This window comes from Gallinula chloropus (assembly GCF_964237585.1).
Source record: "Gallinula chloropus genome assembly, chromosome: 5".
NCBI lineage: Eukaryota > Metazoa > Chordata > Aves > Gruiformes > Rallidae > Gallinula > Gallinula chloropus.
The window spans coordinates 6,000,743-6,289,100 of NC_140090.1; the positions used below are offsets into that span (position 1 = coordinate 6,000,743).

General features: G+C 41.3%; 2 protein-coding genes across 2 annotated transcripts; both read left to right on the forward strand.

Moving 5' to 3' along the window:
• Positions 1–22,529: 22,529 nt before the first annotated feature.
• Positions 22,530–211,246, forward strand: LOC311192972 (von Willebrand factor D and EGF domain-containing protein-like; the record flags this gene model as incomplete). Its single annotated transcript, XM_084265664.1, has 29 exons — positions 22,530–22,626; positions 61,339–61,523; positions 72,114–72,342; positions 74,929–75,161; positions 83,045–83,134; positions 84,354–84,489; positions 88,144–88,361; positions 91,135–91,208; positions 98,978–99,248; positions 102,152–102,330; positions 105,867–106,804; positions 121,049–121,185; positions 122,258–122,419; positions 126,876–126,980; positions 129,651–129,765; positions 133,315–133,565; positions 134,756–134,975; positions 141,030–141,167; positions 143,199–143,351; positions 144,790–144,954; positions 159,817–160,701; positions 168,343–168,438; positions 169,213–169,308; positions 172,343–172,438; positions 173,988–174,083; positions 189,231–189,326; positions 190,470–190,565; positions 197,888–197,985; positions 210,935–211,246. The coding sequence occupies 29 exons, from the start codon at positions 22,530–22,532 to the stop codon at positions 211,244–211,246; spliced, it is 5,967 nt and encodes a 1,988-aa protein (XP_084121790.1).
• A 66,418-nt stretch (positions 211,247–277,664) lies between these two features.
• LOC311192973 (basic helix-loop-helix transcription factor scleraxis-like) lies at positions 277,665–278,239 on the forward strand (the record flags this gene model as incomplete). Its single annotated transcript, XM_084265665.1, has 2 exons — positions 277,665–278,075; positions 278,189–278,239. 2 exons carry the CDS (start codon positions 277,665–277,667, stop codon positions 278,237–278,239), a joined length of 462 nt encoding a protein of 153 aa, XP_084121791.1.
• Between the last annotated feature and the right edge of the window lie 10,119 nt (positions 278,240–288,358).

Here is a 288,358-nt window from a genome sequence, read left to right on the forward strand (position 1 = left end):
GCATTTAATATTTCATTAAAGAAAGCTCTGTTGGAGATAATGCGTTTATTATAGCTTCATGTGAAAACATACCTACGAGTAATAGAATTGATTGCTGGTATTACAGGATAGCCACTTCTTACCAGTGACAGAATTATGGATAAGGGAGACACAAATATGATTTATGAAAAGGGACGTTAGCTCAAAGGTTACAAATGAAACTGCTTACATTTTATCAGTAACGGTCATAATAAGATCCTAATTTTACCATGACTTCAATAAAATCTTTGGTTTCATTGTACTCAATATAAAAAGCCCTGTGAAGGAGAGTTTGGTTAAGTTCTACATTTATTCACTTATTAATAAGAGAGGAGTGAAGTGCCTGGCAAACACCAGTACATAGCAAAGGCAAAATTTTAACAGTAATCTATTTTGTTAGTAAATTATTCCAAAAGTCTCACAGTCAGGAGCAACAGAGACTGGAGCAGACAAGACAGTGAGGAAACAAAAGGCAAACCAGTCTTGGATTAATAGACAAGTGAACAGGATGAATGTTTTCCATTCTCCTCAGTGTTTTTATGGTAGGCCAGTAACTTATTGTAATCAAGCTACAGATAAAATATCATGCTGAGCTTTTGCTGTTACATTTTACCTACCTGCTAGGGGTCTTTCAATTTTATTTTATTGAACTAAATGATGGCATAATTAGACTTTTAAAATTATTTACTTGGTTTATCACAGATAAATAAGGAACTTTAATATATTTGTTCTTCACCTAGTCAAAGGTTAATCATACTGTATTTGTTGACTCTGAAGACAAATAACCTTGTCAGGGGATGCTTAATTGCCAACAAATACCATATGTGCTTGCAGAGTTTGAAATATGCACTTGTATTTGTAAAGTTAACTCAAGCCTAGAGTCAACTCTGCACACAGCCAAATTTTGATTCTTTGGTAGAATTTGCCTGCCTAGTTCTTCTGCAGGCTTGAATTACTGCTTGGATGAAATGAACTGATTCAGTTCGACCAGATGAAAGAGAAATTCCAGCTGTGAAGGACTTCTGAAATGTAACCGTTCTCCAACACTGTAGACTCCAAGTGGTAGCTCATATTCATTCCCCATATGGGGCATAAGCTTTTATGAGCCACTGCTCATGTTCCAGCAGAGTCTAAGCAGAGAACAAGATTTTTTTGCTGCCATTATACAGAAGGTGTTGAGTAGAATGTGTTAAATGGTAGATGGTCCATAACCGGAGTAGCAAACTGCTGTGTCTAGCAAGGGCTAGTACTGCATCCAGGCTAGATATAACTTCTTCCTAAGTCTACTTCAGCTTGGGATACTACTTTCTGCTGCCCTGGATCATCACTGAATTTCAGCATGTCATCACTAGCTATCTAAGTTGAAGAGTAAAAGGTAACATTAAGAGTATTTTCAGTAAATGTTTTTAAAGCATTAATGATTATTTTTAATTAAACTTCCCTCCAAATTGGAGGGGTTCCAACACAAAGCTCACCCAGAGATCAGCAAATGATATTTCTTCATCTCATTATCTAATGTAGCTAATAGTTTCTGAAGATTTTAAATGGGCAACAGTCAAGTCATGATCTTGTTTGACTTCACAGACATAAGGAGCAGTCACACTGAAACTGCATGAAAAGAAGCATGTGTTTGCTCACACTTCCATTTGAATAAATTAATGTCACTGATCTTTAACAATATTAAGTTAAGGACCACAAACTTCTATGGGGGCTAGTTCTCAAAATGCCATCAGGAAATAAAGATGCTCATCTTTGTTTTCAAGTGCAGTATAACATAAAAGCACTGATTTCCCAGTACAGTAGTAGCATTTAAGCCATGCCTAGTAATTATTTCTTAGGTGTCACACACATAAGCATGCTATTACTGATATCCTCATACATTATGCTACTTATTGCCAGTTACACTGACATATTTCTTTGCTGTACTTGATTTTCTAAAATAAATATTTATATAGTTATGAATGGAGTAGCTACATAGACCTTAAATCAAATCATATCGATCTGATAAAGGTGTATCTCAGCATTAATATTATCCTACCGCTGCATTTTGACAACTGAAAGAATATTACCCAAAAGGAAGAACAAAACTGCTCTCAAGCTGCTGCTGTGGCATTGGCAGTAGCTCAGGAACAGTTATTCAAGACAGAAAAGAGTATTAAGAGTCAACTATTATCTTAGATTGAAAAAACATTTTATAGCATCCACAATTCTTTTTATAAATGCCTCCCATTTACATCAGTTGCAGATTGGGGATGAAAGGCAATAAGAAAGAAGCTATGAGCAACACCCAGATCCATACCTGCACAACAGGAAGAGTTTGCAGCAAATGCAAGTCAAAGTGAACTCTTGAGAATCCCTAAGTCCTTGAGACAGCCCCTTAAATAGGTTGATGAGGTGCCTAAAGCCCAGCTGCTGCCCGTGCTCAGAGATGATGACAACATGCCTCAGCTGATTTGGTACCACCAAGCAGACAGGACCAAGGAAGCCTAGAAATGCTAGCTGAAGGAACATCTAAATTTTATCTACTCTGGGCTGCTTGAAGCAGCTTGATCACCAAGTCCAGCTCAGGTCTGCCAGGGTCAAGTCCTGGAAAACCTTGGGAATAGCAGCCACAGTCCACTTCTGTTGCAGAGGCAGGTGAGATGGCTGGACAGCCTCAGTGCCATGCTCAGTCTGGCAGGCAAGTGAGAGTGGACAGAAACGTATTTCAGCACAATCTTGAGCCTCCTCAGAGGAGGTGTCAGAGCTGGTCACCAGAGGCCATCAGACACATTAACACAAGAACACACACAAAATGCCCAACGAGCTCCAGGTGTGCAAGGAAACATGAAAAAACTGAGTTTAATACCCACCTCAGGCTGAAAACATTTACAGCTTCCAGACAGATCTCTCAACAGACCCTCAATTACCTGATCAGTATATTATCTGTGGTCTAATGGGAAGGACTCTATCCCCTCCTGGTGAGACTGTGCAGACAACATCGGATTAATGAAAGCACATAGACAAGAAGGGAAAAAACCCCCAAACAACCAGGTTTCCAAGCATCCATTGTTGCTGTGTACAGGATTTCAGCAGGACTTGTGATGAGCTAACTGTGGCCTTTACATAAATCATGTATTTTGCCCACTAACCAGCCAAGTTAAAATTAATAAAAATATAAAGAGAAGGTCTTAGATTAATTAGCAGCTGGGTGTGGGCTACACTTAGGTTTTAGGCAGTTACAAGAAGTTCTCTGTAGTGCATAACATGCAGTGAAAGACTGAAGGCCTGCATTTATATGTCTCATAAATTTACATTGCACTCTGAGTATAGGTAGAACTGTTGTTTGCGTGTGTCGCACACATCACAGAGCTGAGGAACATTACAGAGCTCTGGTTTTGCAATTTACCTTTCTAGAAAATAAGCAACATCCAGTTTTCACCCTGGCTCTATGTTACCTCTAATTTTCCAGCTGGCTTGAGTGAAGCAAAGGAAGGTCAAGTGACTGGTCCAAAATTACACAGCTACTCCGAGGCTCAGCTGGCTACCAGGGCTTGCTTAATCCATTACACCACAAAATCTTCTTACACCACACAGCCTCCCACAGGGCAATGACAGAAGATGACAGTGAGATTGCCAGTTATTTTTCTCTCCTAAAGCCTTGTGATGTAGTAGTTGTTATATTCTGGTTTTAATTTAGAAACCTTCTAGACTGAGGCTGCTACGCAGACTTAAGAGAGCCACTACCACAGAAGTACTTGAAGTAACACTAAGTACCTAACCCTTTATCATGCCCTGCTTGTTAGAGCTATATTTGTTTTGTAATCTTCCTGGTCTAAATTTGTTAAATTGAGCTCTTGACTTGGATGAAGTACTGCACAGGGGACTTTGAAAGCATGCTGACAAAGAGAGAGGGAGGACTGGAGTCTGCTCCCACAAAACCAGCAATAAAATCCTCATTGACTTCAATAAGCGTGGGGGTGAGGTTGGGAATTACTTGATGCAGAGATGCACCAGCGGTTGCACTAACCCTTCAGTGGGTTTGAAAGCTCTTCTTTGAGGGAGGCAGACTCTATCCTGGCTTTGCCAGCAGAGTCAGAGCCACTGGTGGCTAGGAGATGTGCCACAGATAACATTACATTTTTGTAGGTGGTTCACATTTTCAAGTGCAAATGTTCATAGAACATATACTGAGTTGGATAGGATCCAGAAGGACCATCAAATCCAACTCCTGGCTCCACCTAGTGCCAGAATATCAGACCATGGGACTGAAGGCATTGTCCAGATGTTCCTTGACTTCAGCCAAGCTTGGTGATGTGACTGCTTCCCTGAGAAGCCTGTGCCAGTGCCCAACCACCCTCTCAGTAAAGAAACTCTTCCAGACATCCAACCTAAACTTCCCATTGCATATAAGCCATTTAAATAATTTAAGATCTGTAGCTTATTGGTGTCCCAGTATTTTTAATGTAATTAATAGCATATCAAATGGATTGCTCTTCTAAAACAGGTGAATTATCAGAGAAATGCTGTTATCTGCTTCAAACCCTTATTTTCTAACAGGTTGGGTTTTCTGAAGGTCAGCCATGCAGTAATGAGAGTGACTTTTGCAAATATTAGAGATTTCTCCCTGTACTGTTACTGTTATTATTATCAAAAATTGCATAAATACTCAAACTTTGGCTCTTAGTTTTGTCAAAAAGTATCGTGTCCCCCATAGAATGTTACAGCAACTGTTACATGTGGGAAACGGAAGACATTGGGGTTTTTTAATCCATTGAAACTATGTGAAATGACTGTTTGGGAGGTTAAATCCCAGTTTGAGCTGTAAATCAAGTAAAACAAGGACAAAATTTGCTTTGATGAGTCAGATTTAAGAATGTTGCTGTAATGAAGGATAATTATGATGACGGAAATTAAGGACAGAATTATGATAATTGAAAACACTGTTGTGGCAGGTATTAAAAGACCCTGGAGTTCTGGGGCTGTTAAACATCACCATTAAAATCCTGGTAATTAGATATACTTGACAAAGGATGGGTGAACATTCAGTAGAACAAAACCTTAACTGTTACTTTCTGATAATCCTGGTAACTTGCACAGTGTGTTGCAGGCTTAAATCTTCCGCGACTGAGATTGCTTGGTGGCATTGTTGGTTTCCAGAACCCAAACCTTCCTCTTTCTTGCTTTAGAAATAGATTTAACTAATATATATATATTAGAAAACATCTTACACTTCAGCCCACTGCTCTAATTCAGCACAGACCAGATATTTAAAGGTCTAATTCCACAGAAAGTTAGGTTGTGACCCTGTTCTTTGCATTGTATGAGTGAAATTTCCCCAGTCCTGTAGCTCTGCCTAAAGTTCATTTCAGGCTGATCTTGTGACTCTATATTCTGCAATAATTCTGCTCTCTTTGGTGAATTTTTTGTGTGCTCTTTCTCTCAGTAATGTATTGCCTTATTTTCTTTTCCCTCGGATTACATGAAAAGCTGCATTCTGATCATCCACACAGAAATCAAGTGCAGTAGAAGGTCATCCAAAAGACCAGGGGCACACACCATCCAAAGGCTTTTTTCACACTGGGGCACACCAAGGTAATTAAGTAGGACTTGTTTAGCTTATGAATTATTTGAGACTTTTTTGAAAAGGGAGTGATTTGGGTCCCGGAACAAAAAGAAGGAAGAAAGAACTAGAATATTCCTATTAGAGCTAATTTTATAGAATTTACCTCTTGACTAGCAAGTAGCTCCCATCATTTTCGGGGCAGCATGGGGTCGACCCTGTAAACACACAATGCTGGCAGTCCCACTGAAGAAGTCATTGTGTCCATAGCAACATGCTGCAGTGTGAAGTCTTTCTGCACCTCCTCAGCTCCCATCCTGGCACTGCTGGGGACACAGACCAGCTGTGCATGACTGTTCCTGTTTATGTCACCACTATTTTAACTCCACATTACAAACCTTGTTTCCCCCGCAAAGAGCATCTGCTCTCTGAGTGACACAGTTTTAATGTGCTGATTTATCATTGTCAGATAGAGGATTTTTATTTCTGAAATTTGAATATTGTATTTAAGGCACTTTTTTGTGTGTGATTACAGATGTTTTACATATAAATTGCCTTATATTACAAAAAATATATTCTGTACTTCTCAGGCAGTCTCCTTCTCATGTGTTCTACATTTTTATACCTTACTCTGCATGGCTAAGGGGATGGGAATGGGAATGGCTGCCTGCTTGGGATCCCTGCTTGGGATGCAGCCCAGGCTGCAGTGCTGCATCAGCAATTGCCCTCCGTCACACAGGGGCTGTGGCTGCTTGAGGAAATGTTGGAAACAAAATTTTGGGGTCCTGCCCACAGATTTCAGCTGTGTCTGCGCTGTGGGTGCCCCAAAACTTGGAGATTTCTGGTGGGGCTGAAATGCCAGAGGCTTCAACTGGGCTGGAGGCAGCTAGTGCAGCCTTGGGCAAAGTGCACTGCAATTGAGCTGCTGATTTGGAGCCATCCCTGTGCTCCATGGGAAGAGGCAGGGAATGGGAATAAAGAGTTGAGGGACCTCTGTGGGGCAGTGCAACTGGGGAGCCCTCCTCCCTGGAAGCAGTCAGACCCCAAAGGAGAATGAGAGAAGGCCAGTCGCTGCCTTTGGCATCAACCAAGGAAACAGCACAGTGGTGTTGAGGATGGCAGCTGCACAGCACTGGCCATGCTCTCTGGCAGAGATCAGCTGGTGTCTGCAGTGCTTGACACCGAGAAGCTGGTGGTCTGCTCTGCAAACAGCCTGGTGTGCAGCACATCTGTGGTGCCCAGGAGCAGCAGGGTGCAGCAGCACAGGAGCTGCTGGAGGGTGGCCAGCCTCCCACCCACATGTCTGCATGGGCTGGTGACTACTGTGGATGTGAAAAGTGCAGCAGCTCGAATCATGATCAAAGAGCGGATGAAATAGCATCATCAAAAGTATCTTGACATAGATATATGCCTATGTTGAACTCTGTTTTACTGTTGGTCACGAAGAGCACTCATGTCAAAAGCTGCTTGGATTCCTAGGTCTTGCTAAAGGTGTTGCCATATCCAAGAAACAGGCTTGGTCTTACATTTTGCAACATACTATATAATATTCATAATCAGTTATGCTTTCTTAGTATTATAATACGGAAACACAGAGAATAAACAACTAGTACAAATTTCCACTCTTGCTGGCATCAGAAAAATTGCCTGTATCATGTTTCAAGCTTTGAGTTCATATCACGTCTTCATGAAGATACATGGCAGCTGACTAAATATATGTGGCAACTCAGAAAGAATGCACTGAACATGTCATACCTCAGGCATAAACTAGTCTCCAGATAACTGCATCAGACCACAGTTGATTGAATATCATCAACTGAGCAACTGAATCTCTCAAACCACCTTTGGATGACCATTTCCAGCTGGTGCCTGACCATGTCATGCTGCAATGGCTGTAAGAGTTGTTAAATTAACAAAAAAACATTAAGTACAAGTTTAGTTGCTGCTTATGGAGAGACATTCCACCCTAAAAATGCTTTTCCCCCCCATCTAGCTGCCTTCCAAAGTGGGGAACACTATGAAATCTGTAATAGGGATCTTACTCCATGGAAGCCAAACAGCCTGGTGCTGAGCTACTGCATCTGTAGATGCAGGCAGCAGCCTCAGAAGGAAAAGGACACAACACAGACTGTGAAAAACATGAAAGTAAGTCAGAAAATCTAATGAAGCATCTGCTCAGGAGGGAAGAGGAACAAAGAATGGTACTGTTACAAGAACTGAGAAAGAAAGGAACAGAGTATTGCTGGTAAAGAGCGCAAGTAATTAGGTTATCCCACATAACCTGCAGAGAAGACTGCAAATCCCAGAAGGAGGTAATTACGCTGCCGGACCAGGGCTGGAGCAGAGTTTACAGCAGACCGAAATTTCTGGAAAAGAGTGGCTTCAAAGAAATATTTATTTCCACTCATAAGAAGGCACCTTTCCTCCTGTCACCAGCATTTTCATCGAGACAACTGCAAGACTGTTTGATTATATATATATATATATATACACACACACACACACATCAGTAACACTTATTTCTAGAAGGAGGAACATCGTGATGCTGCAGGTAAATACCTCAAAGTGCATTGCTAGGAGTTGCAAAATCCTAACTCAACTTTCCCCACAGCCGCTCTGTGCCACCGGCTGCTTCCCAGGGAGCGCAGAGCGAAGTACTGAAATAACACCACCATCTGCTGGGCAGCCGGTTAAGGCAGCGAACGGAGAGGTCGTACAGCAAGGAAAGCATGTCTGACTCCCTGCCACCGCTTCTTTGGTACACACCAGAACATGCCTGGCTAGCCCTCATCACCCAATTCTTCTCTATTTTTTATTATTGCTGTTGAGAGATGCTTTTCCAGGCTGTTTTCTAGTGAAGACACAGCTAAACAGACACGTAATAAAAAATGACTGCCTGGCATGGATGTACCTGGGTAGGGAAATGAAGAACATTTTTCGTAGCATTTCTGTGCAGAGAGCAGCACCAGTGCAGCAGCTGTGCCCTGTAAAAGGTGTATTAATTTGATTCCCATCAGGCTTGATATTATTTGCTCTTACAGATCTGTTGCGAGGTCTCGTGCAGCTGCACACATCACGCCTGCGAAGCAGTAACCTAGAAATAGCAACGTCCACTGACAAGTTGAGATGCATGCCATGGCCAGATGTGGGAAACAGCATGTGACAAAGACCCAGAAATTATTCTTGCAGGAAATACAAATGCTGCTGGATTTCTTGCTGCTGGGTGCATTAGACTTGCTGTAGCCACCTTCCATACTTATTTCCAATATGAATAAGTTCTGGTAACAATGTGGGGTGTGTGTGATGCCAGGGTGGCATTCTACAAAGCCATGAGCCCATCAGCTCCTCCAACATGGTGAAGGCACATCATTTTGTATAGTCTAAGGCATAAACAAGGATGATGTGGCTGGTATTGAGCAGAAAAATTTTGACACACAACCCCCACCCCTCCACACACAATGACCAGAGACTTGATAACAATTGGATCAGTAGAGAATAGCTTTCACAGAAATCAGAAACAAGGCTGAAACACATGTCCATTAACATGGGGACACAATCTGTTACTGTCCATTAAATTGAGTAACCTCCCTCACACAAAAGGCAGTGAGATTTCCTCCTTCTTCAGAGGAAGAATTGCTGGAGCTATGCAAGACCCCCACCCCCACCCCATCAGCCCTTTGAGTTTGTACACAGTTACAAAAGCTGTTAAAGCCTCAAGCTACTTCAGACCCCCAGGGAGTGATAAGGAAAATAGCCCAGAGATTATGTCATTAAATCTCCTCACGCTGCCGGTAGGTGCTACCAAAATTTAACATGTTTTCCCTTTTGAGAAGAAATGTCCAGAGGAGATGCAAGCTGCTACCTGAGCTGCAAAGATCTGCCCAGAGGCAGGACAGGGCCACACACAGGGAAACGCTGCTGGCAGGGGGTTGTATCATGAGGGTGGATGAAGAACTTGGTCATTTTGTTGCAGGGGAAATATTTGTTAATGCAAGGCTGAGGGTAGGAATGAGCTTAGGCCATGTTGTACATACCACAGAATGGGCATGGGTATGGCTGCAGCATCCCCACCAGGGACCTTAGCAGGGCTTTCTCACGTAAAGATAGGTGCAACCACAGCTGAAAAGACTCACTGGGGACATTTAAGGGTTTGTTCTGGGCGACTGTTAGATTAGATCATTTAATATTAATGTACATTTTTACAGCTGAATGGTGGTAAATCCCTAGCCTCAGAAACCTACTTTCCTTCTCAGGGAAAAAAAAAAATATCCTTCCCTCTAATATATTTATTCACTTATATTTACATATAAATGAAAATTAATAGCATCAGATAACCAAGGTGCATTTTCACCGTCAGGAGCAGAAGCAACAGTAGATCCCGTGCATTTATTATGATTAAATATTATCGGTGTCTGTCACACATGAATGAAGCCGTAGCAGGAATTGATTGGCTCTCTCATACAGAAAGAACTTTGAAGACAATTTTTTTACACCTTTTCTTTTAAACCTGTTACCTATCCCCAAGCTATCTGTGGGTTTATGCCAAGGTATCTCTGCTCTCACCAAGATGGATCAGCCTCAGCACAGTTTCTAATACTATGCAGACAATGTGCTGGGCAAGCTTGCATGAAATTCATAAGTTCAGCAGAACTACATAGGAGTTATTTTCAACTGGGCAACCTGAGAGCAATCACATCACTTAGTATCATCACGTCAAACAAGAGATTATTGTAATATTGCCAAAAATATGTACCGAATATATTTGCAGTTCAGTTGCAAAATGACCAAACACCTGGGATCCTGCAAGTATTTCTGACCTGAATTGCCTTCAAGCTGCGACGATTATGTGTAAGCAAAGGAAGGGTATTTCTTCTCCTAATAGTACTGCTTCAAAGTACAACACACGGAGGAAGGAGACATGTTTTAATGCAGTATTACAATCTGAAATCGTTCTGCCTGCTTGGCAATTGCTTTCTTGCAAATGCCAAGGGCCAGAAATATTTTTTTTTCATATTTTCCTTCAATAGTTTGGGTTTTTTTTTTTTAAATTTAAAGCATGCTGTTTATTCTGAAGTGTCAATTTAGCTCTGCCACCCTGTATATATCATCAAGAAAAGCTGCTTTAGTTAACCCAGGAAAATGTTCATTACTGGGAATACAAACACTAATAAAGTTATTGGTGCAATAAATTATTTTCTTCTGTATAGAGATCAAGTAATTCAGTGCTTTACTTCAGGAAAGACAATACAACCTATATTGTGAGTCCATTAGCAGCAACAACAAACCTTTTCTAGCTCTAGAGGTAGAATTAATTATTTACATGTTTCTCATTAACTTTTTACCTACTGTTAACAGTAGGTTTTTTGAAAGAATTCCTTTCTGTCTGTGATCAAAGTTTTCAGCAAGCCCATTTGCAAGCAGTATATTTAGCCATTTTTAATTATTTGCAGTCTATCACCAAATGACATTTGCGATTTGTAAGCATTGCTGAAACACCACAGGTATTCCAGAAATTCCTGACAAGGCTTTTTGAGCAGACAATACTTTTACTGACTGTCCTTTGTGTGCTGTTGGATCCTGAGCTGATGGACCAGATGCCATGTGTATCTTGTCTTCACCTTGCAAAATGGTGAATGTCATGAAAGACCTGAAGATGTCTGCACACTGATCCATGGAGTTGATAGTCATGTATGTCTCTGGAGTTGTCTCTCTGCTCTGGCACATTCTGATAGCACTCTTAGTGGGATTAAAGGCAATGGAACATGGCTCCATATTGCTATTTTAGGACAAAATCCTCAATTTTTTTCCAGATAAACCTTGACTTAATTTTGTCAAGACATCTCAGAGAAACCTGTGATAAAATGGTCCTAAAATCTTTTAGAATAGAATCCTCTATTAATCAGCTCACCTTCCAAAAAAAATTGAAATGGATTTTAAAAAAAATTAAAGAAGGGTACTATAATAGGAATTAGGTTCTTAGATTTATTGAGTCATGACACAAAATGGACCATGCCTTCCCAAAATGGCTGTTGAGTTTGTTTTGCATCATTGGTGCTTTATTTCTGATTTGCTCATCCCCGGCACCTACCACGTGGCTCTCTAAAGCCAGGATCCTTACTCAGTGGGGAAGGGATGTGGGTTTTTATCCAAAGGCTGAAAATATGGCTGATGCAACAGTTCCCACACCATGAAACAGCCAATTTCTGTTCCGTGACTCACTCCGAACTTGAGAGACTGATTTGCGATGCGACAAGCCAGACTGTTGTTCATCTTGCCGAGCATTGCCCAGCACCAGCTGCTTCTGAGGAAAGTTCAGCAAACTTGATAATGAGCACTCAGGGAATAACAGAAGTTTCTTCTTCAGCTGAACAGTGGTTGGATTATGTCTTAAATATTTTATGTCCATTATACACTCAAAAATGCTGTGAAAGGGCTTCGTAAGCTCTTGGTTTTCATACAGGTATTTAGCCCGCATTAAAACACACATAGCGAATTCAGCGTTATGTAATGCTATTAAATATCACAGATTTAAGATTTATTACTAAAGGAAATTGCACCGAAGCAATTTATTGGAAAGAAAACAAAACCTGTGACTTGATGATGGATGACTTTGTTCTCTAGTCTTAGACCAATTATTTTACAAAGCATTTGTTACATTTGACTTTAGGCCAAGAAACGATGTGAGTTGACATATTCTAGAATAATTAAAAAAATGGACAATTTGTAATACATTAGAGAGCCTACAAAAGAGCAAAGCACATTTAGATAGAGTTATAAAAACATCTACCTTAATAACTTTGCCAGTGGTATTTAGTCATAATTTAGCCATCGATACCTAGTCAGTTCTACTAAATGCATAACAAAATGCTGTAATGAAATGAATCATAAGCTCCATGTCCCTTAATGCTACTTACTGGGTTAACTCTTCAGTGAGATGCCATTACCTGCAGTGATTACAGGTTCACAGCATGGAAGTCAAAAGCAAATTTGGCAGGTGCAAACGCCTGCTTCTTTTATTTTTTAGCTTTTTCTATAGCTGAAGAGGAGAGGTGTCCTGTAACTTCATCTGCTTCAACTTGGTCCAAAGTTTTATGAAGGCTGCGCATGCTGGGGAAAAAGGTTTGCTTTCCACTTGTGCAGTTCTCTGAGAATGTATTTAGCTCCATCCAGTCTGCCCACCTGGGTAGGGAAAAGGTTTGACACAAATTTCATAATTCTGAATGCTGAAGAGAGATGTGCAGACCATTATGTTAGGCTAATAAATAATTTCAGACTAAAGATACGTGCTAACAGGAAACAGTTAAAGGAGTTTCTTCTTGTGGCTAATGCACACAAAGCAAGTCTGTCTCATCTTCATCACGAGCACACTTCTGAAGAAGCAGCTCTGGCACCGAACACGAGGAGCCTGGGAAACCCCATCAAACTGCTCAGCCACAGGATGAGAAAAAGAATCAGTCGGGATGAAACAACAAACATCACCTTTTCTGCACAGCTATTAGAGAAATAGCTGCTTTAATGGGCTTTCAACCATTAAAAGGTAGAATTAAAGGCTGAATTAGAGTATTCAATTAATAGGCAGTCAGCTGTGTAAAACCTATCATGTGACATTGATGTTCTAAAATCCAAATGGGTAAATGTGATTAAAGCCCCTAATAGAGCAAAAATGTTTTTCTTGGGTTTATATAAATAGATACTATAATGCTTGTGTGAGATTTGCTGCGATAGACTACTAATTTTAAGTACCTGCATTGCACCAGCTCGAGCCAAGATGAAAAATAAAACCAGAAAACGATGTATTTTCTCTGCTGCATTTGTATTGTTTTCAGGAACCTTCAGAAGCAGTGATTGTGGAATTCTTGGGTGGTTAACAGCAAATCTTGTGTTGCCAGTAAAACTGTAAGGATAAAAAAGCAACAGCAGAAGGGAACAACAGGAATAACTGACCGCAGGCAAGATCTGAATTTTATGAATATGAGAAGCCAAGGGCTGTTGTACTCAAGGTGAAACGTCCCTTAAAAAAGTGGCTAAGAACAGCTAATCCAAAATGAGGTCATAAAAATGTCCACGCTCGTTGAAACAGATGACAACAGAAAAGTTGGGGCAAAACAAAGGAAGCATTCAAAAAATAGCCTGAGAGGTCTATCTATAGTGTGAGACAACAACGCAATTATTTATAAGCAGCCCATTATCTACTGCCCAGAAAGCCAAACAGGTTTGTTAAGTAGAGTTATGATTCCAATTTATGTGATATTTGGAATGAATGCTTACCTTAGTGAAAAAAAACCCAACCCAAACCCCACAAAATAAAACCTATTCTAGAAGCTTCATTCCCTCTAAAATGTTACTGGTCTACAACAATAAATATTATTCTATTAATTTTATATTACTAGGTTTTCAAAGGTAGGTGAATTAGATGAGATCTCTTCGTAAGAGATGAATTTATGAGACAACTGTTATTTATAAGAGCTGAAATAATGAGTTTGGAGTGCTTCTGGTTTCATTTAACACCTGCTTTTCCCTCCACACAATTTTCTTCAGAAAAAATTCAGTAATTAATTGATTTTTACCTGTCTCAAAAGATGAAAACCTGGAATTTGCAAAATGTTTGGTTGAGAATACTGAACAGAGGAAGCCTCGTGGAAAATAAATTATTGGGCTGGCTATAAATTGGCCCTTAGCTCCTGTAAGGTCTTTCTGAGCTCTGTTGGAAAGTTGCTTTTCCCCTGGGGTGATATGTATAAATCAGATTAACTCCACTGAGAGCAATGGAGTAAATATATCCGAGAGAATCCAGCCCCGTATTTCCAACATTTCTCTACTTTCAGTTATTTTTAAGGTGAGCTAAAGCCGGTGGCCACGTAGAGGTTTATGACAATATTAGCAGTAAAAAAAAGCTGAGATTTGGAAAAAAACAGTTCCTGTAAGAGGTGAAGGAGTGTTTCCCATCCGTGGCTGGAAGTATGCTGCTTATGACCTGTATTTCAGCAGCTCCTGTTCCACCTTCCAAGGCACCTAACCACCACCATGTGATACTGCCCACACACCATTTCTAATATAAAAAGCTGATAATTATTGTTTAAATGAGAAAAGATAAGCTCGTGAGATGAACTAATACACTTTTGTTCTTGAAAATGATATATCCGCTAAAATCCCTAGAGGAAGAGGCTTCAGAATAAAAGCAAAAGAGAAAACCAGGGAGCAGTAGGTCCCTGTGGATGATAGTTGAGGTGCCACGGCTGATTTATAGGTTTAGAAAATATTTGCGATGTCCATATTATAGTGGTTCTGGGGATAAAGAGAGGATTTAATTCACTAGTACTATCAATCTGTTACCTTCCAAGGCAGTAAATTCACTAAATTCACTAAAAAAAGCAATTCAGCTTCATGGAGTTGTTGTTGTAATATATCATTTATCATTTACTGTATGTAAGTACCAATAGCACAAACATTTAAACTCATCAACAGAACTATAAAGAGATGAAAGAAAAATGTTTCAGAATAAATCTCTGTCTTTTCCAAAGCAACCCACTCTGTGATAAGGTTATAGAGTGAAACATATGTTACTGGGAGCTTGAAATAAAATTCTTATTTGCTCCATTGCAAATGTTTTAACAAAGTTGTTAAAACTCATTTCTTATTTGTGTGTGGTACTGATGGCAGGAAGAAGAGGGGGAATTTTAAAAGCAGGCTGATATGTCTTGGGTCCCTCTGCAGTAATGCAGTGAGGTTTCTCTGAGGCATTTCTGAGAGATATACTATGGGGAGCATCCTATGGATAACTGTCCTACTTAAATCTGCTGGGATGCTGTTGTGGTTTAACTCAGCTGGCAGTTAAATACCACACAGCTGCTTATTCACTCCACCATCCCCAGTGGGATGGGGGACAGAATCGGAAAAAACCCAAAACACATGGGTTGAGATAAAGACAGATTTATAGGACAGCAAAGGAACACACAACAATAATTACTGTAGTAATAATAATAATAATAATAATAATAATAATAATAATAATAATAATAATAATAATAATAATAATAATAATAATAATAATAATAATAATAATAATAAATGATATACAATGCAACTGCTCACTACCCACTGACTGATGCCCAGCCCATCCCTGAGCAGTGATCCCCCCACTCAGCCAAGTCCCCTCAGTTACATCCTGAGCATGATGCCATACAGTATCCACTATGACTTTGGACAGTTTGGGTCAGCTCTCCTGGCCGTGTCCCCTCCCAGGTTCTTGGCACCTCCTGCAGAAGGCTCATACCTCCTTGACGGCAGGGCACGAGAACCTGACAAGTCCCTGACTTAAGTGTAAGCTCTACTTAGCAACAACTGAAACATCAGTGTGTTATCAACATTATTCCCATACTAAACCCAAAACACAGCACTATACCAGCTACTATGAAGAAAATTAACTATCTCAATTGAAACCAGGACATTTGCTTCTCTTTAAAGGTAATCTTTAGAGCTAATCTGGTACTGATGAATATCCCCATTAATACTTAGATTAACCTATCACCTCTAAGAAGCAATTATATATGCAATAGAATGAATGTGGAAAGCCAACTGAGCCAAATTAGGGAAGTTTCCAATTTCTCTGCTACTTATTTTCATTCACCTACTAGTTACACATATTCATATTGATACCATTTATATTGTATGTTTGATACAACTATGATTATTTTTTAAATTTACTCCTAGCATCCCTTGCTCCTTCAGCAGTCTCATCACCTTTAAGAGATAATACTTGTGTTGAAGAAGTAGAACCAACCACCAGGTCCACTCTAGAGGAGCCCAGCCAAGGCTGATTACAGTCATTGGGCTTTCATTGAACACATGTGCTTACATGGACTCTCTCACGAGATCAATTTGTGATGACCAAGAAGGAAAAGGAGGATCCAAGAAGAGATGACAGATATATGAATAGTCAGTTTTATTGGCTGTTTTATGCTATTTTTAACCCAAGACAAATTCTCACCTTATGATATTAAACCTGGTGGTTCTTCTCTGGTTACTACTCCTGGCTGGAAGGTCTGGGGTGGAAGTTAGCACCACACTGGTTGTCCTTTATGATTTTGATTTCCTCAAAAAGAAAAGTACCAGAAAATGACTGAATGAAATGGCTCGAGGTAGGAGCGACACCTTTCCACTTCATGCCTTTCCACTGCTAATACTGATGAAAAACTCCTGTGAAATGTCTTTCTGCTGTCATTGCAGAGGAAACTGTTTCCTAAATGGAAAGTTCACTCAATGAGAAAATTCTGTCCGCAATTTTTCTGAGTAATAGTGATTTTTGTGTTGGTGTTATCTGTCTATAACCAAGGTTACGAGTAGCCGTTTTTCTTACTCTTTCTTTTTACTACCCAGTCAAGTCAAGACCTAGGGAGACCAGGCAAAGAAGTTTTTCAGAAAAACTCCAATTCCTTTTCCCTACTCCATCCTGTCTTATTGGATCAATCTACTAACATAAAAGTGTTTGAGGAATTTCCATTTCATGAGAGTATTCTATTACTTCCATACATACTTATTTTGCAGAACAATCAAAATGTAGTTTGTTGTGAGGGTTTTTTTTAATCATTTCACCTAAATTGCACAATAAATGATGTTCCCAGAAGGTGAAAGAAGTTCCTTGTGAAAGGCAAGACCATGACAGACACAGGCACCAGAGCAGCTCACAAAAAAAATTTGAAAGAAATACTGAGCTGCTCAAAGAAAAAAAGAAAAAAAAAATAGTATCACCTTCCTACTTATTTTGTGGAATTAATATACTTGTCTGAAAACTGACACTGATGAGAAATCCCCAACCTGTTCCAAAATACAGAGTTGAGACATGGGTGTCCTCATTTTGTCAGTATTTGCTCATTGCTGATCACTTCATATAGAAAAGTACTTCTTGGTTTTGAGCTGCTGAGCAACAGCAACGATTCTCTTAGCTATGTCTGACACACTGGAACAGAGGTGAATTGCAGATGTGATTTATACAGTCATCTCTGCAATAGTTTGGTGCTTTCCAGGAAAGTAATACCTCAGTCATGACCATGCCCTAGCACATGCCGGTTCATGTACAGCTCACTTGCCCTGGCAGAGGTGTCCATCTATGAAGGGCACTGCAAAATTAATAAGGGCAGACTGCTGAGGCAACTTGTGTGGCACAACAGTGAAGAAAACAAAAGAGAGGTTCATCCTCTTGTGCACCCAGAGCTACGTCAGGTGAGGGATCGCATCCAACTGTGATCTGCACTGAAGGGAAGTGGAGTTGCAAGGAACTGATTTAATTCCTCTAATAGGTTCACTTAGGCCGCCTCAGAGCCCAGGCACTCACACTCTGTATATCCTGGGGAAAAAAAAGTGGAGACAATGAATAGGTTTTCTCAATTTATCTCTGCTTTAGAGTTTGAGCTCCTGCAGTTTGGCCCACTGGCTAATTAGGAGCGATGCACTGAAAGACATCAGGGTTCTCTCACAAGGGAATGAGAAGCTGAAAGATAAACACACCAAATGATTGAAGGTACAAATCCCTCTCTAAACTCCTGGAGCTCTGTGAAGGGGTGTATGCCTTTGTATAATGAATTATTACACTAAAAATCACAACTATTTCTCTATTAAATGAAATGTTTGGTCCTGTAAATTGCAGGTACTACTTCTATTATTTTCTGAAGAACCAAAATTGCTGTGTTCTGCACACTAGAACACAATACAGAAACACACAAACTCTGATCACTGTGTGACCACTGTTTATTTCCCCAAACTGGCTTAAGTTCAGATGAAGTTCTTCCCTTTTAATGTCATTCACCTGTACCATCTTGAAAAAAGAGTTCTGAGATAATGAGTGGTTGTTTGGGCTAATGAGTTGTGTGAATACTGTACCTTGGGTATAATAAGGGTGCTTGGCATTTCTCTAAAATATATGGACAGGGATGACTAAAAGACAACAGCAGTGAGAGAGAATCCCAGGCCTGAATCCCTTCACAAGCCTTTTAGGAAAACCTTTTGGGGGGTTTCTTGCTGGAGACTGCTGGGACTTGGTTAAAATCCATTATGCCAACTTTTCCGCCTGCTCTGAAGCTGCAGAACGGATTGCAGGAGTCAATGGACACGGTCAGCCCATATCAACAGAGAAGGGATTGCCCTGGGAGCACAGCAAGTTTATTCCTTGTCACTGGACTTGGCAGGTATTTTCGATCAGATGAAACAAGCAAACAAAAATGCACAGAGGAGGGTTTTTTCATGCGTAAATGTGTACATTCAGACTCTCAAAAAAAATGTATACTGTTTAATGAAGATGTCTTTTCTTTCTGAAGGACTCTGTCCCACTAGAAAGGTGTGTGTACAGGCAGGGTCAAGCTCCTCTGTCACCTGTGAATAACAAATCTCTTCTATGCCTAGAAAGCCACCTGAGGGGATGGTCTCATAGTGAGGGCATTCCTCATAGGAAGCAGAAGGGAAAAAACCTAGGCTGTCATTTTTAGATCAGTTTCTAATGAGTCTGTCAGTGCTTAAAAGGATCTGTACCACTGCCTGCTGGCTCAAGTGCAAAAGCCCAGCTCAGTTTTTGAGAGGAGGAACATGGGATTACCCTCTCTTCTCCTTCATGGGGGATCCAGGTAGACAGACATTTCCACATGACCTTCAGAAGAAACCTCCATGATGGGATTTGTCTGTTCTGTTGCCCAGGACATCTGCATGCGGCTCTCAAACCTCGTTCACTAACTCGGGAGCCTGAGCATTTCATACTGGGAACGAAGTGTCATAAAGTCACGTCTTTGGAAGCCTTCAGGGTATTTGCATTCTTAGCATCATGTTATCATCCAGTCCCACCCCGAGGTTTGGGTCTGCATCTGAAGAAAAAAAGCAAAGATTGTTATTCTTAATACTCTAACCACAGCCTTCCTCCTGCCTCTGCTACACCCCCCTGGACTGCCCCCTCCTCTCCACTCCAAGCCAGCACAGCTCCTCCAGCCCATCCCCACCACTGCAGCACCAACACGCCAAGTGGGATGTTTCAGGCAAACACTGTCTCTTTCTTATAAAGTGATGGGCTCTGAATGCCTAACACGCGTATCCATCAAGTCATTTTTGGCCAAGTTTGAAATGCTGCTGCCAGCTTCCAGCTGTGACTTTTGGCTTGTTTTAAGTCCCTGTATCCACCCCTACCATAGAAAATTTATTTAACACAGACAGGCTGGTGTCAGGCCTTCAGCATTGTGTTGTCTTTTTGTGCAGAAGGTGAAGATAATTGTTTCAAGTGTTCACTAACCACACTTCACTACACCAACTTTCTGGGTAGTTTCAGTTTCTCCTCTTACTGCAGTCAATGGTGTGGAGACTGTGAGAGTATTTTGCAATATTTTTATGCAGGTTCTCCATGGTCTTAGTTTCCCATGTTTTATTTTTTTAGATTAATGTTTGGGAGGAGAGGGAAGATGGTGGTGGTCATGATTTTTCTGACTTCTCTAAGGTCTTGCCTTGGTCTAGGAGAGTGGGAAATCGGGAATATGTAGCTGGTTGTCCTCCCAAATTGAAGGGAGCCATGTCCAACCTAATGAAACTCCTTGGCTGAACCAATGAGAAGCTGAATTTCATCTTTACCAGGAATAATCTCCTTCAAAAGCTCCCCCTGATTGAAACCTGCTTAGGGAGAAAACAGGTCGGGGGACAGGCACGTCTGTAAAAGTATCCCTTTTCTCTTGTTGTGAAAGAATACAGAGAACTTACAGAATACAGAACTTATGCTATTTGCGTGGTTACTTCTGCCTTCTGCACTCAGAAGACCAACACAGACTGGACTTTTTGTGGAAAGCTCTTTTGCTTTGTTGTAAATTGGTCTTGACTGCCGATATTTTGGCAAGGATAAATCTCAACCTATGAGAGATTTCAGTCTTTTTCATTGCAAAAGTTAAACATTAGTGCCATGCCTTTTAGGCCCAAAGTTAGAGTCAAAGAAGTCAAAGAAGATGGTGCATCTATTGGTGTGTAGAAACTCTCACAAATAAATTCAAGCAATAACAGAAAACTGGGTAAATGTAAAACTTGTGTTGCATTCAAAAGAATTTTGTCATTTGTACTCAAGAAATGGATGAGCATCTCACAGGAAAAAAAAATCAGAATTACTGTGTTTGGAGTCTTAATGATCATGAAGGAATATAATTTAAGTGTCAGTAAAATCAATAGAAAGCCTCCCAAAGGCTCCCAAAGGGCTGCAAGTCAGGTCTATGAGATAGCTAATACAATGACACTATTAAAAGCAATGATTTTGCAGCATTGAAATCCAAAATCAAAATTAAGAAAAATGTTTACAAAGTTTCTTCTTAAATAACCTGCATTTCCCTCAAGGAATCCACTGGTAAAACTCCTCAAGGGATGTAGTTAAGCCAAATGAACAAACTCCTTGGCTGTACTGCAAAATATTGTTAATGGCTTTGTTTATGCTTTTAGATGAAATGCTCCTCCTGGTGATGTCTGTGGAATGTTTACAGACTTGTCTGTTACTCAGTTAGCAGATAATTCACAACATCCTCACTTAAACAAGCAGCCACAAATAATCGAATATGACAAGGAAAAGAAGTGCTGGCAGGTATGGCAAACACTGAGCAGTGAGTGGAGATACCATATTTCCTAAGCAAAATGCCATGAATATAGGTATAAGGTGATTTAACAGCGTGGTGCCCTTCATATCATGTGGCAAACGGGCAACGTGGATTATTACACAACAGACATGGTTCACACCAGCTAGAAGCAGCCTTCCAGTACCTGAAGGGAGCTTATAAGCAGGAGGGAATTCAACTTTTTAAAAGAGCAGATAATGGCAGGACAAGGGGGAATGGACTAAAGCTAAAGGAGGGAAGGTTTAGATTAGGTATTAGGGGGAAGTTTTTTACAGAAAGAGCGGTGAGGTGCTGGAACAGGCTGCCCAGAGAGGTGGTGGATGTCCCATTCCTGGAGGTGTTCAAGGCCAGGTTGGATGGGGCCTTGGTCAGCCTTGTGTAGATCCAGGCCTGGAGGTTGGTGTCCCTGCCTGTGGCAGGGGGGTTGGAGGTCTATGATCCTTGGGGTCCCTTCCAACCCAGACCATTCTATGATTCTATGATTCTATGATTCTATGATTCTATGAAGCAGCACACCGGACCCATGCAGCAGCAACATGGCACCTTCCAACAAGATAAACCCATGGAAGAAGGTGATTGAGCAACACGGGCGATTGGGTTCTTTCACTGCTGTTTGCTTCCAACATTTGGCAAACGTTGGATGTTTTCTCTGTCTGCTGTCATTGCAGGGGAGCCAACCTTCTGAAAACGTCCAGCTCGTTTTTCAGGACAGGTTGGCAGAGCAAATGCTGCCACACTTCTCTCTATGACACCAAATGATGACACAAACCTTCTGTAACACTTTTACATAAATATAGCCTCCAGCAATCTAAAGCCAAACCCCAACTTTTTGTAAGCTTATATTTCAGCGTTTTCAAAGCCCCCATGTAAACACAGTGTCAGATATGACCGTGATAACCTGAAGTTAGTGTTGTCTGCATTAAAGCCCTGACAAGCAGGCTCCTTTGGTTTACAGCCCTAATTTCTCCAGGATCACCTCCTACCATGGATGCTGAGGGTACATGCTGTTCTCACCCTCCACGTGTCTGCGGGTGTGTTACTGGGTGTGTAAATCGGAGCAGCTGCAGCCAGAGCAGCTGCAGGGGACACATGCACGCCGCTGGTCTCTTTGGGTGGGTGGGTGAACGTGGTTTGTGTATAGCTGGAGGGCTTCCCTCTTGGAAATTGTGGGATTAATGTCACATTAAACCCTCTCCAAGGGAGTGGATTGCAAAGGACGAAAGGAAAAAAAAAAAAAGCAAAGAAAAAAAAAGCAGCAGGCAGGCAGGCTGATGGCTTTTCCTGCAAAGTTTAGTACTTCAAAAGTTAACTTCTAAGCAACTGCAGATGCATGGATAAAGCCTAGCTTGGACAAAATGCAGCAGCCCTTTCCTTTCCATCAGCATCTCCAACTTGTTGCCTGCCTCTGTTGGATTCCCTTGTTGGCCATTAGCACTGAGTCAGCTCCATTAGGTAAGGATTTTGTACTTTTTAATTATTTGACAGTCATTTGGGGGAATGAGTTCATGTGTATTTTAAGCTGCGATGATCTTGTTTACATTTAATTGTGAATGTGGGTTAGAGTGGTAGAGGGCTATTAATAGAAAGACTCTTCAAAATAGAATGGAAGGAAGGTTAAAATAAACAACTTCTAAGGTAATGAAGAAGGTCACAGTGATAACTGAGCGTGCCTACAGTACATAATGTTTATTGTCTATTAGAGAACTTTCACTTTTTTTTAAATAAATTACAAACCTCTGAAGATTCTTACTTCCTACTAGAAAAAAAAATCAAGTGATTTAAAGAACATCCATATCATTTTCCCGTAAATGGAATATATGAAATGAACCATAAAGGAAGAAACAATCTTTAAAATAAGAACCTGTGCCTCTGAGGAGGGAAGTGTATATTCCATATATCAGACCAGCATTACAGATTAGTTAATTACAGATATAATAATACATGGGTATGCAGTCTCTGGCAGTAAAAAGTTCAGGAGCAATTTTTCTCCTACTGTACGCATTAAACACACGGCTCGCGTTACTCTTAGCACAGCGTTCGAGGAGGACGTAGATTTTACATATGTAGCTTGTTTACGCAGCTTTATTAATCTACGGCTGGGATACACTGGAAATCATGTTAGACATTATTCAACTCGTAAAACCACAGCGTAGGACCAGAGAGCTTAGTGCTGGGAGTGATTACAGATACAGCTCTGGCAAAGTCCGGGGAGACACCCCCCCCTCACCCTCATACCCCTTTATCCCCCCTGGATGGAAACGCGGTGCAATATTTTACTAAAACTTCATTCCAGTAGAGTTTCATCCAGCCTTAAAAGTGGTCGTCAGCCAGCACTCATTAGCTCCGCGAAGACAGAGCAATTTAAAACACTCTTCATTTGAATATCAAAGGGTCACCCGGAAAGGTCTGCGGGACTAAACACAAGACAAATGACCTTATCGCCTTTATCTTCAAACAATGCCTTTAATTTCTGAAACCTTTTGAAGGGTTGCCAGCATTATGGGGCGTAGAGGCTACTTATCTGATAGAACAAGCTTTTCATCAAGGGGAAATGACCTTTTAACTCCTAGTAACTAAGTAACTGTATTTTCCACTGTATTTTTGTTACTGAAGGTAATAAGTATAGACATATTTATTAAACTGGGAGCACAAAACAAGAATTAAGAAATAGCTTGCTGTCTCATAGGTGATACGAAAGGATACTTAAAGCTTGTTGGTTTGGGGTTGGGTTGGGGTTTTTTTTTTCATAGTGTGAACTTGAAGTAAATTAAACTGCTCAAAAAAGTTTACATTCTGACAGATTGTGTTGTGACATTATAAGGATATTAACAGAGCCATATGCTGTTTACTTTTGTACTCTGAGTATAACAAACCTACTAATCCCATAAGAATTTAACTGTGAATAGGGAACGTCTGACCAAACAGCTCCTTGCAGATGCCTCGTTAAGAGGTAGAAGATGAAAAAAGTCCTCTAGAGTCCAAGGAAGAACTCTATCATCTTCTGCAGTTGTGTTTTAGGGAACCAAGCTCCAGCGAAGGAAGATATTCTCATTATTTGGGGGTTTTACACCATTTCCTTCAACTGAGAAACATCAAAGGGTTACCAATAACATTCATAGCTGCTCTCTGGTAAAAGATTAAGTAAAGCTTCAGGGACAAAAGCAACTCAGTGAATCATAGATGTGGGAGGGCTGACACAACACAGAGCTTGTCAGACTTTTCTCAGATTAAATTCTGTAAATAAGTCAATCAAAAGAAAAAAAGACAGCAGATGTATTCTTTTTTTTTCAGAGGTATTCTAGACAAAAGTATTTATCTTAAAATAGATAGTTGCTTGTAACATCACCATCGAGATGGAATTGCTCCCCATCCCCTCTAGAACCTTTTTATAACATACAATTGCAAAGTTTTTAATTTGGACATGAACTTCTTGCAAAGGCATCAGCCTCCCCTGAAGCTCACAAAATCTGCTGGAGCTTCACTGTAAAGTGTTACATATACAGTAAAATCAGATAAAATTAATTGTTTGCAAGTTCACTCCTGTGGATTTTCCACAGCTCTGAAACACAAATGAAAAAATTTGAGCATATCCTGAGGAGAAGAAAGAGAAGAGACGGGATGGTGTCAGGGAACAGCTAGGTGCCTGCAGCCAGAGGAAAAAGACAGGGCATTCTCAAATGAACCAAATGCTCTGATTTGATTTGAGAACGTAAATGAGAATAGTCTAGCATGGCAAAAATCATCCTGTATGTCTTTCAATTTTATAAACCTTGATCTTGATTTCACTAGAAGAATGAAATGGATATTGGAGTATGTGATCTCTTTGTGAGCTACCCACAAGCAACCAATGATCTCACTTGTCAGCTTCTGCTGTAAAACCTGAGTGCCATGGACATCCCATGAGAGCTGAGAAAATATTTCCCCATGAGTATTTCAAAGAGAATAATTCAAACTATTCTGGAACTTTCCCACCTACTTCACACACCTATTGGAGATGCCAAACCCCCCTGCCTGTTGGTCACACCTCAAACTTTGCCACCCAGGTCCCCAGAAACCCCCAGAATCCCAAGGCTCCTGCCAACACCCCCAGGGAAGGTATTCCCAAGGTATCTTGGTCTGGAAAGAGCTCATGGGGATCAAGCTCTTGGGCTATGAGTGAGTTTGGTCAGGGACATTCCCGTGACGTTAGAAATGACACTGGGATTATTCTGGCTCCATCTCTTTGCTCTGTGGAAAGCACAACAGACATTTATAGCACTGCGCAAACAAAAATATACCCTGCTGAATGCTTCCCTGCAGAAGTAAAAGCAAGACTCCCTGGCTATGGCAAACAAACCGTAACAACTGCCAAAGGGAGAGGAACAACCTTTACTGCAAGTTTCTCTTCCAATAAAATTTTTAATATCATAAACTGTTTACTGGTTAATATATTATTTCCCTCTTACTTAAGTTTTTGTCAACATCCAGTAGCTCCAGTAGCCTCATTGTCTGGAATTAATCCAGTTTGTGTTGTTGCAACTATGAGAGAAATCTGATCTAACCCGATTATGTGCAGTCAAAGCAAAGCTAGTAGCTGGGGGTTTACAATGATTTCTCTTCGCTGATAATTTTTTCATTCATTTCCTTTCTATCTGAAAGACAATGGGGTTATTCTTGCTGCAGGAATAGTTCTTTCATAAGGAAGGCAAAACTCAGTGGCTGTTGAAGTCTGGGGCGAGGGAACCTCTTTCACCTCATAATGAACGTGTTAGTGACTCTCCTGAGCAACATCAGCATATTGCTGCTGAATTTTAGGACTTTGAAATATGGTAGGGAAATATTTTTTAACTGACATATTCGCCTTCCAGTCTTCTGATGGAAATTAATAGCTGTTTTCAAAGTTATGCAGGCTTACAAAATGTGTTTGGTGTGAGCACGAGCTGCCTTTCTACTGCAGCTCTCAGGGATCTGCCCATTTCCCACCGACCTGCCAAATACCTCCTCCGTTTAAACTCCTGAACACCTTAACATCTATTTATTACTCTGTGCTCTACTAATATGGAGGATCATTCTGTTAGACACCGTTCATAACAGTATAGGACATTCATGGCTAAAATGTTTGCTTTAATAGTTCAGTTCCTCAAAGTTATTTTGTCTCCAGATGCCAAACCCAAAGAAGTATTGTCTACATCTACCTTCCTCTGCAATCGATAGAAGCTGCAAGTAGTCAAGACAAATCAGTGTTTGTTCCTAAATTGACAAGACAAATTGCTGCAGAGAGGAAGCATCATCATTCTGTTTTACAGATGGGATGGAGATGTGAGGTGGCTCAAGGTCATGCAGAAAATCCTTCGGTGGAGCTGAGATCTGTGCTGAGGGCCTCACGAGTCACAACCCAGCCCTGTTAACTGCAGCACAGCTCATAACTGAAATGAAAGCCAATATAGTAAATAGGGGTGTAATAAAAATGCTGAACCTTTCTCCATCTTCCTTGTAAACTCTGGAGTCAAATGGCTGCGCACACAAACTCAAGGGGACACAAAGTACTGTTAAGGCTATGTTAAATATTTTAAGATCACTTAACATATTTTAGAGGAGCAAAACTTGAAATTTCACCCAAGTCGCCTTTGATTTCAATCAGGAAAAGATCCAGTAATTTTAAAAATGCTCTATCCACTATATCATACAGATATAGTTGAAGAAAAGAAGGAAAAGTCTTTCCTGCACTAACTTTGAGGCAGAATCTCTTTTCTGTTTTGGCTTTTTTGTTCTACTTCTTCCTAGACCTCTTTGTAGCCTAATAACACATTTCTGGCTTTGGAAATAGGCTCTTTCATTCGAATACATTTCCTCCAATTTTTTTGTGAACTAGACTTGCTGCTTCCAGAAAGGCTGAGAATCTTGTGAGAAGTACCATTTTGTTTATTTTAGCTGGCTTTGTACTGTACCCCTTTGAATAGTTTTTTTGGAAAAAGTTCTCAAAGCAGCCAGATTACTGGTTTGAATTATTTTGCCTACAAATCTCTTTCTTTGGACACTTGTAGGTTTGTTCTGACTTTTGGCTATATTCTTCCTGGATGAAGCACCTTTCTTGTCACCTCACATATGGAGGTTTAGTGTTGCACATTGCTCATGCTCAGTCCACTACAAATACGTATATTGTGTTTAATGCTTCTGTGGCAGCATATATTGCCTGTTTAATGATTTCTTACATTTTCTTCAAAGAAGTACTGTGTTTTGCCTTCAGTTATGACCTTTATTAATTTCATCATGGCAGCTACACAATGTGTTTTGCCCTAAGTAGAGATTACTTACGTTAAAATCTGAAAAAAAAGTGGATTACTTTGAAGAATATTATTCATCTGACTTTGAAACACCAGTAAAACCATGTGTTAGTGAATGCAATTGTTTGTACAGCTTTTCTGGAAAGAGTTTGGTGTGTTAAGCTCTTAGGAGATTTACTTAATGAATGTATGTACTCATTTGCTTCTTTCTGACACATATTATTTTGATTATTCTGACGTCTATTACTTTGATTGCTGTGTTCACACTGCATGGCATCCACAGGGAGCCGCAAGGGAATATTCTACATATTGAAAGGGAAAAAAAAAATTGATTGCCTAATATAGTTGAGGGATTGTAGTAGTCTGCTCTGCTTCTTTTGCTGGTTTTATATTAATTCATCGATTGCGAGTGAGTTTATCTTATTCCCTTCTTTTGTTCACAAAGCAGCTTCCATGAGCTGGATAGTAATTTATCTGCATACCACAGTAATGTAATGCATCTCCCATGGTAGCTGGAGCATTTTACAACTCAACTGTCCCTTGACAGCTTTGTGTGTTGACAGTTTCAGTAAATGGTCCCTCATGTAGTATCTTGCTAATGCCTCATCAGCTCAGTAGCTCTTGCACTTTCCATGAGCTACCTCAATTTTTCCTCCTCCTTATGCTAATACAAATCACAGATTCCCAGACTGGCTTGGGTTGGAAGGGACCTCAAAGCCCCCTAGCGCTGTGCACTGCCCCCCCTCTCCCCATCCCTGCCATGGACAGGGATATCCTCCACTAACCCAGGGTGCCCAAAGTCCCATCCACCCTGGCCTTGAACCCTGCCAGGGATGCAGGGGCACCCATAGCTTCTCTAAGCACCCTGGGCCAGGGCATCCCCACCCTCATAGAGAAGAATTCTTCTGAATGTCTAATCTAAATCTCCCCTCCTGCACTTCAGGGCCATTCCCCCTTGTCCTACAGGTATATGCCCTTGCACAACACTTCTCATCCCAAACTTGCAGTCCTACTTCCTCTTCATTTTTTTAAATGGCTAATCAAGTAATGTTTAATTCGTCTTAGAAGGTGAAAGTCTACAGAAAACATCTAGAAGATGATACAGAGACAGGTTCTTGGAAATTCCTGAATTAATACCTCTATAATGAGTTTAATGGTAAATGTGAGGAATGACTTGGGATCTGAACTAGACCTTTCCTTTACAGAAAGGAGTCTGTATTCTATCAACTCCTGGCTGCTTCTGTTCTCACTTTAAAATTGTATTTTGCTGATGTTTGACCATGATGAAAACTTTTCATGGAATTTTATCTCATTGAGGGAGGTAAAACTCAGTCACTAGTTCATATAACAGCTGTACTAACGCGCTAATGTTTTATTATTCATAACTTAGAATTAAAAATTTCTTCAGAATTAGCATTATTAGACCCCACTGCATTAGTCAGATATGTTATTTTGTTGGTCTGATACAGCTACCAGAATGGGCAGATTCGCAAACATCTTTCAGAGATTATTTTTAATAGTCCTCTTTGTCCTTTTCCCCCAATTATTTGCTTTATAATCAACTATGGGTAGGCTATAAAATTAGTTGACTGTGACTCAGCCTCCCTCAATAACATAGCACAGATACTTTGATTCACTCAGGCTACCTTATCGTCAGCTCTGTTCTTTTCTTAATGGGATAGAGAAATATATATATATATAAATTCACAAAGCCATTTGCTCTGTTCTTTTACTAGATATTAAGATTAGAGCAAGCAACAAAGACATAAACAGGGTGAAATCTAATTAATTTCATGTCTCTCTTTTTCAAGAAATCCAACAAAAATGAAAAGGAGGCTATTTCCTACCCCAATGTACTTGCAACTCATTCTTCAAGTGCTAAAATGTGTGGACATTTCATTTTCTGAATGTGTATAAAACAGATTAAAAAGAGAGGTACAAGAAAGCTATCCTTCTTCCTTAGCTAGCTCATAACCACCCCAGGGGTAGTTTTTTGCTGCAACAGTCTTGTAAGGTCCCGTGGGACTCAGCCACCCACACACCATTACATTCTTGAAGTATTTGGGCTTCTTTTCTCTATAATATCCTTTAAAAGTCTTGCTCATAATTGCTGAACAAAGGAATCCCCCAGTTTCAAATAATTTTCAGTCCTTTGCCTGCACTAGTTATTTCAGTTGCTCTTGTAAAAGAAGTCCCTAATAAACCACTGCAAACAGTTACACTGGGAAAGCTGATGTAGCTTGTAGCATCCCCAGTCTGGAGCAAAGATGCATTCTGGTCATCCTTTCGTCACTGAGTGGGGTACCGTTGTGTAGGGACACAACCTGCCAAGCCCAGCATGTCAGCATCAGTCAAAACAGCAGCAGGCAGGACTCACTTGTGCCTCCCAGCACAGCGCCAGTACAGTACTGCCCACTGCAACCCACCTCACAGGGAAAAAGGTTTGGTATTTCCTTAGGATATCGTAGTCAGAGACCATGTGTGGAAGCACTTGGACTAGGATGTGCAGGACTGAAGTTCGGCTAAATCCTTGTCCCTAGTGTGTGCTTGTGTGAGGGCATTAGGCTTAGAGATACTGATGTACTTTAAGATTGCTGGATTCGACTTGCAGACTATGATCCCAGCACAAGCTACACATCTCCCAGAGGAATTTTACAACTATTTTCTCCTCTTGACACGATTGCTGCCTTGCAATACAAATAGCCTTGACATAAATCATAAATCTACTACTCACCCCCATTCATTCACTTCTTCCTTTTTCATGTTTTCTCAATAACTGATATTTTAGTCATGAAAATCTCCCACAGTTATTCCTGCTGCTTGATAATGTCTGTTATCCGCTCGCATTTCGTGTTCTGTTTGCTATTACCTATACTCCTTGCATGGGTGTGTAGACACTTTCTCTCATTAATACACTGCTGACAATATTCTTCATCTGCTCTTTCATAACAGCTTCATCTTCTGTCGTAGGTCTGAGCTTGCAGATTGCCTCCTGAGAATACCAAGCATCCTCATTAAGTGCTGGCAGGATGCGAGGAGACCTGGTGAGCTGTGCCTGGTCAGCCCTGTGCATCTCCCAAGGACCCCGGCACAGAAGCCCTCTCAAGGTCAATAAAACTGCTGGAAGGAGTTTCTTTACCACTCAGAAAGGCTGGTGGCAGAGACACTAAATAGTACTTGTGTATGCAATGATGAGCTGGAAACAAGCTGTCTTCCAAAGTCTGGGGGGGGGGGGGGTGTCAGTACTGCATTGAGGCAGGCAACTTTATTCTGGCTTCTTTTAATCAGGTGTGTTGAGAAATTCTTCTGTGGTAGTGAATACAGGCTTTCTGACAGACCTTTTGGTGAGGTTCTCAGATTTAAAACCTTGCAGCTGGTCAGCACAGAGGGATAAGGTAAGGGATAATGCAGCTAAATTCAATATAAAACTAAACCACTGAAATCCTGTGAAAGGTAGCATGGACAGCCACGTGAGCATAGGAAACACCTTTCTGGCTGCCACCCTTACCGCCGCCTGGTGTAATTACTGCTAAAATTAGCGCTGCAGAAATGCTGCGAGACGAATTGTGCTGATCACAGAAAAAAAAACACCCCACACTGCACAAATCCACCCATTTCACCTCTGCACTCCATCAGGGGCTCACCCCTGTTACAGCCCGAGTCTGCTCTGTGATCATCGCCGTAACAGTTTACAGCCCATACAGCTTCCCAAAGATAACCTGCTTCAGGTCGAGTAAGCGCCGTTTGAGCCACGCAGGAAGGTTTGTTTGGTTTCTCTCTTCTCTCTGGTTGCTTTAACAATCGAAACAATTAAAAATTTACTTGCCCACTGAGACAAAACTGGGAAAACCCCAAAGTGCTAACTGATAGCCTGATAATTTTTTAATCGCTTCTGACAGGAAAGATGTTGCGTTTTAGGATGCAGGAACTAGATCAATCTCTTCTGTCACAGACAAGTGCCCTCAGAACTGGTTTATCGATTATGCCGGAGAGAATATCTTTAGATCTCTTATTTGAACTGCTTCACTTTCTATTAGTAATTAAATACCTCTTGGAATAAGGGCTTCGGTGTCAGTATCCTACCTCTTTGTCTACTGTACACATAGGCAGACATAACTGTGATGGACAGCGGGTTCATACATTCCATAATGTAATGTATATTTGTTATTTACAAAAACTAAAACCAAAAAGAAATAAAAATGAAGCAATTTCATTACAGGCACGGGTAAATAGACTGATTGTTCACTTGATTGATACAAGATTTTTGGTTAAACCCCTACCCCCAAGCATGTGAGCCTCCAGATTCCTCCCTTCCTAAGATGAAACCTGTACCGGAAAAATAGTACAGGTGTTCTCAAAACTTGCACACTCCTATGAAAAGTTTCATTAACAGCATATAAAATAACCAACACTTAAAATTCCTGACCAGCTCTAAGCCAAGCATACATTTTTCAGAAGAATGAACAAGCTAAATAAAAGGGGCAGTAAATTTCTAATATTAGTAATGATACTTGTTTGTGAGTCCCCAACAATGCAGAAAGAAGTGATTTATGTTCATTTGTGCTCAGGAAGCAATGTTCTAACACACTGATTTCCAACCATTTTTTTTTAATGCAAACATCCTTTTCTGCAAAAAGAAAGCCATGGAGTAGTACTACGTATCCCCTATTGTTTTATGCCAAAGAGAGAGCATAAAGTAATTGGATATTTTGCATAAATAAAATAAGATAAAGGGAACTTAATTTATGCTTTGCAAAAGTCATAATTTTATTGAAGGTAAGAGGGACCTTAATGTGGGAGCAGGTACCCGATGGTGCACAGTGAACGCCTAACTGGGGATATATTTGAATAAATATTGGGCTGGGGCTGCTGAGGTATTTGTTAGGTGAACTGAAATCTGACATCTTAAGAGTCCTCATAGCTTAAATGATATTTCAGTCTGTAAGGTATGCCTGGGAACCCTGGCGAGGTGTTCCCCACCCCCTGCATCCAGAGCAGGCAGCTGGGGGCGAGAATAGCTGCGCTGGGTCTTGCTCCGTACTCGTATCTAATAACTTCTTCAAGGCCACGAGATTATTTCTGCTCCTTAAAGCCACCTTCATTTCCTAAAGTGTTGTCTAGCACTAAAGTGCGCTGTTAAGCTGCTGCCATGTTTTTCCATTCTGGTAGAAATTATTGTTCTATATAGTTTGATTTTAAGAGTGCATTCTGGCATCCATTTGGGAAAAAGGCACTATATATAAAAGCAAAATCAATATGAGGGACAGTTATACTTCCTGAGCTTTTTCATTAGCTATAAAATATATACATTCAAGAACGGAGGGGAGAACAATGTCAGTTTTACCTAGACTGAAGGAGGACAAGACAAAGCACAGGAGAATATGTGTTTATGTGTGCTGCCAGGAGTGTGAACTGCTTTGCTGGGTGCAGGCAGATCTCTGCTCTCACTACATCCAAACAGCCCCTGTGACGGGCATCAAGCCACTGGGAAAACGCAGAAATATATGGATTTTAGGAAATGAGGTGTTTCTTGACTTACTCTGTTTTCCTTAAGACCAGATTGACTGTGGGCTGAATGTTCACAAGGAAACTTTGCCTTTGCTCAGCACTTAGAAGGAATGGGAGAGATATAAAATAGTGTTGAGCCAAATTCTACTTCAAATCCCCACTGAACCCCCACCCTTGCTACCTTTGTTCTTTCCCACCTAAATATTCTTCTTTCTACCTGAGCAGGCTGTCCTTTCAAGCATCCTTAGATAAACCTCTCTTCACCTTGTGCAATGTATTTTCTAAGATTTGCAAGCCTGGAGCTGGAACAAATTCTGAAAACCTGTAATCTATATTGCTACAGTTATAAACTTAAATATACCGCAGCGGATCTTTACTGAAAACAAATAATTACTGCTTTTTTTTAAGCCCAGATGAAAAATGACAACTCAGACTTCCATATTAACTAGGATTCTAACAGGTTACTAAACTACAAGAGCAAGCATCTCATTTTAGCATGGAGTAAAATTTCAAATCACAGTGTCTTTTCAGTATCAGCATGCAATTAAGTGAAAGAGAAATTGCACACAAGCTGGGGTTTTATTTCCCCTCCTCTTTTTAACATGGGCCTTCTATAATGCCATTTTCATTAGCAGGAAATACCTGTCGTCTGTAGAAAAAAAAGAATTTGCCTTGGTTTTTGAAAACTAAATTATCCCCTATAAAAGATTAGCTGAAAACCACAGTATAAATTTATAAGCATTCCTGATTAAATACAAAGTTTTGCTTCTTTCTGGTGACCCCTAGTGATCTGTTTTGTGAGTGAGTTCACGAGTGAGCCCAATGGGTTATTTATTTCTGAAACTCAGATAAGGCATCTGGAAGATTTTATCAGTGTGATTTTGCCACTAGCCCATAATTCAGGGAGCTGGGAAATAAAGGCCCAGAAAAGTTACGTGTGATTGATTGTTCATTTGAAACCCAAGTGAACCGGTGGAGGAACACGCAAGCTGACAAGAATGGACAGCAGTGAATAGGGAAGCATGTGCAGGGCAGCCCCTGCATAACGCTTGTCTCTTGGGTTGAACATCCTGCTCATGCTACGTGAGAATCTTTACATACATATAGCTTTATATGTTTTATTTTTGCCTTATACGCTGAGTTTTGTCATTCAAAGAAATCCCCGTCTGGTTTTGGCTTCTCTTAGTGCTCTCAGTGAGGCAAGATAGTGAAGGAAATGAGGTTTGGGCTGCAAATCTAGGGGAAAAATTAGCCATGAGGTGAGATTCCGTTTTTATTACCACAGATACCTAGAATAGGCATCAGAACTGATTTCAAACCCATTTCATGAAGGTGCATCAGAAAGATGTTTCTCCCTGTTTGCACGGCCGTTATATTATATCACTGCGAGGTGTAGCTTGTTGAACATGTAATTTTATCATGAGAGAGTGCTCCTTGCTGGGCACATGCTGCTGCTTTATAGGAGAGGTCTGGATTAAAAAGAACAAGCCTCCAGCTAGCACTGCACTGCTTCTGCAATGTCTCGTACAAATAAGAGACATTTGTCCACCAGATTCATTCCTCTTGAGATAATGATTGTAAGATGAGCTTTAGCAAGATGTTTTGGTGCCTTTGTGCCATTCATCACTGCCCCAGGACACCTCGTCCCAGCATCTCCCGTTTCCAGTCTCCAGCTCCTGCTCAGTATTTTCCTGGGCAGAGGTTGGAGCTTGGACATTTTGCCTGCCCCAGTGCCTTTCTTCCAGGGGTAGGAAAACACTTCTTGCTTCATCTCTAATTGCATTTTTAGCAGTCCTTTTGCACTTCTCAGGATCCTGTGACCACTGAGATTTGGCTTGACACCAAATAAAATAGGGGAGTGTGTCTAATTTCTTACACAAGGATTTCGTGTTAGGAGCCCTGGTACTTTGTCTTAAATTCAAGGCTGTTGGTCTTGTCCAGCTCCATTGATTTTCACCAGGAATACACCAGTCATACTGGGTCATTTCTGCATCGCTAACAGCTGCCCTCAAACATATTTTCATTAAAAAAACATCAAGACCAGCCTTACATGTCACAGACTCCTGTTGCATGCCTTTTAATTGCTTCTCCCAAGTCAAACTATCGAATAAAACAAACAACATTCACCATCTGAATATTTTGATTGCTAATGTGAGGAAAAGCAAGAAAATTTCCCTTCAGTATTTTTTTAGCAAAAAGACTTACCACAGCTTGCTAAATTCTGGACTGATTAAGTCATAATTAAGATGTAACTATAACAAGTGTTTTATTTCTGCCAGCTGAAGTTTTATACTTGTTTCAAGAACACGTTTTGATTTTGAATGCGATCATATTTCTTCACTGTAATACAAATAGTCCTCTCCTTTCACAACTGGTCACAGTGAAGTCAATAAAATATGCACTGAAGAAATGCAAGAGGCATTTGGCTCAATATAAAGATTGATAATGTAACCATCTAAAAAAAAAAAAGCTTTTTATCATCATAAGTCTCTCCTGGTTTTTTATAGTTTTCATTGAGCAAAACAATCCATCATACTTGAACTTCATGCACGATCCTGAAGCCAACAGTTAGTACAAGTCAATTTTTAATTATGATATTTTTATAAAACCTACAATTTATTTCCTGATTTGGTAAAACACTTTAAACAGCAAGTCATCAATATAAATTATGTAAATCTCAAGTGACCCCAAAGTCATTAATCTGACTGGATTTCACAGTGAAACATAATATAGCAATAACCCACTAGCTCTGCGTCTGACACCACGGAGCAGGGAAGATGGCTACAGCGGTGACGAGCAATGGGAAATCTCAGTTTTGTTCTGGACTGGTGTGACTTTTTTTTAACCTTTTAAATAAATTGCCCATTGTGCTTAGAACACCTGTCACAGTGTCACATTTAGGGCCAAATGAAAATGGATCTGTTAGCTCAGAAAAGGAGAATCAAAGAATCACAGAAGGTTAGGAGTTGGAAGGGACCTGAAAGATCATCTAGTCCAATCCCCCTGCCAGAGCAGGATCACGCAGAATAAATCACACAGAAACGGATCCAGGTGGGTTTGAATGGCTCCAGAGAAGGAAACTCCACAACCTCTCTACGCAGCCTGTCCCAGTGCTCTGTCACCCTCACAGGGAAAAAGTTCCTTCTTCACATGGAACTTCCTCTGCTCCAGCTTGCACCCACTGCCCCTTGTCCTATCACTGGCATCACTGAGAAGAGCCTGGCTCTGTCCTCCTGACTCTCGCCCTTTGCACACTTACAAACAATAAAAGGTTGTCATCTACAGCAGCGTGCCAAGAGCAATAAAAACCCACTCCAAACCCCCGAGCTGCCCAGCCCGCCTGCCTGTGGACTCGTCCCCACACTGTTCCTACAGAAAACCACAGCAAACCCTGCTGCCAGCAGTGGAGGGAAATGTGCCTGGGGGCGCTGAGACACACGGCTGTCCTCCTGGAGCTGCAGCAGCATCTCCTGCCAGTTTCCAGCAGTCCTTGCTGCTTTGAGGGAAAACCAAAGAGGCTATTGTCAATCTCCTTCCCCGTGGCTTTTTGCTGCTAAGGCCAAAGGCTGCAGAGCTGCTAGGAAGGTGTTTCCCCAAATCCCTACAAAGCACCAACTCCCCCTTCTCCTTTCCACCCCCGTTCCTGCCGTGGGCAAGGACCCCTGCAGCCTGACAGGCAATCTCGCCTCTCCAGACCTGACACCCGCTTCTCAGTTAAGCCTGTTTGTGTATGCCTGCTTTAAAACCTCTTTTTTTGGTGTTCCAGCTGTTCTCCCTTTTGGTGGCCACCTCAGTGCTTCCCAGCTGCTATCTCTTTAGGCACGGCTGCATTGAGTCCATCCCATCCGCCTTCCCTTCATTTGTGTGCACGGGCATCGCCTGCATCCTCGTGGACTTAATGCTATTAAAATGCCATTGAAGTCTGCAGAGGATGAGAAGGTGGCACGGGGACAAGGGAGGATTTACTTTTTGCTCACGCACAGGAGAGAGACTCAACAGGAATTAGCTTGTGCTCTTCACCAAGAAGAGTATTTCATGTGTCTCCATTATTTTTTCTGTTAAAAGTAGGGCATCGTTATTGTGTGGGTCTCAGTCTACATGAACTAATATCATCTGAGTACATATAGATCAAAAAAGAAGAGGAACTATTAAGAGATAAATATCCTGGCTGTTAGACCTTTCTGTCTTCCCTGTTTTCCCCCTCCCTTTCTTTCACTATGAAAGTTTGTACAGGAGAGAGCAAGTGAGATGACGCAACTGCAGCATTTTAGGATGCTTGCTTTCCAGAAGATAAACTGGGAAGAGGGAGTGGTATGGCTTAAGAAAATAGGATTATTTTTTTACCTTTCTAGGAGACATTCCCACATACTCTGTTCTTTCTTCAGCACTTGAAATGGTTTCTCTTTCCATTTACAGAGTAAAATATATAGTCTGTACTTCAGTTCATATTTTTTGAACTTCAGATGCTCTTCTCCGTATTAAAACATCTCACAGGCAAATGCATATGCCTATTTATACTTCTTATATTAACCCAGTTACACTCTGGCAATAAAATTCCATAAGAAGAAATAAGAGCTCTCATTGCACATTCACAAAGCCCTCCAAAGAACAGAGGAAGAACAGACCGTAAGTCTCATAAATCCAGTTTTAATTTATTCATGGTAAGAGTCTACAAATCAGACACTTTTATATTCCAGGATATTTATGATAAGATGGTGAATGTATAAAAAACCTCCAACCCAACAATAATTCAATAATTGATGATAAAATAACAAAATAGATAATAGTTTTCAAAAACTTTTTATCAAGAAAATGAAATATTATAAACAATATTGTGGCCTGTAGGCTTTAAATCAAATCTGTGAGGATGGAGGGCAAGAACAACATTTTAAACCTTTCAGAGCTTTCTGATCCCCTGGACCAGAACCCTACAGCTTCGCTGCTTCAGCAGCTGAAGTAATACTCAGCTATTTTCCCTTTGTCAAATATACTTCAGTAACCTGTGGGGGGGATTCTATGTATCATACTCCTTTTCAGTTTCCAGAAGGTTTTTCAGGTGTCACATCCACAAGAGAAGTGTCTGCTGGAACTGCCAGGCCATCCAGCATGGTTGGAGGTATCTTTGGCTTTTTGCAGGCCACACAGAGGAGGAGTTCTTTGGGTCACACCCAGGTTTTGAGAAGAACTGGGAAGAGGATTTGGCAAATGCCATAATGCAGAACTCTAGAGTTATAAAAACTGCTCCTGTGCAAGATGTGTCATTGCTCTTGTTCACTCCCTGTATGTTCCTATAGAGGCACCATCAGATCCATCCTAGACATAAATATTTTGCTCAAGCCATGTAGACCTTTACCTTTCAGCAGGTAGAAATTCCCTGTTTTCCACCCTAAATATCCCCATAGGTGTTGCTCCCATAGTGGATGCTCTCACAGCAGCATTCTCCCTTAGCCTAGACTTCCCTTCCCCACTGTGTATGAATCAGCACCACGAAATGCATCCTCAGTCTCCCTTTTGCTGGGCTAAGCAAATTAATTTTCGCCTCTGCTAATGGAGCAAGCTCTTCATTCCCCTGATTGTCCTAATAGCCATTCCCCCTGCTTACACCCACCTGAAGGTGTGCACAGGGATCCAAATGAGGTCTACACAGCAGCGTTAATTTAACTGTTGCTCTACTGTATTTCCAGCACTGAAAGCAGCTTTTCCCATTATGGTGGGAATAGTCACCTTGTGATCAGATAGTACGTCCTTCTTTTATTGACCCAATTCTCTTGTTAATTCTTGGGCTTGCTAATGTACTGCTCTGCCCTGGAAGTGTTCAAGTCTCATTTGTATGTGAACAGGACTTAAAAGGGTTTTTGGAGATAACTCTAGATAAGGGAATATAAGACATGTGCATACCCAATTCAATGGTGTTTGTTAGAGAAAGGAGGAAAAGGAATGTGCAGCAACAAAGGAAATTTTGTGACTCAGCTAGAAAGGTAAAAAGCAGGTAATCCAGTAAATATCAGTCTTTGGAGATAATAGCTTTCACTGTTTGGCTATTCTTCACCAGTTCCTTATCTAAAGCCTCAGTGGCACACGCTGATGAGAGAGAATTCGACCCACAGAGCCTAACAGGAGAAAGTGATGTACACTCTAGGCCCACTTTTCAGCCGCTTAACAATTATGAATGCTTTTTGTTGATCATATAGATTAGAAGTCAAGCAAACAGGCCTTTCCTACTCAGAAGGAAGATTCTGATTTACAGCATTGCTGCTGCTGGAACCTATTTCTCCTTTTTAAAATGGTTCAAGTGTGTGTCAAGGTCAATTTTCTCTGAGGATACAGCAGCCCACAATGCAAAATTTGTGCTTGCATGACTTTTGTGTCATTAGGAAATTCTCCTGCTGCTCTCAGGAATCCCCACACAACTGTTCACTTGCTCTTTCCCATTTAAGTCGTCGTGAAACACTCAAAAACGTAAGTGCAAATGAAGATCAGCCTGCTTCCTGCCTGACAGCAGCTTACAAAAATGAATGTCTTCATAAAGCTGCCTTTTTTTTTGGTGGGGAGGCATCCGGTGAGACTTGAGGAAGGATAATACATCCATCCTGGTTTGCCACAAGACAGCCTGGTGAGTAACATGCAGGATGGGCAAAGCCCATGTGTTTTTCCGTCCTTCTGCCCCCAAGAACAAACCATCTACAATGTTGAGGAGGGACCCAATCCTACCTCATTCTTCACAGTCACAAAGGGGTTTTATAAGAAACAAGCATCTGCATGGGACTCGAAGTAGCAGCACAGCAATATACTCTGCCCTGGTGAGACCACACCTGGAATAGTGGGCCCAGTTCTGGGCCCCTCAGTTCAAGAAGGACATAGAACTCCTTGAAAGAGCCCAGCGCAGGGACACCAAGGTGATGAAGGGAATGGAACAGCTTCCTTATGAGGACAGGCTGAGGGAGCTGAACCTCTTTAGCCTGGAGGAGAGGAGACTGAGGGGTGACCTTATTAATGTCTATAAATATGTAAAGGGAGAGAGTCAGGAGGATGTGATTCTGTGATCTTACAGCCTGGATGGCCTCAGCAGCCCCCACAGTCCTCTGCCCCATGCTGCCCATGAGATACAGGAAAATTGGGCAAGATCTACATGTGTTGGATTAAATGACCTTTTTCTGGAGTGAAAGGAAAAGTACTTGGATACCAATTTTACCCAAGACCTGCAGGAGAAGATTACATGTGTCTGTCTGATGTCTGCAGAGAGATGCAGTCTCACTCTCACTCAGCCTAATGACATGCTGACGTTCATGCTTTATTTCAGTCTTCAGCAAGTGTTCACAATTAACATAAGGAGGGTAATACTTATGTATTAGTTTCTGTATTTGACTTGAAGAGGCAGATGAATAAAACCAAATAAATGTCAACTGTTAGAGCATGGGACTTAATGTGTTTCTGGAAACAGGAGAGGGAAGTTTTAATTGCAGAAAAAAAAAATCAAGATCATTGAGATCATTTCCATCTGATGCTAATGACTGTGGCTTCCCAAATCAAGCCCCAGAATTTACAGTTGGGCTCAGCACCCATTTTGCCTCGATCGCTTCTTAGGAGTAGTAATGACCAGCAGGGAAACAGCCAAAAGCCCCGGTGGCTCTCCTGCAAATGTACATTTTACAGCTTTGAGACCTGATCCTGCAGCTGCCAGCTTCACCCTGTGAAAACCATTAGCAGCTGGCTTCACGTCTAGAAAAAGAAAATGAAATATGCTGCATTTTCACGGCCATCAATCAGCAGAGGCGGTGCCAGGAAAGCTTCATAATGATGCAGATATTGCCAATTGACTTTGCAAAAAAAGAGAAATGTTCTTTTCAGGAGAGAAACATGTCGGCAAAAACCAACAGATGATGTCAGTGTTCGCTTGTGTGCATGGGGTTAGTGATGCTTTTCTCATTCAGACCGGAGGGGACTGAGAACAGAGAGCCCCTGCCCTGCCAGAGGTACCAGTGTGCACCCTCAAACCCAAGGGCAGCCACGGGAGCAGGAGAGAGCGTTTCCCAGCACCCTTCTGCGCTGCCTCCCTGGAGCCGCTGCGCTGGGCTCATCTCCAACCTCACACATTCAGAGGAGCAACTCTGTCTTACTGAGCTTTCTGTTGTTCTTGCCAGGAAGAATGTTCTGAGAGCAGAAGACCTTAAAATGATAAAATAAAGGTGGAAAATTTAGTTACATAATGGATGCGAGCATGCATGGTGGGGAGTGATGCAGAAGTGCTAACAGACAAGATGTTGCTTTTTTGGGTTTGATTGTTGGGGGTGTTTTTTTGTCATACTGCTCTGCAAAAATGACTGCTCTTAAATGTACTATTTCCAAAGATTCATCTGCACGTACCCCTTTTTATTATCTTTACTGACTTCCTGACAGAGATACTGAAATGTCTGGCATGACTCACGCTGTGAGCAATCCTTTTGTGAGAACTGAATGAAAACAGGCTGATAACAAGGGCGATTCCATTAAAAAACCAGCCAGGTGACTGGTTACATAGGATGTTATTGAAATTATGCATGCAGAACTCTAACACTATCATATTGTTTTAGATCATGTTTTCCGTGGTGCAGGAGAAAGTATCTTTGTCAGCTCGGTGGAGAAAGGTTGGAGATGATTGAAGTAAAACAGCAGGAGGAGGCTGATATGATTAAGTCACATAGCCAACTGCCCATGTATAACACAGTAATGGAGGTGAAAGTAGAGGGCAAACTAAAATTAAGTCGAAAGGACACAGGGGACAAAAGGCTACACATATAGGACAAGGAGAGGATGTGCAACGAGCTGATTTGTACAGCAGGCAGAGAGCAAAACTCTCATGCCCCATATTTAGAGATTTCCTGTTAATGTGGATGCAAATGCTGTGCTGGAATGGCCAGTCTGTTTAGCAAGCATGCATGGAGAGAGGCATGTTTAATTAATTTTACAGTCGTGGGCAGAGAGGTCGGGTGACAGCCTGTGAGTAAAATCCCCAGTAGCCAGATTGGACAACAGGAAGAAAAAAAAAAAAGAGGATTTAGGAGAAAACCAGGGTCAGTTCTAGACCAACTCTGGTGATTGTTCACACCTCTTCAGCAGAAAATAAGGTTTTAATTTGGCTAAAAGTCACCAGGTAAGGACATCATTATTGTTGGAAATCTTGGTTGCTACAAAGCCAGCATAGTCTGTTTTAATTTGTTCCCTATGGATAGAGGGATGCTAGAATCAAGTCACAAAACAACCGGTCACATGAGCCACAGGGCAACAAGGGTATCAGCATGATAGTGCTCTCCAAGGAAGAAATGATCCATAAAATTTGTTAGAAACTTCTGCAGTTTGGTGCAGAGGCTGCTACAGGTCACATCATGTCAGGCTGGCATTTGGTCCTCAGTAGCCTCAAGAAAATGAGCCAAGGACACAGAGAGCCTGCAAGGATCATTTTGCACTCATCTTCATGGTGCTATTTCAGATTTCTGTGGTGCTGTTTTGGCTTGAGTTCACTCCAGGTTAACTTCCATTGACAATTTAGGTCATTACATCACTGCATCACTTGCAAAGAGTTGTGCAAGGCACTGATACCATCTCCAAGTGTTTCCTAAAGACAGCAAAAGTGCCAGATGCATCACACAGTCATCAGACAATACAGGAGGGGCTGCTAGAAATCCCTACATAATCACTAAGAGCATATTGTTCTCTCCATCTGTGGATAAGGAATGACAAAACCAAAGAACAGCAATAAGGTGCTAGGTACAATTCAGGCAGGAGCGAGAGATCTCCCCATCTGAGGCAAGGAAGCACCCAGTGCCTTGAAGAACCTGACAGGACACTACCCAGCACTTGGGCAGAGCAAACATTTCACCTTCCATTGACAAACCAGCGAGCCCCAGAGCTAAGAAAGAGCTGCCTTAATTTGCTCCTTGTGCTTGTGAATTACAATCCAGTCTCTGTGGCACAACCACGCTTGAGGACTGGTGCTTCCTTCAGTGCCCAGGATAGATGGCAAACCATTACAGAGCAGCAAACTGGTATTTCATGTCATTCCTGTTTGTGAACACGTGGCTTTAATGCCTGTACACCACAAAGCAGCAAAACCCATCCTGGAAGTGCCACTCATTTCCTGATAGGCTTTTTCCTTTTTTATTAATAGTAACTGGGTGCTTAATGCAGAGTCATTAATTTACTTTCGCAGCCTTTGTGAGGTGAAGGGCAAATATTGTTAATGTTATCGAGGTAAAGGAAAGTAGTGCAGGTCCATTAACAGGGAAGGAGATCAGGTAAAATGACATAGGGAATACAGATGTATTCGAAGTCTTTGTTGCTTCCATCTTCTCAGAGAAATTTAATTGCAATTAGATATTTAGCACAGTTAAATTCAAGATGGTAATAAGAATACAAGGCAGGGAAAGAAGAAAACAAGCTAAAAATGGTTATATCCAGGTTGTCGGTAACTGCTGAGTCTACCTTGAGTAATAGTCAAATCATTATTTGAATCATTAAAAATTATCTTCACAAGCTTATGGAGAACCTCTGAGATCCAAAGAAGGAAGCACAAATTCAGTATTTGACATCAAAAAGGGAAGAAAGGACAATTTGGGAACCTACAAGCCAGCCAGCCAACCTTCAGTGCAGGTTCCTAATGGCACACAACTTGAAGAATTATTAGGAAAAATTAACAGGAATAAAATTTGTTAGTGAGGGTAGTGTGCATAAAGCACAGCAACTCATTAGACCTGTGCGCTTGGACTTGAGAGGCCACAGCTGGAGTAGGATGTCTAATTTTGATCATCATCCTGAAATAAAGCTGGACAAATTAGAAGCAGTTCAGGTAGGGAGCAGTAAAGCTAATAAAGGGTCTGGAAATGTGACCTGCAAGGAAAGTTAAAAGAAAAAGGCTTATCTTAGAGAAGAGAGCACTGAGAGGGGTTGTGTTAGTCTTCTAACATGGGGATTAGAGAAGGCAGCCATTGGTTATTCCCCACAGCTGCGGGTGGCAGAGGAGGAGGGAGACCAGCCGGATGTTGGCATGGTCAAAGGTTGGACACTTTTGAACCATGAAAGAGTTTAGTGGTGGGACACCTTGTCTAGGTATCCACACAACCCCCTTCATCTAGAGATGAGAATGGCAGGACAAGGGGGATGGATTGAAGCTAAAGGAGGGAAGGTTTAGATTAGATATTAGAGTGAAGTTTTTTTACAGAGAGAGTAGTAAGGTGCTGGAACAGGCTGCCCAGAGAGGTGGTGGATGCCCCATCCCAGGGGGTGTTCAAGGCCAGGTTGGATCGGGCCATGGGCAACCTTGTCTAGATCACGTCTGGAGGTTGGTGGCCCTGCCTGTGGCAGGGGCTTGGAACTCTATGATCTTTGGGGTCCCTTCCAACCCCAACCATTCTATGATTCTGGTTCTATGAGAAGGAGGATAGGCAAGCCCCCGCTGGTGGGTGGTTTTGCAATATTAAATCCTGCCTCAGAGAAGGGGAAAATAAGGTGTGGGGAAAGAGCTGGCATGGATTACTAAGGACAAATTGTACCCTATGAGCTCATTTCCTTCTCTGACAGCGTCTAACGAGTAAAAGACAAGTGTGAAGTGTGACGTGTCCTGACTTCACCAGCATCTTCAACAAGTTAAGGGGTTTAGAGGCAGGGAAATGGGGCTGAAAGTGCCCCATCGGCTGAGCTGTCTGAGCCCAGAGCTGCCCAAATGAGAGCTGCCAGGCACAGAACTGCTCTCCCTTTCCGGGAAAAGCGCTGAGACTTTTTTTTTTTCCTCACTCTTTTACACTGGAAAGAATCAAAACCCCTTTGAAATGTTTAGTAAAAGCACTTAGAGAGAGAAAGGGAGAAAGATCGTCCTCTCCATCCTCCCACCCCCCCACCTCGATCCCGTAATAGCTGTCGGCCCAGGAGATAACGGCATTAATTTGGGAAGTTTTGCTCAGGCAGACTGAGAGCAGAAGCCTGAGCCTCTCATTTTTGCAGTCTCATGTGCTTTGATTATTCCGCAGCGCAAGAGATTCCTCCCTTTTCTTTTCCCCCTTTTTTTTTTCCTCCAGCTACTCCGTACTAAAAAAAAAAAATAATCACACGAGGGTGACTTCAATGGAAAAACACCCTTCTGGGGGAAAATCTCAGCTGCAGCAAGTCAACATCTTCCAACAGAAGAATTTTTCATCAGAAAGTTCACAGCCAGCTCTGACATCGAGATTTCAGTAGCAGCTGAGCTTTAAGTGCCTCATATTTCTGCATATGGGGATCGTCAGTCAGGCACCCAGAAAATAAGGAGCATAAAAGTAATGATCACCTCTGACACGGCTGGAGTGACTTATCCAGCATGACACAGCCCCCCCGTGGCAGCCATATCAATCACCTCCTCAGGGCAGCGTTCTTGGAGTTTGTTTTGGTTTTTTTTTACTCTGAAACATCAATACCAGCCAACATTTTTCTAAACACTGTCATCCATTTCAGTCAATCGTATCCTTCATAATTTCAGTCTCTTCCTATTGGGAAATTTGGAGTTTATTTCATAGTATGATGTGTCAAGAGAACAACTGCATCAAGGAACAACATCCTCTCCCTTGCCACTCATATTTGTTTGCCTGAGAAATATGTACAGTGGCAGAGTTATACAGATCCACCCAAGCAAGGGAGTAAGCAGCCGCTCTGATGCACCAGCACATACTAAGCATCTCTCAGACATACTAAAAAGTTTAACATTCAAAATCTCTGCATGACCAGAGATCAGATTTTTAGGTGGTTTGATCTCACTCTCTAACCTTTTACTTCTCTATTTTTTTCCCCTCCTTTATAACATTTGGAGAATTTAGATAAAATCTTAATGGGTAAAGCTACTGCTTTTCTAGCTTCTCCGTGCAATTGCCTTAACTCATTTATATGCAATAATCTCACAAAGAGCTTATACTTTTCACTTTTATCAGCCAAAAAGCATACTGGAATTAACATATGGTATCTCACTCTACTCACTTTATACTGATTCCAAATACTCAGGGGCAAGTTGTTAGCAGACAGAAAGTAAAACAAGCATGCAATATCCATGCCAAGCCCTAAATAGACACGGGTGTGAACAAGCCCTCCCTTGCTGTTGAGCAACAGGGGACTGCTCAGAGCCCTCTTCTCAGACAGGCCCTGGGGCAGCACCCGAGGCTCTGAGAAAAAGTATTCCAAAAGTTTATAGGGAATTTCAGGGAGCTGCTCCCAAAGATAAGTTCTGCATCAAACCATTACACTCTGCTAAAAGCACAGACCAAGCACTGGCAATGCCTCTGAAGTTCACGAGCAGCATCCCACATGTGAAAAAGGGGATTGTGCATAACCCACGGTGTTCGCTGCTGAGCGTGGGTGGATTTCATAACCTTCCCCTGTCCTTTCCTGCCTTAGTTGCTCTGACCTGCTGGTGCATTGCCCCAGTGTTCCATGGTTCCTTTCTCATGGTCAGGCTAGACCTCACCACAACAGGGGCAGGTGGTCTACTTGCCCCAATGTAGTTACCTCTTTCTCCTGTTCACTAAAGCATTAATTTTACTTGGCCAGAAGAATTTTGTTGCTGTTGTTTATTCTCTTTGCTGTTTAACAGCTCCAACTCCTACTTACTGTGAGAAAAAAAAATCAACTCTTATATTAGCTATTAAATATATATATACACACACACACCTATCTTATAGAAAGGCTGAAAAACAGACCGCCTCCTGTCTCCACATACACCATATGCACACACAAATATGATCACATATCAGTTCTTTACATCCTATTCTCATGGGAAAGGAGACTTAGTTTAATGACTATTTGCAGAGCCATTTGCAAAAAAAAGATGGACTGCCATTTCTCATGAAATCACAGCCAAAGTAACCTGCTGCTGTAAAAAATCTTTGAAAGGATTTTGGCTGTGCAAAATTGCTGCAAATTATTATTGCAAATAAGATTCAATCTGTATAAAAAAAATCTGTGTCATTCTTGGCATATACCCATGAAGTCCACAGGCGATCATAAGAAAAGGTTTGCCTTGAAAAAGAAAAGGTTATTTTTCCTACCTTAGAAGAGGATTTGAAATGATGGGACACATTCCAAAAATAAGTCTGAGAAGAAAATACGAACGCTGCAGTCCTATGATCAGAGTGATAATATTTTTGGTCCCTGATTAAAGAGAAATACTCAGCTTTGATGTACCCTTTGTAGTCAGGGAGCCATAATGAATAAGTAACAAATACCAAGAAATTAGTTTGAGAGAAATGCAGAAATTAACAGGTTCAGATGACCACTTCAAGTCAGACCTACATTGTATTACCCTTCTCAGTGACTGTGACTCTAATGGTAGATCAGACTTGCTGGCAACATGAACAAGTTTGCATCAGGCCTGAGAAGACTTGCAACCCAAAGAGGTGCTGTGATGTAAGAAGGGCAGTTGCTGCTCAGGACAGATGGGGAGGAAGACTGTATCTCACTGTTGAAGACAAACATAATGATCCTGCAGGTGAGATGGACCTGAAGAGTTTCAGATGCATAGCTAGAGGAGTCATTCATTAGTGTGGCTGGTCACTACAGTACAGGAGATAGCTCAGATATAGACATCCTTGCTTGAGGGAAATACACCTATTGCAGAAGGACCACCAAGAGACTGAAGCGATCTCCCTGCCTTATGTTCCCATGCAGCTGCTGGGGCGATGGTTTAGAGAGAGGAAGAATTACCGTGAAAAGCAGCAGGCTGACCCTCTTTTCAGCACTGCTCATGCCAAAATGCCTCTGTGCTCTTTACGCTGGGTAATCAGGCTTGGGATAAGTGCCATGCCAAGACACAATTCATTCTCCTATATCTCTCTGCTGGGTGCACGCATTGCAGAGCGATACGAGCTGCGTAACTTCCAGCTTGCAATGTGATGGGCATCTTGTAGGACACCTGTGTTTTTTGATCTGCCTGCCCAGCAGTCAGAATGAAAAGAACAAAAAATAAGGGCTCATCATATGGAATAGTTCATGTGAATGAAGGTAACTGAGACAGGAAAAAGGAAAGCACAGAGCCTGTGCTTCTCGGAGCAGACCTCAGGATTGCCTCTCTGGCAAACAGAACTTGGATTGAAATGGCACTGACGACACTTTTCTGTACATCAGCAAGACCTATCATAGCTTCATTTTGAACATGACAAACTATTTGGCCTAGAGAAAAAGAGGCATATTTTTCTAAAAGCTGAAATACTTCCTTTCACCATCTTTGCAAAAGAAACAATTCTGTGCCTCCTGTTTCCAGGATACTTAATTTCAGGTTGGAGAGGAGTTTAGTCTGACTTTCAATTACTATCAGTCTTTCTTTTTTATTTTAGAGTCTTTTTTTTTTCCTCTGGAAAAACTGAAAGGTTTCATTTTAGATTGAAATAAGTCGCTTTTCCTTACTGGACCGGTGAATTGCAATTCATCTACTTACTAAATTTTCCATGCGCCGGTAACATCTGTTCCACAGTTGCCTTTTTCAAAATTTACTACAGCACAGTATTATAGCTGTGTCTTTCTGTCCCTCCTACATGCAATCTTTTCCTTCTGCTTTGCTCTGGGTGCTGCCTGTGCTCACATTATTGCAGCAGAAAATATGTAGAATATTAGCATCTGTTAATCCTTTTATACCTCAAGTCTTCACATGTTTGGCCAACTCTGCTTTTCATTGTGCCTGTCTGTCCCTGGAATGGCCTCAAATTTCCAGATACAGCAAAACAACCCAAAGTGAAGCCTGGCCCCGTGGTACTGCTGGAAGGCTATTTTAGAATTAAGATAATTCAATGGTTTAAGTGTGTTTGCTGGATCCCTAGGAGCAAACTTTTATCCCAGTTTGCAGGGATTTAGCCATTCAGTTGTTATTAATATTGAGCCATGCTGCTGAATCTACATGTTCTGTAAGGAAATAACCTAGATTTTAGTGCTTTCCTTTACACTAGACACTTATTTCAGCAAATAATAGAAAGGATGAAATGAAACTTGTCCTTAGCCTACAATTTTACAGTGGCATGACAGAGAAGGAATGAGAGGATAAAAAATAGCTAGCAAAGATCTTCACAGCAAATTTGGACCTTGACTTTTCTTTCACACCGTATTTGAAATTAATATGTTGGGTAAAACAGAAAGCTGCTGTTCCTGCCAAGAGGTCAAGTTGGATGTAGGTGGGTAAATGGTGGGGGCTGAAGTGGAAAAGGGGAAAATAGCTGCATCCCAATCCTGTGATCCCAGTGTGATTCACTCTGGTAGGCCTTGGCATTGGGTCTTCTGGTGTTTGTCAAACAGAAACACAGACCTGTCCACAATGTGTCTCGAATAGGAGACAATAAGCCTTGTGCTACATGCTTTTGTTCATGAAAAGCTGATGTTTGGACTGCTGAGACTGAAACACGCCAAATACCATCAGCTGCAGAATCAGTCTGGCCAGTTCAAGAGCCTCCAAAAAAAACCCAAAAGCCCAAAAAACCCCAACACCAAATCCTAACCTGAAAAGCTAAAAAGCAATTCAACGTTATGGCTTTTTTCCAAAGAAACAGAATGATTTAAGAATCAGGCAGAGCAGGGAAATTCTCTGAGGGGCATGATGATACTACTTTTTGAGCACTCTCTGTCTCAACCAGGAGACAATTCTGAACTTTATTTACACCAAATGTGATTTTAAGTGTTAATGTTACTTAAATGATGTGAGGTGCAATTGAGGGTCCAGTAAAGACTCTCACTAAATGCAGAACAAAGTGGGAGTGGGATCTGCTGTGGGATACCCAAGTGCTTGGGGCATTGCCCCCGCACATGGCAGATCAGGTTTCACATCAGGGAAAACCAGCCAGCTCCAAATCTGCCAACAGAGTCATAACCCAGCAGAAGATGCTTGCAAGTGACTCCCCCTCCTGTCATCTGTTGGTTTGCCTTTGGTTGCTCTTCCCCAGGGTCTATTCTGCACACACTGAGCACACCCAGCGCCCCTCTGAGCATATCCACTGCTTGCAAACAATACTTATATAGCTCAATTTGACATCAAGGCTAAAAAAGGTTAATGAGATCCTCATTTCTGAGTGCAGAAAAACGGAACATTGTGGAGGATAAAAAATAGAAAGTCTTCTTAAGGTCATCTATGAATAAATGTGAGCAGGTGTAAGGTCTGCACAGCAGCATGTGGCACCACCACTGCTCACAGACTATCACAAGCAAAGCCCTTCTCATTAATGGGCTGACAGGCATGTTATTCACACCACGAGGTTAAAAACATCGTTACATTTCTATAATGTTCCACCCACACGGTGGATACTGGAGGAGATGCAGTTGTCATCCCTGCACGTGGGACCACAGCTGACTCGTGTGCTGGTTTGGTGATGTGGGCCTACAGTGTGTCTTTTGAAGTGGGATATGCCTGCTTTAGTGGGAACTGAACCTTTTCTGAACTGGGTTAACACTATAAGACCACATAAGTAGAGCTGTCAGGGCTCCCATGCTAAGTTTCACCAATGCATGCTTGTGCAGCATATTAGCAGATGCCAGACAGATCTCCCTTAAACAAACTCTATGTACTCTAAACAACTCCTAAAACACCACACAGAAATGACCAAAGCCTGACATTCACCAGGTTTCACGTAATCAAATTTTACAAGTTTCAAAAGCAACTCAGCAATGACTGCAAATTGCTAAAGAATAAAGTAGCAAATGATAAATTGATTGCCTGCTGTTTCTTTGTGTACTAATTTGTGTTATGGCTTTTCAATCTGAAATTGCTTGAGTAGATTTTTGCTGTTTGTTTTTTGGTTGTTTTTTTTTAGCTCAAATTGCAAATGAAATGGCTGTGGTAAACTGAATGCATCAAGTGTAATGAAGAATTGATCAATTGTTGTGCGTAGGGCTTTTCTGAACAGTGGTTTCTAGCCTATCTTCTTAAGATGAAAATTACTGTTATTAGCAATTACCAAGTAAGAATGCAAAATTGAGTCTGGTTTTGATAATAGCAAGATGGAAGAAAACCTGAAATAGTGCATGTCTTCCTATAATCACCTCATTTTACCTATGGATGCTGATACACAGATAATATTTTTGTTGAATTACTCCTCAGCAAAAGCATTGAGCTCTGGTTACTTCCTCCTTCAGTAACGTTGGCTTTTTCAAACCATCCTTTTCAATAAAAGGTACAGCTCTGTTTTATAAGCTAAAATCTGCACTCACTGTTATCAGGCAGGAAGGAGGTGGAGGAGTAGAATTGAAAGCTCAGCATGGAAATGGCTCCATGGAAATAAAAAATGACTAGGCCTTGTCTGGTGAGAAGGAACTGTACTGCGTTATCAGTGTCTATGAAAGTAAAGAGAGTGGTTCCTATTGAGAATACTCTATCCAGCAATCTGATTTTCTTTTATTTACTTTCTAAAGAGGTAGAAAGCACCGATCCTACACCTCCAGTAAAAAGCACCAGCACCACGCTGACTGTGGTGGAGGGAATCCCCATCCCATCCCAACCCATCCCTGCATGGGAAACCCCACGCACAGCCTGACCATCCACTTTCCCAGCTCAGAAGACCTTCTGAGGACAAAGATCTCCCAAGCACATTTGGAATCATTTTTAAGTGAGCATAAATTTTAAAGCACACAAACCTACCCTGTGATCAAAGTTAGTTCAGTGTAAACGAGGAAAAAAAAATTCACTCTCTGTACCTTCTGCACGGCTGGTCCTGATCAAAACACATCTGCCTATAATATGCACCATATGGGGCAACAATTGTCTTGTATTTATATTCCTATGCCTCCCTAATCCCCTGTGTCCTCTGCAAGCGTGCGTATCTGTACCTGCAGCTCTAGCTGGATGGCCAGAGAAAGGCATTTTGCTTTACGCACATATAATTATGGAGATGTTTTTTCTTATTATGGTAATTACATCCTAAAAGATTGCACAGGTAGCAGCTGTAAATGTAACGAAGACTCAGCTGATATCAGATGAACTGGTTTTTTTACATCAGAAAGCAGCTCATAGTTCAAGCCCTTCTAGATTCCTGAAACCCTACTATCTTTGTGAGCGCTTCTACCAGTCGCGGTAGCAGAGATCTGGGGAGCAACAGAAGCAGAGATGACCTTAAACAGAAAGTCACTACCTGTTAGAACAGTGAACAGGGACTGAATTTTTCTAAATAAATTTAGGGAATGCATTAATCATGAAGTTTTCACGTATAGGTAATGAAAGCCTTTCTCTTTCATGAGATGAATAGGCATCAGCAGATCCCATTCAACTCATAGATGAGCAATGGGAGGCAAGCAGATACAAGGTTCCTCTGAAATATCACCACAGTTGAGGAAAAATTCTGGCTGCAGCTGTGTCCACCCTCTCTCTATAGGAGGAAGGCTCTAATGTATTTTAATTTTGAAGATAATTATGACTATATGTACAGAAATCATATCTTTCGAATGCTGAAGAAACAAGTGGTGAGGATTGCTGATAAACCTAGTTTTCAGAAATCCCTTAAGACTTAATGTCACACTTCCACAGCTGGGAGTACACAGCTTTATCTTATCTCACTGTCCAGGCAGGCCGATGACTATTTCTAGCTCTTGACCTTTTATTTTAATATTTTTAAATCCATGCAAAGTGCTATAATGCATGAGAAGGGTTTTCGCACCAGCAGCAGGAGCTGCTATGTGCTCAAGTTCTTCTTTTTTTTTTTTTGCTGATTCTGCAAGTTTCAAGGAGCAGGCAGCCCACAAGGCGATGGAGAACAGGGTCAAAGACAACCTGAATTTTGGTAGGGAAGTGGTGAGATCTTTCCAAGGAAGTTGAGTATGTCCATGTACATTCCTACAGAGCAGTAGCAAATTAAAGCCTTACTCCAACGGGAAGAGCAACCAGACCATTCTTCCTAAATGTCAAAAACCTGACAGAAAAGCCCATTATAAACATGTGAGGAGAGTGTGGCTGCCGAAACCACCATTGTGCCAGTGAATGGAATGAATAATAGCCATGAATAATAGCAAAACAATAGCAGGAAATATTGCCTCGTCACCCCACATACATTAGGAACTAAATCACACCCAGGACACACGCACGGATCCAGCATTTGGCAGCGCTAAGCTGCCTTCAATTGGAGTCCCCTTATCTTTCTGCCAGTCTCTGCTGCATCCTGGATGCTCTGACAATAAGTTAGTGGTGACGCTTTCCCCAGCGCTGTATCATTCGCATACAGACTTACATTGAAGAAGTGTGGGGGGGAAATGTGGCCAAAATTCAGCTTTTGCCATGGGAGCAGTCTGGAAAAATGTGTGGCTCGCAAATTGTAATTAGCTTACGTCGCAGTTGAGGCATGGAAACAGCTCCAGCTCTCAAAGGGGTAAACCATGGAAATCAAATTTCCATCTGAATAGAGCCCAGTGGGTTCTAAAATCAAAACATGTGAGTTCGTTTTTGCTGCTGCTATTTAGAAAAGCTGCATTTGCAAGTGTATGTTCAACTGAGATTAGGAGGTAAGAAAAAACCTTTTCATTTTGTTTCACTTTTTCATTCTGAGGGATGAGAGCAAAATAGACCAATCAATAACAATAATTATAATTTTCTTTTTATTGATTGCTCAGAAGTCCTTAAAGGCATCATCATTAACTTAAAGATAACTTCAGGAAATTTATGAGGTTTTTAATTCTCTTCTGACACACCAATAGTAAGTGATTTCTATATTCAGATGTTCAGCCTTCCTGTATAAGAACCTAAGCCAAAATTAGCCAGGTTGAGAGTTGGTTAAATTTAATAGAGTAATTGACACAATCTGGCTTCATTGCTTTTCCTAAGTGGCACATTCAGTAGATGAGGCTGTATTTCGCAAAGCAGAGGAACCACAGAGTTCACCTGTCCCATCCAGCTCCCATCACTTTTTATCCGTGTGATCACGGTCCTCCCTTTCACATCAATGAGAGATGTCAGATAGCAAGTCCCTAAGACTGAAACATTTTAAAGGACAACACATCTGCTGGAAACTTCTTGGCTCATCCAGGTTAGCTGGCCACACACGCATTGTTGTCCTTGAAAAGAAATAGCTGATTCCTTCATCCTCTGTATTCATGGAACACTAAGGAAAGAGCTTTTCAGCTCACCTCCTGTGATAGTACTCTAAACTCCACATTGAACTGCTCAGAAGTTCCTCAGATTTTGGTCAGGTTTCTCACAGGTACCCCTTCTTGTCACCTACTTTGTCAGCCCTTATTGACACCTCTTCTGGCCCTGTGTAAAACACGTCTGCCTCCATCTGTGTCCTCCTGTGCAAGGTATATGAAGTGCATTACTCTGCAAAGAATTCCAGGGAAACACAAGCTAGGAGAGAAGTTTCATGTAATCAATTCCTCCTCTCTAACCCGCAAGTTAAAAATAGCAATGCAAGCCAAGATAAGAGATGCTAGCATGAATAAATAATTGTTTTCTCTGGAACTGAACGTTGGCCCTCGGTTCGTCAATAGGATATTGCTTTATTTCATAGAAGACCAGGATGATAAGTGACCTTGTTCCCAGGCAAATCAAATTTGGATGTATCAAAGAGACAACGTCTTGAGACTCTAGGTAGATTTTTTTGAACTCTACTTTTTCTCAGGACCCCGTGCTATCGTCTGTATAGAGAAAAAAAAAAAGGAAAAAAGAGAATTCCCTAAGAATTAAGCAATAAACTCACTGATCCTGTCTGGTGGGAGCAATCTTTAGTAAGACTTGAAATTACACTTGCTGTAACTACAAAATACCAAGGGTATCATAAAGAGCATCCATGGGACTGAAGGAAGAAGGAAAAGGATAACTTCCCACATCGCTGCCTCTGTCCTTGAAGTTTGGACCCTGCTCAGGGACCACAGGAGGATGTATTTCAGGCTACATTTTCCAACATAGCAGATCCCTAGAGTCGATCAGTCCAAAGTCTGCCCTGGAAGAAGAGTGCTTACTCTGTAAGACATACGTGTGAAAGAGTCTTTAGTTGTCTGTTGAGTCCCCTGGCTTACAAGAAGATGCTGTAGTTTCAAACCAGTGTAATATAAGGGGAAGTGTTAATCTGCAGAATACTAGAAAATCATGTTCCTGCTTGGCCTGATTTTCCTTTTTAATTCTCTCTGTTATTCAGTACAAATAATATGTATGAAGATTGTCTTATTCTTTTCAGCAGGTGCTCAGCCTCTTCCTAGGTCAAATTTTCTATAATTACATTCATTTTACACAATAGTTCATTTATCTCCATCAATTTTGTCTTATGAACGCGTTATGACTTGTTCAAGACCCGGCCATTATGCGTATGTGCTGTTTATACAATGTGCTTCCTTATCATTTCAGTTCAATAAGAGGTTATTCTGCTTCTGAATTATCTGGAAATAGCTTTATTTATTAGCTATCAAGGTTTTCATAAAATTATTATGTTTTACCTAAGAGAGGAGCATACGCGGTTCAAGCATTTCTGTGTGGCGATCACGTTCACAACAACTCTCTGCCTCTGAATGTTTTCAGGAATACAATTTTCATCAGCAGCATGCAGAAAAAAAATCATTGCATTAAAATCTTAGATATTTTGGTAAAATAAGGCAGCAACTTTCATCCACAGTAAACTGTCAGATGTTTTCTAGCTACAAATGTCTAATCCGTTAATAAATTACTGTTACCTGGAACTCATGTCAGAGTCTTCTACTGGTATTTCGAACACGTCCACTAGGAGCTTGGAAAGAATTTCCCTTTCCAAACATCTGCCTTAATTTTCTGCCCAAACTCTCTTTCGATGTGTGGTAAATCATACTATGGGAAAGTGGATAGTGTTGATACACTGAAAAATTCAGCTTTCACCTGAGCTTTGGTGTGTCAGTGACGTACAGCCACCAGGCATGGAAGTGTCTGGCCATGAGGTTTCCTTCTGCCTCTAAAACAGGAAGGGAAGAAAGCAAAGTCATCCTTTCTCTCTGTCAAATTTGGAGGTATGGATTAACAGCCCAAACATTTCAGACTTATTTTTTTCCAAATAAAAATCTTTCATACAATTTCATTCAAACACTCTGGAATATGTGTTGTTCCACCGTGGGTTGTAAGAAACAAAGGGGAAATCTGATAATCTGCCAGGGAAGAGCTTCAAAAATTTACTGTATGTTATGCAAATGTCAAACATATGAGTATACTTATAAACTATTTGAAATATATCTATATACACATTTATAGACAAGTACACTTACTGATGTATACCTACACAGGCGTATTTTCTAACATCATAATTCAAAAGCTCCCCAGCCACCCCTTGAATGAAGCCAAGTGAGAGTCGGTGGGCTGCTCACTCCAGCCAGGCTCCCACGATGTGGGGGGACAACATCAAGAAAGAAATCTGCATCTGGAAATATATCTGTCCCAGTCACAGAACAGTTGCAGCACACCATCAGGTGGTGTGGTTGGTTAGCATGACCCAGATCAGTCACCAGGTTTTCATTCAGTCTCCACACAAAAATTATTTTGCAATCTGCCAGCTATTTCCCAGAGCTTTAGAATGCCCTTTAAATATATTGTGTGGCTGGCATCACTTTGCCCAGAACAAACATAGACCTCAGGCTTGAGGACTATATGTCTTCCAGGGTTTTCTAGCTGCCATCACTTATTGATATTATTTGATTTGCAGCCGCTATTCAAAGTAAACAAACAAAATCTCACAGCTTCTTAAACCTTCCTCCACGTAAGCCACTGATATTTACTGGGAGCAAGAGCGACAGGCAGGGCTTTGTCACACCCACACTCACCTGCCTTTAGAAATAAAAGGAAATATTTAGCAAATTATTTCTTTCCAAGTTTTCAGCCTGTGGCTCCCACTTTCCTGGTATCCCTCTCTGCCACATCTGATCCTTCCTCCCATGGCCATGAGCATCAGCTGGGACAGATGGACCCTTAGCAAATGCCTTGTGGTCCACACAGCAGTGTATTTTCTACCAGCTTCACTGCCCATGAAGCGTAGGGGTGGCTTGGCTGCCTGCAGACCATCCAGCTACCAACCTGTTTGAAAAGAGCCCCAGCCAGCGGATGCTTCAGGTGTTAAATGTGCCAGGGACATCCCCAAGTAATGCTCTAAAAACTTTTTTTCAGACTTGTTTGGCTGGTCCCTGGTAGAGCCCTGTGGAGCCCCTGTCCTCCCCAGTACCACATTGAGCACTCTACCAAGGCTTCTGGCTGCCACCCCCCAGGATCCCCTGACATGCACGCCTTCCTCCAGCCATGGTCATACTGACGTTTCCTTTAGCTGAGAGCCAAACCCCAGGTCCACAGTGGTATTTCAGCATGAAACACCAATTCAGATATCCACTCTCTGCTCATTTTCCATCAGATATTTCTGGACACTTCTGCCTTTGGCAGGAGGCTCTCCTCTTCCCAACAAGCCCGCAGGCTGCCCCTCATTTCATTTGCACGTAACAACTTCCCACTCATTAGCATCAGGTGAACCTCAACCTTCAGGCATTAACAGCAGCTCTCCTCTTGCCTTCCACCAAGACAGATTTTTCTCACAGGACCAGTTATTCAAACACCATTTTCACTGTGCTGCTGCAACAGGTATTGTTATTTGTTTGCTTTTTATGTCAAAAAGCAGCCATCCAGTGTCTCTTTGTGGCAAGTTGCTGGCATAAAGTTCTTGAGTTTAATAAAAATATGCTTTAAAGTCTAGCAAAGCTAACAAATCTATATGTCTTAGCAACAGCCTTCATCAGTGGTGATGGTGGTTGAAGAAGCAGCTCTTTGCCAGAGACTAAAGCACCAGTTACTGGGCAACATTTAATTCCAGCAGCACTCTGGACCACGAGCAGCAAAATCTCACTGCACAGTTTAATTCCTTCCTGACAGGAATCTGAATGGTCATAACACAATGAGCACTCAGCGCCCCAAAAAGCTGGCATTTTTCTCATACGCCCTTTTAATGCAATTACAGGAATAGAGCTGGGTGATTAAATTACGTTTATAGGTTTCTCATATGTACAGAAATAAATATTTCCTTTTAGAGGCAATCTAGCCTGCGTCCCACAGTCTGACAGCAACTCCATGCAAGCCACAAGCATGGACTTTCACTGTTTCCCACAACAGGGGGGACAATTGTGGTATTGAGCACTTCATCACTGTACACAAACATGACACCCGCGTCTGACTTGGCCATGAATTAAAAATGAAGAGGAAGGTTTCATCTGATTAGGAGTGGAGCTGCAGTCACCACAAGGTACAGGCAGCTATCCCTCAGGTGAACAACCAACAGGGCTCAACTGTATCTTCTTGGGTTTTTTTTTTTTCTAAACAAGATTTTCATAATATAGTCTGATTACAGCACTGTCTTTATTTCTGCAGGAAGAGCAGTAATGTGCAGCATGGCCCACAGTTTACATGTTATAGCTTACAAAGGTTCTGCCATAAGACCACAATAAGCACTGTTTTCCAAGGGAAACTCAGTAACTGAAGGATTGTTTTGCTCATGGCTAGCTGCAAAACCTGGGTGAGCTTTGCTTGTGCTCCTGCTCCGGCGCACAGACATCAACTCCGGTGTGGTTCAGTCTGATCTGCACCAGGGTGAGAACAGAACCTGTCAGCCTGGCTCCAGGGGAGCTGACAGCAGATCAATTCTCCCTGCCACCTCCTCGGTGACAGCCTGTGAGCATAACTAAGCCCAGCCACAGGTATATAAACATATTCTGACATTTAATGCAGAATAAAATACACCTTTAGAGGCTGTGGCTGCTTGAGATGGGGGTTCACATATATACTCCTCAGGGAAGGGAGAACACACAGAGCTTTATGTCTCAAATACCCTTAAATTTAATGTTTGGGCACCCTTTTCCTGACTGACCTTGCATGCTTCTCCTTTGTGCCTCTCCCAGTCCCTCCCCACCCTGTGCAAGTCCCACCAGCAGCATTCACCTTCCGTAATGTTAATACAAGAAACAGCCTTTCCTACCCTGCTGCAAACAAAACTGTGCCAAGGATGAAAAATAATTAGCTGTGTCTCTGTGCCTAATATATTTGCATTGTTTAGACAGAGTAGTTAATCATTGGTTAGACCACAACATGTTGTGTGAATTTGGATTATAACTAATACATATTGAGCAGAAGGTTATTAATTACTTTTAAAGGGAGTATTTGATATTATTATTATTGAGAAAGCGAATGCTATTAATTATATTACAATGCTCTGGCAGGGTTCCTGTGGAAATGCTGTGCAAAGAGCTGTTTACTTCTAGACTTCCTTTGTCTTTTTTTCAGAAAGGAGGTACGTAGGGCAAAAAAAAAAAGGCACCACGAGCCAAAATCCTGTTCCCATTAACACTCCTGAAGCACTGAGTGCTATTGAAGGGCTCAGCAAGGCTCTGCAGTTTTTAAAAGCTTTTTTTAAACATAGAGTAAACTGTTCCATTTGCTGTCAATAGTTGGTCTGCTGAAATGTCACTTATTCCCTTGGGTTGGGAATTGGCAAAGGACCATGTCCATGTGGTCCCCAGCGCTAGGCCCACATCCCCAGAAAGGTCATCTGAGGGAGGGAATTGGATCCCAGATTTAATTAGAGGTGTGGTATTTCCAAATGTCCCCTCTCTAAAGTGGCCCTGACTTGTAGAAAAGAAAAGCTTAGGGCACACCTTTTTGTTTAAAAAGGCAATTGGATTAATTCAGCTGAATTTTCTTTGGAATCGCACCATTGCTGTGACAGTTTAGATCCCTGAAAATCCCAGTAAAGGCTCTGATATGCTTCATTTTGCCCCCATTTGTCTTGTACACCATTGCCTTGCCTTTGGCGCAATAAAAATAATCTTTAAAAACAGTCCCATAAACGGATTGACTTTGACCTTCTGAGTATCTTGTCAATAAAATAAAAATGATAAATCTGTTTCAGAGTGCCACTGGCATAATATTAAAGCAGAGTTATAATCCGAAAAGTGACATTTGAAAAATGATGTTATGGGGAGGGGTCTTATTCTCTGTCAACAGCGTCACATAAATAAAGCCCTATTTACAGAGCAGAGAGGTGGTTTTGATAACTGCCAGGCTTGCTCCTGAAACTGGGATGTATAATTCCTTCAGTGTGCTCCCTGCCTCTTACATCATCATTAGCAATTAAAGATTACTGCAGCAAGAAATTAGCTGAGCCTTCTGTTGCCGGTGCATAAAGCAGAGCAACTGCACCTCAGCCTCCTCCTGTGACCCATTCTGCAGTGCTAACACAGCGAAAATGGACTGCTCCTGGTAGAGAAATGACTAAGAAAACCAAGAAAGGGCCCTTTTTTACTACATCATCAGCTGTTTCAAAATACTGAAAGGCAATTAGGTAATAAGAAACTACTGAATATTGTTTAACAAAGTCAAGACGTACAAAAATAAACATAATGTTGAGGGGCAATAGATGCACAGAAGCTCTGATGTATTTGGCTTTATGGGTACATGCCTTAGGTGAGTCTGGCCTGTGGCTTGAATACCTGCAAGCCTAACAAGCTCATTTCTAAAAAACCAGTGTTGTTGCTTTTTCACCATTTCTTTTTCCTTTTTTTTATCATTTATCATTTTCATTTTTGTTATTCTAAATCAAGCTGGTTTTAAATGTATGTGAAGTGCACTTTATGTTACTTGAGCATCAATTTATATCATGACTAAAATCCTTATGCATATCAAACTAAATTTAAGAAAAAATAAAATTCAATGATCACAAGGCTTTGGAACCTCAAAAAAAAAACTTCATTTCTGAGGAGGAGCGATCCAGATACTAATTCCTAAAACTACACTGAGATGACGTGAAAGGGTTAAGGTTTATGTTTCGGATTCAGATATGATTAAAATCTAGATAAATAAAATGTTACCAAGCTTCCAATGTTATATATTTGATTCCTAATTTGAGCTTTTCCCAATGTTTTCCTTGAAAATTAGCCCGGTACTAAGCTGAATCTGAATATAATATATATAATATATAAGATTATATTTATTATATGCAATACATTGCCTGTGTATCATATACAATATACTTGAAAAGTGCCTCTAAGAAATTTGGGGAAGAATTGTTCACAAGGGCATGTAGTTGTAGGATGAGGGGTGATGGCTTTAACCTAGAAAAGGGGAGATTTAAGTTGGATATTAGGAAAAAGTTGGTTGGCTATTAGGAAAAAAATCTACAATATGAGGGTGGTAGATCACTGGAACAGGTATGCCAGAGAGGTAGTGGACACCCCATCCCTGCAGATACTCAAGGTGAGGCTTGATGGGGCTCTGAGTGACCTGATCTAGTGAAGATGTCCTTGCTCGCTGCAGGGGGGTTGGACTAGATGGCCTTCAAGCGTCCCTTTCAACCTAACACATTCTATGGTTCTATGATTCTATAAGAGCACGTATCCCCCTTTAAGAGGTTATTAACAACATCCAACTGAATGAACTCATTTAACCATTGTTCTTTTTCATGCTCTCCAGCTCCTGAGTGCTCACCAGAGGGACACCGCGTCCTTCGCAATCCCTACCGCAGCACCAGGTTTGACTCACTGGAGCTGCAGCGAACAGCAAGTCAGGACCTGGTTTGTGACCACTCCTTGCCACCAGCATGGTACCGTTTCATGATCAACAATAGGCCTGCAGAAATGCCAACGAGATGTGTTGAAGTCAGTAAGACTTAAGCACTAACCCTGGTGTACTTGCATAATTCCTTTGATGTAGCTTTCCTTTCCAGCCACCTCTATACTCACATAGTCAGTAGACTGCAGTGGGGTAGGTGAGTCAGAATAGGAAAACTACTATAATAGTAATAATAATAAATGTCATATCCATGGGCAGTAGTCCAAGACCAGGATTCTATTGGACATGGAATTACTCAAACATAAAGTGTTTTCCAACTATAAAGAGAGATATGTAGTAATTCACATATATCATCAGAAGTTATACCTTTTTTCAAGCAATTCTGTTGTTTTAAGAATGGATTCTGGAACCTGATTCTTTCCCATATAGCTTTTTGTGAATTAGGAGTATGACCTTATTATGAAATCAGAAGAGAAAAATCAGAAAAATTAATATGAAAGGAAGTTCTTTAGTGATACAGAAAGAAAAGCTAAATTTGAGTCTTTTTCCAGTATTTCTTCTTTTATTTGGTTTTATAGCTATGCTAATGGTTTTCCAGAGGAAAAAAGCCCTACCACATAAGACTACTCTCTAAAAAAGAAAAAAACAATAATTATCTGGTTTTATGTGTGTTTAATATGTATGACAATAACACTTAACTTGCAGTGATTTCTGCCGGAGCAACTTGAGACCCAATCTAAAGTCATTGCCATCTCAAATAGCCCAGCTGCAGGAGGTTAGAATAATTTCTAACTCACTGATTAACAAAATTATTCAGAAAATAATAAACTAATTACCATAAATTATTTGAAAGATGAAATATTCAGTCTAGAGTGCCTGGAAGTTTTGGTATGGAGTGATGCTACCCTAGATGGAGAACCTTCTTGAAATTATTGAACAATGTCTCATACCCATTCAAAATGAACCTGTGAACTTGTCACAATAGAAGTATATCTTAATAATCTAATGTCAAATTAAATGCTAAGAGATAATTGTTACATCTGTGGGATTTCTAACTCTCTGTATACACAAACTGTAAATCTAATTAACATGAACAAATTGGCATGATTATTATTGAAATATTCGTTTAATGGCAGGTCATCCTTCAATATCCCACTACATTATGAAATTTATTTTTACAAGTTGCTCTATAAGTGTGTGTGTGTAAATATATATCCTAGGAAATGATTTAATTTGTCATTGCATCTAAGCAAGTTGGAGTATGTAGTAATGCTTGACTGTTTGAGACTTCTTTCCAGAAATACATGCTTTGTTTCTTTTAATCTCTTCTCTAGAGCTTTTTATTCAGGTTTGTATAGCTATATTCATTAGTTTAGTTTCTTATCTTGTAACATAATTCTTGCCGGTGGTTTCTTCATTATCCTCTGAAAGATAGTAAATCTCTGCTTTGCCATGCTGATGAAGGATTACATCTGTTAGATGTCACAACTGGAAGAATGCGCTTCTTTTAGATCTTCACCTTCTGAATCTGCCTCCACGTTCTATCCCTTCCACTTAATTAAGTCATTGTTTAATTTGGTTTTCCATTTAATTTGAGCAAAACCTCTGGAACAAAATAATTTAAATTAATAACTGCACAGCTTCCACTCCCTAATAAGCAGTTATTATTGGACATCCCAGCCTGGCTGGAGCGAGCTGATTTTAATTAAACAAGTCAAAGACAAAATCCTGAACAGACAGAAAAGAAAAGAGACCAAATAAAGCCCAACAATGCTGCTGGAGAGTTAAAAAGTACATTACTCCAGCACCTTGTAAAGTATATGCCTGGTGATATCTCGTTACTGCACGGATACAATTAGCTGCTTATCGATGGATAAGATTAACTTCTTAATTCAAAGTAATAGTAGGTAAGGATTCTTGTCAGCCAATTGAGCTCAAAAGGGATTTAAACCATAATGGGGATTTAGCCATCCTGCCCAGCTGAAGACAGAATTGCAGCAGGACAAGTAGCATGTGCAAGGAGGTGAGTTCCTCAGATCCATCTGCAGTGAATGGCCAGGGGCAGCTGACTCCTTCAGACACCCTCTCAAAAAGTGTATTCTAAACCTTGCTCCATAAGAAAAATGTGTCACCACATCCATATAGGGTTTTTTACCCTAGAAGATACTGTATTCAACAGAGAGCAGATCCAAGTCATGTACAGAAGTTATTTGGGCCTCAGTTTACAGCCGTAGAATCCCAGAATCCCAGACTGATTTGGGCTGGAAGGAACCTCAAAGCCCACCCAGTCCCATCCCCTGCCACGGGCAGGGACACCCTCCACCTGCCCAGGGTACTCAAAGCCCCATCCAACCTGGCCTTAAATTCCTGCCACGGATCCAGGGGCAGCCCCAGCTTCTCTGGGCACCCTGTGTCAGTGTCTCACAGAGATTAATGTTTTGCCTAATATCTAACCTAAATCTCCCTCCTTCAGCTTAAGCCCATTGTCCCTTGTCCTGTCATCACATGTCCTTGTAAACAGTTTCTCTCCAGCTTTTTATGTCACAGCTAAAAGGCACAGTGACCTTTGTAAGGAAAAATGAATAATAGCTCTTAAGAAGCTGCTTCTCATCCACTAATTTAACACACAAGTGAAAAACAGAGAGTAAAATGACAGAAGAAAACCCCAAAAAGCTTTTGTGTCAAAGAGAGTGAAAATATTAATTGTATTCCTGAATTCTCCATCCCTTGAATCCAACTGCTGTCCATAAACTTATTCCTCCAGTGGCAAAATACTTTTGATTGAAATAGCTTTCCAATTTAGGCTTTGCCTGCTGAATTTCTCCAGGGGGTAATGAATGATCCTGACCTTCCTCCCTCTATTTCTTCCTCTCCCCCTGTGCTCCTGAGGAAGCACAGCAATTACTGGATCCTGGGCTTGCACTCTCGGCCATAGCCACTTCCTCATCCAAATCCAAATCCTAGTAGAAAAGCAACACAAATTTGCAATTTTTTTTTATCCCTGGGTATTTAGGCTGCTTCCTACAGGTTACAGACCATTTGTTCTTCAAGAACTGCTAAACTCACTGCAAAAGGCAAAAACCAGTAAAGTAAGAAAGCATAGGGAAATTTTCACTTAGATTAAGGAGCTATATTAAAGAGCAAGAAAGGATGCAGAGATGTGGCTAGATCTAGCAGTGAAATGACCTTCAGAGGAGGAACACAAGTGACAGGAAAATTAAAGTTCAACAGAAGAACTATTAAAAGCGCAGAGAAGTATTTAACAGTCAATATAAGAAAAGCACACATCAGTTCCAGAACTTCAGGCTTCTGAATTAAAATAATATAACGTATACACACATATCTATATGCATGTAGGTACACAAGCACCATGGAAGGAATGAATGCTAAAAAGGGATGTGAGAGAATGCAACCTGCCAATGTTATTGAAGATCTGCTCTCCAACCAGATGAAAGATCAATCCATGGATTACAGAGGAGCGGTGCACGCTGCTAACCATAGCACAAATCCGAATGCCACACCATGCTAATGACAGGCAGGGCTTGTAACTCTGGCTCACCCCTTACAAGGGAGCCAGAAACACGCCTGGAAATGCACTTCTTGCTCTCATTTACATGGGGGTTAAAAGAAAGCATGGATGCTAGTCTGCAACCTTAAGGTAAAATGTCAATTAGGAATTTGATTATGCAAATAATTGGCTCTGGAGCCTGCAGTAATACTGCTGATACCACATGCCTGAGCTGGCTCCATTACTTCTCAAAGCACTGCTAATATTTCCAGCTGTAAGTGGTCAATTGCAAACTCCACATGGTAAATTGAAAAGAAAGGGATTAAATCCAGAATCGCTCTTAGAACAAGTCACTATGAAACACTTGTCCTCTGAAACAGAGCTACCGTATTCGTTCAGTGGTAAGATTAATGAATTTAGTACAATTAGTACAGTTAATACAATTAGTACAGCTAGAGCGCTGAGCACTAAAATCACTGCTCACCCACTGCTGAGGTGAGACACTGGTCTCACTGGTCTCCAGACCTACTGAAAGCAATGTCAGAGTACCTCATCAGCCAGCAGTCCTCTCACAATACCAATACCATTCACTCAAATGTACAGTTCAGCGTTTATATATGTGTGCATATGAAATGCTCATGCTACCTGGACTGCCACATACTCCACACACAGAGATATGTATCTGCACAGCACCACGCCCTGCCAGGTCAAGTTGGACCTCTCAGAGCAGCCATTGCTTCATGCTTGCTTTCCTCCCAGCCTTAAGGCAGTGTCATGGTTTAACCCAGCTGGCAGCTAAAACAACCACGCACCCATCCACTCACTGCTCCCCTCCCAGTGGGGTGGGGAAAGGATTGGAAATGGAAAAAAACCCTCATGGGTTGAGGGAAAGACAGTCTAAGAGGACAGCAAAGGAAGACAATTATATTATACAAGGCAAGTAATGTGTAACACCATTTCTCAGCACCCAAAGTTGATGCTCTGCAAGACCCCATGCCACTCCATCTTCCAGCCCACCCCCAAGGTGAAATATCAAACATATCATATGGTAAGGAATACCTTGGGCCAGCTGAGGTCAGCTGTCTTGTCTGTGTTCCCTCCTAGCTTCTTGGGCATCCCCAAACTTCTTGATGCTGTGGTAGGATTAGAAGCTGAAAAGGCCTTGATTGCTTGTCAACAACTAAAAAATGTCTGTTATTGACATTATTCTCATCCTATATCCAAAACGCAGCACTATACCAGCTGCTAGGGAGAAAATTAACCCTAGCCCTGATGAATTCAGGACAGGCATCCCTTCACTGTGCCTCACTGTTTTATGCAGTCCTGTTAACATGCATGGAAGAAGCCTCCAATTGACCTCTTGCACCACATCAGGGGTCTACTGGCCCCAGGTGCTTGTCCTTGTCCACAGCTGAATGTATTTGAGGGAAGGGCAGGAGTAGGGGAATAGTTTCAGCTTTTTACATTACCAGTCTCCAGCAGCCCCTGGTTCAGGAACCTCTGGATTCAGACATTGGTTGTGTGAGACTTAAATGTGATTTCTCTCCCATGGGCCAGCCTAGTCACTGTCATTTTTTATAATCCACAATCCTTCAGCAAGGGTTCCTACGGATATGACACTCTGTTCTGGATATGTCCAGTAATACCTGTCTGCTATGGTATATCAAGATTACATCCAGTTTCCTTCTTTCAGAAATTGCATTCTCTACATGAGCAAAACCATCTCCAAATTTGTATACAACCCAAATGCATGTACAGCTGCAAATGTGGCACAACAAGGACGAGTCATGCAGTAAGAGCTGTTGTTTTCTCAACAGTCACATTTTTAACAGCATAAATTTACTTTTTTTATATATATACATGCATACACACACACACACAGCTCAATGCTAATCTTTGGCCTATAAAACAAGGTCACGTTAAAGCATGTCAAATCTAACCTTCCTATTATGCTTAATATTGTAGCCCCTGGAGAAGCAGATTTACTTTTTCCCTTGCTCAGTTTGATTTCCTCCTCTACTTGAACTGTTGTAGAATATTTTATACTCAAAACACAATAGCTCAAGTGCATACTATTAATTTTTTATTTTGTTTCAATTTTTATTTTGCTCTGAGTCTAAGTCTACTTTGATTTGCAATTGTTTTATGAACTTGAAAGCAAGTGACACTTTCAAGGTATTATTTCATGTTTTCATCTGTAATTCTCTTTCTCGCCTGCATACGTGAATACTCCAGGATCATAATGGTAGGTATGAAGAGGCTTTGTTTTTCTTGTTTGTTTTTCAGGCTCACAAAATGCCTTCTGTAGAAATTACAATTACAGCCTCTATTGTTCAGAAGCATGTACTTAAAAGACACACACGACAGGCACTGGTTTAATTGCTACTACAGATATTCCTGACGTAAACTGATTTCTGTGGAGTTCAGCCCCAGATTGAAATAAAAAAAAAAAAGACCCAAAAACTTATTTACTTTAACTTACTACAATGAAATCCAAAAATCTAAGACAAAGTAAAGTTTTGAGAGGATAACAGATGCAAAAATCACAATGCTTTAACTGCCAACCAACAGTATACCAAAAAGCCTTCCATCTCCATCTAACTAAAACAATGCATTTCTCACATATGGTGCTACTTATTTTTAACAGCATAATTTCAGTGCAATACCCAAGTGACAAGAACAATCAAGCTTGATTTCTTTGTGCAATTATAAAGAACCTTAGAGTGTTCAATCAATCAAACTAGTTGATTCTCCAAACCCCGACTAAATGGAAGGAGACATCATTGGATTAAACAATAATGATTTGTCCCATTGTTTTGGCAAAGGGGGAACAAATTTAATTTTTTTTCATTTAGGTTTTCTGAACTGAATTATTTAGATGATTAGCCACTGCCTAATTATGAATCTAAAATACTTAATGAATGCTTACCTGCCACATAGAGGTGCGGTGAAGATTAATTAGGTAAGGTTTATAAAATGCTTTGAAGATTAAAACCTTCACGTAATTATCATTGCATAAAGTACGAAAGGATACTGATCACTAAAGAAGCCTGACAACAGCCTAAAAACTCCTTTTTGGTGTAGGTAAATTCTCCTTTGTACAAACTGTCTCATTGGATACCAGTTGCAAGTCCCAGTAAACATGTTGACTGAAGTACTCGAGGGCATCTGATCTCTTACATGGAGTGCTGATCAGAAGTCTGCTGCAGCTCTCCATCCAGGATGCTGCATAATGACATGTAAGGGACCCAGACTCTGGATGGGGACCTACTATTGCTCAACATGCTCGGAAGCAAATGGATGGGCTCTGGGCACACACAACCTTCCCCATGTTGCTGATACTGTAGACTATTCTTCTTCCTGCTGCATAGCTTTCCTTCCAAGTGAGAAAGGCTGATACTTTGCACACCACAGCAAGAGTGCTGCGGTGCAGTCTACGTGATGGAGCTCACCTGGAGAGCCCCAGCAAAGCCATTGTCTGAGTCTCACCACTGGCTTCCCAGCAGACAAGCTCCCGTATGGCTCAGGAATACGCTCCTCCGTGGAGGCAGCTGAATGATTCCTCTCCTTCATTTTGGATCTGCTGCTGAACTGTGGTGTGAGATTCCCACAGCTTTATGCTATTCTTAGAGCAGCGATGACTGTAGTTATTGCAGGTAAATGCTGCATCTTAAGTGTCAATCATTTGCTACCTCTGAATTCAATTTTCTAGTTGCTCTCTTGAACGACTGCCACAAAATTTAGTGCCAGTTATGCCACAGCTGGGACTTGGAAGTTTTGGCTTTTTGAAGCCTCTTCTCCTAGAGATTTTTTCCTGACATATTTTTTTCTTGGTTTGGTTTTTTGTTTGTTTTCCCATTCCTATCTCTACTGCTCATTGAATACATGAATATACATTTGCCCTTGCCTTCCTAGATCTGTTTTCTAATTCACAGAGGACTCACGCAGCGAAATCCTTTTGGCTAGCGTGGGGCAACTCTCCTGACTGAGATGGACAGCATGGAGCTCAAAGCAGGAAATACATGTGTGTATGTCATAAAGCTGCCAGGAAAACAGAAATACCTGATGTGTACCAAAATTCTCACTTGGCCACCCTGTAATATCACCATTTGTTACAAGAACTTGCTTTCTCACACTCTGACTTACCCCGGGTACGAAGTCAGTCAAAGGGGTCGTTATTGCTTGTAATTTGTGCATGTTACATAATCAACTCTTTCACTCCAACGTTTCCAGTTGCAAGGCTCTCCAACAACAAACCCGGGTGCTGCAGATCACAGTGGGGGGTTATCAGGAAGCCTGCACACAAGGCGGGTGGCTGACGTCAGTGGTGCTAATCCCTACTTTTCTCCAGCACTGAAATGCCTCACAGGCTTGTGGAGAGGATAAAAATCAAAGAGGGAGAAAATCACTGTCCTCTTATTTCAGCCTTTTATTTTTTCTGCCTCGATGTTGTAACAGAGGATGCAGACCCACTTTTATGCACAGATATGTCTTTTCTCCCAGCCAGGATGCACTCGCATCTCTCTATTTATCTACATGGCCCATAGCATAGCAGATAGATGGGTGTCTCATTAATGAACTGATCTTTCCAGCACTGCTGCAAGGCAGGGAAGTGCTATTACCATCTCAGCTACCTCTACCTCTGCTTTAGAGATAAGGAAGTGAGGTGCTCAAAGACTAAGTGATTTTCCCAAGGTCAGGCAGCAGCCAGGGAAACTGAGGCACGGCACGTGCCTGGCAGAGGCAGCCCCACTGGGGCAGCGCTGATGTGTTGGTGACAGTTACATTGGTAAAAGCAGAAGCAAATAGATGCAACAGCTCATTCTGAGCAGCAAAAGGTCTTCCACAGAATATTGTTTGAGTGGCTTTTTCAGTGTGTTCAGCCGTGGGTGCAAATGTGCTCTGAGATACAGGCATTTGCAGGAGATCAAGTCACCTCAAAGCAATGAAGGTCACTTTTCAGCAGCTAAATGTCAGTAAATTGTGGCAACAGCCCTTTGCAGCAGGTGTTAGCAGCACTGGGAATGCTTCCCATGGCATGAGCTGTGCCGGCATCCCTCCTCCTCCTCCTCCTCCTCCGCCTCCTCCTCCTCAGGCAGTGAGCACTGGTGCCAGCTGCGGGGTCAGTGGGAGCAGGGACTGCCCCGTGAGGGATGAGTAGGCTGCCCTGTGTCTCCTTACCAAACCATTTTCCTTCAGGGCTTCTGCTCTGGATAAATTTTGCTCCACTCCTGTGTGTCGTTACAAGCGTATGCTTGCAAATGTGCTTTGGAAACACATTACTTCACATCGGATTCCACTCTCAAAGTCAGAATTTCATCAGGATACAAGCTCCCAACATCTGCATTTTGCCCAGCACAGAAATCACCAGTGTCCCCCAAAGCTCTAAGTAAATTAACAGAACAAACCCCTTAAAAAGTTCCACAGGATGTGGCTTTTCCATAAAGGAATGGATTCATCCAAAATTCCACATAAAAGCACTTTTATACTGATCCCCTCTTCTCCATTGCTAACGCACAGACATCAGGCTGCTCCTCCCTGGGGGCATCCATGGGGACATTGAGGACAAGGGGCACCGAAAGAGGAAGGTGGCATCAGCCCCTTCTGCTCTGCCACTGCCTCATTTCTGGGTGAAAACCAGACTTTGGACAATTTAAAAGTTTTTAGAAGCCTGACAATAAGTAGCTACAAATGGAAGTCAGATTTTTTTGTCACACCATATCCTTTACTTCCTTCCAGCTCTTTCTTGTTTTCTCTGGGTGTGCAGCCTTCCCCGTCCCTGCTTGCCAGCTTGTAGATCTCCCAAGTAAAATCCAACTGGAGGGCACTGATGGGTGGTGTAATAAATTTATCCTTTGACTTCACCACTTCCTCTGCTGTCACCAAAAAAAAAATAATAAATCCAATTTTAAAAAGTGAAGCAGCAAACTTGGACCAGTGGGAAAAAAAGGCAGAATTATTTTTTTTCCAATATGATATATACCTAAATGTTCACACAGGGAAGAATCCTGTCCCCTGTGTCAGGCTGCTAGAGATATTTCACTATCTCTGAAGAAATACAAAGCAATGGCAGCAGTCATGCTCTGTGGAATATGACTGATATCTGAGAGTAAATTATTGTCAGTGTTTGGTAATAATTTCCCCTCTAATACCTGTATGCTTTGCATATTGGCAAATGATAGGTAACAGTGCAGAATAACGAGTTACTGTTGTAATTGGCTCTGTATATTTTATTAGGCTCTGATTATGCCTAATCTCCTCACTGAGGTACTTAAATTAAAGAAAACTTTGGATTGTCATGTCCCCTGTAGTCAGTGAAAAGAGCCTGACAGGTACAGAGGGCATTTCAGATCTGAGATGCCTGAACATCAATATATGAGTTAGGAAAGGTAGATCTGGTGCAACCTCTCCCAGCCGTGACTCAAAATGTCATAGTTTAAACTATGTAGGACCAAACCTTTCTGCTTTGGATGTCCTGTGTTCAGGGTATTCAGGGAATCTGTTAGTAGATAGAAGCTTAAAGGACAAAAATGCCAGAAAAACTGATCAAATCATGTATATCCTGTACATGTGATTCACAGACTGGTTTAGGTGGGAACGGACCCATGGGCAGGGACACCCCCACCAGCCCAGGGTGCCCAAAGCTCCATCCAACCTGGCCTTGAACCCTGCCAGGGAACCAGGGGCAGCCACAGCTCCTCCAGGCAACCTGTGCCAGGGCCTCACCACTGGCATACATCCGTATTTTGCATATGTTTCCCTTCAAGAGTGAAACCTAAGATCTTCACTCCCCTTGTGCTCTGCCAGCCTTTGTTTCCCTCTGCCACAGATGGAGCACGGATGGAAATGACCAGTTGATGTGGCCCAAAGTGTACTTTCCAGAGAAGGGATCTACCCCACCTTCCTCTTTTCCATACAAACCAAACAAAACAGAGGAAAATACTTTGGAATCCATTTATTGTTTTCTTTAAGAATTTTATCTGTACAAAGACACCTCTCTAAACTGGGCGAGACATTTTCATGCCCACCTACACCGCTTTTTTTACTGACCCTCCAAGTTCAAAGTCTTGAAACAAAGTCCTCCCCACTCAAAGTCTTGGGTGTTAGCGATTCTCCACAGGGCCCTGCTGCTTTTGCTGTAAACAGTTTCTTTTGTGTGCATCCTCAGATGAACAAATGTGGGACACAAGCTCCGGTGTGGCTGTCGCTGAAGTCTGAATCCCTGCCGGTTCCCGGTGAGAGCAAGTGGCTCACGGCCTGTGCTACCTGGCAGGTCTTCTTTGGAGGCACCAAGGACTGCTGCTTGTTTCGGATCCCCATCGCCGTCAGGAACTGCGGCGAATTCCTTGTGTATCTCCTGCAGCCTACTCAAGGATGCATGGGCTACTGCGCAGAAGGTGGGGATCAGGGCAGTATTTGTCAATAAGATCACATATACCTCTCTGGCTGTGTGTTCAAAGGTCCTGGTATTGCAATGCACATCTCAGAGACCTTGTGAGCCAAGCATCACTCCCAGTTAGATGTAGACTGTGTAGGAAATAAATCAGCAGTGGTCCAAGGTGTTCCTGAGGAACAGCTATTATCACTGGCTCAAAATGTAATTTGGTTTGTACTACTGAAGTGTTCTTTGCTTGGTTACAGTTCACATGTAACCTTTCCTACTGTCTTTGCCTCTACTTTGGTTTGAAGTTGCACAGCCAGTGAGCAGAGGCATCTTGGTTTTACTGAGGGACTGTATCCAGGATACTGCCTCTAAGGTCTGTTCTTATCTTTGGTAATCCTGTATTCTGCCCCCCCTCCCAACCCCCCCCAAATAAAAGATAATTCTGAAACTGGAAAAAAAAAAAAAACCCACAAACTGATAACATCTTTTTCGTGACATTTATATAATTACTCTCATCAGAAATAATTTTCAGCCTACTACAAGAGATCTAACCTCTGTTCGGTAGCTAGGAAACAAAGGAGTAGCAGAAAGCAATTGCTCACTCCGTTAAACCTTCTGAACTTCGGAGCATGTTCAGGTGCATATGGATTTAGGCAGAAAAGACATCTCTTTCTCAAAAGGAAAAATTACCTTTATATTTCCCTTTCAGCATTTTTTGGACAGAGACATGACACGCTGAGAAACGGCTTATCACCTTTCAATCAGGCAAAATCCAAGCTTAAATAAATTTTGGAGAGAGAGAGATATCTGTTTTCTTATCTTTATCAATATTTTAACATTCCCACATGAAGGAAATGGGGAGGAAAGGCTCACAGAAAGTGAGATTAATACACTATTTGAAATAAAAAATACCCATTAAAATAAATGTAACCGCTCCTTAATTTCCATGATTTTGTCTCAGAAATTACTTTTTAACAGAATGCATTTTCCAGTTTAAGATCAGGCCTTTTTACACTGTAAGGTTTCTATGACCTTTGCTTGAAGATTTTTTTTACCAGTGCTTCTTGGGTGATTAGTTTTCTCCTTTCTTTTGATCCATACTATCTTTGTAATGAAAATCTGCATGCATTTTGCATAGAAGAAAGTTGGTCCCTTTCCATCTATCCCAAACCAATGACCTTCTGCCTTTTTCTTAATAGTGTTATTGAAGCTTTCACCTTTTCCCTAGCCATTTCCATGAGGTTCAGCTCTCCCAAATCTTTAAAGTCTTGTCTTTAGGGTGTTTTTGCATTAGCATATATTGGATGGGAAACACCCACAGCCGAGTTTATTTTACTGTGGTTGTTAACTCACTGTTTTAAATTCATCTGGAATCGTGGAACCACATCCTATGCAGTGGGGTCCAGCTGGTACCATCACAGCTTCTTGCCAGTGTTGTTACCCTGGCCCCATCCTCTGGAGGCTGGGGGGCAGGACACCAGTCAGCACTTCTGAGCTGCAAAACAGAATGAATTAAGAAGCTTCATGGCTGGCAGAAAGGACATGGCTGGGAAAAGCGGCGTACGCGCTTGCAATTCTGCTCACATCCTCCCATGGGACAATCACCTAACTTTGTCCTTCTGGAATAATTTCCTGCAGAAAGTCATGATGTGAGACACAGTTTGAGGCAGCTTCCCTTAGAAATGAAAGAGAAAAGGCTATCATCAGCTGGCCTTTATTCATATATTCAGTGACTTGTTTCTGTTTCCTACCTGTTGTTATTTGCTCTAGACAGACGTTAACCTATTGGTTCTTCATTCTGCTGTAACAGCCTCGTACCTTATTCTCTTGGGCTTCTGTAATATTTTCTACACTCCTCCAAACGTTTCTTAATTTATCCCTTCAAAGCTTCTGAACCAGCTCCATGTTCCTTTTGAGTCTGGGTCTCTAGAGATGAAAGAACATCAGCCTACAGTATTATACATCCCTTTGTTTTTTACTTTCTAGGAGAGTTTAACAGAAAGAAAAGTTTCAGACTTCATTGCTTCTTGATGCCTATAGAAAGCAAGCTGTATTTTTAGAGCAGTGGCATTATTCTGGGCTAAGGGAGAATATATTGAGCAGATTCAGCCTAGGTACGTCCCAGAACAGCCTGGAAAGGATCTTCACAGCACGGCACTGTGGGCTAGGTACTTTCTGAGAGCCAGTTTACCTCTGCAACATAATGATTTCTCATATCTCTTCTGTACTTACTGCAAAACCTGGATCAAAAAGCTGTGCTTCAGGGGAATGCAAAGCTGATGGCTTCTGCCAGAGTAATTAATTTCTATTAATCCAAGTGCTTCATTTCAATAACTTTTCTCTTGCTGCAAGTAAGGAAAAAAAAGGCAGAAAAATATTTATTATAATATCATAATAACAATAGGTAGCCAGTACCCAATTAGTAATTTTTTGCATTTAATATGGAATATATTTGCTTGCTTACATAGTTAATAAACAAATCATAGGAATATATGTAGCTTTTCTCTTGTGTTTAGTTGCCCTGAAATCTTCTCATTGAGTGAACAACTGCAATATTAAACAACATCTTGTGCTACATCCTTTTGTTCTCTTCCTCCAGACAAACTCAGCAGCCTGGCTTTGCAGCCGGTGATAAATCCCGAGCTCATTCATGGTCGTGTCCACCTGAAGTGCAGTTACAGCCACCCCTCCTCAAAGCCACCGCTGCAGTACATGGTGGTCTGGTCGCGCCTCTCCACCCCTGGCAAGAAGGAGCAGATTCAGCGTGACACCACCCTCCAGTCCTTTTCCTACGTAGAGATGAATGGCTTAAACCTCAGACTGGGAGATACGGTAAGGCCACCCCTCCTTCAGCAAAAAAGGGCGAAGGCTCAGTGGGATCAAACCCTTAAATCTTTGTTGTGCTTCCATTAGTGCTGCTCCTCATTCATTACACAACTACTGCAGGAAAAAAACCCACACTGAAACTGTTTTGCAATAGGATTATTTACCCGATTCAGGGTCTGTATGATTTCTTTGGAACACAGCAAGTTCACAGGAGCTATCCATTTCACTGTTTTCTAAAGGTAGCTTGAATATTTGTGCTTACATCACAGCTTAAATGCCATGAAGTTGGTATGAGTAGTAGGTACATGTGTATATGTGCCTGAGCCAATTTTTGCTTAGTATTTTTTGTTGGTACCTTGCAGTGAGAATTTGCAGTAGAGGCAGATGTACTATATGTACTCAGTAATTTTTATACTCACAGACCAGAGACACAATAACATCTTTTCATAGAAAAGAAAGACGGTACATTTTAAAATAGAGGGAGGTTTATTTTATGGTCTTTTTTCATGGTGTTCTGCCTCTCTGATTCCAAATTCTTGGTTCAATAGCATACTGAAAGATAGAGTTCATTACAAAACAATCTTTAAGAAGTATATTTGATGTCTTACATAGCAACACAGATCTACTTTCAACAACAAAACCTACACAGAAGCCAATACAAGATGTGGGGGGAAAAAAAAATTACTTCTGTATGAATTCATGACCTTTCATGGTACAGAAACAAGACTTTTAAAGTTAAATTAGGTTCATAACTTTTATAGGCAGAGAGCCATTAGTGATGCTACAACAAACTGAAAGAATAAACAGGGATAATGGCCTTATGTTAAAAGTAGGTTGGAAATAGTCCTGGCATTTTGCAGCTCTTCCTTGAGATATTTAAGATATTTAAGAAATGTGAACAAGCTTTTTCCAGTTCTTGAAAGGACGAGTCATTTAGAACAGTAGCACAATCTAGATGATGGGGTTTTTTTCTCATTTTTCCTTGTAATTATGCCTCCTGAGTTCAGAATCTGACTGATGCTGCCCTCGCTTATATGATAACATGAGGCAGACAACTGCCAGTTTAAGACAAGTTTGCGTTACAGAGATATTTTCATCAAAATAATTTCACTTGCAATCACTTCAAATCCAGTTTTAACAATCCTGAGGGATTCAGAGAAAATACAGTTCGGCTAACTAGTAGCATCACCAAATCTTTATAAGGCGATTTTTATTATATCAAGTTCTCAGTAAGCCCTTCTTTGTCCTCTGCTGAAACCCACATGTTTAATTTAGTGGGTTTAGTGAGACTAAAATGTTCTCTTTCTTGCTAGAATTTTTTTTTTAAATGTCTTCATGGCCTATTTGACTAATTATAATTATCCATAAATCATCATCACTGGTGAAAACCAAGCAATGAAGCCTCAGCCATAACTTGGGAATTCAGTTTTACATGATAAAGATTTAAAAAGCATTCTGCCATCCTGCTCTGGGTGTCCTTTTAGAGTCACAAAGCAGCAGACTCTCCTTTCTCCTCCATCGGTGTAAACCCAAAGCAATTTATTAAGCTTTGGTAGGGTGGCAAGCGAAGGGAAGGTGATGCCACTAAAGGGAGAGTCAGACCCCAAGGACCACTCAGAGCCACAGAGGCACTTCATAACTTTCCACCCACACAGGAAAGATACAGGTGGAAAGCTTTTTTCTTGGGCAGCTTTAAAGGGAGGCCAAATCCCCACTGATAAAAGCAATGTTAGAGAGGAGACAATGAATATTACCCCTTCTCTGTGCACATTCCACCAGTAGCATCTCCATGGCTGCACAATGCCAGGGCACGTGGGTGACACTGAAATCAGAATTGTCCCCCAGTATGCAGAATTCTGCAGCGTTTTGAAAACTGCTTTCTTTATTTTTAACCTGCTCTGTGTCTACCTGTCCACAGCCTGAATGTGATCTCAATGCTTTGATAATCTGAAACCAGCACCTTCTCTATTCATTTCTCAATAAAAAAAAAAATAGACACAAGCAAAGTTTGTCTTTTTTTTAATCACTTTTTAGGTGACTGATATCAGTGCTATTTTTTATCTGTCAGAATGTCTCCAGGTAATAGGTTAGTCACATAATAGAATATATATTGATATATTTTAAATTGCAGTCAAACCTTGGAGAAGAGTGGAGATTTACCCGCCAACATTTCTGAACTTGTATTGACTAAGCAGCCAGTTAGTTTTTAATAGCCATCACGTGTGCTTTTCTCCCCTGTCTTTGGGCTCCAATTTTGTTACTTCAGACAGTAATGCTGGCAACATAATGTTTGCCAAACTATTGCAGCCTTAAAGAAATCTATAACGTGCTGCTGCTTCTGTATAAACACTGAAAGAAGCCTACTGCATCTGATATGAAAATCCTGGCATTCCTAAGCCTTATTTATGTGCTGGTGACAGAGGTCACTTCATTCCTCGAGGCGCAGCCATCTATAAATTATAGTGGCACACTGTGAGTAATGAGTTATGCTAAGAAAGAAAGGTGTTTAGAAGAAAACCGTGCAGATTTTGCTCAGCACAGCAATCCAAGAGTTCATACGATGAGGGGGCAATTGTCACCGTACATAAATGGTGAGGCACAGTGTGAAATAAAAATGTTTTAAGTAAAACTGGCCTTTCCAAGCTCTGTCCCAGAAGTGGCCTTTTCACCATGCTACTCTGCAATGGGAAAGGGACTGTAAATTAGTGCCTCTGTATATAAAATAACTAATTTTCACTTGCAAGGGAAGAGGAGCAAAATTCCTCCCTTCTTAAATACCAACACCATCCCAACCACTGGACCTGACAAAAACAACCACAGAAATAGGAAGACCTGCCTATTCACAGGTCACGCCAGTGCCTGCAATTGCTCAACCTTCAGGTAGAAAATGAGGAGCATCCCTGCAGAAACAGAGCTCTGGGTAGGCTTGAACAGAGATTTTAAAGCAGAAAGGGTCAGAGAGATGATGAGCAGAACTCCGCAGCTGACAAGACACCTCGCTACGACCCCGGGAAAATTTCTTTCCGTAGTAGATGACTGAACTGCAGTCAGCCTCTGCACACTGTTTGGCCATTTGGCAACTGGAAGGAGCTGCCTTCTTTGTATGTTGTGAGTTGCAGAGCGGCTGGAGCTGGACTTCCCGCAGCGGCAGGTCACGCTGCTCCACCGGCTCCCTCCCTTCTGCAGCTAACAGCCCATCACAGGGAGTGATTTGTCTTCAGAACTTTAAGGTCTAGTTTATTAATTAACGTGAAGTCAGAGTGTCCCCAATTTCCCCTTCCTGCTTACCCTCTGGAAAGCCTTTCCAGAGACTTTGTTCCTACTCCTCTCTGCAGATACCTACAGCCACATCATTTCTTCGAGCTAATGAGAACTTCTATTTTTTTTTCATCCCTGGCTTCCCTAGAAATGCCATCCTTCAGGTCTGCTCATCCTTTGCTCTTTTCATCAAGGCTGTAAACCACAGCTCCGTCCCGCGCTCCCCAGCTCCCAGCAGAGCGACTCCTCGAGGCTTTTCTAACCCCAGCCCATTAGCGTTTAATAGAGCAGACAACAGCATCTTGGAAGCCTTTACAGCCATTGCAAGACACCTTTTCCCCTGGCATGATCGATTCCCTGCCCAACCTTTCACCTGCAAGCCATGAGTACGGCTGAGGGACTCTTACCCTTGCAGCCCCAGCCTGCCTTTTGACATGGGTGATACAGCTAAGAGGGTGGATCCAATCCTGGGTTAATCATCACCCACAGTTTGGGCATCTACACCTTACAAGCAGCACACAGACTTCCCTGCCCAGTGAATGGGAAGAGGTGGGTATCCCTAAGTGGTACTTTATGTTGAGAAGGGAGCTTCCAGTGAGGAGCCAACATAAATTACTGACCAGAGCAGCATCCCTGAATTCCCCCATCTCTCAAAGACTGGATGTCTGGGTCAGGAAGGTGCCTTCATCCACAACCCAGACCTTCAACTCCTACTCATATGTACCCATCTGTATGTAGTGTTTGAAAGATCACTGCCAGTAAAAGTAATTATTTCAACTTTAAATCATCACTGTTGTCACTGTCGGGCGTCTGGCTCTACAGTACAGCTCAGGAGCTTTCTGGAGAGATGGGAAATGGGTAGCTGGTCCTCACAGCTGTGAGCTACGTGTGTGTCCTGCCCTTCCTACCCCCAGGCAGTGGGATGCACTAGGAAAGGAAGCAGAGACAGCACACAGGAACCTGTGTGTGCACTTGCTTATTTTCTCTGGTGACTGCTTAGGCAAAACATGTGATCAGTCTTGATGGGCAAACCCAAACCCAGTACTCCCATTGGCCAGCCCTCCCTACTTTGAGGACAAGTGTCAATGCTCCTGGGATGCTATTGAGGTGTGTGGTGGCACAATTTCTGCCAGTGCCTTGAGGAACACCTGACTGAGGTTGGCCTTTCTGAGAGCTCCTGAAGTTGTCTACAAACCTAAGGGCCTTCACATGTGCCTGGTGGAGGATCAGGAGATGCTGTTGAAAGTGGAGGCATGTCCATTCTGGGTGTGCCAGGAAGCATCCCCCTCCACACACTGCTTTAGAAGATGGTCACAAACGTGATTGTGACTTTCTTTCAGCTGCTTCTGCCCTTGGCCCTGCATCTCTCACTACACACTCAAGCTGCCGCAGACAATCCCTGTGTTACATCCAGAAGTAATTAGGGGCAGGGAAAAGGGTGAAACTGGAGGCGGCTTTATGTTTGAAATGAGTATAAACAGCTGACTTGGGTGGCTTTGGATCCTGAGAGCTCAGAAACCCCCCCACATTTTGACGTGCAAGTTGTTAGAGGGAAATTTGCTGGAGATGATGACAGGTCCTAGGATTAAAATACTCTACCAAATTGTTTCTCAGAGCTACCTGACCCCCAACAAATTAATGACTGAATTCTGCTTTTAGCTAAATATGATGTTCACAGGGTTCACAGCAAAGTGGGAAGGAATCTGATTGAGTCCACTTAAGGGTGGAAATCTGCTCCAACACACAGGAAAGGAGAAAACTCTCAGCTACCAGGACCCTTTCTGAACAGAATTTTACACCTAAAAGTAGTTTTTTACCCAACACGAAGATTTGCTGGCACATGGGGGAAAATGAGCACCCCGTACCCAGAAGTGATGCAATCATCCTGTCTGAGGGCACCCTTGCACTTCTGTCCCTTTAGAAAGGATGATGAAAATACATAATTTGAGATAGATTTTTTTTTTTCACAGATCCAATGAGTTTGTGGAAAAATACTGCCTAACCTGTCACGGCTATCGGCATACTGCTGTCAGTGATGCTTTTATCTCTTTGCTTTAAAAAGGCTGCATCCTGAGATGGGGGGAGGGGAAGAAGAGAAAGAAAAGTTGATTACTTAACTGAAGAAAAAGAGCTAGTATTTAGCTGAAGGCAAAAAAAAAACCCCAACCCTCCTCTGAGTGACTATAATAATAATGATGTGACAAACTGTCAACCTGTAGCTCAGTAGCCAATGAACATATCTGCTGGTTGTGAAGTGTGTCCCTCATATCTGCTGGTTGTGAAGTGTGTACCTAACAAGGTAAAGGCACTACAAGAGGAGGAATGATATAAAAGACAGAAATAAAAATGTAGCTCGTGACGGCTGTCCGTCTGTCTCGGATTCGCAAAGTCTGCGCTAATCGCCTAAAGTGCTGCAGAAAGAACTGGAAGGGACTGGTGGTCTAAGAATATCTCTGTGTATCGTTACAGAGTCATTTTTATCTTTTTTTTAGTGTTCAGCACTTTATCAATAAAATATACCTCTAAAATATATATGTGAGAAAATACAATGCTCGCAGGGAATGAGGCTGGGTTCTGACACATCCCGGGATGTCGCTTTGGCGAAGATCACGGGGAGATGCCTCCCTTGGCACCAGGCAGCCTTGTGTGTGACCCTCCTGCCTCTCACTACAGCTCCCACCTTGGCAGGTGGCACGTTTAGAGGGGATATTTTGGGTAAAAAGGCATCAAAGCCAAAAGTGCAAACACCCCGTTTAAATATCGTATCTGCAATGCAGGTGCTCAGCGAGCTCTGCAAGGGGATTGTTTTAGGGTTGGCTTGTGGTGGGTTGTTTCTTTTAACCGAGGGGAATACACATGATCTGAACTCCTCTGCTGTCACTGCCTTGTCAGATCCCAATTTTGCAGAGTCTCCCCATGGCAGCTGCAGGAGAAGCAGCAGGAGGGAGATCAACACTTGCCTTCTGCCTTCACAGCGGAAGAACTTTTTTGAAAACTCTGTGAGCTGAACACAAGCCTTTAGGGAATGCTTGGAGACAATAAATCTCTAATGATAACAAGGACTTATTACCTGAGGAGGCAAGGGCTTGTTCTCCTTTGGAGGCAAGCTGGCTAACTACAAAGTGTCTGAGGCATTTTTGCTGACAAGTATCTCTTGGAGGCCCTGTTGTCCCCCAGTACACCCAGTAGGATCTCAAGGCTTCCATCTACTTAACATAACAACTAACACCATTTTCACTGGGCTAAACTGGCTGGAGCTGTCAGCAAAAGGGAGAAGCTTAGTGAAGGTAAAAAAAAGGCCCCAAAAAAAGGGACATAAACCTAGAACTGAGCTGGACTGGGAATGATCCACCTGGAGATCAGAGAAAGCACTTGATCTTTCCATACCTGTACCTATGACACCATAGAGCTGGTGGGGCCTTTTCACTGTGCACAAATGGCCTAAGAAAGAAGATGCTTCAGTTTGGAGGAATATCGTGGCTTGATGATAATGATTGTGGTAAAAGAAATATTCCAGAGTGCTATGCAACACATGCCATATGACCATATCTTGGGTTTGAGCCTGTTTTGTTGCTACTGGTCATGAGGGTCATGTCTGAGTTGGCAGGTGAGGGCTACCAAGAGCAGCACAACTGTTGAGTGATGCTAGAAAATCTATCCAAAGGAGTTTATCACAAAGGAAAATAAATTAGATCAGTCCAATTCCTCCTCATGGGTTACTCGAGGCTTAAAAAAAGGCAGTAGCTATAAATATGCCATCTGACTATTTGGAATTGATTTAGTATGTCACAATCTGTTACTCCATTTCCGAGAAGAGGCAAAGAAAAAAATTCAGGAGTACAGTTTCAGAGCCTATTGTCGTTTGCTTTAAGGAAAATTTCTGTAGTTTAATCTTATGATCCTAGAAATGATGTTAGCAGTTTGGGTTTTCTGAAACCAATGAAACATTAAGATGGCAGATGGTGTGCAGGCTCAGCAGAGATAAAGGTTGCGTGACTATGCTAGGAATAAAACATAAGTGGCCTGGCACACTGTGTTTGGTGGGTTTTTTTGGTTGGGGGGGATGTTAAATATATATTTTTTTTTTTTTACAATATAGACCCTGTAGGTATATCTGCATCATCTTTTATAATGCAATAAGGGAAAAAAAAAGAACTGCTTATATTGCTGACACAGTTTCTGAGGCCACATGACTATCAAGCTAATTCAAATGAAAAAAAGAAAAAATGCTTATAAATGTGGCATGGGGGGGGGGGGGAATATTTGATCCAGTCTAGGATCCCAAGGGCTAATGTCCTAATCCTGACAGAAACATCTTTGAGCAATGTAATTCTCCCTAATTAAAACGAGTTAATATCAGTAACCAAGGTGCTTGAAAAACTGCAGGAGAAAGCACACTGTAAGCATTCAGTGTTGCTCATTGTGGAGCCAGAAGCCATCTTTCTTTGCTGAAAAACTCTTCCAAACCTCAAGATTTATGCATAAACGTTTTCAGAGCTTAAACACCCAAAAATATGTTTCAACAGCAGGAAAAAAAAAAAAAGCTTAAAGACTCTGATCTACAGGAACTCATGTAATTACATTAATTTCCTTCAAGAAAAGCTATAGCAAACGCTGTTTATTTACTACAGGTCTTTTGCACCGTCACCGCTTTTACGAGGGACACTCCTGAGCAGCGGTCCTTGCCTGAAGAGAGCAAAGGTTTCTATGCTGGGATTAAGGTAATGCTGATGGCTCTGACTGACTGACCTGGCATATCCCTAAGGAATATTTATACAGTATCTGACATGCTCCAAAAAGCCCGGACAAGGAAACATAAGCCTTGATGATCGCAACCAGTGCTGCTTTTATGTTCACTTGGAGAAAATGCCTTGATAAATTATATGGCTTTCAGTCTGTTTGCAAAATGCCCTGAAGCACCCATCAGCACTGTGTGCAGGTGTTGACACTAATGTGCTGTAAGGAACGTGCAAAACTACGTCTTCTAGTAAATACACCCCAAAGTACTCCGGTGGTTGTGTGTAATGGGAAGATGCACCTAAAAGGATGCAGAATTCTGTTGTACCTAAACCAGAAGAAAGTGGAAAGGAAAACTAATTTTTACCCATCATCATCTGGTCAGGCACTTCTGAAATGAAATCGCTGAAGATAAATTCACACTGAGTGCACAACCCAAGTCAGATCGCACTCAAGGGTTAGGCTGAGTCTGGCAGTCTGGGAGAATTTGAGATCTTCTGAGTGTCCAAGTTTCATGCCTCTCTGAACAGCGTTTGAAAAAGCTGGCAACCCACTCTGTGTGATGGTTGAAGAACAATTTTGGGTCGTTTTTTAAATGTAATAATTTCCCAGGGAATGGAAATTCCCATTTCTGGCCAGCCCCAGGAAAACAGATGGACAGAACTGGTTCTCTCCCCAGAGCATGAGCTGTAATATATTATGTACAGGGAAATCCTTCTTCCTGACAGAGCAGGGAAGAGGAATTGGGCAAAACTTGCCTTCACTTCATACCTGGGGCTGAGTCCAAACAGCGTCCATCGCTGTGAGGTAATGCTGTACTTCAGACAGGGAATATTGCTGCTGTTTCTTCTGGTGCCTTGGAATAGGAGCTCCTTGTAACCAGGGATATTGGAAATGAAGAGATCCTATGGGAACATGCTGCTTGCAGGCTTAAGAAAAACCTGTTTTGAGATTAGAAGATGAGAAGCAATTAGACACTATATATAACAACCGCAAACATTTTCTTAATTGCCAAGGATGTTGAAGTATTTTAACAACAACTGCACTTTGTAAAGTTGAAGATCATTATTACAAAGATGATTATTATTTTACAAGCAATTATATCTTTTCGTAATTGATTAAAACCACTCAAATTTTCATAAATAGCAGTATTGCCTAATTAATCTGTCAAAATGATCTAAGAATGATTTTTCTTATTTCCAGTTTTTACCAGAATCACTACTAATTGCAGAGGATGGCAAAGAGCATGTTTTGACCGTTCTGAGCACCATACCCATTGCCTGTCCTGGGCATGATGATTCCTGTAAAGTTACCTTACAGCTAAGTACTGAGGATTTGGGTAAGAGTTTTATGTATCAGCATCAAATCAATGTGATTACCTTTTCCTGCATTTATGTTCTGATGAATTCCAATAGAAATTATAACACTTAAATAACAACAAAGGGTGGAAGGCATAAAATCAAGAAACTAAGCCATGTATTTGCTTGTGCAGATAATATCACTCAGGTTTTTAGGAAGAAAGAAGAAATCTGAGCTATAATAACCTGAATGGTAGTCCACTGAGATTCATGGGTGAAATAACTATGAGTAGAAGAATTTATTTCAAATTCCAGGAGTATAAAATTCCATTTAAAGTTTTTGAAGCAGCAATGGTCTTAGCTAGAATAATTTCATTAATTATCAATAAGAAGCTCACCTGCAGATTTATTATTCAGTAAATGTGTACTGAAGCCTTTTTTCTTTCTTTTGCCAGCTTACAATTTTTGTCTAAGTTAATAAAGGAGGAAAAAAATCAATCTTATGCTTATATATTATTCTCTTTCTAAAGGTTTTGGGATTTTATTTTTTTTTCCTTGAAAACATTGACAATGTGACTTAAAAATTTCTGTCCCTTTTAATCAGTAAATGCTTTCCTCAAATTAATCTGATGGGATATCATGCCTAACCAAGGGGAGGGTCATATGTATATTTACTTTCCATTTGCACAAATAAAAGCCCCAACCCTTTTCCTAACAAGGCATTTATTTCTCTTCTGTAGGTGTCTCAATGAGAAAAATGCTTAGAGACAGAACTGCAGGCACAGTTGCTCTACCTGCACAAAGCCAGCCCAAATAAAAACGCTGGCAAACCCCAGACAGTTCCTGCTATTTTTCCCTTTCTAAATCCCTCTCCTTTCTCTCCCCATCACCACCAAAGTGCTTAGACAGTAGGAAAAAAATACTAAAAATGGTATTGTAATACAATGATCTTAAACTGAACAGCACCTTATGGTTCCAGCAGCTGTGTTGGCTCCTGTATGTGGAGTACTTTGCATTTCTCAGTGGCCTGGTGCTGCTCTGTTCTACATACTGCTCTTGTCTTAGAGTCTCTGCCAGTCCATCAGGCAAACATCTCTCTGAATGCATCAGAACACATTTTCTTAGATAGAGAGGTAGCTAAGAACGCAGGCTGGTGTGTGGTGGGACGTGCCCACAGACTCCAAGCATTTTAGGCACTTACCCGGTTTATGAGGATCAAATGAGAATTAGTCACATAAACTGTCAAGGCCAATTTTTTTTTTTAACTCACATTTTATTAGGCATCAATAAAGCCTTTCAAAATCTCACTGATAATGAATGCATGGTCCAGACGCTCTCATGTGGGGGAGGCTGAGTTCGATAGATGGAACTGAGGTTGACCTTTCGTTGGGGGGGTTCCTCTCAACTCCCACAACACCCTTTTGACTGGAAGAAAGAGGTGAGGCCAGACTTGCAGAGGCAGCTGTAGTTTCAAGCTGTCAATGAGCTTGATGTGTCAGTGCCAGGAGGTCCCCAGAATGGAGACACAACTCAACCAATTAACTAATCTTTGAAGGAACTTGTCACCAAAGTGGAAATTTTTTGTTACTTTTAATCAACTCATTTCTGCAGCTTAAGCTCATAACCAGCCCTTGATTGCTCCATCCTGAGGCTATTTCCTTGGATGGCACTTGGGGAATTTAGGATCAATTGGGATATCTGTATATACTTGAAGTCAAGTACCTGCTGCTGGGTGTTTGCATAACCATTCCTGGTTTGAGCCTCTATTTCTGTAGAATCTGTTAGTTTGTCTGTAGGACTAGTGTGGCCTTCAGAAAAACATACTGGCAGCCACAGTGCTGTACAGCACTGAAAATACCAACAGCCTTAGCTGAGATTCCTTTATACCAAATAAATGCACTGACAAGCTCCTTGTCTGACTGAATCCATAAAACAACACTGTTGTGCTAATTATGTAGGGAACAAGTGATAAGAAAGCTAATTACAAGCACAGAAATATCTCTCCAAGTTCAGACAATATCATAATGAATGCCATGGCACAGCAGAGCCACCGGAGTTCGGCTCCTCTTAAGTTTATCATCACTATTTTGACAAGATGGTTTTCTTTGATTTTTAAACTTTTGTTCTGGGCTGTGAGCACAGCTCATGGGGGTTTAATGGCAATAACTATTCCTCATGGACATCTCCAATTTAATTGAATCGAGAACCTTGAAAAGGAGCCAGGACTTTTCTATAAGATGTGAGGCAGCCTTTAAGGGTTTGATATCAGGGATAATATGCTATTAATATTTGTGGGATTTTAGTTTGGTTCTTATAAAACTCTACAGGGTTAATGCAAATTATATTTTATGAGTCTTTTCCATAAGGAATATAACATTGATTATTCGATCATGTTAGAAATACCATCTTAAAATACTTGAATGCCATCCCCTATAAATTATTAAACAAGTCTATAAATGGGAAAATGATATGAAAATAAGTTATTTTCATACCAGATTAATTCCATTGCCTCCGTTTCTAGACTTTGTTCTTACCAGCTGATAATTAATGGTCTGGGACAGAAAACTAAATACTTGGCACAAGTGCTTGCAGTCCTGAAATCAGCAGAGAGATCCTGACTGGCTTCAGTAGGGCCACGATTTTATTTTTTACCCACCAAAGGTTTCACAATGGGTTGGACGACTTTTCCCAGAGCAGATGCACACTATGTAAATGCAGACCAGATGGCTCAGAACCAAATGCTGACATAATTCAGTGTTTTTACAAATAAAAAACCCCCAAACTATGGAAATTAAAATCCAGATTTGTCCTTTACCTGAGATCTCAGTATGAAGGGTCAGGGGCCCGAGAGAAGTGGACAGTGACAGACTTGCTGCTAGCAGAGCTTCCTTTAGGATACATGCAATGTGCAGAGGCAGAGTTGCATGAATAACTTGGGTTGCTGTTGCCATATTGACTTTGCCACCAGCCGACTTTTCCTTGCCCATCACAATTACTTACATAGCCACCATAGCTTATTGGTTTTCCACATTATTTTAAAAAATTTATCCTCAATATGTCTCTGTGAAATCTTGAAAGAAAACCACCACCATTTTATAGATTAGAAAGCAAAGTACTATAACCTAAGAGAAAAATACAAATTCAGATCTGCTTCATTTGCCTTCCTGTCGTGAATCCAAAGCTCCCTGAAAGCTCACTCAGGAACCCTCTTTTTCTAGATCAAAAAATCTCTTTACTAGATCAAAAAAATCCTTTTACTTTAAATTAACTCCTGGCAGATACCTCTTTATAATAAAGCTAGTGAAAGATAAATGTTTTCCAGAAACACAGACTCATCTCTTTCTTTGTCATGAGAGCTACTCGTCTTCATTCCCTGGGCATGGACCCATAAAGATAAGACTGTCATTCCAGAAATATTAACACCTGTGGAAAGAAAAGCACCACTGGCTTTTAGTAAACTGTCTACTGCAGGGGAGAAAAGGAAAAAAAAAAAAAAAACCCAACAAACAAAAAAGCACAGTCAAATGTGCAGAGGGATGCCAGATTGAGTCGGTCGCAACTGCCTTCACGCAAACCCCATCTGGCTTCAAGGCATGTGTGTTGTGGAATGTGAAACGTTTGTGTTGGACGCTGAACAGGGTACGGGCAACTGTTTGGATAACTCTTGTCAGACTCGGTCTTCGTGTTCGTTTTAGACAGCCAGTTACTGGGGCCCCCAAACATCGCCCTTTCGGCATGCCGGGTGGATCTGCTGCGGGCGCCCTGCTCGGAGAGCAGCTGTGCAGCAGCTGCGCTGACAGTGACAGCCGTGACAGACTTTGCTCAGGATGGGAACCGCATCAGCCGCATCAGAGCTGAGCCAGTCGGACAGAGGGATTTGCTTTGGAGGGCTTACAGACCCAAGGATGTGAAGGTCGGGTCCTAAAATAGTTTGGAAAATGTGTCAGATTTAAGCGGGAGATTTAGTATCGAAGATAAACCTTAAGCATATAAACATTTGGGGATTGTGGTCAGCAGACTAAACCAAAACACCAAGAAAATTAATGTGTAAAGCCTCGTGCTTGAACAGATTCGAGTTTGATTGTTTGTTAGCACGTCAGTAAGGCCAACAGCTGGATTATAGATGCAACCAGCTGTGCTTGTGAATGCTGGAAGAGGAGAGAGGGAGAAACTGGGTGGGGGAATTAGCATCTTTTTGTGAAGGAGGGAGAGGGAAAACTGGGAGTTTGAAGAACAGTTGCTGAAAAGGCAGAGGAGAAGTGGAGCCTCGGTCAGGAGAAAGGAGGACGGGGACTCAGTGGTCCTTTTGTGACCATGCCAGGACCCCTGGGACACCTTCGATGACACATGCTGCTGCTCGGTCCCTTCCAAAAGAAAAATAAGGAGAATCAATCAGGGAGGCAAAGTCATTCTTTCCCTGCCTAGAAAGGAGTGCAGCGAGTAGGGAACAGCCCGTTGCCTGTGAAGTTGTTTCAGGGCCTCGGCTGGGAGCCATAATCCCACCGCCTGAGAGAAGAAACCGTAACATGGATTTGGCTCAGCTGAAGTCCTCAGAGCAGTGGCACATTTTAAATAACCAAAAACAAACCCTCAATGAGATCTGTAATTTCACTGCACTGATATTTGTGGATTTGAACATGGGAGAATGAGATTACATTGGACCAGAAGAATTTTTGTCTTCAAAGGTAAAGTGCCTAGGATAGGGCTATATCCTTTCCCCTCCAGCACAGGCTTCTTTTAAACTTTTTGAGATTCATAAATCAGAAACTGCTGCTAATTCAGTGTAGTGAACACACACATACCTGTATTTTTTCTTGACATTAAAAATGTTTCTATTGAAATATGAAAATGTAGCACATCTGAAATGGAATTAATCAATTTTAATAATAAATTCCATCTCTCTCAGTTAAAATTTTATCTATGGAAACATAATAGATGTTACCTTCCCTCCCCCCCATTTTCCCATTGCTGCTTTGCAGTTAATTAGAGGTGTTAATGTAACAAATTTCCTGCAACATATCAAGGAAAAAAAATCCACATATTAAAATCCAGATATCCTTTAGTCCTTCAGACTTGTTAAAATAATTTTGATTTATCTGAAAATTTAATGGAAAAGGTAGGCAGAACATCCTGACACGTTCAGACACCTGATAAAGTGGATTTCTTCAGCAAAATAAGACTGCCTACCATTAGAATTTGCATCCTTCAATAGTATCAGGCAAGAAAGGAGATGAGCAGAAAGGGACACATGGATTTCTTTTTCCATAGGTTTTATATAGGAAGGTTGCAGCCATGGAGAAAAACAGGGAAAGTCTGAGACAATCCTTTATATTACAGTGAAGATGCAAATGACACAACTGACTTCAGATCAGAATGCTGTTCAAAGAGACGTTCAATTTTTCACTCTTCCATCCCATCACTCTAACAGTTTGGGATGCCAGACACCAGGGGGTGTCTAAGCAGGGTCTCTGGTCAACGGTTACGGGACGTTTTGAAATAGAGATGATGTATTGCCACAGGTGAGGGACTTGGCCAAGGAGCATGGTTCTATCTTCACCCTCTCATTCATTTATTTAATTTCACCAATGTTCCTAATAGCTAAATTCTGCCTTGTCACAGAAAGACTGCACAAGGATATAGCTGCCATTCTTCTTCCCCGCTCCGCGGATCGTGGCAGAACTAACTGAATTGCACCTCTGGTTTTCTCACGGGCAACGAGCGAGCAAAGAATTAACAGCCCTGGTCAAGAAATCAGCCTGGCAGGCTGGATGTGGGAAAACCATAACACTCCATCACTCCCACCAGTATGACCGGGAGCTCTTCGTATTGCAAACCACTGCACAAGCCAGTCTTGTGGGTCTGAGAACTGGAAAGCAGAGTATTCAACCATGAGAAAACCACCACCTTGAGCAGACGTTGCAATGCGGGTCTAGCGCTACCTGAGATTCAGGTGCTGCAACTTCGAAGGGAGATGCCCTGCTTCTGGTTTTTGCAGGCATATCTGCTCCTTGCAGGCCTCCAGGACTCTCAGATCTTGTCTGTGAAGGCAGCTTGTGTCCAAGTAACCATGAGCTGATGCAGCTGAAGATCTCTGTTGCTATAATAGATCCTTTCCACTTTTATTCACATGCCGAAAACAGGCAGCTCCAGCAGCCTGATTTGGGCCCTTGTCACTGGTACCCGATCAATAACCTGCACATCAAATATATAAATCAGCTATTCATATGCTGTATCAGGGAATTTAAGGTCAAATTGAGGGGCAGGCAGTGACTACAACTAAAATACGCTAATGCTACTTAATTATAGCATACCTTACACCATACTTCAGGCATTAAATTTAGCACAATTTAATGAGCACTCTACTCTCTTGATAATTTCAGTGAATGATCTACTTCTTAGAGAAAAAAAGTTTAATAAAAAAAAAAAGATTTGCTTTCTACCAGATAAAGAAAGACAGTGCATTACATCAGGTAGAACAGGAGCACTTTGAACTCCCTTATTGCAAGTGATTAAACTCCGTTGGTTGAAAGCAAAGCCTATTTTGTACCCACTCGCAATCATGTTTTAGAAGTCAGATTTTAGTTTGTACTTGACACATGAATCCTGCCCCTAATGTTTTGTGAGGAACAGTAATGAAGAAAAACTGCTGTGTAGACTGTATTCATTACACATTTCATTTTAACTAGGTCACAGTTCGAGACCTCCCAACAGGGAACTGCTACTCTTTCACTGATCCACACATTATCACTTTTGATGGATGGTGAGTATTCTATTTTGAAATAATTTGGCTCAATTACTGCAGTTTTCAGTTTCTGGATGCAGCATGCATTTGGTTTTACATTAGTACATCAAAAGAGCATTGTACTAGTTTTCTTGGGGTGATTAATGTAGTGCTTCAATAATATCCATGGTTCCTTTCCAGCTGTTTATGCTCCTTTTAACAGAATAGAAATGGATTCAATCTGAGGTGGCAATGGCTTTGAGTCTGGACAACTTTTAGAAGAGAAAGGTCGGATTCCAAAGTGTTCTTCGAAAAGAACAGTCAATACTGACTTTGAGAGTGTATCTACACCATGCGGTCTCGTGTTAGCCCAGTTCCACCCAAGTGAGAAATTACACTGCTGTAGCAGCACAGCATGTGGGGACAGCCTGGTCCTTCCCAGCACTTTATTAACCGCTGATGCAAAGTCACTCAGCTCAAGGATGTTCTTACATTCTTCTATCTACTTCCAGAGCTGGTTTATGCACAGCTGCATTTCTGCATGGAGTTGACAGTCATAATCACAATCAAACAAACCATAAAGATGGCTGCACTGTCTCAGATAAAATACTTCCAGAAGTGATAAGTGACAAATCTCAGGGAAAGAGTGCAAAAACACAATTGAACATCCTCCTGTATTGCCCATAAGTCCTATATTCCCCAGCAAGAAGTTGCTTAAAGACTTAGTGCACCAAAAGTAGTATCTTTGTGTTAGACAACCCATACTGTATAGATAGATCTCCTCTTCAGTTAGCTTCCCTAATCATTCATGAGTCTCTTTACCCCACCTCTTTAATATAATGGAATATTTCTGAAGTTTGCATCTAGCAAGTTTGATCCAAAGTAGCTAATATTTCAGATCACATTCCAGGTTTGTCATTCTGCTGTTAACCTCCTAATGGTACAGATAATGACTTTAGGTGCACAGAGTCCACTGGGGCTCGGCAGGCATGGTATTCTAATTTTCATATCCCCATGTCCCAATTTCAGTGCAGTGGTAGCATCTGAAATGACATTGAAGTTGGAGAAATCTGTTGATGAAATGAGAGAGAGGAAGGCAGTGCCTCCATTAAAGGTTATATGTCAGCCCCAAAGAAAGATGTCACCTAAACTGGGTAGTCTCAGCTAAGGGATTGGCTCTGCATATTAAGGGCTCTCTGGTTTCCCTCCTGCTTTGCTGAATACCATAAAGTGGTCAAGCACAGGTTTCATGCAAGTTTGGCTGCTCAACTTGTAGAAGCTGCAGAAGAGATGCAAGAGATGCAAGGGCATTCCTCTACCTCATGACATCTGTAGTTATTTCAGCTCTGGTATAATCATCTAGATCAGGATATTATTTCAAAACTCTCTCTATATTTACATTCTAAAATATCCCTTCCTGATTTAGGGCTACAAATGGACAGTGATCAGTCAGGTGGTTGTGTTTAGGAGGTCATAAATTACTGAAAAGTGCCTCTTGGAATGGGGGAATGCTCTCAGCCATGTAGTATGTTTTTGAGTAGCTTCCATGGGGAAAAAAGTTCTAAAATAAAATAAAGCCCTTAATCTGAATAGCTCATTTTGCAACCTTGCTATTGATAGCAGAGAGGAATGTTTTTAAGCACAGGGAGTATGGAAAAGCCTATCCTTCTGTGGCACTCCACCTCAGAGTTTCACAGCCTTGAAACAAAAAAATTCCAGGATTAGCTTGGGTCCTTGATAATAGCACATTTCCTCCTTATGGATGGACATTCATTATTGCTCTGTCCAGTGCAGCTTTAAATGAGCTAAGTTGATGGGGTTTCTGCCATCTCAATAACTAGGTTATTTCACTAAGATATATCACTCCTTGATATTCAGCCAAGTTTCTTACCCATCATTTCACAATCCCATTACTCCTACTTATATTCCCATTTATTATTGTAAATAATTTCTCTTTCAATTATTGTAATGATTATGCCACCCTATTACACATCAGTTAAGCAACTTCTCTGCCTGCCTATCCAAAAACATGTTAAGACATTAGCAAATGATTTTAAGGCTCCAGATCTAAGGAATGGGGAATGCAGTTCTTGCACCCGTCCTGACAGAAACCTATAACCTAAGGATACAGGCTGGCACAGAGGTATGGAGCTGAAGTATTCCTCTTTGGTGGTGAAAGGTATGAGGTGGGAAACTATAGAATAAAAATGTACCAGAAAGAGACTGATCTGCAGATCATAAAAGGCAAAGCAAGAGAAGACAGAAAGCTTCTGCTAGGGACTATGAAGCAATAGGATGAGAGGATGAGTGGAGGATCAGTTCTTGGTCCTTATGAACTGTGCTGACTATAAGTGATCTGAAGACACAGGTTCAGGTGAGAACTTAACATGAGAAAAAAAAGAAACATCCAAAATCAGTGAAAGAGAACTGGAGCAAATAGTAGCCTTTACCCACCTCTATATGGCCACAAAGACAGAAGCAAAAAAAGCTTAATAAACTATCAAAACATTTTCTGAGATCAACAGCAGAGTATCCATCAAACAATATAACCCAAGGAAATCCATCTGTTCCACCACAAAGCCCGTAGGCCATCTTACCAGGAGTCAGCAGACTCTGAGATCAAAATGTAGGCAGAACTGCTGTAGATGGGTAGTGATCACTTGTCTCTTTGCACCCTCTCCACCTACTTGAGTCCTGGGGATGCGTCACAGAAGGGCTACCACAGGAAAAGCAAGGGGAAGTCTGAAGATGGAGAACATTGTCAGCAGCAAAATGCATTCTCTAGGCAAATGGAATGTACATAAACATACCACTGCCTTACACAGAGCTGCTTACCTCTTCTTAGTTTCCTGTTAGCAGCAGCAGCAAAGGGGAGGAAGGATGCACAGCAGAGAAAAGCAAGGACCAAAGTAGACACAAAAATAGGATTTGTAACCTTTTTTCATTTCTAAAATGGAAAGCAAAGCTCAAAAATTTAACTTAATTTTTTAAAAATGGATTCTGGTGATTTCTTTAGCAGATTTGTTGGAAAATTGAAAAACATCATGAAAATCAAAAGACTGGAAGATCTTTCTTTTTTTGATAGTAAAATTTTCATACTGAAAGGGTCACTCCCAATGTATAGATAGCTTGGTAAGGTTTCACAATGATACTTCATTTTGTGACTTCTCTAGTGACATTTTTCAATGATTTTTAATCTGACATTCTGAGCTCACATTACAGCTGAGGCAGTTAGCTGTTCGTTAGATAACCGGAATACCTGACTTCTAATGATAACGCTCCCTCATGGCATGCCTCTTGCTAATACATTTCTGTAGAAATATTTATCTTGTAATCTTTTCATTCTTTCTGACCAAAGGAAGTGGCTGAAAATCAAAGCAGAATGTGCCATATTTTACAGTGTAAGCACAATCAATTTGTGTATATTGGAGCATAGATGTGAAATAGCGTTAATTATGCTAACTAAAATCCAGAGAGAGCACTTCCTTTTATAGCAAAGTACCTTCTAAATTAAACAAATGTGAAAGCCTGGTAAAACAAAAGTATAGCCCTCATTACTAGTTATGGCACATTATAAATATAAAAGCTTTTCATGCCATAAATTGTAGATTCTTAAACACGAAGAACCAGCTTAAAACTAAATGTGCAGAAAATCCTTTTAAGGCAAAATATAAAAAGGAAAATACTTGTTGATTGGGGAACTGTATATATATCGTTCATATCATTGTGCATTTAAACTTTAAAAAAGAAAAAAAAAATTTTTTACTTTTCTCAAACATTTATGCTAATTTATCCATCAGTATTATCTCAGGGGGACTGGTATAGTTTCCTGCACAATAACGAAATCCCTCAGCTTGCACAGCTTAACAGTTGTGGTGGGGTTTAATGGCATTGATCACAGTAGCACACAACTGAGTCCTGGACAGAAGTAGCCGTCCCAGAGGTGTTGTTCTTTTTGATGGTCTATAGAAGTTTATACCACCTCGAGCATCCAATGACTGCTGAACATAACCCTACAGCTTCTCTCTCTGAGAACATCACAATCAGTCCTCAACAATGACTGCTCTGAAGCCAGAGGACATTCTTCTGCATCACCCAGCACTTACCAGAGTCACAACTAGCCCAGAAGAGCTCTCAGTAGCATGGAAAGAGGGAGCCTGAAGGAACATGTCAGCAAATCATATTATTTGGTGGCAAAACTGTGGCGGATGAAACTTTAGGAACAGACACAGTAATAACTGAGTTAATAAAAGGATGAAGTGTAGCTTGGTGAATAGTAACTATACTGTGTTCTTTAATCTAATGCCACTAGTAGCAATTGTTTACATATATTTATATTCCCTGCTCTCCCTTTTTTATTGTAAAGCAACAGAAATGATTCCTTTAGCATCTCACTGTCATAACTGAAGACTTTGGGGCATTTTATGATCCCTTGAGCATCACACAACTTGAGACATGACTTCATGCTGGGACAAGAACTTGAAAAACAAATGAAACACATGGATGGGGAGGAACAACTTTCCACCCAATATATCCATTGCTACAGGCTATTAGGGCAGCAGAATGGGGAGATGCACTTTGGAGGGCAATCTAGACAAAAACAGTGGTGCCTGGTTCTCAAGGAACATGCAGAGCTCCCTCATGCAAGAGCTCCAGCAACCCTACTTCATGCTTTTCGTGCCACAAGCAATTTCTCAAATGTTTTCCAAAGAATCATTACCACAAATACAGTTGTATAAACATCACAAAAGTTTACCTGACTACATTCAATTATCCATTCAAGTAATTCAAAGGCAGCTGAAAGCTTCAATTTAGACACATTGCAGATTTGTTATGTGCTCTGCAATCTATGCCATGACTTAATTGAAGGACGCTAAGTGACTTCCAGAAGAGTTGGATTGGGTCCACTGTCAATGCTTATTAAGCAGTAAAAAGCTCTCGTAACTGCAGTGGTATTTATATGCATATGCTAATACAGGCTTATTTACCAGATACAGCTGATTAGTCTGGGTACAGCCATTCTGATGCATTATTTTCCACCAAGCTCTCTAAACACCTTTCCTTCTAAGCTTCCCTTGCTAAAGGAAAGTGTAGAAAATGATTCTCATAAGACATCCTGCCGCCTCTGTCTCTCCTGTGAAGAGAGACACAAAGGGTGGGAGGAAGATCAGGTAGTCTGTGAGGAATAGAGAGAAATTGTCTGAGCAGCCAGGGATCACGTTAGGGAAGCTAAAGGCCTCATAGAATTAAATCCATCCAGGAACTTCAAGGGCAACCAAAGAAGCTTTTATAGGTATGTCAGCAATAAAAGAAAGTCTAGGGAAAGTGTGGGCCTCCTTTGGAAGAAAACAGAAGACGTGGTTACCGGGTATATAGAGAAGGCTGAGGTACTCAACAATTTTTTTGCCTCAGTCTTCACTAACAAGTGCTCTAGTCACACTGCCCTAGTAGCAGAAGGAAAAAGGAGGGACTGGGAGAATGAGGAACTACCCACCTTAGAAGACCAAGTTCAAGACAATCTACAGAACCTGTGCACAAGTCTGTGGCACCTGGGGAGATATATTCACAGATCCAGAGGGAACTGGCAGTTGAAGTTGCTAAGCCCTTCTCCACCAGGGTTGGTATTGAGACTGCAAGTTTAACTTCTTAGTTGGTGACATGGACAAGGGGACTGAGTGCAACCTCAGCAAGTCTGCTGATGACACCAAGCTGTGTGGTGTAGTCATTATGTTGGGGGGAAGAGATGCCATCCAAAGGGACCTTCTCAGGCTTGAGAGCTGGGAAGGTCAACAAAACCAAGTGCAAGGTCTGGCACATAGGTTGTTGCAATCCCAAGCAGAAATACAGACTGGATTGAGAACAGCCCTGAGAAGGATTAGGGGATGTTGACTGATGAGAATGATAGAATCGTATTCTCAGCATGAGCCAGTAATGCATGCTTGCAGCCCAGACAGCCAATGTGTCCTGGGCTGCAGCAAAAGCTATAGGACATGACCATGTTTGAGGGAGGGGATTCTGCCCCCCAACTCTGCTCTGGTGAGACCCCATCTGCATTGCTGTGTGCAGCTCTGGGGTGCCAAGTACAATGAAGATGTGGACCTGTAAGAATGAATCCAGAGGAGGCCACAAAAATGAACTGAGGGCTGTGAAGACAGGCAGGGAGAGTTGGGCTTGTTCAGCTTGGAGAAGAGAAGACTCTGGGGAGACCTTACAGCAGCCTTCCAGTATCTGAAGAGTCTACAAGAAAGATGAAAAAGGACTAGTTAGCAAGGACCAGTAGTGATAGGACAGGAGGTAGTGGCCAGGGCAGCAGGGCTAGAAATAGACGATGTAGGTCCTCTCCAGCCCAGGCCATTCTGTGATTCTCTGACTCTATGACCAAATGGAGCTAGTACTTGATGTTCAAATAGATTATCCTTTTTTAAATGTTATCCTTAGTTCTATTCAATCTTAGCAACAGTGTCTGTGCAGTGTACTTAGGATTTATGTCCCTGATTAGAAAATGAGACAGAACCGTTCAAAATCTTAGCACTTTATGGTCAACTTCACTAAGTTTTTCAAGATGAAAGATAAAGTCAAATGTGTTTCCTAGCAGAGAAAAGCTGTTGGAGTTTAAATTCTTACAGTTTGGGTTGTGGGGGTTTTTTGAGCTATGCAGTTTTCTATGGCTTTTATTCAAAAAAGAAAGAAAATGCAGATATACATGGAAAAAAAAAAAATCTCAGTTCTTTAGCCATTTGTTCCTCTGTATAGAAAACATTAACAGACTGGAAAAATATTGATGTTTGCATGGCAGTCTTAAAAATAATCCTATTATTTAGTTTAATTATTTTATAAATTCTTTTTATATTTTCTTTTTTATTGCAGAAAAGCATAACACTTATAATAATAGGCTTATATAGATTAGCTTCCATTATACTTAATTGCCCAAAAGTCTTGTTTAAAACAAAATGCAGTGCCTTATAAGGAAGTAGAATAATACATCGTTTTTAAAGATGGCAGCTCTTGGGTTGTGAAGAGGAAACGCCAACAACATATGTAAAGTATACAGATGTTGTTTTCTTTACTTTTATAACCAAAATAGAGTGAGAATAGGTTGAACTTACTGCATGAGAAAACAAACAGAGGATCCTCGAGCAGGTCTTGCTTGTGGAAACCCAAGGGGCTGTGTGCATAGGGGAAACGCTTGCAGTGTTACTAAAGTTGTTCTGCTTACGTGGAGCAAGGGCTTCCTGTACAGCGAAGGATGAAAGCCCCAAGTTGTTCAACACACTGCGCGGTGTTGATCGCCAAACCATTTAGAACAAAAGTTGTGCTTACAGGGAAGTTGGGGACGAGGGAACTCAACTTCATTTTAACAGGTTTTCAGTAGAATCCCCGTTTTTTTACATGAAGCATTCACCTAGCCACAGCCAGCCTTGTAAAAATTAGTGATTAGACACAGAAGAGGTTATTTGAGCACTGATTTCGCTTTGAAGAGTATCACGCTGTAAAGCATCCAGTTAGAACCAAAACATATTTATTAAGGCCTGGAGGAAGGGACTTTTCCCCCCACTTGCTTTTTTATCAAATGTTTATCCTTTTTATCCACGCCTGTTGTCATAGCAGCAGCTGGGAGACGGCTGCCTGCTTTTCACATGGATTCTTACACACTTCCAGCTAACAACTGTGACGGCGTTCCCTTGCTTATGATGCCGGAGAGCTGCTTCCCCACGTGTCGATTTTTCCCTCCTTCAAGGCCAGCCACCAGTTGAGGAACCAAATGCTCTGGGTCTCTAAATCCTCTTTTGTTGTTTGTTACCCTTCAGGCGCTACGATAACTATAAGATTGGCACCTTCCTTTTGTGCCAGAGCTTGTCACGGGCATTCGAAGTCCACATCCGGCAGTGGGACTGCGGAGGTCTCCGCTCCGCCACCGCCTGCAACTGTGGTGTAGCTGCACGAGAAGGGGGTGACATCGTGGTGCTGGACACCTGCAACGCCCATTTTCGGGAGAGCAGACCCCAATTAACCATCAGAAGTACCGAGGCATCACCACATGTCAAAATCCTGAAGTCCTACGGAGGGAGAAAAATAACAGTACGTGGATATTTGAGTGCTTTTGTTCTTCTTGTTCTTTAAGTTTAATATTTCTGAATTATTAATGAGGATGCTAGAAAAATAGCTGTCTGAAGCCATGAGAGTGCCTGCGGCAAAGTGTACCCAGAAACACGACGCGGAGAAGAAGCTGGTTAAAGTGTTAGTTTAACCAACTGTAAAACAAAACAAAGCAAATATCTCTGGAAACTTCTCAGAGATGTAGCAGAGTGCCAATATTGTCACTTACTCGCTGCGGTATGGCAATCCGCTCTCAGATTGTTTATGCTGGGCACTACCCAACCGCATCACATAAAGCAAATTTCTTTGCAGAGCTTGCGACATAAATATTCAAGAAAAGATCACAGGTAGCAGAATAATGTAGTTTTAAAGTGGAACAGCAAGGCAGTGTTTGTCAGTTCCAGATAGCTCCCAAAAGCCATGAAAATGGGCTGCGAATGTGCAACATTTGGTGCAATTTAAAGCCTAAGAAATATATGGCCACAGCATTCCTTGCGTGAGGATCACTTTTCCACACTAATCCAGTGAAATCATTGGAAGAATGAGAACAGGCTGGACCAGGGGCTTTGGTGAGAAGACCCACAAATTATGGCCAAGAAGATAATTTTATCCCAAAGTTGTATCATCAAGTGTTATCACCAGGAAATGTTTCGGGTGAAGATAAGTCCACAACAGAGCCAGAATGATGCAGGCCCGTGCTTGGCTCACCTTGTGATTTCACTTGGAATAGATCTTGGTAAGGTAGTAATTGAAAGACTGTTAATTATATAATAGAGAAAAAGCAGGGAGCAAGCTGTCATTTCATTTTGCAACTGAATGCAATATAATTGCTGGTTTGTTACTAGAACAATCTTAGCAAGGAATCCCTATTGTCATTTATGCCTTCTGTTAGTCTCAGTGAAAGAAATCAGGGCATCCCCAGGACATAAGCCTGATTCCTGACCTGATCTGACTGGAAATCGGTAGGAACTGTGAAGCAATGGACACAGTCCACGGACACAGGGCTGTGCACAGTGCATCCCAATTTGCTCAACAGTCACCCAACCTTGCGCTGGCTTCCCTGGGGTTGCTCAAGGCTGATGCTTCAGATGGGGTTAAATCACTTTCTTTTCCATGCAAGGCAGCAGCTCTCAGCAGCCAGACACTGTCTACCTCTGCCAACAGGTCTCAGGAAGCCTTCTTCAAAGTTTCAGTCGGCCTCATTAAGTCCAGGTGGGTTACAGAAATCCTGGGCATCCTCAGTGGCAGATGGAAAGAAGATGAAAGTGTTACAGCCCTCTGAATTCCTGAAATAAATCCACATCTGGAAATACAGTTCCAGACAGCACAGCAGGCTAAAGCAACTCATGCAGGGGGGTTTTTTGCACAGCCTTGGAGGAAATGCTTCTCCCTGTAGTAAAGCATGCAATTAGAGGGCACGTGTTTGTCTGAAGGAGGAAACCAAATCCTATCCAGCACTGTGTCAACCACAGGTCTACTACTCTACTTATTAAACCACTAAGAAAAAACATAAACTCATCAGGTCACTTGAACTTTATGTTGGGGAATCGTTGTAGTTTTTTTAAACTTACCTTGGGAAGCAAGTCCTGCAGCCAAGGTGGAGGTATCACCAAGGCTCAGACAAGACCTTCTAATATATTCAAAGAACTGGTTTTATGTGATGACTTCCATTATTCACCAAGGCAAAAAATTTTTGAAAAAAAGATGCTTAAAATGCCCTGATCAAAACAGGGAGGGCCCAAGTTCAAAACACAGTGTCCCCATTGCAATCAGTGGCACCTCGCTGCTCTGTTCAGCTGGAGGAGATCATTCATGGAGAGCTCCTCAGGAAGTATTCTCATGCTTCAAATGATGACTGGGAAGATAAACTGGGCAAGATTATTATTTAGTGTAGCCAAAAGGTAAACTCTGGATTAGAGCACAGAAATACAAATATAAGCAAGTTGCTTCTTCACTGATAGTAATAGGCTTGTTGGGGAGGAACAAGGAAGGAAGGCAGTTGACATTAATTATATGGAAGAATGAATTACACTCATTCAGGGATCACTTAAAATAGGAAAAATAATTATTTTTAAATTGTTATAAGGAGACATCTCCAACTATTTAACATACTTTTTAAGATTAACTCAAAATATTTAATTTTGGATCAAAAAAATATTAAGATCACTTATCAGGATTGATGAGCATTGGCACAGATCAGTTTTGAAATAATTTTCTTTTCACCTATAAGAATAAAGCAAACAAGCAAAAATACATTTCAGTTGAACAGATTTTTTTATTGCTAATATTATTTGGTTGGGACACCAATCTGAAAAATCCATTATCCACACACCTCTTTGTCTTAACCTCAAGATTATTCTTTTTTTCTTTTAAAGGTCAGTGTAAGCCTACCACAAGTTCTTTAATGAGAAAATTGCTTTATCCACTTTAAAACACAATCATTTTCTGGATAATCCGGCCTTGGAAAATGAAACGATTTTTCAGAGGGCAGAAAGCTGTTTTTCAGACTTGGCAGTTTATCTAAAAGAAATGATTTCCCAGGCAAAGACACAAGGGTGGCCTTATTGTCATGGACGTCGCTTCAAAAATTAGCTGGTAACTTACCAGTGGGAAAGCTTCAATGGATATAATTATTAACTTAAAAAGAAAGTACTTGTGCAGTTGTATATTTATGTAATGCTAACAGATATTAGTACCACAGAATCTGGAAGCAAGCTGAATAGTAGTATGAATAAATATTTACAGTGTATCTAAGTGATCCTAGATTTCCTCTGCCATTGCCAACATCCTACTTTGATATTTTCATTTATAGAAAGGGACATTTTTTATTGCATAAAAGGCTTGGTAACAGCTTTGACTTACTCAGTTGTTTTCTGCCTCTTCAGATCCTTTTTCCTTCGGGCGCGTTTGTGCGAGCCGACGTGAGCGAGTGGGGCATGGGTGTGACAGTGAGGACACCGGGCAGCGACTTCAACAGCACCAGAGGTTTGTGTGGTGCCTTTGATGGCATTGGCCACAACGACCTCAGCGGTGTGTCCGAGGAAGACTTCATAGAGGAGTGGAGGTACAAAGCAATAGAGGATCCAGGAGGTGCTCCAGAGCACTGTTTCAAGGCGTGTTGATAAGTTTCTTTCATTGCATCCTCCCCTAATGACCTGGCAGAGAGATCTGCTTAAACTAGCAAGGAAAGCCTGAGCACCCATCGCCACCTAAACAGCACAGGAGCTTAATTTCAGCCAGCACAGTACACATAAGCAGTTACTGAGAGAAATTTTATATTCACGAGTGATGTCATATTAACAGCTGTGTTAAGATCCCACTCAGCTGTTGAAGAAATGCATTTCTCACCCACACCAGAAAATGTAGGTAACTGACAATAGGGATTAATTAAGGGTTTGGTATTTCCCTCGTCCTTTTATTCCCTAACACTAATTATAATGTGTGAGTATAGATTAAACATTGCATTTTGACAAAGTGTGGTAATATATGTACCATGCTAAAACTTCATATCTACTCTACTAATGATGACAGTGAGCTGTAAAAAAGTGCACTTCCTGAGGCAGATGATCTGGAACCAAAGCCAGGAGTCTGGTACTCTAACCCTATCCCTAACTCATATTTCAATTCCTGTTGCTGAACTCTTAAGTGTGCCTAATAGGTGTTCCCAAAATCCAAATGGGTTTGGTTGACTGGGTAGTTTTGTTTGTGAAATGTTTTGAAAATAAGGAAAAATAAGGCAAACCACCTTTACATACCACTTAATCTGTACACGAGCACGTAGTGTAATCCTGTAGGAACACTAAATTTCAGACTTCAGAAATTTAACAAACACCTCTACTATATTCTAGTTATGTTCAATGGGCCTAAGTAATGGCTATGTAACAGCAATTTTGACCTGGCATTCCAAATTATACTACTTAGATTGTACTATTTAGAACTCATCTGTCACCAGTAACACCATAATATTGTGCAGATCAGTCAGAGTTTGCTTCTAGTAAACCAAATGTAGAAATAGTTTTCTGTGAGGATGACCAACTGCTGGCCACCCCACACGATTCTTAGGGAGATCCAAAGCACAGCAAGCTCTTATAAAGCAGTGAGGAGTTTTTTTAGAGTTCAGCACATACGATGGAGATACTTTAGGAAAGGGAAGAGAAGCTCCTGCTAAGTGGGAAGGGCAAGTGGGGTTATGAGTTTCACCCTGCAGTACTTCCAGAGATGGATTCTCAAGGACCCTTGAGAACGTGGTTAAAAACCCACCTAAGCCAATGGAAAAGGCTAAAGCCACCTCCGGAGGATCAATCTCTGATCCATCCACAGAGAAATGGAACAGTGAAAACACAAAACCTGGAGGGTGATTTTTACTGCTGTTGTTTTTAATTTCACTTTAAATAACATTGAAAACGTGTTAGGTTTCCTCCAGCACCTGAAGCTAGTCTGAGTGCTCACCATCTGGCTGTTCTTCGGCTCTTTCTCTGGCTCCCTCCTCTCTCAAGCAGCTGCAGGGCTCTGAATGGCACAGATCTGTTCTGAACATCAGCTTTCCAATGGCGCTTTTAAACAATAAAACAACATCAGAGCATCACAGCCTTTAAATTGCATCCAGAGAAAGAAGAGCTGAATTTTAAAACATGTGTTTTAAGTAGGTAAAATAAATTTTTCAAATCGTGTTTCAAATCTTCTAAGAAATCAGCAGCAGTGCTATTAATGTTGCACTCTCTCCCTCTGTAATAGCATCCAACTCAGTTTGAAAAGCTTATCTTTAGTTCTTCCTTGATTATAATGGGCAGCTAAGAGGAACAATAGTCTAGTCATCTTCTGCAGGGGACAGAAGGCACGTCCTAGCTGAATGAGATGCTGTCAGTGGTTGTATGCCTGTGAGGACGAACAAGGTTTTCAGTGGCTCCATCCTTTCACACATCATACACCCCATCCTGTTGAACAGAACTGACCAAAGGAAGGTATTTGGTTTCATGTAGGAATCAAAGTAATTTGTTTCAATAAAATACCAAGGCAAAAAAATAAATTTTGCTGACTTTCTCATTTTTATGTTGTTTCAATCCTGATTCTGAATCCTTTTACGTGCTTTCAATTCATTTATTAAATATACAATATTTACCAAGAGTTTCTAGTTTTTATAGTGTTCCCTCACAGAAAGAGCTAGTTCTGCTACCTGAATTTAGGTGCATGACGTGTCCCAGCAGCTTCAGCTGCTTGAGAGACTGTGACATCCTGGAAACCCACTCAAACACCAAAGCTACCTTCTCCAAAAAAGGTCTAGAGGTCATTTCTGTACTCTCCCAACCACCCAATACATTTTATTGCCCTAGATGGTAGGAAAAAGCAGAAGAGCTTGTGCATTTCTGCAAGCACAAAGGCTGTCCTGTTGTATCACTTCGAGTTCTCCTGTGCCTGCACTTTGGGTACAACGGTTCTGTGAATGTCTGGGCTCCTGTTTCAGAAAGAGAAATTGGTTCATTTTGCCTGTGTTGCCATGAAGTTTGATTTGAAAGTAGCATTGTATCCATGATTGAAGTAATATCATCATATATCCCATTTTTAATATATTTTGGAAAAAAATGGGTAAAGGCAATTCCACTTACTACAGCGATACCTAGTGTCTGGCTCCAGAATGCTGGGAAATGCTTACATTGTCCTGAAATCTCCATATCCTTGATGCAAGAAAAAAATAATGCCAAAATAATTCACCCTTTTGGTGATATTTCAAATTTGTCTGGAAATAAAGCACTGACAACTACTGGGACAAGATGGGGTATCTTTTTTTCTATAAAGTTCCAGGATTCCTCTTGTGCTGCAGAATGAGACCAATAAAGGATCTTGTGCTCATGAAATTTCCAAAGAAAGTTGGATCACAGCTGTTTATTCAAACTGAATTCTCTAGAAGTTCATCCATCATTAAAGCTGGACTAAATTAAAAAGGATGGGGGGTGTGGGGTGGGGGAATTGCCTTACCTTATGTGATAGCCTAACCCTAGGATCAACAGAAAACTGCTTTGTGTCAAAAGAAAAACTCAACGAACTCTCCCTTAGAAGACAAGGATGAAATGAAGTATGCATAAAAAAAGATTAAAAGGAAAAAAAAAAAACATTTAAAAGAAAAGCCATAGTGATCCACGTCCTAGAGGAAACACCTGGTAAGGAGAGCACGTGCAAACAGACCAAGGTGGTTTTCACAATAAAGCATTTGAAACAAATACTTCTTTTCTTTCTCATTCTCCGAGCTGTATCTGAGTCACACCAGGGACAAATCCAAGGCCTTATTTCATGTGCAATATGCAAAGAGTAACCTGCACGCTAGAAAAAGTTCTACAGAGAAGTCAAGCAGTTAGGCAACGCTCCAGCAAAGCACTTAAGCATCTGTTACTAAAAAGTCCCAATGTAGTGCTAAAAAAATGTACAGGACAACTCAAGAAGGGCAGCACAAAAGCAACTAAAGCAAACAGAGATTAAATTTAAGCATTTTCTGGCTGATTGGGAATTTATACATTCCCCAGCCTCAGGGGAAAAAAGTTTACTTGGTATTGTAGACTAATTTGTCGCAAGTTTCCTCCCTCTAATCTCTTTCTATTTTTAAATCAGAATACCTCCAGGGAAGAGTTTATTTGACAAGACTCCAGCACCTTCTGAAGGGATGGAAAGGAAAAATTACTGCAGATGTCGAAAGGAGAGCATGAGGTCCCTGCCCATGGTAAACACATTGAATGCCTTCCAGACTCTTTTCCCTCAATCTTCTGGTTGCCATTATGATCATGTGGATTACACCTCTGCAATCCCATATCTAGATGTTACATCAGAGTTTGTCACTCGCTCAGAAACAGGGTCTACTTTGAGAAAAGATGAAAAAATGTTGGCAGAGACTTTGGATCAGCGCTTTCTGCCTAAACCAGTCCAAAAGCGAAGGAGCCTTGAGGACCGATTAAAACCGCTTGCACGCAACATTCCCATGAAAAAAACCAGTTCCATTAACTCTACCAAACCAAACCTAAGGAGAGCAAAAAGGCAAGGAGACTATTTTGAATACTCATCCTTTCACCCATTGCATGGCCCAAGCCAGAGAGACTCAGAGAGCTTTGCCTATTTTTTCCCAGAGGATTACTTTGAAGGGATTCGGACAAAACGCCCTCTGGCATGGCCCACTCCTAATGGCCTAACGGCCGCCAAAGCTCATGAGATCTGCCACCAAATTCTTGCAAATTCCACCATTGGCTTGGTGTGTAAAGACCTCCTTGGAAAACAGATGGATGAAGCCATTGATATATGCATTTTAGATCTGCAGCTCAAAGATGACGTGGCTTGGGTGAGGGCGCTGATAGCCCTTTTGGAAAACGAATGTGAAAGAAGAGTGCTAGGGAACAGAAACAGGGTGTTTCATCTAGGAAACCAGCCATCTGCTCCCCAGGAGAAAATCCTCACCGTCCTCTGGTGTCCTTCTTTCTGTAATGGCAATGGACAATGTACAGAGCTGGGCTGCCAGTGCTCTGAAGACCACAGCTCCTATGACTGTAGCATTGCCAAAAGTAAGTAAAAAATTCTGTTTGTTCCTACCCTACCCATCTTTCCATGGTATTAGAGTTATTAGGTAGAACATCTGCACAGAGTTGTTTGCTCTTCAAACAGCGCTACCAGTAAGATATTTGATGAATTAGTAATCAGTTTTTGACCTTGAAGAGCCGATCAAAATATCTGGTTGGCTGGTCCTTCACTTTTTCGCCTCAGTAACTTTTTAAAAATGGATTTTACAAGCCCCTTAGCAAATTGGTTTTGCAGAAGTGATTTTCTTTACATCTGATCTATCACCAGCATGCTGACAAGCAAGCTTCTGACAAAAAAAGAGGACCCTGCTCACCTTGTGGTCAATATTCATGTTAACACTCTATAGATACTTTTTTTTTTTCTGATCAACAGAGAATAAAGTTTGAAAATTAATTTCAAACACTCTACAGTAACACAAAAAATAATTAAAAGTGACAGAATGAACAGGTAACATTGTCAAAGACATAAAATAGCTACAGGACATATTCAAACCTGCAGACCTGATTCTGCAAATATTTATGAACTACATTTACATGGGAGACTATCCCATGGGGCTTGTTTCTTCTTTACAGTTCAGCACCTCAATGGATAAATTCAGGTCCAGTGTGAGTACTGACAGTGCTTGAAACTAAGCCCATGCATAAAAGTTAGCATTCATTTCAAAACATAAGCCCTGTCTCAGCAAACCACACAAGTTTATGCTTGAAGTTACAAAAAGGTACTTAAGACTCAGCTGTACCGTTGAGTTCCTGAAGCTTAAAAAAGTAACAGCATTTCAGCTAAGCTGAAAGGGCAAGGTTTGCTCTCTTAACCCATCCCACATGTGAGGAAAAACCTTTTCCTACAATGCTTAAGACATTATTCTGTATTTAGGACAGGTAAAGTTCATATCTAGGGTCAGTCACCATGGCTTAGCTGAGACATCTGAATCTTCATCCAGCCCTGGGAGCTCAGCAGTGCACCTGATACCCCAACCCATTTACTAGCTGAGATGGGTTTATCCACATGCTTCACAATAAATGTCTCTTCAGTGTGCTGATTTATAAACGGTAACATTTATCCTGGCATTTGTTATTCATTATTGGCATGCTAAAATTCACAATTCCTACAGTTGGAAGAATTCCTTCACTTTTGCAGAGTAAAAACTGACACCAGTGACTGAAAACTGAGTCAAGTGGTTCTGCAGTAATCGTCCAGTATATATTTCAACACTCGTTTCTTTATGAAATGCTTGGGTTAAAGAAGTTGCTTAGGCCAGACTTTTAAATTTTTATTTTACTTTGCTACAGTTGAAATCCCTTAGATTAGAGGAAAATAACTTCAATATGACCTTTCAAGTAAAAGCTAATGGCACCTTGTCTTCCTGCTGCAACATCAAATATAAACAAGGACAGAGTACTGGGTGCCACCTGAGATTGCACAGGGAGGTGGGAAGTGGAAAACAAACATACATCAGTGTGGCAAACACACCATAAGCCATTACTGCACCTCCACCAGGCTGCTTCATCTATCTCTTGCTACCTTTACTTCTCTTTGCTCTGTTTGAGGGAAATGCAATGCTTGGTTCTTACTTCAAATGGCTTCTCTTTGGGGAGCCTGGTTTACTAGAGTTCACAGCACACCAAATTATTCCCTCCAGTTTTCCAAAGAGTCACAAGTGCCCTGACTCCTCCTGGTAGATGCCTGATCCTACTATTGCCACTCACCTGCAAACCTGCTCATCTTTCCCCACAGCTCCCAGCTGGTCTCCACTGAGGGAAAGTCACTCCACAGAGGCTGATATTAGCACAAGCATCCTCATCCTCAACATGGTCCCTGGGGGAAGCGAGCGTGGCTTTGTACCCACAAAAGAGTGGCACTTTTGCAATTTGGAAAGTATTAATTTCCCACACTGTTTATACTGCTCCATTTGCTGGGAGGGAGTTCGTTAGTGTCTTGACAAAATTAACATTGACAGCTGTAGCACTTTTCCTAACATGAGGCAGAAGGCCCTTATCCAAGCTTCCCATAAAGTTTTTCCAACATTTTCAGGGCAATTTTTGATTTAAAAACATGGAAAGCTCTGACCTGTTTTACATAGGAAAATTAGGATCTTAAAGAGGAACTGCTGTTCCCCAAATACCCTTGCATACCATAAAACTACTTAGCAACTAATTTTGTGTTCTTCATGCTAAAGAATATATTTTTCAAACTATTTTACAATGTTTTTCACTTGAGAGTTTGTTTCTCAAAGAAGGGATCCTCTTTAATATAAAAATCTGGGGGGTTGTTTGGCTGGATTTTGTTTTGTTGGGGGGGGGTTCCCCCCCAGAGTGAAGATGCTAAAAATAAATAGGAACCGTTTTCTCACCAAGCTTACAGAAGACATCACAGTACTTACAAATGCGAGCAACAGTGATCAGGACAGCTGCAAATAACAGGTTGCACACATGCAAAACACTTCAGAAAACGCACATTTGAACCTGTAACTTGCTGTCACTTGACTTTTCCCGAAGCATGCTGCCAAAACAGTCCTCAGCTTCTCCATGTGATGGGGGAATGGAAGGCAGTGAGAATTTCCCCCCTGTATCAGTGGTTTGGAGATCTTCATCGTATCTGTCCCTTTAAAGAGAAGGGCTTACGTAACTTTGGGGAACATAACATTGAAAATTAACTTCTCAGCATGTTCAGTGGATAGTTGCCAAGATTTTAATGAAGGCCAGTGATTAAAGCTATCTTTCTTCTTATACTAACTTCTGAGTATTTGACCTTATGTAACAATCTTTGAATGCCACTTCTGCATACGTAGCGTGTACCGGTGACCTGGACTTGAGAAAAAACCTTCTTCACAAAAGTTCTGAGAGGGGAAACAAAAACAACAAAACAACAGAGTCCAAGTGAACCCTGTTTCTCATTTACTTCAAAAGCTTCATGGTTTTTTTTTTCCAACAGCCCAAAGCCAGAGTTTGGACCCTGGAAACTGAGCTGACTGCAATGTTTTTGGAAAGCAGTGGTCTGCACAGCAATAAAAAACTCAAGGGTCTGAATCCAAGCCCCTAGAGTAACCTTCCTAGCTTTAGGATCCCTTGGAGAAGGATTTGAAATTGTATTAGGTCTTCACAGAAGGGTCAGTAATTTAATCTGGCTAATTTGGTTTTAATTCTTGATATCAGAAATAAAGGCAGGTCATGCCTTCTAGTACTCATTCCTCTCCCAGATATCTTGGTGCCAGCTAAGAGCAGGCTGCTGAAATGCCAGTAATGTGCTGGGAGAGTGATGGCTCTGACAGCCACACCAGAGCCCACCGTGAGTGGGACAATCCAGGTTAGTCCATCCCTTATTCCCCTGGTACAGAGATAAGGGGAAGGAACATCAGTTCAAGTTGACTTGGAGGAAAACTCAGGTGAGGGAGGGAATCCAGAAAAGTTAAAACAGAAGCAAGGTAACAATCTGCACACAACTTGCCGAACTTTATCTTTATCTTTGGCGCAACTGTAGAGAAGCTGCATACAAAGGGTTTATTTCAGCATCGACCATGAAGAGAGAAAACTACCCCCCCCAGACCAGAATGAGTCAGGGTGATGAACTGCAATGAGCTCCATGTATTACAGACTGCTTATGAATTCATTTCTGAGTGACCTGGAATATTCTTTCTCTATACAGAAAAATAGAGAAGTCGCATTATCTATAAAAGTGCCTGATCTTGGACATGCAATGTAAAGCAGATCCATATATCCAGCCAGAAGTCAGGTCCCCTACAAGGAGAAATAAAATCCTAGGTCTGGCACGCCAATCACTCTGACATTATAATACTTAGAAAAGGTCATCTAATTAATTTGGTACAGACAAGTAAAGATAAGTATTAATGTGAACTTCAGCTTTAGCTGCTCTTGATTTTTGAGTTTCTTGCATGATGTTTTTTGAAGATATTTGCTTGTTTTTACATTCCATAGGCAGAAACATAACAGCTATTTGTAGGGAAAAGCACGACAGTATCGCACAATAATGATGCGCCCCTTAAACTGCAGCTCAAAAGACAGGAAGTCCGCAGAACTGAAGTCCTGTTGATGTCACTAAAGCCAGGATTTCACACCAGAAAAGGCTGTTAGAGATGAAGAATTAAGATCAATCTCAGAAATAAAGCTGCGTGTTCCAGCGGGAACAGCTTGAGCCCCCTAACTGGCAGCTCCGACATCCTGACCTGGCAATCAGCACTGTGCAAGCACAGGCAGGATAAGCCTTTGGGCTTTTGTACTAATAAGCGGAGGTTCTGTAGGAAGGGAAGAAAAGGAGGAGAAATTAAGAACTGAATTAGGTTTCTGCAGGACATACAGACATGGTGCCTCTTTCACCTTCTTTTTAAAAGCCAGGACCAAAGAAACAGAAGAATGCCTGCTAGCTTTTGGAAATGCTAACTCTTAAATGCCATTCTTAGGAGAAAGCTATTTTGCAGGAGAAGTTACATGAGTAATGAAGGAGAAGGCAACTCCTTTTCCCAACCATATATTTTCCCATTAGCTCCAAAACAAATCTCCGTCTAATTTTCTCAGGCTGGAATTATATACGTGAATTAAAACTCCCCCAAGATCAAGGAGGCTATCAACATAATTCAAATATCTTTTCCAAGGTCACCCCATCTCAGCTACACTGCCAATACATATTATTGTACTCTGCCACTGGTCCTGACCAGCAGTGAGCACACAAAGAAGATGGTTGCAAGGTATTTTTAGGAATCTGAATACAACCCATAACATATTTGGAATAAATTTAAATGAAAACACGAAGAAAGGGAGAAGATGCGAAGTGTGGCTTGCAGACAGGCTTACTCCTCTGCTCTGCCTGACTCCATCAGGAGCAGTCCAGGTGGCCAGAGCTATAATTATCCTCACATGAAAACTGCAATTTGGAGTTGAAAGGCACCTCTGAAATTTGGCAACGCTCCAGAAGCTTAGACTTTCTTAATGTTGCTTAACATTTCATAGCCACCCCCCCCAACACCTGTATAAGGTGCTTAAAATGTCATTACCACCTGTAATTAAATGCAGAATCCAATTACCGCAGATAGCAAATCAGGTTGGTGCTTACCGTTTATATATATTGACCGTGTTGCTTATTAAAAAAGAAGAACCAGGACCAGTAAAGCACACATAGAAGGATGTAATATGCAGATTGTATGAAGCTCTAAAGAGCAATTACAAGATAAAAGGTAATGAGGAATAATAAGGACAAATTAGTTCCAGTGAAGTAATGACACTTAAAGTTTAAATTTCTAGGTGGAAAATTCTGGAGGAAGAAAAAAAAAAATAGCCAAAGAAATCAGAGAGCAAAAGTAATGGTGAGAAGGTGAGAAGTTAACGCTTACCCAACACACCTACCGATACCCCATTTTCATACCAATAAATTTCAGTAGCCTTATTAAGCAGCTCTGTGAACCCAAACGCATTTTCAGGGCTGTGAACCACAACCACTTCAGTCCCTCAGACGCATTTGCAACGGCAGCTACATGAATTATGCCCTGCTATTTTTAGCATGATCATAACAGACCCTTCTGAATTTATCGTACCGCACTGGGCTGAGTCTCGTTTGTGTGCTCTAATTAAATAATATTAAATAAAGCACCAGCTATACATATAAAAAAATAATCATTATACTAAGTAACAGTATAGGGTCAGCTATAACATTCCTCAGGTGGGGCCTTCCCAACAAAGATGTCTCTTCCCAATGGAAGAATAAGCTCAGAACTTTAATCAAGCCAGTCATACGAGTTGAAAATGAAATACATATTATAGAAATCTCACCGTTTGTATAATTGTGCTTGATTTAAAAGTTGAATTCCTGTTTTCAAGGCTGAAACATGAGGGTGACATTTGAAAGGGTTGTTCCATGATCCTCAGGTGAAAGGGGACAGAGTATTTCAGTTCTCCACGTCAAACATCTGCTTTGGAGATTTCCTATGGGAACATACTGACTTTGAAACAAATATGTTTCTCCCACTTCTATCAGGTCAGAGACCTTTAAATTCCAGATCACGGTGCTATAATAATTATTTAAGGGCTGTTAAGTCTCTTGAGTAAACGGATACTTTTTGGTGCATGCAACATGCATTGTGCTGACACGCCACGTCACAGTAGCACAAATGGAGCCGTTAAGGTCAATGGAAGCTCTCCATAAATAAATTAGACTATTCAAGGAAAAAACCCAGGCTAGACTTTGCAAAGAAAAGCAAAGAACTCCTTAAATCACCAGGATATCTCCAAAGCTCTTCACTGTAGGTAAAGGTGGTAGAGACCACTGTGGTGCTGATCAGACCAGACCTTTAAGGGAGAACAACATCTGCTGTCACCATCAGGGCCTCAGCAATCTGAAACTGCTGAATTTCTGTCTCATCCTTCCCAGAGGGATCGACCAAATCTTAAAATTTATTTAGATTAGTAAACAAAGGAAAAAAACCCACAACTAATATATGATAGTGAGAGTGCAATACACTTTGACAATTAATGGTATCGATTTTTCAAAACTAGATTTCAGAAGAAGTCCCAAACACGCTTATATGAGAACAGCAAACACTGCACTTAGTACTATTAATCTTTCCTTGCCAAACAGGGTGCTATTACTATTAAAAAAAAAAAAGAGAGAAATTATTAAATGTCATTATTCTTTTAAAAGCTTTTTTTCCTTTTATTTTCAAATAATAAGCCATCAGGCTTAATTCTCCTCTTCATTATAATAATTCCACTGACTGGTGGACATAGAATTAACAGTCACCATTGCTATTACTCTGATGAAGTTTACATTACCAAGAAAAAATTAGGTCCCCCTATTACAAATGCTCTTCTCTTTTTCCTTTTTTCTCATATCAATTATTGCTTTTTTCCATTCCCCAATGGGTTTTTTCTTATCTAGACAACTGAGGGACGTTGGAAAGTTTGCTGTGTCCCAAACATTCCCACAAATATGTACTTGGATCAAATCAGTATACAAATCAGTACAAATATGTACTGACAATGGATGGACAGTGAGGCAGAGTTATTACATTGCCATTTAGAAGGTAACTCACCTGTTTCTATCAAATACATTTTTCTTCAGTAATACTTCATGCAGATCTCTATGCACTGTCGCAACATAAACCACACTTTAATATTCTGCTTCCATTCCCCTGGGACTGCGCTCTTTACATAGAGCTTAAAGATATTAAGAATGTATTCTTATTTCCTTCAAGCTGACATTAAAGAAGTTCCACTGCGTTATCAGTACTTTGTAAAAGAGGTTCTATGCAACTTGAAAATGAAACCCTTTATTTTGAGACCTGTTATCTCAATATCATTTTTTTCCTCAGCTTACTGGATAATATTGGAAAATCGATAAAAAATAAATATGAAAAAATATATTATACAATTCAAGATATTATTGGCTCCAGTTATTCAGTTTTTTCCTAGTTAAAGCAATTTATGTTTTCATGCTGAATGCAAACTGGGAACAAATGTTGTAAAATGTTTATTTACAAAACACACTGTTTCTTTCTCCCATCTTCAGAGGAACGTCCTCATCTGAGTGAGCTATGAATCCTAATAATAATGGCATTTTATATGAATAAAATTATTCTTCACTATCTACAGATCCGGGTCATGAAAATTTACACGTAGCGAGTAAATACTGAGGAGGCTTTGAGATTACTCATTCAGACATAAATTTTTGAACGTAGGATTTGTGTGCCTTTGAAAATACCACTCTCGTGCCTTTAGAACAAACGAGCTTCTCCAGCCACAAAATTTTTAGTGACATATACACAACTGAGAGCAGAAAAATAGTCAAGACTATAAAGAGAACTGCGAACATACTCTACCATTGCTGCATCCTGACTGATGCCTGTGTGCTCTGCTTTGTACTGACAAGGACAGATTTCTCTCAGATGCATAAAAAGTATTTGTGGGTAATTCTCAGGGATTGACAAGCTTCATGCTAGTTCTGAAGATTTTCTTCTTTTCATAGCAATTTTAGTTTACTTTTTGATGATGCAGGTGCAATAAACACGCGTCTGAAAAGGAAAATACCAATACCAGCCTCAATCTACTGGTTTAACTCCCAGTCCTTCCCATTCAAAGCACAGACTATTAGCCTGATACTTAGAAAGTCAATAGAAAATGAATTTTGAAAGGATATCAAATCCTCATGATAAGGGACATGGAAGGTTGCATGCTCAGTGATCCATACTATTCCCTCCAAATCAGATCAGGGAGATTAGTCTTTTCTGGTGATTAGTTAATTTGTTTAATGCAAAGCAGGGAAAGCAGTTCAGCAAAACATGTAGTTAAACAAAAGTATTTTCTGAAGTACATACAGTTAAATGCTAGAAAAGTTTGCAGAATTAGAGGTTGGGTTCAAACTGACCGAAGCCAGACGTACCAGATGTATGCCTATAACTTCTTTACATCACACTGTTGGCCTTAAATCTTGTTAAACTCAAACCAAAAAGCCCTGATAAAACAACCTTCTTCCCCGAAGACTCACATACCTGATAAATAACAAATTCATGACGGTTTATGAGCTATAGAATTAAAACCTGCAAAACATCAAAAAGTCTCATTTAAACTGACCAAAGCTAAAAATTCAGAACAAACTTAACAACACTTGACTATCATGTTTTACGTAGCATAAAGAAGCCACATTCTACCAGTACACAATGTTCAACGACTTGTGAATAAAAACCCAAGTGTAACAACCAGATCTTATTCCAGTTTGGTAACAGTAAAGATGGGAAAATTACTAAAACAAACCAACTGGATACTAGCGTGGGCACAAGGATGACGATGACACCCACGAGCACCCTCAGGACCAAATAAATCCCTTTGAATGGTGTCACTGCAGTCATGCATGGGGAGCCACAGGTTGCTGACAGGGGTCCTGCCCTGAAGTCCTTTTGTGGGACTGAGCCTCAGACATGCTTAGGTATGCCAGGAGTCCCCATGAACGCACAAGCACACCTTACATTTTACCACCCATCAAGGCCACCTAGAAGAGAGGCAATAACCTATTCTGTAGTTAACAGCACACTCCTCTCCCTTTCTATTGCTGAAGTAAACTGCTAGCAAGCCTTTTAAAAATAGAAGGTTCAAATAGACATAAAATGCCATAGTGAGATTTCTCGAGCAAAAATAATCTGCCATATTGTCACAGCACATGGTCTCTCTCAGTGTGAAATTGAGCCCGTCCATTTCTCGCATGCAATGGCTGCCTGCAAAACGCCTCTACCATATTCTCCCAGGGCTCGTTTCTGCAAGCCATCCTGGGTCCCAGAAACCCTTGAAGCAGAAAACCAGACTGCCTCCACATCAAAGATCATAGCTCTACAGTTCAGTCCTGTGACAAACCCTGCTTCTTTGAGAACTGGTTTTGGAAGCAGGGACAACCACAGCCTTCACCTACAAGTAAGCAATGTGCAAATATCCTGGCAAACAGCACATAGCTGATAATACTTTTTCTCAGGAAGGATTTTCAAATCAGCTTTGGGTTACAGATACCATGAGTTCCAGAACAATGCTCTCAATAACTGTGTATAAGGCTGCTGTAATAACCCTGCACACAAAGAAATATGCTAATTGTTTGAACGGGGGTAGGTTAGACTTGTTGTGCCCGAGCTGTAAGACTGCTAAGCACCAGTCTGCTCTGATCCAGAAGCCCCGTAGCTGTGATAGCTCCTTTTCCACCAGCACACCAGCAAGTGCTGAGAGCAGTGTGCACAGCCAGGTATGTCACTTCCAGGATCTGAATGTGCAAACTGGACAACATGGAAAATTTTATTTTCCACTTCAGGAAAGTTGTGACCGTACCCCACACTTACGATCTGGTTCTTGATTTGCTTTTCCTGCCTTAGATTGCTTAAACATCACACTGATCAAGAAAAGCAGGGCAGGCTCCTTCCTTCTATCCATTTCAACAAAATTCTTGCTGGGTTTAACTTCAGGCCTGCTGCTCCAGCCCACAGTTGTATGTGTAGCTGTCAAACGCTGCAGAATGTTTATTTGTGCTGGGATATTTTCCTAATCAAAAGTGGAAGCCCAACCTGAAGGTTACCTGTCCATCAGTAAGTGTAGCTTCTCAAGATTCTCAGTGTTGCAGCAACTGTCTTCATGTTACTTCTACATCTGTGCAGACTATTTACATAACACACCACAAAAGATACCTACAAAACCAGTCGTGTATTTACACATTATTAAGTCAGTTATGTAGCCTGGGCTCCTTGTCAGGTCTGACTCGTGTGAATGCTTACAGAAAGAAACCTCACTGTCAGCGCAGCCAGCAGCTCTGAACTCTTAGTACTCCTTCCTGCTAACACGAGGATTGCAAACCAGACAAGACACATCCTTTTCTTCTGTTTCATGGCCTGGAGGCCTTTGAGATGCAACTAGAGACCTCTCTCCTTTTGGTTTCAACACCGTTGTATTAAAAGCCAAGTTCTTTGGGGCTTTTTTTAATTCTTTTCCCCGATGTCACCTGCTGCTCCTGTGTCCCAGTGCGATGTTCTACCAACCGATGCATCTCTGGTGTGTTTACTCAGCAGACCAGGCATTAGAGATGCCTCAAGGTGCCCATGTCTGAGCCAGCAGATGTGAACACATAGATCCTTACGTCCTCTTCCTCTGTAAGGTGACTGCACCCTGCCACCCATCTGAGCCCCAGACACTACCCTGAGCTTCAGTTTTTAATCTACCAGTGCAAGACAAACTATATTTTTGACCTTATCAATACAGTGATAGGCACTTAATAGATTAAAAATATCTGTAAAAATGTCTAATGGCATGGGGCCTAGAGGCCTTTAAGATGCAACCTTCAACTCCAGAAACCTCTCTCCTTTTTGTTCCAAAACTGGTGTATTAAAACTCAAGTTGTCTGGCTTTTAATTGTTGTGTGTCTCCATACAGAGAAAAGCAGGAGGATGTTCTGTCACAGATTTTGTTATATTTTTGCATTCAGAGTCCTAAACATAAATTGTTACTGTTTAAACAGATCATACTTTCCATGCACTGCCTGATTTCTTGATTTCTCTCCCACCTCTAACTTTTCCCTCCATAGACACCAGCCATCCACCCAGATCTCCATGACCTTCACTTCCTCTAGTTATCTGCACTTTTGCCCTTACTGTCACCTTTGTTATATTTCCCATCTCTGTCCTTTGCTCTCATCACCCTCCCCTCCAGTCTTCCACTGAACAATGTGCAACTCCTTTGCTAAGGCTCTTCAGGCTCTCCAATATTTCCTGCTCATACCCCCACCTCTCTGGCTTGCAAGCGTAAGGTGGGGAGCGATAAACAACAGCCAAACCTCATCTGTGCTTCCCCCCAGGGGAACATGAGTACCCAGCTTCCAACTCTCCTGGGACTTTGTTGAAGCTAATGTCACTGAGATTTCACCCTCTGTGTTTGGTTAAAAGTGGCTAATATACGACAAAACTAGAAGGTAGTGGGAGAGATGGAGAGAAAACCACATTAAAAACAAAATGCCTAAAATACCTATGCCCATTAAAGGTGATATTTCATTTTTAAAAACCAGTAAGATAAAAATAACAACCATTTTTAAGAATGATTCACTGCCTGTGCTGAGGTATAAGGTCTGAACTCCATGTCCATTTGTTTAAAAAGGAGCCATAATGCCTTTCATTTTCCATTGAACTTTCTCCTTCTTCCTCTCCTCCCAACACCCACTGCAAAAAGCCTTGGTGTGTCCCCATCTGCATGGGGATTCCACCACCTCCTGTGCACTACATCTTCAGCTGTCCAGAAACAAAGGAATAGAACATTAAATCTCACATGGTCTCCCACATGACTACACCATGCATTCCTCCTTTAGACTACTCCTAGCTGAAGATGTCTTGACACGGCTGGCTGAGGTCACAAGAAAAGCCCACTCAAACACCACCACTCCCCTTTCCCCACCTTCATCCAACTACAGAAAGCACAAGGCACATTTTCCTTCCATGAACATTTCACCCCTTTCATGAGGAAAAGAAACCTCATTTCCATCCTGATGAACCCACAACATGGCAAATCATAAGAGAAGGGATCCACAGCATATATGGCAATGTATTTCCTCCAAGTTTAGAACAATTTAATGATGTACAAAAGTGTGTACAGAACAGTTTGGGAGAAATGAAGTGCCGTGCTGACGATCTAAGTCATTTCAAAAAGGATTTGAGGCTGGATAATCCTGGCCTGGCCCCAACACAATGGAATCGCAGTAGCATCAGGACGCTCATAAAGATGTAAAGAAACCCTCAGGGAAGGACGTACATCAACAAGCTACCAACCTGAGGCTGCCTTCCTGGAAGAGGAAAGGCTGCAGGAGCCCGTGCCTCACTCCTTCCCAGGCTATGAAATTTTACTTCACCCAGAGAAGCCTGGAAATCTGCAATGATAATGAAAATGTTAATGCAATCCCAGCTACCTCAGTTCTAGGGGGGCAAACTATTAAAATCTCATGAAAAACATAATGAAGCATCTTTTTTCTTTTTTTTCTAATTTTTATGCACTAACCACAGAAGAAGGCAATTTATCAAAACCATTCACTACATCTGACTAATAGTTTTGCACATTACAGGAATCCGCAACTAACTGATGAATGCTGATAAGCTGTAAAACATTTCTCCTCTTGTAAATATTGCAAAGTGTCCGACAGTGCTGCTAATACTGCTGCAATAAAATCAATAGAGAAAAAAAAATAAAGGAAAGAGAAGCTAAAAGCGTTTCAGAAAGTGCAGAAAAAAGTCTTTTCATGATTTTTCACATTTATGTTGCTTTCCTTGCTTTCTCTGGAAAAAATGAGTGTCATGCAGCTATGTGGTTATGGGCTGCAGTCCGGTGGGATCGTGGTGTTTAAACTGCATTCATCCCAGTTACAGCTTAACTGGCAGAGCCCTAAAGAAGCAGCGTGGTATTGGGGGAGGTTACCAAGTTTTGCCCCTTGAATCAGAGCTGAACCAGCGTACTGTTAAAGTATCAGGTGACAACAGAGCTTCTGTTTTAGACAAGCTACAGCTCAGAGAAAAAGGCTGGGCAGGTGATGGTGCCAGAGAGGCTGTGATGGGGCAGGGAAGAGAAAAAGCTAAGCAGCCTCTCCCCACAGTGTAACAGGGACAATGACTACCACTGCCCTGTGCTGGTGCAGAACATACCTATGAGGGCTTCCCGTCATGCCCCTGCTATTAAGTGTCATTCAGGAAATAAGAAGTAAATTCTTCTGCCTCAGGTTGTTTGTCATCATGGTGGCTTCTGCTGACCATTGGAACTACAAATATTGTTGATAAAAATACAAGCCCATGATCCTGACTGATTGCTGCTATTGACACAGGGCATTGAGACCTTCTGAGTGTTATGCTACCCAAGTGCCAATGCAAATATCTGCCCAGCTATATTTTTTCCTAAAGTGAAGATGTGAGTTCTGCCACCCAATGAACTTGCATTTTGACTCCATAAAAATAACCCCAATATGAAAGCAACGAGCAATATTAAATGTTAAATGTACTTAATGTACAACAGAACACAAATGAACCTTTACCTCAGAATCATAAAACATTTTAAAAACAGTAATGTGTGAAAGTCAACCTTGAAAGGGGGACAGCAGAGGCTGTACATCACTTAAGCCCTACTTAAGGCCTCAAAATAGGATTTAGGTGAAGCTTAGCTGGTGCATGACATTTGTGCTGACACTGCAGAGCTAGGTGCCACCCATTAAAGACTTAGCCCTTACAAGCAAGCATTCCTTTGAGGATCATTAGTCTTACTGTGTCCATAGCTTTTGGGAAAAAAGAAAAAGGGGAAAACAAAAGGACTGGTTTTTGCATTGCTGTTTGACTTTATGAGGAAGCTGGTGACATGGTCATCTTCTATAGCATGACACTCCATCCTCAGCTATGCTTCCATACTGTTACCTGGGTCAGCAGAAGTATTACCACCGCAGACCTCTCATCATGAGGTCACAGCTTCAGTTAATTGTTTCTATGAGCCATGTAACGCTCACTGATACATCCTGCAGTGCTGGGTGCACACAGCAATTACTCAGTGGAAGTTTACTGCTTCCCATTCTGACAACTGCGGCTTCCTTTTCTCAAGAGAAATTCACACGGGAGCAAGGAAGACCCCAAGGAAAAGAATTAAACCAAAAGCAACCAGGGGCAACAAAATAATCTTTGGTAAACCAGAACAGAACAGCATGTAAGCACTCCTCACTAAAGCTTTGTATCTATCTCACTCTTTCAGAGCAAGCTTTGGAAATCACAGGCTTAGAGAACTGGGGTCTCTGCGACGTCCGAGCCTCCGACTGCACCAGAATCCGGGTGTTTGGACTGGGCTTCAAAGAGTCACCCAACCTGCACTGTGAGGTCACCAGGTTAATTGTAAGCAACTTCCCACGGGCTCGTAAACTATCAATCCTACAGTCAAACATTGAGGTGTTTATATTAAGGTCTTCTATCCTGAGCTATGCTGAGTGCCGTCATCTCTCACTGCCACAGTGGGGTGCAAATACCTTCAAAACACTTTGCCAACACATTTGCTATGAACGAGGGGAGCTGAAAAGGCTCAGCCTTTTCCAGGGCTGGTTCCTTGGAAATGTAAAGCTACATGTGCTCGCTAATTTTCTCTGCGGGGTTTTGTTTAACTCTTGTTTGGTTCAGATGCACCGTAGTCCGGTGAAGCCTGAAATCACAATATTATTTCTCATTTTGTGCATCTGGAATCAGTACGCTTGGTGGTTTTCCTAAACAAATTTGAATTCTAAGTTTTGTGCTTAAATATAAGGCTTCCTCAACATAGTTACAGAGGCTCTTACTGAATTTTCTTAGTCATAGTTCAATATCAAGTCAGAATTTTTAATGCTGATTAAATCCATCTCTTCTGCTAACGCTGTAATTTTATTATAGACTATACACGGGCAGCGCTCGGACTGAATTATTTGGTGTATCAGCCTACTTAGCTATGAAGGGCTTGATTCATTTCATAAATCCACCTCATAAAAGATGTTTGGCCGGATTCTCAATCAGTGCCTAAATGTTAATGAGGCACAACTGAGATTTGCCTGCCATGCCTGCTTAGGGCTCCATAGGCTCTTAACCAACAGTGATGTCTTGTGCAGCTGAGCTGGTCAAGCCACAGACATCACCTTCAAGGAGCAATGAGCTGGCTGCTGAGCTCCAGGAGCAAACATCAAGTTGCTCCACCACGTTACCCTGCCTCATCCCAGCTGCTCATCCCAAGCACAGACCACCGTGTTTCCTAAATCAGTAGACTGCTTGCATGCATAGATGAGCATGGCTTGCTCTTCACTGTAGCTATAGTAACAGCATCATTCCTTTTAAATAAACCATCTGGAAATGCCTTATATTATCAATTAGAAATACAAACATATGTTGACAACTGGAATTTTATACGAGCCTTCAGTTTCTGTGCTCTCCTTCTGTTTTATGGTAGCATCTCAATGGCGAATGGATATCAAGAGAACAAGAAACCACAAAAGCAGATTTTCTCAGCTCTGAGGCTGTGGACTGCCAGATTCCTCTCCTGAACATCACAGAGACAGAGGCTGTGCATTTTGTGGCCGGTGATGAGCCAGTCGCAAGATGGCAAGTGAAAGTAGGAATTTCTTCTGTTTCTAAGGAATTATTTGAAAGGAGAAAATCAGTTGTTGTGATAAATTAAAGTGTGAAGCACACGTTGCTTCAGAAATAAAAATGCCTGTAGAAATACACTAAAGTCATGTAGAAGAAGTAGGGAAACCAACAGCTAAAAACTTATGAGTTAAAACCAGGTGTCTTTGTAGGCAATCCGAAAGTGCAAATTACAATCACCTCTCCACATAATCACCTGAGATTGATGCACTTGTGCTAATCAATTGTTAATCATTAGTATTTCATTTCTGGAACCCCCAGCTCGAACTCCTGATTAGGCAGCAGGTACAAGGCAGCTCTGGCTCCCTGTTTGCAAGGCTGATGCTTGCACAGTGCAGGAGCAGGGCACTGCCAGGCTTCTGGGCAGCAGGTGAGGGCCGGCACGGCATGAGCAGAGATGTCACAGTCTTCAATGACTGCAGGAAGGAGCATGTGCAGTACTTGCTCATGCCAGGTTCTCTGCTGAGGTTTTAGCTTCTTTTGTTCACAAAAGGAGACCTACTTTCTAAATATTTCCAGGAAATAGGTATCTTACTGACCCTGTGCCTGCTACCTTTGGTCCTGCTCTCAGCCTGTTGTTATTCTCTGCAGATTGATTGTTTTGAGAAGGTTTTTTAAGGCTGGTATCATTTAAAAGCTCCATAACTGAGAAAAAAAAAAATGTATTACTGTGGCAGAAAGGCTGCAGATATGCTTTGAAAACTGCAGTATGTAAAAATTAAAAATGTAAAGCACTCACTTTGTGTCGCTGCCCATCCTGCACCCCACAGCTGCCTGTACCCCAGCCTGGGGACACACACTGCCATGGGGCTGAGGGAAAACAGAACAATGGTTTGCCGTGCATGTGGTAATTCGTTTCAAGTAGAGAATAAAACTTACAGTTTAAGAGATTGGTGTAAGATTGCTGTGGGAGCAGAGCTTGACCATCAGCTGCTGGTGTGGGTCTTGAACCTTCCTTCTGGATAAGGAGCCATCAGAGTGGGCAGACACCCAGTCTGAACCAGGAGGGCAGTTCCTCTGCTTGGGGCTCCACAATATCTCTAAGTAGATGCTGAGCTCTGCCACCTGCAAGATGGAATGCTGCCACAGGATGGAAGGATGTGAGAGGGAACCACTGGGGAGTTTCCAGGCCCGAGAGGACAGCTAACAGTTTTGCACATGCACAAAGCCACTTCTCCAGTGTGGCTAGGAGACCTTCCCTGCAGCTCAGGTGCCTTAAAACACAGCTTGTTTTCAAGCACTGCCTTTCAGTCCCGAGGAGTTCTGTGCCGTTTTCTAAAAACACACATAAAAACACCTCTTTCCTTGCACTAGAGTTCAAGGAAACCTCTGCACCTTTAAGCCTTCTGCCCCTTCCCTCACCTTCACTCCCTGCAGAAAACACAGGTTCATGGCTACACAGCAAACGGACAATTAAACCATCTCAGTCCAGCCCAAGCAGCTGCATGTGAACCCTCGTTCTCCTGCAGATCTTTTTGCTGAATGAATTGGGAAGGCAGAGCTCAGTGCTTGGTTTCAAAGGCAGCTGGCCTTACACAGCAGCGCAGAGAACAAAACGACGGAGCTTTTCCACATAAAAGATGATTTGAAATTAATTCCGCAGCTGTTCAAGAGATCCATGCTCCAGAAAAGTCCTGATAAGACTTACTGCAACATTGATCTTCTGGGTTATTCTGATAGATACTTTTTAAAACCCAGGCAAAATGTGTTTTTAGAGACAGAAATCAAAAGAATTCTTCCTGGAAATATCCCTGTTCAATATTTTGAGAATCTGTCATGTCCTCCCCAATCAAATTTCACAAGACTCAGCAAAATTTCACGTAAGCTTTTTTGACTACCAGCACCAGGGGAATGGGGGCTCACAAGCTGTACTCAGTGCTCTTTCATTTCACCTGCTCTTGTATTCATGTTTCAGATTTTGCTCATTCTTTCCATGACATGCTGCTGGACGTAGATAAGCAAGTACATGGGGCTACACCAGAGTGCTTGGTATAATTAGTTTAGATATCAAAATACAAACTCCTACTTGGGCAGCAGATGACTTGGGCAGCCCACACAGATGCCTGGGTGAAGAGGTGAAAGAGCTTGGCAGGCACTTATCTAATTTGGGAAGCAGGTCTCTTGCTTACCCTCAATTTGCTATCGTCTGTATTTGTGAAGAGCAGAAAAAATAATTGTTAAAAAGTCAGTGAGGCAGAAACCAAATTGGAATTCAGCAAGTTTTTGCAGTTTTCTTTTTTCATTTACAAACATTGGTACGAGCTAAACTGTATGTAGATTATGAGTGATAAATAATAGCCAGGATAGTTTCATGATGAATTAAATACTTCAGGAAGAAGTGACAGATTTCATCATTGTCCTGACTGCTTATCCAGAAGTGGCTCTTTCTTTTCAGATGATATGTATGTTCAAGCAATCAAAGTACAACTCTAAGCTCATCTTTGGCTTTTAAGGGCCAACTGAATCTGAAAAGAGGTTTGCTCAGCTTAGGTCTCATTGAAGTATTTGTTCCACATCGCTAAGGTGACTAATGGAAAAGCAATTAAAACAGCTATAAAACAACCCAATTCTAAAAAGACACCAAAAAGGATGTTTATAATAGAATGTAGGGAAAAAATAGAGATTACAAAAAATGTAATCAAATTGGCAAGTAACATTTCACTTGTGATGTTCACTTCAGACAGAACAATTAGTGCAATTTTATGGCTTTTAGTATTTCTCCCTGTTTACCCATTTCTTCACCCCTTATTAGTACATTGATATTGAGACAACATTGAGCACTCCAGTAAAAGAATGAAATGAAACAAAATGTAAATTGCATTAGGAATAATACGTTCTTAATGGAAGTCTTGCCACCAGTAACCACTCTCTTGCAGTAAGGAGCAAGTCTTGAGGGGTTTGCCTGTTTTATTTCCCCCCCCCTCAAACTGCAGCATAAATTCTTTACTTTCCTTTAAAGAGTTTTTACCTTTCGTATAAGGCACAATACGTAACATCCCATCTGAGCTGGTGGACAGGAAAAAAATAAAAGAAACCTACACCAATTAATTTTACTCCAACTCAAGTGAGTTCAACAGAGTAATTTCTCTCCCAATTTCCAATTGCTAGTACCTGTGATACTGCCTGTCTACCTCCTTGTGCTGGTTTCTGCAGAAACAAACGCTCTTAAGCTCGCGGTGCATTTCAAGCTGAGAACCATCACATGTGAAATTGTGGGACTATCTACTGTACCATGTTCCAAGGGCTTTCAGATCACTCTTAGTGAGCATATGATAATTGATGCCTTATATGAAACTCAAAGTAATTTTTACTCTGTTCACTTCCAGTCGTCTTCATTCAATTCAGCATACATTCTTTCTGTGGGGTGAAATTATTTATTAATCCACCAAAACACTTTATGCCCCTGACCTTGTGAAAGTCCTTTGTAAAGAGACTGAGGATGTCACAGCTTCAGCTTCACCAGAGGGATGGAGGAGGGCTTGCAAGTTGGTTTTATAGCAAGAGGACAGAAAGGGTACCTCACCGATTCAAAGCAAAGGTCTTATTTTGCTAAACAGCAGCTTTAGTTTGTGAGAAGCTGAAACCTAAAAACTACCCAAGAAAACGGGCTTTGCTTTCCTGATGGTGCTCATCAGTGTCTCCATCATGGCTCGCAGCAGTATTTTGGGGTGCCTTTTAATTTTCACATGTCTCAGGAGGTGTCACAACACCTTCTCAAAGGATAACCCTTTCCACACTAATCTGGTATCTTTTAAAATGGTTTTTGTAGAAAAAATAAAATATAAATTCTTTCTTATTGTGGAAGCACTTGGATATGAATAATGCCATGGTAACAAAGCTTTCTACATCACCTGCATGTACAGGAAACCTAGCTGGGACAGGACGTGACCATTCTTCTAATGTACCTTTCTATGGAAATGCAGCCCTCGCTGTCTGGTATTACCCACTCTAGCACTTTTTTAAGGTTTTAAAGGTTAATTTACAGGAATAATATTCTTTTTTTTTTTTTTACCCCAAGGAGTTTGCTTACTGATTTGCCATTAAGAAAGTGGTCCTGAATTCCAGCCAAAAATCTTAATTCCATTTCACAACTCCTTGAAAGACACCCTGGTAGTGCTCAAGAACAGTTTCCTTAAGGGCACTGGAAAAAAAATAAAAAGCCCTCAGAAAAAAAAACCCTAGCAGCAATCAGAAAAGTTGAATGCCAGCTGAGCCAAAGGATCTTTTGGTTATTAATGAAGAGTTTCCAGTTTGGAGCATTAAGCAATTTGTTAGCTTGCAGTAGAGCCACTCACAAGTGGTTTAATTTATCTTGTTGGCAAGCATCCAGTTCAAGGGGGCAACGGTATATGCTCCAAAATGAGCAGACAGTCTCCATATGGAACATTATTACTTATAAAGATGATTTTTGTACCATTTAGATCACTAACGATGGCTTCCAGTACAGTAATTCCAGAGTGCTGACCCTGTACGACGCAGTCTGCCAGGCCTGCCAATTTCATCCAACCGGACTTTGTAAATTAAAGGTAATTTAAAGAGCATGAAGGTTTAATATGGATCGTTCATCTCTTCCTTCTCTCTCTCCCTCCTTTTGATGTACTGTGTGTAATAACTGCTTTAGAAGAGGAAAATCTGTCTCCTAGGTCAGTGGCACAGCCTAACGCTTTTCTCCCTTTCACAATCTCCTGTCTGTGATATTTCCTTCCCCTTCGTATTTACGGGGGGTATGAATACATGATAAAGTATGCTTTATGATGCACCTTTCCCAGACAGACACTTCAAGAAAGACCGTTTTTGACAACATTTTAACTTCCATTAACAGCTGTAAAGTACATAAGACTGAAGAGTCTCCCCTAAAAGGCAGCTTAACTTCACTTCCCAAGTGTCTCTGCCAGTGAGCTGTTTTACCTCTCCTAGCCTGTGTGGTGAGGGCACGGAAGCTGTAAGGTATATCATTTCTATACCTGCTTTCTGCCTGAGCAAAAGGTACACTAAGATGCGTGCTGTACAGTTTCTATCATGTGAAAACACCCTTGAGAGAACATAAAACATTCTTGCTTACATTAAACTCTGCTAAGTACAAACATATAGTACTCTGACAGTTTCAAAACCATAATCAAAAGTCCAGTGCTACGTTTTAAACTGCCAACATGCCAGGAGCTGCCTGGAGAGCACTATAACCCTCTGTTTTTCTCAGGACTTACTGGTGTAACATTCCCCATCCCTTAAAAAAAAAAGAGCTTCCCCTCTTTTTTTCTAGAGGGTTGTGTTAGACAACTTCGCTGGTTTTCACTGGGGCTTTAAAAAGAAACTTTCAGAGGGTTTGGGGACAGCTGAATGTGCTGAGCCTGCTTTCCTACCCTGAGGCAGGTAGGAATGAATAGGAGACCACTAGCCTGCATTTTTATAAAATGAAAATTAATCAGGTATATATCTTAACTCATTTGCTTCACTGTTCTCATTAACACTAATGGGAAAATACAGTTCTTAGACTCACACTGATTGCAAGAACACACCAGTTACCAAAATAAAACAAAAGTTTGGGTTTTTTTCAAATACATCAGTGAATAGAAATTACTTTATAGGCCCAAATGAGGGCAAACCCACTTGAATTTCAGGCTAAAATAATTATGTCAGAATCATATTGAAGCTATGGGGTTACTTTGGTCAAAGGCTTTCCTTATGCTTACATTTTTCAAGCTCTGAAATATATGTTTTCTTAATATGCTGGTGTTCTCTAGGGATTCTAATAATTTCTATCCTAAGTTGCTTGAAGGGACTATTTGAACTAGGCTTCCAATTGCATCAGACCACATTCTAATTACCCCTCTTATAACATTACTTCGTAATACCTAAATTGCTTTCAGTAAAGGTGTTTCAATTACAGGACATTTTCTATCAGGCCATTTCACATCCTGTGCTCCTCTTACAGAGCCCATTCTGTAACATACTTTCACATCAGAACATTGAGTGTTTTGAAAACAACAATGTAATAAAATCTAATTAACATCCAGATTTTAATGCTGAAGATTTGTCATGTTCTATCACGCCAGGCTAATTGTGAGGTCTCTACCTTACCCATTACTCTTAAAGTGTTATTGTTTAAAATATTGACTAATGTACTTTGCAAAAGAGGCGTGAGAAACTGATAAAGCAATAGATAGAAACTGCCAGACCCAGAAGAGGGCACACGCCAGTCTCAGAAAACTAACATGTATTCAAAGGAGGGGAAAGGGAAAATACATTTGGGCCCCAGTATCTTCTCCCTTCTGCTGTCCTGCTGCAGTGGTCACATCCCCATGTACCCAAATGAGCCCCATGCTTCCCTGGGAGCTGGCAATGTCAGGTAAGGTCCCACCTCCAGGTGCACCCCAACACAAACTACAAAGTGAAAGGCATCATTCTCCCACAAGACCTACCTGTTGTGTGGGTTAACTGCATTCATTAATTATATCCATGTTTGCTCCTCAAGCAACCCAAGTGTCTTCTGGCCATGTGGAAGCCTCAACCTCCCTGGCCTTGCTGGCCACCCTAACTAGGAGAGGACCAGGTTGGCCTCAAAGGCTGCTGTGGCCACAGTGCACTGCATGATCTTCTGCTGGGATGCTTTGCCTGACCTAGGCACCATCCATGTGTTCAGCTGTTGTTCACAACTATGTCATGGAAGCCTAAAATCTAATGCAGTTATTTGCTCTGGTGTCAATACTCTTTCATATTTTTACAAAGAGCCTCCAGAAATAATTAAGTTACCAGAACAGGATTCCCAAATTTCAAATGGAGCTTTTATCTAGGCTCAGGTTTCATTAATCTCATGGAGATCACTTTTGAGCATTACCTAATAGTCATCACATTAATAGTTGCAGCTGGGAATAATGATCATACACACTACAGAAGTGTGGTGGAAAAAACCCCATCCCATTCTGTCAAACTCATCTGTAGGAAGCAGCATCACATGTTGCTTAAGCTAAAATATTCACAACTACAAGGATCTTGCACTGGAAAACTTACAAGTCATCTTTTCAACCTGTTGTAAGAAAGTAAGAAACTGCTACTATTCTATTGTTTCAAGAGACAAGCAAGTTTCTGCTTAGCCCCAGAAATCATTAACTGCTAATTTCCTATCCCTCTTAGTTTTATTGTTTTTTTCTATCCTTACATCCACCTCCTCCCCATTATTATTTCCTTTTTATTGGCAGGAAAATACTTGTAATATAGATGGACTTTGCTACGGCGAAGGAGAGTCAAGCCCCACCAGTCCTTGTCTTCTCTGTGAACCTGACATTTCCAAGTTCACCTGGTCTATTAATGAAAGTAAGACAGGCTTTTTTTTTTTTCTCTAAGATTTAGAAGCACTTAGCTGTGAATTTATGGCTCAGACTATGAAATACAGAGTTTCTTCATTGGGCTTACAGAAATTTATCCTGTATAATAGTGCAAGTGGACAATTTGCAATGGGAATGATTGGGTACACCAGGAATTCAGACTGACCAGACACAGACAGTGTTCCATTTGCACCGTGCATCTAGGCATGTATCTTTTTCTGGCTGAAACCTGACAAATCTCAAATTAATAAAATTACAATAACACCTGAAAATGAAATTGTTGATACGCTGGCGCCCCATGTAGCTTCTACATCTGTCAGATAATGGTGATGGACCCTAAGTACATCTGTCATCAACTTGCAGGTACAAATCTTAAGGTAACAATTTGGGGAAAATACTGTTTTTAAAACACTAGTGTATATTTTTGATACGTGGAAGAATTGTTTCCTTTCCCTGAACCAAACCCTATGAAATACCACAGAGAAGACCTTGGCTTGACAGGGTGTTTTTAACGAAGGGGATCAACCACTCATTCCCTTCCCTGCTACAGCCCTTCAGTGGCAGAGGTCATGGAGCAGGCTGCCTTCTGAAGCACCTCCTGGATGCTGAGGACTTAATCATAGCTTTTTCATGGCTACATCCCAAGTGCCAACAACCACCATTACTAACCACTCACTTTACAGATAATCCATGTTTCCAGCAGCATTATCCTCACCACCTCACTTACATGAGCATATTTACAAGTGGTCAGTGTAATGATTGTAACACCACTTTCACCCAGATTCATGTGTTGGCTCTTAGAAGCATTTCTCTACACTTTTAGGTTCTGTAAACACAAGCGAATTACAGGGAGGTACGTGAGTGACAGGCCTGGTTTGCTTTGTTTGTTTGCAGTTTTATACTCCTTTAGGGTGACTAGGACAGCAGGACCCTTCTGGGTGGAGAAGACAGTTGCTCTTGTCCTGGGGGAACAGTTTGGAGATGCTCAGGGTGAGAGGCTCCTGGAGAGCTCAAGGTACAGCAGTAGAAACAGCAAGGGCTGTAGCACAGCAGCTGGAGTCCAGAGCTCCAGTGGAGACACCGCTGAAGTGAGCAGTGAGCAGAGATGCTCTTCTCAGAGGTGACAAAAGCCCTCAAGAAGCATCAGTTACAATACAAGAAGTCATAAGTTGTCTGAAATCAGTTTGGGGATGCAATGGGAAGGGAGGTAGTTGTTCAATAGGTCCTTTTAATTTCTGTTCCAGACTTGCCACTATGAATGTTCTCCATATAAAAACACACACCTCCAAATTTATGTCCTAAAGAATCCAGCTCTTGGAATTTATTCCCTGTCAAAAAGAGATATAGGCAGATTTATCCCAAGTGTTGGCCAACTAAAAATCCCATTGCAAGTTACTAGAATGAGTAGCTAAAATGCCTAAGGGTAAACCAGTCCTGGAGAAGAGCCTGTACACCTGAAAGCTGTGATTTTTTTCCCCAGGGATATAGTTTAATATAATGAGAGATATTATCTGTCACTCACAAACCTTGCCTCCTTTCTGTCCTTCCATTGTGTTGGCCACAGCAGTAGCATCTCTAGGGACAAACTGACCCCGATTGTTATATAAACTCATTGCTAACATTGAGAGAGTTCAATTTTAAATTTCAGAAAAATATTTAAAAGGGAAAAGCTACATTTGGTTTGGAATTTAAAAGTTAGAAATGATTTGGGAAATCTGAAACAGCTCATGGTTTACTTTTCAATAACTTTAAAATATTGAAAAATCAGGTTTGTCAGACTTGCTTTTAAAATTGTGAAAAGCTTTTTAAAAGTTCTGCAATAATTGGGAGTGTGTGTATATATATATATAGTCTCTGTATGGCAAGGAGGCCTCTGTGGAATTTGAAACACTCACAGACCACTTTCAGAACATCTGATTTTATGTTATTTTGCACCTACAACTTCTCATTACCTTTCATCCAGTTAACACCTTTGTGTTTATTTGTAAATGCATACCCAGCATCAATATTTCATTGATTACTTTGGGCACCACTTTCATGCGCTCCGTGGTTTAAGTGTTTGGGAAATAACAGAGGTAAATTAATAGATGGAAGCTTTCAACAGTTATGCCAGGACAGCCTGCTGGACAAGCAGTTTAGAATAGTGCAGCTGTAACGAGTGGAGAGACACATTTAAATAATTGCATAATGTGAGCTACACTATGGAAAGCAAAGTTTGATAAAGGGATACACACCACAAAGACACCTAGAATGACTTCCCACAAGGACACATGCAGTCCTAAGGAGAATGCATACATAGCTCAGTTTTAGAATGTGACGTGAAATTAATCCTTAGTATAAGAAGAGTTCTTTAAGTTAAACACAACTATGGTCAAATTACACTGTGTGGAGATTCCTGTATGTATCAGTACGTGCCAGTTTGTACTGCTGCTTAAAGAGGAAAGATGGTTTGAGACTGAGGAGGCTTAGGACTGGGGGAGGAAATTCCTGGCCCTGTACAGTGCTGCTGTCACCTCAGACTCCTCAGCCAATCTTACTTTTCCCTGGTTTCTAATTATAAAATGAAATCATTTCCTCTACCTCATCCTCCTTACCTATTTATATTGTGTCATCAGGTAGCATTTGAATCCTACAGTAGAACAGCCTTGTACAATTAGGCTTTTATCTTCATTAAGGAAATGCTGCATGTAAACAGCAGCACTTGAAATAACAATGACATGATATGCACTGCTGTCCCTGGAGATACAGAATCTCAGTATCATTGATGTACCTCTGCTGGTACTGAGAAGACCTTTATTCCTAATGAAATGTCCAACTGAATCCAGTCAAACTGCTCAGGCTTAATTACTGCTCCTGTGTAAAGGTAGGAGAGTCTACTCAATGGAAGGGTTACACAATTGTTTTCTCCACCCCCCGCTGAGTTGCCCAACCAATTCATTTGTCATTCATCAACTTGATATTTAGTGTGCCTATATTTAAATGGATACATAGTGTGATAGATAATCCTTTACAGAGAGTGTGCTGAGCTGCTGGAACAGGCTGCCCAGAGAAGTGATAGATGCCCCATCCCTGGAGGTATTCAAGGCCATGTTGGATGAGACCCCGAGCAAACTTGCCTGGAGGTTGGTGGCCCTGCCTGTGGCAGAAGGGTTGGAACTCTATGATCCTTGGGGTCCCTTCTAACACAGACCATTATAGAATATATATGTCAATATAGGAAAAACAAAGTTTCAGTAAGAGATGGGGGACCAGAAGCCATGTCTGATCTCTTCGCACATATCAAAAGTAACCAAAGTTCAGTGTGGGAGAAAAATTCAGTATGGGGCATGAAAAAATAGAGAAGAAAGTTATACTGCTTGGTAAAGTCATTTGGTAAAGTCATTTGCTGCATCTAACATCTAAACCCCTTCCTCCAACAGTCTCCGAGTACAGTCTGTACCTTGTTCTTTGAGACAGCTCCTACAAAGACCTGCACTGTGAATCTTTACATGGGAGAAACTGGAATTTATGTAATCATGGTTTCATTTTTGCTGTTTAGACAACCTGCCTCCTGTGTTCCAGGCCCCCTCCAGCCAGCTGCTGACATTTATTGGTGAGAATTTTGTTTACCAGTTAATAGCAGTGGATCCGGAAGGGTCAGCTGTGCTATTCATCTTAGAGGCTGGGCCACAGGATGCCAGGCTCTCTCCTGCTGGCCTTCTTATCTGGAAGGTTGATTCAGAAGAAACACAGACCTTTGAATTCGCTGTGTCGGATGAATGCAATGCACAGAGCAGATACTCTATTGAGGTAAGGAAATGAAGGCTTTTAAAGGAAAAAACAAAACAAACCTGTTTATCATGTCAGTGTTTTGGTGCAATTGTCATTATAGCTAATAATTTGTTACTGTCTGGAAAAGTAAGACTTCAGCTATTTCCTCATAAGTGCGTATTATCCAGCACAGCAATAATGATCAATTAATGGAATAAATATCTTTGAGAACACAGAAACTATATATACAAGGAACAAGAGAGCGCTATTGATTGCTGTTTGAAAGAACACTCTTGCAGAGCCTTTTAATGGTTCATTAATCTGCTTTAAAATTCACATTCTGCATTTGGATTGCAGAGAAAAGCATATAACAAAAAAGACCAAGTTTTAGCTATAAAAGGGAGATTATAACTCATTCTCAATGATATTTTTAGAGGATGTCTTGCTCTTATGTCAGTACTCCACACTAAGTTTCTTGGCAGAGCTTGTGCATTGCTTTCTCTTTATTGTATAGCCTAACATTAATCCTGTGATAGGATGAGCTAATAAAGTGGGATGCAGACTCTTGACATAACAGTTTTGTGAAGAAAAGATTTTTATCCCTAAAAGATTCCTATTTTTGCCTATTCAAACCACTATCATCAAGAGTACCGATATGTGAACCCACACAGCAAAGGGGAAGCTGCAGCCCAGAGAGGGTTTTAACGGAAGCATTTCAAACTAGACTTACATTTAACTAGGTGAGATAATACAGATGTTAGAATCTGTTCAAATGCTGCTCTTGTACATATGTAAAATACAACCACAGACCTATCTTCCCTGGAGAGACAGCTAAGGAATGCCACAGTCACATCCCTGCCTGGGAGCCATTTGTGATGTGGGACAGTAAGGAGGGCATTCAGGCAGAGAGAAACAGTTTTCATTTCTTTTTTGAAGAATAAGGAGCAAGTTCTGCCCTCAGATACTTTGTAAAAGCTGCTGTTACAGCAAACAGGATTTTTTTTCCTTCTTGTAAGAAGTTAGAATGTGCCCTAAATGATCAAAAACCCCTTTAAATCCAAGCTTTCGTTCAAATGGCTATGCCATCCAGCTAGACAAAGAAAATAGGTTAGAAATAAATTTTCATAATGCTAAGTAACATGTTTGCACTGCAAAACTTCCCAGCAGGTAACCTCTCAGCTGTGATGATTCAGAGGGATCTTACCACAACTCCCTTTTGCCTTTCTCAGGTTGGAGTAAAGCCCTGCAGCTGCCTCAATGGTGGAACATGTGTTACCAATATTAAATTCCCTCCAGGCCTTGGTGAATACCTGTGCTTATGTCCAAATGGATTTGATGGAGAATTTTGCCAGGAAGATATTAATGACTGCAAATCAAACCCCTGTGGCAGTGGAACATGTGTGGATGGTGTGGACAGCTACTTCTGCAAATGTCCCCCTGGTTTGGGAGGTAACACTTCAATGTTTGTGTCTGATTGAAGCTATAGATGTATTGTGCTACTGGATCTTTTTAAGTGCAGCACAACCACGAGCATCTATCAAATGCCCTACACAAGCCTCCTCTTCTGCTCTGCTTAGCTCTAGACAGAGAAAATATGCAAAAGCAGCTATCTAATTATCCATATGCAAGGAAGGAAAAACGACCTAGAGCTCTGTGGTTCTGAAATGATCACTCAAGGAGGCTGTGAAGGTCCCTGATATCAGCTTCCACCTGAGTATTTCCCAGGGATTTGTCCATCCACGAGATGCACTAGGAGGAGGCTTAGTGCAAGAGAGGAAAGGGAAAGATTCAGGACCCTTTTGCACTCCACAGGATTTGAAAGAATCGGGAATGAATGATTTTTCTAGGTCTAGGTAGGAGAAGTAGACATGGAAAGACACGCAAAAATAAATTGTTCTTTAGTCCCTCTTGAAGCTTCATTAAATTTAAGCATTAGAAAACCACAAACCCATTAGTCAGACATGCTGAAGGAATAAATCTAACATTTAAACTGTTCAGGGCTGGCCACTGTATGTTTTTAAGAGATGGAAGGAAGAGAGAGGATCACTGCAACAAAAGAGGTTCTTTTAAAAAAGCAGAAGTATGAAGAGGAGGAGTTGGAGAACAAAATGGAGTGATGCCAAAGAGGGGGATGCAAGATATCCCCTGCAAATGGGAAAATGTGAGGAGAAAGAAGCACCTAACATGCAATTTAGGTGAGGAGAGAACACGTCTGTACCTATCATGCAAGTTTCATTCTGCTTCACTGCATTCAGGACACGTGTGAATGACTCACACACGTGAGAAAGAACTTGTGACAGGCTGCCGACTGACTCCCCCGTGCTCTGCAGCCTGGAGCCAACAGAGCCAGTCATTAGACTCTCTGCTGCAAGAAGCTTCTGGAGTTTGGCTGAGCAGAGGCACTGCTAGGTCTCACGGAGTGCCTACCACCTCCTCCAAGCTGGGATCCACACTCCAGCTGCTTGTAACACCACTTGCTTCCAACATGACAGGGTTTCACGTTGGCCTGAACACGCCTTCTCCTGGAGTTTCACAGAAGTCGTGGTCTTTTCATTTGCAGTTCAGCTCTTCAGGAGGTACAAGGCAAATCTGAGCATACAGGACTTGAAGAGGATTTCTGAGCCTGGCTCTCGCTTAGCTCTGCAGACAAAAGGCCAGTTGAAATAGCAGTCACTGGAAAGCAAAGACATTGTGTTGCTATCCACTCTTGGCAAATTAGTCTCCCGCAAGTGAAAGGTGCTAACTGGAACTGTGTTAGAACATCTCTTGGATCAGAACCATTTCAAAAGCAGTGTGGAAAAAAAACCACCTTAAGCTGAGCTCAGATTTCAGTCCTTCAATCTGTCAAAGCCCTGCTCTGTTCACATAGGAAAGCATGAATGAATTCCTGAGACCCATCCTATTGGATGCTATGCAGTGCTAAAGGTTTGAAAAATCCAGTAGAAGTAACATCAGCTGCACATAATCATTACTGCCTATAATGGGTATCTATGTAGGAAATTATAAGCCAAAACAATTAACTGATTTTACCCAGTGAGCTTGTCCAGGCAGCAAGGACCCTTCCTATCTTGCAGCAGTTCATGAAACCTTCTTTTTTGGGGGCATATGTGGCCACAAGTCTAGATTTCCTTACCTATAAAATTCCAGTAGAAACAGAAAATTAAAAGAAAAAACCCATTCAGAAGTGAAATGAATAAAAAAATAAGCTTCCAGAAAAATGGCCTAGAAGATTTATGAGAGCTAGACAGTGGTGGCTCCAGGTAATGCCTGGAAGTAGCCTAACCTGTGCCCTCCAATGTTCTCGTGCCACCAAAGATTCTACTGATGCAAGAACGCATAAGCCTAAGCATGGAGAATAAAGTTAGACAATGAAAGTTGGATCAAAATACAAAAAAAAAAAAAAAAGCAAAGAAACATATGCAGAATGTCCCAAATCCTGCAGGGAGTAATGAGCCTATGAGCACAGGGAAGTTTTGGCTTTTTGGCTGTATTTGGTTAAACCCTTGGAAATATACAATGAGACCAACTCTTCATTGCCTGTAAGGAGGTGGATTAAATGAATATAAAGCAATATAGTTCTATGAGTTAATAACTTCACTGGACCTGCGCCCATTGTTTGGTCACCACCAGTTTCCCACTACTGCCTTTCTTACTGAATTCAGCTCCACACATAGATGAAGTGAAATCAAGCTCTATTATTCCACATAAAATAGTCTGCCACAACTACAGTGCATTGTTTATAGATTCACATGGAGCTTATTCTGAGATGCAGTTCTTGTTCTTACACAAACAGTAGAGAGTGAAACACCCTGCTGTGGTGGCTCAGCCCCAAGCAGTGGCTGAACACCACACACTGCTCGTTCAGTCCCAGAGGAGACAGATAGAACCTCCATGGGTTGGGATAAGCACAAAATCACCATGAAAGGGTAACAATAACATCCCTCAGCAAACTACACTCATACCCAGTGATAACACAGAGTGCCTTACCAACCTGATGATAACAGAGAGCGGTGTGAGGACCATCCCAATACTCCAGCCATGCTCAGACTGCCCTAGAGATACCAGGGGATGACCCTCCCCTCCCAGCCCCTTTTATGGTGGAGGGATGTCAGGTGGTGTGGAAACAGATGGGGCTAACTCAGCTCACCTGGGTTGAGTGCTGGGGGGGGGGGGGGGGGGGGGGGGTGGTAGTTGATTCCAGCCTGGCTAGAAACAGGACACCAACCCTCCAGAATAACATGCTTAGAAGTAACATACTGCCTACTCTAGGGACAATGGCACAGGACACCTTGATCACCAGAGAAACACTGGGTTTTCCTGAGCCCTTAATTCTGACCATGTTGAATAAATGTCCATTGCTTTTGCATCACCAAAAGTGCTAAAACACAAGCAACAACAGAAAAAGAAGATATGATTGAGTGAAACAGGAATATATCTCAAAGTTTTAATAGCAGGTGAAAAATTATAAGCAAGTGAAGCTGAAAGCCAGCTGGGAAGCAGATGATTTTACTTCAGGGCAGGTTCTGTGACAACAATAAAAGCTCATCCTTGATGCTGTGTTTATGTCTCAATTCCCCAGAAAACCATCAATAATCTAATGAGAAGGCAGTGCTATACTGCTCAAGTGACAGCACCACTTCACCGTCAAATCTTTACAAATGATAGAGAACAGGCAGGAGAAACTAAAAATTAACTCTTTCGAGAGCTTCCCGAACACAGAGAGAACAGTGTGCTGCAATTCGGGTGCATTGGTGTATCTTGTCCAATGCAAGGTTGTAATGTAGGAGTAGGGACAAGGCAGGGACAAGGACTGGAAAATCTGAGAGATGGATAACTCCAGAGTTATTACTGTTGTAAATTTCTGCAGAGATTTATACACATTTTTCTGATGGAGTGTTAAAGCTCATTCATTTTTTCTTTGACACTGTTAAGAAGATAACAAGAAATCCCACTGTCTCTTCTTTTGGCCCCTGAAAGCAAGAACATCACCCACCTTAGAACTCAACTCATCCTCGAAAACTTTCTCTCAATCACAGACCCATTCTTTCTTGCCTCTCATACCTTTGATTAATATAAAATTGGTGAGCAGGGATGAAGATGGAGCTAAAATTTCATTTTATTTCTCAGGAAACTGAAGAAAACACCGAAATTTGTTCATGGTTTGGAATAACCATAGAGTCCCTAAATGAGATTGCCTGTTCATTTACAGTCTTTAATGTGAGCACAGTCAAAAAGTCTTTCTCTGCATCTGTAGGTGGTCAGCTCCTCTCAAGGCATAAAGGGACTTTGTCTTCTCAGCCAATTCCCCATGCGGAGATGGAGAAATAGAGCTGGCACAGATGTTTCAACCATGAAACCCGGAGATCTTTTATTCCTATTATTTTTATTTGTACTGTAGCAGTGCCAAGAGAATTGAGACTCCCTTGTGTTACAGTGCACTGGAGGTCATGCAAACGGAATAATTGACACTTCTCGGTGCAGATGGCTTTCTTTCCATTTTTGCTGCTTCTTCAGCAACCTTAAGCCAAGTTTCAGACTTTGCAAACATTTGTCCTTGGACTCAGCTGGATTATCATTATGCCCAAATTGATCAGGTACTGTTTAAAATCAAATCTCTCTGAGTGAAAAGAAGTGCTTCCACCTTTACATAACAAAAACCAGTCAAGTGAATTAATTTTAAAATTTAGCGTGTTATTCATGGTGTTCCTTTGCTTTTTGCAAGTCTTTGACATTTTAAAGCCAGCCCTTTGCAGCAAAACTAGAGTACATAGGAGGGAGGAGAGGGGGCCGAGGGAGAAGTGGCTGTTGTTACTGAAACTGGGAACTTCATTCCTACTTTCCTTGTCTCCGGTATCATGTTTACTCCATATATGATACTCAGAAAAAGAAAATAATTACTGATTTAATGAGAGGATAACTCGTTCAGTATTTTCCATCATGCAATGTCCAATAATCCCCCAGTGCGTCATCAGAAAGCAGCATCAGGGAAAAGCAGCCTGATGCTACGGATGTGCTAATTATATTATACAATAGAAATTGTAATCTAAAATCCAAGGGGGGGGAGGGGGCAGGGGAAATCAACCCTGCAACACGATGTGATGTTGAACTTCAATGAAAGAAGCAAGAAGCATGCAAAACCAGAACGACTTAGCTTGAGAGGGTATCAGAGACAAGACGTTGCTTTTGCACTCCTGGTTTTTTCCACAAGACAAAGTAGGCAGGAGAAGGTGATGTCACTGGTATTTTAAGGCAGCTCAATCAATAGAAGCTTCAATTTGAGCCTTTTACCTGGCGATGCTATTTTAACTTGAAAGGAGTAGTGGATGCTATCTGAAATGCTGAAGCAACGAGAGATTATGTTGTAGGAGACGAATAACAAGACTCTGTTTTTATCATCCTGTAATTCATTCCACTGGGAAGAAAAATATTTTCTTGAAAGAAAAATTTTCATAAAAAATCCTTTTGTGATAAAGCTGGATGTCTGATATGGAACAAGCCTCTTTCTACCTTGAAGCCTGTCTCGAAGCAGATACCTGGATGCTCCAAAGGGTGTCCCAATCCTACAAGGGACAAAGGGCATGCCTTAACAGAAGTGACAGGGGCGTGTTTACAACCTGCTCTCAGGCCAAGTACTTTTGTAACCAGCAACAGCCAAGTTTCCTCAAGTGCACAGAGATTGCAGCATGCACACCTGAAGCCTGAGGGAGCTTTTAACAACATTATATGTGATTACTCTGCATCATTTGCTGTTCAGATAGCAATTTTAACTTTTGGGTCACCTTCCCCTATAGGTATCCATTAAATCATCCAGCGTCATGAATTTGAATATCAATTGCATCAAGGGGTTTTTAAAACCCAACTTCCAAAACTGGAAATAGGCAAGATACATTGTTTTGTGTTCTGATCCTATAGCAGCTTATCTTAGGTACACCAGCACTGCCCCTCAGAGGTATTCTCAGAAGGCTTCTTCAAATTTTAATTTTAAACAGAATAAAATTGTTAGAAAAAAATCTGATAATTTGGTTAGGTTTCCCTTCAGCCAGAGTCTATCAGGCTGGTTCACAATAAGCTGTTAATTTTGTGAGGTTCACACCAAAATGAAAAGCACAATAGGTCAGTACATGGCTCTTCATATGCTGAATTCAAAATGCTGACACACATTGGCTTCCTCGAGTATGGGACAGAGATTTCACATAAACACCACAACAAAAGCAGCAACAAAGACGTGAAAGGCAGAGGGGGGGGATCATTTATCTAACATGCACAGTCTTCTTTGAGCAGTAGCCTCAAGTTCAGCACTTCTAGTGCCAGTAATGACAGTAATAAACAGTGTGATAAAAGCTGGTTTAAGTGGAGCGGTGGGGAGTTTGGCTCTCACATGAGTGACGTACACTGTAATGAGTTTGCAGCTGAGAATTAAGCCTTAGTCTGCTTCAACATTTGAGGTGGGGAATAAACAGGGAATCTTTCCTGATTATTCACCTCCCCTTTGCTTTGCCATAGGGCTTACTTGTCAGGAAGACAGGAATGAATGTGAGGAGAGCGTTTGTTTTCCTGGAGTGTCTTGTATGAATACCTTTGGATCATATACATGTGGAATTTGCCCCAGTGGGATGGAGGGGAATGGTAAAACTTGCAAATGTAAGTCTTTTGCATGATTTGTTCTAATAGATGGGGGGAAAAAAACGGGTTCAATTCTGCAACTATTATCTTTAATTGAGTACTATGCCACTCACTTCAAGTACAGTCCTTTAAATATACAAAGCAGATTATTTTCATGTTATATTAATATGGATAATTGCAAATTGCTCTCTGTTTGCTATTTCTCACCACAGTTTAGTTTCATGTTGATTAGAGTGAACATCATAGCATACAAAAAAGTATTTTCTGGACGCCAGCTAGATCATTTGCCAAGAATTTTCCCTTCATTCTCCACTATTTCACTCTAAACACATCATCCAGTAATAAGTACTACAGGAGCACCCCCAAGATTATTTTTGTTTTGGGTGAACACAGTGTAAACAGGATGTAGGGTAAGAGAAAAAAAGTCCATGTGTAAATCCTTTGCATCCTTTCAGCTCCATTTCCAAGGTGGGCTTACATTACAGGGAACAGTCCACAGCTGCTGACCTCATGCTTGGTGTAAAGTCATGTCACAGGTCCCAACTAGGGAAAGAAATGGCCAGGAACAATTTTACACCTGCTCAGCATGGTTTTGGGGCAACAGACTCTTTAGTAGAGAGACTACAGGGACTTTGTACAAAATGCCAAGACATTCCCAAAGGACAGGATGCAACCTCCTCAGACTGTCATTGTTTCAGTCATAGACTCATAAGACTTCTCCAAAAATAACATTTTGTTGGCTAGAAGGAGAGAAATCAACACTTGAAGTGTTTTGCATTTGTTTATTTGTTGCTGTTTCCAAATAAATCCAAGACAAAAATACATATATCAGCTGTGCAGATCTTAACTTTTCCTCATCTTGACTATCAGAAGTACAAAAAAAAATAATTACCAATGCAAAAAGACTCAGTTGTGGCTGCAGGATCCTGGCAGCAGCAGGACTGCCTTTGACAGATTTACCAAATATCCCTTCAAATCCCAAATGTCTGTACAGAATGTTTTCTTTGCTCTGTTATTTGGCCACATTGGTTGTTTCAAAGTGATTTTGCATCTGTTTCACTAATGCATTTTTTTGTAGCCAATTTGTCCAATGAAGGAAGGATATACAAAATAATGTCCTTTCTAAAACATATATCAAAAAAGTAATTTCTTCCTTTCCATTTTTTTAGCTACAGATTTTAATTTTCTATTTCCAAAATGCACATTTATTAGAAGGAATAAACCTGAGGGCTTCCTTGTCCACCAAAAATAACAGGACAGGCATATTTGTGGTTCTGATATCCAGACATAACATGCCTACTCATACTTCCACTGCTTAAGCAAATATAAAGGCTTCTGGGAGGAAGGAGGATAAAACTGAAATAACTTTATAGCTTTTAATGTATATAAAGAGTCACAATCTCTGGCTTTATTGAGAATAGCGAATATCCAAGAGACCCAGGGCTATAGCTGTTTAGCTTTCCACATTATCCACATAGACTTTTATAATCCCCAATTCATTTGAGAATTATCCTCAATTTATGCAGGAATCGATATTTTTTAGAGTCTCCACCAATCAATCTTCCTCTTCACATCCACATATACTTTGCTCACATCTTCTGACACAGATAAATTCTGCAGCTGAGCTAACCAAAGCCAGCAAACATGCACAGCAGCTTCAGAGAGAGGCTTTCAAGGAGATGCAGGAACCAGAAAGAGCAGTGTGTGGCACAGCATCTTCATCCAAGTAACAACTCTGCCCCATACATGAGGACCAGAGGCCTTCTTTCTGCCCTTAGCTCAATAAAAGATCACTGTGCATATTAAGCATGCCTCTTCCATAGCCAAAGTTCAGTGAGTTTGGGCACAGTGATTATTTCTATATTTGTGTTGAAGCTTTGCTGCATGTCAGCAGCTGACTCACCTGATTTGCCTTTATTTGCTTGATGGTTGGCTTCCAGAACAAACTTATGTCAGGTTATCTGATTTGCTGTTACTGTTGCTTTTTATCATCAATCACAGCTAAGCTCTAACACCTTGTTTCCTTGTCTCCATGCTTTCTTTTCACAGCTGTGCTTGCTGCTGACATTGCAAAAGCTTCAAGCGTTGAAAAAAGCAATGGCAAAGGTGATTTGAACAGGACTGAGGTTAAGCAGCTTCTGCAGCCCTTAGAGGCAAAGGATTCTCCCGTAATTAAGAATTTCAGCATAAGTGATCGACATGGTAGGTATGCAAAGATACAAAATCTTTTTTCAATTTGCTGTGGTTGACCTATTCAAAATTGTGTATTTTACCATCTTAACAGCAAACATTAACTAGCTGTTTATGTTATGGCATAGAAAGATGGAGTTAAAAAACCTAAAAAGAACCCTGAAGGTGTCAGACTGGATTGCTGCTAAACAATTTTACATGGGAGCAGAACCATTACAGCAACCAGAGTGGCCAGGCTTAACTAGGAATCTCATGGCTTCTGAGGTAGAGCAAAGTCACTCCAAACCTTTGTGATCAATGGAAAGCAAGACAATAAGAACGACAGCTCACGCCAACTCGCCATCGCCAAGTGACACGGACGTTTTATTTCAGCGTTTGACAGGCAGTCACTGAATTAAGACTGAGATCTGAGCACCAGTGAAGACTGACTCTTAAAGTATGAACTCGACTGTGGGAGCTGCTTTTCCCAGATGCACAGCACTGGGGTACACACCTGCATGCTGCTTAAGCTGCCCCAGTTCTAAAGGCTACTGCACTTCTAGTTGTTTTTTTCTAGCCAAAGGAGGCATCAGAAAAATTAAGACCAAACATGTCTGCTGGAGAGGGGGGCATATGCAAAAGAAAAGCTTTATTTTTTTTATTACCTTCTCTTATATATGTGCACCAGGGCAGCCAACACCTAACTGGAACACGCCTTGTACAGGTATCCATCATAATGCTGTAGGTTCAAGAACAAAGCTGAAAATACTTGAGAATTGTGATGGGGACCTCATTGGAGGCAATTAAAAAAGATCTACAACCATCATTAAGAGTTTATTCATCATCTGTTCTCTGTCTTGACACTATTAAATACTTCACAGGCAGTTCATATACACTTGCTATTCGGTGACATCATAAGTGATAAAATATTATATACTACCAGAGTGCTAAATTTTGGTCTATGATAATTAAAGAAGTCTCCTGTTGTACAAGGTTTGACACATTAAGGCTGATTTCTAGATCAGAAACATACATACTTGACAGTGCATTTTTAAATGTAGGGTGTAGGTGTTGTAAGGTCTGAGGATTACCTTCCAATTATAAAAGACCAAAAGGATGTTGAGTAATAGAGTTTCTCACCTAGTTAATCTTTCGCTTATGCTGAAAATAACAGTTTCTATATTATCCATGATAAATGCCAAACAACTTTGAGTAATAAACTTGAAAACATATAATTAGAGGCCTAATAAATCTTGCTTTAATGAGAAACAGCTGTTCTGTTACACTCTGCCTACAGGACATTCTCATGTTTGGCTCAAGTTTTGGGAACATTCTGCATCAATTAGTATTTAAAAGAATAAAAGCAGTTATAGAGCTTTAGCTGGGCTCTGGCAGTCGCTGCTTCATTTTATATAGGGATTTGATTTGAGAAATAGAAAATAAACGTGCTTGAATGTCCCTTCTCTTTCAGGCCATGCAGCACCACTGTCACACGTTACCACCTGTGCCAACAGGCCGTGTTTTCCTGGAGTGCTGTGCTTGGACCGGAGACCCCCTTACGTTGGATACGTCTGCGGCCGGTGTCCAGTAGGATTTTTTGGAAACGGTCGGATCTGTACCAAAGTCCCCAAGCCAGGTACTGTCTAATCTTTTTTTTTTAGAATTTTTAAAAGGTTTTGCACACAAAGGCTTTAAGAAAATAATAAGGACTAGGGTGGCATTAAAATACAAGTACTTTAGAATCAAACACTGGAGGCTTTTTTCTTTCCCTCTGAACTGATGAGCAGCTAGCAGGTCTCATTTCAGGAATACCTGGCTCTACGAGTCGAAATTCAATAGATGAACCATCTCATTTGCCACCAGGGAGAATTCTTCACAACAGGACTTACTAGATGGTGTGAGTCACCACATCTGTGTTCCTGCCACAGTGCTGGCATAGGATTTCAAAACATGTTTCCTCCTCAGTAAGATCAGAACATGACACATGCCAGTACCATTCTGCCTTCCTTCTTCCTTACTTCTTTTGCTGCAAGGCATCCATTCTCCAAGGTGACCTGTGATGATGATGATGATAAACAAAGTGTCATGCAAGAACAACTATACCAACAACTAAAGGCTAATAATTAAAGCATTTCAGTGGTATCATTTGTAGCCTGAGCAATAATCTTCTTTAGGGAGCTCTGGAGCTCACCTGGTCCCATTAATCTCTGAGGACTGATCATTAGAAGAGGTCTTCTGCTGGGATAAAAGCTGGATCCTGACCTCAGGCAGAAAGTGGCAATTGCATAGCAACCACTCATCAGTCATCCAATCCTGTTCTCAATGGAATTCTCATAATTCTATGTATGGCTCCCTAGGGACAGTCTGGAGATGGTTGTCCCCTTTTTACTGCACAGAGTGATTTGCCAAGAGAACTCATGTTTATTCTTTAATAACAGTAGTTACTAGGTCAGATTCCTTGGTTTTCTTCTAAATCTTTTCCTTAAGTATTCAAGACAGACTGGCTTGAAACCTGTCAAGTTTTTCTCCAACCTCCTACACTTGACAAACCCACCCCCGCTCCCTACTCCGTGTCCAAATCAATGACTGTTACCTTGGTGTTATATTTTAATGCACCCTATCAAAGGGGAAGCAATTTCACTGCTTAACATAGGTATCATCCAATCTCTTTGAACCATAAATTGATTTTAGCCAGTTCTCTGATTCTAAAGGTCACAAAAATAAACCCAACCTTTTTCTTTCTCTAGCAATGAGTATGTACAAAGCATTAGTTAGTCTGTCAGAGTCACTGTATCAGCTATTAACTCTTTTATAACTTGGTGAAGCTGTAGAAGCAGTTGAGCAAAAGGAAAAAAACCCCAAACATCACTGTGCATATAAATAAACTAACATTTCTGTCATTGCCCAAAGCTGCACCTTGTCGTTAATGGGATAACAGGATATGTGTTGTACACCCCACAGGTCATTTAAATGCTGTTGAGTAGAACAGATAGTCCACAGCTGTAGGTACCAGTACAGTAAATCAGACACGCTTACATTGTGCTTATGTAAACATTAACCAATAAATCCAGGTATGCTCTAAAAAGGGAAGCATTGGCAGCAGTTCATACCAGTCATATGCAACTCCAGGCAAGATTTAACTATCCCAAGTATCAGGACCTGGAACTAATACATTCTTCTTTCAAAAGTGAACTGAATACCAGGGGCTGGGATTGTTTATCTGGGTTTTCTTCCTCTCAAATAGGCAAACTGAGTCCAGGGCTTCGTGCTGCAAACGTGGCCATCCGACCAGCTTGAGCACTTTGGGGAGGAAATGAAGAGGAATTATTTTCTGTTCCATCACAACCTGAGATTCACTCATGTGAATTATACCACAATATAAACAATGAGAATCCTGTGCCTCAAGGTTAAACGAGAGCAGTCATTTGTTTTAATATTTAGAAATGAAAGCAATTGCTGCAGCTGTACCAGTGTCCTAATTTATGACCAAAATGATCGGTTTAGCTTTCTTTCCCATGTGCTTTGCTAGTTGAAGCAGAAGTATTGTGTAGCACTTATGATTAAAAGATACCAGACAAAAAAGAATGAACTTTCAACTAAATTTATGTACTGTTATGGATTATGATTATTGTGAAATCCTCCCCGTTAGAATAATAACTTCTCTCCCTTGTAACTTATGCTATCAGTCTTCAAATGAAACGGAACAAATCCTCTTCAGCTTGCTACAGTGCTTGTGAAGGTACTGAGATTATGTGCCACCTCTTTTCAACTCTAGTAATTTTAATCTAAAAATACTTCTGCTAATCCCTATTTTGTACTCTTATTGGCTGCCTTTGACATGCAGATATACTCAATTGTTGTGATTTAAGGATTAAAGGATAAGTACTTTTTCATACAGGAACCACAAAAATTCCCCAATTGCCTTTGTAGGCTATTGAGGAGAAAAAATATGCCAGGAGAAGCTTGTTTCCTAGGTCAGTGTTTGATGAGCTGCACACAAAAGTCCTTCAATTTTGCTATATAATCAACAAAGTAGTGTTTCTTCAGCATTGACATGAGATAGGTATTCATCTTTTAATGTAGTTGACTCACTGCAAACTGTGTTAGTCCACAAATAAGTTTCTGAGTTACATTTACCTACTCTGCCACCGATGCAGGGCCTCATTCTATTCTCACTTACCTGGCTTGTGTCAGTAGTTTGTATCAGTTTAAATCATCCAGACTCGGTTGCACTTGTTCTTGAAATGCATCAGGTACAGTCTTAAGGAAAAACATCTCTGGTATCGAAGCCAATGTGTAGTTTCATATATAAAGGAAAATTATTATTATTTTTTTAAAATACATTCTCAAATGATTCAATGAAATGTAATAATGCTGAGTAGATTCATATAGAAGCTTCAATATCAGAAAAAAAAAAAAAAAGCAGTCCCTTCAAAAACAATAAAGCAGGTTTCCTGAATTCTTTTTTAAAGGTCCTTTAACTTTCCTGGCATTGCAATAAAGTCTAAAGAATTTAAATCTGTGCAGGTTTCCCTGGGCACATTTCACATTTGTATAAAATATCTGTTAGTTTTTTTGTTAGCAGAGGCAGATCTATTAAATCAAAGCATGCAGTATCATAGGTCATATTCTTGGCACAAAGGAAATGAATATATCCTAATGGGGGATGCTGGTGATGTTACTGCAGGATGCAATATTAGTTCCCGTCGGATGCTACTGGTATTTCTCTAGACTGGTTTCATCACTCACAGTCACAGAGATACCCATCTGTTTGCACTTTCTTTAGCAGGTTAGAGAGGTTGGTGTCATCACAAAAGATTTATTTTTTTCCTATTAGTAAATCAGCAATTTTACTGGACAAAGCATTGCCACATCCATCGCCGATAAAAGGTTGTTTGTTCAGAGCCAAGGGAGAGGATTATTTTATGATCTCTGTAATCGAGTTCTGCTTTTCTATTCTGAACACCACCGCCAGCTCTCCTGCCATAGCAGTTAATTTGCGGTATTGTCGACATTTGGCACTTGATATACTTTTGTATGAGCCAGCTATTTGTTAAGTTTACATACTCTATGCTTTACACTAGTCCAATATCTCCACTGTGCTTCTGAATTCATTCTGATTTTACAACAGAGGGACCTCTGCGACCTTCTCATTTGCAACACTGTCAGATCAACACCGAGGTGTGGATTTAGAAGGAGAATAAAGTGTTTCGAATGAAGCAAACGTGTGTGCCTAAACACACAGTGCCCAGTCTAACACTAGAGGCACATATTAGTCTTAAGATTTACATTCTTAGCTTTTAACTTTGAAATCACTATCATTATTAGCACCCATCATTGGTCACTGTCCTTGAAAAATAAATAACTCCAGTAAGAGCTTTAGTCACCAACCCAAGGTTTCACCTCTGGAGCTTCAGGAGTAGGGATCTTTTACTGCCTGGAACCAATCAAATGGTTTTGCTTCAAGAGAAGACTGAAGAACATAATAGACTCCTTTCATCTCTTATCTAACTGAACTGATGAATTTACATTACAAAGATCAAGGCCCAGATTCCAGTCTCACACCAGTGTAATTCATAAGTGACTCCATTAAATGAAGAGTATTAGCACTGGAAGATACATCTTAAAACCTGTTAAGGTAGTCACATCACAGGCAGAACTTTTAAGTACCAAATCTTTATGCAATGGGTGTAGATAAAACACACACGCTCTTCAACATTCAGAGGGTGCTTTGTAATGAGTAACTAACCAGTCTCAACACGGTTTACACTATGAGTTACAAGTCTGACTTGAAGGCAGGAATATATTGAATTGGCAATCATTAGCTGAGAAGTTGTTTGAGATCCTTGCAAAGAAGGCATAACAGTAATACCAAATAAAAAGTAAATAATATTCTGATTTTCCTCTGTGTGGTAATAGCTCTCAGCCATTCTTCTGGGCTCCAAAACTGGGAAGCATTGCATCCTAGTGCTGTGACTTCCAGCTCCTAGTTCTGATTCAGGCCATTGAAATTCTGTCCACAATTCATCTCTGGAATTTATGGTCAGAACTGCTGATCCCTTTCATAAACTGTGTTTCAATGTTCCTATATTGTGTATTTTGGGGACAAAAATGTACATTTTTTTCAGGCTGACCACTTATGATGTAATGATGCCTCCTTCAAGGGGTGCATGATGAAATGGCAACTGAAGTGGGGTTAGAAATGCCACACAAGGACATTCCATATAAATTTGGACTCATGAACGACACAGTTTTGCAAATGGTATACCAGTAATCTTTGCACAAGGCCAGGATCAGCTTGGCATTTTGGACATAAGCTGTGACCCTTTCCTGCCCTCTGAGCACGTAATTGCCACTGAAAATCCACTCCACTACTTTTCAAGATGGAAAGGGAACCTAAGAGTCTTTCTGATGGCTTTCTCTTCCTTAGGGAAAGCTAATAAAATATTAAGTATTTTCAGGAAAATGTCAATAGAGGCCTGTGTGGTATATGCTATCACCCAAACATAACAACCAAAGTAGGCACAGTGGGAAGAATATGTTTAGATAATTTAAAAGATAAACGGTTTCCAGCCTCACTGATCCATATACTCCGTCAATCCAGAATTTGTTAAGTACTTCCAATCCAGATGATATATTTGGGAAATGATGTAGCTCAGCAATAGAAGACCAATGAAGCCCAAGCCATAAAACCACTAGGGAAGAGGACTCAGCTATATGCCATGAATAATATTTACATTCAATCAGCACATCAAGTACAGATTACATTTCTCTCCTACCAAGAATGTGCCACCTTTTGCTTAAGCAATCACTGTGCCATCATGACTTTTAAGTGATAATAGCAACTCAGTCTCCAACAAATAATCAATGGAGGATACAGGGCCTGTAGGTTTTTTTAACGTTGGCAGAACAGAGAGCGAGATTATTTCCTCTTAAAGTTTCCAAGCTCATTTAATCATCTAGCTATAATAGCACACAGCTTTTAAAGTGAGCCAACCCTGTTTCCACAAATTTGATAAGATTGCTGTTTTGCTAAAGACACTTAGAAGCCCTTTAAAACTGTAACTCATACTGGACCAACATCCTGCCCCCATTAAAGCAACACAAGAGCTTTGCCACTAACTGCAAAAGCAAAAAAAGGAGTGAAGGAAAAAAAGATTCATAAGTAATACAAAATGTGCATCAGGGCAGGGTGTGAAAACAGGTGTGAAATACACAGACTCTTCATTGCTCCAGACAAATTTAGGACTACTTCTTTAACATCTTACTGTTGTTGATTAACAGGTCACAGATGTTGTGATACTCATTTCAGTGACCTTACTTGAAGAATAAGGAGATAGTTACTGTAAATCAGTGTGGATATTGCCCACAAAAGTACACACCACATGTCTATAGTTAATTAATTTCTGAAGGGTCAGAACAACAGCCAGTGGCTAACACAACACAATGGACCCTTTGGGATGCAGGAGATAATGGTCTTTCATGTTGATATTTTATTAGATTAAAAAATAATGCAACCATAAAATAGCCCAGGTTGGAAGACACCTCAAAAGGTTCAACCTTTGATTTCTCAAAGAGAATTTATCTCATATATTAAGAAAAAAAAATATGAGATACATTTTTTAATTATTATTTCTATAGGACATAGTGGGGCAAAGCCACATACTGGAGAGCATCACCAGAGGTCTCTGGTCTATGAGTGGTGTAACAGCTGATAAATCTTTTATACTACTGGAAAATAACAGTTATCACTAAGAGTTTCTCCATGTTAAAAGGTGTATAGATGAAGTCCTTAAGGACATGATCTAGAGGTGGACTAGTCAGGGTTAGGTTATGGTTGGACTCGATCTTAAGGTTCTCTTCCAACCTAGGCGGATCTATGATTCTATGTTAACACATCACTTATGATATTTATAGAATATTGTCCTTCAAATCTCAGATTTGAATCAAGCTGTTGGCTCATGAAATTTTAAATTCTTCTTAAACTAATGCAATACCTCACAGGAAAGGTAATCCATAAACCGCCTCCTCTCCTTCTCCCCTAAATCCCTCTTGTTAGTTCACAACTTCCCCTTTATAGTTGTTTGAATGCACAAAAGGCAACCTGTTGCCTTCTTCACATCTATTTACGTAACAGTACTGAATCCCTAAGTGACCTTGGCTTGCCTCAAAATTCTTGCTCCATTAAAAACAATAATTTCCATAATACATCCTCAGAGCCCGAGAGGAAAAGATTAAATAAATCGCTGTTGCTAGCTGAAGTGCTACTATCAAACGTCTCTACTTGTTCATCCTCATACTCTTTTGAAGAGTAAAACACAAATGCTGTAAAGGAAAGCCTTATGATATGACTGGCCCCAACATGCTACTGGAGATTTCAAAGAGCAGAAGTAAGATTTGTCATGAGCTGGTGACACCTACGTTAGCAGTGAGCTCTAACTAATAACCATACTTCAGGAAACGTTGCATTAACAGCATAGGGTGTGCAGATGGAAGATAAGCTGCACTGATGCTGCTGAGATCAGATTTAAGGTTGCCAGTCCCTTTTCTAAGCTGTAACCTGGACTCAGTGCACATTCTTCATACTCTTTACACACAGCTAAATGGACACACTGTTTATCATTGCTAACCTGCTGGCAGCAGTGGAAAACAAGGACTTAGTAGAACTAAGAGCTTTTGCAACATGCCATCTGAAAAGTTGCTCTCCAAATTCACTGATTTTTCTTCTCTATATTAGAAAGAAACGTCATCAGCTGAAATTGTGGAGAATTCCATAAAACCATGATTTCACTGAGAGTATTTATATGTGCTTATATGGTTTTAAAATAGATTCATTATTGGTCTCCAGCAAGGCATAGTTCAGATTGTTTCTTGGCTTTCATATGTAAAGTAACTCATTTTTATGTGTTTACAGCCCAAAACGACATAATTATAGTTTTACACCATTTACTTCTTGAATCAAATAAAAGGGGAATTTCAGTAAAATATTCAAATTTAAGCTATTTTTTTCTTTGAAGAAATATTATGGATTTTCTTTTGAAGAAACACTACAAACTTTCTTTATAATCTATTATTACAGTTTTGAAGGATTCTGCATAGATGTTTCAGAGAATTAGACAGGGATGCTTCAGAGAGGATCTGTCTTGATTTATCCTGCTCTGTATACATCTATCAACCTGTTTGAGCCATGAGAGAGTCTGAAGGCCCATGAGGAATCATCAGATAAGAACACAGTTTTTATTATTTTTTCCATCTTTTGCAGCACTGAGATGAAGTAAAATATACTGCCAGCACCTAAATGAAAATATAATTTAGTTTTACGAACTCTATCTCAGTACTGTCTTTGCTGCTGCTGAAATAACACAGTTGCCGACTCAAATAATTGGAGAAGGTAGAGCACAAAGCAGAGAGGTAACAGATCAGGCCTGAAAGATGGACAAAGCATAATGAAAGAAAGGACAATAAAACAGTTGTGAGGGGGTTAAGTGGGTGACCCACGGTGTTTTGAAACACAACCATACTTCTTTGCTTCCTGTTTTGTTAGCTGGATATTCAGAGAAAAGCACAGGAAGAGCACTTCTAAAATCTGCAGCAGAGAATGGGCTAGACCCAAGGAATGTAAAGACCACAGAAAGAGATCTAGTAACAAAGGAGCAGGAGGAGCAAGTCTCCTGTGCAAAGGGTGAGAGCACATCAAATGTGTTGAGTTTTCCCACCCCTGGGAGAGAACTTTTCAATTAAATCTTGAGAAAACTGCAGGGTAAGAGAGATGTTTGAGAAAACATTGTTTATATAAATATAGCTTGTTTTATAACCCACCCCCCCAAAAAATCCCTGTTTGGGGGTGTGCTCCTATCTTTGCAATCAGTAATTCTTACACTGTTGTTAAAAACACTGTCTCTGGTGACCTTGATGTTAAAATTTCTGTCGAAAACTTACAGAAAACATCATGAAAGTAAAAAAAAAAAAAAAAAACAAACCACAAAACCCAAACCAACAGAGCCTGCAAACAAAGCACACAAAGTGCCTTCTTTTCCTCAAAGGCCCACTTTTCTGTAGAGCTGTTGTCGTGGTCATCGCCTCCTCGCACTGTTCTTGTACTTCACCTGCATACAATGCCTTGTCCCAGGAATCATACTCACCAAAAGTGGGTGGACACGTCCTTGGAACACAGATCCACTTATATTATGTGAAGTTCTGTGTATTAGGATAAGTTTCTTGTTTAAAACTCTTTTGTTACTTTCAGGGTTGAGTCTGCAAGTGGTTCTGGAAATCCACCTCGTAGCCTGATACTACTATTATCTACTCAGGACACCTAAAAAAGCAGCTGACCTTTTGAAGTGTTTGGAGAAATCTTGTTTAAATGAATATAGACTAAGGCAGTATTAGTGCCCCAACTTTTAAAGTTTTTAGTTTGTTGGGTTTATTTCCTATTAATCCCAAAATTACAATGCTTTCTACTGAAAAAGATTTATTAATAGAAGAATACTTCCCCTAAGCAAAACCTTTCTGAGGTATGTTTTGCTCTTGTTGAATATGAAAGTGATTATCTTTAATTTTGTTCATTCCTTGACATATTTGAAAATGTTCTGACGTGTAGTTGGTAATACCATATCTGTGTTCACAACAGTCTGCTTCCTCATTGAGCATCTCAGAACTCCCATTTTCTTTAAATACATGTTAATGAATTGAGATGTCAGTTATGTTGCTCTGAGAATGTGGAAGCAAATGAACTGAGCGCTGATGCAAACAGAAGGCCTTTAAAATGAAGTAAGCAAACACACTATCTCTTCTTGAGGTAGCACTTTCTCACATACTTACATAGGATTTCAGCATCCCAGAACTGGAAAAGGACCTCCTTGACCCCATTGCATTTGTGGGAATTATTTACTCTGAATACAGGGAGATTTGTAACAGATGTAGTGGGTAAGATGGCTGAAGAACCCAAGTTTTCTCCTCCACAAAAAGCATTGTGTTAGAGCAGAATGATTCTGTATTTCATACACACAAAACAAATTTGCTTTGCAAATTTTGAATGCTGTTGCAGAATTGTGTGTGTGCAGCTGCAGCCACATTTGACAAACAAAAGAGTCTGAGGCAGAGGAGTAGTTATAATCAGAAGTGGCTGAGTGATGCAGACTCCACAGAATATTGCCTATGGCTCATGATTTTGGTATGTGAAAGGGAAGAAAATTGCTCACCAGGTAGCAACACAATCTCATTTCCTATCAGGCCCAGGGACAGTGAACTGGATGTTCACCTTTTAACTTCATCGTTAAGGTAACAAGTAAGTAAATTTACCATCGCAGAAGCACAGACATTACTAAGGCTGAACGTGCCTGTACAGCTGGATACGGAGTCGTGGGACTGCTTTGCTCATGTGCTGACCTGTCTGCATGTAAGGCACGCTGGGTCTTCAGGGGTCCCATTCTGTTAGCCCAGCACCAGCTAAACAGAAAATGAACCTGTCTGGTTCATTCTGCCTGCTATCCACAGCTCCACATCTTTTCTCTGATTTGCAAATTCCAGATCTGGGCACTTCTTGTATAAGAGTTATTACTTATATCCTCTATTTCCACATTTTTCAAAGTGGGGATTAACTTCTGCCTGTTCCTACTTCCAGTGTGCTCCTGAACTCTTGTACAACCATATGGCTTTTCAATATTTGACACAAAAAGTAGGTAGAGGATCATGAGCTCCGAATTTCACAGAACCACAGAATCACAAGGTTGAAAAAGACCTTTAAGATCATCAGGTCCAACCATTCCTGTCCTATGCTAAACCATATCCCTAAGTACCTGATCTACCCATCTGTTAAACACATCCAGGGATGGTGACTCAGCCCCTTCCCTGGGCAGCCTGTTCCACATCCCAACAGCTCTTTCAGTGAAAATTTTTTTCCTGATATCTAATCTGAACTTGCCCTTCTGCAGCTTTGTGCCATTTCAGCCCCTAGCTACGTGTATACGAACAACCAAATCTCAGTGAGTCTTTGAAATGCTTTTGTTTCTGCAAAAATAATCCTGCAAGAACACCGTTTGTAAAACTTGGGAAGCCAAAGCTGTACCTCATTTAAAGAGGCTGATGAATTTATTCTGGGAGTTACTGTTTGTAGTAATAGAAGAAGGGACATCGGGGACCGGAAAGTTCAACCAGCATCTGAGTGTGGGGAACCTCTAGATGCTTAAGGGAAGGAAGAGAGAATCAAGCTGTATTTCGGAAAGACATTAGGGTATGCTTGGATGGCTAAAGAGAAGATTTAGGAATTAAACACACTCTGACTGGAGAAGAAAGTTATGCCAGGACTTAATCAAATAAAGCAGTAGATTAAGAATTGATGGGAAAAGAGAATTTCCCTAGAGAATCCTATTGACAGCTGCTCTGTTTTCCCCTTTCTCACCAAGTAAATACCGAAAATATATTAATGTGGAAAAGTAGAGAGAGAAATGGGATGATCCCTAATACTCTGGTAACGAGACTTCTAAGACCAGTGTAATTTTTCTATTCTCTCTTGACATTTTAAATAAGATTTATGGGCTGGTAGATGTTTCAAATTTTAAATGATGACCCACATAGTGTAATATGTCAGAAGAGCATTTCTCTGTCGACATTCTTCTGAATGAGAAATGTGCTACACAGCATGTACTACTAAATGTTAATAGCTCTAAAACTACACAAATTGTAAATTTATTGAATTGTGTTAATAATGAGAGGAATTCTTAAAATATTCACAGAATTCTGAAGTAGTTGTAACCTGATCAGAATTAAAAGTGCCCATAATACTCTGAAATGACAGGCAGAAGAGACTGCAGCCAGAGGATCTTGCCAAGGAGAAGGAACCATTCTCCACCAGAAGAGTAGACTGGTTTGTGGTATTTCATTGGATTACAGGAGTAAGCAGCACTGGAGATTATATGGCAATGCTTATAGTGTCTCTCTCGTGTGATTGTATGAAAAAATTGCATTTGTATTTAAAAAAAAAAGCCAAAATGTAGGTTTCTAAGGCTAAGATGCAAAAAGACACACAGCAATCAATGGTAATAACTGCTCATGTCTACAATAAGCTTAAGCAAATGTCTGAGGTCCCAGCTGCTAGATGTAGGTCAGGATGGGGCTGTCTCAAAGGCACGTGGCTTGGAGAGAAAGGTATGGAGGTGCCTAAGCCTAATACCAGCAAGAACTTTGGCACAGAGGAGCACGGTAACTGACCTGGTAGAACCCTGTCTGAGGGAGGGTATAAAATGTGTGCTACTTCTCTAGGAATAGAGAAGGCTGTGTGGCCAGAAGGGGATGTGATTTCTCTGATTCAATCCTGGATGTGACCTGTTTCTGAAGGCTTGTAAATAAATAATAAAAAAAAAATAAAAACAGCTAGAAACTCAGAAGAGAGAAAATATATTAGATTTCTTTTCTGTGCTTCAGTGTTGATATCTCACCCCGGGTTTAAGAAGCTGTCAAGCGTCTGCTCTGTTTGTGAACTGCTGTTTTCCCTAGCTTATACAGTCATTTTATTACCTTCAGAATGAACACCTTCCTCTTCAGCTACAGATATCTAGTAGTTCAGTATAAAATGCAATTCAGGTGAGAGAAGAAACCAGAATTTGCTGTGCCTTAACGATGTCATGATGGCATTGGTGCCCGGGAACCAGAGGTTGCTTATGATGATTCTGATTTACGAGTTTAGTACAAGCAGCACAAGGTACCTCAAACACCAGCAGAGCTGAAGGCTGGGGGGGTCTCGTATAGGGGAAGTCTTGCACTGCATAGAAAGTGGCCTGGTGTTGGGTCTGTTGTTAAACTTCTGTCTCTGAAATCTGGCCTCTGTCTCCCTTGGTCTAATCTTCCCCAGATAGGATGACAACAGAGGAATCTATCTTCTTGGGGCCTGATCCATCCTGGCATTACCACATGCTTACTTACAGTGTTCTGACTCCATCCACACGAATGGAGCTCCTGCCATGCACAGCTGGAGCAGAGCTCGGTCTCTTATCTACCTCTGTGAGAAATAAGCTCAATCATTCCACTGCTGCACATTTCCCTGTTAGTATAGGCAGAAGTAGTGGCAGGTAGTGAAAATGTATTTTTGTACCATCATATAACCTTGAGCACTTTGCCTTGTCATTTTCTGTTCTGTTATTTTCATCCAGTCCCGTATGTAATCATACAGCAGCATCACAGAGAAAACCAGATTCACACAATCACACTTCTGCATTGATAATGGCTTATACATTTGAAGATATTGATCAACTGCAAGGAAAATAAATGGAAGTAATACAGGATTTGAAAAAGCTGCTGACTGCAGACAACTGAGTCAGCAATCTTTTGGTCCACTTCTTTGTTTTAGCTTATTTAGACATCTGGAATACTGCAGAAAGAAAATTTCCAGTATTACAGAAAAAACAACCCTATCATATTCTAATTCTAACTAAAATCTATGGTATCACTATGAGTAAAAATCTGAAATAATGAAAGCTGAGAGGACACTTGTTGCCACACTCAAACAACATCAACATCTCATGAAGTTGAGTAGCCTCTACAGTGTGGATGAGGGACCTTGATTAGCACATATGACATCGAACAACCAACCGAAATGGATCACAACTCTTCATTGCTGGTATTATTTGAGATGTAAAAATGGCATGATCATTGATACACTCAAACAGTATGCTCCCCCTTACAGGGAAGGCTGAAGCTTCTTTGTAGGATGGGTACATCACCTATGTCATCTGATACCCTTCCTCAGGTAGTCAGGCCGATCCCTTTAATAGTTACTAAAATTTAGTTAGGAGGAAAACTCATTTAATTATGACACAGTGGAAGGAGCTCAAAGCTTCTGGTCCCTGAATTGAATTTTCTAAAGGTAGTAATAATAATTTATTACTGATGTTTTTCTATGGGGATACTTCTTTCAACTTTCTCTCATTCATTTTTAAAAATCTTTTGACTTCTCCTATCCTCTCACGCTCCTTTTGCTGATGTCCTCCCTACTTTACCACCTCTTCTATTCTGTGTGCCTCATCATTCATCTGCCTTCCTTTGGACAATATAATCTATGTAGTTACCTGCTGCACTATTAAATACCATGTATTTATCTACTGATGTCCATAGCTTGATCCAGTACCATTATAAAACCCCAAAATGTTATGCTTCAGCGCAATAGAAACTCATCAGCCACAGGTAAAATGACACTGTTTATCAGGCAAATAAACACAACTTTGGATGCCAGGATTTGCTTTGACCTAGTCAATGCTCTAACTTTCATTTTGACCTTTGCCAAATATCTTAATTTCTTTCCTTGCTAACTATGTGTAATTTCTACATCAATAGGAGTTTTAGGAAAGTGATTAATATTTATATTTAAAAGGAAGAGCTACATCCTGCACAGAGTTAACCCTAGAACCAAGTGAAGTTTTTCGTTCAGGATCCAATAAATCCCATTTCCTATGGAGTGAGTATGCCAGAACTGGTTAAAAATAGCTTCTTCCATTCATTAGAGTCAGCAGATGGCCATTAATCTTCCTGAAAGTATCGATTCAAACTACTCGTCTCTACTTTCAAGGCCCTTCACAGACTACCCTCTCCCCATCTATCATCCCTCCTTACACAACTGAAAAGGTGGCTGGCTTTGTAACGAGCGGGTGACAGTTACAAACCAGCAGTCTCTCTTACACGCTGCCCCTCACGTCTGGAGGGAGCCACACACAGCATTAACTAAGCTTTTCCATTTGTCTCCTTTAAATGCTTTCCTAAAACTTTCCTTTGCCATAAGGACTACAAAAGCATTACATAGTCATACACTGGTGCAGCAGGAATTGGGTCTCTCCAGGACGTGATCTTGCCAAAGACCATCTTAACGTTGTTTATTTCTCCATATCCAGACTCTATCTGTCCCAAACCACAATGTCTCACCTTGCTCCTTGCCTGCCAGAGCTTGAATGCAGTCTCTGCATTATGTACCTTCTAGCAGAACATTTCCTAGCACACTGTTGCAATGTAGACAGCTAATAAGAAACAAATATTAGCTCAGGTGGTTTAAGAAGCATACAGGGTGAACCACAGAAAGGTGCACAGTGCCAAAACCTCGTGGATGTGTAAGCCAAAATTAGTAAATCAAGTGTTTTGGCCTGTCTGCAGTTTAATCCCTCTAAGCCCAGTGCTACACCTCAAAGAGTAATGCCTGACCTTCACTGAGACTTCCTTCCTCAGGCTCTGTGTAAAGCCAGAGTAAACGTACCTCGTCTAGTTCATGAACTGCCACCCAGTAAGTTTTGGTATTGCATTTCCCTGTGCATCCAGTGCTGGTGTTACCCCTGTCAGACACCACCATGTCATTTCTATGCCTGCCAGTATAAACATGTCTTTAGAATATATGATAGATTAACACTCTTACTTCTAGAATTGATGTTCTGTTGCTTGCTCATAAGCTAAATGTTCTCTGAAGTTCCTTTCAACTGTAGTCCAGCAAAACTGGCTAATATATATCTTCTTCCTGCCCTAGTTTCAAGATTTTCCCCAAGCCATGTGGATTTTGCTGGAAGAAACATTGAAGATGCTAGAGGCTCTCACCAGGAAGACGTTTTAAAGACATCAAGAAACGTATCTTCCATTCTTTCCCAAACCCAAATTCCAAGACAAGAAACTACACATTTTCTTGAAAGAAACACCACAGTCATTAACACTACAGTGCTTACAATGAAAAGGAAGATTTCCCAAGCTCAGACGTCCTCAAAACCTGACGTGGAGTCTACAGCACCTAAGAAGCAATCTTTTCTTGAAAAAAGAAGTGATGCACACACTGTTGTGCTGCATGAGGAGCCAGACCTTGAAGCCACAACTGCCAGTGTGGCAACCCATACCCCTCTCCATTCTAAACAATACGACCCAGGCACATACCCGACTGTTCCTTCTCATCACAACACAAATGCAAGTTCATCCATTGCAAGGCCACGCACTGTGGAGCGAACTCATTCCAAGTACACCTATTCTCCCAGGAAAAGGCCTGGTCAAGTCACACTCCAGAAGACTAAAACACCCCAAGATTTCTCAACAGAGCAGCAGAGAGCACCTTCTTTAGCAACACACCTCACCTCCCATCTCCATTTAATAGGTTCTTCCCTTGATACCCCTCTCCGGGGTGGGAGTGTCCCAGCAGGCTCTGCTCCCCAAGCAAGGCTTCCAACACAGTCCACAGCAGCCAGAAAGACACAAAACACAGTGATGGGTAATGTGGAACTGCCAAAAACCAGCAGTGGGATGCATCAAGCAGTTGTTTGTGCTAATATGCCGTGCTTTCCTGGTGTGCAGTGCGAGCTGGCTGAAGATGGAGGATTTAAATGTGGGCCTTGTCCCACTGGATACAGTGGCAATGGAATTAAGTGTGAAGGTAAGGGGGAAAACCTTCTTTCAAACTACTTTATAGCTTCAAATCTAATAACTTGCTAAAGTAAAAATTAATTTTTATTATAAATTTGGAGGTTTTCCTAGCTGGGGTCGTTCTGGTTTTCAAAGACAATTATATTTCAAAATACTAGACTAACACTCTATAACTTTTACAAAGCTCTTTCTGCTTACAAAAATGACATATTTATTTGATAATATCTAATCTATTGAAACCAGGGACAGATTGCAATCTTGCTTACCCTTGCTTAAGGCCAGATTCATTCTACTGAAGTCATTACATTTGAAAACATAACAAAACTTCTGTGAGAAAGAGTCAAATTAACTCCATTTCTCTATACAACACACATTCTGGGAAAAAGTAATTTTTTTACTACCTTAAAAATTACTTTTTTAGATATCTATCTAATACCTTAAATACAAACTGGAATTTTTCATCTGAAATGTATAGCACCAGAAGGGTTTTCACAATATATCAAGTTATTTATTAGACAGCTTGGAATGTCTCCATAAAACACTAGTATTATGCACATTGCTGAGACAATTAATTCCCTGACTTAGATATCTTTAATTAGACCTTTTGTTGAAATCCCTCTGATAAGGTGATACCTTGATTAGCCTTTCCCTACACAAAGCAAAAGTGTTTGCATCATCTGATTCCTTCTCTTTCACATGTGGTTTCTCATGCTCAGAGCAGACAGGTGACAGGGGTCTCAGCATGACACACTACAGAGGACCTTGCAGGGATTCCTTGCTGTAAGCAAGGCTTCGTGGGGGTGCAAAGCCCCCAGTGGTGCTGCAGCCCTCTGAGCTCAGAGCAGTCCTGGTGATATATTACAAAATGGTTAAGAAAAGGTTACTATAATCTTGGGTGCTATAACTTTTTGCCTGTTTGCACACTTCTGAAATGCCCTTTGTAAAAGACCTAAGGTTACTAGGCATGAGAGACCCTGTCTTTTACCTCTGTTTTATACCTGGAGCTGGAAAAGTAACGAGTAGCTTCTAGTACTTGGATGCCTAAAGCAAGCTTGCCTGCAGAATGACCTCTCCTCAAAGTCCAGGCCCCAGTACGTATGAATATTTAGGAATATGGGCATATGGCTGCTCTGTGTCTGTGTGTATTTAGTATGCCCGTCAGTATAGTCCTTCAAACATAAATCTACCCTGCCTTTTACTGTCTCACAAGACAAGATGCTTTCTTCAATTACTGGTATTACTGAAAATCTCTCTGGAGAGTCCTTAGGATGAAATACTTTATTACCAACATCATTCTCTGTCTCGGGGCTTGATGACACGATACACAAACATCCTTTATTTGTCTCTTGTCACTGCCCATATCACCTGACTCAGTAATAAGCCTGTCTGCTCCCTGCTTCTGCTTCACCTCAAGCCCCTCCATGCACCTGTGAGCACCCTCCTGGAGCGTGGCCAGAAGTGTGAAGAGCACCCATTGTACCTCCAGCCATTGATGTCTCTTCCCATGTCAGATAAATCTGATTCACCATGACAGATGAAGCTGAAAGATGAGGGTAATTCCTTGAATTAAAGCCTGTCCTACCCTCAGCTATCAGCACCTTATGATGCTGCCACAATTGTACCAACTTCCCTCAAGACAGTAGCACCCCCTAAGAGCAGGAGACAGGGAAATTGGACAAGTGATCAAAGCTTAGCAAGACCAGCATTTGTGGAATCTTCAGGCTTTGATACAACATCTGTGGGAAGTAAGCAAAACCATCAACAGACTCAGACACTGTTGATTGTTGCCATCATCCTATTTGATATCAGAATTTACCAAGAGAAAAGGAACAGCCCATAGGTAACAACAAGTTTTAAAACCTGCGGAGCAGGGATGTGACCTTGGTTTAATAAGGCTGTCTGAAAATACTGAGATAATCAATACTTTACCAAATTATATTTATCTTGTGATAGAATAGAATTCATTTCCCCCCCCCAGTTGTGCAGGTTGACAATCAGGCTTGGAGAATTGGTAGGAAAAATTGCCAGCATCATTTTATATATATGTACCATTCCTACCCCTTTGGACAAGCCTCTGAGTGACCCTGAGATGAGTTAACTGTAACTCCCCTCCCTCTACTCTGTCTTCTTGCTTCAGAAACCACAGACTCACAGGAGTCCAGGCTAGAAGAGTCCACTGGGGATGGATCCCTTCCTCCTTTCTCTTGGAAGGACGTGCCTAGATATCAGTGTGTTTGGCTTATATTCAGGCATCTAAATAGAGATGGTCAGACACTCTTATCAATTTCCATTTAGGTCACTCTCTTCACTACCAACAACTTCCTCATCTGTCTGCAAAAGCAGGACCTTGCCTTTGCCCATCTTCTTTTGGCATAATAAGCACTGCAGAGTCTTAATTCTTTTCCTTCTGGCAGCAGGTACTTTGCAGATGAGATAGGATGAAGTAGTTTCCTCAAAGCTCTCTTTATCGGTCCTGTGCTCTTTCCTACAGCTGACCAGGTTCTCAGCTTGTGGAGCTCTCTCACCTTCTTGCACAAAGGTAGCATCACTATTTGTTGGTGCCCTAATGCTAAGACCAGTCTGCTAAACAGGCAAGGCCTTGAAAAACCTCATGTCAGAAGTTTTTGGAGATAGCCTTTTAGAGACAGCCAGCATCACCTACACAGTAATAAAAACTAAGCAAGGCAGATAAAGCCTACTGTAGTCCACTGGATTCTCCCACACATTCTCTTGCAGGAGACACTCACTGGCATTTATGCAGTAAACTTAGCCAAGAGTTCCTCTGGTGATGAGGGAGATGATTGCTAAATACCTAATTTCCACTCTGAGTGCCCTTTTCAAGGATATATACCATAAAACTAGTGCATTACTATGGTACACTCCTCATGGTTTTACAGGACAGCACCTATCACCTGCCAAAGTGCACTGCAGAAATGTCATAACACTTCCAGAGCTTTAAAGGTTTCGGCTCAGCATGCCTGTTGAATAAAAACCTAGTACTTTAATAATGTATAACTAGCCCAAACAGGATTGTTTTCAGAATGTTGCTGATATTTTGTCTAGCGTATCATAAGTGGCACCTGTAACACAGCACTTTGTAACATTTGAGGCTAATGCTCTGAAATATTTGTTAGTGGTGTTAGTCACCTCAGAGAATTTACTCTGGGCAAGGAAATAAATGCTGTCTGTTCCCTGAGGTCAGTTTATTCACCGGGGTCTGTGCATATGGCACTGTCTGAGAGCAGCTGTTGTACTTCTTGAGCTCCTTAGGGTGCCCTAAGGTGGAACATGTCCTTTCCGTTCCATAACAGGGTTGAAGTTAACAAAAAAAAAAAACCCAAAAAAATCTGTTCTGGGCATCACTGTTGTGCTTCTTTCTGAGAGGTCTAGACCTGAAGAACAAAGAAAGATAAGAATTTAAACCAAATTTCTGCTCATTATTTGTGTTGGGTTTTTTTCTCTGTCTTCAAGTTTATTCGATGGGGAAATTCTGGATGCTAAACCCATACAATTAAAAAGTTAAGGACTCAGTTCCATAGAACACAGGTAATTATTTAAAACTCTGGATTAGGAGACAGCTATGGACTAGTATCCTTTTAGTATTTTAGTGGTCAGAAAAGTTCCTCAGAATTCCTATAGGAGAGAAACTCACACTGCTTTAGAAACTTCTTCTTTAAAACATTAAGTCAGTACAACTCTGGGATGTTTTACAAGCTTTGCCCTTTTCTAAGGGAAGGGGAAGTCTGGAACAGTAGTGGTCATGCTTTCTGCTTAAAAGTCAAAATGCAGCATTGCCTTGAGATTACAAAGCCACTACTCAAACCAAGTAATTCTCAAAGTAACAGGAAAGATGGACTAGTTGGGGAAGTATTGCGACCTCAGGATGAACAGCTGGATGAAACAGGGTGAAAAAAAAAACTGGTAGGTGACATTTGTCTATTCTGACATTTTTACACCCAAACAGCTCTAACATATCATACCAAAAGTACTTCCCCTATCTCCAATAGCTACCAACAGCAGATGTCTGACAGTGTATGGGAACAACACAGGGACACTGTCCAAAATATTCTCTCAGCAAGTTATGGATCATCTGCTTCAAAAAGCCAAGGTGATGCCTTTGAGCAGTTCAACCTTTCCAGGCAGTTTTCTCCCCTATCTCTCCAAGCCATGTCTTTACCAAAGGCCCAACATATTCACTTGTTCTTCATACAAAAGCTCTTCAGTAACTGGTTATTCCTGTCACCTTTTTCTGCATCTTTCCCACTTCCATTATATATTTACTGAGCTGGGGGATCAGAACTGGACACAGTATTTAAGATGCAGCTCACCACAGATACCAGACATAATAAAGTCTGGCATTTTGTGCTCTGCTCATTTCTTAACAATTCCTAACACTTTATTTGCTTTTTTTTTCTGACTGCAGATGAGCTCTCAGCTGCAATTTCACAAAACAAAATCCATTAGTACAACCTAACCAGAAGCATTCTCTCTGTGTTTGTACTCCAAATTTATTCACTCAAGTTAATTTTGTTAATTTTCTATTTGCTGTGATGGGTATTTATTTCATAACTGGGCTCTTGACTGCTGGAGTATTCAAACATGCAGATGAGCTTTTTAAACTGCACTAATACATGCTTTCACCCTATGCTTTATTTCCTTTATCTTTCTATCTTACATGTGGAAGAAAGGCTTCAATCCACATCTATTCAAAAGGAAAACAAATAACCTGTCTAGCATGTAACATAGCTTTCTTTTCCTTTCTTTCCCTTCCTTTGTGCCACACGTGTTCAAACTTCCTCTGTGCATTTAGGAAATTAGAATAATGCATCTTTGAAGGAAAAATAAACTATGTGCAGTGATTGTGTGGAGCCTGCACTCCTTCCAGTGAATTCCCCAATTTTTAAATGGAACAGCAGGTAATGTTCTCACACCTCTGAGCCTTGCTTTAAAGGCACATGCCCAGGACCTTGCATGCTGGGTGGCCCAGGGAGTTTACTTGCTGTTGAGATATTAAGCAATAATTCTATCTTGGAAGTCATTTGCTGATTAAGCTCTCAAAAAACAAAGGAAACAAGACAGCATCTGGTATTCCTGAGTACCCCCAAAGTTATCGTAGAGAAACTTATAAAAAGTGCATGATCTCATTTTAGTGGGGGAAAAAAAAGAGTAGTTTCAGGATATTTCCCAAAAAGCCCTTTCAGAGAAAACAATAATGGTCTTCTCCATTTTCACCTCCAGATTTTAAATGATAAACATAAACATACATACATTTGACAGCAAGATTGACCATTTGCAGCAATGTTTTCCTCTTTACTGTTATTTTATACCATCCAAAACCGCTCAGTATAAAAAACACTGCAACATCTCTGTACAACCCAGCAAATGTTTATGGGGAAAAAAAATATTCAAGAAGATGAAAAGCAGAAGTTTTGGAAAAGAATTTGACACAAACAGTATATTTCTATTATGGAGGGAAATGTCTTTTAGGTGACTATTTACTCTTGCTCTCGCATTGCAGACAGTGCTCAGTTTTTATCTTCTCCTCTTCACCAGTAATAGAATACTTTTAAACGTTCTGCTATTAAATGTCACCATAACAGCTAAATGTTTTAATATCCAAAATACCATGTTCCTTTCTGACAGTTCAGATGCTTCTCAGAAGGCATAAAGGCCATGTGGAAAGTACTGTATTGAAATGGACACATTCGCTTTAAGTGCTACATAGAAAATGCTGAAATAAAGCATAATATGTTTGAATGTCACTGTGCTTTGGTGTAGCTCTTAGACACCTGGAGGCTTTATGCAACCATCGTCCTACAGGAAAGGCAGTCATGTTTCATGTGCTTCAAAAGGAGCAGTACATTTTCCCCAGGTTTTGTGTTTCCCCGTATCCATGCAGAGATTATTAACCAGTTCTACCTACTGACAAATTCTAATTGCCAAGGAACTCCTTTGTAAGCCAGTCCTGTGCTTATGGAAGCTCAGAACAGAGATGTTTCACATGCAATGGATGGGTCAGCACCCTCCTTTCAAAGCCCTAATGCCTGTCATTGACTCCAGTGAGATGTAGCGCAAACCCCAAACACAAGGGGTGGCTTATATAGTATTGCAAATTTAAAGGAAAACTGATTTTTTTTTGAAAACAGCTTCAATTTCATAGGATCATAGAATGGTTTGGGTTGGAAAGGACCTCAAAGATCATCTATTTCCAAGCCCCTTTTTAACTGCAATTGGAAAATGTGTGGTGGCTTTCACAGCTTCTTCAGGTGGCAAACTTGATGGCAGTGGCTTTATCTGAAGGCTTGGTGGTATCACAAGAAGTGAGGAGGCTTTCAATGCATGAGATTCCTTTCAATTGTTTAGTACCACGAGTATTTGTCCTTCATTTAGCTTTCCAATCACACAGTCCATTTTCCATTTTTAAGAACAAAATGCAGTACATTTGTTTGGGTTTTTTTTTTTCATTGTAACAATACTTAAAATGAAAGATGCTTTGTTTCAGATCTCTTTAGCTCCATTTTGCATTTCCCTTGGAATAACCTTGCTTAGCTTCATATCCATTATAAAAGACAAAGCTCTGCCAGTAAAGTGTGCCAAAGTACAACATTTTTCTCTGTATTCACTTCCCAAGCACAAGGAAAGATATTTTTCATTCTGTTCTGTGAGGTGGCTTTTTTTTTCCCAAAGGCATAAGCAAGAGCCAGCTGACACATGTGCCTTGCTCTGCTCCTGCACATAGCCCTTCTTAGAGTAAGTGCCAGTGGTCATATGCTACCTTCAATGGTCATCTTCCACCTTCAGTGGGAATCTTCTACCTCCAGTAGGCATCTTCTCTCCAGTGGTCTTCTCTTCTCTCCTGTGTTGGGCAGACAAGACCAGCTCTTATTAAAGGTCTACAAATAGAACTGTTGATGACATCAGGTGTTAGGTTTAAGAGGGGAAAATATTTGAGGCTGCTTCCATGATAAAGGAGTTAGGCTCATAACGATCAACATCTGAAAAGCAAACAGCAAATAGCCTGTTTCAGGAGCAGCAATACTTTCCAGCTTTATGCACTACACTTGCTCATCCTCTTTCTTCCACAGAATGACACTGTGTATTACAGTATGTCAAGAAATCATTATCTAACTTGCTGCTTTGTCTGCAGACCTCAGACTACTTACTAAACATTTAAATTATTGCTTAAATGTTTGTCATTTTGCTGACAAATTCCCATATGACTCATCTCTATACAGAAGAAACCCTTCATCTCTGTGTTTTGGGTAACCTCTGTGGCACCTGCAAAGGTTTACTGGACGTTCACAAGGCATAAGCAATGAGAGGGGTGGGCAAAGTCTTTGGTATCATGAACTACGTTTGTATTGGATCCACCTTTAGACTCCAAAAATGCATAGTTAAAAACGTGCATGCTCAAAAGTTACACAACGTGGCTATGTTAGAATCGTTCCCTTGCAGATGTTACAGAGCTACTCAGTGGTTACTGCTGTGTTACTAACAGGATACTTCTCTCCTGCGGTGTTTTCCTCAGTAGTCAAATTACTTGTTGGATTACCAAAACGGAATGTGAATCAGAGTAGCAAGTGTCATGCTCCTAACCCCAGAGGATGTGATATTTGAACAGTGTTTTTTTTCTCCACGTTTTATTTTGCAGTACAGTGCGATCCACCATGTGAGCACGGAGGAACTTGTGTTTCTCAAAATACTTGTTCTTGTGTTTATGGATTTGTTGGTCCTCGATGTGAAACAAGTATGTATGGATTCACTCAGGCTTTTCTTCTTGTTACATGTTTGAATCTGCAGAAAAATGTAAGATGCAAAGAGCTCTTTTTTTTAATTTTTCTGTATTTCCCATTAACATGATGATTGAATACAGCAAGGAAATCAAAGTAGAATATATCGAAATAATATATAATAAGCATTCCAGAGCGTATATTTACCAGCACCATAGTTGTATTATGTAAAATATGCACATCTATATCAACATTTTCTACATAAAAGTGCTTCTGGAAAAACAAACAAACAAACAAACAAGCAAAAACTCGTGGTTATTTATAGTAAGGTTTATAAAATTCAAGGTTGTGTGAGTGAAAGCAGTAATACTAATTTTGACAACACAAAACAGACAACCATACCTAATAGGAGTCATGTTATTGTGCAATCCCAGTTACAAAAGAGGTGCAATGTATTGAACGTCTGGGAGAAATATCAGCCTTCAAACCCTTCTAGATGAGCTGAATGGTGAAACCTATGCGGTCTCATTATTACAGTCCTGCTTATTTAAATATCAGGTTGCCCTTGACAGGAATATAATTTTATCTCTGAGCCAGAGTAGCTGGAATATTAAAAAAGCAAAGAATTTTCGATGAGAGACCTCTGATGGAAAGAATGGGCAGAGAAGAGAAAGCAAGCCAAGGAAAGAGGTGGATTCATCGCCCAGTTTACCTCTGGGACTAGTAGAGCAGCTTTAGGACCTGCATCATTGTTACTGATAAGAGACTTTGATCCTCTGTGTGTTTTCCAGTGGTGTGTAACAGACACTGCCATAATGGTGGGGTCTGTGTGTCGCCAGATGAGTGCAGATGCAGACAAGGATGGAGCAGCCCTTCTTGTGAAACAGGTAAGCAGTTAGAAATGACCCATCCTGAGTCTTTTACTCCTGAAATTCATGTGATTTCCACAATCCAGAGGTCAGACTGGGAGTTCCTTAAAGGATTAAAACAGAAGAACAGGAGAACTACTAAAGGGCAAACGTTGGAAGGCTTTGAGTTTCTCTAAGTATTCGTAAGTTTAGATGATTACTTGAACCTCAGGGTGATGTAGAGGAAACCCACAAACAACTTCTTGCAGACTGATAAGCTTGTGTGATTGTGGAGTTTATTCTTAGCATGCACAGAACCACAGCCAAAGCTATTCACCTTTTCATAAGTTACAGCCTTCCTTACCAGGCAGCTTTTGCTAGTGAGACTAACCCTTGCTGGGACTTTGAAGATGTCTCAGCTGCCATGGACAGAACCTCAGTCTTTGTTGGTCTTGTTCACGAGGACCTCAAAGAATGAGTCCTGCCCCACACCTGCAGTGGCAGACCTGAGGGCAGTGCAACCATCTTCACCTCTCATGGTCTGCACATCTTCCAGTTTTCGTTGCTTTGAATCCTATACATTCCCTGAAGGTATGGTGGTGGGTCAGAAAGGAGTAGAGTTTGGCTTTTGGTGATTTTTAGTGGTATGAGGTCAAATCTGAACTTAAAAGTACAGTTCGTGGTGATGGGAATAGAAGAATCACAGAGCTGCAGAACATTAGGGGTTGGAAGGGACCTCTGGAGTTCATCTAGTCCAACACCCCTGCCAGAGCAGGATCTCCTTGGGCAGGCTGCACAGGACAGCATCCAAGCAGGTTTGAATGTCTCCAGAGAAGGAGACACCACAACCTCTCTGGGCAGCCTGTCCCAGGGCTCTGCCACCCTCAAAGTAAAGAAGCCAGTTTACCTTCAGACGAGAACATAAGAGAGAAAATGTTAACTGCTAAGTTAATAACTACTTATGCACTTGTAGTACTGCCTAAGGAAGAAAAGTGAACCTGGAAGGGTGAGCTATCAGAAACTGAGGCTGGCTACACAGATTTCTGTGGCCCAGTTCTCAGATATGGCTTGTGACTGTACGAGAAAGAGCAAAAGTCAGTCCTCAAGGAGAACGTAATCACCCCTGATGTTAAACATCCTGCTGCTGCCAGAATTCACACTGCTCCTCCTGGATTTGATACCCACAAAGGCATTCTCAGGAGCATGCATACTCAGGGAAAAGCCACCTCCACCCATCAGTACAAAACGAGAAGGTGAGGACTGGGACTCGGTGCCCATTACTAAGCAGGATGCATAGTTCCGAACCCTGCTTTGCATAGATACAGCTGAGATCTTCCTCTCAGGGTCTAAGCATTAAAAGCTGGAGCACATCATTTTCCTCCAAAGGTACAGTAACTACAGCACTCACCTGGGACAAGGCATGAAAAATACTGAAATATTAAAAGGAGCAAGCATGAGAGTACCCTAATCAGTGCCAAACCTCAAGGCTGCAGAGGCAGTCTGCCTCTGCCATAGAGAATATTAAATGACTGAGACACCTTCAGCCTTTCCTGGAAGGTGAGAGATGTCATTTTAACCTCCGTCTCCCTGAGACTGCTCTTCCTGTAAGTGTTGAAATGACAGACCTATTGAGGACACATAAATTAACCCAGCTAAGAGCCACAGTAAATGACTGGGATTGCCACTAGCTATTCTGGTTCCTGCTGTCTCCTCTTTTTCCTGTTGGAGTTTGCTCTCCTTGAGTTCTGTAAATTTATTTTGGGGTGGCTTTAAATAGTATTACTCCAAGAAGAGGACAAGCAACCGCAGTGGAAGCTTGTTGTAATTTCCAACCTGGAATACCAGCAGCAGGATTTGGGGTTTTGGACAATACCTTAGGTGGAAGAATATCAAGCTCACCTCCCTCTGCTCTGGGTGGGCTCGACAGGGTCTTTTGTGGAGCTTGTCGGGGTTCCCTGCCACAAATAATGTGGCAGGAGTCTCTGGAAGAGCACATACATAGAAACAAAACCAAAATCAGGAATTTAGGGGACTTTACCAGCAGAAATACAAACACCAGCAGAGTGTGGACATCTGTGAACTAGGACAATGGGGTGACTAATCCAAATTCACCATTAGAAACGAACAAAGTCCATTATGACTGCATAAATGACTGCTGCTTAGTCAGAAAAGCCTCTCATCTAGACTCCAATTTAGCTTTTTTCTATTTCCAAACTGACATTTTATTTCTCCTTCATCTGAAACATTTTAGTGACCCTGAATTTATTTAAGCTTCAAGGTATTTAATTTATTTAGTGGGCTGTTTCATAAGATACTGAGAGACAAAGGAAAGAGAAGGAAAAAGACTGTTTTAAAGTGTCGCTCTGTTTTACAATGAAAACTTTATCAGATTCCTTATTCTTCACACGGTGACTTCCCAACTAAACTGATTTGCAATTCAAATACTTTTTCACCCAAACACTCAGGTACTTGCCGAATAGTATGCAAGGCAGCTTTTAAATCCTAATGCCTGTTATACCAACTACAGTTTTAACAGATAAATAAAGGGGCAAAGGAAGCTCAGCCAGTGGCTTTGCTGGTGATGCATGAGCCAATATGTTGTGGGAACTGGCATTTAAATGAGGCAGAGCAAGCGGAGGGTTGGCAGCACACACCTATTCACAGAAACACCACGATGTTCTACTGAACTCAGAAAAAGGCAGCAAATTTTTAATATCCCATCTCCAGGTTATCTGGGCTGTATGCAACATGACTTCATTTTGCTAGCTTGGGATCGTGTTTGGTGAGGATACTGGAGCGGGAGCAAATGACCTGTGCAGATCAAAGGAAGACATCAGAAATCAACTATTAAACTGTGTTTTGTTTCACCTCCCCCAGCAACACTAAAACACCACTTAGAGATGATGATGAATAAAGGCCACAGCACCACTGACCAGCAGGGATTGTGCAAAGTTTATCATGATACTACTAGAAATGTTTATTTTAATGATGTGTGGCAGCAAAAGCATGCCAAATCTTAAAAAATATTAAAAGATATAAGAAATTCACAGAATTATCTTATATTCACATATAGCTGTGTGCAATCCTGTCTGCTTGAATGGAGGAACCTGTGTACAGCCGAATATCTGTACGTGTCCTTATGGTTTCTACGGGCCACAGTGCCAGAGGGGTAAGTAAGTGCCATTTTTCATCTTGATAAAGGATCCAGCCTTAAAATATAAACAGCAGCCTATATTATTGCTTCCTCCACATGAAGTATGTCCAGAGATTTTCCTTGTCATAACTCCTGTGTGTCCCTTGGATGTTATAGACTATCATAATCCTCATTGTGTTGTTCGTAGTGTACCGTGAAAGAGTAAGCACTTCTTTGTGATGGCATTAATGATAGCTTAAACAATTAATCTGAAACTATCTGAAGTTGGTGATATCACTAATTAGCAATTATTAAACTAAATGTCAAGGCATGGCTCCACTCTGTTCATTTTGCACACTTCTTACTGTGCAGTGTGCTGTGTTTCAGAGCCAGATGATCATTTATCTTCAAAAGGAGCTAACGATATCACCTCCTTAACCATCCTAAAGCATAGTGGACAGGACACTTGTATAGGATTTCTCCAGATCCCTGCCCAAAGACCTGCCCAAATCTCCCTCTGCCTGACATAGAGCAGGACCCGATTTTGAATCCCTGCTCTAAAGGGGAGAACTCTAAACTGCAGCGAACCATGTCTTGGGCTTCTTGCTCACTTCATGCTGTAGAAGTCAAATTAGGGGATACTTCAACTACACATTAGCTCAGTCAGGACAGGCAGCAGTGAGGAACTTATGTTTAGAGCTCAAATAACTGGAAGACCCTTGTGCTTATACCATGTGCTTTTCAATTTTTTGGCATGGGTCTAATAACCCCCTCCTGGGTCTGGGAATATAAATACACTCTTAACATCAAATCTGAAGAAACTCAATATTAAAAGTTCTTTTCTGTTTCTCTCTCTCTCTTTTATTTCCCTGAAGTACCCAGATGAATGCAATGTCAATGCATATTTTTGGAAGTGAATGATTCACACACAAAAATCTAATTGCTTGCTGAAGCTGTTTGTTTTTGTGATGCTGGGCGTGAAGGAGAGAGGGGAAAATGATACAGACTCTGTAATTTGATGATCTTTCTCTTGGCATTCAACACAGAAGGTGCTTTTCGACACCTTGGTGATTTGGAATTTTTATTCTTAATGTTTTGGTTTAGATGAAGCTAAAACTTGAAAAATAAATATCAGCATTTGTGGGACAGGGGAAGAGAGTGGGTGGATGCTGAAAGCAAAGCAAAAGCCTTCCTCTTGCTTCATTGAGAAAGGGGGGAAAGTAAGAGTGCCAAAACAAAGCTAGCAAATATCAAACACTGAGCTGTATTTCAAAGGCAAAAGCCCTTTGCCTAGAGAGCTCAAACCTGAGAGATTCTCAAGGATATTCCTGGCACTTAACTGCAGGGATCTAAAAGCCCCTTAGGTGTTCGGAGTCAAGTCCCACTTTCTTTCCACAACCAGGAGAGAATCTGGATCTCCAGCTACGCATCCGCATTGGAGACACACCTTCCCTACCCAGACTAAGGGAAAAGCCTCTGCAGAGTGGTCATCCAGTACAGGCACCTAAATAACAACCCTGAATTTAAGTAAGGTTGATCCTCTTGACGATTTCAGTGCACAAAACCTTTGCTCTCCTTTCTCTAGCTGTTTGCATCCCCCCGTGCAAGAATGGTGGTCTCTGTGTTCGAACCAATGTGTGCTCCTGTACTGAGGGCTACACTGGAAGAAGGTGTCAGAAAAGTAAGTTACAAACTTCCCTTTGCTTCCCAATGTTCTCTGGCTCCTAATGTTTTTTTCTCCATTTTGTGTGTGTTCAGCCAAGTATTTTGCCTGAATTTCTGCCATCATGTCCTGTAGTTCTAGCAGTGCATATAAAGCACTATGTTATGTCCAAAACCAACCTGTTAATTAGAACAGCATTAGGTCAAGTCAATGTTGGGAGCAGAATCATAGAATCCCAGACTAGTTTGGGTGGGAAGGAACCTCAAAGCCCACCCAGTTCCACCTCCCTGCCATAGGCAGGAACACCCTTCACCACCCAAGGTGCCCAAGGCCCCATCCAACCTGCCCTTGAACCCTGCCAGGGATCTAGGAGCAGCCCTAGATTCTCTAGGCACCCTGTGCCAGGGCCTCCCACCCTCATAGACAAGAAATGTTTTGCTAGAATCCTCTCTAAATATTTCATGCACTGAGAATGAGTAACACTCGTATTTGGAGATGAATTAATTATTTTGCATTAAAGATTATTTTTCAGAAAAATTTAAAGCCAAAGGCAGAGCAGCTGACTGAAATCCTTAAAAATATTAGAACATCATAATTCTAGCTTAATTAAGACACTTGGTTAATAACACTTCAGCCTTGCCTTTGTTCTCATCTTGTTCTTGTCACTGCAAACTCCCTCTTCACCTTAGCTTTGGGTATTCATATTTAATTCTTCTATTCTTCTGGGGAAATAGGTTATTTTGACACTTTTACAGACTCTATTGCTCAACAATATCTGTCACCCAGGGACTTGAGGATATGTATGCGAAAACTTTCTTCTTTTCTGTTTTTTTTTTTTAATTTTTATTTTTATTATTTCTTAACCAGTTTGAAATTGGCAAAAGGGGAGCTGTGAAAACAACCACTCTTGGCAGGAAGAATCTGTACATTTCCAGAGCACTTCATGTCTCTCACACACAGAGAAAAAAAAAAGCTAGTAAAAAAATTCCTTCCAGCAACAAAAGCCCTCTCAATCCCTACACTACAGCTCTCCCCTCCTTCAGCAGAGAGAATCACGATGCACAGTTATGCCTGGCTGCAAAGTACACAATTGAATAGTCTGTTCTGGCAGGAACAAGCTGGAGGGAAGAAAGGAGGGGAAAAAAATCCTTATGTTTGGCATCTTGTTTTTGAGGTTAGAGAACATTAGAAAAGTGCTGTTTCCAGCTTCAAACACACGACCACATCTCCAGACAGATCAAAGGAAAAAGAGGTGATGATGATTGCAGTCTAGCAAAGCACTCCCCTAAACGCTCCAAGTGCTACCAACACACAGCGTGCTTCTTCCCACTTTCAAAAACATTTATCAGGTTTTGTTGCCCATCTTGGTATAATCTTTTACCAAAAAAAGAAAAAAAGCTTTCTGATATGATGAAAATATTTTTGTTCTCTCCAATCTCAGACTGCATTTCAACTCGATGGCAAGAATACAGTCTTTTTTATTTAGCCTGGTGTTTAAAAACTTAAAGAAAGGGCCTGTGTCTGTGAGGAATGAAGAGAAAAATGATCAGAGTAGAAGGCAAATGCTATTTGCTTATATACTGGCCTCTGACTGTTAATAGGTAAAAAATTCTGAGTAATGATTCTTTTTTCTGGCTTACAGTCAACTGCACATAGGACAAGTATCATAATTCATAGAAAGAAACAGGTTGTTCACAAGCTTTTCATAACAAACTGTTACTACTAGAGCTTTATGTCTTGTTGTTGTTGTCATATGATGTAGTTTCTCTCTGCTCTGCCAGAGGATCCAGATCTCTCCACTCCTTTGGAGCAAAGGACCGCAAGGCACACAGCAGAAGGGAGTCTCATCTGACCTCTGCAAACCTTTCCCCACCAATAAAATGAAGGAAGTAGCTCTCCCATCAGTTGGAGGCAGGTCTAGGTTCAATACATGTTCAAATGCCAAAGGAATTTCATGCTTTTTTTGGGTATGATTTTATATCATGTGCAATCAGGCATTATCCTGATTGGCTGAAAGGCTAGGAGTATACACATATAAATATTCCCGACCTATTTACACACATGACAAATGAAAAAGTGGAAAATAAATTGCTAGTGTGAAGATGTTCCATTGCCCAACCCCTTTTTCTTAAATAAAATGTAGAAAAAGTACTACAAGATCCATTTTGTGCTCCAAAAAGAGCTAATACATCATGTCACTCATTCTGTCTTATTTGCAGTGTCACTAACAGCTTATTTCTTTTCATAGAATCCCAGACTGGTTTGGGCTGGAAGGAACCTCAAAACCCATCCAATCCCAACCCCTGCCATGGGCAGGGACACCCTCCTCTAGCCCAGCATGCCCAAAGCCCCATCCAACCTGGCCTTGAACCCTGTCAGGGATCCAGGGGCAGCCCCAGCTTCTCTAGGCACCTTGTGCCAGGGCCTCACCACCCTCCCAGGGAAGGATTTCTTCCTTATATCTAACCTAAATCTTCCCTCCTTCAGTTTAAAACCATTTTCCCTTGTCCTATCACTCCCTGCCCTTGTAACCAGTCCCACTCCGGATTTTCTGTAGACCCTTCAGGTACTGGAAGTTACTGTAAGGTATTCCTGGAGCTTTCTCCTCCAGGCTGAACAAACCCAAGTCTCAGCCAGGATAATCTCTGCTGACAAACACATGGCTAGATTAGCCAATATGGGAAAAATAATTCATTGTGAGGGATTTTATCATTATTTTACTTGTTCTTTGCTCTCTGAATATGTTTGCAGTGTCCTTAAGTGCTTTTATACTTCTAGTACAGTTTCAAAGACCACTGGCAGCAAATCAGCTTTACTATGTACTTACACCAAGTCTCTAATCTTATAAATTTTGCATGGATTTATTGCCTGGCTAATAAAATCTATCATGATATCATAAGTAAACTTCAGATTGCGATAGACATGTCTGAAGACGTTTCCCACCCATGTATTACATGCAGAGCAGCCTAACGTTCTTGATCTTTAGCTTGGGAAAACATTTGTGGATTTGGGAAACTTCTGAGCAGAACTATTACCTTTCTGAACCAGCAGTGAATGCTTGACATTGACAGTCTTTTCAATTTCGCCACCACTTATACACAGCATTACAGTTTTTGCACAGTTACCCCTGAAACCTAATAATTACATGAATTACACCAGTAAACCCTTAGATTTCAGCTTTAATGTGCTCTAACATGGAATTAGAGCAAGGGGGAAATTCCCTGCCATGTACAGCCCTGATTGCATTAAGGATGCTATGGTTTCCAGGCTCATGGTACTGGAACACGCTTCTGGATGACCCCTTTGATGGAGCTATGTGAAGTCAGGGGAGCCAGAAGCATTTGGATGCCCATCCTGGAGATAATTTGCACATTAGGGTTGTTCCTAATGTGTGAACCCAAGCGTCTTGCAACTCAGGTGTAAGTGCCAGCCAGTTAAGTGTGACAGACATTTCTTCCCCTGTGATGAGTCATAACAAGAATAATAATCATCATTGGTGCCTGTTTCTCCAGTAATTAAGAGTCACAAGTACTTCTTTTGTCTTAACAAATATCATAAAAAGGCACCTGAATGTCTGTAACTGAAATAACAGGATAAGGAATTCACATACTCTAAACAAATTGTGCATTTGTCATGATACCAGCTTTAGGAAATGAGTTTTTTAGGTAGGAACAACATTCAGAGGGAAAGCCAAAAATCAAGTCCAATCAGGTCTTATTCACTTATCCCTTGGATATTTTGGCATTGCTTCTACTGCTTTTAGACATTTCTCTTTCCTCCTTAATATCTCACCTCCATGGACAGAAAAACAGCAGCTTCTCTTTGCTCTTGGCAGCTTTAGATTCTCAGTGAAAGGAGATAATTAAACTAAAAGCCATGGCATTCATCAAGGACAGGTTATTTCCAAACTGAACCCCAACCAGTAACCCCGAGAGCCGAAAACACGCAGGATGGAGTGGCAGCACCATGCCTTAGCCTTTGGGTTTACTGCTCTTTGCTTCCTTGATGTATGAAGAAAGGCACTCAGCCTGCAAGTTTGTGTTTAGTTTGTGTGTAAACAAACGTTGTCTCCAAAAAAACGTGTAAATCAAGCAGGCCTGATTGGCTGCCAGCTGAAATATAAGGCTTTGCCTGGTGTGTTTACTGATAAATAACTGCCTGGTGATTATGCAAACCAGACACCCACACCCAGGACGAGCGAGTGTCAGAGCTGACAGTGAAATGTATGGTTATGCCTCGGCAAGTGTACAACCTTGTATCCTCACTCGCTGTGCATTGTTTTCAGTATAATCAGTCTTGTTGAGTGGAAAGAGGCAAATGCTGGCAGCACCTCAAAATAAAATATATTTCTGGATCAACTTTGCATCAAACGGATGTACTCAGCGTTAATACTGAAGAAAAGATACTCAGTCATGGGTTTATATTCCTTTTTGAAAAAATACAGGGCTGTAACGACCCTGGGATAGCATGGCTGTAACAACCCTGGGATATGACAGCTGTAACAACCCTTAGATATCATGGCTGTAATGACCCTTGGATATCACAACTGTAATGACCCTGGGATAGCACTCCTGTTCATGAGGATTCAAAGCAGTGTTCACACGGATTTCTACTACACCCCTACAACAATTATAAACTAAGAAAACAGATTTGGCTTCATTTCTTTACTAGATGGATTTTCACAGGGCTGCGTTATAAATGGCCCTTTGAAAAGCAACACTAGTAAGGCCTGAGTCTCCTTGTGAAAGGTTGAGAGAAGGGCAGAAAAAGAGGGATTCGTGGGACCACAGACTTATCCCTTCTCTGCTGCTATCTGCTTCTAGTCAGTTCATCTCGGAGCAAAAAGGCAAGCCACAGCTCCCTCTGGAGCTCATCAGCAAGCAGAGGTCACAGGAGAACAGTGCTGAAGCATCCTCCTCCTCCCTTCTCCAGCACACCCAGCGTGCCCACAGCTCGACGTCTCATACAGCACCATGCCTTCTTGCCACTCACCTCGCATCGGTTACCTGGAGTTCACGTAACGGTTTAAAACAGGGACCCTGTTCCTACCAGCCTCTATTTTATCATGTCAGGCCGAATCCTGACGACGCTGTATACCATAAATCATCACGCTGACATTGAGACTTTGCAGATCAGATCTCAAAGTTAGTAGATAACTATTTCTCCATCTCAGTAATTCCTGCAGGCAGGATTTATAGCCAAAACACAGTGCACAATATAACTCATGTTCATTCTTCCAGCTCTGCTTGCTCCTCTTCCCCCGCTCTCTTTTACCTTCCCGGTACCACGAGGACTTTACTTGCATGAGAGCTAGAGGCAAACTGATTGGAAATATGAACGCTGAGTTTCAAAGGCAGCTTTTTGTGAAGCAATGTCATATTGTGAAAGTCACTGATTTCCCATATTCCAGCCTCCCCATGTAATGTTTCTGTAGATTGCTGCTTGCCAGCTCCATAAGCAGAAAGTTTTACTGCTCAACAAATTAGACTTCTACCAAGTTGTCATCTTGACAACTGGTGATATATCCTCCGGAATATCTTCACTGAATAGGCAGATTGACTTAAGCTAGCTAAAATCAGCCAGTTTGCAAAACCAGAGGTCCAGCATAGCCTCCCACACAACCGAGCAGGGTATCTCATCTAGACTGATGGAGCAGTTGTTTGAGTTGGGCTTGCTTTTCATCTGTCAAGGATGTGCTTAAAGGCAACAACTATTTGTCTGAGAATTCTGGCTGGCCAATAGCCTCAGATGGTGGGTGTTTGGAAACAAACAAACAGCTGCTCATAGCAGAGAGATTTTTTAGCTTACTGCTAAAAGTATTAGCTTTGCAACACAAGCGGAAAGATTGGAGGTTTGGCTTGTTGGCTGGTTGGTGCACCCTCTGGAGACAGAGGAAAAGGAAAGGCTGGTCTCTGCTCTTACTTGATTTTCCAGCCCGTGTAATAGAATAGGTTCATATTGGATGTCATCTTCTTCCCTGGTCAGGAAATACAACAGAAGATGAAGGGGGAAAAAAAGAAAAAGAAAAAAAAGTCAGGGCTACTACTGTCTTTCCCATTCAGATGAACACAACGTGATCCATGCAGCTCGCCTGGGGGAACGGGCAGAGCTCTGACTTCCAGCAGAAAGGGAGAGCTCCAAATGGGAGAGAGTGACTCAAGGTATAGCCTGGTTTGTGGTCTGCCCTCAGAGCAGTGCTCCTCTCATTTCACTCTTCACAAGGGTTTGTGACAAAACCATTAGTCGGCCTGTCTTAAAAGCTACGTTTTGTTCATATATACGTAGCTGATGCATTTATTTTAATAGGGGTTTTGAGCACATACAGCTGTCTAAATCTATTTCGCAGGAGGAGAACAAGAATATATCTGGGTGAGAACTGAATATATATCCTAAATAAGCCCAAAAGCCTTATTAAATTTTTATTCATTCCATAAGCAAAACATTCACAGACTACAGCAGGAATTTTCCTAGAGCAGAAAAATCTAGGTTTTGAGCCAGTATTTCTTTACTTGTATCTTAAAGGCACAAAAGAATCGTGCTAGATCTGCTTCCTTGTGTAAACACGTACCCAAAGTAAAAGAGCAGGGATTCCTGAATTACTGCATTTCTCTTCGCAGTGAGCTTTTCTGGGAGGCTGAGTGCCTGTTTCCACTAACTGATTTAAGAAACAAGAGTATTTTTTTAGTCTACTTTTAAATAAAATATTTTTAATGTCTCTTAAAGAGAGCATGAGATGCACCACTTGAAAAGACAACAGACAATCCCAGAGATAAGCACTGCCTGTTTATCAACAAAAAGACATCAGCAATACAGTCCTCTGCAGCACTGGTTGTCAAATAAGCCTTAGCTTGCTTCCTAAGACAGATAATAACAGGATGACAAACAGTTTAGTGCAGAGCCAATGCAGTGAGCAGTCCTCTTCTGAACCCCCTGACCAGCCTCCTACCTGAGGTCCTCAGTCTTTGCCTGGGTTATCAGCTGAACCACAGTGGCCTGTGACTGGTCTGCTTCTTGGCTTCAAACTGTGCCTCCCATGTGCTTCCCACGTCACTGTGGTTCTCCTTGGTTACCCCTTCTGAATCTCCCTTTCCCTTTGCACAGATGAGAATAAAGCAAATTGCATCAAGCACAGGCAATGGCTTAGCCCGCTCAGCACAATGAAAAGGTGCCTAAAAGGCAGGTTGGTTATACCACGAGCCCAGAAGCTCCAAAAACAATCAGCAGAGGGGAAAAAAAATGTACATGAGAATCCTCTTTCACTTATTTGGGCATGATGAGAGCAGCTCAACAGAACAACTCATACTCACTCTGCAATGGTTTGCTGACCTAATAAAACACAGAGCATTCTTCAACGAAGAGAAAATTCTTACCAAGCCCAAGGCCCTAACAACATGGGAACATAAGCTGTGCTGAGAGCATACATTATAATTCCCTGCATTCATTACGTACCAACAGTTGCAAAGACAAGAATAAAGTCCAGCTATAGTCTCTTTCAAATTAGTGGTGCTGCAATCAGACTAAAACCAATCAGAAAATGAGAAAAAGGGTTTGGTAATCATCTCAAAATCTGACAGTTCCTAAGAGAATATCCCCCAAATGTCTAAATGTGCCCCTGCACGTGGCTTTTCATTTATCATTATAGTAGCTTTCATTCTGAAAGAGGCTGAAATATTTTGCAGCTATCCAAACATCATGTCATTGTATCTCTAGAAAGAGTTTCACCTGACATGAGAGAATAGGTGAAACAAAGATCAGGAGACCCAGAGAGGGAACTATCTGAGTCCAAGGAGAGTGGAGAGTCCCCGAACTGTGTTGGAGTGACAATCCTTTGGTAGTTTTGACACCTTTCTGAGGCTTCAGAGTCATGTCCACTACCAGGGAAATTTTTGGAAGTGCAGATGGAGAGATGAGGATCCTCTTTAACTGACAGGAAACTGTCACTCAGACTTTAGTCCAGCATCTCAGTAGCTTTACCATCCAATATGCATTATTTTTACCACTTTTTTTCCCCAAACTGATACCTAAATTAGATTTATTTCCCCCTTTAACAACTCTAAGAGGCCCCATACCAGAGCACACAACAAAACAAAGACCAGATACAATTAGACAAAGTGCTGGCATTGCACTGCCATCTACATGGTCTGCAATTCAGAGCCTTTTCTCTTCTGCAATGTGTGTGAGGTCATGTGAAATAACTCATATTGCTGGAGCTGTGTGGTAAAGCGAATATATTATAAATGCAAACTGTCACCACACCCATCACAATTACATTTACGGCTCCCTTTGTGTCTTGTAGTAATTCGTTCTCCTGTGCTGCATCCCTCAGAGGGTTCTACCAGATTATTTTTACTATTCAGAAAGGTAATTTATTGAAGGAGTGCTTTGCATCTCTGTCAGAGATACGTGAAGCAAGAAATAGGGATGAGCAAACCTCGAAATGATTGGTGGCTTGATATGGGTAAGGATCCAAATTTTAAGAGAACTTTGCACAAAACTTGCAATTTTATTACACAACAAAAATCCCTTCCTTTTAAAATTTAATCTGTGGTTGTAATTACTGACATTCAGCTGATCACACGTCTGAGGTTACTGTGACAGAGCTGGAAGAGAAAGTTATTTCTTTACCCAAACCAACATAGATGAGGAATTTCAAAGAAAATCGAGCTCTGGAACAGCATACATGTCTAAAACTCAGCACAGGCAAAACTAGCTCCTTTCTGCCCTTGGAAATAGAAAAAAGGGGACTAGAAATTGCTAGTGCCCCAGATCCGTAACATGTTTTTCAGAGCTATGTGCATTTGGGACCTTCACAGCAGCAGATATATTGGTACATCCATCTCGCTAATGATCTGTTGAGCATCAGTTATACCCTCTAAAGTGGCGAATGACATTTTTTACCTTGACTAGTTTTTGCTAGTGTTAGGACAGTAGAATCCAAACAGCGGTGCCCCTTCCTAGAAACACTCTTTTTGGCCAGAACACATCTATTTTGTGATTCTTTCTTTTTTTTCAAAGGATTAAAGATCATTTACTAAGACCAAATCTTTATCTGGAGCCTAGGAGCATCCAACCAGTTGTTTCCTTACTGTGGTCAGGATGCTGTTTCATTCAAGCAGTGCCACTGGGATGCACAAGGCACCCGGAGAGATGGGGAACCTTCTTTCTAGTCGATCGATTGAATTGCATTATCTCATGAAACTGCTGGCCTAACCTTCCCATTCTTTCCCTGAGAAAAAGATCAGCAAAAACCCTGCATTTTAAGGCTGCAGCCTCATGGTTGTACCATTCCTGTCACCGAGCTTCTTCCTGGTTTTTCTGTTTCAGCAATAGGTGATGTATATTACCTATAAACTTTGGAAAAGGGCTAGAAGTGCCACTTTCAACACAAACCCCACTGCTTTCACATCTACTGGTTTCATTTTTGCCCTCAGCTTGAGTTCTGTCATCTGTATGTTCCTGACAAGACCAGCCAGTGATATTTTTAAATCTGTCCCATGCTCTGCGTCCTCACTGTGTCGCATCTCCCCAGCTACAGCTCTTTGTTTTTGAGAATGTCACACCAAATCAAGACAACCACCAAGCAGAAAGGAGAAAACGAACATTAAAACAACGTGTACACACAGAAAAAGCCCAAACTGCGACTGATCGAGCTTTCTGCTCCTCAAAAGAGCAACAGAAAGAGAGAGAGCACGTCGAATTATGTACTAGACCCACGGAGAAGTCAGCCCAAACCCAATGCCAGCCGGAAATAAAAGCTGAATCACATATGAATGACAGCAGAGGGATGGTGACTCAAAGGATACGCTGAAGTATATATCTACCAGTAGGTGTTCTTTTGGCTGCACATTCCTGTGTTCTTTGTCAGTAAGCTATAGCCTGATGCATTACCTTAGCTGGCCCACACAGATGTTACTGCTCGAGGCTATTTTCTCTCTTCCATCCAAAGGCAGAATGCATCCAGAAGCAGGTCAATTTTCTCAGCTTCTACAGGGCATTACATGAAAAAAAAAAAGTTGTCTTGAAAACTACATCTTCTAATCAGCACTGCAGCGTGACGCACTGTCTCCTCATCAGCAGCGTGGCTCAGGATACGTGATGACAGGTAATTTTTGATTCAGAAAAGAAATTGTCTGTGCAGTCTCATTGTCAGGAAAGGACATGGATGCTCAGCTGCAGCAAGGCATATTCCTGAAACACTGTAGAGCATCCCTTTCTGCCAGGATTTTTAGGTGCCTGATTTAATATTCCCTTTGTTTTGATTTTATGAGGGCGTTGATGAAGATTGTCTTATTTCAACAACATTTCAAGCCTTTCACTACTTATTATTATCTACTCCAAGCAAGAAGATGTGTAATGGGGTACTTTGCGTCAAAGGTGGCCTAGGTTCAGCTTGAAAAGTTTTTGTCTCCTCATCTACAGAAGCAGTGGGAGTCTGAAGGAATTGTCTGGCTTCTTTTAATCACTGCAAACTAATCAGCAGATATTGCTGGCTAATAATATGATTATTTGCTAGAACAAGAGGTTACTCTCAGTCACTTCTAGTATGTGCTGTCCAGCAAAGCATGCCCAGAGCTGAACTTTGCCCCCAGTCCCTTTTGGCTTTGCATAGCAGGGATATTTTGCTTAGCAGTGTGCATGTTTTAGGGGAACTGTTACTGTAAATCATAAAATCATAGAATGAGAATCTCTTGAGTTGGAAGGGACCCATAAGGACCATCGAGTCCAACTTCTGGCTCCGCACAGGGCCAGCCAAGTCAGAGCACAGGACTGAGCACATCGTCCATCTGCTTCTTGAGTTCAGCCCAGCTCGGTGCTCTGACCACATCCCTGGGGAGCCAGTTCCAGTGCCCGACCACCCTCTCAGTACAGAGCCTCTTCTTCACATCCAACCTAAACCTCTTCTGTCTCAGCTTCATGCCATTTCCTCGGGTTCTATCAATGGCAAGAAGGACAGGCAAAGGAAGACATTGGAATTGTAGGAGTCCATCACTGCTGCCACTTAGACCAGGAGAACCTACTTGACATTACAGACAATGTTTAAGGTGTTTGTTGGTTTTACTCTTGGAATTTTCATAGTCTCTGGAAATATTTATTTTATGGGAAAATTCTTCCCTTTGGCTGACAAAGCAGGAAGTCTGACTACCTAAAAGATTTTAGGGCTGAACAGTTGAACTGTGGAGCTCTGTGGAGGTTGATAAAGAGAGTTGCAAGAAGCACTTCACTGGGTCAAGTCAGCCTAGAGGGGATAAGTGATGAAAAGGGTCACAGGAAGTTTTAAGTGATTGTAAGGTCAAAATGCATTAAAGCTGACAAAGAGAAATAGCTGCTGCATAAAACAGAAAACGTAGCAACCCATGGATGCCTTCCAGTGTGCGGAAGCACTGTGTACATTTCCTATGTTCTACACAACACCTTTGTTTTATCTTCACACCTGCAGCTGCTTGTTAACGTATCAGCATCACCCCTCACCTGAAGTACAACATGTAATAACACTATTTCTTTAACCTGTGTTATCACTTTCAGCGTAGGCTTACCTTATCTAACTTGCCAGTTTTGGAAAACATAGTATCATGGAAGTCATTCCTAGCTTTAAACAGTGGCCTCACAGAAATGTGGGGTGCTACAGAGTTGAGTGACTCCACTGCATGTCAAACTCTGTGCTTCAGGTCTTACTGAAGAGTGTGGAAATGTTGACAGTGAGAGCAAGGGGAATGGGATTAAGGCTTTAGTGGCACTGACTGTCAGCAAACCTGCACCCAGGATGTGTCCATAGTTCAGGATTCTCCCTACCTCCAGTGATAGAGCCTAACAAACTGCAACAAAGGGAAGAGAGGAATGTGTTTACATTGGTTTCATTAGGGCTAGTCCCCAAGGCAGATGGAAAACCTATCAAACCTCTGTTCTCTTTGGGTCAAGATGCCAGGCATTTTTCAAGGAGGGGAAAAAAAAGAAAAAAAAAAAAAAGTCTTTTCAAAGTCATGCCAGTGCCTGGGAGGATTACAATAATTTGATTTGCTCTCCTAGTGTCTGATAATTTATTTAGTTTTCCTTTGAGAGGCTGTAACAATTTTTGTTTGCTATTTTGAAATTGGAGCTCCTCCACAGAGGCCAAGGAGTGGGACTCGATAGGATCCAAACTAGTTATCATCAACAAATGTTGAAGTCTGTCTGATGGGTATTGAGATGGAATTGTATTTAAGAAAGTTAAAGAAAGGGAGAAGAAGATGGAGATGTCAGACAGCAAAAGGCGAGAGATAACACTGTATTCATTTACATAAATCCCCTATCAAGAAGAGAATAGGTTGGTCAATGATCCTACATGTGCCACTTAAGTACTTCCCTTGGTTCGCCTTGAATTGAACTCCCTTGGATTTACCACTTAGGTGAGAGATGCCATAAGGACTAAGCAACGTAAAGATGGTTCATGCTGTATTTTCATAGTTCTTTGTTCATTTGTGAGGCAGCAGAACAGAGAGAAACAGATCCCAAGACTTTAAAGTTAGTTTGAACTGTTAGTTTTACTCAGACGGAGACCAGAGCTCACCTGGTATCACAGAATCAATGAATCACTAGGTTGGAAAAGACCTTTGAGATCATCAAGTCCAACCATTCCTGTCCTATGCTAAACCATATCCTAATCTGAACCTGCCCTGGCACAGCTTGAGCCCTTTCCCTACTTAGAGTACTTAAGAGTTTCACTGAGTTACAATGCAAATTGAGCAGGAACAAGTTCAGCTATACACAAACTGAAAGCTGAAAGTGAATCAAAAAGCATTCCAGTTTGACTCCCTGCAATTGGAGAGACTGTTGTCATATCAATAAAAAATCTGATACCAGTACAAAACAACCAGTAATATCTTAGAAAGCAATTGTTTGTAGAACGTTAAAAGAAGCCCACAAAACATAATGGAAAGGAGAAAAAAAGTATTTAAAAAATAGTACTGTGCTTTTAGTTACTTTTTCTTGGCTTTACTTTTTAAGGGGTAGGGGAAGACATTGTCTAATGATCTCCAACTCAAATCCCTGGATGTCAACTGTATGATTTTGGGACAGCAGGTTAGCACTGGGGATACTGTGGTCCATGAACATCACAAAGCATAAGGTCATTTTAAATCTGGATCCAAATTTTAGGGTTTGGGGTCATCTTTTCTAAATTCTGAGTATCTGAGCTGTTTTACAATTGAAATAGGAAGTCAAATACAACAACATAAGGTTGTAGGTCAGAAGTCCTGTCATTGGAGATAAGGGATCAAAAAGGGGGGATAAAAAAAGGGAAAATGAAAGACTAAATAATTTCAGAGTCATGGATGCCGTTACTCTTTGAACTCACTTAGGTTTTCACTAGTGGTTGCAGCACTTTTTGGTAATTCAGCAAGAACTGTAGATCCCTGTCAGCCTTAGCAAGCAGATGCCAAGAATATGGCATGGATCAGGAGTGGAGGAGAGAGGAGGAAAAAGAGGACGACAGTTTAAAGGCTTGGATCCAAGCAGCCCTTATAAGCATGGGTAAGACTGACTTGCCTGAGGGCAGGTCACTATGCTGAGGGATCCAGGAGGCTTGGCACAGAGCACAATGCAAATTCAGCATCCAATCCAGAGCAGCGATATAGCTGCTGCCAGGGCAGCAGCATCTGCATTGAAGGAATAGAGCCCGACATGACAAGCCACAAAAGCAATATTTCAGTGCATCAGAGGGATGATTAGGGAATCTAAATCTAAAAATGCCGATCATACCTGAGAGAGGAACAGAAGGCTATTCTCCTGTCAGATAACAGCTGCTATATTTTTGCATGCTATCTTTTAATAACCATTCCTATTCTGAGGCTCTTTGCAGGATTCCACCTTATAAAATAAAGGTCTGAGGGAGGCTTCTGTTAGTTTGAGAGTCCTGTACATGGTGATAACTTGAAAATCAGAATCGTCACATCATTAGCATTCAAGCTCAGTTCTTACTGCTGATGTGCCGAAAGACATCACAACCCAGACTCTAACAACAGCACCATAATGCTGCATTTTAGCTGTCAGCCCCTTTGGGGCCTTCTCCCTGCTGAAGAAGAGCTGGGTGTTTGGCAGCCACCCCGCTCTGCAAGCAAGGACAGGGGCTGCTCATTACCGCTGTCAGTAACAACATGTGGGGAAATCCCATTGTGCCTGTAAAGCTTTAAACATGGCACAAGCCATTCCACACTGGGGTGTTCTAAAACCTTCACCATCAGACTCTTCCTCCTAACCTGACACTCATACCCCTGGCCCAACCATTTACTAGGTAACACAACTTCATTGTCTCCCACCCCGTTATCAGATGCCTTCTTCCCTGTAAAAGGCAAGCGGTTCCCATACCTGCATTGTCTCTGACAGGTCCTTCCTACGCTTACCAGCAACGAGAAACAGGAGATAAGGACTTCAGATCTCTGCCTGTGGCATCTGCCCATATCACAGCAGGCTGGGGTAGCAGTTGTTCGGCTTGCCAGAACACTGGGATTTTACTGTTGGATGTTGTAAAACAATTTTGATAAATACAGGGTTCGATCTGAGTTGCAAAAGTTAGCAACTAGATTTCTAATGAAATCTAATAAAAAAATAATCTGGTTTCCTGTGCCTGAAAGAACAACTTAGCTTTCACATCTTATTTCTGTGAAAGAATAAAAGAAAAAGGTAAGTACTTTAACAAATAACAGAGCAAAAAAATGATGGAGAAATAGATCTATTCAGTCTTTAAACTTGTTTGAGTGCAAAAACATTCCCAAAACTGTATGAAATCTGTCCTTCTCAAGTCTTTTCTTATCCAAATGAACATCTGAGAAAATGTTTTCCAATCAGGAAGTGAAAGCTCTAACAAGTATTTGCTCTGTCCACAGCTGCCGCAGAAAATTTCTTACTTGTTTTTCTGAGAATCATTGTAATTAATGCCTCTCTCATTTCTCTGGTGAGGCAGCTCTTACTGGAGCTTCCCCAAAAGAGCTTCCACAAAAGGCACAGCATTTTCCAGAAGGATTTATGGGTGATATCAAGCCCCTGTGTCTCAGATTCTCAAACCCAAATTACTTCTCTGGGTCTTAATTACAAGCAATTGAACTTTCTGAAAGGCAGAGAGCGGTAAGTCTCTAGCAAAAGTCTTCCCTCCTTTCCCAGCTCCCATGTTCTTCCTTTCATATGTCTCTGCAGGTGTCTGTGACCCCACGTGCATGAATGGAGGGAAATGTGTACAGCCAAATGTCTGCGACTGCCCAGCTGGTTGGAGAGGAAAGCACTGTGATAAACGTAAGCACCTCAAATATTACTATTTCTTAGGCCAGCCAACATCAATTGCGATCTCCTTTTTAATATTAAACCCCCACACACACAATATAGGGAACGGAATCTGGGTTGCTCCTTCAGCAGTCTGCAGAAAAACTGGTTTAAGTACTGGTAATACAAACTGGCATAAACGTTTGATGCCTGCAAAGGGTAAAAGCTGCGTAGGGGAACCCTGGTTCTGCTTCATGTAGCTGTCTGTTACACATCTTGTTATGGAAATTCATTCTCACAGTATTAAACCTGAAGCATCGATTCTGTGTTTTAACAGCTTCACATATTTTGGTGCATTTTACAGTCAAATGCCATATATTTCAAAACACAGAACTATTTAGAGCCTGCTATAAAGCCTTCCAAACTGATACACTCTCAAGGTCACCAGATGCACTCTCTTGGTGCATAATTTGAAGAATGATGTGTTCTTACCCTGTAACTCTACCAGATCTGACTACAGTTACACAAAAATATAATTAAAAAACCCACTCTCACCCCAAAATATTTTCAAGCATGGGTATTCATTACTGTGATGTTTACAGATGAACTGAATAAGTTTATAATCGGGATGACATACTGTATGTAAACCAGATTAAAATATTGGCTTTTTACCCTCTGGGTCCTGTTAGTAAATATGATTTCAGAACCTGTGTTTAGAAGTTAAAATATTAATTATAATATTAGTCATTTATTCAGAAATTCTGAAGGAAGTCTGTGTCCCTCAAACATTTACACCAAAACATGCCTTCACTCTTTCAGGATCTCTGAAGAAATAATATATGTGATAAAGATACCAATCTTTACTATGAGAATCTATTTATAACATGGAACACATAATACACATATAACGAATTTGAATATATCATATGGAGAGTATTCTTTGCTGATGGTGAGCTGAGCATTAGAAATAGCAAAGCTCCCAGCAGACAGTCATCAAAGATACATTTCTTGAGAAGCAAATATCAGGGAATCCTGAAGACTGGATACCTGATTAACAGAACCCATTCACTTCTTTAGAAATTAGCCAAGTACGCAACAGGTCACTTTTCAGACAGGTCTTGAACATCCAGATATATGGTGTACATCTTCTCACTTGTTTCATGCCAAACTGTTCAGCTGTTTGCCTGCAGAAATGTCTGAATGGTGGAGAATGTATAGGTCCAAACATCTGCGAGTGCTCCGGAGGATGGGTAGGAATGCTCTGCCAGACCCGTAAGTGCTGCTTTAATTATTACAGCTTTGTAGCCCCACACATTGCACCAGAGATCTTCACGCATTAAATTTTCCCCTATGTGTATATTGTGTTAGGTTAACGGTTGGGCTCAATGATTTAAAAGTCTTTTCCAGCCCTAAATGATTCTATTACGTGTAAAAGTCAACCATAACATGATTAGGTCCTAAATTCTGCCTCTTATTTTCAGAACTGTCTTATCCTGCCAGTAAAACTATTACTTTTAAAGACATTCCTGGTCTCAAAATCAGCGTGAGAGACCTGACTCATCTTTTACTTATGTGGACACCGAGCTCGACCTGTCAGACAAAATTAGAAGCCTTTAAATTAAATAATTTGAAACATAAAGTAAAAAAAAAAAAGAAAGAGAGAGAGAGGTCAGGGACAAAAGGCAATGAAGCAACCCACTCAGTGTCCCCAGACAGCATTAAGCACAGAAAGAAATTCTATGCACCTGCTATACCTTAGAGCCCGACCCTGTGACCGCTACGTCTTCAGAGTGACCACCAAGATGGCTGGGAACTATCTGCACGTGGAAGGACTGGAAGAACTGGAATGGAAAGAGACCCGTTATTGCCTGTTACATAGGGGTCACTTCAGTTTGTGTATGTTATTAGCTTTACAGTAAAAGGGCATGAGGAAAATATCACGGCGTTATCCCCTTTAAAGGGCAATCTTTCTTTCCTCTCACACTTGCAGAGCGTAATTACTTATGGAAATCTTTTGTCAGTTAAATCCCAGTGGCTGTGTAATTGTTTCTTTGTGCCAGCTGCCTTCTAGTTCAAACATGGTGATGTTTAAAGTTATTTATTAGTTGATGACACATTCTTGACTCAGTTTATTAAATAAATAAACAAATCGTGCTCGTTTCTGTGAAAGGCAAGTGAAGCGTATTATCATTAACAATTTCTGCTACCCTGTGCAGGCACACAAGCCTCAGCAGTTGTTTGTGTATCTATCTAACCTTTGTAACTTTGCTCCAAATCCATTCACTTGCTAGTCACTCTGTCTTTACTATTTCTTCCCATCTTTTCACTGTAGTGGGAAATTAAATCAGTTTTTTTGTCCAAAAGGAGCTGGCTGAAACTCCTAAGTCCCACAATAAACCCAAATAATCACCAAGTGGTTGGGATTTCTGGGGTTTTAAATAGAAAGAGAGAAGACTATTGTCAGAGAGCAGATGGTGAGGTCTTATAACGTTGCTCCTGGGTATTCACGGTGAGGCAGGGAGGAAGCAGGGGAACAAGAGAGTCTTCATCCTCACAGATGTTAGGTATAAAGTTTTGCATAGAAGTGTAATCCCCTAAAGCAGGTCTGGTTTTGTGTTTTAATGGAAGGCTATTTGCCCAAATCCAGAACTCAATGAAAAAAATGTATTTACCTGTCTAAGCATAAAAAGCCTTTTGCGTGCCTCTCTTGCTTGAAGAAGCACTCACCTTTGCCTTAGCTCTGGCCCTGATGAGCAGTCATGATGCTATCAGCAGCAAAGAGGATTGCAACCAACCTCTGATCACATCTTTTTCTTGCTTTTGTATTACTTTGGCCTCTTTCCCACCTCCCAGCAGCACACTGCTACCCTGTGCAAAACTGCTCTGTCAAACTTAAGCTCCAGAGGTTTCCCTGTGCTCAACACCCTCTTCTTGCTGGGGTGCCCAGATCCTTGTGCTTTGCTGAATACAGCCTTGATTTGCACCTCTTTAACTACAGACTTTGGCTGTTAAATTCAACAATGGAGCAAAACATTCACACTGGAAGATAAGAAATGAGTAGCTTTCACATTGTGAGATAAGTAGTAGCACCATATTCTTATGTATCGAATGACATTTCTTATTCTATATAATTTATTTTATCATATATAGAAATATTATGTACTGTTTGCTATCATTTCTATTAATTTATCAATTTATATTATTGACCACTAATATTATTACTCTAAATTGTTTCTGTTTCATAATGCAAAGCTTCCTGCAATCGTTGTACCTTCTCCACTACCCAGAAGCAATCAAGGTGGATTGTTTCTTGGGATTCAGCAACCCCAGCTTCAATCTTTGTTCTTAGCCTATGGCTTCACGCAGCTGCCCTTATCAGGATGGCAGTGTTGGAAATGTAGATACAGGTTTCTTCTATGCACTGAACCTCATCTTTTCATTAAATCCTTAACAGACAACCAGTACAGTGACCAAACCAAAGGATCTGACACTTCCACTGGTATTTTGTGGGATTTTCAGAATGAAAAAAATTGTTTCAGTCCTTTATATTAAGAACACAAGGCAGAGTAGGCCATTCAGCCAACAAGAGACAATGGACAAATACTGAAATATCATAGAATCATAGAATAGTCTGGGTTGGAAGGGACCCCAAGGATCATAGAGTCACAACCCCCCTGCTACAGGCAGGGCCACCAACTTCCAGGCCTGGATCTACACAAGGTTGCCCAGGGCCTCATCCAACCTGGCCTTGAACACCTCCAGGACTGGGGCATCCACCACCTCTTTGGGCAGCCAGTTCCAGCACCTTACCACTCTCTCTGTAAAAAACTTCCCCCTAATATCTAATCTAAACCTTCCCTCCTTCAGCTTTAATCCATTCCCCAATCAACTTGAATCATCTTCAACATCTACAAAGTCACAGGTCACCTTCATCAGTGCAGTTTCTAGCTCACAAAGACGTAAGTCAACCTGGACAGCTCAAGATGTTTGGAGGCAGTAGTAGATTCAGGTGCCACAATAAAATCTTCTCTAAATCTCTCTTCTACAAAACCAGGAAAAACATTTTCTACTTTCAGGTCCTTAATAATTAAATATTTACAAGTGCAAATATTGATGCCTCAGATTTTCTTACCAACTTTTACCTGGAAAAAAGTGCATAGATCTGTATCACAAGTGATAGCCCAAAATGCTTCAGCCTTTCAGTGGACACCACCATTGACAGTAACTCGGAACAGATATCCAGTTCCATTGCAATGAAGATTGGCAACATCTGAGTCAGAATAATTCTATGTCTAAAGTATTTTGAAAATGCCTCAGAGAGCGAGACCACACTGTGCTACCAGTAGTCACCACACTTTAAGGAGCTAATATCTAGTTTGAAACAGGTCTGCTACACTTGGGAGATGTAATCATCCACACAGAAAAAAAAATTGCCTCTTTTGCAATGATGTACAATGAAATTGCATCTCCATGTAATGCAGTGAATTATGATTATCTTAATGCTACAACCAGTCAAACTCATAATGACATTCCAGAGACATCTCTGCAGGCTGTTTTGCTTACAGTTTCCCCAGTTCAGTTTCTCTGGCTACAAGTAAAGTGCAGAACTTGGCAAGAGTAAAAGTTGAGACTTTCAGGAGACATTGGTAATGGGTGAGACACAATGGTTCTCTTTTATCAGACTGTAAATAAGGAGGTCAGTCAAGAGAACAGTTTTCTTCCCCGCTCATCTGTAACTGAAGAGAATAGCTTCTGAAAGAGAATCAATAAAATAGGTCATTTGTCCCAACAAATAAGGCGTATGGTGGAATACACACATTATCCTTGATAAATACCTAAGACTTTGATGGTCGTAGATTAAGGAATAATGGTCAAGTTTCAGACTGTATTGCAAATGCATGGAAATTACCTTTCAGGAGGACAGGGTAAAAAATGTCGTCTCAAATATTCAGCATCTCAACTATAGAAACCAGCAGCTTCAGAGATTAGGCTTCTTCCCTTAGTGGCTTTTCTCTGTCAGACTGTTTTCAGCTTTCATGACCACAGCACAAACATTCCAAAAAATCCCCCTTCCTGAAAAGAGAGAAACAGTATCCCAGATCACCATGCTTTCCTTCCCCTTCCCTATTATCCAGTCTGAAGCTCCATGTCTGCAGCTTCCCCCACCTCCTCCTGCAGTGTTAACTCACATCTCTTTTTTTTCTCTTGAGCTAGAAACAAAACATTTAGACCAAAGCAGTGAAGACCTGACAGTACAATCTGATTACCATGACAGATAGAGCCTAAACACAACCCGGTAAAGTCAGAAGGCTTCTGGCCAGGGATATGTCTGTTGTTTAAGGCTCTGAATGAAGGATCAAGGTATAATTCTAATAATTAATTATAAAGTATAAGAAGGTTATAGTTGTGAAGGATCTTCATCATTAAAATTCATGCTGCTGTCTTCTGTTCTAATATTATTGAACCCATACTGGCTCCTCATTGCCCTTCAGAATATCTTCTCTTTATTTGCATGTTATACGTGTCAAGCTTATAGCCTTATAATTTCCTCAATATTCTTCCTCGTTCTCTTTCTCTGCCTTGAACATCATCTCAGGCAGGCAGGCAGGCTTTCTTCTAGCTTTCCAATGTAACCCCTTCAAAATTTAAACAAAGAAGGAAATCTTAAAAAAGAATATAGTTCGCATGCAAATTATAGCTCTGTTCTTTTAACACCCAGGGATAAATCTCTTTCTGTAATGGGCATTTATTGATTATAATTTTAGCATAAGCTTAGCTTATTAAATGACTTTCTTTGCTGAATCTGTACAGGATAATGCATACATAGCCTGTGTCATTTTTAGCATTTAGTGGCTTAGCATCCCTTGTAAATACATTTATGAAATATTCATTTGAACTTCAGCTATGTTATTATCCTCTGTGATTTCAATTCCAATTTTCTTCCAAAATGTTTTTAATTTTTTTTCTCCCAACTGAGCCCTTGTTTTTCTGAGCACTACAGCAGGAAGCAGTGGGTGGAGAGAGAGAGACAGGCAGGTAGCAAAGGACAAGAAAGGAGGAAATCTTTTTCTTTTTTTTTTTGTCTTTGTTTCAATCAAGTGAGAAGAAACCACAGGCAGAAAATAGCCTGGCAGCTAATCAAATGCTTGTTCTTTGGTCCATGCATACCAGTACAGCCCTACCTGCCATAAGGCTCTTCAGAAGAGTCCACCTCCCTTGACTTACCTGGTCTTATTTTATCTGCTACCAAGCTCAAGGGAGAATCAGCTCCCATTTTTCCCCAGCCTAAGTTCTTACCAAATGACTAATAGCAGTATCACACACAGATCTCTGTAACAGCAACCCCAAACACAGCTTTCTCTCCTCCAGCTTCCTCTACAGTGGAACTAAAGTGGTGTGGGCACAAGGAGCACAGTACACTCACCAGTGGGAATGTTTTTGTTCCAGTGAACAAACCTCAGGTTTTTCCAGTTATAAATCCAAGTTCCTTCAAAGTTCATGGGGGAGCTGAGGGAGCAGTCAGCAGATGATGAGCACGCTGTTCTAGCTTGACTTTGATTTCATTCCTGCTCTGCCCCATCCACACCTGAGGTTCAGACTCAGGCCTCCTCCTCCTCCTCTCAGAAGGAGGAGAAAGATGTTTTCAGCTGCTCATCTGATTCTTCAGCTGTATTTTGCAACAGACACCTAACGAAACCAAGCTTGCTTCATAAAAACTTGTTTCAACAAAACAGCACTCTTACCTTTTCAAATCAGCAGAAATACATCAACTAGTTCCCGTACCAGGAACTTGCTCCAGGTCACTGGAGTCCTACAGCAGATAACCACCTGACACAGCTGGCTTTGTACAAAGGAGCACCTGAAGGTCATCAGCAAGACCAGGTCTCTCCATGTTCTTGTTTGGGACATGGTACAGGTCAGTGGTTTTAACACAGCATGAACTGTCACTACTTGACCATACTCACAAGCGTAGCAGTTTGCCAGACTCTCTACAGCCTCTGCTCTTTAAGGAGAGTGTAGAGTGGCAACAGGTCTGCTTCTTCACCCCTCTGTCCCACAGCTGTCAGGCCTGAAGCTCAGTACACATATTTATATTGTAATCTTCCCTATTCTGGCAAAATCTCAAGCTTCTCACTGAGTGTTAGCTGCCATGATAACCTGATAGAACAAAACCAATACGGATTACAGGTGTTGTTCAATATCTCTCATTGCTGGCCTTCCAAGGTCATGAAAACAACTAGTGTAAGTCCAAGAATCACATTTGGGTGGCTTGGGATCTCACTATGTGTTTTCTAAAGAAATTTCACTGCCCTGGTCCATCTCTGAGACTCCAGACCACAGCACAAAGTGTTTGCGTGAGCTTAGATCAAAATCAGAACCTAGAGTCTAACGAAGGGAAATTCCAGACTTTGTTCTTTCAGCCCATCGATTTCTTGATTTTCTGTGGAAAAATCCCCCACACATTAAACTCTTTCAAATCTGATGGAACACTTTCCTCCATGATGGAGACAGTATTGGATCTCAGGCATGTCTCTGCTTTATTTTCAGATCTGTCTTAACGGTGCAGGGTTTGCAGCTTCCTACATGCCTCTGCCATACATAAGATTCAACTTGTTGATTCACACCTGACCAGTTTTGAAGGCATTTAGTTTGACTGGCTGTAGCTAGGAGACAATATTCTGGCAATATTTACAGAAGGTTTAACTCATGAGATCTAATTAAAATCCTATGACATGTGTGTTCTTCTTGAATTGGTGCCCTATGAATTGGCTGTTCTCTTTCCTCTATGCCAAAACAATGTCATAACAATATAAACTACTAATGAGGGTGAAAAACTGGCTGAGATTTTACTAATTCAATTAATTATTTTTTTCTCAAATAAAAACAAAAAAATCCCAATTTTTTTCTTAAACCCTTCAAAAGGGGGGCAGGGTGGGGGGCGGCTCTATAAGTACTCTAAATAGGATAAAAGAGGTTTTCTGATTCCTTTTTACTTGAAGTAAGTAGCTCATAACTGAGTCTGTGGGACCCTGGTATTACATGTTCTTCCACCCTGGTTTCAAAAGTGTAAAGTGTGTAGTTCACCAAACTCTCTTTTTTATTTACTGTGATAGCATCACCTTTGAGAGGACACATTTAACATATCTTTTCATCTCAAGTCAACAATGGATCTTTTACCAGCTGTTATTTTATTTCATTTGGAACAAAAGTAAATCAATGCTGACATAAATCTGACCCAACCATCAATGCCTGGAATGTATCCTGGCTTTCAAAATTAAACCTTGCAGCGATCAGACCTTGGAGCCAAGGTGATGACTTTGGCACAGTCTTCTCTTTCCCCCTCGTTAGGGAGGAAAGGAAAAAAATAAAGAAAATTGTAAAGGTAACAGACACATAGGCATGAAAAAGCCTATGGCTTACCATCTCCCATGTCTTGGTATTTTATTATTATTTATTGTCTTTTCCTTCAGCACATGAAATAATAATCATCATTTATTTTGTCACAACATTTTCAGATGTATCTAAATATTCACTTTCTAATTGCAAGACTTAGAATAAGTGCATTCCTAAACAACTTTAACTTTCATTTATAGCAGTTTGTGAGCCAACCTGTCGATTTGGAAGCAGATGTGTAAGACCAAATGTCTGTGCTTGCAGAAGTGGCTATACTGGTTCAGCATGTGAAAAGAAGGTAAGGTCCAAAACTGCTGACTCTTGTGGTAAGGACAAAAATAACCACCTGAAACAGTTTACAGAAAAATGGATTAAAGATCTGTTAACCTTAAGAAGGATGTAAATAAGGTTATAAAATGGTTTAAAGAAAGTTTAATGGCTGCTCCCCTGCCAAACTAACCATGTGTCAGAACTATACACAAAGTTTCCCTTACACAACAGTTTAATACTCCAAATATAAAACTCACAAAAGCTGCATCTATTCTGGTAGTTAGGGTCATCCTTAATACAGTGCTTCTGTCCAAACCCACTAATCATCTGCACAGCAAACCCTGGAGAAAAATACCTGGTTGCCTTCCAGCTCGAGCCTGGGAGCTTCTCTGAATTGCCAGGGCTCCTCCCCGCCAGACGCCCCTCCGATTGTTTTTCACCCGCCGCCTTCCTAACTTTGCCTCTTGTTCGTGATGTGAAATGGCAGGCCTTGCACCCAGGAGGTCTGCAAGCAGTGATTATTCTTGTTCGTTCTTTCTTCAGTCCAGTTTCCAATGTCCATAGACAGCCCACTTCACCATGATGAGTCTGACCTCAAACATACACATTAAATGTCACTATAGACCGATCCATGAGCAGCAAAACACCAACACAATTCTCCTGATGAGAGAGGGGTACACTTCTCTCCTCCAAGTAACTTTATCAGAGTCTCTCTTCTGAGTTGAGCTCTCCAGGCGCCCATTAACTCTTGCTGCTCCACTACTGAACCTGTGTTCCTGCCTGTGCTCAAACAGAGCTGATGGGACTGAATCTTCTGTGCTGTTCCAAGGTGAATGACAGCAAAAATAGGTGGCACCTTTCCTGCTCTGTATCTTCTTGCTGTTCATGTTGCTTTATGAAGAAATAATGATTTCTTTCTTCCTGGCATTGAGCAAAGACAACTAAAGTCCAGTTCACACAAATCTTTTTTAGCATGAATTTGAGAAGCATTCCTTGAGTTGGGCAAATACAAACATCCTCAGCCCCCAAATAACCCAATAAGCCATGCCCAGCTACCAGAATGGTTGGCAAGGGTACAGCATTTCCAACAACTGGGCTTGACCTGACCATCACATCAGTGTATGTCTTTGGGTCCAGTTTTTCCACCTCATCACCACTAAGACAAAACCTTATTTTCCATCTTGCCTGCTGTGCCTAAACATTTTATACATCAACTGGAATTTCCCCTTCAATTTTGACTACTGCTTTATTTCACATCCTGCACCTCCTGTTTCTCAGAAACTCTTCTCCCTTCCAGAGTCCCAAACACCTTTAATAAAATTTACATGTTTGCCATTGTAAAGGGCCACACTTTGAAGCCATGGACGTTTCCCAAAACTCAAGCATTATTACATTCAGATCTCTGGACTGGACAGATCTCCAGCTTTCAAAAAGGCAGGTTGCCCCATCATTTATCTATACTGAAAGGCTAGGGGCAACAATCAACATATTTTCATTTCAATTACATAATGCATTAGGAGAAAGCATGAAAATCTATTCAGATAGTCACTTTATTCAGTTAACGATAATTAGATTTTAATATCAGAATTAAAGTTCTGTATGGATTTTCTTAACAAGTACATTCTCATACTAAATTACAGCTCCTACATCAATACTGAAATGCAGCTGATGTAGATAAGATGAGTAAGAGTTGTAATTTTCTTTATATAGAGAATGATTAAATGGGTTGGCTACAGCCTAAGAAAATATGGTGTACAGTTTCTCAAATAATTAATGGAAGTCCAAATGGAAGCAGGAATATGCCAACATAAACTGGAGTTATCATCTGCAGGTGTTTATGTCCAGGAGACTTCCTCTTGGTAGGCTGAGAGTTGCATATTTTTGATACAGCAGAAGATTATCAGGATTGCTTTAGAGCATTATTCCAGATCTGAAAGTATACGGTATGATATCTGTCATTTCAGGAATGAAGTAGAACTTTGTTGCACTTAACAGAAAATATTAAATCAAAAAAAAACCCAGGCTTCCTCTTTCACATGAATAAACTATTATGCAGTAAATCAGTCCTGAAAGCAAAAGAAAGTAGAAAAAGACTTTGCATATTATGTATGTCCAAAATGCCAAGCCATCAATGATACATGTAAACACATGGGGTCTCTCTAGCAATGATTCATCTCGCAATTTTTAAGACTGTTTGAAGCACTCTTCAGTTTCATGGCTTATTCTGCAGAAATACTGATTGGCTCCAGTGATACAAACGTGCTTTGCTTTGATGTGAAGAAGGAAACGTTCTGAATAAAAGAGAATTAACAGGTTTCCTTCAACCGTGAGCCTTGCTGAAAGCTAGAATCAAAGTTAGTAATAAAAATGATGGATTTAATGGTGTCTGGTTTAAATTACATGGCTTATACTGTATGAAAGCAAATGAGCTACAGCTCCAAAAAATGAAAATTATGAGAGGTATTAAAATACAAAGCTCATTTTCTAGCATGTATTATGGCAAACTGTAAACACAGGCATTCATCCCCGTGTTTGTTAGTGTAGAAAAGTTGGGATGATAGGCCTCCCAGGACTTCATTTATCAGGCTGGATCAGGTGTAAATGAAAGATCTGAACAGGCTCTAATCGACTTCTTCCCCAAATCTGTCAGTCATGGAAATTTCACAATTTATCTAAGCAAATTGTTCACGTATTTAACTTTATTATTAGAGCACAGTTATGTTTTTCCTAACACTGAACATAAACCCAATCTGTTGCAAGCAAAACCGATACTTCTTGGGGTAACCTTGGTGGGTGCAAAGTTATCACAGTTCTTTTAGTAGCAACATTTACATGTTTGAAGACAATTACTGTCTCTTGATGTCTGATTTTCTCCCATTGGGGTCTGTGGGTACCCACCTTCACAACAGACTATTGATAAAATTGCTCTTGGATAATGACAACACTTTCTCAAACAGGCCTTGCTCCTTATTGCACCTGAATTGTGCCTACTGTCATGATAATCTGAGTCATGTCAGAAGTGTCCCTAAAGTGACAAGCTTATCTATTCCTTAACTATTATTTTTATATATATATCTAAGGTGCCTATCACCATTAGGATAGGTGCCTTATATATATTCTGGATTCTTTTGAACCACTCTAATGGCAGAGGTAAGAACAGGAGTCAGCCTGTCAAGCTTACCTTATTATGCTTGAGGGTTTTATAAGTTAGTATAATAAGTTGATAAGTTTAATATTTTGTGTTAGTATCTTTCCAGACACCAAATTAGTCTGAATCTTAAGCTGTTGTTCCCTTCCTTTTCCTTCCTCCCCCCACCCCTGCCTCATTTCAAGATATGTACTATGTTTATTGGGACTATTTATATCCTTCAGGAGTTCTCATTGCAAATCACTGCTGGTTTAGCAAATGCATCTTTAAATAGACTGGGGTAAACTCTGTGAGGCTTTGTTGACCTGGAAAAGCTGCTTCATGTAAAGTTCCTCTTACACACTAAAACTTTCCATATGGTGTGTTAATGCACAGTAGATAGCATACCATACATTCAAATCCTAGTTTATTGCCCGATCATTTAACCTTGTAAACAGACCTTAAATCTGACCTTTTGGAATCCAGACACTCAGCTCCTTCCCTTCTCTCTTTTGCATTTCTTCTTCTTCTTTCTTAATTCTGATCATGTTAAACCTTTTGTCACATTTTAAGCTTCCTGTGAAGCCTGAAGAAAAGGCACTGAGCACTTCACCCTGCCTGTGTCAGCTACAATCTTCTCTCCTTGTTAGATTTACCACTATGTTTTGCTATGGGAGTTAAAACTCATGCTTTACTCTGCTGCTGTTGTGAATCTTCAAATAACAGGAACAATACAGCAGAAGTGGCAGGTAAATTTTGCCAAAACTCCTGGGTTCAGTTGGAGTGGAGCAGCATCTTCCCTTCCTAGGGCAGGAGCTGACAAGGGATGGATGCTCTAAGTGACTGTACTTGCAGCTAACAGGATCTCACCAGGAAAAGAGATGCAAGGTCAGTGCCAGTTGCCCAGGTTAGGAGGCTGATTTCCTCCTTTGAATTTAATTTCTGGTCTTCAGCTTAATCTCACAAAATCAGAGTGCAAAATTCCTTTTCAGCAGCATTTTTTCAGCATACCAACTGAAGACACTAAGGAGATAAGATACTGGGAGCTGAAAAAAAAAAGGCTTCATTGCAGAACTCTTTTATTTTTTTCCCCTGCAAACTAAATAGTGCCTGGAGTCTGTTTTTTCCAGTGCATTTGGAAAACCTGGACAGCCCATATTCCCTTCATCAAGTTATTCCCCTTTCTCGGCTGCAATCTTCAGTATAGTTCCCATTTGTGCAGTTAAGATTCCTGGAGGAGCAATATAAATTTTCCCAAATTATTCATCATCAACGTCCTGGTTCTAACATTTATATTGCCAAGTGATTTGCAATTCATTTTCTGACATTTTTGGTTTACTTTGTTTTGGACCTCTGCTAAACAAAGCCTGCCAACAGCATTCCTCAGAAGGCTAATGAACTTGCTAGAATAGCAATCACTCTCTTAGAAACCTTTTGAGTATTTTTAATTTGTATTGACTCTTTGAGAGATCCAGATAATTTAGCAAGTTTCGTGGCAGACATGAAGACAAATGCTCCTGCTGACTTTTACATTCAAAACAGCCATTAGAGCACATTTGTTCGGGGCTGGGAAGGGTGACCCAAACACAACAGACTAAACAGGCCTCTTTGCAGCGGAAACAGAGTTTAAAACTTTGGCAAAGTCCCAAAAGAGACTAAGATGATTACTGCATCATTGGTACAATAGGGAGTTTTTCAGAAAGTTGAAATTCATATTTTATCCGTTGTTCTGATACCTTCACACTTTGCTTCAGTGTTTTTTTCCTCTCTAAGAGGAGTAATTTAGCCAAGAGAATTAATTTTATCTTAACAATGTTATCTAGTGGGATATAAATGATACATAATATTACATTACAAGCTACCATGATAGTGTATTTCCCCCATAACATTTTAAATATTAATACACTATACTTGCCTGTCCGTTGAATATTTATTCTAAGACGTAAAGGTACTGAGAAGCATGGCCTGTTTCAGAAAATAATAATTAAGAAAAAGCAAACCTTATAGCAGATACTTTTAACACTGGATTTTACCAGTAAATCAAACAACAGCAGCCCATTCATCCACTATGAATGAACCCAGTGACTGCCTTCCAAAATTTACACATACTATTGATTTCAGTACAGCCTGAAAATACAAGATGTTTTTAATAAACAGTTTCTCATATTAGACAACCCTTTGCAGCAGTTACTGACCTTAATATCTCTATTACTTTGTTCATTTATATATCAAGAGATGCTAAACCACAAATCACGGTGCTCAAGTCATACAAGCTGTACTCAGCACCTGTGAATGCAGAAGCTAGTCATCTGTGGAGTTTTAGGGAAAAAAAAGCATGTCTTTTCATAAATTGACAAATAAATTGAAGTAAGATGAGATAAAAAAGAGGAAATCAAATATATGCAGTATCAAGCTGCGCTTGTATGTCAGACTATTTGCTTGCTTATTACAAAGGGATGTAAGAGTAGGTAATGCTGTGTAAGCAAGAAAAATGACTGTGATTTCCTTATCATGTCACTGAATACTTTCAACGCATGCTTGTTCATGTATACAGACTGTATTGAGAAGCATCCTAATACACTGCAGTTAGTTTAGACCTGACAGCACCCAAGAGCTTTGGCTTCCAGGCATGCCTGGATAAATCCACAGAGAGATGTGCCCTACCAGCTGAACTCACCAGGCTGGGTCCCTGCTAGCTGGGAGGTCTCCATGTATGCTCCATCCTATCAATGACAAAAGCCTGCAACTGGACCTTAAAAGATTTTATAAACTGTGGTACTGCACAGTGAAATGAAAATCCATAGAGTGTATGGATACTTGAACACACCTTTAATCTCAGAGAAGCTTATGAAGAAAACTTATTAAGTGTTTATTCTGGCCTGGTTGTCCTTGCAATAAAAAATTGTCTTCTCTTTAAGTCTAAATGGGACAAAGGAGCACTACTGATTTGGAAATGACAGTCTTTTTCTTTAGCTCTCACCATAGTTTCATGAATACAGAATTAACCATTCTATTGAAATTCTTCCCTGGTATGTTTTGACTTCAGTTGACACAATCTTTCAGAATGGGGTTTCTGGGTGGCTGCAGACAGGTCTCTGTAACATGAATACTTAGAAGCTTCTACCTTGTTTGGTCCTAAATATATGCTCCAACTTCCTTCACACGTGCTTATACCAAAAGAAAGCAGGACAGGGCCTTTGCCACATTTCAAGTTTCATTGTATGTCCTGTTTTATATATAAACATATATATGTACATCTGCATCCAAAGAAGAGCAGCAAAGCTGGTCTAGAGCATAAGTCTTAAAAGAAGTGGCTGAGAGACCTGGGGTTGTTTAGCTTGGATAAAAGGAGGCTGAGGGGAGACCATATCACTTTCTACAACTGCCTGAAAGGAGGGTGTCACCAGGTGGATGTTGATCTCTTCTCCCAAGTGACAAGTGATAAGACAAGTGAAATGGCATCAAGTTGTGGCAGGGGAGGTTTAGTTTGGGTATTAGGAAAAATTTCTTCACCAAAAGGGTTGTCAAGCACTGGAACGTGCTGCCTGGGGAAGTGGTGGAGTCACCATCCCAGAAGGTATTGAGAAAACATGTAGATGTGGTGCTCACATGGTTTAGTGTTGGACTTGTCAGTGCTGGGTTAATGGTTGGATGATCTTAAAGGTCTTTTCCAACCTAAGTGATTCTATGATTTTATTATTTAGTATGAATGTGTATATAGATATGTGGAAATGGGTAGTAGGGGGATGGTTGGACTAGATGATATTGGACGTCTTTTCCAACCTTGATGATTCTATGAAATACTTGATGCACACATATACATTTTCATTTGACCTCAAAAAGATATATACCACTTTTCCAGATATTACATACATTTTTTCCATGTAAAATCAAATCCTTACTCTAACTAAACCTGTCTAAATCCCAGCAGGCACTTGTAGAAGTACTCCCTCTTTCCATATAAAATAAATGCACCATGTACTATTCACAAATAAACAACTGCTACCTGGATACATCACTATGAGAAAGCAAGGTAAGGTCTTTTAGAGTCGAACTGGAAAGTAAGATTTGGATACATGATGCTAATATCAAGGTTAACCTGTCATACCAAATACAGATACATCAAGATTAAGGAGCGCCTTTTCTCTTGTCCTGAATAATAAATTAGTATCAACATCTTTATGTGCTTTGTAATACAGATTTCTATAAAACTGCCCTTCAAAACAGGTTCTTAAATCTATGTGCTAGTGTAAAATAAAGCTTTTCATATCATCTATTATCTTGTTTTGGGATAAAGAAAATTCATTCATATATTTAAACCAAGATGATATTCATGGACAACTTCTGCTGTATGAAAATGGGATAAGTGCACTGAAATGCTTTCAGGCAAGAAGCCAACAATCTCCATGCGTTATTCAGAAGTGGCAGAGTGATTTTTTTTTAAGGCACACCTGCTTTAGATGAAAGAAATTGAATTCCAACTCCATAACTGTCAAGCGCCACCGCAAATAATAGAGCCTAAGCCGAATCATTTCAGCAATATAGCTATTTTCCTGTTGAAGCGATGGAGCAGAAATCAGCCCTAGCTAGATGATATCACTTTATGTGCATGCTTTAGAAACAGTTCAATTCATCATTTCACTGCTTAATCCCTTTCAGAAACATGTTCTTCATTCCCTGGTTAATAAAAACTTTGGTTATCCAAGTAAAAAAAAAATTAAAAAGGAGGGGGGGGGAGAAAAAAATAAGAACCAGATTGTGATTTTGCCATAATTACATAAAAATTCCAAAGATAATACAGTAACTATGACAAATCATTTGAACACTTGCACACAGTATTTCTTACATGACACCATGTGCATGTGGCTGTTTCTCCTACAGTCCCTTAAGCAGCTGAATCCTCATTTATTTTTTGCAGGTCCCAATAGGATGAAGATAACAGCAGGACAATGAAGACAATCATTTGGGTATTGATAATCTGGCGCTGAGCACGTTTTTCATTTGGGAAGATATAATGTGAAGAAATTGCTAGTTCTGTCCCTTTTACCCTCGTATAATCACACAGAATAATAAAAAAACCCACCCCAACAACAACCTTCTCATACATCAATAAACCTATATTTACTTTTGAACCTGTCTATGGCAAGGCTCAAATTCATGATCCATGGCTGTAGTGACACCATCATGACTGCCTGTGGTACAGACCATTTTATAAAGGTTTTTTAGTGCCATGTTATTCTGCTTTCATTAAAATTGGAAGGCACAGATAAATTTCCTCATTTCTTCCCATTATTTTCTTTTTAAACAGGTGTATTTACCCACAGTCTAGAGAAAACTGAATAAATAAGACCCTGCTTCTACTGAGACATTTCAGTGACTAGCAAGGGAAAGACCTCAGTAATGTTAAACCAACACTAGCTCCAGCCTGTAGTGTCTCTGCTGAGTAACCCTGCTCTAGTTTCCTAAATTGCTAATGTGTCAGCATTTATTTGGGGAGGTATCAGTGCAGGACCTGGTTACCTGCTGGCTTTCAGTTCCCTCTACACATGAGCTCTCCTTCACTCTCTGTAATGGCTGTGCATTGGTCCTGGGCAAGCCAATGGTTGGCATGATGTAGGTGTAGTGCCTTAATTTCTGGAAGCATTTTGGAAAACTAGCTTTCTAGTCACACAACAGGAGCTTAGTGAAATACTGAAAAATCTAGGTGCTCTCAGAAATTTGCAACTGAAACCAAGAATGCAGATTTACACACACCTACCACTGGCTCACCTACAATTGTCCAGAAGATGAGCCCTGCGTTTCATCACAAGCAGCAGTATGGATGTGGGGTGGGGTGGGATGGAGCAGTTGCAGAAAACCCTGTGGGAAGGAGGAAGGACTGAGAGGAGAGGAATAAGAAAACCAATTATAAGTTCAATAGCCAAAAAAAAAAGTTTTAAACTGTCGCTTTGGACAACTTTCAGGTTCAGTTGAGTAAATCTCAAACCACGCCCCAGGCATTCATGCTCTCCTTTGGTTTGTCTCACTGGAAGATTCAGAGCAACTATAGACCAAAATCTCAGTACCTTGGTGGAGGAATACAGAAGTTTTGACATTCCCTCACTCTTCCAGAAGTAACTTGAGGGAACTATGATGCAAGTAAGGATTTTTTTGATTGAACCTTCAGGGCTGCAACTGTAACTAGATGTAAGATTTGATCTGACCCTTACTGTCAATTTCTAATAATAAAAAACACTGACTGTGAGACCTTTGAGTACTGCAAATTAAGTCTTTAAAAAAGCTTGGAAAAAATGTCAGTATTAGAACTCACAGATACATTTCTCCTCCCTTTTGCTCAGCTCCTAATAGTAGCATTTTTTTCCCCACATCTAACTAATATAGCAAGATGCTTTTAGTATCCATTCTGTTTTCCCATAAACTATTCTCTATTCTTTACTTTGGAATTTTTGCCTTTCAGTTTATGTTATGAACTGCTCCAATGCAAACAGCTTCCCAAATGCAAAAGGCTAAAAAAACAAATTCCAGTTGCTATTCCTTGCAAGTTTCCTACTAAACAAACACTTAGATGAAGGACCAGATTTCAAACACGCTTGTTATGTTTCACTAACACATACTGATCTGGACTATAGTTAAAGAAGTTAATATGAAGTTAAGTTTTTAGCATTTGTTTTAACATTTCCAGGAAGACATTAATACTAACACAGAACATTGGCACCAGATGAGTATCTACAAGATTAAATTTAGGGTGGCAATTACGCCTTTCTTGAAGTACAGCCCCAATCAATAAAAAAGATTTCTATTACCTTGCCTCCATAATGTCTACAAGAGACAGTGATAATGAACAAAACCCTTTGCCAAGATTGGATTTGAAAATCTAAAACAGCTTTCAATGCCTTGCAGCTTCTCACTCTATTTCCGAAGTGACTATTTGAGACAATCTACATCCCCATCTATTTTCAAACAATTAGAAAGTTATTCTGGATCTTTGAGGATGGTTCATGTGCGGTTATGAAATGGAAACAGGTGCTGATAAATAGCAATGCTCAGGTTCCAGTGTCTGATATCAAACTATAGGTAACCTACAGTCAGTTATTGTAGATTCACAGACCACATCAGTGTAACAGTTCTTCTCCAGAGGATGAACTTGGCACTGTGTCTTTTCTCCCAGATACTTCAGCATTTCACTGATTTCTTTCCATTGGTTGTTCGATATATATTTTGCTTAATTGACACCAGATAGAGTAACGACTACATGCTCAGCTTCTGTCTTAAACATGATATAGAATAATGTAAGAGAAAAATTATTCCCTAGCATTTCATAGGTGCTTTACATCTTGTTGAAATATACTCTGTCAGGACTTTCTCTTGCAAATACAAGGTCTTATTTTTTCTAAACCTCAACTTGTACTTATAAGCCACTTCTCATTTTTATGTGTCCCAAAAGACTTCAAGAAGCTTAAGAAGGGAGTCAGTCTTGCTAATTGAGCTCTACAAAAAAAAACCCTTATCTGCTCTGCATAGTTACTTGAAGTTATAAGTAAGTTATTTGGCTCTAACTTCTAATTGTCATTAGGACCACAAAAAAACATTTTGTTTGCTGAAGACTTACTTCCAAATCCTATTAAAACCCCAAATAAATTTGGGACAATAAATTATGATCTCTTGCTTTGGGAACAGCAAACAGAACCATTTAGCAGAAAGGGGAGTGGTTGCATTTTTAACCTAGTGTAAACCTCTTTAAGAAGAGATCCAGTGGCATATTGAACTCATCCATGGCTTAAAATACTCATTCATGGGAATGTTTAACCAGTAAGGCCCTGGATAAATTCTTTTTCAATTTTCACTGGGTTTACATTGTTTTTCAAGAGAGAAGATGACACAAACACTTCTTCTGTCTGGAAAGCAGAATAACGCGGTAAGTAGGAAGGACCTAATTTTTGTGCCTACACTACCAATATTAACCTTAGCCAAAAAGATGGGGCAGGTTATACTTTTCACTGCAGATACGTATGAATGCACATGTGTGCGTAGTGCACTACCTGAAAACCTCCTAAAAATTGCCATGAAGCAAAGAAAATGCTTTTAATAGAACCCGTGCTAGTCAGTATTCCAGGAGGAAAAGTACCATTTTCTTTTCACTTAAAGAGGGCTTTTTTCTCTGACGTTAGGGAGTGCAATGCAAGTTGAAAGACACACACGTACTCCCTGCAGAATGGGTAGCTAGGCACAACATCTTAACTCCTTTTAGAATGAGCAGAGTTTTGCTCCAGGAATGTACCACTTTCAGGGGCTGGCAGATGTCATTCCTTGGTTTATCCATAAACAAGTACAGCAGCAGCTCAACTGTAGAAACCACTAATCCTGTCCTAGGGAGACCACCCTTAGGGAAGAGAAGCGTGATCTGGTCTCTGTGTGTATTTAACACTCAGCCTTCCTGCCAGAAAACCTTGTTCCACACGGGTCACTGAATAAACAGCAGATGATGGATTGAAATGAGTACATTTTGGGGCTCGATTCAAGCTGATGACATACTGAGAGGGTCTGCCAACTCACATGTCGCATCCTAAATTAAGAAGACTTTACAATACTCTGTGTACATAAACAAGCACACATAGAGTTATGCATGAAATTATTTTCACTTTAAATTATTTAACTATAAAAGCTGCAGTGCTTGACATGCTCTGTGGGCCCAATACTACACCTTCATGCTCATTTTTTAACAGTTGGAGAATGAGCAAGACGTACCAGAATACATATGGTATGCACAACAATGGCACCCTAAACCTACCATTTATACTTCAGAACACTAATTTGTACACTTCAGAGTTCGAAGAATTACTTCCTTCTCCCTCTCTTTTGTGCCAGAGCCAGTTCTGTTATTACCTTCCCATTTGATAAATAACTCAACGCCTCCCCAAACTCTACAGCTAACCTGGCTTGGAGAAGCCCATCTATTAAAACTGAAGATAAAATGAAAACAACTTCTAAGGAAAACCCTTTACCAGACAAATTCTCAGAAGGAACTTTTATCCTAATGATCATAATTTTGTCCAAAATGTTTGCACTGACTTTAGTATCAAAATTTTACTCTTCTGTCACGATAGTGTTCCTCATGGGATCAGCCAGTTTCCCAGGTGCAAATATCTTTGACACCTGGTTAACATTATTTTTTCCCTTGTTTAGAAGTATTTTCAATCTCAACATGTAACTTGCTGGCATTTGTACTGTTAACAGGAAAATGGGAATAACTTGTGATAAGCTGACTGAGAGAATACACAGGCTTTTAATCAGTTTGCCTTAGAGCCATGGGAAGAAAGGAACATACTCCTGGTCTGCTCTTAAATTGTCGTGCGTTGTGCCCTGTCCACCCCCTCCCCCTGCCTTTTTCCTTTCTATTTTCCCTGGAGCAGCTTTTGGCATGCATTACCCATGACTGATTTATTCAATTGTTAGTGTTGTCAGAGTCCATGTCAGGTATGACAGATTTGTCATAAGGGTGTAGCAAAACCAGATTACTGTATTCAAAAGCTCCATGCCTTCCCTACACTCTTGTGCCAAGTCAACAAAGAGTTTCTTACTAACACGGATGTCTCAGAGAATGAAAATCCAAGCCTTTGTGATCATCAAGCCTGTTTATTTCACATTCTAACAATTTTTCCCCCCCCCAAAAAAAAATTTCAATGGGTACAAAATGAAGCAGCCTATCTGTTCAATGCCACAAGCCACTATCAACCTAATATGTTCGTTTGCCCTTTAATAGAGAGACCATTTCAAAATCCTTCTCCTGCTATTAAAACACTTTTAAAAGCTTATATCCTTATAAACCAAGCAATCATTTTCTCCTTGACAGCTACAAGCTGCCATCACTTTACAAGAGCAAATTACTGAAGAAGACTGGAGGTTCATGAAGGCAAGTGACATAAAGAAACAGAAGAATGTTCCTGCAGGAGATGGAAATGACCAAGACACTGTTCAAACACAAAATGAAATTCAAGCTGGCTGTTTTCTCTATTTCTTCAAACATAGCAAGCACCATTTTTGCAACTTCTACTTGGAAACATTGGAGAATAAAGATAGAAATCAAGACATAAGCAATGAGCTAAACAGAATCATTTTACACGCTGTAGCTATGAAGATGGAAAACCATCAGTTATTGAAATGATCAAAGGTTCAGGCTATTGTAAAATAAAGTAATGCAATAAACAGGGTGGTATCCTAACAAGACAAAAGCACAGAGGTTAATACTGACATAAGAATGTATAGATACTACAAAGTAAGACCAGAACATTGATTTTCCCCAAAAAACACCATATCAAACAAAAAAAAAAACCCACAACAACAACCAAAACCCCCCCCCCACAGAATAGGAGGAGTGGAATGAATCCAAAACAAATAAAAGAAAGCCAAACTCAGTCTCAAGGTAGCAAAAGCTGGGAGTGAATTTTTGAGTCATAAGGTCTGGAAAAAATACCCAAACAAACACAGAAAAGAACCTCATCAAGGTTACAGGAGCAGTAGAAAGTAGCTGGAGGAAGGGGGCAGGTAGGATCTAAATTAGTAGCTAATACACTGTCTGGATTACAAAAGAAAGAGAAAGAACATTTACATAGAATCATAAGAAATTATTATAGACCTATAAAGTGGCTTACAGTCTAAACAGGAAGAGGAGGCTCCAGAGAGACCTTACAGCAGCCTTCCAGTATCTGAAGGGGCTACAGGAAAGTTGGAGATGGACTGGTTACAAGGGTAAGGAGTGACAGGCCAAGAGGGAATGGCTTTAAACTGAAGGAGGGAAGATTTGGATTAGATATAAGGAAGAAATCCTTCCCTGGGAGGGTTGGGAAGCCCTGGCACAGGGTGCCCAGAGAAGCTATGGCTGCCCATGGATGCCTGTTCAAGGCCAGGTTGGATGGGGCTTTGGGCATGCTGGGCTAGTGGAGGGTGTCCCTGTCCATGGCAGGAAGGGAGACTAGATGGGCTTTATGGTCCTTCCCACCCAAACCAGTCTATGATTTTATGAGTGTTACCTCCATATCTCATAGCCAGGGTCTCTGTTCATCCATCATGGTCACTAACAAAAATAGGCTGTCACCAAACACTGGGCAGACCCAATGGAGTTTCACCAGCAAACTGTGTCCATGAAGATACTGTGAACCATCAGTAACTCCTCAGATTTGCTCCATTTCCTCAGCCTATGAAAAAGATCTGAATCAACTGCAAAAGACAATGAAGTTTAGACACATACTTTCCCCACTAAAGTGTTGGTTTGACATGATTTTTTCTGAATACATTAATGTTGAGTATTATTCATTTCCTTCTTAGTAACCAGGCTACATACACAGAGAGACAAAAGTCCTCCATCATCCACCTGCTCCTCCTTTTTTCCCTTCCTTTCAGCAGATCCTATTGCAAACCAAAGCTCTAGAGCCACATGATATTCCTTGCTCCTTGATTTCAAAATGGAAGCATGAGGGATATTCTGACAGACAGGAGAAGAGACACATCAGTCCATAATATTACAGTGTTCTCAAACAATGGAAGGAATCAGTTCAGCTTCACTCGTTCAGTAACACAAAACATTATTTATTGGCTGTTAAAGAAAAATATGGCAGCTCTCCATGACAAATTCATCCTTGTTTTGAAACATATGTTATCAGCGCTCAGAAGGGAGCTGGAAGTATAGATTTTAAAAACAGCCTTGCAAAAACATTATCTCTGAACAACTGAAAGCAAAAGCTGCTGGATTGCCATTTGATTCCATATTGTTGATAATGTCTGGAGGTGTCACAGTAGCACATTTTCTGTATTTCCAACACAGTTCCTAAAACACAACTGAAAGCATCAGCAAGCACTGTGCTCACAACATAGATGGCAGGGTGCTGGAGGAGAGGCAGCGCTCGCTCGGGCTGCCCTCCTTCCAGGCATCCCTTACCCCAGGCTCACACTGCAAACACACAGCACAGGCTTAGGGCACGCGGGACCGCACGCTGCTTGAATCCAGAACATTTTTAATCCTCCAGACACCATAATAGAGGTCAAATACCATTTACAGTGTTTAATATTTTATTTTTAGGAAGACTGATGACATTACAGCTCATTGGATATTTATGAAGAGACGGAGCAGTCTCATTTTCATGGGTAGCGGGTGCCCTGGACCGAAATGTTCACACAAAACCCAGCTGCTGATGAGCTGCATTGGGAATTTTTTGCTATCATACCCAATGTCAACATTTTTAAAACTGTCAAACCTTATTTTGAGCAAAGCAGCCTGCTTGGTTGGCGTTCCCATGCAGCAAAAGGTATACTGAGGGAACAGACACCAGCAAGGAGCATTCTGTAATGCAGGTTCATCAAAGTCACCGCAGCACAACTTAATTTTGCTGTGGGACATTATTTTCCATGGAAACTCTGCTTTTCTCCTAGCATGACTCTACAGGAGGTCTAATCAGAAATGTCTGACATGCTCAGGGGAACAGATGGAGGAGCTCCTCGCTGCACCCCACAGGCCCTCAGCTGCCTGGATTGAGGTTTGCGGGAGTAGAGACATCCTTAGGTTTAGCTCTAGCTTCCCAAAAAGCCAGAAGCTGTCAAGCTCCTGGGACACAGCCACAGGAGTTGGAAGGCCAAGGATTGGGTTGCCTGCCAAAGGCTGGGACACAGGGTGGCCCATAGCACCATGCAACAGCTCACATGCCTCTTCATAGAAGAAATAACCTGGTAAATTATTTTGTGTCAGGCTTGTCCAGACTGGCCACAGCCACATCTGCAAAGCTGCTCTGGATGCCAGGGACAAGCCCAGTGGGCAGCAGGCCCCGCAAGCCCTTCCTCCCCACTCTGGGCACCGACACCATGGGACTACCAGGTAACATAACTGCTTCAGCAACAACAACAGGAGAATCAGGATTGCCAGGGCAATACCCTGTAACAACATCTATGGAGACGATGCAGACAGTTTGTTCTTCTCCTAAAAACATGCCATTTGTCTTCTAAAAGTTTCTAAGTCAGGCTGTCAGTGTCAGATAATGCCAGACAGATGCGTATCCTCTCAACCTTAACAATGGCCTCATAAATGGAGTGATATGGGCTTTAATTACAAGAACACACTTTTCCATAGGATCCCTGCTTCAACTGGTGCACCACACAAAGGTAGGGGCCAGGGTCAGATCACACACAGCCTGCCATAAATCTAGCATTTCCTACCCCTGAGTACTGAGTAGATTTCCTCTTCTTCCCCCAGGCACCTTCCCTGATTAAATTGATAGCTAAAAAAAAAGAAAGCAGTACTAACTCTGTCTGGAAGTGGAGAAAAGACTGTGGAAATAAGCTCAGCTGGAGATACCAGGAGGTGAGAGAAAGAAGTACACAAAGAAGGGGGTGGGGAACATTACAATCTTCACTGCCTGCAGGCTGCAGTTAAAAATATATAAATAAAATGCAGTTATGATAATCAGAACAGAGTAAAGTATTATTTGTTAAACTTTTGAATTTTAAGGGTAGCTGTCGGCTCCAGACAAACAGGGCTTGTTACCTTTTAATGTCCCTTAGAGAGCTTCTGCTGTCTTATCTACTTTCTATCATGTTATATCACAAGTACAGTTTTCCAATTAGTTGGGATTCTTGATAGAAGGCGTTCCCTTTAAGAAAAAAGAAGTCAGTTTTACAAGCAAGAAAAGCTTTACAAGTGAGGTGGCATTTTACCAGATTAGTACATCATTTTCATTAACTGAACTTCATCTATTATTCTGTGTGAAAGAAAACACTTGAATATCGACAGACAGATATAAAACTTATTGAATTTACTTTCTATGCTACTTAAAATTATTTTCTGATGGTTGAACAACATGATTTAAAAAGTAAAAGATTATATTTAAGGTAAATACTACTGTCACTGTTAACACGGTAGAATAACGTTCAGCATTCATCTAGCATGACATGCACGTCACAATAATGAATAATTGTTCAATTTACTGATTATATTCACATTAAAATACTTCCTTTTATTTCTAAGTCATTTAATCTAGGCTGTACAATCTACGTCACAGTCTTTATCATTAATAAACGCAAAGTTGATCTGTAACAAATCAGTGCTTTCAAGTTTAAAAGCAAGAATTTAAAGTTAAGGAGAGCAGTCTAACTGATATTTCAGGTGGTGACCTACCAGATGCATGGTTGTTTCTATTTTCTCATAATTTTGTTTCAAATGAAGGAAAGACAGTTATGGCATTTTTAATTCTACTTTAGGCAGCATTATGAAGGTAATGAGACAATACATCTTGTAACTTATTGCAGTGATTAGCACGCTAGTTTTCTACCTGAGCTGAAGGAAAGTTATCAATAAACCATGAGTTCGTTTTAGCTTAATGTGGTTTGATGTCTAGTGCAACCTATGAGCAGGAAAAGAAGACACTACTGAGGTGTAAAATTCACTACTCCTTCAGACCTTCCTCACCTGGAAGTGGTCATCTAGTGGTTTTATTTGTTACAATGCAGTAGTAGACCAAAATACTGTGAAGTCTGTGTAGTAAAGCTTACTGGTAGCACAAAGCGGTATAAAGTTCTAACCTTTAAGACAGCAAGAGACAGGAGGAAAAAGAAAAATAAAAGCTAGAGGTTTATTTCTCTAAAATGTCCCATCTTTGTGAACATTGGCTTAGCTCCATTGCTCTGTAGCAAATTGAAGCCTGCAACTTCACAAAGCTCCAATGAAATGCATCATGTTCCATTCCTTCCTCTCTGAAACTCTCTGTCCATTATCATATAGGACCTAAATATATGACACTCAATTCTGAAGCTATGTATGTAACACACAGAACAGACACCTGTTTAACACAGGTACAGGCAAACAATTCCAGCAAGTGTTGTGAAAGCCGCTGCTATCTCCATTATTCACCTCCCCTACGAAGAGAGGCTGGGGGAGCTGGGCCTGTTCAGCCTGGAGAAGAGAAGGCTGCGGGGGGACCTCATTGCAGCCTTCCAGTACCTGAAGGGAACATACAAACAGGAGGGGAATCAACTTTTTAAAAGGGTAGATAATGACAGGACAAAGGGATGGATTAAAACTAAAGGGGACAAGGTTTAAATTACATATTAGGGGGAAGTTTTTTTACAGAGAGAGTGGTGAGGGGCGGGAACAGGCTGCCCAGAGAGGTGGTGGATTCCCCGTCCCTGGAGGTGTTCAAGGCCAGATTGGATGGGGCCTGGACAACCTTCTGTAAATCCAGGCTGGAGGTTGGTGGCCCTGCCTGTGGCAGGGGGGTTGGAGCTCTATGATCCTTGGGGTCCCTTCCAACCCAGACCATTCTATGATTCTATGATATTAACATACACCACAGCGATGAGGTGCAGGCCTGTTTATCCCCACCTCTCTGATGTTAATATAAAACTTCTGACCTCAGATAACTGAACGAACAAATGTAACTAAACTTTACTAAGGCCATTTTATTTTATTATGAGCTCTGAGGCTTTTCTAAAGATAAACAGGCTGTGAAAATAAAATATAGCTACTGCACTTTTAAAAACTCTAGATTATGACACATTCTCCAACCATTCTGGGGAAGGCAGTAACAATTATGAACAAGCCCCTTAAGGTTATAAATGGATTTTCCATAAACTATCATATCTTTCCAGCTATTATATTAATTTCCTTCTTACTGACTCCACTAACATTACCAATAACATCTTTTTAGCCTTCTTATGCAACAAGCTAAGTAGTATTCCATGTAGCTGAGTATTTATTTATTTTTGAGAGATCAGGCTCAAGGCTCAGCTGAAGGACGATACCTCTTGGGAAATACTCTTTTAAGTGTGATGCATACTTTGACTTGGCTTTCTCTAAAAAGACTTTTATGCAGCAGTAATCTTCTGACATTTTCTTGCACCAAGGGACAGAAGGTGGTCAGTTTATTGACAGGAAAGTTGATCTCCTGGCTGGTTTTTTGCTTCTTTTTTTCTTTTTGTTACAATTAGCACCCATTCTGACTTCTTCCATTTCCCAATATATATGGCTATGTCTCATGTGCCATAGGAGGGAGCAGAACACACTAAGAGATGAATTAATGGTATATATCATCTTGGAAAACCCTGTCAGTCTCCCATTTCCACAGGGCTGACTCAGAAAGACTGGTCAGGACTGCGTGAGACTGGGTTTAGGACTAGGAAAGAGAAAACATCCATTTTAATCCTAAATCTGCCACAAATTTACCACAGACCTTCAGCAAAGGCGTTAAAATGTTCCATACTTCAATAACCCCCAATATTAAGATGTATAAAGAGCTTTCTTTGTTTCAAAAAATCTTTCCTTTAAAAGGATAACCTCATGAAAAGGATTAATGAAGAATAAATCCCTTACGGTCCACCATAGGCATGTCTTACCAGTACCTACTGCCACAGAAGCATCACACACACGAACCTGGCCAGCTATAAGCACATCTGCCTCCCTGTGCTTCTCACATGTTCGTTACCATCACAGTGTTTGAATCATCCATGTCCCAGTGATGCATCGTGCCTCAGGAATTAAATACCTATGAACCCCTTTGCCTTTGGATTGCACGTGGAGCAGAATCCTGAATTTGATATGAATTGGAGTTTCACAGCAAGCAAAAATTCATCCTTGGCACATGACAATCCAGTCTGGCAACTGTTCTCTTCCCTGCTGTTTTTGACAGTCTTCCAGCAAAACAACTAACATCTGTAGCCTGGAATAAACTTTTTGAGATTAACCAAATTACTGTTTACCAATATGTGAGCTGCCATGATGTAACTGGCAAACAAAAGCTTTGGCATAAATATAACGTGTGCAAGAACCCAGGGGAGAATAAAAAAAGGTCCTCTGTTATTGTTTGTGTCCATCTACCCATCATTTGCAGAGATAAGGACGAAGGAGGTGGACATATAAAACCAGAGGTGTGGGATGGGAAGGGGCCAAGCAAGGAGACAGCTAAGGACAAGTGGATTCTGGTGATGCCAGGGTGGGGAAGAAAGGAGAGGAAAAATAAGGGAAAGCAGCAGTTGCAAAGACTACCCAAGAGGCATGAAATCATTTTGATATAATTGCAGCTTCCCCCTTCCTTGGGTGACCTTCCTCAAAAGCTCACACTGGATCAGCACACATCAAATTAGCAGATCATTACCTATGCTATTTTTTTTAGGGAAATTAGCTCAACAGAACTGAAACTCAGGTCTGGCTGAGACTAAATTCACACAGAATCTTGATTCATCTCAAACAACTGGAACTGGCTGTAGAGAAGCCACGAATTCCTGGAAGCTTTGCTGCAATTTGGGCCTTGCTGCAATCTTCATTGAGGGGACGTGAATTTTCGTGCATATTTCTACAGCCTGTACCAAGCCTCAGAGGATACTACGCTTCAAGGGAGGAAGGAGGCAGCTTAATTAAAAGCAAATTAAAATCATTGCACGGACTTTTAGAGATTTTCACCTGGTTTTCTGGTTTTAAATACTGTTGGAGCAGGACCTGCTGGAAGCAAGGTACTTATAAAACATTTTGCAAAAATCCTTTTGTATTGAATTACAACAGAATGTTTCACAGATGATTACAGACAAAAAGCATCACGTAAGGGAGAGTATCAGGCAGGGATCGTACTGCTTACCAAGTTCAAAAAACATTAAATTCAACGTGGCTAAATTGTCAGGGAGGATTCTGAAACTGAAGAATTTAACTGGACTTCATCAAGGTCCGACAAAATAGGGAGGAAAGTAAAAAGAAGATGATTTTCTTCCTGGTCTTTTTATAGATTCTGTAAAAACACTGTGTAAGACAGGCTGCCACCTTCCAAAAATAACCAGTCTGTACCGTGCAAGTATTCTTCAGTTGCCATTTCAGACTTTTGCCCATGATGGTACAAGAAAACCCACCAGAAAGCAACGGTCTAAAGCCTGAAACTCAAAACTGATTAATCAAAGATGCCTTTTTCTTCACTGTCTAGATAATGGAGCCAGTGCCCAGCCATATATTCCACTTTGCAGTGGAGTCTTATAAACTCATGCTCCTGGGAAGAGGAGTAGCAAGGAAACATGATTGACGATTGTCCAGCCCCAAGGAACTGCAGACTCCATGCTGCATGGTCCTGCCTCAGCTTGGTATTCATTTCTTTGCTCACTGGTTAGTCAGAAAATCAGTTAAGTCATGCCAACATGTGTTTCATACTGGTGGGACAGATGTTCCTCCACTACAGTACACGTGCAGTTGTAAACTCTGTTTAATACCTCAAACTTCCAAACTCTATTGCATCAGTAATTTTATCTCCTCACTTTCCTGACCTTCGGAAGTTTAAAAATCAGATACTTAACCTTGCATTAATGGCAGGGGTTTTATTGCACAAGATTACACATTTAAAGCCATTATTATAACCTCTGCTCCTAGGTATAAAAGGCTGAGAGGCATTCAATTGCATGACAAGAAAATGACTCTTGAGGAGGGAAAGGAACCTTTCCAGCATCATCTTTAGTTTCTGGGGTTTTAACTCTGTTATTAAACTTAGTTCTCCCACTTACTATATAAAAAGTTTGCACCCCTAACAAAATGATACGGGTATTTTTAATGTTCTAAAGAGTGACTGGTGTGATGTTAGTTGTGGGGTTGTAATTCATGATTTAGACCTTGTTTTCACAAGGAAAAGACTTGGCATTTGCTAATTCCACGTAAAATTCCAGCAACAGCAAGATCAGTGTCATCCTAACATGAGTTTGTAAACTGAGTTAAAGAAGAGCCCAATCATAAAACCTCACTATCTTCCAGGCATTATCTTCAACTGTCAACAAGCTCACAGAGAGTCCTCTCGCCCAAGCTTTGCACAGTTTAGAATCCAGGCTGCTGGAGAGGTAGGGCATAGCTTGCAAACTCTTCATTTTTCTATGGGTGCAAAGGAAACATGCTCATGCTCAGCCTGCTATCTCATGGCTGTTTTCAGAAGGGCCTCACTTTGCATTAAGCCTATGGAGATGCTTATGACAAACGACCAATGCCATTCTGCTGTGAAGGCGTAACTCATGGGCCAGGCCTGCCAGCCAGTCACACATCTTAGGAATTAAATCTATTTTTGCATAAACAGTCTCTTAATTTTTTTGTTTTATCTCAGATAAGCCCTTTGGTTGTGGAATTTCAATGTCCAGGTCTTTGGAGCAGCGTAGACAGATTCTAACTGGAAAGACCGCGTGCCCAGTACTGTTGTTCTTCTGTTGAATTAATTACCACTTGTGATTCAGCATTACCCGCTATGTCTGCAATTTTGCATTCAGGTAGAGCAATCCAGTAGTTACCAGACCTTATCAACATGCAATAAAAGGTGGCAGCTCTTGTTCATGCTATCACTGGGAATGCCAGATGGCCTTTTCTGGCTCGTGACCCAAATAGATTGCTGGTTATGCTGTTAGTTTACTTCAAATGTCTATTTGCTTTAATTGTCACAGTGCTATGTTTTCTAATGATATTTCTTGGAAAAAAAACCCATTAATTTATTCTTTTCACTAGATATTTCTCTTTTAAAATACGATATTAAGTGTAAACAAATATTACATTAGCAGGGTGGAAGTTAGACTTTTGAAAAGAAGAAAAACAATAAAAACTTGGAAAAACAAAAACTTTAAATTTCATTGTATCCATAAGTCTTTTTGGTTCACCTTAGATTTACTAGTATCCTGTGGAGACCTTTTAAATGCAGTAAAATGTCTGCCCCAGGTAAAATTGCCAGCACTTTAGAACAAAGGTTTTGTAAGTAGTAGTTTATAATGCATGTGGGATTTGAAAAGTGCATTTTTTCTTGTCTTGAAGATAAGTCTTATTAAGATGGCATACCACCTTGGAGGCAATAATGGGTTTTTTCCATACTTCAGGTTTGCAATAATACTGTTTCTTGTAAGAAAGGCAAAAAGGGCTTTTTTTTATCCTGGATGAGGTTGATGCTTTCTGACCCAATATTGTTACAGTAAGATACAGATTTAAAAGAACTCTTCATCTTCTAAGCACAAAAATCACCACCGCCAATATAAATCACCAATATTCAATCTGAAGCTAGACTTAAATCTTCCGTTTTTCATCCCCTGTTACCCTCACATCTTTGCAAGTAAGGCTACTTGGGGCACATAGTGCCATTTTAAAACAAACCATATTCTAGAAATGACAGAAATCTATTCTGTCAGCAAATCCAAATCAGGATTTGAGGTATGCTTCCAATTATACTTCTAAATAAGTACAGTTTTCTAAATGCTTTCAGGAATCAAATTCCAGGGCTCACCTTGCACCTCTGCCTGAACCTTGCAGGTATCTCCAGGCCATATCCAGGCTCTCATCCCAACAGCAAACCAGGCTCCATGACTGTTTTACAGACCTCAGGCTTTGGAAGCACACACAGGCTTGTTCTGCTAGCCGGCGCTTCGTTTAGCTGACTTGCCAAACAGAATGAAAGCATTTTAAATATGCAGATCATTCTGAAATGTTCTATTGTATGACACTGGGTATAAAAGTAAATCCTGCTGAATGCATACAAAGGCGGGGGAATCACTTTAAACAGCAGAACAGGCATGCACACTCCAATTACTCTGGCGTTCCACCTGTAAAGTATTGTTTCAAGCAAACTAGATTTAACGGAACATTGGCTTTATAGTAGCATCAATTTGTCAACTAAATTAGAACAATAAATATCAAAAAACTCTTGCAATAGACTTGCATTTTAAATCTGGTGTAAGCAATAGAGAAAACGATTACCAACACAAAATCTCTCGTAAGTGCCTTCTGATCACAATACAGGATGGCATCGTGCTGCTGTCTCATGCCCAGATAGAGCCCTGGGGTTGTCATAAGGACATCTTGGTAGCTCCAAGTTTTTCTGTGGAGTCCCCAGAAATCATTGGAGTTTGACTGCAATAGCTGCAATCTTGGACCACAAGGTTCTTCCAAATTTCACTCAGAAATCCTCCATATTAATCAGTTAATTCATCATACTGTTGCCTCCTTCTCTCCTCACCCTGCCTCTACCTGCCTCTATGAACACCCTCCTGCCAGCAATGACAAAGCACCTGCCACCCAGCCCCTGCCACCCCAGTTTTACCATGGGGAATTTAGTGGGGCCTCCCTTGACAGCTGTGCTAGTGTTGAAGCACAAGGCACTGGTGGCCATCACCTAGTGTAGAGGGTATCCTCCTATCCGGAAGGCAGCTGCATTAGCCAAGCACAAATTGCCCTTGCAAACCAGTGCTGGCTGCTCCTGTGACCTCCTCATCCCTTGAGTGTCTGCACACAGCATCACATCTATGGTCACTAGCTCCATGATTTCCTCAGGCACTGAGGCAACACCTCCAGATCCCCTTTCAATGATTTCAGATACAGAGAGCATAATTATAATCTGATTTTTTGGCCAGGACATGGATTTTGATGTTTTGGAGTGGAGGGTTTTTTTTTTTTTCAATTTTACCCTGTTATCCTGAAATTCTCTTCTCATTTTTCTTTCTAGTATCACCTATTGCATTAGAGCTTAAGGCAAAGTTTAATAAGCAAAAAGACAACAACTTTACTGCACATTATTTCATTAGTTCCAGAACCAACCTCGCTAATTCTTCTGCCCCTTTTATTTACATTCTGTATTTGCAGGCAACTACTGAGTCCTTTGCTTTAATAGTTGTTAAGCCATGCCATGCATATTTAACTCTTAATCATTTCTCATTAGTTCATCCTTCCAATTCCTGGATCACTTTTGTGAATATTAATTAGTTTGTTAAAAGCTTTGTGCATCTATGGGCCTCAGTCCTACCTTTATGGAAAGCGAGGGAAAACTCCAATTCAAGGGACAAGACAGTCCCTGGTCCAACCACAGCATCTCCAATAGGAAGAAGAGCAGCCTCCCTCCTTGTCTTTGTGCTGAGTATCTCTGTCCATTCTCTGAGCCCCAGCTTCTATCAACTCCCCAAAGTTTTTCAGTTGTGGGGACTGACTTTTATTACTGATGGAATAAAGTAAATTATTGTCCTGACAAACAGGAGATGCAAAGGAGCAATTTATAGAAAGGAGAACAGAGTACTTTAGTTAGGCACTGGAACAGACAGGTTGTTTATAGAGTTGCTTAGTTAATAGCATAAATATTGATCAATAGCAAGATTAAAATAAATGTTCTTTTTCATAGAGAGGTTGCCAGAGACCAACTTGAAGAACAAAGGGAATCGGTGAATCAGAGTCACCTTTCCCTTCCTGTTGGTAGGACGTGATGTGACACAGGTACAACCAAGGAAATAAATTTACACCAAACTTTGAAAGGAAAAAAAATAATTGGTGGTATCTAATGTGGAATAAAGTAATGGAAGAAAAAAATACAAGGAACAGGAGAAAGGGGCAAGCTTCTTACCTTAATAAAAATCTCTCAATTCTGGTCTTGTTTTAAGCTATGTCTTTAAGTAGTTCCTTTACAGTGGTTTTCTTTAATAGGCTAGAAACACAAAAAACTTTTTTGACGTAACCAAAGAGTTTACCAGCTTTTCATCTGGAAAAATATTTGCTTTCACTCTCAAATTTTAAAAGTCAAACAAGGAAATCCATTTTTATCCAAGTTCAATTTCATTTTCTCACCAAGTAAATCAGTAAACAATACTTGATAGATAAAAGAAAGTCCATTAAGATGTATTACCATCTAAATACTGTATGCTTTATATACTGTGCAGTAGCTAAATCACGAGAGGAAATGTTAGCTAGAACAAATAAAAGCTAGGGAGGAATGCTTTCAGCTTTAGAAAAAGTTTGTATCAGTTATTACCATAGGTCACCTTCAACTTCTGCATTACAGAAAGCACTTATTTTTATGCAGAGTCCTATCTGACAGAGGAGTTTGTATTTTCCTTTAGGATAAAAAAACAAATGGTACTGAAACTCCTGCGAGTCCCTAAGCTCATTCATTATGTCTAGAAAACGAGAATATTAGTGCAGGAAACAAAGCATCTGAAGAAGAAAATGGAGGAGGTTATGGTAGAAAAACGTTATTAGTGTGTTCCTCATCCTCCCAGTGCTCCACAGGCAGGAGGGGGACATGGATCCTTGAGCAGAATTGTGGGTCTGCTGTTCTCTCATGGATTAAATGTTCCTTTAAAGAAAAAAAATATCAGGGGGAAAAAAAAAAGGAAAAGCAAATATGAGAAACACTGATCTACTGTTGCAAATAAATTAAACAGCATGCTCACATCTTTCATGGTGTTGTTACACATTGAAAACAGTGGCATTAGCCTGAGGTCTATTTAAAATAATTTGCATAGTTCTATATGAACAGCTTATAAAAAAAAAACAACAACATAAAAAAAAAAAACCAGAGGGAGGAAGAAAACAGGCACAACAGGAGTTATTTTTCAAATCCAGCTGTAGGACATCTTCATTGCCATGCCTCAGAAATGCATTTCCCATTTGCAACAAGAAAAATGCGGGCTCACACCTTTGAGGCCGTGCCAGCCTTCAAAAGATACCAACACTTGGGAGATTTATATCTGGTCAGTTGTCCACTGGAACCGTCGTCATCTTCAGAGAAGATGAGGGCTTCCCAAAGAGCTGAATTTTTGCAATCACTGAAGGTCACATACTTTTGAGTTATCATTTTAATGTGCTTTAGAACATACACATTTTTTGTCTTGTCATACACACCCTTCTGCTTACATTGACCTTTAAGAAAAGCACAGGAATAAAGTAACTGACACAACAGAAAGAAACTCCACTGAAATCAGTGAAACTTTTCCAAATGTACCAGTATATCATCACTGTAAGGGCACAAAGAATTTAGTTCACCTTGTTTAATTGCTCAGAAACACACACAATCAGTGGGTAACACAACGGGGAATAGTGGTTCACAACATTTCATGCATGCTCCAAGACCTGGAGAAAGCTGCTGCCAGTTGGTAAAAAAATTCCCCTGGTTCTGCTGGGTTTGTGCATTCTTGAGTAATGGATTATCTAATTAAATTAAATGGCTCAGTAACATTGTTACTGAAGTTATTGTTAAGTGTTGAGGTGCTTCAGATGAAAATAAACTCAAACCCTACTGAGCATTCAAATCGGGCAATTCTGACATCCTGAGCAAACAACCTCTCAGTATACTTTTGCAGATCTGCATTAATCTGGGAGAGAAAAAGAGCTAATAAATAGAAAATAGGTCTATCCATGGATTTCAAAGGGTTTTTAAAAATATCAAGTCACTTAGTTCCATAATAACCTGTAAGGCAAATAACCCATTCTCCCTATTTGACCCATGGCTGAACCAAGCAGGGTTCTATATAGACAAGGACTCAGCAGATTGGGAAAGATGGAACCTATAAAAACGTGAATAGAACAGAGAAGAATAATTACACATTATTTTTGAAAATGCAAGGACAAGGAGGAACTGAAAAACATAAGCAGAGAACAAGTTTTAAAAGCAAGGAGAAGTGGTACAGTTTGAGGTGCACAATCCAAGTCATTCGAACCCTTTTAGGAGACTGTCAGAAGTCTTCATCTCAGCTGCAACTTAGAAAATAGCTGAGGAAGTATGATGAGGATCAGAGGCAGGCTATCAGGAGAGAAGAGGCTGTAGGACACACACACACATAATTTGATCATAGGCAAATGAGACAACCTCTTTAGAACAGAGATAACCCACGGGCTATACTATACCACGATGCACATGGCCCTTTTTTTACCTAATGTATTTTAATCTCAGAGCTCATTGCTGGAGAATTTTATGGAAGACAAAAGAAAAAATTGACTTTAAAAGGTATTAGGCAGATTAATGCTGCCAGACATGGTGGAAATGTAACTGTTCTTCAGCAAGGGCCCAACCTGCCTGGTGCCTGGGCTGAATGAATACGCCAAGAGTATGTTTTCCATACACTCCTCCTGCTTTACTAAGCATCTTTACTGGAAATTGCTGGAGACAGCAGCCCACTTCAGTCCAGTAGTTTTTACGATGTTATCAAAGGAGGACAAGTGAAATCCTGCCCCCCTGAAGTCATTGCCACCACAGCATCCAGCACATCATCCCAAACGCTTCCTCCATACATTACAGCAAAGGCCACGCGAGAGCCACAAAGTAGTCTCAGCCTCCTGAGAAAGACAGCATTATCCAGACCTTCCAAAAATCGGTATTTCAGCTCGCCTCACCCTCCAAGGAAGCAGTAAAAAAACACCTCAGTGCATTTCTGCCAAGTTCTAAAGTACAAATGGTTCTGATAGTTTGCACAAGAAACCTGATTTTATACACAATCCGCCACGATTTACACTGTGGAAAGGTTATTTCTCACAGGAAACTAATGCTGAAAACCCACCATTAGCTGTCCCCAGCTTAGGTGGTCGAAACCACTGTGGGTTTGGCAGAACAGCCTTGAGCAAACAAAATCCTCCTTGGAGCTGTGGGCTGGCTGTGGCAGTACTGGGTAACAAGGCATCATCATCATTCATAGAGGAGTGACAAACCTGCCAAATCAATTAACAGGGTGTAATCGCCATTCTCCCCTCACGCCAGTCCTGAACTGATTACTCCTTGCAACCGTATTTTTCAAAAATAGTCTCTTAATGTAATCAGTTATTTTTACATCCCCACTTGCTCAGGGATGTAATGTCGGCAACGCACAGGTAATAAAATGCTCACTCTGCAAACAAGACCCTCCATTCAAGCAATGAATGAAGTTCCCACATTGGATTTAATTATTTCTTCTTGAAAACATTATCTCTCCTTGCAGAATAAAACTTCTATTTGTGTAAATCACCATGTCAGGGAACATGCATCATAATCATTCAACTTTCAGCAGAATAATTGAATGTGGGGGTTTTCATCATCCTCATGTAAGGGATCCAGAAGATATTTCTCAACAGCAGTGAAGTAACTCCAGGGAGTGTAGTTATCATGATTATCATCAGGCAATTACTGTCTAGCTACTGAAGGATAAGAGACCTTGAGTTGCATTACTTGCATCATACCGCTGACATTAAGAGTTCAATTATCACATAATACCTGCTTGTTTATCCTGCTTTACTATTTAACTTTCTAAGATGCATAAAGGAAGAAGAGCAAAAGTAAACACACGCAAAGGGCAAAGAGCAACAATAAGAATGTGCGTGGAGAAGATGTGCAGCCATTAGAATGTTTCAAAAATTTAAAATAAGGAGAAAAAAAAAAAGAAACCTTTAGGGGGAAACTATCCAAAGCTCTCTTTGGAGAGCTTCTGCAACATTTTCCCTGGATTCCAACTTAATAAACACTTAAAACACAAAAAGCTACTTGTAATCACACAACTAATCCCACCGTGACTCTGAAAGGCCTTGATCCAGCAAAGTGCTGTTCATTCTGACTCACTCCAGTGAAGCACTTAACTCGTGCTTAGTTTTAAGCACTTGAGAATCCCTCTTTGACCTCAGTAAGATTTAAGCGTGATTAAAACCAAGCGTATCTTTAACCAGCAGTGGGATTTGGGGCCTGAACAACGATGAGTTTAATTCTATATTTTGTCTACAAAGAAGGAAAAATAATATTTCTGTAAAAGATAACGGCAATAAAATAAAGATATTCTAAAATATTCTCAGGTAGCTAAAATCCTCTAAGAAACCTGTCACTCCATGCATATATAACCCTGTGCTGTCACGTCACAATATACAAAAAGTATATTGCCTATGCCTATTCCCACATGCCTACAAACTTTTGCTTCTGAGACTTTTTACCTGCAATTATGCTTTACCCTGCTGTGAACAGGACAAACATCGACACGATGTGAAACTCTGGTACTCACATAGCTGAGTCGTCCAGATCATTTTTTGATCTGTTGGTTGTTTTTTTTTCCTACAGGAAGATCTCCAATTAATTTTGAAGCGTTTCATTCCATGTCTGTAGAAGGTTTTCCTCAGAAAAGGAGTTTTCTGGTTGGCAGTGAAATAGATTGAGGCAGTTCAGAGGAAGAAGAGTTTCACAGAAACATGAAAGTCTGGGCAATTTATTACATTTACAGAGAGGGCTTGGTTGTCTTTGTTGTTTTCTTCCACAAAGATGCAAAGAAATAACCAAAGACAACAGGGAAGGCATATGTCTTTAGGCAAAGGTATACACAGCATAGGATACGTGGACCTATAGTTAACCTCACGGATTTCAATTTCTTAGCTTTTCATCAGAGTCTTTTATTATCTTGCAATGCTATGTGTCACCCAACACTTCAGATGGGTAGATAGCTATACATTAATAGCAATTGCTATTTATAACAATCATAATTGAGTTTAGTACAATGTCACTCTGAAAGATCGTCATCTGCAGGAAAGGCTTTTTGCAGGGGGTTAACCTCACCACAGCAAAGGCGAGAAGAACTGGGGTTGAAAGGGAAGACAACACACCAGTGAGGTAAATCTGGAAGCAGAAAAGGTAGGAAAGTAAAAAGCCAGCACAATGAAAGCCCTGCTATTCCTATTCCCTGGGCCGTGTGTGGCAGCCATGGGGATAGTTTCTATTGCAGCTTCCTATTGCTAATCGAACTGGCACATCAGGTTTAAAGGAATCACGGAGGGTTTCTCCCAAAGCCTTCTCCTGTATTCATTTTGGGAGGGTTTCTCCCAACGTCTTCTCCCAAAGGTTGCTGTGGACTGGACTTCATTCCTAGCAGAAGTACAATGCCATTTCCTAGGCTGATTGGTAGCAGCCAGCTCGGGAAGTGTTTACGCAGCTTTTAAAACTAAAAGGCAGCCTTGTCACATACAGTGACCTCCAAAGTGAGTAGAATTACAAATGGCAAAGACTGAATTTAATTCAGTACCCAGGATGCCACTAATGTTTTACATGCATGATCAATGAGCAGAGCTGGGATGAGAGAAGTGCTGAATATTCAGGGCAATGAAATTCTCTAACCCTAATTTCAAAGATAAAATACCATTTTCACTTTGACAAGACTGCTTTGGGTGTTTTCCAAGAAGAGTGATGTACAAAAAGCTCATTAGAAACTTTAAACCAAATGAACAACCACTGTCCTTTGTCAGGCCCAGAATTACTTAAGATGTAATTGGTTATGTTCACATGACTTATTGGCTGTGCTGCATATAACACAACGAGCTTTCTGTGCCAAATCATCCGAAAGAGCTTACCACGTTGTTATCCTAACCTTCATAGGATCATAGAATGGCATGGGTTGGAAGGGACCCCAAGGATCATAGAGTTCCAACCCCCCTTGAACACCTCCAGGGATGGGGCATCCACCACCTCTCTGGGCAGCTTGTTCCAGCACCTTACCACTTTCTTTGTAAAAAACTTCCCCCTAATACCTAATCTAAACCTTCCTTCCTTCAGCTTTAATCCATTCCCCATTGTCCTGCCATTATCTACCCTTTTAAAAAGCTGATTCCCCTCCTGTTTGTATGTTCCCTTTAGGTACTGGAAGGCTGCAGTGAGGTCCCCCTGCAGCCTTCTCTTCTCCAGGCTGAACAAGCCCAGCTCCCCAGCCTCTTTTCATAGGGGAGCTGCTCCCACCCCTGCAGTCTGTTGCTGCCGTTTGAGGTCCTTGGATGCACTAAGACAGTTCTACAGTTGGACTTGATGATCTTAAAGGCCTTTTCCAACCTAGTCATTCTGTGATTCAGTGAAGGTTTACTGGTTTTGCCCAATTAAGTCCTATTGAAAGAGTTTGAATGCTACAGAGACACAAGGCACAGACACATCTTTAACAGAGCAGTAGGAACACCTCAAATATAGATTGGACACACTCTCTCCAGAAGGAATCGTTACAATCAGACAATTAAACGGACTCTGTATGATACCACCTGTCCAAGTTAATGGCAGGGAAGATGAATTTCAGCCCTCCCTCTACCTAACCTCCCCCAGCAGTTCATCACATGCTCACTACAGGCTCCTGGCCCTTCAGACAAGAGCTGTAGAGCAGGTGATAAAAAGGGGTGTCATAACCTATGAAATTGATATCATTCTCTGTCTTAAAACCAGCATGAGGACTCAGTTGCCTGTTCCCAGGTTCAAGTGTAAGTATTGACCTAGTAAATCTACTTGTAGTGTATCCATCCAAGCAAGGAATTCAAACATATTTAACCAAAGATCGAACTTCTAAGCTTCCGCAGAGAAGCCAAAAATCTACCAGAATCAAGAGTTGTGTCCAAATAGAAGATCTTTTCACAATAACCGAGAACAACTCACCCAGGACAGTTGTTGACTCATTTGGGACAGAGTAGACCAGATCAGGAGCAAAATGTTGTACTCCATCAGGGAAGAAGTTAGATCCCTGCTGGCACTGGGTCACATCTTGCATCATTCCTTCCATTAAATTTTACTTTGAACCAAATCACTTTAAAAAAAAAATCTCATGTTAATTGAATTTTCCTTCTATTTTTATGAAAAATCTTATTGTTCTAAATTTACTGTAGTTTTTAGAGGATTATCTAGTTGCAGTCACAGGGCAGTAGTGTCCCAAACAATTTCAATTTCTCTTTAAAAGTCTGCCTTTAAATTCCATTTTTATTACTACAGTTCCACTGAATGCTAACAAGTGCGTTGACAGTCTTAGGCGTGTAGCTTTCTAATATTACCTTACAAGCAAAATGCCCTTTGTCTATCCAGATAAAAACCTCTTTCCTATTGGCATTACCCTTTTTCTACATCACAATATCCTGCAATGTGGAGGAAGATGCAACACATGCTGTTTTCTCAGAGATCTGTTACCAGGACTACATATTAATAAAAGCTTTCTATTCCTTAGAAATCACATATTCTGCAAATGTAGAGGGTTAAGCTCTTAACTGGAAAGATGGAAGCATGTATATCTGGGAGCACTGACGATGCAGGGAGGAGGATTTGTGAAATTACAAAGCAAGAACCCAGGCTCTGGTGACTCACATTTTGTAGAAGCCAACAGTGATGTATTTTTACTGCATCACCCGCCTGAGCAGAATTTTAGGGTGTTTTTTCTGGTTTCACTCTGCACTTTCTCTGGCCTGTACATTTTTCCTTTGGCTCAAATAAAGGAATTTAAAGTTTTTGAACTCCAGACAGGGAAAATAGATGATAAATTTATTGGAATTCATGGTGCTTTCGCACATGGCAGGCAGTGCAATAATTATCTCCTGAACTCAAGATATCATTATGATAAAACTGGAACTGGAAACTGCTTGTTTATTCTGAAAATTGCCTTCTACAAACAGAAACAGCAATTTTCACCATGAAGACAGGTGGTAAATTAATCCAAAGCATAACTGGAGAATTAGGTGAGGCTCCTCAGCAAGAATAAGTCAAACCAGACCTAGAGGCTGTGTTTGTTTAACCCCAGCTGGCAATTAAATACCATGTAGCCACTCACTCACCCTTCCTTCCCTTCCCCAAGTGGGTTGGGGAGGAGAATTGGGAAAGAGGAGGGAACCCCCCCCCCCCCCAAAACAACCAAACAAAACCAATAAAACATAAAACTTGTAGGTTGAGATAAAGATAGCTTAATAACATGGCAAAGAAGTGATATTATTAATATAATAAATGATACAAAACAAGTCATGCATAGTGCAGTTGCTCACCAGCCATCAGCCAATGCCCAGCAGGTCCCTGAGCAGCGATCCTGCACTGGCCAACTCTCTCTCAATTTCTATATGACACCATATGGTATGGAATATCCCTTAGCTCATTTGGGGTCAGGTCTCCTGGCCGTGTCCCCTGCCAGCTCCTTGGGCAACTCCTCACCAGCAGAGCATGGGAACCTGAAAACTTCTTGACATAATATAAGCACTACATAGCAACAACTAAATAGGTAAATTCTTCCCACACTAAATCCAAACTCTACCTGTTAGCAGGAAGAAAATTAACTCTCTCCCTGCCAAAACCAAGAAAAGCCATTCAGGTGTTTATGATCAGCAACAAAAGTTTTGCTGCCAAGTGCTAGAAGAGCAGAAGTGACAGCAAGCTTGCATCATGCTGTGACACAGAGCTTTCTGAGCTTTTCACCTGTTAAGTAAAGCTCCCAGTTGCTAGGAAGCAGCATCCTCAAAACCTGCTCTGATCCACTACAATACTGTTGCAGGGAATCAGGTGTAGATAGAACCATAGAATGTGTAAGGTTGGAAGGGGCCTTTAAAGGTCATCTAGTCCAACCCCCTCACAGTGAGCAGGGACATCTTCATTCGATCAGGTTGCTCAAAGCCACATCAAGCCTGACCTTGAATAAATCCAGGGATGGGGCCTCCACCACTGCTCTGGGCAACTTGTTCAGTGATCTACCACCCTCAAATAGAAGAATTTTTCCTAATATCCAACACAAATCTCCCCTTTTCTAGTTTAAAACCACTACCCCTCGTCCTATTGGCACATGCCCTCATGAACAGCATATGGGATGTGATGCAAGGATTACATGTGCATATGCAGAAAGGTATCCTGCAAAGGAGACCAAAGAGCCACAAGTTTGAATTTATTCCTCAATACTAATTTGCTTTTAAGCACAAGTTGCAACCTGTGTGAGAAGATCCGTATGTTGCTCACTTTAATGTCTGTGGTAGAGTGGTGGCAACAGAGCTCATAAACCCTGTCCTCGTGCAAGATGACCTGTCTTTTATCTGAAATGGATCTGCACTGATTTAAACACTCAGCTTTACTTTCTGTTGTTGTTCATAATACTAAAACTCAGTTGTTCAGCTCCTTGCAGGATATAAAACTCTTAAGAAGGGGGAGTACTGTCAAAGTGAATTCATTTGTAAATGCAAGATGACATTCACAGCAAAAAGAAGATCACTTACATTCACCCAGCTATTTCTGTAATGATTTTTAATGCCTTCTGAATTCCTAATTAGGAAGACATATCTAATAGTTAAATACTGCAGGACATTATAGATGAATTATTTTCTCCTAGCATTTTGTCAAAAGTATAATTGGAAGTACATTATGGGAAGCAAAAAGCTAGTTTTTCAGCTATTTATGTCTGTGAATATATTTGCCTTATGTCTGTAATGAAATTTGTAAATGCAGGTATGCTTTGGTTATCAGGAACATTTTACATAATTCACATCGACTTGCAAACGGGTAGAAATGTCATTTTTCTCTTTGCCCTTACTCTATTTCTGCATCCTTTAGACAAACATGGTCCATATTTGTTCTCTGGTTTTGGCATGGCTGGAGGACGTGAGGCATCAACACATCCAAACTGTCCTTTCCCTTTCCATGCACCAAGATCCTCAAGACAGTGAGTAATGGGAACAGGTTGTGGCTTAATTACTCTGATGACTTTTCAGCAAAGAGGATTATCTAGAGTCAGGTAACCCAGGCAAGATAAAGTTCACCCCATCAATAAACTGGCTTTTTGTCTAATTAACACATGCCTAACACATCCCTTGCCTAATACATAATTCTACCCATTGTGGTTAAACAAAGTTATATTTCATATAAGTATATTAAGGCATTAGCTTCTTTGATCTTAATGGCATACAGTGACAGCTGCAGGTCAGGGGTCTGTCTTGACTTCTGTACCACCTTTCAAGTCAGGTGATGTTCAAAAACCACATATTTTTCCCAAAGTCTTTTTGGCTTTTTTTTAGTATTAAGGAAATAAAATATATTATGAGATTTTAACCACCTCCTTTGATACACGTAAAGCTGAGGACCAGCACTAACACGAGCCAGCTTTGCTCCAGCTGAGGACCAGGGAAAGTAGAATAAAAAGCAGGTAAGATCCTTTTCTTGCTACAGTTCTACAAGTAGTTGAGTAGATTTCATGTTCATGACACCTGATAGCAATGAAAATGGAGAAAAGTCATAAAGATCATGCTATTATCATCACCATTATTATCACCTATGCACCATTAAGATTAAGACGAGTAGTGGACATGCCAGAAAGCCAAACGAGTACGAATTTCTGGAGGGACAGATTATGTACAGCGCAAGTACATGCAACCCCACACAATCACATCTTAATCCTCACTGGAGCTTACAGGCAGAGTTGTACATTCACACTGCAGGACAATTTGACATGGTTTTTCATAAATGATAGAGAGAAAAGCGTTAGGCAGAGTTTAAACTATTTCTGAGACGTGAAAAAGAGCTTTGAATAGAGGGGCAAGGATTTCTTACCATGCCCTGTTAATCTATCCCAGTGATAACTGGAGAGCAAGGACAAGAGGGCAGATACCACCCAGAAAGTGCTGTGGTAAAGATGAAGACACCTGAGAAAAATGGCTCCTAAAGAATAACAGAGTCATCGAAATCAAGAAAAAATAAATTTTTAAGAAACATTTGGGCTCTGCTGTTTTACCACAGCCACCTTCTTAAACAATGATGTGTAAATCCCAAGGCATCTGCAGAAGTAACTATGAGGGCACTCATATTTAAGAGTTCAGCACTTAAAATAATCTTAATTTAGGCAATTATCTCCACAGGACAGCTTTCCCTAGTAATCTGTTGGTAAATAAATTAGTATTCTTTAACAGACTAGGACAACCTGGCACAAGGTTTTCTTGTGTATCACAACCAAGATCAAAACATTATTTGGAATAAAACACATGTTATTTGGATTCAGAGAGAGCAGGAAAGGAAGAAGGAAAAACCAGAAAAAAAGAAGAAAAAAAAAATAAGGAAAAAAGAAGCAATAAGAAAAGAGAGAAGATAAAGGCTCTTGACTGTTGGTCCTCTCAGATTCCAGAGCACCAATTTTAGGCATATGAGATGAACAAATCCTTCCATGTCTGAAATATTCAATAAAGGCTTCTGCTTAAATACTCACTCAGTGTTTTGAAAATATGAAAAGCTCAAAATATCTATGTGGAGATGAAGCACTTGGCACTGACAGAGCAAGAAACTGAGGAGAGGGAGCATGATGCCATCTCTTACACCAAAGGCACGTGGGATTCAGGGTAGGATGATTTCTGACACACTGAGCCACGCTCGTTCCCGTGGCAGCTCCAGTGACAGTGATGCCAGCAGACTTCCATCACAGATGAGTATGGACCACTATCCTTTCAAGACAGTGCAGCTGAATGCCAGGGAAGAAGACAATCTTCCTCGTGTTGCCGCAGGCTGCCTGGAGCTTGTTGCTCAGTTCAGTTCATGCACTGAACTTCAGAAGGTTCATGGGGCACGACACACTATTAAAAAATACAATTTTACAAGTCCAAAAACATTAAAAGTTTCATTACACAGTTTCCAACACTTCAAAATCCTTTCCCAGGACAGCGTTCAGGATGGGTCTGACCACATGAAGTATTCCTGTGAAGAAGCAGCACTCAGCTCCCTGTGGATTTCTCCAGCAATATCTTTTCCACCTGGCGGGTTTCTTTTTTAATACAGAAACTATTCACACCAAGGGATTGAAAACTAATCAGTTTGCAAGCTGTTCTTAAGCATCTAGGCTCCTATGAGACTAAAAATAAGGTTCAACCATACGTTCTCAATCTACACTGTATCATTCTCTAATAATATTTCATTACAAGGGCATAAAAAAAAGCATGCCATCCTTCCTTTAACATGGCAGAAGTGGGCAAAACCCTGTTGTCCCAATATTCAGGATCACTCAGTCTTAAATTTTCTTATTCAGAGAATTGCGGGGGTTGGAAGGGACCTCCAGAGATCATCAAGTCCAACATTCCAACATTTGTTTTCACTTACATGTGCAGAAGTCCTCCATGCTTCATCCCAGAACCTTTCTACAAATTCCTTGATCTTCTTCCTCTCCTGTGTGGTGAGTTAATGAAGCTGATCCAAATAAAATTGAAGCTGAACCCCATCTTTGCATTTTTCCAATTAAAAATTAAAAATAAAAATAAAATACATTTATCAAAGTTTCACCAAGACCCTTTACAATATTCCACTACCAATTTGAATTCCCTGCATGAGCTGAGATTTCCAGAAATTAACAGCAATATTAATTCTGTTATGATTAAAGTACACAAGGGTTTCCAAATAAAAACAATATCATTACATTTTGCCCTGAGTTTTAAATGTGTGTTTGTAGATGCCTCTACTTCAAAAATATCATTTCCTAGAAGGTGGTTAGCATTTTTTTTTCCCTGGCTAAGCACAAAACAATATTAACATCTCCAGCAGAAAGTCCCAGTAATTGGTTTGACAATTAAAAACACAAATATCAAACCACTGAGGGAAGATTACCCAGGTCCAGTAATTTGCAGTTTTGTGTAACAGGACGGGATGCTCAAGGGCATTAAATAACCAGCATAAAATGTGCTGCGTAACAGCAGTGCCATTTTCAGCTATCATTATTGTAAAAGGTGACAAAATACATACAGTCAGCTAACATACCTGCAACAGCCCACATCCCCAAAATGCTTGTGAAAACAGGGGTTTTTTAGAAATATCCCAGACATTTGGGGCACAAGTTCCTTTAGTGGAGAAAATTCAAACTCAGAGGTGAATCCTGACTTTCTGGCAGACAAACCTTGGTGCTGTTTTGGTCCCAACTATACTGTAAAATAAAGAAAAGGCAACTTCAGGGGTCGAAGACCCACAGTGTGTGCTACCCCTTCCCGCTTCTCCCCTGGGGAAAAGACCAGCATGACAAAATACACACAGGTGCACATGGTGCCTCTTACTCCCTTGACAGCACTCACACCAACACACCCATAAAAACCAGTTCAAATCTGGTGTTCCCTTCCTTGGGCTTCTAATGAGTGAGAATTTCACTGCCCTCACCATCCTTCCAACTGTTCCATTGGCTTTCTGGGAGAAAGTCCTTCAAATTAATAAAGGGAAAGAGGCGAGGTACAGTCAGTAATAGCCAGAATCCTACCTGCAGACAGCTAGTCCACAAAGTCAGCCTAACAAACTGTTCCGTCACATTTTCTTCAGGGAGAAATAATTTGCAAGTAGCAGAAGAAGAAGGAGTGCAGCTCCACAGGGGGAAAAAAAATAAAATTCCAAGGAATTCAGCTAAGAGCACTGCACATAAATGAAAAGAGATTTTCTTTGTTTCCCCCATTTAAACAGAACCGGAGAGTCCCTGACAGGAAAAAGCACTCTGTCTCCAAAGAAAGCAAAGCAGGTCTAGATTTCCAGCTTACAATTCAAAACAAAAGAGAAATTAAATATTTATTGTTTCTTTTATGTGCTACAGGAACACAGCAAAGTGCTGTAACTAATATTAGGGATAAAAAATGCTTTTGCAATGACTGTGTTGGGGTACAGATGTTCATTTCTCAACTCAGGCCTTCTTTACACTGGTATATCATTGGCAATCTTTTGGGGCACTTTTGCTCTGCTATTCTTTTTCTTATATTGACTTTATATAATTAATTTTCAGTGTTGTGGGGGTTTTTTGGTTGTGGTTTTTTTTAAATATTCTCTCTTAAAGTAATAAATACTAGCATTGCTAGGTGCCTGGAAAGGTAACAGCCCCAACCAAACACAGACCATAGCAGTCCACATCTGCTGCTGTGGTGAATCAGTGCATCTCCCTTCCCATCATTTTACTCCACCTAAGGATCCAGCCCTCAGTTCATATGTCATATAAAGTGAGCCTCGCTGCTGAGACCTTCCTGGGCTAATGAAAACAATCTCATTTGGATTGTACCACTGAGATTTCTTAAATATCAACTCAGCTCGAGGACAGGGTGTGGTGGGAATACAGAGCATCCCCTGCACAGTCTGCTGACCTGTACTACAGACAGTGTGCAAGGCAGGTCTATAGCCTGCACCCGACCTGACCCTGATGCAGCACGAGCCTCAGGCATCATGTCTGGTTAGGGATCCTGACTGCCCATCTTCAGAGAAACAATTAAGGAAGGAATTGGGGAAGAAATGTCAGAATCTCAAGGGGCAGGGGAGGAATGAAAGGATAGAAATTGAAGCGTAAAAATAGCACCAGACAAAGATATAAAGGGGCCAAGACAGCGATGAGTCAGATGAGCTACAAAAAAGAAAATTATTTTAAAAAGATTTAGAAGGCATCAGAGATCAGAAAAGGAGTACATTTTAAAGCTTGTGTTCTCATGATGGGTTTGGGAGATTTTGTTTTGAAGAGAAAGGTTAAGAGCAAGAAGTAGTAAATAATGAGCCCACATCTAATTCATTAATAAACTGAAGCAACTCACGGACACAACTACCAGCTTGTAGTTCAACTGGGATGCATTAAAAGACCACTGTAAGATAAATAAGGGGCATTCAGGACTTATATTTCAGTTACCTAACTCTCAACCACCCTTGCCTTGACTATCTATCTGTGTAGCAGACCACTGTGCTACAAGCATGTGTACTGCCCTCCACTGTGGAGACTCTACAGCAGCTGATGCTAATGCCAGCAGGATACCCCTCCTGCAGGGCACATGTAGTCCACATGCTTTCTGTCCATCATTAGTAGCAGCCTGTTTAGATACCAGCAAGATGGTTAAAGATTTGAGATCTTCTAGTCAGGACAGAGATTCAATGGCCCAGCTTGCAAACATCAGGTTCTTACTGAATGTGAGTTGTGTCAATCAGGCAACTGAAGACTGGCTAATAATAACTGCAATAACTTGGTAGAAAAGCATGCAAGACACAGGTAAAATTGTGACCTTTCAACCCACACTTTATATCCAGCTCATACTCTCAAAATAAGAGTAGTCTGCTCCCTGTGAGCACTAAAATTTTCATGGGATGAGAAGCACAACATGCCAAGCATACAGACCAGGATGCCAAAGGTGAGAAAAAAAGAAATGGTAATGGATTACATGCAGGAGATGACAAGAATTCTCCAAGGGACCTATTACTCCACTGCTGGCTGGCCTACAAGGAGGCTCATTCTGCTGCTACATCCAGGGGCAGCCAAGTCATGTCAAGTCCAGCAGCTCCTGCCAGATCACCAGATCACCCCCTTCCCCCACTGATGCACCAGGCTGCCCAGGAGCCACCAAGCCACCGCTCCCCTGCAGCTATCACACAACACCTTTGCCAGACAGGTCCAGTACCACTCCCACAGCTAACACACACTGGTCTTCAGGGCACCTGTACCACCAATGTCCCTCATAAATATGTACCTGCTCAACTCACTTGTAAAACAGAGGATTATTTTTATTTTTAAGAAGAAACTCATACCTGTGAGTTTAACAGGAAGGTTGCAGAGGCAGGGTTTGAACAGGGATTACTCCAGCCCCTGATAGGATTTAAACCAGAGTTACACTCTTGCTCAAAGGTAATAAACTCTCCAAAGCAGGCACTCTGTCTTCCTGCGTTAAGAATACTACTCTGAACATCTCAGGGATTATCTAGTACTAGAAAAGCAAAATTATTAGCAATGTATATTAAATGATTCAGACATTTGATTTTATCCATTTTATAAGGAAAATGGAAGGTTTTGAATTAAAACACGAAGGATTTTAGTGTACCAACCTGGAACCTTTGTCTAGGTATCTCCATCATAAATAACAGTGAGAAATTAAAAACTTCTGCTTTTCATTTAGGCCAAATGAGGTACTGGTGTAACAAGCCATCATTGGGGTCTCCCACAGCATCCCAGATTCTGGTACTGGAAACCCAAGGGAAGGGTAACTCCATCTTATGCATGTAAATGTGTTCATCATTTCTGACAAAAATAAAAAAAGAGGGATTTTGGGTTATTTATGCATTTTTTCCCCTTTATCCACAAGAGGTACAGCTTTCATTCAGCTTTTTACAATTCAGAGAAACTGTGAATATTCTTCCATGGCCTACGTCCCTGCTGTTTGTGATCAAGAGAGACAGTGGGAGGGCTGGAATTCTCCGAGTTCTCCCAAGAGTGAAGGTGTTCCCTACTTATTACAAAGAAGGACAAGCAGCTGACCTACTACTAAAGTTTTCCCACACTGAAACTAGAGTTGCAGCACATGAGGAAAATGTTTATTTATTATTACAATTCATCTTCACAAGCAAGCATGGTTGCTTGATGTGTCACATGAGAGCACACATTGGATGGAACTAGGAAAACTGGTACCAGCCCTGATATAAAGCCCAACCAAAGCAGAGAGCAGCATTCAGCCTCAGTGGTTTCTCCTTGTTTTCCTCCCCTACTGAAAGGATTTTTGAGAGGGTTATCAGGAAAGATAGATGTTTCCCTCTGTTCCCTTGGCAAATGGTGCTTGGCAAAGCACAATTTCCAATAGGCCAAATCCCTACTGGAAGCGTCTTCTGCTGTCCTGTTCTCTCATCTGTTTTTCCTTCACCTTGCCACTTGCATCTCATTTCTGCTCACTTTCTGTGGCCTGCAGCACACTCATCCTCCTTCCTAAACCCTGGAGCAATTTGACATTTTCAGCTATGAACACAGCCTCCAGATTCCTCTGTTTCTGAAACTGATACACTCTTAGTAGTCACAGCTCCCTTTTTCCCATCCTGATTTCTTTTCCTGCTTAATTTCCTTCCTCCTCCCACTTCCACAGGACCTGCTTTTGTATGAATGACATCTGTGGATCCAAGAAATCCTCCGCTTTGGCACTTGCAAAGACAGCCACTTGTCAGGATTCCAAGCCATCTTGCCCATCACAAGTACAAACTTCACGCAAACAAACTCTTCTCTCCCTTGAAGGCAGGCAGGACACGCCGTATCACGTAGTCACCACAATAACTGATCATTCTTTCTCCTCTCTTATCATTGACACAAAAACATCCCTACTGGAATGTAAACCCCCAGTAGGGACATCCCTATTAACTGTTCTATATTTATAACTCAAATCTTTGCTGTTGCAGCATTTAAACCTGATACCCAAAGTTCCTTTGGTTTCTCAGCAAACTCACTGATGTGAAACTCAAATATTAGATCAAGGTTTCATACCTCAAACAAAAAACTTTCACAGAGGAAAGCTGAACTCCTCTAAATGGCCATAGGAGACCCACTATCTTCCTGATGCAAACCAAAACCTATCTGCAAAACAAAAGGTCAACATTTTAATCTGCAAGAGGCCCATCATTATCGTCAGGAGTTGTGATTTTGGACTTGATGCACGTTCCTTTGAATAATTCATAATTGATTTTATCATTAAAATTGCTTTTATCGAGGCTACAATATGCTCTCAGAACCATCTGCAATGACTCGGAGCAGAAATTCAATGATTTTATGTAAAAGTTGAATGTAAGAATTAAAAAAAGTATAATATTACATTGAAACTCCAAAGAGAATTCAGACAGGCAGAACGTAACCGTACCAAATGGATCTGGAGTTGAACTCATTTAGGCTGACACCTCCTCTCTTGCAAAAGTAATTTTAGAAAGTATTCTGTCCTCTTAGTTCAACACTGTTAACTTGCACAATGGTCATGTACCTTGCAAATCTCTATCAATTAAAATCTACTTTAAATCACAGTAGTTGTGAGCCACTCAATTATCATTTTTACCTCCTCATTACAGAAATGTGCTACCTGTATCTTCATTTATTATTCACATACATCTTCTGAAACCTTGCTTATTCCCTTTGGAAATCATCGCCTTTACTGGGATAAACTCATCCATGATAGATAACAGCTCTGTTAGCACGTAGTAATCCCGATCAGATTATTAGATTAGGACTGAACGTGCATTAGTATAATAAGACAGAAATCTATTCCAAATAGAGTGCAAACAAGCCCTACTTTAGAAAATAAATTAATGCAACTCATCTTTGAGTACACCATTCAGTAGAAAACAAAGATGTTCTACTGAGAAAGCCTGGAGGAGAATGTGATTTGTGGAGTGGGCAGAGGTCCAGAAAGCATTACATCTCACTCATCCTTTCCTTCTTTCTTTATAATAAGATCATCCCTAAAAGCCAGCATCCATATATACGCTAATTATAAACAAAAATAAACCATCTGAGTTCTTGCTATCCCGCTGCAAAGAGATCCTACTCTGCTGTGGACACAGTGCATAAACACTGGCCCAACTTCATCAGTTTCCCAGAGTTTGTCTTTGATAAATGTATGCACCAAAAAGGCATGAATCTTACTTCAAGCCTTTCCCCCATAACTGTTTCTAGGGGGGGTTGCTTCGGGATCTTTCTGCTCCATTCTATAATCTCTTCTCCCCCAAAGGGACACTTCAACTCTTTATCCTTGCTCAAGTTAATAGGGCTCAGAGGATTTAGCAGAGTAATTCGTCTCCAGGAAGGGCTCAATAGTTCCAAAGTGCGATGACTTAACAATATGCCTTTATCCAACAACAGACTTCTGGCTTTTCTCCCTCTCTTACACCCAAATGCAAAATTCAGCTCAGTCCTTTTGAACTTCTAGATCCATTTTTCAGTTTTACAACCTACCAAGAAAGATTTCAGAGCTGCAGTGTCTCTGGCTGTGATGTGAGGCAGGGAATGAATTAGTATCTTGATTTCGTGATAGAAGCAGCCTGAAGATAGCAAGAGAAATGGAAGTTTTATGCTGAATTTCTCCTGTGTGTCACTGGTTCCAGTTAAAAGTGAGGGAACTGGTCTGTAAGCATGCCCAGTTTGAACAGCTTCCCTTTAGGTAATGGGTTTGGCTGAGGAGATCAGAACTGCCTCCGTGAGCTGGAAAAATTAAACACTCCCAAACTGGACATCAGCATTCAGACTGTAAGTTTTCCCATCCTCTCTGTGTGCCACCATGCTGACCTGGGATACAGATCTGAAGGAGAAGCTTGGACACCTCAGACTTTGACCAGGCAAATAGATGTGTTTGAAGTCCTAGCAAGTGTCCATATAAAGAGAGGCCAACAGCATGTCTACCTTGTAGCCACAGCACACTAGGCCAGCTTTCATGTAGCCATCCTGCAAACACTTGCTGACCACTCCAGTAGCAAGAAGCTCAGTACAGACTGCAAAACCCACCAAGAAACAAGATAAACTTACCTGAACAGGGCTGCATTTTCTCTTCTGCCCATCAACAAGGCTAGGACCTCCAGGCTGCCTTTCCTGGTGAGCTTCCATGTTCACATGATGGGACTTCAGTGCAGAATTATTCTTTTATTTGGGATCCCTGCTAGCCAATTGGATTGCTTTTCTAATTTTAATGCATTTTACATAAAACACTTTGTGCTTTGCAGCTTCAGTCAGATGGATCCGAATCTTCTACTGTTCTGCTTGCAGTTCGGCTGGAATCCTAGAAGGAAATTGAAATGAGACTTCAAATAAATATTCCAACTGCCAATTAAACATCATGAAAAGATAGGTTAATCTCAACAGACCTCAAAGTTGATAAAGTCATTGTTTAATGTGTTTAGATATAAAGCTAAAAGTAATTTGATAATAGCAATAAGGCAGCTCCAAGAATATCGTTACCATGAAATAATTACATCCCAACAGGATTGGAGGTAATCAGCCACACTGTGTCTCAGTACACCTCGGGGGGTGATTATCTTACCATAACACCACCACCCATTGTGTTTCATTGCTTAAATGTGTTCCGATAAAATAACAGTATTAAAGTTTGTGTGGCTGTTTGTGTCAGTGGAGGAGCGAGAAAATTATAGTCATAGTATATTTTCCTCTCCTGGTAACTTTTGGATTTTAAAAAAAAAATGTAAATCCCATTGGAAATTTACAAACATACTCAATACAAAAACACGTTCAGCATTTAGATTGCAACATAAATAATCAAAATTAGGACATTCAAATTTATCTTGGCAGGCTGTACTTTTTTCACGCTGCTTTGACTTTAATTTGTTTCACCGCTTTAGTGTTATTTAAATATGGAATTTTACTTAATGCGTTTATGACTTGCTGGGACGCAAGAAAATAAAGAAGTGTTTCATAGAAGATTATGAGCCACACAGAATATTATTTATTTACTTAAATGACCAAAAAATAAAGTAATAAATCTCAGTCTCTTAAATAAATGAAACTATTATGCCCGATTGAATGTATTTACTTATACTAATAAAAAATAATATCTCCACAGGTATTACTTTGCTATTATTTGTTATGTGCTGTCAGGGTGTAAGGTAAATAGAAAATCAAATAAAAAGGCATGACATAAGCAAGAGCTCTGTGGCATTACTCCATACTGTACAGCAACACGGCACCATATGGATTCTGCTGCGTCTCCTTAAACATGTGTGTGGCGATGGATGCTACAGGTCAGCTTTGATAGTGGAACATTAGAGGTGCCACGCTGGGCTGCTGACGTGATCAAACCAAAACTGCCCCAATTCCTTTATTTTTGGCAGTCTAAACTTCAGGATAAAAAATAAAAACAAACCCAAACCAACTTATTCTGAGCACGTGAGAAGCCTTGGAACCGTCGAGGCACAGCGAGCGCAAACAATAAATTACAAGTGAAAAGAGATTTATCAAGAGCAGCTACTACTCAGAGAAAGATCATGTTTTGGTCATCTTGACCTTTCTGAAGGCTGGCGTTCTGGCTTATTACTAAGAACTTTAAAGACTGTTATAAATGGTTGACTCAGCTATTCCAGAAATGAATTATGCAGACTATAAAAGGGAACTTAACTGACCTCATACACTACCATCTTCTGAATGACTATTTTGCTTTGAATTAAAAGTCAAAGGGAAATTAAAACGGTTATTTTTATGACTGCTTTAAGGAATTTTAAACCCATAACTGAAAAAATATTAAAATTTGCATTTTTATAGTATATTACTCAAGAATCTCAAATAAACATCTAAGGGATAGGATCCCCATTTTACAGATAAGAAAACTGAGGCATAGAATCATTGAATTGGGTTGGAAGAGACCCTTTAGATTGAGTCCAACCACAGCCTAATCCACCTAGTACACCTCTACATCATGTCCTTAAGGGTTTAATCTACACACCACTTAAATACCTCCAAGGATGGTGACTCTACCACCTTCCCTGGGCAGCCTGTTCCAATGCCTGACAACCCTTTCAGCAAAGAAATTCTTCCTGAATGGAAACAATAAAGAATAAACCCACACAGAAAACAGAAAATTCTTCCATTAACATATCCCAAGGCTACATTCCACTAGTAATTATTACATCATGTCATTTTTACACTGGTTTCCACCAGAAGAACTTGTCTTTCAAGAACACTAGTTCAGGGAGCCAATCTGAGAATAAATAATGGAACCATCTCTCTCCCATGTGGCACTGTCTTCTTTCATGGAACCCCTCTGAATCAATCTATTTTCTGTTCATACTGAGAACATCTAAATGAAGGTGCTAATGCTGCATGTTTGAAGAGAATCAAAGCTGAAATCAAAGAACAAAATGTCTCACTGTGAAGGCATCTTTCAATTTGTCCTGTGCCATTTTGCAAAGAAATAAAAGCCTCTGCACTATCAATAGGGTTTTGTTTTAACTCTGCATCACAGAGACTTGTAAATCTACTGTCATAACTGCTCCAAAAATTCTTCTACACTCAGCCAAAAATCAATTACTATATTAGAGGTTTCCAAAGGACATTTTTTTTTTAATTCCAAAAACTATCTATTTTGAGGGAGAATCACTGAAATTTAAATCTTACCATGGAACAAGCATATACAGATGAAATAAAATGAAGAAAACATTCCACATTACCTGTCTGGGTTTTTTTTCTACTACTTGTAACTGCAACAGCATCTGAAATCAGCAGCTATTTTGGGCATTGTATGCTTTTCATCAAATTGCAGTCAGTAGAAATGCTTTCCCTAGTGATCTTCAAAACTCTGATACACGTGTCATAAAAATCTATTCCGAATTCAATATCCACATTAGTACTGGTGCTGTTTAGGAATACATCATCCTGACAAGGGCTCAAAACACTTACACAAGGGGTGGCTGGATGAGAAAGATTTCCTTTCTAGTTAGGCACAACAGGACAGATCTTAGTCTGCTTCATATCTGTTTGCCAGAAGCACAATGTGGGGGAAAAAAACAACATCCCATGACAAAAACAAAGAAACTCCAAATCACACAGACAAAATGATGAAAGAGAAAAACACCAATGTAATTAGCTACTTTGAAATCCCTTGCATGGGCTGGAAGTCCTGGATGCCCAAAGACAAACTGGGTGGTTGTGTGGGGTCTGAGCCCAGACAGTTCTAAGTGCCACAAGCTCAGAGCCACAGCGCCAGCTCAGTAAGTGAGGATGAACTCCAGAAAATATCAGAGGCTCAAAATCCTACCCTCTGCTGCCGTAGGTAACCATGAAGCATAAGCTTCTTCACTGACCAACCTCTGTCTCATGCTGATGGAGGTCAGTTCCCTTACAGCTCCTGATGGAGCATTCCACTAGTGCTATTACTCTGTATTTGGTGTATCACACTGATCCCTCATGAGGTCTCCTTGTCAACTACAGTTTTAAAATGTCCCTTAGCAGGCAGAAAGGACTGAGAGAAGGAGGGATCCTTACAACTCTGCTGGCACCAAATTTTCCTTTGCAGAGCCAGGCTTAAGACAGTTCAATAGGATAACAAAGGAAGAGAACAAAATAATACATAAAACAAATGATGCACAAATGCAATTGCTTACCATCTGCAGAGAAAAAACAAACAAAACCAATGCCCAGTCTGTTTCTGAGCAGACTTCCCACCTCCCAGCTAGCCTCCCCAGTTATATACTGAACATGACATCATACAGTATGGGATATCCCTTTGGTCAGTTTGGGTCAGCTTTCCCAGCTGTGTCCTCTCCCAATCCCTTGTGCATCCCAGCTACTGGCTGGTGGGGTGGGGTGAGCAGCAGAAAAGGCCTTGGCTCTGTGTAAGCAGTAACAAAAACACCCCTGTGTTATCAGCACTGTTTTCAGCTCAAATCCAAAACACAGCCCCCTACTAGCTACCAAGAAGAAAATTAACTCTACCCCAGCTAAAACCACCACACTTGCTCATATTTGACTTAAACCTGACTCCAGCTTCCTGCATCCAGGCTGACCCTAGGAGGTCTTTTCTCTTATCTGAAGGCTTCTTTGTGCACCCACGTGATCAGGCTTTCATCATGGATCCCAGCTGCAGAATAAAATAAGATGGTGCTCTGGACCAGTATAACTCTGCACATGCCCAGTCTGAGGCTGAGAAGCAGTACTCTTAGTGGAGGAGAGATACACAGTTCTGCAAGGTATATATTTTGTTTGTATATAATACAAATCGCCAGATCAACAGATGCCCCAGACAACCCAACGTTTTCTCCACTGAGATATTTGAAACCTGGATCTCGTTGCCAGCACTTTATTTCAGTGTTTTATCTCTTGCTAGGTATTTCTTTGTGTGATGTGAAAAAAAACCCCGAAGCTTTAATAGTGAAAACACAGAGACTCCCTAAACCCAACAGCCTCCCAAAAGATTCCACAACTGTAAACAGCAATAGTGGCTACTTTCCCCCCCCCTCCTCATTTAATCCAGTGTGAGTCTCTTTCCAGCACTTGCTGCCTGTGTTTTTTCCTCTCACAACAACACAACTTGTTTTGGAGGAAAGAAGCACTTAGAACTGCTGTTAACGTTGCTTCAGTATTCTAATGAACTTAATAAGCTCCCAAGATGCTTCTTACAATGTAGAAAAACCTTCAAAAATATTAAAGTGACTCTGTTTACTCCAGCAGTAAGGAGCATTCCAGATGACTGGTGTGATACATCAATATTACACGTGTTCTCTTAAGGCTGGAAAGGAACTCACAAGAGGAAACAATTATTCACTTTGAAGCTTTTAATATTTTTGAACGTGACTCAATTACAATATTCTGCCTGTGCATTTATTTCTTCTTTCACCTGAAATATTACTTGATTTATGATGAAGCCGTGTTTTCTCACCCAGTTCTAATTTCATTTATACCTCACTTACAGTTCCACTATCATTTAATGGAAGTTGCAGGCTGATGCTGTTTCTCTGACACCTAAACTAGCTCCACAGGCTAACCAAGTCCCCTGTCTCTGCCAAGGGTTTTGAGATAAAGAAATCTTGTGAGTATTCTCCCTATGAAAGATGCATCTAGACCCTGAAAAAAATAATTCTAGCAGTCAAAAAATTAAAATGCAAGTTATATAAATTATTCAAGCAAAAGCATACATATCCTCATATCCCATTTTCAGAAAATACAGATTATAACCCGTGTGATATATACAATTTCCTACACATGCAGGAGTAATTCCATTCCTTAAGTATTGCATTCCATTCCATCCTTTAGGTATTACATTCCCTTCCCTAGGTATTACGTTCCATATTATATTTGTATTATTTTTATGACATATAATTGTCTGGAGCATCCCTAACATTACCTAAGTAATTATCTGAGGTGAGATTACAGCTGAAGTTGGCTTGCTGTCACCATGTGGGGAAGAGATGGGGCATGGCCAAGCTCTATACATGCTTACCCCCAGTTCTGCCAGTGGCTTGCAGGTTGGCATTATCTGTAAATCACCTCAGTCCTGCAATCCTCTCTTTCCCATCTACAAAAGCAAAGCCTGTCTCAGCCCTCTCTGTAAGGCACTTTGAAATCTAATGATTATGATATGTCATTTTTTCACATATCAATCCTGTTATTAATTGAATGCCTGGACTGTAAGGCTCACTGAATTTGCATGAATAGCTGTTTATGGAATTTAACTGAATTGGAATCAGGCACTTATCTCAGTTACACTTTTAAAGAACTTTTAGAGAGGTAGATTATTTTAAGGCTGAATTTTTCAGGTGAATAAGTAAATCATTTTGCTAATATGAATAACTGCAAACTGGCTGATTCTCCCAAAGTATGCAGAAATGATAAGAGAAATTTAAAATATTAAATGAGCACATTAGCAGTAACAAGAGACTTCCATTTAGAAACTAATTGAGACTGGGACAGGGGGGAAACAACATCAAAAGGAACAATTTGCAGACTGATTTCTTACTGACAAGGAATTCTAAATGAAGCTGTAGCATTGAAAGGCTATAAAAGGGTCCCCATAGCATGATCACACACACATCTCAATCCCATACGATGGAAATCCCTCCTACCTGGGATGTGAGCAAAGGGATGGATCACGTGGAGTAGCTCATCAGTTGCTGTGGTTTGCTCATGATTAGGAGCTCTGACACAAGGGACTTTACCCTTTGCAAAGGTCTTTTCCAACCTAGTGATTCAGTGATTTGCTGACTCAAGACTCAAAGAGCCTTCTGGAAATCAGTGTGGGCCTCCTTGTAATCAGGGCTCAGGGAACGACTGAACAGGAAGCCATCAGCAAGGCTACATCATCTGTAGCATAAGCACACCAGCTTGCTTTCCACAAGGAGGGACTGATGTTTGCCACTATCATCCTTTGTATTGGAAACTAAGAAGAACAATCTGGAAAATAATTAATTAGTTAATAGCCTATTTGGTGATGAATTTACTGATAGCTCCATGTTAACTCCTTACAACTGCACCAAAAAAGCCTTGCTACTCATGTACAACACATGCCTCAGCCAAATCACCTGTAAGAGTGCAAAAAATAATGTGGATAGAAAAGAAGAAGGGGGAAAGAGCAATGGAAAAGGTGACAGGCTGGAGGACCGAGGGCACTGACTTTGTTAAATTCTTATCTGCACCGTCCATCAAATCAGAAAGGCTAAATCAAACATTTGCCCACCTAACAAGTATCACTTGATTAGGGGAAAAAAAAGGAAATTGGGCAAGTGGAAGTTCATTTTGAAAATAGACAGTCAGATATTCTTCTTTTGCTAAACTGGGTCTACCCCTATGAAGTATTTCTTCTGAAATTAGCTAAAACCTCAGCCCTTTTCTAACTGTAGAAATTTATATTCTTTTTTCTGTGCTTCAATTTAAAAAAAATCTTCAGAAACTCGTCAAGGAAGAGGTTATAGATCATCATGAAATCAAAGCCAGCATGTTTTTATATTTCCATCTGCTTCTACCACACTCTCCTTTTATGGAGAATCATTTTCATCGCATCTTCTTTCCTTCATTTTACTGTCTATTTGCTTCTGCAAAACAAACTGGGTAAAGAAAAAAAAAAAGAAATAGTCCACAAAATTCTTATTTAGGAGAAGTGCCTGAAGCACGGAAGAACCACGCTTGAGAACTCACATGAAGGATGAGCATGCATTTAGGTCGCTGGAGCTGCAGCTAGGGAGATGAGGCAGCAGCTCCAGTTTTGTTTTTGACCTTGGGCAAGTCATCACTCGTCTGAATACTTCAGTTATTCTCATTCATAAGGGGAGGAGGATAATACTCCATTAAATACAGCCTCTCCTACATGGGACTTTTTAATCTCAAAAAAATTTGCAACCTAAAATGACTAAGTCTTGGGATAAGCTCACACAGCATCCAGCACGGTGCAGGCTCATCCTCAGGAACTAAAGGTTCATCATGCCTCAGAATAGTGTAGTGGAAAGAATAGCTCAGGACCTCAAAGATCCTCTTCCATGAAACTATGAAAACATACATCACGCATGCACGGGCGCAGACACAGCACATGATCTGCCCCAAAATACAAGCAAAGCGGATAGGAAATTTTAACAGTCATTAACTAACCATCAGGATACCTTTAGGAGCTGAAACAACTCAGGGACAACCTGATGAGCAGCAACTGATAATGGGGAAGCTCAAAAAAAGAAAATATTAGAGGAAATTCTACACCTACATTAAAACCCCCTTTGGCTACAGGGAATATATGCTGAAAGCACAAATCCTAGCATGATTTCATTGGGAATATAGGGACAGATTTTTAAATGGGAAAGAGAATTGTTAAGATATGTTGTACTATTTCCCTCTTTAAGAAAATCTTAGCAGAAGAATCCTTGTTTCTTCACATTGACAAATCTTTTCTGCTACGATTTCATACAAAGGATGCATAGAAATAGAGATGGCGTAACGCAGGGAAAACAAGTTATTCACTGAATTGAGGAGCCGAGTGATTGAGTAGAGAAATAAGGCCAATATTCTTCAAGAAGAAATAAAGCAGCAAACTCTTTGAGCCATAAAGAAGTTCTAAAGGGAGCAGAAAAGGAAAACGCTACAAAGGATATGTGACCTCCTATGACACATATAACAAATGACCAAGCAACCTGAACTAAGAAAGACCAGAGCAGTGAGGGATTTAAAACAGAATATTATTTTTTTGTCCAGCAAGACTATAAAAATGTATGATAAAAAAATAAAATCAAATGGTCTGCAATGCAAACAAGCAGTAAACATTATGAATTTTTAAAATGTATTTGAAGGATGAAAATCCTGCATGAGAACAGAGAGAGGAGAACGGCTAATTAAACGTAGCAAGCAAACGCAGCTTCTCCAGGCTGTTTCCTCAGGTTCCCTTCAGACATCCTATGTTCCTACATTGAGCAGCAGGCAGGTTGGTTTGGCATCATGAAGTTGAAGGGGTTCTTATACTGGTAACACAGAGTGCATTTCTATCAGATTCTGGTGTTTACATGCTGCAGTCTTCCATTACAAATCAGCCAAAAAACACCATCCAGTTACGCTATACACATGCCTGTCCTCCCTCTAATCTCTGCAATGCATACAGTAGCTTGCCATGAGTTACTGCAGCTTAGTTTTCCACTTCTTGCCAAATGCCAACTGCTTGGTTTTAAAGAAATTTCCCAGTGAATTTTTCTGTGAACAAAGTATTTTGTACCTAGTGAAGGTGGAAGCAGCCAGCGCGGAATTTTTCATCTACATATAATTTTAAAAAAACCCACCAAAATTATAAAAATTTGAGACTCTTTCCTCTAAAACAGAAATGTCTACCATACACCAATTTAAGGGTGAAGACAAAATCTAATAGCATGAAAAATCCTAGCTCTACTGTTTCCTTATTTTTCTAAAGGAAGGAATTCAACTATATAGCACGCCCCATTATTCAGGTGGCTTCAACATCATAAATATCCCTGTAATATTTATGTAAGTTCATCATTGTGATGTCCCTAGTATTTGAATTTTGGAGACTGACAATTCGAGCTTCTGAATTTGAACCCATCATCAAAGAATTCAATTAGGAAAAGAGGAACTGTAATTGTTGCTTCTGGCAGTCACTCTGGATATGGTTCCCTGCTTTCACCAGACCATGAATGACTATCTAAAATTGCTTAAGTTTGATTATAATAAAAAAAATTTTAAAAAACCCACCCAAACTTTCTTCTCTGGTCCCATTAAGCAATCTCAAATTTGCAGGATGTAACAGTGAAGTTTGTACATTAAGTTCCTAGAAAAAGTTTTCACTTGAAAATGAAATAACCAAATGACAGCACCACATACAAATTTATGCCACAATATGTAATTTTTTTGTGATGACTACAGAAGGAAGGGAGGTCAAAGATGCTGTGAAAGAAAAAGAGGATCTGTCTTAGGCCATGTAAATAATAACCCACGATTGCTCCACGTGGTATATTTCCTACCGCCTCATTCAAATGAGTTTTAAGTAATGAGATTTTTCACAGTTATCTTTTGAAAAATACCCAGTAATCTCATGGCTGAATCCAGACCTGAGCGAAGGTCCTGTAAAAAGAAAAGAACGGGGAAATCCAGGACTTCACAGATAATTAGCCCTTTACACCACATCCCCCATTAAAAGGGAAGAAACCCCAGAAGACTGACATAAGGGAAGAGTGTAACACCAATAAAGTTTATTCATTTTAGTTTTATTTTTCTCTGGAGATGTAGGAATGCCAGGGAAGCAAACCACCTTAAGTACTATGTACAAAGAAAACAGGTTTTGGATGTCTGGGGAAGAGTTGTGCGAGATCAGAGGAAAAAGGCAAAGAAAAGGTCAAGCTTCAAAACATCCATGCTTAATAAACCTTTGGAGAAGCTAAGGTCGAAAACAGTGGCCTGCCCAGTCTGAGGCCAGCAGAATTATGAACACAGTTTGGGATGTCCAGGACCCCAGTAAGAACTCCAGGCGCTCCTCTGGCACAATTCGCTGCTGCGCCAAGAAGTTTTAATCCAAGATAAATTTAAGAGAAACAGAATCTCTCAGAAGCTTACAGGACAGATAACTGGAAGGCTTTCATTTGCTGAAAAAAAGGAACAGGAAATCTGGCACATTTTCAATTTTTGCCTGTGACTGGAGTATTTTAATATGACCTAAAAAACTTGTATCTGACTCAAAGGAAGGTCTTCACCCTGGCTTCATAATTACTGATGCCTGTGGTTATGCATATTTAGCATTTTTTTTTAATTCAAGGTCCAGTTTTGCCTTGAAATAAATCTCTCAGTGTAGCAACTGAAATTTTCCAAATAGGACAGTTAAAAAATAAAATTAAAAAAAAAAAACAACAGATACACAAAATTGTTTTTTTTTTTTTCCTTAAGTAGCTGAACCTTTCTTTTTTCTTTTTTAAATGAGGTCTGGTGGAAATATTTGCCCAGTTTGAAACACGTTAGCATTTCATAGTTAATTTCTCAGCCTTACATCCTCCCAGCTCCTTCAGACGGCACAGACATTGCAGGTGGCTGATCCACAGTGTACCTTGACCACTATCAAGCAAACTAGAATTCAGTCCAAACCACAGAAAATCCCCAAAACACAGTTGAAATTTAAAGGGTTCCTGGTTGCAACATGTCAAATTGATACAGAAGCAGATCTGGCTGGGGGGAACATAATGACTGCCATGGTGACGAGTCAATCCAGGCAGGGAGAGGCTCAGACTGATAAAGTTGAAGTCACCTGCTCACATAGGTGAAACAAACACATGAAAGGCAACAACACATGATATATGTAGTAACCATCTCCATTTTCTTAGTTATCCTCTGTCAGCAAGCATAATTATCACTTAGAATTAATCAGAACTGGTACTACTTCTAGGAATGAAAAGTAAAAAATACAGAATCCATCTTTTGGGATGAAGATGCAGGAAAGGTGGGATGTTCCCTTGGTGGGTAACATTTGTCTGAGCATCTCCTACCATGCACAGAGGAAGTCTGCAGGGTATGTCCACCCAGAGACTATACAGCAGCTGCCATTCAAAGCACAGAATCTGAATGGATTTAGACATCTCACAGTGTTTGTGGATAGACATGTGAGCATTGAATCTCTTGAAGACAGACTTTCAGCTCTCCCTACATCATAGAATCATCATGTTTGGAAAAGACTTTCAAGGTCATCAAGTCCAACCATCAGCACTACACCACCATAACCTCTAAACCATCTCCAGAAGCGCCACATCTACCCAGCTTTTGAACAGCTCCAGGGACGGTGATTCCACCACCTCCCTGGGCAGCCTGTTCCCATGCTTCACCACTCTCTGGGTGAAGAAACTTCTCCTAATAGATAATCTATCCAATCTAACTTCTAATATCCATCCCTTTTGAGGTGGCAAAATCACCTTTCTGGGGGTTAGCATTTTGTTAATGACAATATAGACTCATGACAAGGCGGATGAACCTTCCCTGCTGAGCTGGGTCCCAACAGGAGGGAGGGAATTCTCCTGTGCTCAGTAGCAGGCACCAGTGCCCTCCCAGATTCTCTGGCAGACTCTGGACTGCCCACCCCTCTCAGCCACCTGCCCAGAGATGCTTCTGTTTGACATCAGATCCCCTCTGATACAGGTCTCAATCACACCCCATGGCTGGCAATCGCTGCTGCAGCCTGCCAGCCCCTCCTCCGACAGCTTTTCTTGGGGAAGAGGAGAGGCACTACTAAAGGGCCATGATGCAGAAAACAAACTCTCCAAAACAAAGTGTGATTTGTTCTGTCAAAAGGTGTACAGAACTCAGAAAAAAAATCAGACTTAAAACAGCACAGACCAAAGCATATCCTGCTACCACCTGGCATCACCTTCAGCCTCTGGGCAGGTGCGATTTAACCACCGCTCTCAGGAGTGCCTTTTTATGTCTGCCCCAGCCCTTGGCTCTCAATCACCCTCTAGCAGCCTGCAGCCACTGCCTATTCCTCTCTGCACCCCGCGACAGCCACCCAGCCTTCTGCCAGAATCTTCTGATCTCCTCCTTCTCCTCCTCAGCAAGACGGCCCTGCTGCTACTATTAGAACTCTGCAGCTCGCAGATATAAACACAACCACTCTCTTCAAGTATTTCCAGCGTGCCCTTTTTGGCCCCTTATTTTAGGTTTCTTGCCTGGGATTTTTTTTTTCTTCCTCTCTGTTCCCCTATCTCCTCCCACATATTCCACTTCACGTGATGGAACTTGCTCCAAAGAACCAGACAGTCTCTACAATCACGTAAAACAGCTCAAAGACAGAGGAATGGATGCACTGAGCAGACAAAGATGACCTCAAATGCACACGGGCTCCCAAGGAAGGGATGCAAGGAAGTCCTGGTAACTGCACAGCCCCTGCATTCAAAACAGGATTGTTTCCATCCCTCCTCCTCCCATAGCTGGAAGTCATGGACTTTATTACCCATCCTGAGCTCTCTTCTTCTCCCTCCCCCTCCAGGATACAAATTTCCTCTCAGAAATTAGATTAAAATCTATCTTTTAAGTGAAGATATCGATGTCTTCCTTCCCCTGGTGTGCTCACCCTACAGTAGCCTTCTTGGCCACACAAGGAACTCTACGGAAGTGCCACTCATCTCTACCATAGAGACATGTAACTGTATTGTAAACGATGATCAGAGAGGTGAAAAAGGAAAGCAACAGAAACCCAGGACACGCAGCAGTGTGGTCATGAAACAACATGCCTGAAGATCAAAGGGACAACTTTAATAGCTTTGAACAGCACCTTGTCCACACTTTGATTCTCAGATTCAGCATTTAGTGGTATTTCTCTCTTGTGTGAGCCAAGTCTTCTCTTACAAAGTCGTTTTCACTTTCTCACAACCCAAGGGAGTGACTAAATGAAATACCATGGCATTTTTCCATCTTTCTCAAATGTTGGGAGTGTGAAAATCCAGAGAAGGAGCCGCAAACAGCTGAGAGCACAGTCTGGGGGAAAAAGCAGGGAGGAGGGGGTGACCGGACAAACCCTCCACCACCGACTGAACAGGACAGCACCTTTAGATGGAATTAATTTTCAGTGTTGAAATTACAGTGGGGTGGTGACAATCAGAAGAAAATACTGAGAGCAACAAAACAAAATTCTAAAGAAACTGGCACTACATCAGAAGATGACATGTTGGACCCTATTTATGTTAATTTCTCCAGGTTTCTGCATCATTGTTGACACCTCACGCAACCAAGCAAATAATTCTCCAAGAAGCAGGGAGTGAAAGCAAATGATTGCAGCTACCATTAGGCACCTATATATTGTTGCAATCAAACATACCAAGTCATTATGACCTTGATCTAACAACCCCAGCAGTCAGCTCGAAGGCTTGTCAAGTGCCACACTTTTAAACATTATTTCACTGAGAATGTTTATAGGAAAAAATTACATTCCTTTCACCAGCTTTTAGTTACAACAAGCAAAAGGCTATGCAGGGGGGAATGGGGAAATAAAAAGGGGGATACAAAAGGAAACCAGAGGCAAGGGAATCAAAAGCCATACACAAACTTCTTTCAGTAGCCAGGTGGGTTTTCAAAACTATTTAATGGATCACAGATAGTAGGGATAACTTACCTGGGTCACCTCAGCGTTGTGTTAGTAAGTGCCCTTTCCAATTGCATCACCACAGAACCTGACTCTCCCAGTATACACTCACGTAGACAACTTTAAATAAATCAAAGCAAAGTCCTGTTGGCTTGTAATTCAGTCACTCTGATGAAGCTTCTCACAGGGGCTCTTTCCACCGGGGGAAGAGGAGACGTTGCCTTGTTAACTCTCATTTACTCAAAGCAACAAAGGCCAGTTTTGGGCAACTGAAGTCAACAGAAAAACTCCCACTGACTTCAACAGACTTTGAATCCTACACCCTCAACAGCAGTTTGCCTTGGCTTGAATTCAGCTGTTGCTCCTCTCCTTCAGGTGCAGGTGCCATTTGGTCAAATTAACTGTTGTCAGATGCAGGAGATGGATAGGATGCTGACTCTGGCTGTGTGGCTGCCCCCGTTACATTTTCATTTTACACACCTACCGCTCCTTTTTTAATTTGAAAATTACTTTGTTATACTTAAATTGCTTTCAAAGGCAGTCTGTCCAGGCTAGTGGATGCACTAATGAGGGTTCTTTATCTTTAAAATATGCAAAGGGCAATTTTCCTGTTTCATTCAATTTTAGAAAGATTTTAGCCAGTTATTTTTCTGGTGGTGCTGAATGCCAGAACGAAGGGACAGAAACTTAAGGCTCTTTGTTGCAATCTTTAATGGATTAGTGGTATTGATCAAAGAGCTTCGGGTGCTGATGTGAATTTGTCACTTAATCTTATAGGCATGTTTATCTATTTACCAAGAAATCAGAGTGTCAAGCTAGCAGTGGTACGAGGCCAAGGGCTAGCACATCTGCTTCCATAGTTGGATACGTTTATTAGGGAGAGGAAATAAATGGTAAAATTATATATCATTGTGTATTAGCGTGGGGATTGCTGTTTCTTTTTCTCAGAATTTGCCTTAACTTCATCTAAACAGAGTGGTTTCATCAGGGATGGAGCAATGCACGACAACATTCTGTATTAAATTAGGTAGTAACCTGTGCAGTGCATGTTAATGGGAAGAAAAGCTGCATCGCTGGGATTTCTTTCTTTTTTAATTAGATACAATCAGTTTGACAAAAGGACATTGAGTGGTCTTGATTTTCATTTCAGAGAGATGTGATCATACTTACAATATATTTGTTAGGCAATTTTTTAAAATGCCGTATTAGATTATAAAATTAACTCTTCGCATATATCGCGTCGGTAAATTAAAGCTGAAGTGACCTTGAAGAAGGAAAAGTTGCAAATTTAAGAAAGAAAGAAAAAGTTATTGAAGGGAAAATAAGAGTTTCTCTCAAAACTCACCATGTGTCCACTGTGTGTTCAAAATTTCAGGTCCTCTCTCTTACTCCCAGCCCCTTTATGGAGAGGGGACTCTAGGGTCTTGGTTTCACTCACAGGAGGAAAAGATAACTGGGAAAGAAGTATGCCAGCTGAAACACCCTGTAAAATCACTGTGACTACAACCTCATCCAAGAAGCATAGGGAAAACAAAAAGGAGCTAAACTTGGGTTCCTGTACCCGCATTGTGTGAGATGGTAGAGGGCAGGATTCTCAATATATTGGGTCCAGAGGTTTCCTTTGGACCAAAACTGGCCCAGTAAACATTTAATCTGGCCACCAGGATCTGTCTCTCAGTGACTGTCAGCCTTGCAAAAGGTCACAGGCAAAGAGGACTTAATCTGGTGCCAGGGAAAGGAGATCCATGATGAAAATGGAGAAAGGAAAACAGACAGAAATTGTTTATGCAATGCATGTTGAAAGGGTCCAACATTTCTAGCCGTGGCAGAAATGGTGCAATAGAAGCATCACAATACTTGAAAACCAGTGCTGCAAAGTAAACTAAGTCACTAAATGAACCAAAAATTATGCAAGGCACCAATGTGAAGCGCAGTGTTCTTATAGTCCAACAAGAGAGCTAGCTATCTTCCATGAAAGTGTAGTTTAGAAGGCTGCAAGGTGAATTCAGATGTAGCACCGGGCATATAATACATGCTCCCAGAAATTAAAACCCATAGCATTTTGGAAAAGGTATTCACCTGTGACAACCCCAATCTCTTTTGCTCTTCCTTGCTGCCCAGTTCCTAGTTCTTGCCACCAAACTCCAGTCTCAGCCTGCACCTTCTGTCAGCCATGCCCCTTTATCTGAATGTGATGCTGCTGCTCGTGCCCAGCATCTTCTCCTAAACAGATCTTTGCTCAAGAGATGGCACTTTTCCTGCAGACTCAGGAGGTTATAATGTTTTCCAGCACTGATGGCTTAAATGTGTCAGCTGAGGCTGGTCCTTTTTCCATATGCTTGAAACTTTTCTTCTGTGGCTATAAAGGTTATTCAAGCCTATCTGCTTTTTATCCTACCAAGAACAATCACAGGTATTCTAAAAGCTGATCACTACAAAAGCCTGGCACCACTGACTGAGGAGTTTTTCTGAACCTCAGCTGTATCAAAAGCATCAAGCTAAAACAGGCCTCTGGTTGCTTCAGGACATCCCAAACTCAGATGTACCCTCTTCTCATTTTGGGTTAGGAAAACCCCACTTAGCAGATTGTAAACACCTTTTAACATCTGTGTTTGGTAGTGTGAAGCAATGCGTTTTATGCAACTTATGTTTCTGACATTAGCAACACCTTTATTTTCTCTATTTAAGATAATTTTCCATAAAACTCCCCCTCCTTGCAACGAAAGGGGTCAGCAAAGTTTCTTAACAGCACATCGCTCACCATTTCTCCCTCCACCTGCTCCAGGCTGGGCATAGTCACAAGCACAGATAGAATCAGAAGACAAGGCAAGGAGGTCTACAAAGGACATTATCACTGGAAAGAGACACCAGGATTTATAACCTCTTCTCTCTGGGCCAATGCTTTAATGCAAGCAAAGTCCTAAAGCTATAAACATTCTGCCAACAGTACAGTATGTGACATCCACCAGAAGTTAAGCATTTGTGTTTGATAAAATCATAGCCATAGCTTGGTTTTTTAACAGAATAATTCCAAAGATTGTGGGGGTGAAAAAACACAGATTGTAAACATAGGGGTAATTTTTCCCCTGGTTTGAACAGTGGAAGTGATAGGAGAAGGAGCAAGGATAAGGTGGGGATGAGAAGAGGCACCAAAATAAAATGTACCCATGTTGCCCTAACCTGAACAAGCAAACCCATCAGATGTCCCTGCAGCATGGAAAGCCACACATTCAGCCAGACACAAGTGCTGTCAGACACAAACACTGGCTGTTGCTCACACACACACACACACACACATCCCCACCCACACCCACACCCTCAATGCCTTACTGGTTCCCCTCCCTGTGGAGGGGATACAGGCTTGGAGACCTACAGAGCCATCCCACTACTGCATAAGCAGCAGAGACTGTAAGAAACATAAACCATTAAAAAAAAGATGCTGAGGAAACTTTAGCAATGGAGCTGTTGTCAGCAGAGATTAAATTGTATACCAACAGCGCGACATTTATGCACTGCTACTTAAACTGTGACAAATGGCTGCAAACATGATAGTTTCGGTGTCTTTAATCTAAATGAATGGTGCTTTTAGCCTACCTCTGACTGGAATTCATTTTGGAAATAAAGAAGCGTTTCCTACTCGGCCGTGTACAGAGCTGCACACCATGGGTAGCTGCAAGGGGCAGGAGTCGCAGCTTTCACAGCTCTCCACAGCACTACAGTGCACTCTAAGAACCAGAGCAGGCTGTCTTTACATCTTCATTCCCTCCTGAGTGCCCAGCAATGTCTACAATGTAAATTAAGCTTGCTTTTTTTTTTTTTTCCTTTTTCCCCCACCTGTCAGCCTTATAGAAATTGTTTGCTCAGAGTTTTTTTTACCTCCTCTTTCATTTTTCTTGCTATAACAACATGCATAATGTAAGCTCCTATAAGGCAGCAGAGATTACATTAAAATGTAATTTTTAAAATTACAAATATCTCAAATGGCAGGTTATTCAAAAATCATTTCCCTCATTATCAGTTTAAATGTAATATTAACTACTGGAGAAAACTGACAGTATAGGTAGTTTCTCCTACTTACGCTGAATGTATTCCTGTATTACCCTCAGAGACTCTCAGCTGAAGGAATTAGCGGCAGGATTCTGACAAACAGGTATTTACAAAGTGGGTTTTTAGTGTTTATAGACTTGTAATACAATATTTATAAAATAATCTAATTGCAAACGTTCCAAGGTGTTTTTCAGCCGACAGCACGAGAGCAAAAAAAAAACCCCAAATCACTCTTTTATCCCACCACCACCACCACCATCCCCACCTCCCTGTTCTCAATCAGTGCTTTGACTGTACCCCTCAGGGCTTTGGGAATTAAAAATAACATTACAAAGATAGAAATGGGAAAAGATTGTCAAGAGAAAAACATTTCTTTGTAAAAGAAACAACTCACCACCATTAAAAAGAAAAGAAAACAGAAGCTCAGTTCAGGATATTATCAGGTGGCCAGCTTCTGATGCTTGCAAGGAATTTCTGCAGCAGTCCCCTTGCACAGCTGCAAGATTTGCAGCTCGGGGTGGGGAGAGGGGAGACCTGAGGTGGTGAACTGAGTGATGTGCTAAGAAAAAGATCCCTTAAAGTCGCCACTTTAAACCCTGAAGTTTACTCCGGCTTTTTTACAGCTCCTATATTTAAAAAAAAAAAAAAGACAATAAACACAATCTTCCCCGTTCGCTTTTTGAGGGAAAACACAATCTTTGCACAGGAGAAAGCCTTCTGATGAAATACTTCGCTTAGAACAAGGTTAGACTCAAGCTCCAGCTGTTTTTAAGAGCAGGAAGGCACTGCCATCTCGTGGAGTGCGTGCTGGGAGGCTGGGAGGCTGGGAGGCAAGCCAGGCTGGTGCTCGGGGATGAAACACTCCAACATCCACCACCTTGGCCTGGCCACTATTGACAGCCATCGGCCTTCTGCGCCCACAGCCCCCCCGATAAAAAGCAAGGAAATGAGAAGGATTCTCTAAGGAAATATATACGTCCAAGGAAGATAAAAGACCTTTAGAAAGACATCTAATGCAGAGATTGGGGTGAAATTCTGAGTTACGTTGCCTCCGAGGCACCTCTGTGCCAGGAGATCTGCACCTCAACGCCCCACCGAGGAAACCAGGCCCAGCACAGAGGCAGCTTGGATGGGGAAAGCTGCTGACGTAGCAGTGGTTCCTGCCACCACAAAAAAAAAAGCATTACAACAGCAAAGCATGGGTTTTGTCCCAGATGCAGCTACGCTGGGCTTCTGAGGGGAAAAAGATGCCCATGGAGTTACCCCTCCGTGCTATCCCGCTCAGAAGGCAGAAGCCTGCAGCACGGCCTGCAGTTGCTCTGCCAACTCTGCCAGGAATTGCCTGCATATAACAGGGTATCGCCCTCTCAGTGGTTTTTTTTTCTTTATCAGTGTCTGTTATTTCAATATATTAGAGCTGAGATATTCAAAGCTGCCTGAGGGTTTGGAGAATTAGATTCAAAATGTTCTAGGCAGTTCTGAAAATTCCTAAGAGAGTGATTTTACAATGCTATGAGTCTGATCCTTCAATCCCTCCTTGTGTAAGGAGCGCTTACTTAGAGAAATAGTTTAAGTAGTATTGTCTTAGAGCCAAATTTTGACATTTAGCTGCTGGCCATGCCAGTAGCACATTTTTTCCTGTGCTCTCCAATCTACAAGTAAACTAGTGAGTGAGCAGAAGGTACCTTCGTGCCTTTGGGCAAGGTGCGCTCCTGGACGTGCACCAAGGGCACATCTAGGAGCCCATTTAATTCAGAGATGTTGTAATTGTGAGAGATGCACTCAGTGCATGGCAGTGGAAAGCAAGGCCCTTACAGGCTGGGTTAGAAGTGGGGAAGACTTCAATGATTTTACAGAAAAATCCATCTTGGTTTGCTTGTTTGCTACGGTGCCATGTGGGATTTTTGGTGAGATGAGGGTTTAAAAGCCAGCAAAAGCTACCAGGCATGGAGACAGGAGGAAGGGACCCACAAGTCATAGCACAACACATTCACCCTCAAAGCAAAGACATGGCAGAGAGCGGGCTGCCCTGAGTCCCAAACCAACTGCCAGCTGAAGATGCACAGACCAGCTGGGAGAGTTTCAAGGCTGCAGGACAGACAAAGGCTCTGTGGATAACAGACAGACTGACGACCAGCATCAGTCAGAAACAGAGAGAAGCTGGAGTAAGTTTTAACTTACCTCTAGTTTTAACGCCATACTAGGGACAAGAAGGACCTTCTGGGGTGTACAGTTCAAAGGAGATCAGACATGCCAGGCTTCTTGTGTGAATTTTCATGGAAACAAATGTACACAGACATCCCACTTGTGTGCATGCATCCAGCAGTACACTCAGTAACTACAGAATCTTGCAGCTAGGCTAGCCAAGCCCAACAGAGAGGGAGCAGCCCCGAAGGCCTGTGCTCCTAACGCAGCAAATGGAGACTCAAGCTTAGGCAGTGATGATGCCTGAGTTCCCTCAGTAAGTTTGCTGATGACACTAAGCTGGGTGGAAGTGCTGATCTGCCTGAGGGTAGGGAGGCTCTTCAGAGGGACTGATGGGCTGAGACCAATGGGATGAGGTTTAACAACGTCAAGTGCAGAGTGCTGCACATGGGACATAACAACCCCATGCAGGGCTACAGGTTTGGGGGACACTGGCTCGAGAGCTGTCAGGTGGAGAAGGACCTGGGGGTGCTGGGTGACTACAGACTGAATATGAGTCAGCATTGTGCCCAGGTGGCCAAGAAAGCCAATGGCATCCTGGCTTGTATCAAAAATAGTTTGGCCAGTAGGTCTAAGGAAGTGATTGTGCCCCTGTACTCAGCATTGGTGAGGCTGCACCTCGAGTGGTGTGTCCAGTTCTGGGCTCCCCACCATAAGAAGGACATCGAGGTCCTTAAATGAGTACAGAGAAGGGCAACCAGGCTGGTGAAGGGGCTGGAGGGCAAATGATATGAGGAGTGGCTGAGGGAGCTGGGGATGTTTAGTCTGGAGCAGAGGAGGCTGAGAGGAGACTTTATCACCACCTACAACTACCTGACAGGAGGTTGTAGAGAGGTGGGAGATGGACAATGCCACCTTCCACGTTTGTCATTAGCAGTGACCCCCTTATCTCACGCCCTATCTGTTGCACATCTTTGCATTCTCTAGGCCCATTAAGGCCAAATGGAGACCCCCTGGCTTGCCTTTATCTTACTGCTAGGCAGCTGAATGGCGGCTTGATTGGGACTCAGGGCTTATTGTTTGTTAAAGGAATTCCAAGGCTCAACCCAGGTTTCCTTCCTTTAATTATGCAGCACTGCCCATTTAGTCTTGTTTTGCAGGACAACTCAAGTCTGAGCTATCTACACAGGTCCTCATGAACTGTCTCTGCTGAGATGGGGCCTCAAGACCATCCAAGGCTGAGTGGCTTTACAACCCCCACACGAGTCACCTGATGGGCTAAACATTGCCAAAACCTGTTAGTGGAACTCTGAGCCAGATGATCCTTACACCCCTGTTTCTCAAGATACCCACAGATGAGCACCGGAGGTTTTTTCTGCAGTTATTTGGTAAACTGCACCAACAGAAACATAAAGCCTTGCCAAGCCATTGAGGAAAGCATGAGGTTTGGATGTTTAACTTCTGTATGCTTTGTTTTTAAAAATGCACGATTCTAATTACTTCCCAAAAACATTATTTAAACATATATTTAGATAAATAACTATGCCACATATTACCAGCCAGTCTGTATGCAGCACACTCTGGGAAGCGTTCGGATGGGCCTATTTCCCATGAAGGCAGGATTTCAACAAATCCCCTGTGCCCAGGCCTCAGACACACTCTCACTACATTTTAGCACTTGCAACTCTTTATTCACAACTGGGCATTTACTCCCCATCAGCACCCAGCTCCCCTCTCCTGAGCAGGCCCTGACTTTCAGCTCCACGCCGCTAACGTGCGCTGGAGAAATCTACTTTGTCATTTGTGCCCATTTGAAGCTGTGAATGTTGTCAACGCTACATCTGACTGTTGCAGCAGTACCCAGAGGTCCAGTCCGGTCACCGTCACACTAAGTATAGTCCTTGCCTCCGAGGAGCTAATTCACAATGAATAATTTAGCTGACAAACTTAGTCTGCTTGAGAAATACCCATGAGCAGATTTCAATTTCTTCAACCATAATCATTAGTCAAAATAAGTTGGAATAAAGATGGGGTGAGAGAGGTTGAGGGGAAGAAAGATGAGGGGGGGGGGAATAGAGGGGATCATACCTGTATTTCTGGATAGCACAACATGACTTCAGGCTCCTTAGATCCAATAGACGAAATTAATTTGGGCAGAAGAGAAAGCAAAAGCCTTTCTAGACTGCAAAACTAGCTTTTAGATCAGAACCAAAGAACTAATATAAATTTCACCACTTCCCATCCCAAGTACAAGATTGTCTTCTTTCATTACTTTTTTTCTATCACATGGAGGCACTGGAGTGCCTGTACAGAGAGGTGGGAAACCTGAAGGGAGAGGTGGAAAACCTGTACAGGGAGGTGGGAAACCAGTACGGAGAGGTGGAAAACCTGTATGGGGAGGTAGGAAACCTGTACAGAGAGGTAGGAAACCTGTACAGAGAGGTGGAAAGCCCTCCTTTGTTCCTGCAGGATGCTGAGGCAGGAATCCCCCAGCACACACAGCCACATGTGTGATGCAAGTGCAAATTCTGGCTGTGGGCAAGCTATGAGTTGGGAACAGCTCACCCTGGACATAGGTCAGCGAAGAGATTTAGGGGGATGGACAGAGGAAGAAATTACCTGTGATGTGAGATATTAGTCCTTTACTGAACTGGTTCAGACTGCAGGAAGGAACAGAGTAGGACCAATGGGTACTGCGATACTGACAGCTACCTGCTGCACTTCCCGAGTTAATATCAGGTTTCCTAAACACATGGGATTTGTCAGGCTGAATGCAAGGCTGACACAGCTATAGGAAGTCTAATGCCTGACCTGCAATCTGAATTTTTCTAGGAAAGGAATCAGAGAATCACAGAACATTAGGAGTTGGAAGGGACCTGGAAAGATCATCTAGTACAAACCCCCCTGACAGAGCAGGATCACACAGAATAAATCACACAGGAACTCATGCAGGCGGGGTTTGAATGTCTCCAGAGAAGGAGACTTCACTACCTCTCTGGGCAGCCTGTCCCAGTGCTCTGTCACCCTCACAAGGAAAAGGTTTCTACTTATATTCACATGGAACTTTCTGTGTTCCAGCTTGCACCTGTTGCCCTTTGTCCTTTCTCTGATCCCTTTGAATCAGAGAATCACAGAACATTAGGAGTTGGAAGGGACCTGGAAAGATCATCTAGTACAAACCCCCCTGACAGAGCAGGATCACACAGAATAAATCACACAGGAACTCATGCAGGCGGGGTTTGAATGTCTCCAGAGAAGGAGACTTCACTACCTCTCTGGGCAGCCTGTCCCAGTGCTCTGTCACCCTCACAAGGAAAAGGTTTCTACTTATATTCACATGGAACTTTCTGTGTTCCAGCTTGCACCTGTTGCCCTTTGTCCTATTGCTGCCATCACTGAGAAGAGCCTGGCTCTGCCCTCCTGACACTCAACCTTTATATTTTATAAACATTAATAAGGTCACCCCTCAGTCTCCTCTTCTCCAAGCTAAAGAGGCCCAGCTCACTCAGCCTGTCCTCGTAAGGAAGGTGCTCCACTCCCTTCATCACCTTGGTGGCCCTGTGCTGGATTCTTTCGAGGAGTTCTATGTCCTTCTTGAACTGAGAGGCACAGAATTGGACACAATATTCCAGGTGTGGTCTCACCAGGGCAGAGTAGAGGGAGAGAAGGACCTCTCTTGACCTACTAACCACCTCCCTTCTAATACACCCCAGGATGCCATTGGCCCTCTTAGCCACAAGGGCACATCGCTGGCTCGTGGGCATCCTGCTGTCCCTCAGGATCCCCAGGTCCCTCTCCCCTACGCTGCTCTCCAACAGGCCCATCCCCAACCTATACTGGTACCTGGGGTTGTTCTCCCCCAGATGTCAGACCCTACACTTGCTCTTGTTAAATCTCAAATGTACTTTAACATAACTAGTAATGTATTTTCTTTTTCTCCAAGTAAAATACAGCATTTCTTTGATTAAAAATGAGCATGTGGCACTTGTGGTATTGTGGAAGCATCTGAGACCTGGTTCCCTGACTCATAATGACCACACACAATTTTGGAGACTGAGCACTGAAACACACAGTGTCTGCCCTCCCTCCAGTCCCCCAGCACAGCACAGCAAGCCTGAATTTAGGAACACAAAAGTCTCCCCGCTCCCTTCATTTCTTTCAGCAAGTTTGGCAGCTAGATTGCTGCCACAGAAGCCAGCACAGGCATGCACGAGCTCTCTGCTACATTAGCAGAATTTTTTGACAGGCTTCTTTATTCTTCTAAACATGGGAGAGGGGTGTTTGTTATATTTCTTCTACATGGGAGGTTAACAGTGAATACCAGACACGGTGATCAGTCAGAACTAAAAAAACCCAACCCAAAAAACCCACATCCTTTCCAAATTCATCTTGTAACTGTCCCTTTCAGAAAGATGATGTTTTGGGTAAATAATTGCTTGGGATTGTCTAGAAGGAAGCTTATCAACCCAAGTACCTCCCAGGCAGGCAGCAGTTCAGACTGCTAAGGACACGACTCTGTATGGAGCTGCTTCAAAGACGGAAAAGATAACTAGACAGATCTGCCTTGGAGGCAGGTCATCAACAAGGGGATGTCTCCTAGACAGCTACCTGTTCTTGTCTGCCTGGAAAGTGAGTTATGAGCCTTTGTACGGCACCTTTCAGGCATGCAACTTATTCAGGTCTGCCTAGAAGGGAGGTCAGCATGCAGATATGCCTAGCAGGCACAGAACTGCACCCGCCTGCCTCTCCGTACACTCAAAGATCCCGAGTCAAGAATTCATTTTAATGATTTCAGCAGAAAGCTATTCTTTCCTGTAAGAAATCATTTCCCCATACAGTTGCTGGGTATGTCAAACTGCAGTTTCTTTAACGACACGTTCTTAATGCCAGATGGGAGAAGAGAATTCCTCATTGCAAGGTTCTGGTAGTATCCTTAATAGGAAAGGAAATGTTGTTTTATAAGATTTGGCAGCAGGTTACTATAGAGAGCAAAGTGTCCTAAGGAATCGTCAAGTACAACTGGAAAAAAAGAAAACTGACAGTAGACACCAAGAAATTATAGGTACTTTTACCCATATAAACACAAGTTTGCCTACTGTTGCCTCTCCCATCGATGGAAGCAACGGCAGTGATTGCAGTGGAGGTTTAGTTAGAACTGGCAAAAGCGACAAAATGAATTTAAATGTCATTCATTTCAAAAGGATTAAAAAGTTTAAAAATCTCTGATCAGCCAGGGCTTTAGCAAAGCCGTAACTTTAATCACTCACTAAACAGCTTTTTAATAAGGATGAAGAGCTTACTTCACACGTAACGGAGGTATGGCTTCAGCCTGCTCCTGAAATTCAGACAGCTCTCCATCAGTTGTGCCCAATTCAGGATTTCCAGCTTTCTTCATTGCAGTATTATCTGTATTTTCACTTCTTCCATGAAAGCTGAGATCACATGCAAGCCAGTTGCTCTGGACCAGCCTCTGAAATGCTGTGACGGGGTGTGCTGGCCCGAAGTGAAGCACAAGTTTGGGGCAGAAAGCAGTCAGTGACAGTCTGGAGTGAGAAAGGGAAACTGCAATGCTTATCAGCAGTTGTTTGTCATGGAAAAGTTGTATTGTTACAGTCACCCTAATAAAATAGCTTAACCTCTAGGTGATTTTGGTTTTAGTTTAGAATATGATTTTGATTTTAAAGGAGTTACAGCAGCTATGAGAATGTGTGTCATGTATGTAAGAACGACCTCATAGTGAATCAGCTCGAGGATCTCAGTTTACCTTCCCACTGCTTCACAGCAGGACTTTTTACTGCAGGACACGTACGTTCTTCCAAAGCACACAATGGATGATTTAAAATTCCCATTGGAGCAAGAATCTATTCAGGACATTCTGTTACTGCTACTCTTCAGTTTAAGAACTTCATCATGCTTTTTTTGGTACAAAAAGCCAGGTTGCCCATGTCAGAAAAAGAGTTAAGGACTAATTACATTGTTTGAAATGGGTCAGGGAAAACAGCTGTTGGACAAAAAGTGAGAACATGCCTTTGGTGGAGTTATCCCCTGTGTTCCCCAGCACTGGAATAAAAGAAGTGCCTGTTCATCTGCTCTGTGTAGACAAGTTCTTTGCAATTGTGACTGCTAACAGTATATTCCTATGCTAAAAGGAGGAGAAGCATGAAAGAAGAGACCTACGAGACTCCACAACGTACTGTAAGACAGGCAGCAAATTGGGCACGTCTCAGGGGGGAAAGCAGGGTGTGCTCAGAAAACACGAGGCAAACAGCGCTCGTTTAAAGTGAAACAAACCAGCTTGGCTTAATTTGGATCAGGGGTAAGCCATTCCTTGTACCTGCATGAGCTCTGAAGGCTCAGGATGTGAGACCCTGCGCTTGTGGTACGCAGGACTACCTCGCCTGCAACCCGTCATCAGGAATCTTAATGAGAGTGCCTTATCTTTTCCAAGTCGTATCCCCACAGGCACCTGAAGAAAGGTCAAATAATCTTTGTAGAGGGTTTTCTGTGTCTGAAAGCTTGATCTTCAGTGTGAAGCCTGTAATATATATAAAAGACTTACTATATAAAAGATTCAAGAGAAATATTCTATCGGTACAGGTATAATTCATTCACATACTCGCAGTATAGATGAGATTGTTACAGTCTGCACAGCCCCTAATCTAACCAATTTAGCCAAACTTATTTTATGTGATTCTATGTACCTTGACAGAGCTAAAAATTCATACCAAAAGCGTAACACTGTCATCACTTGATGTTTGGCATCGCACCTCCAGCAGGTCTCTGAAGCTTTCAAACTCTTTTGTTTGCCAAAATTCACCTATCATTTATTAAACTGTGTTATTCCAGCTCCAAAGAACCACTGAACAGACGTAGTCAGCTGTGGATTTAGCATTCCAAAACTCTATTCTCAATTAAAGCACATTTTCTAAAGAAAATTTCAGTTTAAATAGATCACTGTTCGGGTTTCTTTGGGGTTTTTTTACAATTTGTGAAATTTTCCATCTTCCCATTTTGGTTTAATTAGTAATTGACTGAAGGAATTTTTTAGAAAACCTTCCACATCCCTATCTAAAGGCAGAAAAAAGCAGCGTACAACTGAACCCCCCACTGCCTCAAACATGAGTAAAAGGTCAGGGATGAGATGATTTTATGCTAAACTGCCTTTCCCATACATTGCTGCTGGGACCAAAGGAGATCCTACAACACCTCAGAGATATCTACGGCTGAATTGATTTGTTCAAACCGAAATAGCCCCACAGAAGTCCTCTCCAGTTGAATAGCAGATGAAGACTGTGTCCTGCTAGATGCTACAAACAGCCTGCACACCCACCTCTTCACTGGTATAGCCTGCTAATCCCTGTTTAAATCTCTCTAAAATCTTCCAGGCTTCTTGCAAACACTGAACTGGACTTCAGCAGGTCTCAAAATTTTAGTTCCAAATCTTATACAACATTTTTGCCTGAGGATGCCCAGTAAACACAGTGTCAGTATATCCACAGTCTCTTCTTGCACTGGAGCAGAGGACATGGGTACCAGGCAATGCTGACATAGCTGTGGCTATGGTTGGGCACACATCAGCAGCTCATATGTCTGCTGGGCTGTGATGGGAAAGGTGTCTCCACCTCTGCGTGGCACAGAGAAGTTGGCTGTCTTCTTTACAGTGCATGTTGGAAACTGAAATAGCTGTACCTGTTTATAAACACACACATATAGATTCAACTTCCCTTAGAAAAATTGAGAATATAAAGGAATTTGCCTTCACAGCCCCCTGAGATGTGAAAGATGGAGAGATAAGAGGGATGCACGTCATTGTTAAGAGAGAGGTAACAATGTGTTTATTGAATAAAACAAAGGGTGTAATGGGGTTTGATAATAAACACAACAGTGATTAAGGTTTGATGGTGAGGTAATCTTGATTAGTTAGTGCATAGAGAAGAGGGTCAGATGAATCTGTCAGGGAGGCCCTCCCGTTGAGTCACGAGGTTCAGAAAGGACCCCCTTGCTTTCTAAATTCCTCCTCAGAGAGGAGCCTAGGTGCAGCTAGGTCCAGTCTTAGTCCTAGACTTGGTCAACAGTTTATGTCTAAAGGATTATCTATGTACAATTAATCCTTTATACTTCTTAGCTAAGATCAAAAAGTTTAGTGCACCTATTCCTAAATCACTTACCGAGGATCTGTTGTGCATCTGTTGCAGCAAGGACTCTCTAGACCTTGAGGAGTAGCCTTGAGAGGCTCCCTTTCAAGGGGAGATCCTGACATGCAGCCCGCTGTCATCTCAGGAGAGCTTATAGGGCTCTTGGACTGCTCAGTATTGACGGAGTAAGATGACTGGCTCATAGTCATATTTACATACCACCTGCAGGTGCCAGTGGGCACTGACCAGCGTTCTGTCCAGGGGGGCACATTAGCACAGATAGCCCTTGGCTACTGTGGTATCTGTCTTCCCAAAATCACTGAGAGACGGATGCAGACATCACAGTTATCACCAATGGTTATCGATCAATCCAGATTTATGGGAAAAAGTCAGGCAAAGGTGGGGGCAGTGGGGGAAGCATACCATCACCCCCCCTCTAATATCAGTATAGCATTTCCAGCAACAGCCTAAAACTGCCAGTTTGGAATCGAAGGAATTGCTAACTGCTGAAGACCAACTCTTCTATTCTGCTTTTGTCATGCTGAGCAATTATGGAATAACCTTAAAATGTTGCCTACAGCTCAGCAGTCAAGTATCATTCTGATTATGCCATCAGCTACCCTGGTCATCGACAGCTTAACCTCGACCAGTGGCAACGCAGTCCGTTCCGACTTGAACCTGAGTGACTGGAATTGAAGCTGTCCCCTAATCCAATCTGAACCATGGAATCAGGATCACAGACGCTTCCCTTAACAAAGTGTAAGCACGCAACTGAAGCACTAAGGAGAACAAAGCATGGAAAACATGTCAGGTTGTGAGTATCTTCATAGGAGGACACTCGAGGAGCTAAGAAGAGGGTAGAAACCACGCAAACAGCTTCAGTTGTGGTTATATTGCAGGAGCTCCAGTAATTATACAGTCAATTATATTTCTTTCATGGGTTTTTGGGTACCTTTGTATTTGTCAGCTCTAAGCACTTGAAAGAAACTGTTGAAAATACATCCTTTAAAGTATCTACAAAATCTTGTGCTGTATAGTGCTCTTCATAAAGGGATATTGTATAACTACAAGCATGGGGGAAAAAAGCTTTCTCTGCAAGATCAAGCAATCATGGGGAGGGGAAGATGGAACAAATCAAATGGCAATAAGCGTTTTGAAGTGTTTGCAATAGTTGTCCTGCACAGGCAGATGATTCTACATCTCATGTTTGTGGCATTATTATAGCAGCCAAGTACTTTTTATAACTAAAATTCACTTCTATTTCTAATGCCACCTTTAAAAAAAATAATAATAAACAAACAGGGGTCTGTATGACAGCTCTGTGGCTTTTTAATATTGTGCAATTCTACCCTCACCCTTCTCAGTGACCTAGAAAACTCCAGGGAGGCTAGAAAAAATAGATTCTCCATGAGCAATCCAAGCTGCTAAGCCTGGACCATAAGACATTGCAAAACAGACCCAGCAAACCATTACTCTCTGAAAAGGCAAGAACATGGACTGGGGGTTAGTAAGACATCACACAGACCAACCATCACACCAACAGCATCTGGAAGCGGATGGAAGGAGCACAAGCTGCTGGTACTTGGTCATAAGAAAGGTTTGAAGAGTCCACAACACTTTGCTGGATGGTCCTTCAAGTCCCTTTTTGCTGTAGGACCAACCAGAGCTCATGTCAGTAGCGATGTCTGAGGCACAGATTCAAGGGGCAAAGTACAGGACAGTGGAACAGCCCCTCCTATACCAGCCAGTTGGTGACAGAGAGAGACATGAGTGACCACGGTTTTCATCAGAGGCCTGGATCCTCACCAGCACGTGGCTCTCCATACAGATTGGCAAAGGATCTCAGCCCTCAAAGCCCCCAAAGATAGGAACAATGCAATAGCCAACAGTTTTGGGGTCAGCTCTTGTACAGGAATAGAGGAATAAGAACATTTTTAAGTAGGGTATTAAAAATACTACAGTTCATCCACAGTCAAACATTGTGGACAACGTCTTCCCAACCACCAACCCAGCTTAGGTGGGATGGATGGAATAAGCAATGAAATCAGGGAGCAGGAGGGGAGAGCTTCAGCTGCCTTCAGCTTTATTGAACAAAAAGAGAAGTGTCTGCACAAATGCTGCTTGCAAAACATTTTGTTTCCGGGGGCAGGTATACTGTCCTCCTGTTGTTTCAAGCTGACAGGGAGAAGAATGTGCCTTGTCATCATTCTGCTGAATGCAACCATGATCAAAAATTACTTCTGAGGCGGTTAATAACAACTTTGAGAGTATCAGCAGAATTGTGTAAAACACCACTTAGATTTGGCAAGTTTAAATGGTTTTGAAATAACAGGTGAATAATATATTCGGATTTGCCTCCATGGGCAGCCAGAGCAGGGAAAATTACTGTAAGACAAATTTTTTGACAAAAACTCAAGATAAACAACTCAGCTTCTTTTTGTCAAGAGTAACAGAGTGGGTATATAAATAAAATGCAGTAGGCAGGATGTCTCCGGAGCTTAACAAGGCCTCTAGCACTCCACCACACAGAAAACTCATTAACACACCGGAGAATCATGGCACAGATCAATTCAGATGAAGAACAGAGATTGTAAGTGAAGAGATTGCGAGTGAAGAGATAAGTGTCATGCTAAATCTGGCTGGGTAGAATATCAAGAAGGGACTTGTTAGATCCCACATTAATCAACTGCCGGCAGTCCAGGGCAGAGCTGGCCCTGCTCCTCCCCTACCTGGGAAATTGCTCTGCTGTAGCAGGCTTCTAGTTCAAGATGTGGGGATGGTATTTATTAAAATACAGGGGGTTCATCATCCCACCTGGCGTGACTTAAACACATGAAGCCTTAAATCCACCTCATGTTGAACCTTCCCCTTATTTAATGTGCCCTGCGCGAGTCTCCCCCTTCTCCAAATAATTCTCTCGTACTGATCCACATGTCAGCTGCTCCTCAATCCTCTCTCCTTAAAAATCATTCCCTTACAGAGCCGGTACGGGGTAAAACACCACTCAGGAGATCCTTCGATCAACGTGCATTTTATGGCAGTCACATTTATTAGGAACTGCAATAAAAATGACAACTCCATCACCCGGGTTTGTTGTGAAGGACAGAAGCAGTTGTCACAGCCAGCCAAACAGACAGGCACGTAATGAGTAACAGTTTGTCAAACATATTACTCTGTGGGCATTTCCAGCCATCAGCGTCCTTTATTTGTTTCCTTTCCTTAGATCCCTCTCCACTCTCCCTTGAATCTGTCAGACCTGACTGACGTACCTCACGGACCTGCTCTATCTGGTAGCACAGCGTCCGAAGTATCCTGGGCACTACTTGTGCCCACGGGAGCAGTTGAGCATACCCGGTGCCTCCTCACAGAGTCACAAAGTTGGAAAAGACCTTTAAGATCATTAAGACCAACTGTTCGTGTCCTATGCTAAACCATATCCCTAAGTACCTCATCTACCTGTCTGGTAAACACATCCAGGGATGGTGACTCAACCCCTTCCCTGGGCAGCCTGTTCCACATCCCCACAACTCTTTCAGTGAAGAACTTTTTTCTGACCCTGCCCTGGCACAGCTTTGTGCCATTTCCCCTTGTCCTATCTCCTGTCACCTGGCCTGAAGAGACCATCTACCACTTCTCTGCACCCTCCTGTCAGGCAGTTGTAGGTGGTGATAAGGTCACGAGGGACAACAGCTTGTGCCAACACCGAAAATTCAGGCTTGGCCAATATTTTCCCCCTACAAGGAAGGGAAGCCCTGCAGAAGAATCCATGTGAACAGCTGGGTGACCTGTGCTTTGAGCGCCTGCCAGGGCTCAGAAATGGGTGCTGCAGCTCTTGGCAACTGCTGCCTGTGACACCTACGTGCTCCCTCCTCCTCTGAGTGCGCAGTGCCACAGGCGGGAAGAGATCCATACGTATCTTCAATGGCCTCGATGGTGACCATGTTAAAGAGCAGAGCCCTGCAAAGGCAGAGTGTGCACGTGGCAATGGGAGCACCATGGCGTGAGGCAGAAAAATATGAACACTGTCATGCAAAGACAGTTCTTTTTCTTTTGTCTGTGGGATAATGGGGAATTTCTGCTCCCAGATAACCAGGGGAATCCAACCACTGCCACTCGCTTATGCAGAATACACCGTCAGTGCTCAAGCAGTGGTTTTTAAAGGCTTTTCTTTGTCTCTGAGTGTCTTTTCATTGCAAGAGAAACAATTTTGGGTTATACTTCCTATTTAATGGAAATACATTTGGAAGGCTCTTTGGCTGTGACCAGAGACATCCCAAGCCGCTAATTTAGCTTTGTTTCTTTTGTTATCCTCTAATTAACTTGCTCTCTTCATAGGTACAGCTTTTCCAAATTAACTCCTCCCAAACCCTTCTTTCTTTTATGTACTCCCTATTAACACTGTTCTTCCACCACTGAAGGCCTATGAAAGAAGTGCTGTCCACTGGAGTTCAGCTGCATCAATCAGGTGTTTCATTGCTGCTCCTCTGAATGTTGTCGAATGCTGCCTAACAATGGCCATCAGCTACCTTTCTCCAAAGAGCATGAAGTGCTGCCCACTCTTCTGCTTTACATTCATGCAGCCCCGTTCTTGCTTGTTATTAACGATTCAGCAAATTGTAAAATAACAGCAATCCCACATTACTGCACCTTCCTTCAGGAATATGCTCCCCCCCCAGTACTTGCATAAATGTTACCCCCATCAATAACCTAGTAATTAAAGTCACCGGTATTTTGGCCATTCTACAAATCTCCTTATCTGGGAAAATAAACCCCAAAACCCAAAACATTTTTTGCTCTACTTTTTCAAACCACCTTGGAAACAGAACAAGAATCATTTGGCCACCCCTTGGTCCTCAACCCCTGAATTAGCTATTACTGTAATGTCAGCGAAAATGGGTTTTGTTTTTCTCTGTGGACACAGCATCATTTTCTTCCCCTGTACTGCTTATTCCTTTCCTCATTCTTCCACTTTATCAATAAGCCATAAACTCCAATTTTGATAATACTAGTAGTAGTTTCATTGAGGAGCTCTTTTTGTTGGGGGGAAGGGGTGGTGTGTCTTGGTTTTGTTTTGGTTTACCTCCAGTAATAAAAAAAGCCCAAAACAAAGCTCTCAAGAAATTAAGATGCTAAGGACAAGAAAACACTGGTAAGGAAATGACTTAGTGTGACAAACAATCAATTACCTACACCACTCAGCTCCCAGAACATACCGAGGGTGAAATCCTGCCTCCATTGAAGTCAATGGGAGTTTTGTCATTGACGTCAACTGAGCCAGAATTTCAGTCCAGAAATACTGAATGTGACTGAACTCAAGGAGAAACTCACAGGGAAGACAGTATGAGCTTACCTGGGAACTTTGTTCCTCAGGAAAATAAAAGCAGCAGCACTACACAGTGAAATTCAGCTACAGAACTTTCTGGACCACTTATGCTTTCAAAGGTTAAGCAGACAGAAGATGAGCTGTGAGCTTTCAGCCCTCCAGAGGGACAATCCAGCGGTGTTCACATGCCCTGGGGAAAACCATCACTTGCATGACTCTGCCCGTGGCTTTCCCCAGCATCTGATGATGAAGGGCCACATCCTGCTCTGCACCCCAAAGGCATCAACGGGATCAACAGTGCTGCACACCCCTGCACATCCAGCCTCGTGTTCCTACAGCCTTGGCTGCAGCACCTCAACCCCAAAAACTTTGTCCGATGGGAAATCAAAACCCTTTCCCCCTCTCAGTATAAATACAAATCATCTTAAAGATGTTTTGCTCACTAGTAGGCCAAGGATTGGTACAGCTGCAGTTGGCTGGACAGGGGAGCGTGTTCATTTTTGCCTGCAAAGGGAAGGTGGAACAAACAGAGCATCGCTCTGCCATTGCCCCGGCGCAGAGGTGGCCTTGCCTGCAGTGCCAGCCGTATTTCGAGCGGGCAGGACTCCCAGCCAAATCTGTCAAAGCAGCTGTCTATCCGACGTGATCAAAGAGATACGACTCTGCTAGTCCAGCCCCGGGTTGGGAAGAAGGGTTTAATATTTAGGCAACACCAGCACCACCACAAATAAGCCTCCGGGGCGGTAAAAAGCCAGTCAGTCAGTCAGAGCTGCTTAATCAGGTAGAGATGATTCATTTGAGAAAAGCTGCGGCGTGACCTTTCACGAGCTCCGGAGCGCAGGCAGGCTGGCAGGTTTTTATGGAGAAAAGAGGTGTAATCAACTAGTGCTTATGATGACCTTTTAATAAGTAAACGGTTGAGGTAGGCACGCCTTCCGAGCGGAGTAGGGAACTGGATTTGTGTGTGTGTGTGTGTGTGTGTGTGTGTGTGTGTGTGTGTGTGTCTGTTGTTTGCCAGGGAAAGTGATGGAATCTGACCCTGTGCTTGTTTCTAGCCCAGTGCAGCTCATAGACACGCAGGCATGCACATGTGTACACACATGTACACATACAGGTACATACACATGTGTGCACATATACACACATGCGCATGGACACACACTAACACACACACACACACGTACATACATGTACACACATGTACACACGTATGTACACACCCATGTATGCACAGCTCGAACAGCGCCCGGCACTGCAGGCTTGGCCAAACTCAGAGCTGGTTCTACACCCTGTGAAGCGACGAGAGCCGATCGCACTGGCCGACCCGGGAAACCAGGAGACCCCCCCACATCCCCCCCCGCCTGAGGCTGTGTCATAGCGCGGCCGGGAGGGTGCCGGGCAGGACAAGACTCCTGCGGTCCCTCAAACTGACGGCCCCTCTCGCCCCCTTCCGGCAGCGGGGGCGCGGAGGAGAGGGGCTTCCCGCGGGACCCGGGGCTGGGACGAGCCCGGGGCCCCTCTCCGCCGCGGCGACAGGTGCGGCGGCCCCCGGCTAAAAGCAGCAACCGCGTCAAGCACCACGACCCGCCGCGCTGCCGGCGGGACACGGGGCAGCGGCGGCCAGCGAGAGCAGGGGCGATGCGGCACCTGCCGCGCATAAAAGTCATGGGGCGACGGGGCGGCCGGCGGGGGGGCGGCGGCGGCGGCGGGCTCCATGAAGGCCGGCGGGGGGGCGGCGGACCCGGCGCAACAGCGGGCGGCGGCGGCGGGCGGAGGGCGGCGGCGGCGGGCGCGGGGAGGCGGCGGGCGGCGAGCGGCGGCCAACGCCCGCGAGCGGGACCGCACGCACAGCGTTAACACGGCCTTCGGCGCCCTCCGCCGGCTCATCCCCACCCGGCCGGCCGACCGCCGGCTCTCCAAGGTGGAGACGCTGCGCTTGGCCTCCAGCTACATCTCGCACCTGGCCAACGTGCTGCTGCTGCAGCGCCGGCAAGCCGAGGGCACGGCCGTCGCCCAGCCCTGCCCGGAGCCCTGCCCGCAACCCTGCCCGCAGCCCTGCCCGCAGCCGGGCGCCGCCGCACCGAGGCCCATCTGCACCTTCTGCCTCAGCGAGCAGCGGAAGCCGGTAAGGGCCGGCCCCCGAGCATCCCTCTGGGGCGGAGGGTGGTTGCGGGTCTGCGGGGTCGGGACAGCCCTCGGCGTCTCCTTAACGTGCGTCCTTTATCCCCCGTACAGCAGCATCGGGAAGGAGAGAACCCGCTGCCCGGGCCGGCTTTAAGTGGATGCTGAACGGGCCGAGAACCTCGCACAAACCTTGCGCTGACAGTGAAACTGCGCCGGGTACCGCGCGGTGTGTTTACACTGAAGTACCGCAGGCCGAAAGGAGTTACTGTCGGAGCCGAGGCGCGGTTTCACCCTGCGCCGGGGTCTACCCAGGGCATCTCGCGCATGAAACCCAACGCTGCAGAGACGGTTGCACCTGGCGCGGCAGCTGTTTTAGTGCGAGAAACGTTACACCTCAGCAGCCGAGCCCCGCATCCCTCCTAAACCTGTGGCGCATGATGAAACCTGAACTTCCAAACACACAGTGTCTCCTGCCAGGGGAAGCTGTCACGGACACGTCGTGCCGTACGCCTTCGGCCCAGCTTGGGCCGCACGCAGCGCTGCCGCCCACTCCTCCAGCTCATTCTTGGGCTGGGGGGCTGGCACCGACAGCTGACGTGCTGGGCAGGTTTGAGCGATGCTGGAGGATCATTTTAAAGGTGTTCACAGAAAGTTGGGAAACTTCCAGTGAAAGCACCCGGCGCTCGCGGCGTGCACAGGCACAGCGGCACTGGACGTAGCCAGGACAGCAGAGGGAAGAGGAGAAGCGCTGTGTAAGCGATGCTCTTACTAACACCACGAGCCGTGCCAGGCCTTTAAATAGCATGGGATATTCCTAATTCTGGCAAGCAAGGGGTAGGGAGGGTTTCCCAAGGGCTCTCTACATTTACCCGCCGCCCAGGTCGTTCTCAGATTGTGCCTGTACATCACTGATGCCATTTATCTCCCCTCTGTTTATTAACTTGTATTCTTTTTTTTTCCCTTTTTTTTTTAGAAGTGAGTCCAAAAAGCAAATATGCATGTTGTATTTTCACTTTTGGACGTTAACTAAGGCTAATCTTAAACCCCAGCAAGTGGATTTTAAAAAAATAAATAGCTAGTTTAATTTTGCAAGGGTTTTAATAGTTTTTATAATATATTTAATTAGACCTTAACTGATCTTGCTATTTTGGAAGGCACTCAGTATTCTTTAAAAGCTTGGAAACTGTACCACTGGTGAATTCACCTGCAGAGAATACTTGCCTCTTTTTTTTCCCCCTCCCTTGATGTCTTTTGCTCAGTTCCCCGGGCCAGCCCTGCTGCTGCAGCCAGATGTGAGGATGGAAGAAGCAGCACTGCATTGCTTGCTTTTCTTTCAGGGCAGAATTTTCTCCCTTTCCCCTAAAAAAGTGGAAAGCAAGTTCTGGCATTTATTGTGAAGAACTTAGTGAGAACAAGATCTTGGTGTATTGCTCATGCAGCTTCACATCTTTAGCTTTCCTTCTCCCCTCCCCAGCACACCCCAACTGCCTTTCCTTTATCACCACGAGGAAAAATCTGTTGTACCTACTGAATCTGCTGTAAACTTCTCCTCTGAAGTCCTAACCAAGAAAAATACCAAAGCAAAACCCCAGTGATTCTACGTCATGTCAGTCTGTTCCCTTACTAAAAGCTGTATTTTCCTGGCTTGAGAAGTTTTCTGTTTTTAAAAGGTTTCTGTAATCTTCTCTTTTTTAATAGGGAGCTTCAAGTTGCTGCCAGATGATGATCTTTGTTTTGCTTTGGCACTGATTTGTGAGGCTGAAACTCATGTTTATACAGAGTGCTGCTTAATTTTTGTACTCTGTCAGTGTGTGTGTGCATGTGTAAAGATTTCCACAAACGTGTCTTCCTGGATTTATTTTTTTAAATGAATTTGAAGCTTTGTCTTTTAAAACATTATTTACTTTATAATTAAAGCTGATCTCACAGTTAAGCTCCACTTTCTTATGAACACGTTAAAACCAAAGCATCTGACCCGCTTTGCAGACAGCTAATCATGATCTATTCATCCAGCTTTATCATTCAGTATGAGACACTAAAATGGCAAGGAATGATGCTGTTTGAAGCAATTCTAGGAAAACTCTGCATTGAGTATGCTCTGAACTGTGCAATTCGGCAGAGAATCGATAAAATTGGTTTAAGTTTTAAAAATGTCATGGTGTTGTTGCAGTTTTAAGAGCTATAAGATTAATTCTTGGTAAATGCAGCATATTTGGATTTATCAGGGTATAACTGAAGGAAGTTAGGCAGAAAAGCAAGGTCCACTTTTACCTCACAGTATTATCTGGAGGCTCATGAGTCAAAACTCTCCTGAATAATTTGCACAGTTCTACAGGAATTTGTTGTTCTTACTTGACATGGGCTTTTTATAAGTTAGTGTTGTCACTTTAAATGGGGTTGTATCACCCTCTTTTTGTATGGCATTCATACAAACTGCTCTGCAGTGACACTCAGCCATCTCTCCTGTTCTATGTGGCTCAGAGTAGCATTAAACTCTTCCCTTTACTCAGGACAAACTGTTGAATTCAGCTGGGCTTGAAGATGTTGGTATAATGCTCAGGGTTGCAGCTACTAAATAATATTGGAATTCCAGTGACACTGATTGATCATGGCAGGAATTAAGCCCCAGAGCGCTGCGGCCCAAATATTCATGGTATAGACAGATTATACCTATCCAAAACAATTCTGACAGTGATTTCTCTGAGGAGCAGACCACAAGCCTACATTTTTATATATATCTATGTAACACTGTGTATTTGAATGGGGACAGGTGGGGACAGATCGTTACTTTTGATGAATTTATTTATAATGTAAAACTTCTCTAACCCCAGAAACTAAAGAAGATAGGGGACTGAGCTGTTCCTGTGTAGTGGTTTTACTGTAAACCCAGGGGAAAAAGAATTTAATTTCTAAAGACACAGATGAATTGAGTGCTCAGATCTCACTGAATTTTTACTGTATGAGCTCGTGTGTCATATCGTATGTGCAATATGAGCTGGGGAGCTGCTGTGGCAGGGGGGTTGGACCCGATGATCTCTCGAGGTCCCTTCCAACCCCTATGATTCTATGATTCTATGATCAGTTCCATATCTTTTAATCACTTGGTGGAGAGGCATTGTTTGTGGCATGCTCAAATATATATTTATAAGCCAAAATTCTGAAACACAGGCACCCAAGAGCGAGCACCTTACTTGATGGCCAAGCAGTGATGTGAGCTCTTCAGAGATGCTGAGCACCCTGTTGTTCTGCGCAGCACACTGCTTTGTCCACACATTTGTAAGCACGTTCTGTTCTGTATGTATGAACAGAGGCATGCCTAATGCCAATCCCATCTGTTTTCCTGTAAGCACTTGGCTATTCAATTTAGATGATGCATGAATAAAGCAGAAATGGTGAGATATACACCATTTGATCTTAGATCCTATTAAATGATTGTTAAAATATTCCAAGCATAGTACTTTGTATAAATCATTGTACTCAGCCTGGTACATCACAGTATAAAAACAGCATCAAGCAAAACAAATCATGTTGTTTGGTTTTTACTGGTTAAGTTTAAAGAGGTATTTGAACAGCGTTCTTGGCTATTTATGAATTAATTGTAATGTGAGTCAAAGTACTTTAGTATGTTAACTACTATATTTTCAGTTCTGTCCTAAAAAATGGGAGTTTCCTTTCTAGTACCTTCTTGGAAAATCTGCCTCTTTGCAAGAATCTCTATTTGTTTGCAAAATGTGCTCACTAAAATAAATGTGCTCACTAAAATAAATGGTATTTTTGTTACTAATTTGAACAATAAACTGTGAACACTGAGGGGCTAGTTCTCTCCTGTAGTCATCTCAGTTCAGATGCAAGTACTCGACCTTTTTCTCTACCATTTTGAAATCTATCCCCACAGGATTTCAGCAGTGTGTACATGTGTGTACGTACTGCAGGGCTGCCACAATGGTCACATGAGGCCAGCAGTGTTAGCCACACACCAGTTGTGCTTTGGAGGCATCATTCTGATCCTGTAAGGCCTCCCTCCCAGCAGCACTGTGGAAGTCATACCAAGTATCTTCACTAATACTCAAGGCTGAGCTCTCCAGCCAACACACAAGCCACTTATCCCCCCAGTTTCTAGTCCAGCTACCAAAGCTCAGCGCATTGAGGTTCAGATTTCTAACGCGGAACTAAAGATACATCCCAGGTTTGACATTGTAAGTGCCAAACACAGGGGGAGTTGGAGGGACGGAAAGGATGGAGGAAGGATAGAGGGGGAAGAAGGGAAGAGGTTGATTTAACAGTTGAAGTACATGAGCTAAAGAGCCCTAAGTATGAGCAGTCAGTGCCTTGTTTGTTCAGAAGCAATTTCCTTGGGATGATATCTGCTTGTGACCAGAAGGATTGATGGTTCCTAAGGCAGCAAATAGAGCCTCACTGCAAGAGGAAAAGCTGCTCAAGTGACTACATTAAAACTCTGCCAAATTTACCCTTTGAAAAAACATTCTAGTCACCAAAATGATTCTCTGTGGCCCTTTCTGAAAGGCAAATAGTAAATAATAAATCTGTAATCACTGTGCTTTATCTTACATCGGCTCATACTCCCCTATATATAGTCCACATGAGACCACATGAGCCATTTCACAGAAGCCATGAGTAAACCACAAGAGTCCACTGAGACCCAAAAAACTCTGATGCCATTGGTTACTAGAGCCTTTCAAAACAGACCTTCAGCTGCCTTCCACAAAAAATCCCACCCTGTTCTCTGTGCTTTGGCCTCTTGCACTGTGAGACACTGGACACTATGTTGAGAGACTCTCTCAAAATAACAAATGTAGAACAGTTGTCTAAATACCACTTTTCAAAAGGGAGTAGTAATGTCTTGATGGCTTGTAAGGGTTGTGGATAATACAAGGCTAAGAGAAAGGCTTTATATAAAATTAGCTAAAATAAAGGCTGTATGCTGCCAAGGCAAAAGATCTGGGGGATATATTATACCAGGAATCCTTTGAAGGTTGAAGAAAAGTGTTTCTAAAGAATCAACAAGGGGATTGTGGGGGAGGAAGAAAAATTATTACTGGAATTAAAAATACTGTAGGGTTTTGTGAAAGTAAGGAAAAAAAAGATTACTTAACAGTGAGAAGAACTGAACTGCCTGCTCTGAACATATTTCTTCAAAAACTTTTTCAAAATTGGGATATTCATACCTAGCCAGGAGGCCCAGTGTCTTATTTCACATTAAATCCTTTAGCTGTTATGACATAACACAGAGCTCCAGAAACCTTGAAGATTCATCCCAGTTTTGAAGTTGCAGGGTAATAATGAATACTGATTTCCTCAGGAGAGGAAGGAGAGAGGACATTGATAAAGAGGAACCAGTAGCCCACCAGGGAAGATATTCTCTGTGCTGCCAAGAGAAATCCCTTACAAATGCACTAATTGTAGCCCCCTGCTCATTCTCCTGCCAGCGGTGTATATGAGATGTATTCGGTGTCTGAGAGTCCCAAGCAGCTGCAGGTGAGAGGTAGGCATCTGGATGCTCAGCTCTGCAAGGACTGTGGAGCCAACTGGGCATGAGCTGGGAAATTTGTTATTGTTTTGATGAATATTTAGATATTTATCATAATTTAGGCAACTAGGAAAGGTCCTTATGAATTGCTGTGCTACAACTAGGTGCCTAAATTATGGCTAGCTGAAAATTAGGATGGATGCCTGCATGCATTTTCCCCAGCAGAAGGGCAATTTAAGGCAATCTTTCCTCCAGCTTCTATATCCTGACCCCTCAGTTGTGTCACTGGGCCACTGGCAATTTTTGTGGACCCTCCCTGAAGCCAGATGAGGTAAAGCATTTATTTTAAAATAACAACAAAACAACTACAAACAAGAAACCAAAAAGAAATCTAGCCCTTGGAAGGATCTGGCATCATGATGTAAGTGAACCATGATGCACCCAAGAAAGTCTCCCATGGTTTTGGTGCCAGATGAAATGTACATGTAACACTCCAGATCCCAGCTGCTTTAGAAAGGCCTTATCTTCCCTCATCCATTCCCTGTGTTCACATCACAGTAGCGTTGTGAGGTTTTAATTAAACACTTGGAAATTGCTATGGGTTCTTCCAAAGGAGAAGCCAATATAAGACAATTACACTGAAATGGGTGATGAAACAAGTAAGTGATAAAAGTGATTCTACTTGTTATGGCATCTCTCTCTAACATCTGATTGTCTTCCCTTCACATTATTAAAATAAACCCTACTTTCCAAGCATATGTATGCAGATCATTTTTAAACTCAAAGATTACAGAAAAAGGTAATTCTTTCAAGAAGAGAACTGTGCTTGGCAGAGAGGGGAGGCATCTGTCAGGCCCAGATAAGATCAGACAGCTGTGCTCCATCCTGAAAGGGTGTCACTGAAGCAAAGTTTTCCTAGGGAAATAGTGTCTTTGGTATGAAAAGCAGACAAAACATAATGAAGTCTGCAAAGAAATAAGTAGAGAAAACAGGAACTCTCACAGCTCATTTTTATCTGAAAAACCAATCCTCTATCAGGAGGAAAAATTGCAGGATGGGGAGGATAACATCTACCAAACAGGAAAAAATAAGGGGTGGTAGAATCATCTCACTTTATATGCTCAATCAAATTAATCCTTTAGATTAGAATCAAAGGTGAGAAGAGATTTCAGCAGCGGTAATCAGTGCAGAGAGCCACGAGGACTGGGACACATCACACCTAGGACAGGCTGAGGGAAGAAGGATGGTTAAAATGGAGATGGGAGAGATCTAACAGTAGTGTTGCAGTGGCTATGGGGGAAGGTGGAGCCAGGCTTTTCTGAGAGGCACGCGATGAAAGGACCAGCAGCTATAGGCACAAGTTGCAGTAAGGTAATTTATCTTTTTGTTTTTACTTAAGGAAAAACATTCCTCCCCACAAGCCTGGTTAAGCACTGGATCAGGCTGTCCAGGGAGGCTGTGGAAGCCTTCTCTTTGGAGAGTTTCAGAACTTGATGGGACAAGGCCCCGAGCAGTCTGGTCTGACTTTGAAGTCCGCCTTGCTTTGAAGGTGGAAGCTGTATTGAGTAACTCAAGAGGTCCTTTTCCATCCGATTTTCCTACAGTTCTATGAAATGATGAGCCTTTGGTTCTCTGGAAAGGAAGCTTGTAGAACAGAATAATCACAAGAACTTGAAAAATGCAAGGACTTCACAGGACAAGTCTGTACTTCTGGGCAGTGCCAGGATCTGTTATTCCAAATGAAAACAAAGGGCAGCCAGGTATGCATCTCAACAGAAGAGTGAAAAAGGTTCCTGGGGAAAGGAGGGACTGAACATGCCTATAAAGGGGATTTCCAAAATAGAGAAAGTCAGAGGCAGGGCTCTATTTCTGTCAGAAGGACCTCTCAGGTCTATTCCTGGCTTGAATTAGGGGGAAGGCTTTAATGATTTGTTTGGGTGATGGATTAAGATTTAAATTTACAGGCAATAGCTTTGGAGGGTAGGATTGGAATGAGATGTGAACTTAAAAAGAAAAGGAGAAATGTTCTTTAAAAATGCATTTCAATATAGAAATATACATGGTACTGCACATGGAGAGGAGTCATCAACTGTGTAAACAAATGGTGGAGAAAGACAAGCAGAAAAAATATTTTGGAGGTGTCTTGTATCACAAACAGCACAAGCCTTTACAAGAAAAGCAAACCTTACCCAGGATGCACACTTCATCTAGACCCCTTTCAGCACTATTCCCTGTGATTATTACAACTTCCCTGAGTTCTGTCTGAAACATCTGGCTGGGTGGAAACTCTGTTGAAAATTATAGCTTAAAAGAATACTGTTATGTAGAGTAGTACATAGTCTTAACTACTGTGTCTGTGCAAATGAAATGACAGAGGGGGACTTCAGATTGTGAGTGCCAAGCGAGGTAACAGTGACAGGGCATGTCTGTACCTTCTGAACTAATAAAGTTCTCCCAAAGACACCTGCAGTAGTATAAAAAGAAGTTATGAGACCCTGACATTTTCAAGGGTAATGTTTAGAGAACGTGTGGTGCTGCTAGTGGTTGGAGCTCGAGTAAGCGCTAAATACAGGGATAAATAGTAATTACCATATCAGAAACGCACGATGGAAAGTTTAGCATCATGAGAAGAGGTATAACAAACTGATTCAGGATATATACATGGGAAACAGGAGCCAAGCAGCAGGGTAGTAAGGTCCTACTGCGTGCTGGTTTATTACCACTGCAGCCGGTTATTTTTATTTGCCACACTGCTCAAAGAAAACCTGAGTGGAAAAGACAGGCTTTAATAACAGGTGCTGGGAAAGATAACAGCATAAGTGAGAGCTTCTGGCTGATGTAGGAGGCAGTCTCTGGAACAGTCAGTATCTATACCAGCTAGGTGCTAAGCACAGACCCTGGACTAGCCCAGCGTAGGTCAGGATGGCTGAAGGACCAGCAGTCACCAGCAAGACAGACCCAAAGAGAAACAGCCCACAAAATCAATTCACAACATTCCCATGCTGCACAGCCCAATCCAACTAGAGTCAGGGTAAAAATCAAAGACTACTTTTCTGCTACATAAAACATGTTACTGCTTATTTTAGCATCTGTAATGAGATGAAGCAGAAATAAAATGCACGTTACTGTGTGCCTTTACATTCCAGCAAACGCCGTAACACTGCTCTCTACTTCATTACATGAGACAATCCATTGATTGGCACATTTCAGCTGTCACTAACATATTACAAATGAACAGATCCTCTTCTGTGCAGAAACTCTTTCTCACTGCTGTCTTGCTGCCTGTGCTCATGTGGCCCAGCTTTCCCCAGGATGGGGAATGCGTAGTGACAAATCGCTACTGTTAAGAAAACTCCACTGCTCTTGAAGTGTTTTAATTAAGTTGGTTAAACTGTTTAATTAAAACTATTTAAAAAGCCCATTCTCATTTCCATTATGGTCTTTAAGGATCTTATGGCCTCAAAGAGTATAAAGGGGTCCAAAAATAGCCATAATGTAAATAAGAATTAGCAACCTTATTTTCAGTGGCATTATTTATAGTCAGTGATCTTCTCATGTTGGCTTAATTATCATCTGATTCTAAAAGGCTAATAATTTCACTCCATTGCCCTCCAGATCTGGTTCTCTTTCATAAGTAGTTTAACAGATGCCAAAAATAAAAGGAGAAAAAAAAAAAAAGGACAAAGGAAGCCTAAGAGTCTCAGTAACACAGAAAATGAAGCCTGTTAAAAGACAAGGTTCAGCAATTCCTGCACCAGTGATTTGGAATTTGTTGCCCACCACCTCCATCTGCTGCACATTACTGTCTGTACCAGCAGAAACAGATTAAATCGTGGAGGTACTACTGTTCCTGGACTAATATAGCAGCTTAAACTAGATCAATAGCAGACACGTTAGACCCTTTGTTGTGGTGGTTCAAGATCCAGTTACTTTTGCCAGCTCTGCTAGCTGCTTACTCTGCTACAGGAAAACACACACAGTTGAGGCAATAGCTTCTAAAACTGCAGGAGTTGCAGGAACTTACCTGTCAACATCCAAATGCATCCAAGTCTTGTTGAAATTCAAGTTTTTCTGAGGGAAAACAATTGCCACTATTCAAATGCTGATTAAAAATGACAATGCATACAAACATTTAACATCTACTTACATCCTAACACACTTCTGTGTATGTACTTTGGATGAACCATTACCTGAACTGCACTAAAATTGACCAGCATTGAAATGAGCAGGAAGAGAAGAGACCATCTTTGTGTACTGCGAACTGAGAAAACCATCAGACTCGTGCAGGATAATTTACAGGGGTGAACATCAGCTAAGAAGTGATGACCTCTACATGGTTGCTACCAGCTTACTTCCATAAAAATATATTCCATCCCAGCAGAACTGCACAATTCGTGCAGCCATGTCACAGGGAGGAGAAGTTGGGAAACATGATGCTGTGCTCGGTGGGTTTGTTCCTGTTTACAGTCCAAAGAGGTAGGATTGAAATCCACATTTCAATAACTTAGCTGAGAACAGCATGTCCTGCAGTCTCCTCTGAGAGGTCCCCAAACGCTCAACTGCTGTTCCACAACCAGATGTCAGCAGAGCAGCTGAACAATGTACAGGCCTGGAAGAAAAAGAGAGAGCTTGTGATGTCTGGGGAAAAAATCCCAACCCCCTTCTGTGTGGCTATTCGATGACATATGGTACATGGTTTGAGCTTCCTTGTGCATCCCTGACAAGTCAATCTGCTACACAGAGTTGGAATATTACGTCAGATGATGTCCAAGTCCCAATTTTTTTCAGGATTGGTA